At 43.9% G+C, this 280912-nt stretch overlaps 4 protein-coding genes, 1 long non-coding RNA gene, 1 other non-coding gene and 1 pseudogene across 9 annotated transcripts; 4 read left to right on the top strand and 3 right to left on the bottom strand.

The window, feature by feature from the left end:
* Nucleotides 1–38413: 38413 nt before the first annotated feature.
* On the top strand, nucleotides 38414–58615 carry Mcur1 (mitochondrial calcium uniporter regulator 1). The gene is made up of 9 exons (XM_052156735.1): nucleotides 38414–38900; nucleotides 43490–43609; nucleotides 47024–47127; nucleotides 47598–47699; nucleotides 49135–49176; nucleotides 49966–50037; nucleotides 52899–52952; nucleotides 54047–54161; nucleotides 55277–58615. Exons 1-9 carry the CDS (start codon nucleotides 38555–38557, stop codon nucleotides 55330–55332), a joined length of 1011 nt encoding a protein of 336 aa, XP_052012695.1. The 5' UTR covers nucleotides 38414–38554; the 3' UTR covers nucleotides 55333–58615.
* Nucleotides 58616–85626: 27011 nt separating this feature from the next.
* Nucleotides 85627–91021, bottom strand: LOC127665069 (uncharacterized). Its single transcript, XR_007973312.1, has 3 exons — nucleotides 90871–91021; nucleotides 87239–87405; nucleotides 85627–86897 (listed from the first exon to the last, which is right to left on the bottom strand). It is a non-coding gene; the product is annotated as an uncharacterized LOC127665069 (long non-coding RNA).
* Nucleotides 91022–115343: 24322 nt separating this feature from the next.
* Nucleotides 115344–193064, top strand: Ranbp9 (RAN binding protein 9). The gene is made up of 14 exons (XM_052157448.1): nucleotides 115344–115933; nucleotides 133005–133116; nucleotides 160232–160284; nucleotides 161384–161551; nucleotides 165918–165940; nucleotides 171262–171446; nucleotides 173601–173713; nucleotides 175038–175146; nucleotides 176360–176550; nucleotides 179620–179764; nucleotides 182219–182340; nucleotides 183789–183940; nucleotides 189058–189169; nucleotides 192069–193064. The coding sequence occupies exons 1-14, from the start codon at nucleotides 115429–115431 to the stop codon at nucleotides 192197–192199; spliced, it is 2121 nt and encodes a 706-aa protein (XP_052013408.1). The 5' UTR covers nucleotides 115344–115428; the 3' UTR covers nucleotides 192200–193064.
* LOC127665339 (U6 spliceosomal RNA) lies at nucleotides 170613–170714 on the top strand. The gene has a single exon (XR_007973383.1). It is a non-coding gene; the product is annotated as a U6 spliceosomal RNA (small nuclear RNA).
* Nucleotides 193065–193828: 764 nt separating the features above from the next.
* Nol7 (nucleolar protein 7) lies at nucleotides 193829–197434 on the bottom strand. Its single transcript, XM_052157449.1, has 8 exons — nucleotides 197147–197434; nucleotides 197011–197071; nucleotides 196458–196516; nucleotides 195213–195241; nucleotides 194922–195003; nucleotides 194320–194441; nucleotides 194161–194238; nucleotides 193829–193970 (listed from the first exon to the last, which is right to left on the bottom strand). The coding sequence occupies exons 1-8, from the start codon at nucleotides 197398–197400 to the stop codon at nucleotides 193891–193893; spliced, it is 765 nt and encodes a 254-aa protein (XP_052013409.1). The 5' UTR covers nucleotides 197401–197434; the 3' UTR covers nucleotides 193829–193890.
* A 2970-nt stretch (nucleotides 197435–200404) lies between these two features.
* On the bottom strand, nucleotides 200405–222911 carry Sirt5 (sirtuin 5). 4 transcript variants are annotated; one of them, XM_052157140.1, is made up of 9 exons: nucleotides 222828–222911; nucleotides 217942–218091; nucleotides 216856–216989; nucleotides 213225–213450; nucleotides 210448–210535; nucleotides 209607–209660; nucleotides 207171–207294; nucleotides 204741–204856; nucleotides 200405–200855 (listed from the first exon to the last, which is right to left on the bottom strand). In XM_052157140.1, the coding sequence occupies exons 2-9, from the start codon at nucleotides 218054–218056 to the stop codon at nucleotides 200831–200833; spliced, it is 882 nt and encodes a 293-aa protein (XP_052013100.1). In that variant the 5' UTR covers nucleotides 218057–218091; nucleotides 222828–222911; the 3' UTR covers nucleotides 200405–200830. The 4 variants fall into 4 exon arrangements, with proteins under 4 accessions (XP_052013100.1, XP_052013098.1, XP_052013099.1 ...); XM_052157138.1 differs by having other exon boundaries at nucleotides 200405–200869; XM_052157139.1 differs by lacking the exon at nucleotides 222828–222911 and adding an exon at nucleotides 222633–222821 and having other exon boundaries at nucleotides 200405–200869.
* A 47967-nt stretch (nucleotides 222912–270878) lies between these two features.
* On the top strand, nucleotides 270879–271227 carry LOC127665070 (60S ribosomal protein L36-like; annotated as a pseudogene).
* Nucleotides 271228–280912: the final 9685 nt, after the last annotated feature.

Genomic DNA, 280912 nt, shown 5'->3' on the forward strand with positions numbered 1-280912 from the left:
TTCGGAGAGCAAAATTTAGCCCCGGAAAACTAGTTTTCTCATTGGTCATTCAAGATTCCAACTTTATTTCCTCCAAGTTCAAACTTGCCTCCCAGAATCTCTCAATGTTGACTTTGTCACACCCATGCTGGTCTCCGAGGTCCCTCATCCTTGCAGCATCGAGGACTCGGTCCCTGAGGAGGCCGTACTCACTCGCACCAGCTTTCGCGCATGCTCTGTGACAGTCTTTATGAGCTCGCGCTGGCCAGAGCCAAGCAATATTAAAACAACGTGTGATTAATAATGAAGCATCTTGGAAGTTAAGAGGCTGTTGGTCCTGGTCCAGGTTCCCATGGATGATATCCAAGATGGCCAAGACCCACGCCATTGTCTGCCTCCTTCATGACAGCGTCCTGAGAGCAGCACTGGCCCTGGGGAAATCCTCCAAAGCTGCCTGCTGTGTCAGCCCACCCAGAGCTTGGAGTCACAAGGGACCCTGAGTAACTCAATTAACCTGGAAGTGAAGGCAACGGTTCCCTTAAGCCTTTCGGAGGAGCGGAGGAGGACATTTTTATCTCCCTCCCTATTCCTGCCCTTTCCCACATCCTGCCAACCCCAATCTTTACATTTAGGTTCCGGGTTTCCTCTCTTCTATTTAGGGTTCATGTCTCTAACCCTAGTCCCAATTGGATATGGACGTTACTTCCGCCACCACCCCCAGCCCCCGCAAGGCCTACCCATGTGTTAAAGCTTTGGTCCCCAGGTCTTTCGGTGACTGGGAGCTTGCCCTTAAAGGGAGTGGTGGAGCCCCAACTCTACTCTTCATCTCTTTTCCACATTCCAACCATGAGGTAAGTGGTTATACCTATAAACTGATTTATCTTCATTGTTTGTCATAGCAATAGGAAACTGACTAACACCCCTAGTAAGGACTTTGTTCAATATGAGATATTGCAATACCTTCTCAACTGGTCACACCATTTGCTTGTGGGCTTGCTCTTCCTAGAGCCTTTTCAAACAGTTCATGCACTTCCGAATGCCACCATATCTCCCCCCATTGCTGGTAAATGACAACCACACCCAGATCTTTCTCTTTAAACCTGGTGCTAGCATGTTCTCCCACTCTACCAACCACTGTACTGTCTTCACATCTACTAAAGCCAAGCACAGAGTTCTCTTACGGCGAAGTGACCATGCTGTCTGGAGGGTCCTTTCTCCCAGGCTTTCCCAAGTGCAAAAACTATGCACCTTTCCAAACTCCCTTCAGGACCCAAGCATCCCTTGGATGACACCGAAGCTCTCTCATCTGGTGTCTTCCATAACACATACTTCTTCTGCATCTCTCTTGCAAAGCCCACAACATCACGATCTATGCTAGAGTAATACATGTGCATGTCTATAATGAACATCTCTGGCACATGGAGTGTGATGTGTCTTCCCAGAATCCCACCCTGCCCCAAGAATGGAGTCTCATTCTAGGTATGGATTCCATTGGGGTCCTGTTTCAATGTTCTATGGAGCTGTCAAAAGAAAGTGCACACACTCCCGAGGAGGCTTTTATCTTTCTAGACTGAGGGGAGCATGTAGTTGATTGTGTGGGATATGGGGTGAAGATAAATCAAAGAGGTGCCAATTTGTCACACATGGTGTGGAAATTAGCTTGCCCAGTTGCAATTTAAGCTTCCTTCCCCGGGCCTCTAATTACTCAAGAGCACTTCTGTTGTTGGGAGAGAGAGTGTTTTTCCTTTCTTGGGCAGTTGCCTTGCTTTGCAACGCAGAACACCCAGCACTGAGCACGGGAGACACTTTTATTTTGTTTTGTTTTATTTTATTTTATTTATATTTTTACTCTTGGCTCTTACTCCAATAAGAGTAAATGCAGATTGGAATAACAAGGAGAAGAAAACCATAACAGCCTTAGGGGGCCTAGAAACACATCCAAAATCCACACCCCACATTTTTGGCCATTTTCACATGTGAATGGGTACACGGGATTCAAGTACTCATACAAAGTAGTTTGGGAGTGACCGCGAGGAAGGCAGGAACAGACCAAATGCAGCTCCAGTAATATTTATTTTTCAAACCAAACAAACAGTCCTGAGTCAGGAGCTCCACTCCAATCTCTCAGAGCGTCCTCAAAGACTACAGCCTGGACTCTGCGGTTCTCAGCCCTGTGCCGTGGCCCCCTTCTAACTACATCTCGTCAGAGGCAGCCACACGCTGTGTCTCCCATGCCTGGATGCACGCAGGAGGGTGAAGTGTGATGAAATGTGCTTTTTGAGAAGGAATGAGGCCTCGTGGGTAAGAACTAGAAGGGACTCGGGTAGAACGCTTTTTGGACTTGCTGCGTGCTAGATGCCCTTCCATCCAGTTCACACTGGTTCTTAAAGGTGATTCTCCCGATGTAAAATTGTGAATATGGGGTTTCCTGTGTAAAATAACCCACCTCTACTCTCAGAGTAATAACCAGCTCTTCGAAGTATCCTCATTATTATGGGAAGGACTGATAGTGACAAGGTGAGTCTGAAAGACCGACGTTCTCCACCCGCTTTCAACAGAAGCTATGTCACTGTCCTGGACATTTTGATACACCACAACTGAAAATGTGGATCTCGTATCACATAATTCAAGCTGAAAGCCTATTCCTATCAACTCCCTTTAGAGTAGCTGCTAAATCAAATGGCAGTTTGTGTATCTTAGGGAATCTAGAGCCTCGTCCTTGCCTGGAGATGAATTCCTCTCAGTCTGTCAATCACTGAGCTCTCATTCAGACCGGCTACCCACCAGCCGTTTCCTGCAGCCTGAACTATGCCTGTCGCTCAGTGTCTCCCTCTGTGTCTCACCATGCCCGCTTGCTTCCTGTCTGGCCGCCATTGTTCTTTCTCATATCAAGTTTCATATTTGATGTTTCCAGGGGTTATTCTTCCTCCACTTCCTGCACTCACGCTTTGCCTGCCACGGTCTTTTAAACACACGATCAACAAATTCCCCCTAAGAGAAACCTTCAAGGTGACACATCACTTGTAGGACTGCAAATAGCCGTTCGGCTTAAATCAGACAGTAAAGAGAAGTGGACAAAGAACTGCCCAGTGCAGGTAAGCATCCCTGACCCAAAAAATCAAACATCCAAAAAGTTCTCAAATTTGAAATTTTGAATTGCACCAAAAAAAAAAAGATTCCATATGAAGAAACTATGCTTCCAGAACAAAATTATTGCAAATGTAATGTAAAATGGCCCTTGAGTTATGTATATATGGTATAAAAAGAAACATACTAAGCTTGTGTTGAATTTCTCCTGAATCTATGCAAATATTCAAAGATCTGAAACTATCTACAAGTCCTAAACACTCTGGTCCCAAGCAGCTCAGAAATGAGATGCTCACTCAGTAGTTTCTTCCCCCTACTGTGTGTGAATGTGTGTGTATTTGTGTATTTGTGTGTATGTATATGTGCATTGGTGTGTGTGTGTCTGTATATGTGCATTGGTGTGTATATTTGTATGTGTGTATGTGCATTTGTGTGTGTATTTGTGTGTTTGTATGTACATACATGCGTGTGTATGTGTATATGTGTGTGAGTGTGTATATGTATATGTGCATATATTTGTATGTGTATTTGTGTGTGTGTGCATGCATTTGTGTATGTGTGTGTATGTGTGTATATGTATGTGTGTATGTGCATGTGTGTATGTGTGTATGTGTATGTGTGTATGTACATTTGTGTATGTATATTTGTGTGTGTGTGTGTGCGTGTGTGTGTGTGTGTGTGTGTGTGTGTGTGTGTGTGTGTGTAGGTGCAGGTATTTGCACCATGTGCTTATACATGTTGAGACCAGTAATCAGGGGTTTTCTTCAGTTACTTCCTCACTTTTTTGAGATGTGGTCTTTCACCAGACCCAGAGCTCGCTGATTGGATAGACTGCTATCCAACAAGCTCCGGGGATGCTCTTGTCTCTGACTCCCCAGTGCTGCGATCCCAGGTAAGCATCACAGCACCCAAATTTTTACATAGGCGCTGGAGACTTGAACTCAGCTCCTCATGCCTGCAAGGAACAACTGAGCCATTTCTGCAGCCACTGTAGGGCTCATTAAGAAAGAAGAAAGAAGAAAGAAAGAAAGAAAGAAAGAAAGAAAGAAAGAAAGAAAGAAAGAAAGAAAGAAAGAAAGAAAGAAAGGAAGGAAGGAAGGAAGGAAGGAAGGAAGGAAGGAAGGAAGGAAGGAAGGAAGGAAGGAAGAAGAAAGAAAGAAAGAAAGAAAGAAAGAAAGAAAGAAAGAAAGAAAGAAAGAAAGAAAGAAAGAAAGAAAGAAAGAAAGAAAAACCTCCTCTGTCTTAAGGGAAGGTCTTCCCATCCATTTGGTTCCCTTGACACCGGCTGCTCATACAACATGAAGAATGAAATGGGCAATGATTCACGGATATGCTTACATATCATCTCATGTCACCTCCAAAAACTCCCAAACCCCCAAACAATTCTGTAGTCTGTTACACAGTTTCCCTGCTTTGAATGCATACCCACCCACCACCAATGATGCATTTTGACCTAACTAATTCCCACCAGATTCATAAATAATAACAAATAAATTATAAGGAAGAAAACACTCTTGTATGTGTCCGGATGGCTCTTGAGTGTTCCCAGATATCACTCTGCCATCCAGGCAGGGTGATATAACCGAGAGAGAGGTACACCAGGTGGTAGTCTTGACTCTTAAGTCAGCTCTACACTAACTGTACCTTATTTTCCCGACACAAAGTCAGGGAGGACTTCACTAGGTGACTCCATGTAATGACCTTCTCTCTTCCAGGCAGTACAGTCTGTGATTACAAAGAGGCCAGATTCTGGAACCTTCCTAGTTCTACCCAAGAGATTCTAACGAAGTCTTTTCCAAACTAAGTAACCTTGAGCAAAATCCTTTATCCCCCATCCCCCCGTATTTTGTCTTCCCCATCTATAACACAGAAGAAATTAAATTGTTTACCTGGTGAGAGTGTTATAAAGATGGAAAGACTCGGCATATGCTCCATATGTGTTTAGAGCAAGCAATACCTGGCAAAACAAAAATCTATATAGCATAAGGAGCCACAACAGACTACGAATTCTTTTTGCAGTGAGACTTTGAAGCTGTAATTTACATACTGTTGGATCCATCCATTCTATAAATGTATGATCGGATGGTTTTATGGTGTTCATAGAGCTAGGAAATCATCGCCACCGTGCACTTGAGAACTTAACTTTTATCACGTCAAGAAGAAACTCCATATCCTTACTCTAACATCCTCTCCTGGCACCCCCATACCCACACTAGCCTAGGGAGAACAATAATATACTTTCTCTACAGATTTGCCCACTCTAGGTACTTCATACAAGCACAGCCATACCATCATAGCTGTATTTCCCCCATTAATGTGTTTCCAAAGATCATCTATACTGTAATATGAGTCAATACTTCCTACTTTTTACTAAAGGATAATATTTTTTTTCCCTTTGCGTATATCACAGTATGTGCTCACTGGTGTGTTCAAGTGCACATGCCCATGCTCCCACAGTTGTTCCCTCGAAACAGGGTCTCTCACTGAGCCTGCAGCTAGGCTGACAGCCAGCAAGCCCCAGAGAACCTCCAGCATCCAGACCACATGATGTTGAGGTTAGAGGTGCATCTGCGGCCACACCCAGCTTCTTACATGGGTTCTGGGGATTTGAACTAAGATCTTCCTACTTCCATAGTAAGTGTTCTTACCCACTGTGCCTCTATCACTGAACTGATGGACATTCAGTTATAAACAGTATTCCCATGATGATTCATGTACAGATTCGCGAGTGGTCATATATCTTCACTCCCCTTGGGTGTAAAGGTGAGAGTGAAACTTCAGGATCCCGTGATAACTCTGGCCACCAGCCTGTTTTCCAAAGTGGCTAGACCAGTCTTCATCCCCAATGCTGTTATCTGACCACAAATGCTAGCCGTCCCCCTATTAGAGGAATGTTATTTACATTCTTCTAATGCTGATTTGTACGTATTACTGCAGGTAAGCCACAGGCTCTTATAATCTCTCTTCTGTTGATGCTTTAGGAAACTGTAGACCACCAGAGACACTTGAAGAAGAGATCAGCACCGAGGCTGCCACAAAGCGTTAGAGAACCCTGTTCGATACCACTTGGTCTTTGCAATGTAAGCACCAAAGCCATGTTTTCAAAGTTATGCTGGCCAAGGCAGATTGCAAGGGCAAGACAGTAAGTACACCCTTAATTCAAACAGGCCTCTTTTTCCACTTCTGGATTCTCCCATTTCTGTGAAAACCCAGAAACAGTGCCTTCCAGGGATACGATCTTAATCAGTTTTCCATCCCTTAGGCAAATACCAGAACAAACATTTTAAGGAAGGAAGCTGTTTATTCTGGCTTAGCTTCTCAGAAGGGTCAGGCCGTCCAGACAGGTAGGTTGTGGCAGGGCAAAGCCATTCACACTGTGGGGGACAAGAGATGGGACACCTGTGCTAACCAGCTTTCTTCTCCTCCCTCACACTGTACCCCAGGCCCCAGGATATGGGGTGATGCTCCCCAGGCTCAGGGCAGGACTCCTTCTCTTAGAGAATCCTCTCTGCAAACAGCCACCCACACATACATAGTTGTCTTCAGCCAATCAAGTTGACCATCAAGACGAACGATCATAGACCTATGATCTATTATCAAAAAAGATTATTATCTTAATTTGGGCTGTCACCATTTCTGCTGCCTAAATAACAGCCTTTTGTGTGTTTAAAGCCCCTACCATAAAGTCTCTACAGACATGCAGCCTCAATATCTTCTGTTATACACATAATGCAGTCATCCAAGTCAAAGTCTTACTGTTAACTGCCCTGTTAAGAGAGAAGAGAGACACTTGCACTATCAGACAATCAGATCAATGGATCCTTAAGAACTAAAATAATCAGGCTGAAGAGATGACTCGGCAGTTCACAACACTTGCTTCTCTTCTAAAAGACGTAGGTTTGATTCCCAGCATCCACACAACAGTTCATAACCCTCTGACTCCAATCCCCAGGGAATCCAACACTCTTTTCCAACCTCTATGAGCAATAGGCACTCACACAGTACACAGACAAACACAAAGGCAAATGCCCATGCATACTTAGTTATTTATTTATCTTTAAAATAACTGAAATATCCCCCAAAATCCTATGCTGGAGGAAAGGAAAGGCCAGGAGCAGACACCGGTGCTGATACCAGTTCATATACCGTATGTACCATATATACCATATATACCATATGTACCATATGTACCATATATACCATATGTACCATATATACCATATATACCATATGTACCATATATACCATGTGTACCATATATACCATATGTACCATGCGTACCATATATAACATATGTACCATATGTACCATATATACCATATGTGCCATATGTACCATATATACCATATGTACCATATATACCATATGTACCATATATACCCGTGCAGGACACAGCGATGGGTCAATGATGGACGGCATCACGTCTGGACCAGGACTGCTTTGTTGTGCAAACCTTTTGCAGGCTGTCTAACCCTAAGCCATCTTGAAGGGTCTCTGCATCCCTTTATTTGTTCATCTCCCCAGTTCAACCCCAGTGAATCAATCATCCTTCCTCTACCTTTCCCTACTCCTTGTTTCTTTAACTGGCATGATTCGGACAAGTGACTCGCTGAGCCCAGTTTACTGGGGCTGCCAGATGCGAGGTTTTGATCTTTAAAACTCTGGTAACATTACCACACCCTTAAAAAAAAAGGAGATTCCAGGTAATTTAATTTGCATGTGTGACCTACAGGTGACTGGCCAGAGCTGGTGGTTCAGCAGAGTGGTCATTTGCTGCCATCTATGGGTAGAGCATTAGAAGTGACCTGAGGAGACATTTGATTACACCTAATGGCTGGAGCCTGTGATGAAATTCTAAGATCAAACAACCTTGGGTTTGGTCACTGTTATCTCAACTTGCAGGAAAAAAAAAGGATTCTTTGGGCCACCTAGGAATACTATTACAAATAGCATCAGTCTCTCATGAATAGTATTACAGGCTGTAGCATTCAATTTAAAAAATAAGTCGATTTGAACTTGTCTAGCATAAGCATTCTTTAACTGGGAGCAGGTTTAAAAGAAAAACAGAGATTATGTTAGGTTAAAAGACGTTTTAATAACAGAATCTGTCATCATCTTGACTAAAATGAGGCCCATCCAGGCCTACTACCACAGGAAACAGTCCATCTGTCACAGTTGCCATGGAATTAGGAGCCGCACAATGATTTAATAGCATTCTCTCCATAGCTAGAAACTTCCACACACAGAGGCAGGAGAATGGCTGTTAATGAGAAAGGCTCGATTGTATACTGAAATATTTATGCCAGCTCTGCAAACATGTATAAAACATTTACCAGATCTGCCTCCAAACACACTTTTGAAAAGGATACAAATCCATTCCCTGATTCATTAGCGTGTGTGTGTCTGTGTGTGTGTCTGTGTGTGTGTGTGTGTGTGTGCTTACCTGCTCTAGCAGTTTTATGTGAATTTAAAAGTCCAAGCAGGTACACGCCTGTAATCTTAACATGTGAAAGACTGAGGTCAGAGGAACACAGTGAGTTCAAGGTCAACCTAAGCCATGTAGTTGCCTCAATGTATGAATGAGTGAGTGGATAGATGGAGGAACAGACAGATGGATGAAAAATTAAAATTTAAAAGGAAACGTTCCCAGTGGTCGTGGTGGTGCTTGCCTTGCCTTTGATCCCAGCACTCAGGAGGCAGAGGCAGGCAGATCTCTGTGAGTTCCAGGCCAACCTGATCTACACAGTGAGCTATAGACCTGCCAGGAATACATAGTGAGACCCTATCTAAAAATCAAAAGAAAAAAAAGATTTGAGTACAAAAGAAAAAATGAACAGAGGCAAGTTCAGGCAAGTCCAAGGCTGGAGATACACAGTTTACACATAATTCTTAAAGTATCTTCCTCCACATGTCTGGTTGGCAGGCCTGTCTCTTAACTAGATATAAAACCTGAGAAATTAGAAATAAAGCAATAAAGCATTTTTAATTTTAATTCTATTTATTCTTTGAAATTTTCATACCTATATACTATGTATCTTTTCATACTCATCCCTCATTACTCCCCTCCAATTCCCCTATATAATATATAGAGATAAATATAATATATTATTAATCTATTATAATTAATATGTATTAATAATATATTAATATATGAATCTAATTAGTGTAATTAGTGTTGCTCATATGCACATGGGGTCGGGGGGAGGGGAGGACATGGCGTCTCCCAGTGGGGCATAGGTCACACTCCTAAAAGACAGTGCCTCTTCCTCCCCAAGAAGCCATCAACCACCAATAACTCCTCACCTGGGGCCTTGCTACTGCTGAGGCCTTGGGCTCCCTCCCCCACCCCACCGTGGACTGTATGACTGGTTTGATCTTGTGCTGGTCTTGTGCTGCTGTGAGCTCCTGTGTGCAGGAGCCACACCATGTCCAGCGGACAGCATGCCTTAGCACATTCCCATCTCTTGACTCTCACTGTCTTTCAGGGTCTTCTTCAATGTGCTCCTCGAGCCTGGGAGTGGGCCGTGATGGGAATGTACCATTTATAGCTCAACTTCGAACAGAACGTGTCTCTGCATTAACCACTATCCACAGCAACAAGAGCTTCTCTGACCAAGTGTAAATTTAAGGATAGAAGCATATATGCTTGCAAGGCAATTGGATGATATGATCATTTAGAAAATTAACATCAATAGGTTCTCCCACAGAGCCTATGATTTCCCTAGCCATTCTTTTTGTTTTGTTTTTGTTTTTGTTTATCTGTGTTTATGGTATTCCCCAAGAATCCTCGCCTGTGAAGCAGGTCTCAAATCCTTTCAAGAAAGCCACTGGGTGGCCCCATAACCAGCCTTGCATTATTGCGGAAACGGGTTCCTCTCGACTGGTGGGTCACCACTGAAGCATGCAGACTCCAACACCAGATAAACCTATCCATGTGCCGTGCATTCCAAAGTTTGCATGACGCTTTCCACCAGTGTGAAAGCCAGCCATCAGGAGCACTTCCTGGTCAGTCCAGGAAGTGATTTTTCTGTGTCCTGTAACCAAAGTCCGAAGATTACTAACAAATATTTATAGCAACTTGATCTTGGTCAATATAATTTATTTTGTGTCTATGATCATTTCTGTTCTGAATGCTTGCTCTCTGTGGTGTTAACGGTCAGAGAGAAGGAGAGAGGGAGGGAGGAAGGGGAGGATGGAAGACAGGGAGCAAAAGGGTTTCAGTGGGTATTGAAATTGATACTAACAAGCAATGAAGACCAGAGGCAGGAGAAATAGTATCCCTTCCAGTGGATGGGCTCGAGTGAGGATCCTTTGATTTGGATAACACATTCGTTATGATGTCAGCCCCACATTACCAAAAAGACAGTGAACAGAGGGGAGGCTTTGATGAGCTGTGACTGGGTTCAGGTAGATCGGTTGATTACTTTCAGCTGAAGAGCAAAAACAGTTTCACTTTTGACGAATAAAAAGAGATTCCCGTCTATTTTATTTACACCCAGGTCCCCTAGCAACTTACATTCCTGACAAACAGAACTCAACAAATAGCTCTTGAATGAACACAGTAGCCTGTGTTCCATTCAAAGCACAGTCTGGCACATTTGTAAAATCCAGGCTTTCAGAGGTGGGATGATTTCTCCCAACCTCCCCGCCAAGGTCACATAAGAAATTATGTGAATTTCCAAGATCCCAAAGTGAGTCGGTAAGTCAGATGGAGCCACACTGCTCACTTCTCGGAGGTGGCGTTACTGACCCCTAGCAAACACACACAAAGGGTGTGCAAACCACGGGAACCCACAGCCTCACTTTCCCACAGAGCCTTCCGCTGAGCGTCCACCTTCTGCCTGCCGCACTGCCTTCTGAAGGGCTCCGTGATAATCACTGAATTACATAACTGGCCAAGTGAGATTGTTTTCCATCTGTTAAGGCCCATCAGAGCCCCATGCAATGAATTTCAATTTAAGGAGATTTGTACCCCATCTGGAGTAAGAGGATTCTTTCCCTATAAAGGGGGAAAACATCAACCGCGACTTTAACCCGGTTCTAATGGAAATGATTTGTTTCTGATTTAAGTTTTTGGATGGGGTTTAAATAATGTAGATTTCAGCACTGCGCGACAGAATTGTGTAGCCAACGTTTCCCCAAGCCGCGTTTCACAGCAGTAAATACTTATTGAGCATAAACCACCTATACAAGCGGTCTCATTGCAACAGTATAAGCATTCTCATTGCAACATTGTTTGAGCAGGGACGGGGCGGGGGCGGGGGGGGGGCGGGGGGCGGGGCAAGCTTGACTCTAACCCAAAGGCCCAACAAAGAAGAGATAACGTACTACATTCTTCAGATGCAGCTATTAGAGTGAATAGAGCAGTTAGTGCTACATGGCCCTGGGGTGTCAAGGTGTCACAGACCATGCAGTCAATGCAGAAAAGCAAAGTACAAAATGTTGTGCATATTTTTAATACCGCAGTAACTGTAATATTGTACCAGGCCACGCCCACACTGAACACCAGCCCGCCCACAGTGAAAGCCTCGGAAGTGGATGCAGCAAAGTACAAGCAGTAGTTATTGTGGGAAAAGAAATTTTGCTTTTAAATGTATGCATCTCTGTAGTACAGCATGTTTACAGTGATTATGTGCTATTTCTGTGATTTAAAAAAAATGTGTTGCACTTCTTTTTTAGTATTTCTATGGTGCATGTGCTTTTGGTATATGGTGAGTGCATAGGAGCATATATGCTTGCACACCTGTGTGTGTGCATACAGAACCTGGAGCAGGACATGCGTATCTTCCTTTATTACTCCTGCCTTATTACCTCAAGACACAGTCTCTCCTTAGATTAGAAGCTCCTCATTTGGTTGGTGACGAGGATGAAGGCCAGAACCTTGAGAATGCTAAGGAGAGTTTGCCCCTTGTTTCTCTCTTTCTTTTTGTGTGTTTATTTCTGTGTTTGTGTGTGCATGTGCACGGGTACTCACACCTAAGTGTATATGGAGGCCAGGTCTCTCCCTGAACTTGCAGCTTACCAACCGACTAGAATGGCTGGCCAGGGGACCCCAGGATTTTCCTATCTCTCCCTTGAGAGCTCTTCTTTCGAACAGGAGCAGCTAATTGTGGAGTCGTATCCCACTTCCTATTAGGAACCATCAAGCCTGGCTCACCACCATCCTGACAACTGTAGCTTCACCCCAAACTGACAAAGAGGGGAGAACTGGGGAGCAGTGGGGAGCAGTTTTGTTTAAGGGTGAGTTCTCCTCCTCTTTATTAGTCCCGAGCAAGTCAAATGCATCATCGCCAAGACTGCATAAGGGCGCCTCGCCGCTCAGCACTGAGCTCACCGTTCGAAAGACAACGGAAATCCATGCTGATGGAGAAGATTTGTTTCTTTCTCATACTCTTTAGGATAGTGAGATTTATTGGGAATGACTGAAGCTGCTCTAAGGAATGAAAGCTACATTCAATCTGTCACATAACTAATGTGTTATAATGTACATACCACAATTAAAATCTGCTGAGGTCTCTCCCCCTCCCTTTAGGATCTTGAAGTTTAGCTTAGTATCAGAGCACTTGCTTAGTATATATGAAGCCCTCGTGCATTCTGATATAAATATGTGGCTAAAGTGTGTGTGTGTGTGTGTGTGTGTGTGTGTGTGTGTGTGTGTTAGTACACGCATGACTTAGTGGAATTGGGACTATAGTGTAAACCACTAGCTATTATCCTATTACTATTATGTGTTGAGTACTCTCCCCCATGATTAACTGTTTATTTAAGACATGATTTTTTTTTATAATGGCAAAATATTTTACCCCACCTAGCTTTTCCCCATCACCCTCTGCTTCCCGGTCTACTGAGGTGTGAGCAGGCAGCCGCGCCGTGTTTCTGCTGCTGTCGACCAGCATGCCTTCCTGCCGTGGTGAGCTGCATCCCTTGAACCATTATCCTCCATTCCTTAAGTGGTATTTGTCAGGTGTCTGGGCGCAGTGACAAAGAAAGTAGCAAACAGAGGCCTGTATAAAAACTTTACCAGCTCCCAGCCTAGACGACTCAAACACTGTTGTCTCAGTTTTTGGTCCCAGGATCAAGCTCAGTGCCAGAAACAAACTCAACGGATATTCAATTGATGAATGCTTGAGGCAATAAACCCAACAAGGGCTTAATAAAAGTGGGGGGGTGTGGTATGTGTGTGTGGTGTGTTATGTGTGGTGTGAGTGTGTGGTGTGTGTGTGTATGGTGTGTGGTGGGAGTGTGTGGTGTGTGTGTGTATGGTATGTGGTGGGAGTATGCGGTGTGTGTGGTATGTGGCATGTGTGTGTATGGTGTATGATGTGAGTGTGTGGCATGTGTGGTGTGTGGCGTATGTGTGTATGGTGTGTGGTGTGAGTGTGTGGTGTGTGTGGTGTGTGGCATGTATGTATGGTGTGTGGTGTGAGTGTGTGTGGTGTGTGTGTGGTGTGTGTGTATATGTGTGGTGTGAGTGTGTGGTGTGTGTGGTGTGTGTGTGGTGTGTGTGGTGTTTGTGGCATGTATGTATGTGTGTGTGTGTGTGTTTGTGTGTGGTGTGCACATGTACTTTTAGAGCACCTCTGTTTCCAGGCTATGCTTCAGAGTACTTGAGCCCTCGTAATTCCTGGGTTTCATATGTTTTTACTTCAATAAATATACTTTGGCTAAAGTCATATTTGGCACAGGCTATCAGTTCAAAATTGGATGCATAATTTAAATGACTGCAAGGCTCCTTAAATTCCTGGCACAATGCACACAGGGCCAGCTATGATTAGCCAATGCCTAGTAACAGAACAGCTGGTGGCCTCTGTAAGTGGGAAAAAAATCACGTAGAGGAAAGCAGGGAGGGCAGATGCCTGAAGAGCTAGAACCTTCCAGGAGTACTGAAATATCTATGCCCCGATCACCCAAACAGCCCCAGATCCACAGTGCACCTAGAAACGTGGTCCAAATTTTAACTCATTTTCAAATCTATCGATTGCTAGATTCTTCACCTCTTCTTAGGTAAAACATAATTAAACTATGACCTAACTTCCCTGAGCTATTCTGCAATCTACCATCAGGTCCCAGTCAACCATAATCATCCTTGTCTTGAAAGAGTTGCCAGGTAATACGAGATACTAAACATAAGATCTACAGCACCTAATGCCCAGTTTGCCCGTGAGCCACACTGTGCGGCGAGCACAGGGCTCGGCTTGGTGGAAAGGAAAGACATCAGCAAAGCGTCGCCTGCTGGAAAGGAAGCCCTGAAGTTGAAATAGGTTCTGGATATTTTTAACAATGCAAAGGCTCCACAAACCGAACTCAAGGAAAGAGAAAACAGGTGTATAAAGTGGGTCACAGTGGCTGAGCGTCGTCTGGTTCTCTTTACTGTGAGGTTCTTCAACTACAAAGGATTATATAAATATCACCCTTCTGGCTGGTAATGTCATCACATCTTTCCTTTATGAGTCATGCCGTTCCCCAGAGAGTCACTTCTTCCGTCACATTTAGTTTAAACTTCCCCAAAGAAAGACCAGAATTTTCAGTATGTGTAGATGCAGTAAGTTGCCTGTGTATCCTGTCCAGACAAGCTCTTTCAAAACAGATTTTAAGGGTGGGTTGTTTGTTTGCAAATGAAAGGAAGGAAGGAAGGTGGAGAATGGGGGACAGTTGCTGTTTCCCCCTCCCCCCTTTCCTCCCTCCCCTACAGCCACAGCAGAGAATTGAGCTCATACTTCCGGGAGTGCTGAGCGAGTATGGCCATCCCCAGGGCCTGAGAGTAAAACAGGATTTGGTCCTGTTGTGGTTGTTTGTACCAGAATGGCCTCTGTAGGTTCACGTATTTGAAGTCTTATTCCCAGAAGGTGGAACTGTTTGGGAAGCACTGGGGGTGTGGCTTTCTCAGAGATGTTGGTCTGGGGCAGGCTTGGAGGCTTTGGAAGACTGTGCAATTCCTAGTTAGCCCTCTCAGCCTCGAGGTTGTGGATCAAGGTGTGAGCTCTCAGCAGTCCCCTTGCTCCACCCTCATGGACTCTAACCCTCTCAAACTGTACGACAAATTAAACACTTTCTTTTATAAGATGGTTTGGGTATAGTGTTTTATCACAGCCACAGAAAAGTAACCAAGATAGGGCCCTAGCCCAAAGGACCTCAGAATGTGATGATCTTTTAAGAGTGGAATCTCTAAATGGGCAATTAGGTTAAAAATGAAGCCATTGATATAGGGCGGTACAACTTGAATTGTAACAGGAAGTGGCAGTGTATCAATGGTGGCTTAAACGCTTGGTTCTCATCTGGTGGCACAGTTTGGGGATGCTGTAGAGCCTTTGGGACAAGCAGCCTGGTTAGCATATGTAAATCACTAGAGCACATCTTAAACGTTGGAATTGATTCAGGTCAGCCCAGGTTTTCTTCTTAATCAGTCAAATTGTGTAAGCATCAGCTCCTGGGTCCCACCCCCATGGGTGGGGACACTGCTCTGTGCCTGCCTGTCCCCACCATGTCTTCAGTAACCGCCAACCAAAATAAACCTTCCTTGTAGTACTTACGTCAGGCATTTTTACCACAGCAATAAGAAAAGTAATTAATACAAAGAGACACCAGGGATGGGAACACACAGAAGGTCACAGGAAAGCCCTGGTAGCAAGCAGTCCCTGTGAGCCAAGAACAGAGGCCACAGGAGAATCTAAACCTGACAGTTCCTTGCCTTAGGCTTCTTTTATGTTGTTGTTCTCCCTTTATTTATTTTTATGTGTATAGGGGGTTTGCCTGCATGTATGTCTGTGTGCCACATTGTGAGTAGTGCCTACAGAGGCCAGAAGAGGGCGGTAGATTGCCCTGGGGCTGGTATTACATGCAATTGTGAGCTGCCGTGTGGGTGCTGGGAATCTAACTCTGGTCTTTTGAAAGAGCAGTAAGTATGCTTAACTGCTGTGCTGTGTCTCCAGCCCTGACCTTAAAATTCTAACCACGTAACTATGAGAGGATACAATTCTGCTGTTTAAGCCACCCAGTGGGTGGTATTTTGTTATGAAAGTCCCAGCAAATGAATACAATGCAGACAGACAAACAGCCTTTATCTGTCAAAGCAGGTGTAGTACTCCTGTCTGAAATTCTATCATTGCTTACCCCTCCATGCCGGCAGCAACCTACACACACAGAGAGAAAGAGAGAGAGACAGACAGAGACAGAGAGACAGAGACAGTGAGACAGAGAGATACAGAGACTGAGACAAAGACAGACAGACAGACTGAGTCAGAGACAGAGTGCATTCATTATTCACAATGCCAGAACAGCACAGGAGTGGACACGCCCTCTTGAAGGATCTAGACAAGCAAGGAGCTACAACAGCAATGTAAAGACAAGGAGAGGCTCACTCTAGATGGTCAGAGAAGGCTTCTGAGTGACAAGATGACCAGCACGAGCCAGGAGAGGGATCGTCTGGGGGTAAAGGAATTCAGGTGAAGAAGCAAGAACGAATGTCACAAAGCCGAAGACGAGACCAATGAGCAGAGGGGAGCCCAGCACCCCAAGGACTCCAGATTTCCGCAGAGAGTTCCAGGAGCCTCAAGCCTAAGGCACGCAGATAGAAGAGCATCTGTTTCCCTGAACACGGCTGGCCGCAGAACTGCTTTGCTGGCAGATGGATCGCAGATGGAGACTGTGAGGAAGCCATGTGGGTGTTCTCTAAGTCATCTGAGGAAGGACAGTGGCCTCTCAGAAGGACATGACTGCGGAGCTGTATTCCCATAGTTCTGACAATGTGAGGTAGAAATCAACAAACTGGCCCAAGATGACACTGCAGAGAGGAAGTTTATTTGAGCATTCAGAGGTGACATTCTCAGAGAGAATGGTGACTCCCATAACAGCCACTACCCTCTTAGCTGCCAGAGCTCCCAAACCTTGCCTGTCCACCTGTGCCTGTGGAGACACCTTGAGGACAGGGTAATGTCATCCACATTGCAGTTTTCTGGACACAGTCCTACTAATTCTTGATACAAGACTCTAGAAGAAACTTGGACTCTTGAAATCCAGCAGAACCAGGCTCAAAATCTGATACCAGGAGCTACTAACCTAACCCAGTGACTTTGGGACAATGATGATGATGATGATGATGTTCCGATCCTCTGTTTCTTGCTGTATAAAATGAGACTAGCATCCACCCTACTAGGTTGCTATGGCGATGAAGTAAAATCAAGTGCCTAGCATAGTGGCAGTAAATGCTTTTAGTCTCAGCACTTGGGAATTGGAGAAGAGATAATCAAGCACTTAAAGCTAACCTCTGCTATATACCAAGTTTAAGTCTAACCTGGTCTACGAAATATTTTAACTATAAAAAAGAAAAAGAAAAAGAAGATTATGGTGTACCTGCTATACTTCATTCATTCACCTTTGTCCGATCTCAGGCATTCTCCAAGGCTTGAACGTTCAGGAAGTACGTTCCAAAAGGGACAAACAACCATTGATGATAAATACACAATGGTAATAATTTCAGACAGATTAGAGTCATGGAGAAATGGTGACTCCTTAAAGATGCTGCCTTAACAGGAAGGGAGCCCAGCCTCACACTTTCCTGACAAGACTTCTGTCCTCCTAAAGCTGGACAACCACAGCGTTACAGTTAAGACTGTAAGTCCTGATTTTTTTAAGCACTGTATTCCTTATAAATTGGCCTTCTTGGATTTTGAAATTTGACTCTTTGTCTCCTTTACAGCAAAATCAGCTATACTCAGAGAAGGACTGGCTCAATTATGAAGTAAATTAGCTTCACTCTGAGCTGGGGGAAGAAATGTGGCCATGTTTTTGGCACCTTTTAATTGGAAAGAAATGCTACCACGCTGGAGAAAACCCAAAGAGCAATTAAGAGGAGGGAAGCACTAGAAACTTCTAGAACTAGTTAAGTATCGGTTCCAAAAGCCAAGTGCACTCAAATTCCCATAAGGATGGGGTGTTCAAAGGGGTTTGCGAAGGGCAGACGTTTCTAGAGGAGATATATAATTTATAAGAGCATGGTTTGTTGCATCTGGGAGAACTTGCAAACACTGTTCAATGGAATGTGCTGCTCTTTGAAAGCTCTGATTACAGCAGATTGACCAGGCAGCCGATGACTTGGACTTCTGTTAGCATGTCCTTGAGAATGAAGATGAACCGGGCGTGGTGGCACAGGCCTTTAATCCGGCACTTGGGAGGCAGAGGCAGGCAGATTTCTGAGTTCGAGGCCAGCCTGGTCTACAGAGTGAGTTCCAGGACAGCCTCAGCTGTACCTAGAAACCCTGCCTCAGGAGAGAGAGAGAGGATTGAAGCTGGGCCCCCACTGAGCATGATAAAGTGTGGGAGGGGCAGTGTGCAGCATCAAAGTCCCTGAGAAAAGCCCCCGGGGAGAGCCTGGGCCAATGGGTGCCAGGGGCTGTAGAGAAAAGGAGCTTAAACTGGAGCAGGTTCTACAGCAGCATACACATTCAAGATCTGCTAGTGCGGGAATACCAGGAAGAAGGCAGACTCACACCACTGCTTTACACACACACACACACACACACACCTTGGAAGCAGTATCTTTCTATGTAGCCATAGCCGTCCTGAACTTGCTATGTAGCCCAGGCTGGCCTTGAACCGACAGAGATCCAGCTGTCTCAGCCTCCTAGGTTTTGGGATCAAAGACGTGTGCCACCATGCCCTGCATGCTTTCTGACTTCAAGCTATTTGGTATTTAGAAACATGCCCTCTGCTATATAAACAGGAAAGTTCTGCCTTTCTAGCATTGGCATTTATAATTCATTACTCTATCGTTAGAATGTGGTCTTTGAAATTTATTGAGATGGATTTTAGAGCTCTATAATCAAACCCTGAGGTGAATTGCCTGGCAGAGACGCCAGGGCTGGAACGTAGTCCTCCAAAAGAGCACCAAGCAATTTGGACCATCGAGCCATCCAGCCCTGGATACAGGATTTTCTAGTGCATTGAATGGATACATTGCTAGTGTGTGTGCAACTGTTGAAATCTTCCACATCCTGTTGACTTTTAATACTTTGCCAATGATTAAGAAAAGTGTATTCAAAATATTTCCCTAAGAAGGTGAATTTGCCTATTTTTCTTAATGTTCCTGTCAGCTCTCTTGGAAGCACATGAAGTCTCTGGTGTGTGTGTGTGTGTGTGTGTGTGTGTGTGTGTGTGTGTGTGTGTGTGTATACACACGTATATATATATATATATATATATATATATATATATATATATATATATATACACATACACACACATATATATATGTGTGTATATATATATATATATATATATATATAAATTTTCTTTCCTGTAACCTTAATAGTCTGACATTATGAAGTGACCCTCTGTATATCTAGCGATGCCTTCTTCTGGAGATTATAATAATACCCCACAGCAGTCCCCAGCTTAGTCCTGCTTGGACTCCAGGTGTCTTGTGGAACCACGCCCTCATAGCCTTAGCGGCACAGAGCAGAAGAAATTTGAAAAGCTAGTAATTAAGTGTTGACGTCTCTTCGGGTCATTTCAATACGCTTGAGTGCATTGTGGTTTCACCCGGACAAGAAAGTGTGTCCTGAGGGAGTCTACTTGGCCTCGGGTCACCGTCCAGCAGACATCTGGCAGCAAGCGCTCAGGTTCTCGTCCCTTCAGACCGGAGTTCTGCGACCTCTAGTGGCCGCTTCCTGCTCTGCACTGTGACCGGAGGATTGGCTTGGCCTGCCCAGTTGGAAATTGTCCTAGAGTTCTCCTCACCCTGGCTTAGACCTTGCCTGGCCTGTGGGGCTGGCCTCCCAAATGTTTGGAGGAGACCCTATGGACTCGTGGAAACATAGAGAACGGGTCTTCCTTGCCCTCTACTCGCCGCGTGCCTTTCAGACATCCCTTGACATCCCTGCCCTTCACACTGAGTGGTACCCAGGCAGTCTCCCCATCCAGGCTCTCCCCAGCCTGGGAAATACTTTTGAAGGGTTATGGTTTCCAAGTGGGTGTGACCATGAACTCCTTGTATAGGATGCGAGAGACAGGCAAACACTCCCCTGCGCGCAGGAATGGAATGCTGGGCTCTCGGTTAAGAGTGCTTAGCTTGTGTTCAGGAAGCCTTAGGTTCAAGCCCCTGCACTACACAAACCCCACCCAGGGCAGTTTATAACCCAGGGTGGGGATTGAGGCAGGAGGATCTGCGATCAAGGTCATCATTCTGTGGAGATAGCTTTCTCAATAAAGTCCTTGGTATAGAAGCATGCGGACTCACATTTGATAGCAAGAACCCACATTAAAAGCCAGTCTGGTTTATAATGCCAGTGTGAGGGAGGCAGAACCGGATGGATCCTGGGGCTCTCTGGTCATAGCCTAATGAGCAAGACCCAAGGCCGGACCAGAGACCTTGTCTCAAAAGTGGAGGTTAAAAGGGGGCGGGGAGGTGGGACTGGGGGGTGGGGGAGTTGGAAAAGCACTTGGTTTTCTTTGTTTTGTTTTGTTTTGTTTTGTTTTGTTTTGTTTTGTTTTGGTGAAGCCCTGGGTTGGTTCCCCAGGGCCCAACACCTAAAACCAGGCATGGTCAACCAGGTTTGCAATCGCAGTTCTTGGAAAAGCGATCAGAAAGAGGGTCAAAGTTCAAGGGCTGAGGCCAGGAGAGATGGCTTGGTGGCCAAGGGTACAGGCTGCGCTTCCAGAGTTCCAGGTTCATTTCCAGCATCCACATGGCAACTTACAACCACTTGTAACTCCAGTCCCAGGAGACCCTGCTCCCTTTTCCGGCCTCGGAAGCCACTACACAGATGCCCAAGATTCGTGAACATCCATGCAGGCAAACATGTATACACATAAAATTAAAATAAATTAAGTAAGATAAAATACATAGCCAGTTTGAGGCCAGCCTGAACTTTGTTTCATGACACTCTGTCAAAAAATATAAAAACAAAAAAGAATCAAGCAAACAAACAAACAAAAAACTTGGGGGCTTCTGACAAACACCTGAGATTGACCTTTGACCTTTGACCTCTGACTCACATATACACGCACAAATAATGAAGTTCATGGTCATCCTCTCTGCTCACAGCAATTCAAGACCTACTTGGCTGCATGAACGCCTGCATAAATAAGAAAACATATATTTAAAGCCCCAGGAATCACCCTCACAGAAGCAAAGGGGATAATGAGTGCTGGAGCCAGAGATGGCCAAGCCCCGAGACCTCATATCACCAGGTTGGACCATTTCCTCCCACTGCCTTAAATAGCCACTGTAAACATCAATGAGGACAGTAGACAGATTTGTTCAGAGGATCTCACCAAAGTCTACCTTGCTTTGACCGTACTTCCTCAAACACCACACCCTGCATTCCTCCTGAGAACCCCACCTTCCACTTTGTGCAGGAACTCTGAAACAAACAAGACCTACTGTGTGCAGCTCCTCGTCATGATTCCAACAGCACCGCTGCCACAGAGGTTTTGTTTCCCATTATCCTGCCCGAGTCTATTAAAGTACAATAAATGGCTGTGATGAACCATTTTCTGTGATCCCAATTAACTTCTGTGTAGCAAAGCATTTTCTAGCTCAGTATATCTTGTGCCCCACTCCATAATCACTGCCAAGAGCTACTGGCTTCCCTTGCCCAGAGTCTGCAGCAATGGATCCTGCGTAAATAGAGCCCTCCAGTCTTCGTACCAATTAACAGAGAGCGAGCAAGCCAACGCTAGCTGAACCAGCCAAGTGGGAGAGCGTTGGGCTTAGGTGAGAGCCCCTACCTCAACACAAAGATGGCGAGAGGACAAGGACACCAAGGAACATCAACTCTGGCTTCCACACACATGTGCTCACAAGTGTGTGGAATATTCACACGCAGGTGCATATGCAAAAATAAGCTAATAAACAAAAATAAATTGATAATGAGAGAAAGGTACACCAAACCCATTAGAATAACTAGCGTTGGCACCTAACCATAACAATATATAAATATTGAAAGGGATGGGAACCCAAAGGTCCTTGGGCACAATGGGTGAGTAATCACTGTGGAAAATAGTCTGACAGATCCTCAAAGTATTAAAATTGAAATTATTGAGGCTGGAGAGATGGCTCAGGTGTTAAGAACACTGGAATCTCTTCCAGAGAACCCAGGTTTGAGTCTCAACACCTAACCTTGGCTCCTAACCTTCTATAGCTCCAGTTCTGGGGTGATCTGTCGCCCTCTTCTGGCCTTTGTGGGCACTGCACGAGCATGGTACACAGACATGAATTCAGGCAAAACATCCTAAGTGTTTTGCCTAAAATAACCTAAAATAAAAAATAAAAACCTAAAATAAATATAAGCAAATCTTTTTTAAAAGTGAAATTATTATATGAGTATATACCCTTCAAAACTGAAATCAGGTATTTGTCCATTCTTGTTCACAACATTCTAGTCACAATAGCCAAAAGATGAAAGTAATCAGGTGTTCATCAGACTGGATAAACAGTACATGCAAACAGGTTGCTGAGACGATGCATTCTAAGTGTTACACACACACACACACACACACACACACACAGAGGGAGGGAGAGAGAGAAGAGGGGGAAGGGAGGGGAGGGGGAGACAGAGACAAAGACAGAGAGAGAGCACCTCTCTAAAATGATCAAAGGATAGGCGATACCTACTTGCTTGATCATAGTAATCAATTCATCAGGTACAACTGACCCCTGAGTCAACGGCTTCAGCATCCTCGGACTTTACATCTGCAATTCAACCCACCACAGACTGAAAATACTGTTCTAGGACAGGCAAAGCTGCTTGGCAGCAGGTAAGGGGCTCACTGCCAAGCCCGACCACATGAGCTCTGTCCTGACAGTCTACATGGTGGAAGGAGACGAACATCTACGGGCTGTCCTCTGTCGTCTGTATTGAAGCAAGTGCATCCTCACAAGTCTCACACACACACACACACACACACAGGTACACAGACACACACATACACACACACACAGAGACACAGACACACACAAACACACATACAAACACACACACAGACACACACACACACAGACACACACACAGGTACACAGACACACACAGACATACACACACACACACACATACACACAGACATACACAGACACACACACACAGACACACACAGACACACACAGACACATACACACACAGACACACACACACACAGACACACACACAGGTACACAGACACACACAGACATACACACACACACACACACACACAGACACATACACACAGACATACACAGACACACACACACAGACACACACAGACACACACAGACACATACACACACAGACACACAAACACACATATAAACACACACACAGACACATACACACATACATACACACAGGCACACACAGACACACACAGACACATACACACAGACACACACAGGCACACACACACAGACACATATACACACAGACACACACAAACACACATACAAACACACACAGACACATACACACAGACACACACAGGCACACATACACAGACACACACAGACACATACACACAGAGACACACACAGGCACACACACAGATACACACAGAGACACACACAAACACACAGACACACACACTCATCCTCTCTCTGTCCTTCTTGCACAGACAGAAGTAAATAAATATTTTCAAGGTTTCTTTAAAAATGAAATGCAGGCCGGGCAGTGGTGGCACACGCCTTTAATCCCAGCATTTGGGAGGCAGAGGCAGGTAGAATTCTGAGTTCGAGGCCAGCCTGGTCTACAGACTGAGTTGCAGGAGTGCCATAGCTACACAGAGAGAAACCCTGTCTTGAAAAACCAAAAAAAAAAAAAAAAAAAAAAAAAAAATTAAATGCAAGACAGGTGTGGTATTGAACATCTGTAATCTCACTCAGGCAGCTGAGGCTGGAAGATTCAGATTTGAACAGACTACACTATTACATAATGAGACCCTGCCTCAAACAAAGAAACAGAGAGAAATAAAATGTGAATCTTTAAAACAGTGGCATGTCACAAGTACTTGCGTAATAATCACAACACATTGGATTCTGTAAGTGATCTGATTTAAAATCCACAGGACAACACTGCTTTCAAAGAAAGGCTTGAGTGTCACAGATAATCCTTTCCTTGGGAAGGACACAGAATGATATAAATTTATACAGAGATAGAGTGGAATAGAGATAAATATAGAAATGGCTATATCATGACAAGTATGCCAAGACATCGTTATATCATACACCTTAAATATAAACAGATGTTTATAAATGTATAAATGTTACTTAGTTCAAACCTCTTAAACATTTCAATTCTGTTAGAGCCAACTGGATGGGACCAGTTTATCCCGATGACTCAAGTAGGTTGTTTCCACAGCAAAGCAAGGGGGTGACATCCTGAGAGCCCTTTGCCACATGTGCAAATGTGGCATCAAAATACAGAAACATCATTTTTTTTCCGAGTCTCCTAAACTTCCTTGTGTCTCACTCCCTAGAGCATGTGGGGCGTGGGCTTGCCCTGCATAGATGCTACTGGTGTGGTCTAAGTACTAATCCAGCTTCTCTTCTTCATTATATAGAGACCACTTTCTTGGTTTCTGTAATCAAATCCACGTAGCTAGGACCTTACGTAGTTAAGACAGTCTGTTATCCTTGTACAGATGGGGTAGGAGGGTAGGTTTTAACATTTCTAGACCAATATAGTTATTAATTTCTGTGATGCCAACTCAATATGATAAACCAGAACACTCATGACAGCACATATAACCCTTCAAAAATTATATATATGTGTGTGTGTGTGTGTGTGTGTGTGTGTGTGTGTGTACATATGTATATATGAAGAGAGAGCATCTGCAATAATGTAGTCTGTTATGTATCCATAACAGCAACAGATTTTCCAGGTCTTACAGTCATTTGCATAAAATTGTAGAGAAATCCAGCATACTGCATTGAAAAAATAATAATAATAAAACAAATTCTTAGAAAGCAACACAGTTCTGGTTTGGTTTTCATACCGAAGACCATTTTTAAAATTAGTTTCTTAATCACCATCTGGAGAGAAAACACTCTTAGTAGCATCATTAAAAACAGCTCTGAAAAGTATGGTCAGCACTGCGCATCCTCAAGCAGGTGCAGGGTACCTCCCACTCACGGAGGTGTGGTACAGGGCTGCCCTGGGTCTGGAATACAGAGGACACAATGCTGGAGACTCGATTCTGCTCTTCCAGCAGAGGGTTCAAAGGATGGCCTGGCACAGCTCTGTAAAGACATGCACCCTCACACCTGGGCTGCCCTTCCCTTTCCATAGTACGGAGGTTCTAAAGAGTCAGTCTCTTCATGAACATCACTTTAAAAAAGCAATTTTTATAAAAAGGATCCCCCTCAGAAAAATTTGACTACCTCAGGTGTGGTATGCATATGCTCAGCCCAGGGAGTGGCACTATTAGGAGGTGTGGCCCTGTTAGAATGGGTGTGTCACTGTGGGCCTGGGCTTTAAGACCCTCATCCTAGCTGCCTGGAAGCCAGTATTCTACTAGCAGCCTCCAGATGAAGATGTAGAACTCTCAGCCATTCCATCCCCATGCCTGTCTAGATGTTGCCATGTTCCCAGCTTGATGATACTGGACTGAACCTCCCAACCTGTAAGCCAGCCCCAATTAAATGTTGTCCTTATAAGAGTTGCCTTGTTCATGGTGTCTGTTCACAACAGGAAAACCCTAAGACAACTGGATTTATACAAATAAACTGAGGAGAGGCAGACAAGATTCAAACTTCCTAGCACTTTCCAAAATCTAAGGCAGGCCCTTTAAGCAGCTGCACATAAAAAGAGGCACATAGGATACGTGTGGAAAGCACTTTAGAAATCAACCCATTCTGTCTACAGAGGAGTCCCAGACTCCTGTAATCAGTCTCCAAACCTACAACTTGGAGACTGAAGCAGTGTGGATGGAGGGATCCCAAACAGTAACGGCAAACCTGGACTGACCCCTGATCTTCCCATTCTTCCGAATAACAGAGAGTTTTGAGGACTGGGAGACAATGTTCAGCAGGTAAGGATGCTTGCTACGAATCCTGAGGACCTGAACTCTATCACCAGATGCATATAGCAAAAGGAGAGAACCACCTCTTGCAGGTTGTCTTCTGACCAGCTACATTGTGTGTGTGTGTGTGTGTGTGTGTACATGTGCGGGCGACACACACACTGTAAATCCTTAAGCTATTTCTAGCCAACTAAAGGGGCACCTTCACAAACGACAGTGCAGGAGGTAATCCAGGGAGCCTTTGTTGAGTGATCTGTGCTTTGCCCTCACAATGTCATTATTTTTCTCAGCTATGCAGTAAGTAGTGTAATCAACCCCATTCCATAGGTGGGAAAACTGAGGCACAGAAGGACTGGATAGCTTATCTGCTCCTGGACTCATGCTGCAATCACGCCCTATACCCAGCCAGACTCACACAAGAACTTAGAATTACAGCCTTAGAGTTCAAGTGAACACCGCCCAGAGTATGGATGCACGTTTCTACATGCATTCTACACGCACCACCTTTGAGAGAATAGAAAGGCTTTTAAGACATAATGCTCTCCTCCGGCTTCACAGGGGTGATGGCACTGATGTTGCTTCTTGGGAACAGGCAGAGCTGCACTGCTATGACAGATGGCACTGGTGTCACTGCCAGCTCAGGAATGCTGATTCTGGCCACGGTCACACTCTCTGTCAAGGAGAACTAAAGCTGCTTCTTCTTTCCCCTGAGACGCCATACACTTCTGGAGTTCGTTGACGTGTTGTTTCTACAAAGAACCAGAATTCTATTCCCAGCACCCACATGATGGCTCACAACCACCCACTCAAGGGGATCAGATGGCCTCTTCCAACTTCCACAGGCACCGGGTGCCACATAGACACCTGCAGGCAAAACACTCATATACATAAATTAAAAGCAAATGTTTTTTTTTTTTTTAAAGAAATTTAGGGGAATGGTTTAAGAAGGTGCAGTCCCTTGCTGAGAAAAGGCCCTTGTAGCTTCTGGCCACCCTGAGCGAAATCAGGCGCAAGCCTCCACGATGAGGTGAACATCCCTGCTCAATCACCACAGACTCATAGAGAGGAGACAGAACAGCCATGAACTGAAATGGATTGTTGAGCCAAAATGAGTCCCTCCCTGTCTTACACTGTTTATCTCTGGTGTCCTGTCACCAAGTCAGAAAGGCGACTAGCAGGCTGGCAAGATGGCCACCAGTGAGGGCATTTTCTGCAAGCCTGGTAACCTGAGTATAATTCTCTAAAACCCGCATGGAGGAAGAAAAAAAAATGCACTATTTACCCTCTGACTTTCACACACTGCACACACATACACACACACACACACACACACACACATAAGTGTTTAAAAAATGTAAGAAAGCTAGCTAAAACCTGGCACACCTGAGAACATACTTGATGTGTACAAACCAACCAACCCAGAATCCACCCATGCCAGGGTTCTCTGTCCCCACTCAGGACCAATTCTCCTGGGCACTAAGCACCCCTGGGCCCATGCAGATGGAGGGGAGGACCTAGGCCTCTAGAGGATGCTGAATGCCTTCAAACCAGCCAGTCCCAAACCTGTCAAGTTCATCATGCTCCTTCTTCCTGGTTTTCTTCCACACCCTCTGAACTCACCCAGCACTACATAGCTGCTTCTTTCTCCGGGGTCTGAGATGACTTAACAAGCATCTTTTCTTTGCTTCCTCCCTCCTGCCCCCGTTTTTTTTTTTTCCTTTCATTTGTGTGTATGTGTATACCTACATGAAGTTATGTGCACCATGTGCATGCAGTACCCACAGAAGCCAGAAGAGGGCACCATATCTTCTGGAACTGGAGTTGGAGACTGTTTTGAGCTACCTGATGTGGGTGCTGGCAGTAGCCCTCATGGCTGTACAGACAGGCAAAGCATTTTTAAAGCACTAATAAGATGGAGGAGGGTTGCACACTTACATTCCAGCGTTTGGGAGGCGAAGACAAGAGGACCAAGAGTACCAGGCCAGCCTCAGCTATGTGATGAACTGTCTCACGAATGGCAACAGCAAATTGGACGACAAGTTCAGGAAACCAAACTGTCTACATGTGTCTTAATTACTTTTCGATTGTGATAAAACACCAGGACCAAAAGCAACTTGAAGAGGAAAGTGTTGTTTCACCTTACACTTCCATGTCACAGGACATCATTGAAGGGACTCATGACAGGAACTCAAGGCAGGAACCTAGAAGCAGGAACTGAGGCAGAAGCCATGGAAGAACACAGCTTTCTGGCTTGGGGTCTGCTCAGCCTTATTCTTAGAACACCCAGGACCGCCAGCCCAGAGGTGGCATTGCTCACAGTGAGCTAGAACTCTGCCCTCCCTTTCCCCATACACACACATTAACCACCAATCAAGAAAATGCACCATGGGTTTGTCTACAGGACAATCCGATGGGGGAATTTTCTCAATTGAGGTTCCCTCTTCCCAAATAACTCTAGCTTGCATCAAGTCAACATAAAGCTAACCCAGCATAGTCTATTACCAACGAAATCATTAATTTATCATGAAAACTTATTAATCATTCTCATTTTTCAAATGTGTGAGGGTATAAAGTAAGCCTGAATACGCTTCTGAAGCTAACAGATTGGCACATGTGGTAGTTTGTATATGCTCGGCCCAGGGAGTGGCACTATTTGGAGGTGTGACCCTGTTGGAGTAGGTGTGTCATTGTGTGCATGGGCTTTAAGACCCTCATCCTAGCTGCCTGGAAGTCAGTCTTCCACTAGCAGCCTTCAGATACAGATGCAGAACTCTCAGCTCCTCCTGCACCGTGCCTGCCTGGATGCTCCTGACTTGATGATACTGGACTGAACCTCTGAACATGTAAGCCGGCCTCAATTAAATGTTGTCCTTTATAAGAGTTGCCTTAGTCATGGTGTCTGTTCACAGCAGTAAAACCCTAACTATGACAGCACCAGATAAAGCGTAAATTCAAAACGTGAATGAAATCATTGGTTCACCTCTTACAAAACCCAGTCCATTGCGGGTTCTTGGGTCCCATCCACCATCCACAGCAGCCCTGAGAACCACAGCTTAGCCAGCTGTAAGGCACGGGGTGAGTCTCATGTGCTCTAAGAAAGTCTTAGCAACCATGGAGGAGCTGGAATGAAAAAAAAAATTAATTTCTCAGAACAAGTCTCACTCGCTTAACAAGAAAGGCATTGTTTCTGGCCAAGCCAGGGTGGAATAATTGTTATTTACCATGAATAATTCACAAATATGGCTAACGTATGGAAATTAATCAGAAGTGACTAAGCAATGGCCGGTAGCCATGTTACAGCAATCATTTATTTATGAAATGATAATAAGTGTAAAATGTCAGCAGGCGCTGACGTTCATCAGCGCGTTACTCTGAGATATTACCTCAGAGTGTGATGAGCTGACATGAGATAGTCAGCTGCTTAATTATTCCTCTGTATTGAAAAATAAAGCCTCTCAAAATTAGAAATGAGGTAAAGCCCGTTTAGGGTTTACTATCTCAAAGCAAGTACTATATTAAACCAAAGGTTGTTTCTACGGAAAGTAAAATATTGAAAACTGAGTGTGGGCATGTGTGCCTATAATCACAGCACGCCAGAGGTGGAGACAGGGGAATTGTGTGTGTGGAGGCAGCCTGGGCTTCATACATAACAAGAATTTGACTCAAAATAACAACAAAAGAAGAAGAGGAAGAGGAGGAGGAGGAGGAAAGAGGAAGGAAGGAAGGAAGGAAGGAAAGAGAAAGAAAGAAAGAAAGAAAGAAAGAAAGAAAGAAAGAAAGAAAGAAAGAAAGAAAGAAAGAAAGAAAGGAAGGAAGGAAGGAAGGAAGGAAGGAAGGAAGGAAGGAAGGAAGGAAGGAAGGAAGGAAGAAAGGAAGAAAGAAAGGAAGGAAGGAAGAAAGAAAGAAAGAAAGAAAGAAAGAAAGAAAGAAAGAAAGGGAAGAAAGGTACTAAAATAGACACAAGAGGCTCATTTCCTTGAAAAGGCACGTGTATTTCTAAACATTTCTAAAAATATGTTTAGAAATTATTGGTTATCTGTAGTTCTGTTTAACACTCACCAAGAATCCTGGCAGCTTAAAGCAATTTGCATTTTTTCTCTAACATTGTACGTGAGTCTGGATCGGGGAGCATCTGGTCTGGACTCTTGGCTCAGGGTCTCTCATGGCCCAGGTGTTAGCCAGGGATCAGACAGCTGAAGGGTCCACTGAGACCTGACCGGCTGCATCCAATATGGCGCTGGCAGCAGAACGCCCGAGTCCTCCCTGTGTGGGTGTGTCTTTGGAGCTGCTCACGACAGGAGAAAGCTGTGGTGGGAACCCGAGGAGGCAGACTCTGAAAATCATCTCACAGGTTACCTTTCACGCTAGCTTCTCTCAACAACCACCTCGTCTTATTTTTCAAAAAGTACTTTTTAGGGCTGGAGAGATGGATCAGAGGTTAAGAGCACTGTCTGCTCTTCCAGAGGTCCTGAGTTCAATTCCCAGCAACCACATGGTGGCTCACAACCATCTGTTATGGGATCCGATGCCCTCTTCTGGTGTGTGTGAAGACAGCTACAGTGTAGTGTGCTCGTGTACATAAAATAAATAAATAATTGCTTTTAAATTTTTATCTGTGCTCCTAAGGGTGTTTTATATACATACATACATACATACATACATGCATACATACATACATATGTCTATGTCTATATATACAATAAGATATATTCGTCTCCAAAGGAACGCTTATAAAAATAACAAAAACACTACATTTTTAAAAAATTGATTTGGAGAGTTTATGTGGACTGACTTCATGGATGCTAATACATTCACATGAAAAAAATAAAGATTCTTCAGAAGAGGTGCTTCAACACAGCAGCTTGTAGGCAGGGAAAGGCTTGGGAGGAGTAGGGGAGTTGACTGTGCTTGGCAGGTGCTGCTACCCGGGAGGGCGCTGGGCTTGGGAGAAGGCTGAGCACCGCTGGGGGAGGCAGCGGGGTGGGGGAGGGGCGGGGTGGGTGGGGGAGGGGTGAGGCGGGGGAGGGGCGAACTCAGTCTGAGACCTGGGAAAGCCAGAGCTGGCCCCAAAGTCCCTGGGCCCACAAAGAGGCAGGGCTATGGGATTGTCAGAATCTTGGCCCTCCAGGCACCGCTGGGAGTTACAGAAGAGGAGAGAACAGAGTCAGGGGCCAGAGAGAATGATTGTCCTTATCTTGGTGGGGGTTGTGGCTAGGATCACAGAGAAGCCTTCTACAGAATATTAAGCTGCAGCTCTATAGGCAGAGGCCTTCCTCAGGGCTGCCCACAGTGGATCTTGATGAAAAGAGACAGTTCATGATTCTAAACAGTTTATTGTCATGGTGGAAAATGGATGTGTAAAATTCCACTTCCCGGGTGGGCCTGAGATTAAATACCTTCTGCAGGGAGGAGTGTCTAGGAAGAGAAGCTAATTGGCTAAGTCCCCTGGGCCTCTAAGTGCCTCATTAGCGTGGAGAACTCTGTCTGGAGCCTAGGACACATTTCTTTTATGTGACGAACATGGCACAGGTTCCAAGTCTGGAGTCTGGCAGGGAGCTGGGAATCGCCTAAGCCTCAGGTGTGTGTGCCCACTGCGTCTCCAGGTCTCGACCTGTTCTACCTCACCAATCTTCCTGGCGTGGTTTTATATCCCACAACTTAGGGCTATGCTGGTTCCGTGGTGTTCCCCTGAAGGAAGCCTGTCTACACCGCTCCAAAGCCTGTAGACATCTGGGGACTCACACATGCTAAGCACACGTTCTAACCACTGAGCTATGTCCCCAGCACTCAGGATGCACTTTTGACTTGTGCCTCCAGGACACCTTCCACACACATGGTCTGCAAGAGCCTCAGACACAACTCAGATGTGCCAAAACCCAAACGTGCCAGTTCTCCTCAGAGCTAACCTTGCCCCGCCTCACTCTGTGTTTAGTTTTGCTTTTAAAGATGTGGTCTCCCCTCAAACTGTGAGCCAATGGAACCCATGCTAGTGAGGGATTCGGCCACAGCAATTGGGAAACTAAAACAAAGCTTCACCAGATGTCACACAGCACAGTGTGGCAAGCGTCCCTCCATCTTTGAACACAGCTTACATAAGCATTGTCCAGCTGGGAGTTTTCAGTTGCTTAATGGTCACTCAGTAAGTTGGTTTGTTTTGGTTTGCTTTGGTTGGCTTGTACAATGCTCTGGCTGTCCTGGAACCCACGTCCTCTGTCTGTCTCTGAAGTATGGGAATTAAAGGCTTGGCTCACTCAGTGTTAGTAAAGAGGTTGGTATATGCCTAAAATCCTAACACTTGAGAAGCTGAGACAGGAGGATTGCAAGTTTGAGATCAGCCTGACTTGAATTGTTAGACTTTGTCTCAGAAACAAACAAACAAACAAAATAAATAAATAAATAAATAAATGGTGGTTTCCTTTCCCTTTCCCACTCAAGCTGTGCCCAGATTCAGAGCTGTGGTTTGCCTAGGTTCCCAGAATAAAAAAGGAAGCCACCACCTGAAAAGCTGACCTCATCTGCACCCTGAATTGTACCAAGTCTTTGACACAGAGCATAAGGGTTTATCGATATCTATTTCCATTCCTTTCCCTCCGAGTCTTTTCTTCTGAGGCAGAAACCTAATAATTACTTCGCTTTCAGCTTTCTCTACATCCACCGGTGACCATGTGACATAGTCCCAGCTGGTGAGATTTGCACAGAAGGCCTTAGGGAGGCCTCCTTCCCTGGAAGGAAAGTTAAATCCTTAGCTGGAAAAAGTTTCTGGTCATTTTGATCTTCCGTTTTCTCCCAATCTGGAATTTGCTTGTGAAACTTGGGGATATAGCTGCCATCCTGCGCCCAGGAATGCTATAGCCTGAGAACCGACAGCTGGAGAGATGAGGGCTCGTTGCTCTTGCAGAGGACCGAAGTTCTGTTTCCAGCACCCGCGTCAGGAGGCTCACAACCTTCTGTAACTCTAGCTCTAAGGCGATCCAAAACATCTGGGCTCTTCACGCCCCGCCTCTCCCCGCGCCCCGCCTCTCCCGTGCCCCGCCCCTCCCCGCGAGAGCTTGCATGCTCACTGGTTCAGCACACATTAAAAGAATGTTTTTAAAAGAACAGTGAACACTAAACAAAACAGACTTGAAGAACAGAAGTCGGGGTCTTTTCAGGACATTGTTGAGCACTAAATGAGGCCTGAATTGTCAATGTCTAATAGTGCTTTGAACGAGTACATAAATCCCTATTACTTTAAGCTGTCATAGCTCAATGTATACTGTTATGTGCAACTAAAATTTCTCAAAGAAAATTCTAGGAGCTGGGAAGTGAAGCCCTTGTGAAATGCTGCCTGCAGCGGTGTGTAACCCTATCTGTAAGCACCCGAACTTACTTACGAGGCCAGGGTCACCTAATCGTGGCCAAGAAGAATGAAACCAGGCTCGGGTTGGAGGGCCACAGCAAGACTGAGGCTGGGACAATTGTATTGAGAGCAATCAAACCTTTCATTCCCTTATCAGTAACAGAATAAAATGGCCGTTGCCAGGATCAACACAGCTGCGGTTGCCAGGATACAATAGTTTACAAACTGTGCAAGGTACACAAGATTACGTCTAAGGCCAATTAATTGTCATGTCGAGCTTCTGCGGTCCCTTGACTTCCAAGAGAACTTACAGAGACACGCAAAGCGGCCTGAATGTTTCACTGTCTGAGAAAGAGCATCTCTCAGGAACCAGAAAACACATTAGCCCTGGGAGCCTCAGGCTGTAACCTGAAAACCCTATAACATACAAGCCTCAGGGAGCTAGGCCAGGCCAATCCCATGGTTCCCTGTATGCAGAAGCACGTTGATCCCCGGAGCTCACCAACCAAAGAGCCTAGCCCACCCGACAAAGTTGCAGGTCAAACAAAGGCCGACGACTCGCTTCACATTCAGACATACACATGCATACTGCCAACATACATGGGCACCCACACACAAACACATGTATACACAAAGACATTTCTGAAGGGAATAATACCCTTTAGGGTTACAAATCTCTTCTTTCCCGGGGCTTTTGATTTTTTTAAAAGATTTATTTATTGTTATATCTAAATACACTGTAGCTGTCTTCAGACAGCAGCAGAAGAGGGCGTCAGATTTCATTATGGATGGTTGTGAGTCATATGGTTGCTGGGATTTGAACTCAGGACCTTCAGAAGAGCAGTCAGTGCTTTTACCCGCTGAGCCATCTCTCCAGCCCAGATTTTGAATTCTTATGCAGTATAAATAACCAAGCGAGCCTCTATTCGCTGAGCGTGCACTGCAGAAGTTATGGATGGCTCACGATCTCAGTGTCAGTATCCCTAAGATATAGCTGGCATCACTCTTACAGAATTCAAGATGGCAGACACAGTGTGGAGAAGACACAGTGGGGTCATTATGAGTGTCCGTGTTCTCAAATAACACCAGACCGGTCATTTAATCTTAACATTCGGAAGGTAGACATTTCCACACCCCCAGGGCCCTCCTGTTACCTGACAAGCCTGGATACAACCGGCCTTGGCTTGATAATGAGCCTATCCACAAAACGAACCGGGCAAAACTGGATGAAATGGTGGTCCCCTACCTTCAACGAGTTTATCTTTGCCTCTTGTGGAAACCTGAGCAGGCATGCCCCCTTTGGAAACATCAAAGGGGAACGGTTTGTCTTTTAAGTTCGAAATAGTCTGGAGCATGGGAACACGGAAAATATTTAAACAAAATGAATTCTTGAGAAATTTTGGAATCACCAGCTGCAGGACACTTGGTGTCCTGAAGAGTGGGAGAAGGCTCCCCCTGGTGGACAGATTTAGGGTTGCAGGGAGAATGAGGGATGACTCTGAACTTCCTTTGTTTATGCTATAATTAGCCCAGCAAAATTCAAGAGAATCTGGTACCAAAAATAACTTATGTAAGTGGTGTTTTGAAGAAATCTCAGAAATCCACATTGAGTGGCCAGCGCCAAAACGAGCACAGGTCTCCAGGATGAAAGTTGCAGTTTCCAGAGGCTTGTGGAATAACTCAGTTTTTCCAAAATGCTGTCAGTCTTCTGACTCCGCAGGCTCCACATGGAAGAAATTAACCAGTCTCACTTGGAAAAATAGTTAGGGTAAAAACTGCATGTGTACTGTATGGTTTAATTTCCTTTGTTAACGAGACTGGCTTTGGAATCACCTAGGACTGTGGCTCTCAACTTTCTTGATACCGTGACCCTTTAATACAGTTCCTCATGTTATGGTGGTGACCAAGCAGAAAATCATTTTCGTTGCTCCTTCCTAACTATAATTTTGCTATATCTGATATCCGACCCCTCTGAGAGAATCATTCAATTCCTCCAAAGGGGTCCTGATCCACAGATTGAGCACTGCTGACACAACTTTGGGTGTGTCTGTAAGGGCATTTCAAGGGTAGATTAATTGTGCTGTAGAGATAGCTCAAAGGTTAAGAGCTATTGCAGGAGACTCATGGTTCCTCACAACTATCTGTGACTCCAGTTCCAAAGCATCCCATGCCGGTGCCTTCTTCTGGCCTCCACAGTCATTGGACGTGTGGATGGTGCACAGACATATATGAAGGCAAAACACCCACATACACTAGATGATGATGAAGACGACGGCGGTGGCGGCAGCAGCAAGCAGCGATGATGATGATGATAATGATAAATTATATAAACAAATGTTCATGTCTATGATAAAAGAAAGGAAGGAAAACGCCAAGCAAAGAAAGGCCAGTCAATAGACCACTAGACAAAGCAATAGATTCTTGCCCAACAAAGTATTGATTCCTGGAAGGCCAAGCATCTATTTTCTCTCTTGTCTTTTTATCTAATTTGTTGGCCTTGCAGATACAAAAAAAAAAAAAAAAAAAATTAAAGCATTATTTACAAGTATGACACGTGACATCTTGGCAACTTTCCAGTGTTTATCAAGACATGGCAAAGATAAATCATGGTCCCAATTCTTTATCTAATTGACCAGAGAAACCAGACCACAGACACTCCACACTGAAACTTCAGTGTCTCAGTAGAAAAACATTTACTGAAGTTGCATGATTTTTGTTTTTTGAGCTGTTTGGTTTTTGAAACAGGGTTTCTCTGTGTAGCCCTGGCTGTCCTGGAATTCTGAAGACAAGGCTGGTCTGGGACTCAGATCTGCCTGCCTCTGCCTCCTGCTAGGATCAAAAGCATGTACCACCACCACCCAGCTTGGAATAATTTTGATAATTGCAGTTATGTGGTTCTTCAATAAAAATGTTCATAGTTTTAATAGAAATTTATGTAAAGCCAGGCAGTGGTGGCGCACGCCTTTAATCCCAGCACTTGGGAGGCAAAGGCAGGCAGATTTCTGAATTCAAGGCCAGTCTGATCTACATAGTTAGTTCCAGGACAGCCAGGGCTACACAGAGAAACCCTATCTCGAAAAAGAAAAAAAATAAAAGAAAAAGAAAAAGATTATGTAAATCATTAAAACTATAAATGTAAGCATTTTTTTACATTTACTTAAATTTTTTTATAGATCATTTAAATTTTGTTCAACTTTTATTCCATCCCCCTTTAAGGGGTTTAAGTAGTTTAAACTGGTGTATACAGTGAGTGTAGACCCCCCCCCAAGAATAAAAAATTCTTATGATCTAAATGAACAGGCTTTTAGTATTTTTGGATTATTTCCTTAGATTACGCTTTCAAAGCTGGGTGTTGAGCAAAATTCATCAACACAAAAAGCTGTAGGTGAATATTTTGTGTTACCTGCCATTCTTCAAATTGACCAGACCTTTTAAGTGTCTGGCTTGTACCTTTTGGGGGTAGGGCTTTCAAGACAGGGTTTCTCTGTGTAGCCCTGGCTGTACTGGAACTCATTTTGTAGACCAGGCTGGCCTCAAACTCAGAAATCTGCCTGCCTCTGCCTCCCAAGTGCTGGGATTAAAGGCGTGTGCCACCACCTTCCGGCCTTGTACCTTATTTTTGAATTACTAGCCTGTTGCTGTCACCTGCTCATCTTCTGTCTGTTTACACACTCCTCTGCCCAGAGCTCTGCTCTTTCTATGGTTCTCAGCACTTCCCGCACCAGTTTGGGTACATTTTTTAGCCTTTAGCTAAAGAAGAAGAGGAAGAGGAAGGAGGCGGAGCAGAATCGCTAATTACTGATCACTTCAGGAACACAAGTTTAGGTCTTTAATTAAAGCCAGGACAAAGGACTAACTAAGGTGCTTATTTATTTAACATCTCAAAGCGGGTCTGGCCTCTGGTTCTCTTAATGTCTCCCGGTGCTAATCTCAGACAGGGTCCTTCTAGTTAGCATACTCCCACCCCCGACCCTAAACCTTCCCGCCCAGGGGCTGAGCTGCCCCTCTCCTAGATGCCCTTTCTCACATAATCCAACCATTTTGGTTACCTGCCCCCTTTTCTCTATCCTTTTACACGCCTGGCTCTGCTCTCTCTTCCCCCCCCCCCCCCCACGTCTCCCACGTGACCATGCTCAAGGTCACGTTCAGCCCTCCCGACTCTCCCTGAGGTCTCTGCCTCTGGCTAAGCTTTCCCTTTTCTGGCGGCGCTTTTCTCCAGCGTACCGAGGGGCAGGACCGGTAACTGTGAAGTGCAACAGTCTTTCAAAAAGTTCGGAACTAAAACACTGCCTGTTTTAAATATCTTATTATCCCATAGTCTAGTTTAACATTCCTACCCCCACGTTTTACGTTTCCACACTAGGACCTTTTAATGTGCTCTAATCCAAAACATAAACTGTAGCGCTATGTGGTGGTGCTTGCCTTTAATCCCATCACTCAGGGGGCAAGCCCAGCTTGGTCTACATAGTGAGTTCCAGGCTGATGAGGGCTACATACTGAAACTTTGTGTCAAAGACAAAACTGGAAATTTAGCGGTAAGTGTACCAACTCTGAAAGCAAAGTTCCCTATGCCGAGTGAATAATTCCCTAGAACACAACCCAAGGGAACTCGAAATCCGGGGTAGTTAATAAAAATCTAAGCCAGACGAGCGAGCGGTCAAGAACCTCTCCCGGGTCTGCGAAGGACAAAGGAGTCATTTGCATTCTTAAGGACAACAGGGTAATGAAACTGTAAATCGTAGGAGCAGAAAGAGCAACGTAATTTTGCAGCGGAAAAAGGCTAAGGCGCACCCTAGTTCCTGCCTGGGAGACGGGGTTACGGCAGGCCACAGCAAGGGGACAGGGGCGTGGTGATGATGCAAAGGCGGGCCCCGGAGACGCTAGGTCAGGAGGAGCCAGGCGGGACCGACATACGAGGGGCGTGGTCAGGGCGGGCTGCGAGGGGCGTGGTCACGGAGGACTGTGCGAGGGGCGTGGTCACGAGGACCGGGACGAGGCCGGAGGCTATGGGGAGGAGGCGTGGCGACGGCGGACTACGCCGCCCGCCGGCAGGAAAGGGCAGGTCTGCGCGGCGGCCCAGGCTCGCTCCCGAGGCGACACTGAGTCGGGGCCGCGCGGGAGCGACATGCGTGCGCGCTCGGGCCTGTGACCCGCTCTGGGATGGACAGCGGCTCCGTGGCGGCCGAGCGGCCGAAGCGCACACCGGGTCGCCAGCGGCTCCTGTCCTCCGGCTGCGGAGTTCCGGCGCGCCTCGGCGCTTCCACGCTTCCCGGCGGGCGAAGCTGGCTGAAGCCCCGCGGAAGGGCCGCCCGCGCGTCCCCGCTGCTGCTCCTCCTGCTCGTGCCCTCCCCGCGCCTGGCCGCCACCGCCCCGCGGAGGACGCTGGCTGAGCGCTCGCGCCCGGGGCTCGTCCTCCCCGCGGCCGCGCTCGGCGCCGGCAGGAGCGCGCTGGGCCGTCTGCGGCTGGGCGCCCGGCGTGTGGCCGCGCTCGCGAGCAGCCGGAGAGGTGAGGAGGGAGGGAGGGACCGAGGGTCACACAGGTGACCCCGCTGGGACGAGGGTTCCGAGTGCAGAGCCAGGGGGGCCTGACTCCGGATGACATGCATACTCGGGTCTGCCCTTGCACACATGTTGGAGCCAGGAAGAAATGGAAAAAGTGCTAGAAGCCGGTGCCGGAGCATTCAGGTCCGAGGGGCTGAGATCCAGGAATGAAGGGATGTCATTTCGCTTTGATTCCAAACTGTTGATTCATTCACGGCACGCAGTCACCCCTTCTCTACCGGACACTTTAGTAGCTGATTAGGGTAATTCGTTGAACAAAATCTTTTCTTTCCGGAACTTACTTCACACAAGATATACACCATGTGTTTTCTGTAGGAGTACGCACTTATCCGTGTTAATTTTACATTTACTAATTTGACAAATATTATAAAGAAAAATAGAGGCTTTATGTCTAGGAGTTGAAGAACTCTGTGCGTTTAAATTGAGTGACCAGAGTAGAATCTTTGATGTGTCATTTAGATAATTGAAGGAGGTGAGGGACACCGCCGAACTGCATAAGACAAAGTAAACTAGCAGGAATGTGCTCACAGAAAATAGCAGATAAAATCTTATCGTGTATGCTAAGCAGCAAATGTGGCATAATTACTTCTTGGGTAACCTCTTTCTGTTCATTAATAGGCCTATGCACCCACGTGTTGGTTTTCCATATTTTTTTCCTATGAGAATTACCTGCATCTAAAATTTAAGAATACTTATGGCTAGAGGAGAAACTCCTGATAGTTCTGAAAAATGAAGGACACTTTATACGAAGATAGGAGGATGGGTAGTGCGCATTATGCCTGTGTTTTGTGGGATTGGGAGCTGGAGATCTATCTGGCTTCTTCTTTCCATACCCTGCTTATCCTGTGCGCTCTTTTGATTTGTTCTGCTTTGAGACCATGTGAGAACTGTGGAGCCCGAGCTGGCCTCGAACTCACAGAGATCCCTTGTGGCACCTAAGGGCTGGGATTAAAGGCTAGGCTATCATACCCCCTCCCTGCTTGCCAGACTTTTCACAAGCTGTTGCCTGCCAATGTGTTTGCTCATAATTTATGGTTTTGGAGCAAAGGAGGGGGTTCTTTCTCATTGTGTTAGCAAGATAGTGCCATTGCAGTGTCCTGCTTCGGACCTGAGGATGGCTGCATTTTAAAAAGGGGAACAGCAGAAGCCTTAGGAAGCTTTCGTGCCCCCCTTTTAAAGCCATCAGCACTTTGCTCCTTTATTCTTGGTCGGAAGTTGTTGGTTCGGTTTTGTGCCTGAGGTCCTCAGTGGATAAATCTGCTTCAGGATGGTGTGCCTTGAAATTTTGCAGTTGGTTTCTCCTCTATTCAAGGGTCTCTTTGGACTTCTTTTACAACTATGAGTTTTAACACCCTTTGGTTATAGAAGGAGAAATTACACCTTACAGTCTAATACTCCTCAAGTTACTGTTTTCCTGCTGTGATTCCTGGGTCCTCATTGTTGTCTTAACAGAGCAAGGTGGCATTCCTTTCCCTCAGAGGGTGGAGGATGATGGAACGCCCATTGGGAAGTAGCCAGCCCTTTCCCTTACTTTATAGAAGCCAGCTTTCTTGAAATAAGTTTGCTATTTCTGGTACCAGTTGTTTCTGGAAAAAGGGGGAAAAAAACCGTAAGTGTACAAACCATTGCTAGCAGTGGTGGGGTGTGTGGGTCTGGGGCCCTAACTCAGTGAATAAAATACTCAGGCCGGAGGGCCAGAGGCGAGGTCGCCAGAACCCACATAAATACAAGGCTTGCATAGTGACCTGGCTGTCATCCCAGCTCTCAGAAGGTACACTTGTGGGCAAGCTCTAGCCATTTCCATGAGCTCTGGGTTCAATCAAGAGACCTTACCTGAGTGATAAGGTACACATGGATCAAGACAGATGTCACACATCAATCTGAGGCGTCTACAGGCAGGCACACATGTATCCGAACACATGTGTCTTCACACATGTAAATGGGTGTTGGGAATTGAACCAGGATCCTCTGAAAGAGCAGCCATTTCCGTTCATTGATGGGGCTTCTTATCTCCATCCCGTTAAGATTGTGTCTTGTTAGGGTTTTGCTGCTGTGACAGACACCATGACCAAGGCAACTCTTATAAGGACAGCATTTAATTGGGACTGGCTTACAGGTTCAGAGGTTCAGTCCATTATCATCAAGGCAGGAGCATGGTGCAGGAGGAGCTGAGAGTTCTACATCTTCATCTGAAGGCTGCTAGCAGAATACTGACCTCCAGGCAGCCAGGATAAGGTCTTAAAGCCCACACCTATGTGACACACTGCTCCAACAGGGCCACACCTTCTTATAGTGCCACTCCCTGGACCTAGCGTATACAAACCGTGACAGATTGTTCTGCTGTATAGATAAGGTAGAGTGAGGATGGTGTTGATGTCTGGAGGACAAATTACCTAAGTGACAGGGGTCACAATATCAGATATCCTGCATAGTAGCTGTCTACATTATGGGTCCGAACAATAGCAAAATTACAGTTATCAAGTAGCAAGGAAATCACTTTGTGGTGGTGGGGGGGTCACCACAACATGAGGAACTGTATTAAAGAGTCAGAGCATTAGGAAGGTTGAGAACCCCAGTTCTAGACTCATGTTTTCAAGCACTCTGCCAGTCCGGCGGATGATTGAGGTGGCCTAGGAGGACCCCCTGAGGAGCACTTTCATTTGTGCAACACTGTCTGAATTCGGTATGCTTTGTGTTAGACAGGCCTTGGGGAGGTAGGGGTAGGGAGCTCCTCATAATATAGACCAGGCTGGCCTCAAATTCCCAGTGTAGCCAAGGATAACCTCCAACTCCTGAATGCTTGGATTTCAAATGTGCCCCACCACCCTTGGTTCTATGTGGTGTTGAACATTAGATCCAGGGGCTCGTGTGTGCTAGGCAAGCACCCTATTGGCTAAGCCTCATCCCGGGCCCCAGACAGTCTTCCTAGAATCTTACAGAGCTGCCTCTCTAATCCTGAACTAGATGTGAGTGGTCTTGGAAAAGGCCCAGGGTAGAGTGAGTTCACTCACATGAACAAGTGAGGAGAGAGGGTCATAATCTAGGTCCTAGATGTTGTCACAACTTAGTTACAAAGTATAAAATTATTCCTGACTTGTTGTGTGGGGGGGTCCTTCTGAAAATGCTAACATGAGGGTAGGAAGGAAAGCAGCCTGTGTGACTGGAAGAACTCTCTTCAGTAGTAGACCAAGGCCCAATTAAAGTCGATGAGAAGCCCGGCTCAAGAGTTAGGCTAGAGCTGGACTTGGTGGGCATGGTGGTGCACGCCTTTAATCCTAGCACTTGAAAGGCAAAGGCAGGCAGATCTCTGTGAGTTTGAGACTATCCTGTTCTACAAATCAAGTTCCAGGATAGCCAGAGCTGTTACACAGAGAAACACTTGCTGTTCTTCTAGAGAATGTGAGTTTAATTCCTAACACTCACATGGCATGGCTTACAACTGAGTTGGTTGGTTGGTTGGTTGGTTGGTTGGTTGGTTAGTTAGTTAGTTAGTTAGTTAGTTAGTTAGTTAGTTAGTTAGTTAGTTAGTTTTTGAGACAGGGTCTCTATGTAGCTCTGGCTGTCATAAAAGACTCTATGTATACCAAGCTTTGAACTTACAGAAATCCAGCTGCCTCACCCTTCCATCTGCTGAGATTAAAGGTATATACCACCACACCTGGCTATAAATGTTTTTTTAAGTAGACAAAACACTTAGACATTCCTTCACAGAAGATACTCATCTGTCCAGTAAGCAGATGAGAAGATGCACCGATTGAGAGGTGAGGTGAAAGCCACGACACAATACTGTTTGTGCCTAGTAGGATGGTGATGACGTATAAATCAAACATAACAAGTGTTAGCGAGGATGTGGAGAAATTGGGAGCTTCCTTGGCTGCTGGTAAGGAAGAAAATTGGCGATGCCACTTGAGAAAGAATCTGGCAGTTCCTCAGATGGTCACCGTGTGACCTGCGGTTCTGCTCCTGGGGATATACTCAAGAGAACTGAAACAGTGGCCAAGGATCATTCAGGAGAGCCACAAAGTGTGGACAGACGTCCTTAGCTCTCCCGTGGATGGACGCTGGTGACGTTGTACAGTGGACCATGTCATATGACTCCATGCATATGAAATCTACAGAGTACGCAGACAGTAGCACCTAAGTAGATCTCTGATTGTAGTGATGGAAACTGGGGAAGAGGGTTGGGTGCTGGCTCCAGCCTGTAATCCCAGGACTTGGGAGACTGATGAGGCAGAAGTATCACCATGAGTTTGAGGCCAGTTTGTTCCAGGTTGGTCTGGACTGCAGAGTGAGACCCCGCTTGAGAGAGACAGTTCGCATACTGGCTGAAGGGTACGGTTTCTGCTTGGGAAGGAGAAAGTTGACGGGAAAACAACTGGATGTCATGCATGCCCTGGCCTACAGCCTGTGTGTGGCTTCTGGCACTGTACTCACAGGATGGGTTACTGCGGAACCGAAAACAACCTGTGGCATCAAAGGACTCTTGCTTGCTCCTGAGTTTGGTCTTACCTTGCTTTCTTTTCTCCCTTCTAGAGCTAAGCTTGTCTGCTAAGTGCCATCAGCTAGAGCACAGAAAGGGGAACTTGCCCTCCTCTGTGAGTCGGCAGCTGTACTTTGACACCCACGCTCTGGTGTGCTTACTTGAAGCAAATGGTAAGTCAGTACACCACCACCACCACCACCCCACACCCCCACACCCCCATCCCGCCCCGCCCCACTTGGGTCAGTGCAGCCGATGGAAGCCTCTGTACCGCTCATGCTAACTATGAGTGTTTGCTTCTCCTTTTGACTTTCAAGCCTTCAGGAAGCTTTTGATTGATGTTCCGGTTTGCTTTCTGTTGCTATGGTAACCACCAGGACCAAAACCAAGTTGGGGGAGGAGAGGGTTTCTCCAGCTTATATAGTATATGTTATCATTGAGAGAAGTCATGACAGGAAGTCAATAGGAACGGAACTTGAGACTGTGGAAGAGTGCTGCTCACTGGCTTGCCCACTGCCTTGCTCAGCGAGCTTTCTTAAGTAGCCCGGGCCCACCCGCCCAGGGATGACACTGCCCACAGTGGGCCTGGTCCTCTTAGATCAATTAGCAGTTTAAAAAATGGCCCCACAGACATGAGGATGGGTCATGGAAGTGGTTCTTAAGGTTTGCGCCCTCTGCCAGGGTGTATAGAGTTAACTGCCAAAGCTTACAAAGGCCTCTTTGTTAAGGAGAATGAAAGACATTTATGTATTCTAGGCTGGCCTCAGACTTACAGTATGGCTAAGGGTAACCTTGAACTTCTCATCCTCCTGCCTCTACTTGAGCTTTCAGACATGAAATCCACTATAAACAGTTTATACAGTGCTAGGGAATGGAGCATAATGCATGCTAGGTGTGCACTGTCTCAGTCAGGGGTTCTGTTCCTGCACAAACATCCTGACCAAGAAGCAAGCTGGGGAGGAAAGGGTTTATTCAGCTGACACTTCCACACTGCTGTTCATCACTAAAGGAAGTCAGGACTGGAACTCAAGCAGGTCAGGAAGCAGGAGCTGATGCAGAGGCCATGGAGGGATGTTTCTTACTGGCTTGCTTCCCTTGGCTTGCTCAGCCTGCTCTCTTATAGAACCCAAAACTACCAGCCCAGGAATGGCACCACCCACAAGGGCCCTCCTACCCTTGATTACTAATTGAGAAAATGCCTTATAGCTGGATCTCATGGAGGCATTTCCTCAAAGGAGGCTCCTTGCTCTGTGATAACTCCAGCCTGTGTCAAATTGACATACAAGACCAGCTAGTACAAGCACCTACAATTTTAACTGCTCTCCTCACCCCATTTAAGGATGGTTTTTGCTTTATCAATACAAGTGAGAGTTTTTAAAATAGTTTCTCTCTGTTGAAAAGACAGTAACTATGTTTTTGCTTGTTTTGGGATTTGTTGGTGGTTTGGGTTGGTTGGTTTGGCAGTTTGGTTTGGCACATGTTAACTGTGGTTGTGGAGACATTCTGCCTTCCACCGTGTGGTTCTGGGGATAGAATTCATGTCTTCAGTCTTGACACCAAGCACCTGTATGCTCTGAGCCATCTCATCTGCCCTGTGTTGGGTTGTGGTTGGTTTTTTATGTTTGTATCTTTTCTTTTTTATTTTTATTTATTTATTTATTTATTTATTTATTTATTTATTTATTTATTTTTGGTTTGGTTTTTTCAAGACAGGGTCTCTATGTATAGCCCTGGCTGACCTGGAACTCACTCTATAGACTAGGCTGGCCTCGAACTTAGAAATCCACCTGCCTCTGCCTCCCAAGTGCTTGGATTAAAGGCGTGCCCCACCACTGCCTTTAATTAATTTTTAAGATTTGTTTTGTTTTTATTCATGTATGTGGGGAGGGTGCCCACAGATGCCAGAGTAAGGCATGAGATCCCCTGGAACTAGAGTTGCAAATAGTTGTGAGCTGCTCTAAATGGGTGCTAGAAACCAAACTCAGGTCCTCTGGAAGAGCAGCAGGTTCCCTTACCCATAGAAAGCTAAACAGCACAGGACCTGCCTTCAGATCGCTCACCCGGGGAGACAGCCAGGCGTAATGATGAGCCCATAATCCCAGCACCAGGAAGAGCTCACTGGCAGCCCTCTGCCTCAGTAAGCACGCTGCAGGGCTAGTGAGAGGCCTCAGAAAAATAAGGCTGAAAGTGCACCTGGAACATCGGATGTGATTTGATAACTGATATTCAGAGAAATGTGCAGATTGCAACTCTCTGCACACATATATTCTCCATACTGGGCTTTGAATTAACCTAGCGCATTTAAAATAATCATGTCTGGGTTTACCTCACTGAGTTTATTTATGCAGTTGGACACACTCATATTTGAAAAGCTTCCCACCATAGGTGAGCTGCAGTGGTCACAGCCTGTTGTGGGCAGGCCAACACCCTGGGTTGCTGTGCAGCTGTGAGTCTTGCCCACCCTCTTTAAGCTTCTGTGGCACATCTGTAGCACGGGCATAAAAAGAATCCCACGGGGCTGGAGAGATGGCTCACAGGTTAAGAGCACTGACTGTTATTCTAGAGCTCCAGGGTTCAAATTCCAGCAACCACATGGTGGCTCACATCCATCTGTAAAGGGATCTAATGCCTTCTTCTGGTGTGTCTGAAGACAGTTACTCATATAAATAAAATAGATAAATCTTCATTTAAAAAAAAGAATCCCAAAGATCCTTTTGGTATCAAATGCAATAAGGTAGATAATATGTAACAACATTTTTGGGAATTCTAGAATTTGGGTTTCTTTTTAAAACACGGAAATATAAGAACGTGCTCTCCTTTTAATCCCAGGTGAGGGATCTGGGGCCGCTTCAGACTGTCCGCCACTGACTATGATTTGCCTCCTGATCTAGCAGAAGCATGGTTTTTCAAGCCTTAGATAATTTCTGCAGTTATGTGACATTTGGGATTCTGGGAACTTTTCAGAGGGTCTAAAAATGCTAGAGCCCCAATAGGGGGTATTGGTGGGTTGTTAGTAGCTGTGGCCCAAGAAGAAACAAAAGGAAAGAAACTAGATCTTGAGATTTTCCTAATTCCTCTATCCTTGTTTCTCTCTATCTGGTGCTAGTGGGTAAAACTGGTGGATAAAGGGTAGGAAAAAGAACCCACAAAACAATAAAAATCAGCTACAGTAGTGGGCTTTGGAAAAATGGTCAAACACTGTGTGATAGTCTGTTCAGCTTTTCTTATCCAATGAAACAGCAGGCCTTTCCACCAAAATGTCTTTTTTCAGCCTAGAATTTAAGAGAAAAGTAGAGATGAGAAGGGGAGAGATGTAGAGTTGTGTCGATAAGCAGAAATGTTCCTGCTTTTTTTGGAACCTGAGGACTGCGTTAGAGATGGCCGATGAACCCAGCCACTGAGACACAGGCAGTGTTTCCTCGCAGTCAGGGTCAGACCTGCCACGGCCTGTGGGCCTGCTCTCAGCGTCCCGCCAGCCCGTGCCTTCCTCTCTCTTCTGAGTTCAGACCCTCACGGGAACACGGGTGTTTCCTGCGTCCTTCCTTGGTTTTCCTTCTGAGTCTGGTTGTTTCTGTGTGCTCGCCTAGGGTTTACCATTCAACAAGCAGAAATCATTGTGTCTGCACTGGTCAAGATCACAGAGACCAACATGGACATTGTCTACAGAGACATGGTCAGCAAGATGCAGCAGGTAACATAGGCGGGGTGGGTTGGCGGGGGTGGGAATTCCAGAGGAAGGTATTACAGAAAATAAATACTCAAGCTGCTTTTTAGATGATGGTCTATTAAAAAGTGTATGGTCATTTTAACCATAGGTCGGAGGCCAAAATGATAATAAAAGTATTTCATGAAAGCCCTTTAGTTAGTTGTTATGGTTTACACTGGATGTTCACTGTTCCAGACAAGCTCACAGTAATGACTGGAGGCGTGGACAGGGCTGGAGGTGACAGCATCCTGTCCCGGCTGCGGTCTCCCTTCCAGTCAAGCTCCCTTGCCCTTGCTGCAGATGAGTGTTCCTCTCCTTCCCAGCTCCCTTTGGAGCAGAGGTGGCCCTCCCTGTCTCACATGCTGCTCTGGTTTCTTTGTAGCCCTGTTAGCAGGTAGAGGTGAAAAGCGGGCTTGGGGGCCAGACTAGATGCCGTGTTTTTTCTCTTTTTCTAGGAAATCGCACTTCAGCAAATAATATCTAAGATTGCTAACGTGAAGAAAGATATGATCATCTTGGAGAAGAGTGAGTTTTCAGCCCTCAGAGCAGAAAATGAGGTAAAGCTGTATAGCCACGCATTGCAGGCTCTGTTAAGTCATTGAGCTACACACACCTAGAAGGGCACAGAACATAGCTCCCAGCGACTGTTCAGACTGTGTGCTCCTGAGGACATCAACATGAGACCATTCCCAGCCCTGGATCCTTCCAGTCCCTCCTCTCAAGAGGAAGCCATGATCCTGGCTGACAAAACCTCCACTAAACCAATTTTGTCCATTCTAGACCTCCGTTTGACAGATGCCTTGCAATTACAGAACTTCTGTTTTCATTGCCTGTGATGCTGTATTTATGTGCACATCCTCCTAACGTGTGGGTAGTAGGACTTCCCAGTCTGTGGTATTAGGAATAGGTGCTTCCCTTTCCTACCAAAAGTAAATAGATAAATAAGTAAATATTATTTCTTTATAAGTTTTTTTATGTGTATGAGTGTTTTCCTTGCATGTATGTCTGTGCACCACTTGTGTGCCCTGCCTACGGTGGCCAGAAAAAGGTGTCAGATCCTCTGGAATTGGAGCTACAGATGGCTGTAAGCTGCCGTGTGGGTGCTGGGAACCAAGCCTTGGTCCTCTGTAAGAAACACACGTGCTCTTAACCACTATGCCATCTCTCCAGCCCCATTGTTTTTGTTGTATATATGTACTGTGTGTGTGTGTGCGCGCATGAGTGTGCTCCACAGTATTCTTGTGGAGGTCAGAGGATGACCTCGTGGGACTGGGTTTCTCCTTCCACCTATCCATCCATAGGTTTTGGAGATTGAATTCAGGCTTGCAAGACCAGCGCTTTACCCACCGAGCAATCCCACCAGCCCACTCTCTGCCTCCTTAAAGTGTGGTGTATGGCGTAGGGACGTGCTGTCTTTGCGTCTTGCTTTAGTCTTAGTGAAGTCCTGGACGGAAGAATCATTTGTTGCCTGCTGCACTCACAGGTGTCCTTGAACTCAGCTCAGAGGGCAGAATTAATTGGCAGAAAGAGTGAGCAGAGGAGGAATTACAAAGGAAGACAGGATCCCTGAATACCGATGATTGTCACAGTTGTTCCTCATTTGACGTGACCCCAAGATGACGTCAGACTGCTCTCCCAGTCTGCGTGTGTTATGGGACGACTGTAAACGGGGCTTTTGTTTGTTTAGTTGGTTGGTTTTGTTTTTAGTTTTTTGAGACAACGTCTTGTTATATAGCCTTGGCTAGTATTTGACTCACTTTATAGCCTAGGCTAGCCTCAAATTCATTGCACAGTCCTCCTGCCTCAGTGTCCCCAGAGCCGAGAGTACAGGCTGTGCCACCCAGCTCAGGTAGTCCCGTGTTCTTTATATAGTCGCATTGCAGTGAGTGAGGGCGTTGGTGAGCTTGGGCTTAAATGTCTACTCTGAGGTGTGTCTTGTGGTTTTCCACAGTCACATGTCCTTGACCTTTCTTCTTCTTACTGTGTTTATAGAAAATAAAACTTGAACTGCACCAGTTAAAGCAACAAGTGATGGTAAGTTCCCTCTCCTGTCATCAGGCATATACGTAAGTATATATATTTATTAATAAAGTCATCGATACAATATAGGTGCTGGAAAACTCAGTTCCATATGGAATATGCATAATATACTTCCAAAGCACACATCAGGCGATGTTTTGATGACCCGTGTCTGTGGCCACATTCATTAAGAAAACTGCATTGTGGCAATATTTTTCTTAAGATTCAGTCTCCTGTGTACAGCTTAAGCTCCCCAGCTCCCTCTGTGTCTCCTGTGTGTGGGAGCTTACAGGCCTCTGCCACCAAGCCTGCTAAGTCATTGTAAATCAAAACGCCCCTAAAGTAACCTCGGGGATCCCTGAGACACATCTAGGAGAGGGCGGCTGTATAGGACTCTATGTGGGTCAGATGGCTGCTGGCCCAGCGGTTGGCTACTTTATAAAGCAGTGGTATTAGAAAAGATACCACTAAGACTGAAGTGAGAAACCGTATGTTGACGATTTGTTCCGTTGGTCCATCTTTCTTTATAAAATGCTCTAATTTTATTCACACATTCCAGAAGGAGGTCATAAGCAGTTGAGCCCTACCATGCCGACATTTGGGTCAAAGGGGAATGCCTGTGCAGATAGACACAGCTGATTTGAGATGTGGCTGACCCTGAGTCCCGGGACACCAGGCGGCCTGGCTCCATGTCTCTGGCCAGCTCCCCTGGGGGAAGCAGCAGGCAGACCAGACTTAAGTCTCAGAAGACTCAGATCTCTTACCCTGACCTCTTACTCTCTTTGTCCTCTGCCCTCTGACCAGGATGAAGTGACCAAAGTCCGGACAGATACCAAATTAAACTTCAATCTAGAAAAAAGCAGAGTAAAAGAATTGGTATGTTCCTTTATTGAAAGTAAATCATTAATTTATTTCTTTTTAGAATGGAATGCTTGTTAAAGTCTTACTCTTACACGCAAGACACAAATGTCATTAGACATTTATCCATGTATCAAAGTTTACAACTTGATTTTAGATTTTAATTACATTCTTTATCAGGACTTAAATTTGGTTTCAAAAGTGAAATTTAAATTAAAAAGTCAAACTGAATTTGAAACTTTTATTTCAAAAATAATAGATGATATTTTACATAGACGTTAATAATACAATTATACTCAATCTTAATGTACTAAATACTAATTTAATCCCCACAACCCCTAACTTTTCAAAAGTTACCTGATTTTCTGACTTAGGTTCTTACCATCATATTAAATTCTACATTAAACTTTGATAAAGCTTCTTTCTTTCTTTTTTTTTAAGTAAGAGTATTTTTTTAGATTTATTTATTTTATGCATATGAGTACACTGTAGCTGTCTTCAGACACACCAGAAGAGGGCATCAGATCCCATTACAGATGTTTGTGAGCTACTATGTGGTTTCTGGGAATTGAACTCAGGACCTCTGGAAGAGCAATCAATGCTCTTAACTGCTGAGCCATCTCTCCAGCCTGATAATGCTTATTTCTATTGTCTTTTAAGCACTGTGAGTGGTTGTGTATTTCAGTGGCTATATGTTGGGTTGTTCTGGTGGGGTTGGTTGGTTGTTTTTGTTTTGCTTTTTAGCAGTTCTGAGACTCAGACTCTAGGCTTCCCACTTTTTACTGTGACCCAACTGACACAGAGCCCCCCAACCCTTTAACCTCACACGCGCGCGCCTGCACACGCACACACACACACACACACACACACACACACTGTCTCCTTGGGCTACAGTACATCTTCTTGCTCAGACCCTCTTTATCCTGAGTAACATTAAAGGTACCTTTGTTACTGTAGCATAAGCATGCAAGGGCGTGTGGAGCTTTTTTTTTTTTTTTTTTTTTTTTTTTTTTTTTTTTTGCTCTACCAAGAAATGGCTCCCGTGCAGAACATGGCTTCTCCTGTTCTGGTCATTGCTGAGTTTGTCTTCAGTCCGCGTGTCGTGGTGATGACCGACACGAGAACTCAGACAAGCGTGTGGTCGGATCCGAACTGCCCAAACGAGGGATATGACTTCTTTATCTTTTTGGTAAAATAGGACTAAGGTTGAAACAGAGCACTTTGTATGTGCAAAGCCCTGGGCTTAATACTCAACAGGCAACAAAAAATAGGTTCTAGTGATATTTACAGCCAATTTCCACAGCTGTTCCAGAGTTCCAGGAGATAGAGCCACACACATGCCATTTTTCAATCGTGACAGTGTGGTGATGTAGGTTCTTTTCCGTGTTTATTTGTTAATGCGTGAGCAGAAAAGGTGCACAGAGCGTCCAGCTGCACTCTGCCCTCTGCTGGTGATCTGAGGAGTAGCACTGATCAGAAACCCAGCTTATGTAAGCAGTGAAGGTCCTTAGTCCTGGGCTGGTCCTTACTTAGTTCAGGGTTCCGGAGTTTGGGGGCATGTTTTTGCTTCTGACCACTGCATTTTTACATTCATTACCCAAGTAGTTTGAAGATAACATTTTGTAGGTATAAATTTTTAGATACTTTAAGGGCATTAACATTTTTCCTGATAACGTTGTCTTTAAATTACAGGTTGTATAGATTGCCTTTTGCTAAGTTAAATACTAATACTCATCATGGAAACATGCCTGGTTTTTATTTTATTGTCAACAGAGCTGTACTAAATCTTTTTACTAGCAGTAATAGCTAACTGCTTTCAGGAGCACTGAGCTGCCAGTTCCCCCAGCAGGGTTCTTTGGATTGTTGTTAAGATAGTCTGGATGCTTTGCAGTATCTCTTGTACCCTGTTATGCTTTACCTCGACAATATATATTGTTTCAGAATCACATTTCTTTTTTTGTCTTTTTCGAGACAGGGTTTCTCTGTGTAGCCCTGGCTGTCCTGGAACTCACTCTGTAGACCAGGCTGGCCTCGAACTCAGAAATCCGCCTGCCTCTGCCTCCCAAGTGCTGGGATTAAAGGCATGCACCACCACTGCCTGGCCAGAATCATATTTCTTGAGCTGATGTGTCCCAATATTATATTGCTTCTATAAATGCCAGTAATGTGTGTCATGCTTGTAGTTATGAGAGTATCATTCCTAAATTAAATGGTGCCCCTCCCAAACCCAAAAGCACATTGATCAACACCCATATAAATGTGACCCAAGAAATGCTGTTCTAATAGTGGGCAGGACCCAGTGATGTCACAGCCCAGAGATTTAAAAAACAAAACAGGAAAGAACAAAGAGAAGTGGGAACGGCCACACATTATCAGTACCTTGTTTTCTTCCTGGTACTGTGAGAAACACTGTGCCCCAAAGCATCCTGGGTAGGAAAGGGTTTGTTTCCCTTTAGGAAAGGGAAGAGGAAGGCAGGGCAGAGACCTGGAGGCAGGAGCTGAGGCAGAGGCCTTGGAGGGGTGCTGCTGACTGGCTTGCTTCCCTTGGCTTGTTCAGCCTGCTTTCTTATAGAACCCAGCCATCAGCACGGTGAATTGGGCCTTCCACCTCAAACATGAAAATGCCCCCCAGGCCAGCCTGCTGAGCCATTCTCATCACTAAGGCTCGGGCTTCCCAAATGACTCTAGTTGTGTTGGGTTGATATTAAACCAGCCACACAATCAGTGAGTATAAGAAGCCTCAACTACAGAGAAAGAGCAGGCGGGCTACGGTGATGCAGGCTGACGATCTCCTGTCAGATGTTCTGGGAAGCGGTGAGGGCTGCATGTTGAAGACAGCGGGCGAGAGAGACTCTAACCGTGTGGCACATCTGTTTCAGTACTCACTGAACGAGAAGAAGATGCTGGAACTGAGGACAGAAATAGTGTCGCTGGTAAGGACTGAGGCTGACGTTTCTGTTATTCTTTTTGTAATTGCCTTTCCCCTTGCGCAGCTTCGGAGTTAACTGATGTCTAACAGGAGGACGTGACATGCACATTTAGTTTGGGATCTTTTTCATTGTAAAATATATGCACGAATTACCATTATAGCAATTTTATGTGCATAATTCAGTATTATGGTTTTAAGATTTGCTTTATTTGTGTGTGTGTGTGTGTGTGTGTGTGTGTGTGTTTCTTTCTGTATACATTACATAGCTTAGCAGTAGAGGTGTCTGTAGCTTATGGCATGGGTGACACCCGTATTATGTTGCCTGGGACCTCTGCTGCGGGAATCACCCATAAGATAAGAGGACCTTTCTCTAGAATGGCTTCATTTCCTTACCATTTGTCCATATTGCTGTCCTTAAGAAACTGCTTACTATTGAATTCTTAGTAAAATGTCCTCAGTGTTTTTACACCTCAGTTTAACAGCCAGGGTCCCTGCCCACTGAAGGTTAAATGTGCAGCCTGGAGTTGTCTTATGTTTGGAGAAGGACATAAATCAGTCTTCCTGGTAGCTGTGCCTCATGTTAATAAAATACTTGGTGTCTGACCTGTGAGAGAAGACAGCCTGGAAAGATGGGACTAGAAATAGTATCAAGAAAGCACTGTCGCTGCCAGATCTAAGGCCATGTTCATGTGTTGGCAGAACTTTTGAGTCCACTGTCCCCTGCAGGACTAGCCAGGGACACACACTACTACCATCGAGAACAGTCTGGCCTCCCAATGCCACAGCAGGTAACGCAGTCTCTGGTTCTCAAAACGATTTTCACATAGGTTATTGCCCTTGAGTCGCTCAGTAGCTTTTATGGGGCAAGAGTAGTGATGGGCTTTGGTTTGTTTTGTTTTTAATCCCCTTTTTACAAACAGAAGGAAACGGAGACAGGAGACATTAAAGGCCCTGGACAGTGTCAGAGCCAAGACTAAGTCCCAGCTCCAGGTCTCAAACCAGGACTGCTCCGCACTGAGGAAGAGCTCTGGGCCAGAGCCATGGGGACCCCAACAGCACCCACAGACTCTAATGTTCTCAACCTTTTTGCTTTAAAAGCATGCCCAGCAAGATAGAGCCCTGACCCAGACAGACAGGAAGATAGAAACCGAGGTGGCCGGCCTCAAGACTATGTTGGAAGCGCACAAACTTGACACAATCAAATACTTGGCAGGTAAGATGCTTCACGTCCACGTATTTAAAACAATTGAAAAGAGCATGGTCAGCGCCATCGAGCACCCGGACGGAGGCAGGCTGCACACGACACCAGCCGACCGCTTCTCCTGCTTTAACGTTCTTGCCGCATGTCTGTGGTTCCCAGTACTGGCAGTACCTCCTTTAATTTGCATTTTTCCTTAATAGTAAAGATACCATTGTCCTTTATAATTGATGGGTCCTTAACTTTGTCGAGATGCTGTCCTTTCTCTTAATGGTTTAGGGATTTCAGTGAAGTAGTACAGGAAATAGCATATACATAGAATACATAGAATGGACACCCTGTGTCCGGCTTACTTCAGTGGGGACACTTGGGGGTGCCCATGTGTGCATCTGCAGAGGCCAGAGGATGATATGGCCTCCTTGCTCTGTTTTTCTCTTATTCCCTTGAGGCAGGGTCTCTCCCAGAATCCGGAGCCAGGCTGACACCTGTAGTCCTATATCTGCCCTCTGACCCCCACCCGTACACACATACTCGGAGCTGGCATTACTGACTCGACCAGCTTCCCACGTGGCTTCTCGGGATTCAGACTTAGTTTGCAGTCACTGAGCCATCTCTCCAGCCACAGGGCAATCTTGTAAAGAAGTTATTTTTGCTTTTGTAATTTTTAAGCCAAAGAAGGAATACATTGGGAAAAAAAAAAAAAACCTCTAAAACAAAACCCACTACTCACTATTTCAAGTCAGCTTTAACATTTCAGAGCAATCAAATATTTTAAAGTTATAGTGGTATTCAACAATGGAATTTTGTCCCTTATAGCATGGCACATAGGTGTGCCCTTTGACCCTACAGTTGTTGTGATTCTAACTTGCATTGAAAGGTTTTCCTGACTACTGGGCACGTTTGCATCTGGTTCCGGAGTGGAGACTTGTTCTTAATAAACAGCGTTTTGAGGATCCATCAGTGAGCTGTTTCGGGGTCCTGACTGGCCCAAGAAGGGAAGACCAGCATGCTTACTAGGGAGCCAGAGTCCCTCCTCCCTCGGTCCTCTAAGTGGCTTCTGACACCTGGTACAGTGCAAAAAGCAACTCCCTTCAGGGGCTAACGGTGCTCTCCATTGTTCTTTCTTACAGGGTCTGTGTTTACGTGCCTAACAGTAGCTCTGGGATTTTATCGCCTGTGGATATAATAAAGTGTCTATCTATTTAAAGAAATTCCCATTGTTTTGCCATAAGAATACCAGATTGTTGGCCCACCCACCCAACTCCTTCTTCCCCCCCTTTTTTTTCTTGTTTCAAGTTTTAATCCTAATTTGACTTCATGCATATTGTTTATTTCTGTGCAAACTGTGGATCCGTAACCAAGGTGAAGGAAGTCAGGATTTCGGTAATCATTCTTCGGAGCATCTCTGTTTAGTTGGCTTTTTGGCTGAGCTGTGTGGATGGACACTCTTTCAAGACTCCTTTCAGGCCAGCCAATGGACTTTGTCTAAGCTGCAGTATTTGACAAAACTAAGTACTGTATTCTCTACAGCTTTAAGTAGTTTGTAAGGTGGAGAGCGTGGGAACGCATTTTTGAAAACAAGGTAGCTTGAAATCTGAAGAATCATTGGAACCAAGCAGGAACACCAGCCCTTCTGTGCCTTAGGACAGCCGCACCCCGTGCAGGCCTGCCTCTGCTGCAGCAGATGCAGTGTTAATGATGCAGGACTCTGCTCCACCTTAGGGGCCTTTGTCTCTGGGTTCTCATTGTCTTAGTAACATTGTTAATGTGCCTTGCAGCTGGAAGTCTAGGTACCTAATGAAGCTTTGTGATTTTAGCACAAGTTCTCTTAACACTGCCACGCCTGCGTTTCTGCTTTTGAGACAAGGTCTTGTTATTTAGCTCAGGTTGGCTTTGAACTTACCATCCCGACTCAGCACTGTGCCCAGCCTCTACCTTTCCAAATGCTATGGGAGTTTGACACCACACTCCTGGCATTACCTAGAAAACTTGTAATTCTCAGAATGAAACCCTGCTTCGGTACATGGTTTAGAGTGACCTCCCTTCTGGTGTCCACCTGCTTTTTATAAATGACACTCGGCACTTTGCTCTGGTGGGATATCTAAACGCTGTGCACAGCTTTTAGAATGAGTACACCTTTCCCTGGGAGCAACTCAAGTTGTCACTCACCCAGTGAGAGAGCCCAGTGCTTGGTGCTGGCCTCAGGTGCATTGATTTCTTTTGTGGTAGAAGACACAGCCGCCTCAGCTCTCCATTGGAAACAGATAGATCCTGGTACAGCTGCAGGGATTTTGGAGAAGTGCATTCTCCTCTCTTTAAATTGCTGGCACTCAGATGAGAGTGAGCATTTGGAAAGCAGTGACACTCGGGGACCCTTCCTGGCTTGCCCCACACAGGCACGAACGCACAAGCTGGTGCACAGTGCAGAAACCACAAGAGACCGCGCCATCGGATTGGTGGAATAAATCACCCCTTGTCACTGTTCCAACCACGTTGCTAAAAATAAAAGCTACCTTTTGTTCCTTGGCTGTAATTTCCAAGTTTGAGAAACCATTAAGTTCTTGCCTCATTAGAAAACAGTTGTGTAAAAAGATTCTGAGCCCCACATATTATGGAAATCAAGTGCTTTTGTATTAGAACTGTATCGTGGTGAAACAGAAGTTTATCCTTTCCAAGAAGACTGAAAAAAAGTCTTAACCACAGTTAACTGCTTGATGTCAGAGAAAAGGCTCAAAGCCCACATGCTCTTAATAAAGGCCAACTCCTGGGAGGAAAAGGCGCACCATGTGCAGTTATGTTTTACAATATGGGCTAACCTGGGTGGGTTAAAGTAGAGGATACATTTCCCCATGTCCTGATAAGTGTCCTTTCAGGAACACATACATCCTTATGTCTGCTTGAAGTGGTCTACACCACTCTGGTCTCAGCGGCCTGTGTCTGATTTTGCTCTAGCGTTCTTTATAGCTCCCTAGTCTTATTTGGCCTTAGAAAACTTGTCACTGAGGGATGGGTGGTGTACATATCTGAAGTTTAGGACTCTGTCCCCTTTATTTCATAATAAAGTTGGAAAGCATTGATCTGTAAATATACACGTCCCCCTGTTGCTGCCTTAGACATACATGAACGGTGAGGACTGTGTGACCAGACCCTGTCCTGAACCCTGCTGAAGCTGCGGAGCTCTTTGGAAACGCCTGGCAGGTTTCCAGGCAGCAGCCTCTAGCCTGGGGACCTTAGCAGTAGCTGACCCATTGAAGACTTCAGTGGGCGGGGCTAAAGACTCCAGTGGGCGGGGCTTCCTTCAAGGTCACCATTCCCAATGGGTTCCTCTGCCTTCCTGCTAGGCACTGTTTTCTGTCCCCTCTTTATTCCTGATTGTACTTGCTGGGGATCAAACCCACAGGCACGAATGTTCTGTCATCCTGCCTCAGCCTCCCAAGTGCTGGGAATACAAGCATTATCCCGTTGGGCTCCCTCTGGCTTTTTTTCTTTTTTTCAGAGTCTTAAGCCCAGTTTCACTCCTCTCCTGCATTCTTTTGCAAAGCCCCTGTGGGGTTCTTTACTGGAGACACCTGCTCTGATTTCGGTATTGCTTTTAGTCTCCTGGCTGCTTTTCTTGCTTAATATCTGGCAACACGATTTTCCCTTCAAGTATGCCAAGCAATTCAGTTAGACAGTCACATTCAAGAAGAAAGGCCTGGCCTGACTCAAGGCGGATACATGTCTTGCTGGAGTCTGCCTCCGAATGCTTTAAGACTGAGCACGGCAAGCCTGGGCCTGGGCAGGCCTGTCTTGGGCCTTAGTGCCATCTTCCCTTGATTTTCCTTGTTCCTCCTTCCCAAGTCTTTCTGCCTGCTAATTAACCTCGCCAAGATGTCAGGGACTTTGCATCCCCAATCCCTGTGTGCTATGTGCCAGGACTGGCAGTGGCTACCCTAGAAAACTTGGGACTTCAAGGTGATCAGAGTTGTTACAGCTTTTATGGCATGAAGGCAAAAAAATGTGTTAGCCAGGAATAATTGATTCTATATGTATGCAAGATCTTTGAGAATGTGTTGCCCTGTTGAAATTGTATTCAAGAAATATATTTTTACAGATTTGTACTTAACATTCATTCAGTGATAATCCAGATAATTTTGTAATCCTTTTATGGCTTCAGCAAATATTCAGTTATGTTTTATCATTGTATAGAAAATATATTTTATTATCTAAGATAACAGATTTGTGTCTGTGTGGCTAATGCACCTTCCCGGTGGTTCCAGTTGAATGTGTGAAACTAGACTATACCTTCTATCTAGAACAACCGTATTGAAACTGTTAATTCTACCCATTGTAAAATGGCACCATTCTATTGCCTCTGGTAAATGACAAATAATTTAATACCTAAAAATATTGTATTTACAGAGAAAATATATTTGAAAGTGAATATTTGATTTTCAAAATAAATTTTATTTGAAAGAATTTTTTTTAAATCTGTGTGTAAAGTGTTTTAATTCCCTGTCTGAGGAGAAATGGTACAGTTAATATGTGGAGGTAAGTTAACGGAGCTAGGGAAAAGTGGGAGTCCAGGGATGTCAGAGTTCTCCCCTCTGTATCTCACCTTGTCCCTGCCTACAGACTCATCTCAGACCTGCTAGTGCAGCACTGAGAGCCTTGTGTCGGCATTCATGGTGACCAGAGAGTCCCTTCTGAAAAGGTCACAGTGGTGCTGAAGTTAGCCTTGACGCTGGGGAGCAGCAAGCAAATTCTCTACCTTAGAAATGTCCCTCCTGCCGGGCAGTGGTGGCACACAGCACTTGGGAGGCAGAGGCAGGCGGATTTCTGAGTTCAAGGACAGCCTGGTCTACAGAGTGAGTTCCAGGACAGCCAAGGCTATACAGATAAACTCTATCTCAGAAAAAGAAAAAAAAAAAAAGAAAAGAAAAAAGAAAAAAGAAATGTCCCTCCTGGGTGGGACTCCTCAGGCTGATCTGGAGCCAAGAAAGGCTGCCCCAGGGGCTTTCAAAGGGAAGGCGTCGGGAAGGTAGGGAGATGAGGGTCAGGACAGCCAGGAGAAGGCTTGTTGACCAAGACTCAGACTCTCCAGTCAGAAGTCTTCCACCGAAGTTAAGACAAACTAGATGCAGCCAGGTTTTGGGGGGATTGTTTGTTTTTGTTTATTTGTTTAGATACTTGTTGGGGATCAATCTGGTACCTCACACCTGCAATCCCTCCTGGCACTTAGGAAACAGAGATGAGGGACCACCATGAGATTGAGGGTTACAGGGTAATACCCTGTTTCAAAGGAAGAAGAAACTAGTTTAAGAGCAAGCCATGGCTCCTCAAAGACGAACAGCAGGCGGATGAGGCAAGCGGAAGCCCTGAGCTCATCTGGGATCTAGCCTAGTATCACTGCACTGTTTTGTCACATCACACACTAGCAAACCAAAACCATTGTCTGGGGACTTGGAATTTTCCAAGAGTTCGAAAGGAAGGTATTTTCTAGAAACAGATTTCCATCTTCCCTGTTTGCTATCCTGCCAGACACAGGTCTCCCTCAGCCCTGCAGTTTCCATAGAAGGTCCCTGTTACGGAGTCACAAGTCCAGGGGCCTAGGAGGTGGGGTAGGCTGCCTGCTTCAACCAGCATTGGCATTGGTCAGTGAGAGCCAAGGGATTCTATCTTACGTGGTCCACAAATACACAGGTATGTGTGCATGTATATAAACACATTCATGTGTGTTCATGCAACATGTACATGTAGAAGCCAGTGATTAACACTAGGCGTCCTCCTTAGAAACACTCTTGTTTTGTTTTAAAACAGGGTCTCTTACTGCAACTGAGGCTCAGTGAGATTCTACTATTGTCTGACCAGCAAACCCCAGGGATGCTCCTATCTCCACTTCTCTAAGGCTGGGGTCATAGGCACTTTGCATCGTGCCTGGCTTTTTGATGTGCGTGCTAGGAATTTGAACTTACTCCTCCCGTCTGTACAGCAAGCACTTCACTGAGCTGCACCCCTCTCCCTCAGCACCACTGATAACTATTTTTAGGCCAACATTTTAAAGCATAAGTGTCTGTGGCATGTAGTGTTAATTAGCCCCTGACTTGAAACCCAACTTTTAGACTTGCTGATCGTTCTGTAATTTCAGGTCAGCTGAATATTAAAGCCCAGGAAGTTGTGTTCAGGTGCAGGTTCAAACCAGCGCATCATTTCTGCTCTAAGGGACTTTTGGTGACACTCACTCACCATCCCAGCCACCCCAGCCACCACAATAGCAGTGCTCCTGGGAGAAGACACAGATGCCTGCTTGGTGTCACCCCCTCCCCAGCATGGACGTTAGTGGTCTCCTTTCTTTGGCATCTGTGTATGTGTGAGTGTGCATGCAGTGGCACATTGTGGAAGTCAAGACAATCTAAAGTTATTTCTTTCCTTCTACCATGTGACCACGCCTTCCCCAACCCCCATAGAATGCCAGTTGTTAGGTCTGACAATACCCTAGCTCTCTTGCCTGCCTTGAAGTCTTTGCCTAGCACAGTATTTTTTATTACTCTTACTTTTGTTAAGAATACCATGGGTTCCTGGAGAGACAGTATAAGTTTCTCCCCAACCCCAGGAATCATCATGGATGGAAACCTCAGTGATTAACACTTTCTAGGGAAAAGATGAAGTCCAAACAATATACTTAAACATAGGAAAGCACTTCAGACTATTTTTTAAACATTTCTATCAGTATATATGTTGCCCACAAAAACCAAACCAAACAACAACAAAAATAAAAACCCTATACCTAATACCTAATGACTTTTGTTATTTAATGTAACTTATGTTATTCAATACAGAAATCAGTGGTCCTCAGCTCAGCTGAACCAAAAAGGAGGACTATTGTATAGCAGTTTCCTCCTATATTGAAACATTGCATCCTGCAGGAATGTTCCTTAAGACAAAAAGTAAACCACTCAGAGTAACTTCAGGAAGTCTCTGAAAACGAGCAGATTCACTAAGCCCCTCCCTCCCAACAATAAAGAGAGCTAAGAGTCACTCAAATGAGCCAAGCTGTAAAGATACTCAGACCAGATCAGCTACTCTGGAAGAAGCAGGAACAGCAGGAACCAGTTGAGCTGCCTGGCAGCAGTTTAGACCAACTGAGTCACCTAGAAAGGACACTCTCTGTTGAGGAGTCTGCAGGCTGTGCAGTGTGCTGTGGGTTCCTTTCTTTGTCAGCTGTCACCAGTGTTGGAGTGAACTTAGTGATGCAGCTGCCTTTGAGTCATTTCTGCTCCTGAAAACCACCTGTATTCCAGTAAGTAACAACAATAAACCTCAATTGCTTCACCAAGTTGGACTTTGGTCCTCTCTGTACTTCGGTGTGTCGTTTGCTGTCTATCTCTAGTGAGTAGATGTGCATATTTCCTCTTCTCATGGAAACTTGTCATGGGAACTCTTCATCTTCTCAGTCTTACTTCCCTCTGTGTTGTTAGCTTTTAGCTTCAAGCTGAAGGTTTTCTGATCACAAAAGGGCTGCCCCACAGGGCGGTGGTGGCGCACGCCTTTAATCCCAGCACTTGGGAGGCAGAGACAGGCAGATTTCTGAGTTCCAGGCCAGCCTGGTCTACAAAGTGAGTTCCAGGACACCAGGGCTATACAGAGAAATCCTGTCTTGAAAAAAAGAAAAGGGGGGGAGGGCTGCCCCAGCTCCAGGCATTACATCTCAATATGACAGCATTTAAAATAAAGGGGGAGGGACTTTTTATCTCTATAAGTGTCATAGACCAGGATTGAGTACACAGGCAAAAGTGAATAGTTAGCATGTTCAGCTTCTTTGGTAGCAATCAAGCAAGCGTGACATGGCTAGAGATGGTTATTAGGTTGCTGAAACAATGTTGGTTACAATATCACAAAAACAAAACTGCCACACACAATAAGAAGCCACACACAATAAGAAGCCACACAATCAGCATGAAGTTACCATCCCTTAGTGGTCACAAACACTACGAAGATGTCCCTTTAAACACCAGCATTGTGGGGATGATTTTATTTTATTGTTTAAGCTGTTTTTACTAGCTCTTTAATTGCTTCTTTAAAGCTTTATTTTTATTTGATGTGGTTGGTTTCAGTTTTGCCTGCATGTACGTGCAACATGGAGTATGCAATACCAGTGGGCGCCAGAAGAGGGTGTTAGGTCCCCGGAACTGGAGTTACAGAGAGTTGTGAGCTGCCATGTGGGCGCTGAGAACCAAGCCCAGGTCTTCTGCAAAAGCAGCAACTGTCCCTACTTCTGAGCCATCTATTCTGCCCCATTTCTTTTTCTTTTTCTTTTCAAGATTTATTCATTTATTTTATACATATGAATTCACTGTCACTCTCTTCAGACCCACCAGAAGAGGGCATCAGATCCCATTACAGATGGTTGTGAACCACCCTGTGGCTGCTGGGAATTGAACTCAAGTCCTCTGGAAGAGCAGTTGGTGCTCTTAACTGCTGAGCCATCTCTACAGCCCCATCTGCCTCATTTATTGATTATTTTTTCCAAAATTGTTTCTCAAAATCATATGACTCATTTTTTGTGTTTTTTAGAAGCTTACCGTAATTCTAAATAAACTTAGATGCTCAAAAAGGGAGAGAGTTAAGTTCACACATTTGGGTATTTCTCAAAACCTCTGACGGTTCTATATCCTCACCTTTGATGTATTATTTAACCAGAGAGGTGGGGGAGGGGGTCTTGGGTAGGGTTCCCTTCTGCTTAGAGGGAGCAGGGAGCAGTCTCCTGCCTTCACTAGCTGTGTGTGGAAGGATGTGCCTGTGTGCCCGCCATCCCTGTCCTCCTGAATCTTCTTGCTGAGCCCTCACTCTGCAGAGACAGAAGGAAGGAATCTCAGTCTCTTACTAAGGCACTAATCTTATTGAAGGTGCCCACCCTTCTGACCTACTTTGGAGAGCCCCACCTCCTAGAGTCCTCAGAGACTCAAGTTTCAACACAGTTTGGGGAGGACACCAACACCTCAGTTCTCCACGTTCTAAATTATGATGCAGGTGATGCTAAGACTGTGGGAGATTCGAGGCTCTCTCTGTGCTCCTGGCCCAGTCCTGACATCTACCTGTTCACTTCATCCACCACACCCCAGGGAAAGTATGCAACGGCGAGGGCACCAAGGCATAGAAAACTCCCCTGCACCAAGCACCTAGATTAGAAGCGGTGACCCCTACAAACAGAGAGAAAAGAAACACCACACTCGGTGAGAATCAAATGAAGCCAAGCAGGAAAAATGTTGTGCAAACAGTCAAACCCCAAGCGTGCCCGGAAACCCGTGGTGCAGTGTGGGTGCGATCACTGAAACCATTCGCTGGTGATGCTGATTATTTTTGCACAAGGACCCGGATGATCGCATTTCCCTTCACAGGTTCCAGAGCGACCCTTTAGGGTGCCAAGATACAGTGAGAACAGAGTGGTAGCCTACAAAATAACCTGCTCCCTTGAACGACTAGGGTACAGACCAGGCTGTCACAGGTAGGCAGGAGTGCAGGTCGACCCTGAGGAATACACCAGAGCTGCCGCAAGGAAGGTGACAGTGTTCCTATTAAAGTTTCTGCTGTGTGCATGGAACCCTCTGTTCGGCCTTAGAGTCATCTAAGCTTAGGCCTGCTGTTTGATTCCGTCATCTTTGTGACATCGTTGCTCATGTGACACATCATTCTTACTCATCCTTGTGGGCCGCCTGCTCCATCAAATATGTAAATCAGCAGCCGCAGCAGGAAGGTTCCACCGGAAGCTGGAGCCAGGCCTCTGAGAGCATTCAAGGCACACTTAGGTTCTGCTTCATTTGCATAGAGTCTTTCTTCGTCAGCTGCCCACTTCGTCCATGGGAATAGAAACCACCTGTCCCCACTGTTGCTATAATGCCTGGCACAGTGGTACAACTCCTTTAATCTGAGCACTTGGCAGGCAGAAGCACCAGCCTAATTTACACAGAAGACTCTAGGCTCCCCAGGGTTACATAGTGCGGCCCTGGCTCGAAACAATAAATAAAAATAACATACAACTTCAGAAAGCAACCTGTTTCTTTTTTCTTTCTTTCTTGTCCTTTTGCCTGGTGCCCTTAGAGGCCAGAAGAGGACCCCTGATCACCTGGAACTAGAGTTACAAGTGGTTGTAAGCTGCTGTGTGGGTGCTGGGAATTAAACCCCAGTCTTCTGTGATAACAGCTGGCATGGTCTCGCCTCAGCAAAATACCACCTGAGTCTGCATCACACAACACTACAAAAACTCCCACTTCAGGGTGACTGTTTTTTTTTTTTAGCTTGAGGGCAATGTCATTTAGAGTGCAAGACACACACACACACACACACAAAATACCAGTGACAAATTGTGGGTAGATAGGAGGCTAACTGGCCTCAACAGCATTCATATTCAGAACCACTACAATCAGCAGAAACAGTGTCCCTCTGGTGTTATAGCTCTTAGGAGGCCTTGGATAACTGGATCCTTAGTGCTACTGGGTTTTTTTGGTGGTAGTGGTGTGGTGGTGGTAATAGTGGTGATGATGTTTTTGTTGTTATTGCTTTGGTTTTTGTTTTTTTTTTTGGTTTTTTGTTGGGTTTTTTTGGTTGTCGTTGTTGTTTTGGTTTGGTTTGGTTTGGTTTTTGGTTTTCAGAAACAGGGTTTCTGCTTCTCAGTGTAGCCCTCCCTGAACTCACTTTGTAGAGCAGGCTGGCCTCAAACTCAGACAGATATCTGTCTGCCTCTGCCTCCCAAATGTTGAGATTAAAGGCATGAGCCACCACTGCCAGGCTAAAGGCATTACAATCCTGACGGGGGTGGGGTGGGGGGTGGGGGGTGGGAGGTGGAATACGGTCATTATTTCACTTTATCCTCTTCGGCACATAGCCTGCCTCTGCCTCCTGAAAGGGGGATTAAGGATAAGCATCTTTGTGTTTCTGTTCTTATATAGGCCTCCGGAGTCAGGATTTCTGACTTTGGCGAGTCTTTAGCGAGTACCGACATGGCAGGCATCCGATTCGTCATGCCGACAGTTGCCAGTGTTCTAGCTCCTAGGCCTGTCAGAGAGCTTTTGGCCCAAATGGCTTGACAGCTCTCTAGAACTCTCTAGAACTCTTCCAGTCGCTAGGGCCTGCATTCTCTTTTTCTCGAACCCTTTGCAGCGTTGTATCCTCCAACCTCCAAGTAGCCACTCGTCCTACAGCTCCGGCAGCTTGCCCCATCAGCCGCCTACCCTCCAGTGGCTTCACTGTCTCTCCCTCTCCTTTCCTCACATCATCAGCTCAGCCCACACTATTAAAAAAAGCAAGCCGATCACTCAGGAGAAGTCTTTTGGGAATAACATTGCAACACGGGAAGGCAGTACAAGACAGTGTATCTTCCAGGCGGCCCTCCAGACAGCTTGCTTCTGTAACTAGGGAGAGGAGCTTGCGCCAATCACAGCAAACCACATGCAAATGAGGGTTTGTGTTTGCACCAATCAGAGCACTGTCCCTTTAGCCTAGTCACAGCTGCGGCTCTCTCCTTGGTACCCTCCCCCTCCCCGCCCCCCTCTGGCTTAGGTTGGAAATGGTTACAGGGTAACCTGAGTTCACTGAGGTTTGTGATATCAAACAGTCCAGTGCTGTCTGTCTGAAGGGCCCTGGCCGAGGCCACCCCTTCAGGTGCAGAGGAGGGACAGCCAGCTGCAGTCGGAGCGGAGTTCTCGCAAAGCGCCTGTGGAGTGTGTGACACAGCCTGTGTTGGCATTAAGTGTAGTCCAGCTGGCTTTTGATTGACAGTCCTTTTGCTCAAGGCAGCCAGGGCAACAAAGGAGCGTCCAACAGCTGCCAATTAGGAAGTCAGATTGCCCATCCCCCAACATCTTTGCTTATTTACAGGAAAATGAACATCAGAAGGAGTGCTTACAACGAGGGCCGATCGTTAGTATTAACCGATTTTAAGAGTGCTTAAACAGTGCTTAACACCTGCCCAGGGCCCTGGGTAGAGATGGGTCCCTTTCATCTGGCCCATAGTGGTCCTCTGTATCAAAAACAAACACAGAGAACAGCCGTTAGCAAACGGGGGAACTTTGTATTCCTGGCAGTTCCCTGAACTGCCGGCACTCTTGCACGAATCACACTTCTAGGAAGCTTCCCGATACATCCCATTCTTCTCCGTGTTCCTCCCAAAAAAACCTGCTGTTAACCCACCTTCCCTTGAGTATATTAGTTTATATACATATGGCCCCGAGCCTAGAAACAACATAGCACATTTTTTAACTAGCTCCCTTCTGACGAAAGCCTGCTGTTCGCCACGGTGGTTTCTTTCCCAGGACAAGACACTTACCAAAGATGATCTGCCCTTATTTCTATTTCCGGGCAATGGTCAGAGAGGAAAGTGGTTATCTCCTGGCTTGCCTTATTTCTCTGAACGCTTAGGGCCTGGCTTCCTTTAGTAACAAGCCACCCTGAGTCCTAGGACTTCTTTGCTCTGAGATTCAGCTTACAGGTTAAAATTAGCTCTACAGCTCTGAAGGGGCGCCAGAGAAAGCAGGAGAATGGTGGGAGTGGGTGAGAGCTAACCCGCAATGCAGAGGAGTGAACATGAGGCACAATCCTCCCTCAGATGTGGTCATCCCCGGAGAGGCACGTGGGCTGGGCGCCCCTCCTCCCCCCAGGCTGGAAGACACACAATTTATACCGTTCTGTGTGTGTGCGCGTCGGAGACAAGGTCTGAGGCGCTCACCTTTTATCTTTGCTAATGGGAATCTTCCAAACTGTGCTTTTTGTCTTTCGCACTGCCTTTGGGTGTGGGCGGTTACGGTTTATAGAAGCGCTTGGACCCGGCTGCCTGCTTCTCCAAGGAACACTGGCTTTATGATCTTCTCCTGTGGGTCTTACAAAAACAACATATTATGTCAATCTGTTCTCAAGAAAGAGGAGAACGAGGAGCATCATTTGATTTAAGGACCCAAGTACCAGCACGGGCTCTGGGCAGAGCCAGGCGGAAGTCGTTTGTCCCGTGTAGCCTCCCTCCTCCCGGGACCTTTTCTTCATTCCATGGGATTACTTTTTCGGTTGGATACTCGCGGCCTTCATGTCTTATTAGTACCCTAACCTATTACGAAAGTGAAGCCCATCTCTTATTTCCAGCTTTAACCTGAAGATGGGTTTTGATGACACAGCCCTTCGTTCAGGTCCTAGAAATTTATTTCCTGATTGGCTGATGCAGATTTCTTCATCTCCGTCTGTAAAATACAGCATGAGAAGCTCATTGTTCCTGGACGTGTGCTAGTGGCTGCATGTAACTGAACAGATGACAAAAATGATTTGACCCAAAATTACAAAATTTAAAGGTAGAATGGGCTGACTGAATACCTGTGTCCTCTCCAAGCCTCTGCTTTCTGTCAATCAGTGTCAGCCCTGTGTTCCAGCTGGCTCCCTTCATATTCAAATACCTACCTCAGAAAGCAATTCCTCCAGCCACAAGGAATTACTATTACTAAGGAATGCTATGCGCCGATTGGCTTGGGCCCTGGGTTCTTAAACCAGTCACAAGACAGGAGGGACAAGAGTACCGTGACTGTCAGAGAACAGTCCAAAGTTTGACCACATACCAGAATCCCCCAAAGGACTGTTTTGAGACAGGGCCTCTATAGCCTAGACTGTCCTCAAACTCACTTGTAGCCAAATTTGACCTTGAATTTTTGTTTTTTTGTTTTTTCCCTGCTTCCACCTCTAGAGTACTTGGATTATAGGCAAACACGCCCACCCCTAGTTCGTGGCATGCTGCAGATTGAACCCAGGGTTTCGTGCATGTCAGGCAAGTATCTACTAACTGAGCTGCCTGCCTTGAGAGGCCTGTTACATGAATGAGGGCCCCAGCTCCAGAGAGCCTGAGCCATTTGGTCCGGAGAAAGCCCGAGAATGAGTTTTTTTTTTTAACAATTTATGGAGTGATGTTGGTGCCATCAGACCACACTCGGATAACAGTCCATGCGTAGATAACTAGGTTCCTGGGAACCTAGCTAATTCCCCCCACAATACACAGCAAAGAAGGAGTGAAATGTTAGGGAGTGGACAGGAAGACCCAAAGCATGGCCTGGTAAATGTGAAGACTGTTTCATCAACCTGTTGCTATGCAACGACTAAGCACCCCACAGTCCACTGGCTTAAGATTGAAACTTTGTACTGTTTCTGATGCTTCTTTGGGCTGGCTGAGCCCCACTAGGCAGTTTTCACTTGGAGTCTCCCATCTATTTGTTGGTTGAGACCAGAACCATCCAGACTTATTGAGCTGAACATCCAAGATATCATCACCCAGATGTGTGGCATATGATAGCTAAGGGTCAACCAAGCATCTATTTTCCAAAAAAGCATGATACATGATAGCCTGGATTTTCTTACAACAATGGCCATCCCAATAAGGATGTGTGTGTGTGTGTGTGTGTGTGTGTAGATGTTTGTATACTTCAAGCACATGGGTTTAGAGGTCAAAGATCAATGTTGTGTATCTTCCTCTATCTCCCTCCACCTTAAGTTTTGAAACAAGGTCTCTCACTGAACCTAATGCTCACCTATTGACTAGACTGTCCGACTCCCAAACTCCATGGATCCCCTGTCTCTGGTTCCCCTGCCCTGGGATCACAGGTGTATGCATCTAGTTTTTATGTGGTTCTCAACTTGAACTTGGGCCTTTACACTTGTGCCGCAAGCAATCACTGATTGAGCCACCTCCTAATCCCTGTTTTCATCTTTGTTGTGGGATGTGCTGCTTGAATTCCTTCAGAACAAGTATTCCAAGAGGCTGAAGCAGACGCCAGACCGCTTCTCCTAATCCAGCCTTAGAAAGGCCACACAGCATCACTGCTGCCCATCCTTCTGGTGATGGGAAGAAAGGCACCCACCCACTAGAGCACAGATGAGCACACAGAGGCAAAGGGCACTGGGGCGCTGGGGTACTGGGGCACTGGGGCACTGGGGCAGGGGTGGGGATGGGGCAGCCCCACAGAGACAAAGGGACGCCATCTACAGCCCTGCCTAGTGAGAATGTAAGACTTTGTTCTTACCTAAGCGCTGTGGACATGAGTACCATAGGTGTTGTACTTCTCACAGAAATTTGCATATTATACACTTTTCTGTAATGGCAGAATTCAAATATCCCCCAACAAATGGAGGATCTCCAGGCACTAGCCAGAAGACAAGGCAACATGTCCTTGGAAATTGATCTTTCCGGTGTATTCTAAAAACATATACAAAAATAACTATGTCTTTTATCAGGAATAGGGCTGTCTGTTGTTGGATAGAAGCAGTCCCTTTCCATGTTCCCATATGGCTCCAATATTAAAACCTAGCTTTCTTTCTTTTGGGGAGAGGTGAAAGGGGGCGGGGTGGGTAGAGTTTGAGACAGGGTTTCTCTGTTTAGTCCTGGAACTCACTCTGTAGAGCAGCTGCCTCAAACTCAGAGATCTGCCTGCCTCTGTCTCTCTCGAGTACTGGAATTAAAAGCATGTGTCAGAGGGATGTTTTTAGTTCAATTCTGCGTTGTCTCTTCAGTTGTGCTTGTTTGCACATGGCTATGAGGCCAGGGGACATCCTTAGCTATTGCTCCTTAGATGCATGCACCCTGTTTTCATGAGACAGGATCTCTTACAGCCTAGAATTCAGCAAGCAGCAGCCGGCCGGCCGGCCATTAAGCCCTAGGGGTTGACCTGTCTCTACCTCGCCAGCACTGAAATCATAAGTACATGCTACCACATGTGGCCTTTGAAATGTGGGTTCTGGGGATTGAACTTGGGTCCTTATGCTTGTGTGGCAAGGACTTTACCAGCTGAGCTATTTCCCTGGCCCCTTTATTAAAGCTTAGAGTGTACTTCTTTTAAAAAAAAAATTATATATATGTAAGTATTTGTCTTCAGACACACCAGACGAGGGCATCAGATCTCATTACAGATGGTTGTGAGCCACCATGCAGTTGCTGGGATTTGAACTCAGGACTCTTGGAAGAGCAGTCAGTGCTCTTAACCGCTGAGCCATCTCTCCAGCCCCTAAAGCATGCTTTTGATCCTATATCAGGGGCAGATGGTAGAGCCTGTGCCTAGAATGTGCAAGGTCCTTAATTTAATCTCCAGCACAACGCTTCTTTGTCTAGTCTGCTGCAGGGGTTAAGCAAATGTGAGTACACACCTTCCCTCCTGCTTCAGCTCCAGGAAATTTCCAGTGCAACTTATGAAGTGACTCTGTCACTCTTATTCAGCCACCTCTGTTCCAGTGACCAATAGACATTCTAACTGAGAGCAAGTTAACTCATTGCTTAGTTTCAAAATGGCCTCATAAATGGATTTTTCCAAATTTAGTTTTGTCAAATGTACAACACACACACACACACACTCAGAGAGAGAGAGAGAGAGAGAGAGCTCTGTATTTATTCTTCCTCTCTAGAGTGTGAGAATTGGATTTTTACTGAATCCCTTAACGGAAAACTTGAAGGGCTTTCCACTTCTGGGTGGTGTTGAGGTTGCGGAAAACAGGTGCAAACTAAAAAAGCTGCTGGTTCTGGGGAGAAAGAACTGGGAGGCGAGCCGGGGAGCTCAGCTGTTTGTCTGTGAGCTAATGTGACTGCATGCAGCCCTGCCCTCGCTCAGATGTGTTTAGACTTGAGCTCTAGGGGAAGGTTACACAAAGACAGGTTCTAGGGATCTGCGCTGCAGTCTGAGTAGGCTGGGCTGCTCTCAGCGAGCTATTTCTGTCTGGAAGCATCTGAGAAGCCGCTAACCACTGTGGTTGACTGCGACATGCCTTCTTTTCGGTCCTCCATTGCCCCGTTTCCCCTCCATTTTGTGCTTCAAAGGATGACAGCGTGTGGCGATGTATATGTCTGTCCCTGTGTGTTCCAGAGCTATGTTGCCATGGAGAGTGTGATTTGGAAAAAGGCATTTCATCAGCCACTCGAGCTGAACGTATAAAAAATGCCATGCAAGACTCGAAGCCTCTCTTCTCTGCATAACCAGGGAAAGGACAAGGAAAGACAGTGGCTTCTGGGGAAGAAAACTGGGGAGGGGCCAGTGAAGTAAGAGAGACCAACACTTCACATGGCTTAACTTTGATTGTATTCAAACATTTTGTGCACATTGTGTGTGTATGTGTGTGTGTGTGTGTATTGAAGTTTAAAAGTAGGCTGGACTAGCATGGGCTGAAAACAAGGAAGGAGGCTGCCTGGTTTCTGGGAAGCAGGAACAGTTTTGCCCCATCCATTAGACTGGGTAGAGTATGTTGAGAAGAAAACCACGGCTGTCAGACTCCATTCTGTTTACTCCACAATGTGGATTCAAGAGCCATCAACAATAACTCTAGACACATTCTCTCTGGCCACATTGCAGAAAAAGATGCAGCTGGTCGGGAATCCAGCTGGGGCAGATTGCATGGAACTGAGTGTGCATATCACATGCTCTACAGAGGCCGCCTGCCAAGCCAACATGAGACAGCTCACCGGGCTGGCCGAGGAAGCTTCCTACCCAGTCACGCAGAATATTAAGTACACTCTCACAATGTGTCTACACATGGTTTTGCTTCTCTGAGGCTCCAGAAGTTGCTGTGACCTTATTTTGTGATGTGACATTGACGTTGCTGAGCGGATGATGACCCACTTCCAAGTTACAGAGGAAAGGTCCCAACAGTGGTTCCTTTGCCGTATTCACTAAGCTGGGAATTCACCAAAACAGAGGATCGACACACTATCTCCCAGTGATGCCAGTATCCACGGGGCGATAAGTGTATTGTGCTCTTGTACCCGCTGGAAATCATTAGCCAATTTGAGAGGCAGGAAAATGGAATGAAAAAGAAAAACATTGCCCATCACAAAAATAACTTGAGAATTGTGCAATCTGCCCACATTGGTTATTTGTGTTGAATTTGCTTTCAGCACTCGGTTAAATATACCACACCCGACCTCGGCGGCAACAACTCCCTTCCTTTTCAATAGCAAAGTGGTGGGAACCAGAGAAACTTTCTGTGAATTTGGCAAGATCTAGCAAACTGTTTCCATTCGATCTGGGGAAAGGGGGGTAGCAAAGAGAAACCCACTGATCTGCTGCAGTTCTTGTGAGCGGTTCAGGAAGGCTGCCCTTTGGGGGTCTTGGGTACAGCTCAGTAGTAGAGCTCTTGCCTAATAGGAGTGAGGCCCTGGGTTCCATCCTTAGCACTGAACAGATAAAAAATGAATATCCTTTGGAGGCAAAGCCATGTTTTTTGTTTGTTTTTTTTTTTTATATGACATAATCCCCAGACCTAGCAGACTTGGCTGACAATGTGATTTTCCTACCTAAAATATGTGTGGAATTATCATGGAACTCCATGATAAACAAGGGTCCTCAGTAAATGCTTTCTTTTGAGCCAGGAGATGCTGATCTCAGAGCATCCTGCCGAGGATGTCCTGCTTCTCCATATAGCACCACGGGGCAAGTGCTCCAGGACTTCAGGACAGTAAGGCTCGGTCACTGACAGCCGTGGGCTGGCCACTTTCCTATGTCTTTGCATCTTGTTATACAACAGCTTTTCAAGCCTGGCATCTCCTACTCAGCTTTGTCAGAGAAGAATCTGTGTGTGTGTGTGTGTGTGTGTGTGTGTGTGTGTGTGTTGGGAGGTGTGGGGGGGAATGAGGGTGTCCTGCCAATGCTGCCTTGCTGGTAGGCAACAGAGCTGGGATTCATGTCCCAGGCTACCCTGGCCCCAGTGTGACCCTCCTCCCCATCCTCCTCTGGTGTCAATGCCCTCCTAGATACAGAAATGGAGGTGTGGCTCCTAATTTGAATGTAAGTTTTCAGGAAGCCTGGACAGATCTTGTGTTGATAGGACAGTGATGAAGGCAGGGTCTTTGACTTAGGTATGTTTTAACAGTGGACGATACAAGGAGCACTAGAACTTGAGAGGTGGGATTCCTTTTGGGTACTGGAGCCTGGATACCAGATTAAAATCTCTAAAAAGACTGAGGAGACCTCAAAGCAGATTCTTAGCCTTGGAGGATGTGATAGCTTTCATATGCTTGGCCCAGGGAGTGGCACTATTAGAAGGTATGGCCCTGTTGGAGTAGGTGTGGCCTTGTTAGAATAGGTGTGGCCCTGTTGGAGTAGGTATGTCACTGTGGGTGTGGGCTATAAGACCCTTATTCTAGCTCCCTAGAAGTCAATATTCTGCTAGCAGCCTTCAGATGAAGACTACAACTCTCAGCTCCTCCTGCACCATGCCTGCCTAGATGCTGCCATGCTTCCTGTCTTAATGATAATGGACTGAACCTCTGAACCTGTAAGCCAAACCCAAAAAATATAGTCTCTTATAAGACTTGCCTTGGTCATGGTGTCTGTTCACAGCAGTAAGACCCTAACCAAAACAGAGAATATACTAGAATCAGGACTAGAGATGTAGCTCAGTGTTGTAGCGCATGCCCATCCCTCTGGGATCAAAGCTGACATCAGAATTAGTGGAATGCCAGAGGTCAGGACAGAAAGCAGTTGAGGTGGTTCATTTTGATCATAAACTTGATTATATTCAGAGACTCTTTGTGGATTAATGAAGCACAGGTTTGGAGACATCTGAAGGATGTCTCTCCATCAACAGTTGATCTGCTGATAGCTTTGACTTAACGCATGGGTTAGTCCCTTCGAGGATTCATCTTCTGATGGCGTTATTGGGAGGTGTTGAAGGGTAAGGACATAAGACCTCATTGAAGGAAGTAGGTCACTGGAGGCCTGTCCCTGGGGTACACTTGCAGTAGCTCCTTCCTCTGTCCCTTTCCTCTGCCTCCTGGATCCCATGAAGAAGCTCCTTTGCCGTAGGGTCCTGCCGCCATGTTTTATCCAAGCACTGGGGAGGGACAGGGTGGCAAGAGACTGAACACTCTGAGTCCATAAACCCAAACAAAGTCCCTCCTCCCCTACGATGCTTCTGAAAGCTATTGACAATGAGAAGAAAAGAAAGTAGTGGCCCCCAGGATGGAACCTTCCCCAGAGGGATAAAGCAGATGAACAAGTGACAAGAATCAAGTCAGAGAAAGCCATCACCATCCTGACTTGATACCAAACAGGCTCTGTTCTAGCTGTTCTATAAATAGCAGGAAATAAAATAGCCAAGTCTCTGCCCTTGGGAAGCTGGAGTACAAGGAGAGAAAAACAGGGGAATGTGGATCTGCTGAGGATAAAAACTACAGGACATCTGAGGCGTTAGGGGAGCTGGTGGATCGCTCGTATTGTTGTTGATGGCGGCAGTTGCCATTCTGAGCGTAAGGTCGTGAAGGAACGCCACGGGATATTTGAGTGGAGACTTGAAGCGAGTTTGTGATTACAGGAAAGCAGGGTTCCACAAGCCAAGGTAGAGCCATTGCTGAAGCTCTAAGACAAAGGGGGGCCATTGCTGAAGCTCTGGGACAAAAGGGGGGTGCTTGGGGAGTTGAGGAATAAACAGAGAGGTCAGTTCATAAGCTGGGTCCCCAAGCAGTGGTGTGCATGGTGGCACTCAGAACATGTGGTGTTTCTTAGGAAGTTCTCAGGGGGCAGAGCTGCAGAAAACAAGTAGAGGAAGGAACGAGCCTGCATAGATGAGCCACACAATACAGCAAATGCTTTAAACACGTGCATGTGCAGACACACAGACATAGACATGCACACACAGACACACACACATGCACGCACACACAGACAGACAGACACACACACATAGACATGCACACACAGACACACACACATGCATGCACACACAGACAGACAGACACACACACATAGACATGCACACAGACACACAGACATAGACATGCACACACACACACACAGTCACACACACAGACACACACACATGCACACACAGACAGACACACACACACACATAGACATGCACACACACACATACACACACACACACACACACACACACACACACACACGCACACAGACAGACAGACAGACAGACACACACACACACACACACACACATGGGGATTAGAGGACCCAGTGAATACTGAGAGGCTTTTCCAGTTGAGAAAAGTCAGGCCTTACACCCCATGTAGTTTAGTTAGAGCGCTACATCAATGAGACTGGGATGGGATGGGATGGGATGGGATGGGATGGGATGGGATGGGATGGGATGGGATGCTGTCGGAAGCCCTGCTATTCAGCCTTGAGAACTGAGCTCCAGAATATTCCAGTGGATAAAGATTGGGGAGATAAGGAGAAAACAACAGGAGCTGGAGAGATGGCTCAGCGGTTAAGAGCACTGACTGCTCTTCCAGAGGTCCTGAGTTCAATTCCCAGCACCCACAAGGTGGCTCACAGCCATCTGTAATGAGATCTGACACCCTCTTCTGGAGTGTCTGAAGACAGCTGCAGTGTACTCACATATAATAAATAAATAAATAAACCTTTAAAAAGAAAAGGAGAAAACAACAAGGAGTGATCAGGAAGCAAGAGGAGAAGCATCAAATAAGGATGGTCAAGATGTCAAGTAAAGAGGGAATTCTGCTGGCATGATCCCAGCACTCAGGAGGCAGAGGCAGGTAGATCTCTGAGTTCAAGGGCAGCCTGGTCTACAGAGTGAGTTCTGAGATAGCAGGGGCTACACAGAGAAACCCTGTCTCAGAAAAAGAAAGAAAGAAAGAAAGAAAGAAAGAAAGAAAGAAAGAAAGAAAGAAAGAAAGAAAGAAAGAAAGAAGAAGGAAGGAAGGAAGGAAGGAAGGAAGGAAGGAAGGAAGGAAGGAAGGAAGGAAGGAAGGAAGGAAGGAAGGAAGGAAGGAAAGAAGGAAGAAAGGAAGAAAGAAAAGAAAAAAGGAGTTCAGAGCAAAAAGAGTAATGTAGCACTGTGAGAACAACTTAGCAGACAATGGAGCTGACTTTGCTAGATTTGGTTGGTGTCCTAAAAAAAAAAAAGGAGCTTAAGAGGCGGTAACTTGATCTAAATGGAGTCAAGACATAGAGGAGAGAAAATAAGTCTATTAGCTTGGACAACTTCTGAAGGAGATTGTAGGGAAACAGGAGCAAAGAGAAGAGGAAGTGGTTGGAGTAGATGTTGGACCAAGAATAAGCCAGCAAGCCAGGGGGAGCTCCTGGTTCTGGCTCCAAGTGTGGGCTGAGCCACATCTGTGGGCACTACAGTGTGGAAAGCCCAGGTGCTAAAGGCTTGGTCCCCGGCACGTTGGGAAGATGGAGGAGCCCTTAAGATGTGGGATCTAGTGAAGGGGCTTCTGGTCATCAAGGATGCGCCTTTAAGGGGATATTGGCACACCAGTCTTTTCTCTTCCCCGCTCTCCTGTTCTGGTCCTGAGGTGAACATTTTGCTACATGATGCGGACAAGTCACACTGCCTCACAGAGCCGATGCATCATGAGAGGAACCTCCAAGACTAGGGGCTGGGGAGATGGAGATGGAGCAACTACACAAGCGGGAGGGCCTGAGCTCGGATCTCCAGCACACTCGGATAAAGCCAGGCACGGCAGGGCACCCCTGTAATCCCAGCAATGGGAAGGCAGACGTGCAGACCCCTGTGGCTCACAAAGACTGGCAGCCTAGTGAAATCGGTGAGCCCCAGGTTCGGTGAGAGACCTTGTCTTGAAAGATAAGATGGAGAAGTGATTGAGGAGGACATCCAAAGATAGCTTTGGGCCTACACACACACAAGCACATATGAGCATGTACACACATACACACACACACACACACACAGGAGCCCACATATGAGAACAAATGTTCACACACACACAGAGACACACATCTCAGACACACACACATCACACACATGTACACATATCACACATACACACAGAAGCCCACATATGAGAACACATGTTCACACACACAGAGACACACATCTCTCTCTCTCTCTCTCTCTCTCTCTCTCTCTCTCTCTCACACACACACACACACACACACAGGAGCCCACATATGAGAACAAATGTTCACACACAGAGAGAGACACACATCTCTCACACACACACATCACACACATCACACACATGTACACACATCACACACATCACACACATGTACACACATCACACATACACACAGAAGCCCACATATGAGAACACATGTTCACACACACAGAGACACATCTCTCTCTCTCTCTCTCTCTCTCTCTCTCTCACACACACACACACACACACCACATCACATCACATATACTCTAAAAAGAAAAAGAAACGAAACCTCCCAAACTGGAAACCAAGTAAAGCTTTTCTCTCTGTAAACGGATTGATCCTCTCAGCCTTTTGGTGCAGCAGGAGAAAGTTGACTAACACACGTAGGCACAACTGGGACAGCTGCGCAGAGGCTCCTGAAATGGAAGAGGAGAGCAGTGTGCCCTGGCAAGGGAGCTGAGTGGAGGCGAGGGCATCGGGATGCACACGCACCTCCTCATCCAGAAGTGAGTTTCTATGGAGGTTGACAAGTCGGATAGGGACTCCGTTTTATGAAAAAAAAATCTGTGCTTATTTTAACTACAGTGGAGAAATTATTTAAAGGAAAACAGTGGAGATTTTAACCAGGAAAGCTCTCCAAACAGAGGCCAACTATAAGAATTTCCATGCATTTATTTTCCAAACCATGGTACACCTATAATCATACTTCTGCTCCTCTCTCCACCTAGCACAGAGCTAAAAGCCCTTACATAGTATTTCTTCAAATTGTCACAGAGGTTTAAAAACAACACGCCTTGAGGCCATCATAGTACAGTTATGAGATGAAAGCATGGCACTCATTTTCAAAAACTAAAGCATGGAACAGGAGAATTATTTTTCCAGATGTTGCTGAATAAATGCCCAATCAAGCCTGGTAGTAAAGCGGAGACCAAGAAAGAATTCAGGGCACAAAGCCAGTCACACTCAGGACCTAAAGGAGACGCATATCAGGAGCCTCAGGGTGTTTTCCAGGTTTGGGGGAAAGGTCTTAAGACATTAAAAGACCAGAGGCTGGGGAGATGACTGTTGTAAAGTAGCCACCATGAAAACACGAGGAAAGGAGTTTATATCCCCCAAACCTGCTACGCTGGGTTCAGCAGTGTGTGCTGGTAACCCCAGCACCAGTTGGAAGAGATGGGCACATCCCTGGAGCACACTGGTCAGCAGCCTAGCCAGATCTATGAATTCCAGGTCAGAGAAAGAGACTTTGTTTCAAAAAATGAGGTGGAAAGGCCAAAAAGATGACTCAGCGAAGTGGTTGTTAACCTGTGGTTGCAACTCCTTTCAGGAGGGTCACCTTAGGTGTCACCTAAGACCACCTACATATTAAATATTTTACATTACAATGCATAGCAGTAGCAAAATTACAGTTATGAAGTAGCAGTGAAAATAATTTTATGGCTGGGGTGATGGCGACACAAGGAAACTGTAGTAGGAAACTGTCTTATGGATCGCAGCACTGGGGGGGGGCGGGGGGGGGGGGGGGGCGGGTTGGGTGTTGAGAACTGCTAACTCAGCAGGTTAAAAAAAAAAAAAGCTCACTTGTTGGGCAAACCTGACAACCTGAGTTCAGTTCGGAGAGAAGAAACTCCAGAAAGTTGTCTTCTGGTCTCCTCGTGCATGCTACCACACACAATGCCTGCCCCCACATGTGTGCGTGCACATACGTGTATTCACACACATATGGCATGTAAAGAGCAGCATGTAATAAAATATTTATCAATAGGTAGAACACAGCTGTCCACAATATGGGAGTGAGTACAAAGGACATGCGCACCCCCTGAACACCCTCACAGAGGACAGGGGGACGGTTTTGGTTTACACTAAGAATCTGGTGCTTAGAAATTCGAGGCTGGAGTATGTCACCTTGAGAGTGATGCCCTTAAGGGGAGCACGCTGTTCAGCCTTTCCCTCTACCCTCAGCCTACTCTATAATTCTTCAGGTGGCATCTGAAACATCACTTGATCAGAAAAGCTTTTTCCATCCTGCAAGACATCCCATCTGAATCCAGCTGTGGAATGAGTCATTGACAAGATACATATGTGTTTAGCAAGGTATGCAGGCATCCTATTTAATAAGGTACTTTGGAGGCCATATGCAGATGTTCGTGAGCTGTGCCAATAGTGTAGATTCAAAGGACTAAGCAAGAGAAAGTTCTGCACCTCCCAGGGTCACTGTGATTTAAAGTCTGTAAGCAGTTTGTCTGTGTGGAGAGGACAGGGCTTCTGCACATAAAGGCTCCTCCTTCCCCTTCTCCAGGACTCTAATGACTGCCACCAGAGGTGCCAATCATGAATGTCCTATATAAAATAGAAAATTGTGATGGCTTAGTGTCACTTGATTTTATTTATTTACAGTCAGTTAGAAGACACACACACACACACCAGCCAGGCAGTGGTGGTGGCACACGCCTTTAATCCCAGGACTTAGGAGGCAGAGGCAGGCGGATTTCTGAGTTCCAGGCCAGCCAGGTCTACAGAGTGAGTTCCAGGACAGCCAGAGAAACCCTATCTCAAAAAAACAAACAACAACAAAAAAAAACCCCAAAAACAAACAAACAAAAAAGATACACACCATGTGTGTCTCTAGGAGGGCCTTTCTGGAGACTTAATTGATCAGGGAAGACCCGCCCTGAATGTGAGCGATATTATTCCATGGGATGGGGTCTTGGACAGAACAAAAAAGAAAACCATAAAAAGCCATCATTTATCTCTTTGCTTCCTGTTCCTCTGGGAACGGCCACACACTCCTTCTTCCAGGACTTCCATGCCACGATAGACTGTCCCTTCTTGAACTGCAGGACAAACCTTCCTGCCGTTACGCTATTTTTCTGCCCAGCATTTTTCTAACAGTAAGGAACTCCTAGACATACAAATCAATGCAGGTCTCAGTCTCTAACCTTTGACTCTGCCTCGTTACCCGCCATGGTCTCTTCTGATGTTTTTACACGCTCGTCCGCCTGTTGGCTTACTGTCTCCTTCCCACGAGAGCCAGGCATCTGTTTTGCCCACTGTTGCATCTCCAGAACCTGGAAGAATGCCTGAAAAACAGAAGACATCAGATAAGTGTTGAAGGAATGGATGATTCCATCGTCAATGTCAGACTTCAAGAAGAGCAGGCTGCCAGGGTACAACGTGAGCCCTCCCAACCTAGAGAGACTCCGGAGTCCCCGTAAAATATAAAGACTCAACAGTTTCTTACTTTCTTTGATTTCTTTCTATGGCTTCTCTTTTGTTCTTTCTTGGGGGATCTTTTTTCCCAGTTCTTATATCTTCTCCTGGCTTTGGCTTCCTGTTACCTCTTAGATTAGAACAATCCCCCCCCTAAGAAACAGCCTGCCCCATCACGGCCAGCTCCAGCTCTGCCTTGGCTCTTGCTATCCAGCTGAGTATCTATCCCACATGCTGAGGTTTGAATGTAAAATGCCCCCCACCACGGGATCGTGTAGCACTCGGTTCCAGCTGGTGTCCGCGAGTTGGAAGGTTGTAGGATGTTTTTAAGTGGAGGACCCTCACTAGGACCAGGTTACTCTGGGCAGGAGTTGAAGTTCTGTAGACAGGTCCAACATCCTGCTCAGCTGTGTGTTTCCGGGCAGTAGATGCACTCTGACCAGTCAGCCACTTCCTTTTCAACCACGATGAAGGTGTCTCTCAAACTATAAGCCAGAATGAGCCAGTCCTTCCTTAAACTGCTTCCCTCCTCCCCCAGGCATTTTGTCCCAAGAACAAGAGACGTCGCTTATAGATGACATCACTTATATATGGTGCCTTGTAAGGCAGACCATTTCAGCCACGCCAATCACGTTCCAAGAAAGGCATTCCCCTGCCCATTCATCCCAGGAGAAGATTCTTAAGCAAGCTCCCCACTAGACAGACAGGGACTTAATGGATGTCTGTTGAAAGAACAAGTGAAAAATTAAAAATTAGTTTGGTAACAGCAAAGAATAGCAGCCCTCGGGTTGAATGACTTCAAGAAATAGAAACCCTGAAGACTTTGGGAGAGGGTCCCCCATATGGAAGATAAGGATGAGGACTCTCTCTCTCTCTCTCTCTAGTCTGTTAGTGGAGTTTAAATGAGAGTGTATAGCATGCCATGAACACACTTAGCAAAGTACAGACGCTGGTGTATAATTAAAAAAAAAAAAAACCTTAATTCCCCCACTTTCAGCTGTATTTTCTTCATGAGGCCTAAAGTCTCTTGATCACACAGTTGAGATCTAAATAGAAGGCAACTATCATATGCCTAGAACACTGTGCTTCCGAGTTATGTAATGACTCATTATGTAACATAGCATCTAGGTATACACGTCTTTGGTGTAAAATGAGTTTTAGCTAAAGTGTATGGTTCCCTCTTCCCTAAGCAATATGGTATTTTCTTTTTTTCTCTTTATTTTATTCTTTTCAGTGCTGGGAATCAGATCCCAAGTGATGCCGGGGCTCAGAGGATAGCTGAGGGACCTGTGTGTTCTTGGTGTGCACAAGGCCCTGGGTTAATGCCTTGGCAGGAGACAGGGGAGAGGAAGGAGGAAGAAGTGTGGAGGGACCACTAACGCACATCGTAAACACCACTGAGGGGATGCAGGAAGAGGAGGAGGAAGAGGAGGAGGAAGAGCAAGAGTCAGGAGGAAAGAACAGGCAAAGGAGAAAGAGAAAAGAGGAGAGAGCACTAATGGTTCAATTCACTTTGCGCACACACTTAGGATGGATACATTTTTAGTGCTTTATCATTTAAAATACTGTCATGGAGCAGTAGCATTTAGACCTTGTGGAGGCTTTCTGGGGATGCAGACTCTAAAGCACTGCTCAGATCTAACGATCCAGAACCTGTGTATCAATAAGATGCCCGGCATTCCATGTGCACCGGAGAGTCCGAGAAGTACGACTTTCTGGAATTAGGAGGTACTGCATCATTTGTCCGATCAGCATGGAATCACGCTGTTTAAAACCAGAGGGCAGATGCGGCGTGATGGAGGAGGTAAATCTCCCGCAGTTGGAAGCCTTCCTTCTTGCTCTCAGTGCCTCTCCTCCAAACCTTCCCTTAAATGCAACTTGCCAACATCCAGCTCCCCTCCCCGCCACCTTCCTGCTCTCCTCTCCTGATGCTGACACACAGACACACGCCTCCACACACCAGGGGTGAATATCATGAACCTATTTATCTTTTTTTTTTTTTTTTTTTTTTTACAATTCTGCAGTTCACTTTCAGTAGAAACGATGTAGCATCAATCTGTTACTGTTTGGCTCCAGGAAAGGGATGAAGCTTAGTAGCTTGAGACTGTGCTTTGATTATAAAACGTCCCCCAAAGGCTGTCATGTCTGAGCACTACTTGGTCCCCAGCTGGCAGTGCTGTCTGGGAAGGCTATGGGCCTTTTAGGAGGTGGAGCCTGCATGGAGGAAGTATGTCACAGGTGGCAGGTTTTGAGCCTGGACTCACTTCCTGTCCTCTCTCCCTCCCTCCCTCCCTCCCTCCCTCCCTCCCTCCTCCCTCCCTCCCTCCCTCCCTCCCTCCTCCCTCTCTCCCTCCCTCCCTCTGTCCCTCCTTCCCTGACTGCCTGGCTGGCTCCAGGCAGCTACTGCTTGGCTTCCTCATCAGGATGCTCTGCTCTGGAACCATAAACCAAAATAAACCATTTTCTCCTCTTGGTTGCATTTGTCAGGATATTCTATCGCAGTAACGGAAAAGTCTTTTCTGTGTGATCGTTCTCACATAAATCTCATCTTGGGTCATAAGGAGCATCCTCTGCTGGCTGTCTGACACTGTAGCTATTGGAAGTTTTCCCCCTCATGCTGGGGACTAGACCCAGGTTTTCTTTTCCGGTAGAAAAGTACTCTGTCCCTAAACTACTTCCTCAGACCCAAGCTTGTCTGGGTGATGTGGACATAATGCATTGTGATAACTTTATTTCACACACATGTAAAGTGGCACAGATCAGTTAGTCCTCCTCACCTATCCATGAGAAATACACACACACACATATGCACACATGCACACACATATACATATCTATACATACATATAAGAATTGGGTGCTATTCTGCAACAACCAAAAAGGTAGTTTTGTTTGTTTTGATTTTTGTTGTTGTTAAAGAAAATCTGTGTTTTAAATTATGCCTAAGGAAGATAAACAGGGATAGTCTCTAAAATGTACATTTTAAATCCATACCTCAACAAATCTACCAGAACTAGATTTCTGAGGAGTATGAACTCACCAGAAAGCTATCTCAGAATGTGCAGCCATCCTGTGTTAAAACAGCCAGAAATCTCTGAATGTGAGTCATTCCCTGAAGATGGGTCTGCGGATTGACTTGATCTCTAGCCAGGTCTCAACACACTTTTAAAGGAAACTGGCAAGCTCATTCTAAAATGTCACAATGAAACCCATCATTTTGTATGCAAACTAAAAAAAAATTCAAAACCTATGGAATTTTTCAAAGGACATGGAAAAACCAAGAATTTAAAAATAGTAGAACGAAGTTTGACAAATTACATTGACTAATTTCAATGCTAATCTTTAAAGTTATGAATAAGCAAGATAATGTGATACAGGTGCAAAGGGAAATAAATAAATTAAGTAATAGAGCAAAGTCGAGAAGCCAGAGTCAAATATAGGTTCCACTGCCTACTAACAAAAGGGCTAGTAATTCAAAGAGTAAAGGTTGTTTTTGTTGTTTTTTTTTTTTTTCAAATATAACATGCTGGATACCCATACAAAGAAACACATGAGCCTTTATCATGAAGTTTATCTTCACAGCATATACAAAATTGCACTTGAAATAAAAACAAACTTAGAGCTTTAAAAAGCTGGAATTATAAAATTACTAAAGAGGGACTGGGGATAGAGCTCAGGGGGTGGGGTGCTCTGTCCAGCGTGCACACAGCTCCAAGTTTGATCCTTTACACCGTGTGAACCTGGCCTGGCAGCACATGCTAATAATGCCGGCACCCTAGATCTAGAGGTAGGAGAGTCAGAAAGCCAGGATCCCATCCGACTGCACGGTGGGGTTTAGGTCACCTTAGGTTTCACGTGACTGTCCCATGCTTGTAGAAGAAAAGATAGGTTTAAAGAGTCTCCACACTCTAAAGTTGTTGAGAAGACTTTTGTGGAACACAAAGGCATGAACAATAAAATTAAAAATTAATAAATTAAACCCTGTCTTAGTTTCCTTTCCTGTTACTGTGGTACAATAATCCAACCAAAACAGCTTAAGGAGAAAGAGTTTAGCCTGGTGCTGGTGGTGCTGCCAGCCTTTTCTGTCAGAGCTCTCTGCAACCAAAGGCAAAAGCATTTCTGTGAGTTCAAGGCCAGCCTGGTTTACAGCGCAAGTTTCAGGACAGCCAGGGCTATACAGAGAACCTCTGTATTGAACACTACCACCCTGCCCCCTGAAAGGGAGAAAAGGTTTACAGTTCCAGACAGATACAATCCGACACGTTGGGGTGCTGGGGGAGGTAGAGGAACAGGTGCAGAAGGCTGGCCAATGACATCATCGCATCTGCTTTCAGGAAGCAGAGTGTGAACAGGAAACAGGGCTGGACTAGAAGGGCTCAAGGCTTGCTCCCCAGGGACCCACTGCCTCTGGGGAAACGCCACCTCCTAAAGGTTTCATAGCCTCCCAAACAACACAGTGTATGGGAGACACAACACTCAAACCATTATGACTCCACCCAACTTCAGCTTTTAACATATATGTTGGAAAAGATCTGTATCTATAATGTATAAATAAGTCCAAAGGTCATCCAATGAGAAAACAAAACTCAATTTTTAAAATCTGGAAAGAAGATTTTAAACAAGCATTTTGCCAAAAAAGATATGACGTCAGCCAATAAGCATATGAAAAACGATCAATATTTCTGCCAGTCGCAGACAGGTCAAAACTACAGTATGGGGGCTGGAAGAAGGCTAGTGAGTGGTTCAGAGCACTTGTCCCTCTTCCGGGGGACTCAGGTTGGATTCCCAGCACCCATGTGGGGGCTCACAACCATCTGTAATGCCAATCCTGGTAGATCCTGTGCCCTCTTCTGGCCTTTCATGGCACCGGGCAGACAAAACACCCATACAACAATAATAGTAACTATAATAGTAGTAGTAGTAGTAATAGTAATAATAATAATGATGATGATTTTTTTAAATAAAATAGGATACTACAACACAGCCTCTGAAACAGCTAAATCTTACATCTGACAACATCAAATGGTGGTAAGGAAAAAGACAAACTCATGGAGCTAAGTACAAGGGGGTCAAGCACTTTGGAAAGGAGATGGGTTGTCACTTACAAAGTCACATTACTTCTACCACCCAGCAGTCCCATTCCTAAGAGAAATGAAAACATGCCCACACAAGAAGTCATAAACACTGCGGGTGACACCCACACCTTTATTCTCACTTCTATGAAGCCTTAGGGAAAGGTACAAGCAGAGAATCGGTGATTCCAAGACCAGAGAGGGAGAAAGGAACAGCAGAGATTATTTTGTGATGAAATATTCAAAATCTTGGTTAGGATGAGGATTACATGGAAGTGTATGTAAATGTTTTTCCTGAGTGGTTCTCTGTAGGTGATCTATGCTTCCATTATATAGATTCTACAAAAAGAAAAAAAAAAGAATTAAAAATGGGAAGTTGAAAAAGAGTAAGATACAATGTCTGAAATGAAATATCCAATTTTGTGTGAAATATTTGTGGAAGAGCTACTTAGGTCAGGTTTGATCCCAAGCCCCACATGAGGGAAAGAGAAAACTGACTCCTGAAAATTGCTCTCTGACCTCTCACACACATGTAGATGTGCATGTGTACACACACACACACACACACACACACATAATTTATTTTTTAAAATGCCATCCACAGAATACAAAAGAAATTGAGACTAAAAACCTTGTAACTGAAGTTTAAGGTACAATTCGAAGCTAAAACAGCCCCACCAGCTAGGCTTAGCCACACACCCTAAAATGTCAACCAAATATGCCCAAAAGCAGAGAAAAGAGTGTTAGTCAATGTGGTTAGATTGAGAAATCCAGATGGGGAGGGTCCTCCATCTTTCCCATACTGACATGAGCTTTAGAATTAAATAGCAGAGTAATTGGGGCAAAGGTAACAGGTGTGCATAATTAAGCAACCCTGCGCGGGGTGGTGGTGGTGCACGCCTATAATCCCAGTAGTCTGGGGGGCAGAGGCCGGCAGATTTCTGAGTTCGAAGCCAGCCTGGTCTACAGAGTGAGTTACAGGACAGCCAGGGCTACACAGAGAAACCCTATCTCGAAAAACCCAAATCCGAAAAAATAAAAAACAAAAACAAAACAAAAAAAGCAGCCTTGGTCTAGTGAGGTTTGGTGGCTCAATGTCTCAGTTCCGGTTCTAGAAGATGTTGTAGAAGTCTCTTGCTTGAGAGGGAAGCAAGTGGGGAAGAGTCTCATATGGAGTGATATGTTGTGAAATACTGCCATTTCTGGAGTCCTAGATGACTGCAGGTTTGGGAAATGACTGGAGACTTTTGGAGTCCTTTCATGGAGGAGTCTAGAACAGGAAGTTGTGAGGGACGACAGTGTGATACATTGGTTATTCTTATCACTGGGCCTTAAACGTTGCGAGTAACGTGCTGGTGTGCAGAGGGAAGCAGGTGACCCACCACCAGGAAGATATGCAGAACGCAGGCGGAGATGCCAGGCCATCCCGCCTCAGTTACATTATGGGCTCAGGAGAGAAGTCAATGCTTTCAGGAAAGGCAGCTTCTGGGTACCGGTTACAACTGGAAGGCCTGATCTGGTTTCAGCTGGATGGCCTGATGACATCACTTCTCTGGGGAGCACCTGCTGCCTCACTGACACCCTGGCAACCTGGAGGATGGATTGCCTCCCACCCCAAATCTTCATGGGGAGACAGATCAGAAATGAAAAGATAAACAGCTTAGACCAAAAGGCCGAATGTGTTTGCTAAATAAATCAGCCTCATGATTAGCAGCCTGCAACTGTTTTCAATTAACTTATACACACTCATTTTATGTGAGCATCTCCTCCCCTTCCCTCCCTACCTCTCCCCTCCCCTCCCCTCCCCTCTCCTCCTCTCCCTTCCCCTTCCCTCCTGGTGTTTTTCCCCTTATAATTCAAAAGTTTGAGTGTCAACACTCCTTCAAAATTTCTCTGCCAAAGGTCACAGTGACCTACTTTCTAATCGCCAATTCTAAAGCATTCTCTCATCTTCAATTTACCTAGATCTTGGCTTCACTCGAAATTCTGTCCTTCCAGGCTCGTAGACTTGTAATGTATTTCGTGTCTGAGTGGCCTGTTTATCGATGTCTCCTTCCATCTCTCAGATGACTCCAGCCCAGCCCCCTGTTTTTTATCATTGTACCTTCTGGAGGTCAGCAAGTGTTTTCTGTTAAGAAATCAGATAGTAAATATCTTAGGTTTTGTAGATCACAGGGTGACCTCCATAGATACTGTGTGTGTGTGTGTGTGTGTGTGTGTGTGTGAGTATGTTTATTCTAGTCCTTTGAAATTGTCTCAGCCGTTCCTAGCTCAGTGGCCATGTCTAAGATGAGTTTCTGTCTTCTTGTAATCTTCCCCCTTTTCACCCAGAGAGGTCTTCCCGGTCTAGTCCACCTGTCCTCCCTCGAGCCTTCAGCACCCACCTGGAACCCCACTACCTAAGGAGCAGAGCTTTTATGTCCAGTTTTTCCATTACAAGGGAGCTAAGAGCACCCCCGTATGTTTTCATTCCCAGAAAATTCTAGTTACACAAAAGATAAAAACAGTTCAAGTATCTGAACAGACGTTTCATAAAAGAACAACTGTTGGGCTGGACAGACAGTTCAGTGAGGAAAGGCAAAGGCCGTGCAATCCTGGCAGCCCGAGGTCAATCCCTAGGACCCACATCAAGGTGCAGGAAGAGAGGCGACTCCATCCTTGCCCCATGGCAACATGCGCTCTCCTTCCCTACCAATAATCATTTTTTTAAAAAGAACAATGTGGCATTAAAGCATATTAAAAATACTTTCAACCTAAAACTCAAGAAAAGAGGAGACAGGGGATTTAGCTCAGTGGGAGAGTACTTGCCTAGCAAGCGCAAGGCTCTAGGTTCAGTCCTCAACTCTGAAAAAAAGAAAGAAAAGAAAAAAGGAGACAGGGCCGTCATTTTGGATTGCTGCAGAGGGCCAAGAGGCAGAAGGAGTGCTTTGTTGTCTCATTTTGACATTTAAATATCATGATGAAAACTCCTGGCCTTTAAATTAAGCCCATATTTGGTTTACAAGATGCTTCGTGATCTGTCCCAGCCCTCGCAGCAGCCTCACCGTACCTCTTACCTCACCTTTCCTTCCCCTCCCCTCCCTTCGTCTCATCTCCTTTCTTTAATATAAGGTCTGCCCCCTGTAGCCAGGGCTTGTCTTGAGTTCACTCTGTAGCCAAGGATGGCCTCCCGAGTATAGGGGTTATGGGCCTGAACCACCATATTCAGCTTATTTCTTTCTTTCTGTTTCCAGAAAAGTCTCTATCTCATCTTCCCTGTGAGGCCTTCGCGTGGTGCCCTGACCTTCCTTTCACCCCTTCCTCAGCTACTACTGTGGGCCAAACTGTCCCTAAAAGTAAAAAAATCATACCTAGCTGAGCACAGTGGTGGACCTGTAATCTCAGCATTCAGGAGGTGGAGGCAGGAGGATTAAGAATTCAAAGCCAGCCTTAGCTACCTATCACAACTCTGTCTCTAAAGCAAACAAAAGTCATACTTGGAAGTTCTAACCCCCAGAGTATTCGTTCTAACCCCCTGAGTGTGGGTTAAAATGGTGGCCCTAGTCCAGCCAGGGCTCAGGTCGCTGGGCGAGGCAGACACGGGAAATTTGACTCTGCTCATCCCACTCCACCTTGGTGGGCGTTGGGCTGTGTGAAGCCGCAGGACCCTGCTGCCTTTCATGGTCCCACAGCTGAGAATCTGAGCAGGTTTGGACATAGGACCATCCCACAAATCGAGAAGTCAGGATGAGGTCACAGAAATGAGCTGACCTGGACACACTAAACCACAGTCTAGGACTGGAAGGGAAGAATGGAACTGTGCTGTCACATGGGTTCCTAAGGCTGGTCAGCCATCACCAGAGGCTGGGGATCATGGAAGGTGTTGAGACTCATGCCTAGAGAAGGAACAGCGGTGCTCATGCGGGCGCCTAAACTTTGGCGTTCAGCCTCCAGATCTGCAGCATTTGAGCAGATCTGAATTGTCTTTCTACTGTTTAAGCCAGGGAGTCACAGAGCCTTGGTAAACCAGCTGAGCCAGCTCTCTCCCTCTCCCTCTCTCCCTCCCCTCTCCCCTCTCCCCCTCCCCCTCCCTCTCCTCTCTCTCTCTCTCCCCTCCCCTCTCTTCTGCCTCTCTCCCTCTCTCTCTCTGGCAGTTATTGCATTATATTTCTTTGTGTTGATTGTTTTTCTCATTGCTACAACTAGACACCTAGCAAGGAGCAGCTTAAGGAGAGAGTGCTTTATCTGAGCCGGGGTTAAGAGGGTCCAGTCCCTCATATGCCATGAGGAAGGCATAGCGACTCCATGACAGTGGGGTCATGAGGTAACTACCTGTTTACCTCTCAGCAGACCAGGAAGCAGAGACAAGATGGGAAGTAGGGCCAGACTATGGGCCTCGACTGTACCCCATCTCAAAGATTCACTTCCTTCAGCTAAGGCCTACTCCTCAAAGGATTCACAGCCTCCCAAAACAGTGACACCAACTGGAGGCCAGGCGTTCAAACACAGGAGCCTGTGAGAGACACTTTTATCTCTAAACATTAACTCTCCATTTGCAACTCCCCTCAGGCAGCTGCTGTGGTCCCTTGTCCCAATCCCTCATCAGTCCAAGAGCTCACGTGGTGACAAGCAAAGGCTTTCTAAGACTGTAAGCGGGCTTCCCCACTGCCCCTGGATGTCAGCCCCACACCCCATTAAACATACCAAGAGGTGTGCACGGTCCACCTTAAGCATTATTTACTGGTGGAAATCTTTGTGAAAGGGCTTCATGATATTGATTCTCTATCCAGTCACTCAATCTGTAGTAATTATTCCTAGGGGGTATGGGGGGCAGTTCATGTTACAAATGTCACTTGAACTTGTATATGGTTGACAGGACATTCTATTCTGCTGCACTTATTTGATTTTGTTATAATTCTTAATACTTTGGGCCTGACTCTCTAGGGAGTAGAAAAGGTTGTGGGTCTTAAGTCTTAAGTTCCTTTGTATGGTACCTAAAGAATCATTTCACACACACACATACACACACACACACACACACACACACACACACACACACACACGTACACATATATGTACACATGCACACATACACACGTGCACATATATACATGAACATATATACATATATACATATATGCACACAGAGCACCCTGAGATTTTCTGGATTTGGTTTTGTTCTATTTTCTGTGCTGGGAGTGACCATGTTCTTGTTGGCTGTCAGCTGCTATAATAAAACCCCATGGCCAAGCCGGGCAGTGGTGGTGCACACCTTTAATCCCAGCACTTGGGAGGCAGAGGCAGGTGGATCTCTGAGTTCGAGGCCAGCCTGGTCTACAAAGTGAGTTCCAGGACAGCCAGGGCTACACAGAGAAACCCTGTTTGGGGGGGGAGGGGGGAAACATGGCCAAGCCGGGCGGTGGTGGCACACGCCTGTAATCCCAGCACCTGGGAGGCAGAGGCAGGTGAATTTCTGAGTTTGAGGCCAGCCTGATCTACAGAGTGAGTTCCAGGACAGCCAGGGCTACACAGAGAAACCCTGTCTCAAAAAACAAAACAACAACAACAAAACAAACAAACAAACAAACACGAAGAAAGATCTGCATTGGCTCACCGCTTCAGAGACTTCAGTCCATGGTCCCGGGCTCTTGATACTGGGTCAGGCTGGGCCTTGGCCACAGTAACATTTGCAGGAGTCTGTTCAGCTCCTGGTGACAAAAAGCAGAGAGAGGGAGAAGGAGAGGGACATGGAGAGGGACAGGGAGAGAGAGAGAGAGAGGCACCGAGGCCACTAGGACACCCCCGCCCCACCCCTTGACTTCCCTTAGTAACCCACTACTTAAAGCTTCGCCCCATTGTCCAAATCTTATTTTAATCTTTATAGTTTTCAAAAAATTTAAATGACAAAATTTCTTTTAGTGTGTGTGTATGTGTGGTGGGTGGGCAGGATGTGTGTGTGGCGGGTGCTGGGGCCGGTAGATACACCTCGTTGGAAGTTAGAGGACCACTTACAGGCGGTTCTCTCCTTCCATCCTGTGAAACCACAGAGAGGTTCAAACTCAGGTTGTCAGGAGGAGCAAGCACCTCCACCAGATGGGCTATCTCACAGGCCCCCACAGCCCACATTTCAAACTGTCCCCCGAAAACAGAGTTTGCATCCGGGAGCCAAGCGACAACACCCGAGCCGATGGGGAGCAGTTGACACTCAAACCATGACTCGGTCTTTTCTGTATTTCTCTGACTATCGCAGATGATTCTTGAGGGTCCGTCATGATCTTTCTCCCTTTGTCTCCACCCAGTGTGGCGAGTGTCAGTACACTCCTTCCTCAAAACCAACAAATAAACAATAACAACAGCAAAAACCCAGGCAACTGTGTGGGGATGCGACCTGAGGGGAAAAAAAAGACCAAGTAAGATAACAACTAATGTTCAGACCTTAAAATTGCAATGCAGAGCTAAACAGGAAGCAAAGAAAAATCCAAGATGCACGTTTTTAATGTGCCTGAACACATTGATGCTACGGCAAGCACTGTATAGCAAAACCATATTATGAGAAACGAATCACCTAGTTTTGCTCCTCTCAGGAGACAGGCGCGAATGCTAATTGTTACAAAATGACCAGTTGGACTGGGTCTCCATCTCTCTCGGCCTTTCCCCTAGACCCTGGCTCAGGGAGGCGAATTTCAGAATAGGCCAAGTGACGGATTCAGAATAAATACTGTGAATTAAGTCCATGGAGGTGATAGCCATGGCGACAGGGTGAGCATCCTCCAGAAGGAAGCAGGCAGGCGCAAGGGGAGGGGGGAGTGGCAGAGTGCGGTTTAATGTGAGGAAACAAAGGCAATTGTATGAAGGGGCAGTGGCTGGCGTTGGCACTCCTGCAGATCCGTTTTGTGAGCCTTGCCTCGCTCTGCCCTCACCACAGCTGGGTCTTGTCATCCGCAGTCCCCACCATAACACTAAAGAAGCCTCGCTAGGGGAAGCTTCGCAGCTGGTGATGCCAGAGCAGACTCGCCTCACTACCCCAGGGCTCTCTGGGGAGTCACATTCCTGTGTCTAGCATTAGGCTAGATTACCTCTGCCTTTGTATCGCTTCCCTTTGTAGCTTTCCAAAAGGAAGACTGATTATAATCATTATTTACCAAATCAGTTCGCTCCGGTGGAAGAAAGGACGCTTCTCCTACCACAGTCTCAAATCCATTTCCCTTGTTTATTTGAGGACAGTCTTGCTAAGGAGCCCAGGCAGCTCTTGAATTTGCAACCTTCCTGCCTTAGCCCTCTACGTGATGCGACTACAGGTATATCCCAGCATGCCAGGCTCAAATTCATTTATCTTGGCATATATTGTAATATTTATGCGTGGGCAGTACTCCCTTGAGTCAAGACCTTATCCATTAAAGTTATTAAACACGTCAGTGGTGCTGCTCCTGTGCCAGGCGTGGTCTCTCCTGACCTGTGTACAACTCATTTAATTAGGGCAGGAACTCTTCATGCACAAGAGGAGCCTGCAGACACACGGTTGGGAATGGCGTCCTCAGCTACACAGGGTTCTTTTGTTTGGGTGTGAGTGTGTGGGTGCGTGCGGGATGTTTGTGGGTGTGGTGGCCCATATACCACAATACACAAAGTTTGGAGGTCAGAGTTGATCCTCACAATGTTGGAGGCTAGATGGCCTGTGAACTTCTGGGTAGGAGCCCAAAGATTACAGATAAAAGCATTACTGTGTCTAGCTTTTTAATTTGGATGCTGGGGATTCAAACTCAAACCATCCGCACTTCCATAGCAAGAATGTTGCCCTCTGAGCCATCTCCCCAGTCCTAGACGTTTTTAGCCATAAGTGTTGATCCTGCCTGTACCTGCTTGACATACCCATTATACAGATGGAGGGATTGAGGCAGGAAAGGAGTCAGAGAAACTCCCTTAGCTAAGGGTTTGATCAATATTTTAATAACTATATAGTAGGAGTCGAAGTTTGATTTTAAAAAATGAAACCTAATTAATTCAGCTTAGTAGCAAGGGTAGGTGTTTCAGGAGGGGGCTAGACTTTATACCACTTTAAAAAGTGTGTGAATTATCAAATTATTTCTAGGAAAATTCACTCTAGCATGTTAAACTAGATTCCAATTAGTTAAGTACTTCCAGATTGACTCTGAAGAGGCACTGTCATGTTCTTAATAAATGTTGATGTCTCACTTATAATCGGGAACAATCGTGTATTAAAATCCTTAAAAGCGAGAAAGAGCTGGCTTTGTTTAGGTTGTCAAGTAATGCTCCTTTACAAGTTGTCTTCGTCAAAGTTCTAGTGCTGTGAAGAGACACTATAACCGCAGACACCCACAGCATTTCATTAGGGTTTACAGTTCAGAGATTGAGTCCATTGTCAGCATGCTGGGAAACATGGTGGCCCACATAGCGTTGGAGAGGTAGCTGAGAGTTTTACATCGAGATTGGCAGGCAGCAGAAAGAGAGAGAGAGGGACATTGGGCCTACCTTGGACTTCTAAAATCCCAAAACCCAACCCCAGTAGCACATTTCCTCCAACAAGACCACACCCACCCCGACAAGGCCACACCCACTCCAACATGGCCACACCCACCATAACAGGACCACACCTAATACCACTCCCTAAGCTTTCAAATATTTCGATCTATGGGAGCCATTCTTATTGACCACCACCACAGGCCCATGGGCTAGCTTGGCAATTTGTTTGCTAAACAGTTTCTTCTTAAATTAATCAAAGATGTCAGCACATTACAAATGAGTGTAAAACAATTTAGAGTCGAGTGAGTTCAACTCACCAAGGTTTTATTGTCCTATAAAAGACAAAATCAGAAAAAAATTTCCAAAGGAGCTACAAGAGAAAAACATGGCAAAATTTTGACAGAATTCAAATCCAGGATAAGACAAGGCATAAATCTAATTTTGGCCTAGCATTGCCTGAGGCTCTAGGGTCAATTCCCAAACATGATAAAAATAAATAAATAAATAGGCTAACAGGTAAATCTGGCTCACAGCTAATTTAAGACAGAGTTTACTTGGGTCTAATTTCTATAATCAACTGTTAAAAAAAAAAAATCTAGAGCCGGGCAGTGGTGGCACACGCCTGTAATCCCAGCACTCTGGAAGACAGAGGCAGGTGGATTTATGAGTTCAAGGCCAGCCTGGTCTACAGAGTGAGTTCCAGGACAGCCAAGGCTATACAGAGAAACCCTGTCTTGAAAAAACCAAATCCAAAAAACCAAAATAATAATAATAATAATAATAATAATAATAATAAATAAAATAAAATCTAGAGACTTCCACGTTAACTTTTCTGAATATAAACATTTGCATTATCACGCAGCTGACATTTGCTGCACAGTAGTGTAGGTTTTCACCTTCTTCGCTGTGCGTGACTCACCTGGGAAGTTAAAGATCCGTATTCTGAAGGCCTGGGCTAAAGTGGGAGAATCTGGAGATCTAAAATGCACCTGGATATGGAGGTGGGCTTTCCAAGCCAGGGCACTGGGACCAGGACGGAAATTCCAGCTTCATTCTTGCTAGATCTGGGTCTTGGGACAAGGCACGGATAGAGTCCTTGTGTGCCTTTGACTGCTTCCTAGGCTGCAAACTGGAGAGGCAGAAAGGTATGTATCACTGGGGAATCTGGATCAAATGCTTTAAAAAAATAGCCAGTTCAAGCAGGGGGAAGAGTGTCCCCTTTTGTTCCTTGAGCATCTGAGTTCACAAAAGTGGCCCCCCTCCCCCATTTTGCAGATGCAGAGACTGAAGATCAGAGAAACACAATGACATGTCTGTTGTTATTTAAGGAGCAAAAGGTGAGCTACAGCGAGAGTGACCCAGGCCCTCTACACGAATGCTACAGTTGTGTAGCTTGGTCTCTTGGGGCTCCTAACAGTGGGAGCAGGGGCTGTCTCTGACTCTGTTGCCTGCTTTGGGTCCCTTTCCTCCTACTGGGTTGCCTTGTCCAGCCTTAATAGGAGAGGAGGTGCCTTGTCTTCCTGCAACTTGATATGCCAAGGCTGGTTGATATCCCTGGGAGGCCTGCCCTTTTCTGAGAGAAATGGAGGAGGAGTGGATTGAGGGGGAGGGGAAAGAGGAGGGGGTGGAGAGAAGGAACTGGGAGGAAAGAAGGGAGGGGAAACTGTGGTCAGGGTCAAAAAGTAATTAATTCATTAAAAAATGAGCTACAGATAGGTTCGTGCCTCTTCCTTTCTCTTGTACTCTGACAGAAAAGGCAATCCTTTCTAGCATTCTTCAGCGATGTCAGTGTAAAACCTAAGGGCATGAAGAACTTACGTAGAAGCTGAAGGTTCCGATGAACATCCAGAACAAAAAGAGTATTCACTACATTGTGTATACGGCTGAGGAGCTGGTTCCGTGGGTACAGGTGCTTCCTGCCAAGCCCTGTATTGAGATTTCAATCCCGGGAACCTGCACAGTTGAAGGAGAGGGCTGACTTCCACAAGTTGTACTCTGACCTTCATACGTGCAGCAGAAGCATGTGCAAGTCCACGTGCACACAGAGACACACTCAGCAGTAAGTAAAGAAACGTTCAAAAACGAGAAACCCTTAAAATATCATATCTTTCTTGTGAACAAGCTTCTGGGTTTTTTTTTTTTTTACTCAATTTGCAGATAAAAGAACCTTTCAGCCACACGTGTGTGTGTGTGTGTGTGTGTGTGTGTGTGACTGATGCTGTCTGTCGTCGTCGTCCAGTCTCTCTTTCTGAAGTGCTGCGGATTAGACCCGGGGCTTCACACACGCTTGTATGTGAACAAGATCACCACTGCCGAGCTGCAAGCTGCAGCCCCAGCCCTCCAGCTTCCTTTATATTGGGGACCCACCCTCACCCCTGGATGGTCTGAATATCATGGGGTGATAGTGAGCAAACGGTAGACCCAGAGAAATGCCAGGGCTGTTCTTTCTAGAGGCTGGTCCTGTGTCTGTGCCCAGCACCAAAGTACATCCCACTAGGGATGTACTTCAAGGGAACCAGAGAACTCAGAAGTAATCTCAGCAAAGCCCCTAAGACAGAGAACAAAGCGAATGTAGAGGTTTGATATTCCCTGGGAAACTAACCAGAAACAAGCACCGGACTCAAATGATCTATTCCAAAAACAACCTTTATATATGATGGGGTAAAATCCTCTAAAAATGACCATGATGATGACAAGATCTTAAAAAAAAAAAAAAATCCCCTTTCCATCTCCTTCCTATGAGGTCTCTTTTGTCTCCTCTTGTTTATGCCAGAAAGAAAGAGCCCCGTGTACGTTTCTCAACCCCCCTGCCGCACGTGCTTGAGTTCGGGATCATGTTCACAGCTCACATGTTGTCCTGGCAGCCTGCATGCATTCCTCCCTGATTCCATTCCTTAAAGGAGCCAGACGCAGCAGAGTGGAACCGCAATCGTCATGCTGGCAGCAGGTGACGGATATAACGTGGGCAGTGACTGTGTGATGTTATGCTGTGGAGCTGTTTGGAGGATGTCTGATCGGGGTGATTAAGGAAGACTTGAATATAGTGTATGGCCCAAAGCCATGAACTTATTTGTAATTGTGAACACCAAGGAGAGGGGAAAGGTAATAGCTATAGGACTCTAAGAAAACACACTGGGGGAGGGGCAGGGGCGGGGTGGGGCGGGGGGCGGGGCGAAGAGGGCGGGCTTCCCCCCAAGTGATGGTTAGCAGCACTGGCTATTCTTCCAGAGGATCTGGGTTCAATTCCCCAGCATCTACATGGCAGTTCACAACCGTCTGTAACTCCAGTTCCAGGGAATCTGATACCCTCCCACAAATGCTTGTAAAATACAATTAAATATATATATTTAATACACTGATCCAAAGATCAAGATTTCCCACACTAGATACTTTTTAGTGGTTCAGGGCAAGGTATTTAATGCTTCTTCTACCCTAGTTAATATCTAACCTCTTGGGCACAGTGGCACACACCTGTAATCCCAGCACTTTGATGGTAAGAGGATCAGGAGTTCAAGACCTGCCTCAAATACACAGCAAGGCAACATGAAGCCAATAATAGCAACAGCTAGAAGAACTAAAAACAACCTGTATAAATATCCAACCTCTATATAGTTGCTTAGAGATTTTGATATTAGACACACATCTGATTTGTTATTATAAATAGCTCTGGCATTCAAAGCACATGTAGCTTCATACATTGAATAGCTCAAAGATCTGCAAAGGGCAACATTCGTAAACATCACTGTGACACAGGAACCGGATCCCCATCTACTGTTGCAGCAAGTGGCATGACCTTGTTAAACTCAATTCTGTAGCAGAAGACTATTTAAACCTCTGATGCTTCTCCTTCAGATTTATTTCCTTTATTTATTTATTTTTCGGTTTTTTTTTTTTTTTTTTTTTGGATTTGTTTTTTTTGAGACAGGGTTTCTCTGTATAGCCCTGGCTGTCCTGGAACTCACTCTATAAACCAGGCTGGCCTCAAATTCAGAAATCCGCCTGTCTCTGCCTCCCAGAGTGCTGGGATTACAGGTGTGTGCCACCACCACCCAGCAAATGGTTTATTTTTAATGACATGAATGTGTGTGTATATGCATAAGCATATGTGTACCTGTGAGTGCACATGCCTGTGGGGTCCAGCAGGGGGCATCAGATCCCCTGGAGCTGGACATATTGGAAGTGTGAGCAGCCTGCTGTGTGGGGCAGGGGGAGGGGGGAAAGGGGGAGACTGAACTTGGACATTACACAAGAGTGATACATATTCTTAACCACTGAACCATCTCTCCGGCTCTTGCCTAGTTGTTTTTATTCTTTGAGATGTGGTCTGATGTGACTCAGGGAGGGCTTGAGCTTGCTATGAAGCATATATAGGATGACCTCGAATTCCTGATCCTCTGGGCTCCACTTCTGAAGTACTGGGATTACAGACATGCCCCATCATACTTGGTATCTTTCTGTGGTTTACAAAGTAATCTCGCATCCACGTTCAGTGAAAGTTTCTACTTTAGGGTTAGTATGATGTGCAGGAGACAGAAAGACAGGAGTCTCTGTGAAGCTATCCTTCTGGGTTTGCACGCATTCCATTATGACAGGTGTTGTGTATTACACGTGTATCTGTGGACAGTTGTTCTGGAGAGATCATGGTTGATATCCGCATCCCTTTGACTTTAATTGAAGTTATTGAACATTTCGACGGTGATGGTTCCCTCAACACAGGGAGCATAACCAGAGAACAAAACACGAACTGGCTAGTGGCCACCCTTCTGGAAGTATTCTGACTCTCCATTCTGGTGTCTGTCACTCAACACATGTTGGAAAGTCACTGGGAAGCGCATCTTCAAAGAACTTCTATTTACCTCAGGAGGAAGAAAATGGATACACAAGAAAGTTACTGATCAACCTCAGGCCATATGGACTCAAGAGTTAGAAGGTGTTTGACTTGTAAAGAGGAATTTGGAGCTGCCTGGGACAGGTAAGAGACTTCCACAGAAGAAAAAGGAATCTCAGAAACTGGCCCACGGATGAAGTGCAGCTCTGAAATAATTTAATGGAAAAAAAGTCCCCCCCCTGGGGAAATTGGGCATTTGACACTAAATATACAAAAGCCTGAACAAACAAAGTATGAAGAAGAAGGGCAAGGCCTGGGGGTCCACCCACCCGGCTTCCGGGCTGCTTGTATTAGCCTTCATCCTCAGACTCCAGCTAGTGAGCTGTAAATTCACCAACTAGCCACTCACACTTCACACCATCTGTTGAGGAAATGTTTGATATGTGCTATCATCTTAGGGGGAGGGGAAGGGAACTGTAGTACTTGCTAAAGAGAAAGCCTTGATAAGAAGATGTGGTTACTTTGTTTCTCTCTCTCTCTCTCTCTCTCTCTCTCTCTCTCTCTCTCTCACACACACACACACACACACACACACACACATACACACACACAGACCCCATCCCTTTTCTTTCTTCCTGAATGACTTGGCAGGAAAGGATTGGAGGCGAGGCTCTGAGAGGCGGGGGGATGGGATGTCTTCCGTGCAGAGCCAGAGAATGAGCTTCAGTGTGTGGAAGCCATTCATAATGTAAGCTGTAAATTCACCATCTAGGTTACATGGGGCCTGGAAGGAAGGATCAGTTCCCATAAGGCGGGAAGCAGCTGGACCTACAGGTATAAAGTGTCTGAGTCAGAGCCCAAGTCAGAAGTACCTGGCTGTGACTTCTCTGCTCAGTTCTGTGGTAGCTTTCTGGCTATGCTCCAACATGGTGAACAGTATAGGAGGATCACATACCGGAAGCCAGCTTTTCTCTTTAGACTAGAACCCACTCTCAGGAGAATGAACCAGGATTCCATGATATAACTGTACTAATACCTCCTGAGGGCAGGAACCCAGTGACCTACTGACCTTTTACAATACCCCCCCTCATTAAATATTCCACCTCTCTAAAACCACCACATTGAGATCAGGCTTCCAAGGAATGGTCCTCTAGGGAACATATTTAGACCACATTCAAACCAAAGCAAAGAACAGGCATCAAAAGCCTGGGGAGAGACTTTCTTAGATGTGGCACCCTCTATTGAATAACAGCAATTTCTTTTTTTATAGACAATTAAACATTTTTTATTGGATATTTTCTTTATTTACATTTCAAATGTTTTCCCCTTTCCAGGTCTCCTCTTCGGAAACCCCCTATCCCCTCCTTCCTCCCATTAGCAAAACTTTTAAGACTCCTACCTCTGGGACTACATTCTACATAATAAATTGTGCATAGATATTCTGCATGCTTTTTACAGTTTATATATACAAAAGGAATAATTGGCATTTATTACCAGCAATTAATCTTCAGGAGCTTTATAATTTGTGGAATAAACAGCCCTGAATGGACCACAAGACCTGGAAAAGCAATAGCTGTGTTACACATCACATACCTTCCTGAACAATCCTAGACTCTGATGTTTCTTTTTTTTCAATGATAAAAAAAATAAAATTCATTTTATACTAATGCACTGCTCATTGTCACCATTTTAAAGTATATCCTACTTAATTCATAACTCATGTAAAGTCATAAGATGTTGCAAAAAATGTAGATGCTAAAAATCAGATTGATGTATATCTCAAGCATCATCTCAGGAACTTGCTTTTGCATTAAATGCACTTGCAAAAGGTCAAACCAATATATCTATCAGTACGCAACAGGGAGGGCTTCACAAAGCCCCAAAATATTGGCTATGTTATCAGCAATTAATTGCTGCTGGATGGAGGAAAAGCATATTTTATTTAGTGATGTGATGGATAAATGGATGTCTGTACTCAGTCACATGTGCTAATACCCATACATATACAGGTAGCACTAACTTGACATAGGGAGAAGAAGGAGGGTTGTCTGTGGTCTTGGAAATGTGGTGGTGGGGAGGAGTACAAAACTATAGAAGAGGAAATTCAGAATGAATTTGATCAAAACACATTGTAGGCATAAAATAAATTCTTAAAATAACCTGTCTGGATATTATAAAAAGAAAAAAAAAGACTCCTACCTCTGTTTCAATCCTTCAAAAGTCCATAGTATCTATGTTTTTTTTTCAAAGCACAAATGTACAAACCTTTAGAACTGCTTTTGGAGAGATGATAGAGCTATTTATTCAGCGAGTACCATATGACAAACTTCATGAGAGCTTCTTTGCTATAGGAAAGAAAATCCGAGGCTTCCCAAACAACCTCAATTTCAGGAAATTGTATTAACCAGAATTCTCTGTTCCAATCTGTAGAATATTCCAACGTTACCCAAATCTATTGTGCAAACATCTAGGGATCGCTTGCTTTGCTTTCCAAGTGGGGAACGCACCGCCAGCTAGACCCACATTCAGAATCAGGTGGTCACGGGCAAGCTTCCAAAGCACTCATTGTTGTTGTTGTTGTTGTTTTGCGTTTTTTGTTGTTGTTGTTGTTTTGCGTTTTTTTTTTGTTGTTGTTGTTTTGGGGGGGGGTTGGTTTTTTGTTTTGTTTTGTTTTGGTTTGGTTTGGTTTTTCAAGACAGGGTTTCTCTGGGTAGCCCTGGCTTGGTTTTCTTTTGTTTTGAGAACTAATAGTAATTACTTTTCTGTTGTACTAAAGCATGATGTCCACACCAACCTATGGAAGAGAGAGTTGATTTGGGCATACAGCTCCAAATCAACTTAACCCTTAAGTTAAGCTCACTTAACTTAAGGGTTGCAGAAGCTATGGCAGTAGGAACAGGAAACTGAGACCTCACATTGTGAACCACAGGTGTGAGGCAGAGAGTGTGAAGTGCCCAAAGTCCACTCCTAAGAAATATACTCCCTTCCAAGCCCCCTCAAAGGGAGTCCCCAAGACTCCGGGAGGCCTTTCTTACTCAAATCACCTTTCAGCAAGCTTGGGGGTTTCACATACCCAAGGCAAGAGCTATAACTCAGTTTGGCAATCTTTGTACGAACGTAAAAAATTTAAAAAACATAAAAATTTGTTGTTTTTTATTTTACAAGTATGAGGGTTGGACCTGCATGTATGTCTTACATGCCCAGTGCCCGAGGGTGCCAGAAAAGGGCACCAGCATCCTCTGAAATGAGTTCTAGACAGTTGTGAGCCACCATGTAGGTGCTGGGAATTGAACTGGGGTCCCACTGGGAAAACAGCCAGTGTGCTAACCCCTGTACAATCTTGCCAATCCCTCTTTTCCAAATTTATTTATTTATTTATTTATTTATTTATTTATTTATTATTATTACAACCCCCCCCCCCCCGTGTTTCCTTGGCTGTCCTGGAACTCACCATGTAGACCAGGCTAGCCTTGAACTCAGAGATCCACCTGCCTCTGCCTCTAGGGTGCTGAGATTAAAGGTGTGCATCATCATCACTGCCTGGCGTTTTTATGTTCAGTCAGGCTTTCCAGAACATCAGGCAGGCTTCGAGCTTGCTATGTAGCTGGGGCTGATGTTGACTCCAGGTACCTAACACGTTCTGGGCTCTGAGGTGTTCACCACTATGCCTGGTTTGTACAGTAATAGGGATTGAACTCAGGGCTTTATGCAGGCTAGAGAAACACTACCAATGGGGTTACATTTTCCATCCCATACGATTTACTGTTTGATGGACACATAATTTACATATTAATTTACTCTTTTGTTTTTTGGGTTTTTTGTTTTGTTTTGTTTTTTGGTGTTTTAGATTTTTTTTTTTTTTTTTTTTTTTTTTTTCCGAGACAGGGTTTTTCTGTATAGCCCTGGCTGTCCTGGAACTCACTCTGTAGACCAGGCTGGCCTCAAACTCAGAAATCTGCCTGCCTCTGTCTCCCAGAGGGCTGGGGTTACAGGTGTATGCCACCACCGCCCAGCTTAATTTATTCATTTGCTATGGGCAATTCGATTTATATTTAGTATATGCAAGAAGTTATACCGCCATTAACACAATGCATGTACAGACTTTCACCCCCGCAAAAAGAAATTCCACGTCTAGTCTACTTGCTTCCATTACTTCTTTCTCCAGATCTTGGCAACCACAGACTTACTTTCTATCCCTAGAGGCTTCCTACCCTGGAGATTTCAACATGTGAAGATCCCGTGCTCTCTCTTGGCAAGCACCCTTTGAAAATAGCTCTTCCTCGTTTGTGATGTTGATGAGAACTTTATTCCTTTACATCACTGTCTGTCGTCATACTGTGTGGCTCTACAACATTTGATTTACCCAATCTGCAATGGAAAAGCATTGTGGTTGCTTCCTTTTGGGGTTACCGAGAACATGCTGCTATGAATATGTACAAGATATGCGGGCATATTGTTCTCTCTTCGGCAGATACCCAGGAGTAGATTGAGTCATACGTGAGTCTATGTTTTAAGCCTTTGAGAAACTGGCTTACTGTTTCCTCACCGGCCGCATATGTAAAAGGACTGATTTCTTCACATCCGCTCACACACTTGTTATGGGACCTTATGTAATCTTGCTTCATAATCATATCGTGAAAAGACTCATGCTCAGGATGAAAAAGGAAAAACCCTCTGTGAGTTAGAAAGACCCAGAATCAAGCTTTATGAAACAAACTTCTTCATGTCACCCAGAAGAACTTAAGGAGCAGACTGGGAGAAACCCACTCTTATAAGGTGTTTCGGTGTTTGGTGTTTGTTGCCCCTGTGACTCAGACTTCCTTGGGTGGGGCAGGGAGTGTCCCCAGATCCTCCATTCTGGTTCTTCAGGATGAGGCAGCATGCCTGGCGACTCTGGTGCTTTGTTTTATCCAAGGTAGGTAGAGACAAGCAACAACAGCTTTGGGCTCCTTGGTGACCCAGGCAAACAGAAGATAGATCCAGGGCTTTCTGTAATTGGTTGGCATTTCCAGCTCTGGGAATTCAGAGCCATTGGCCAGCCCTGCCCCACACAGGTGTTCTGTTTGTTCTGGATAGTATTGTAAACACTCTAATTTATGATTTCATGCCCCCCGGTTTGTTATTATTTGATACCTGGCTGAATTCACTCTTGTACAGTGGTTGTCTGGTGTATTAGTATTTGCAATTCTTGTTTGAGAGGATGCCTTAGCCACATTGTTAGAGCTTCGGCAGTTATTAAATAGGAGGGCACCGCCTCCAGCAAAGCAAGCTGTCACGGGTCTGCACTGCAGGAACAAGAAGAGGCATACTTGTTCAGCATACATAGAAAACAAAGCACATGTGACTTGAACCTACCGAGTCAGGACAGGACGGAGGCAAGCCACCGAGGCACAGACAAACCTGTACGTGGCCGACAGAACTGAATGAGGCATACAGACCTCACAACCAAACAGAGTCAGGGTGCAGAGTGTGGGCATAGCCTAGCTGTCCTAGTTGCTTTCTGTGAATAAACAGAATGACCAAAAGCCAGATGGGGAAGGAGAGGGTTTATCTCTCCCTCTACTTCTCCCTACAGCCCACCCTTGAAGGAGGTTAAAGCAGAAACCTGAAGGCGGGTACTAAAGCGGAGACCGCAGAAGAACGCTGCTGACTTGACTGGCTCGCTCCTCCGCTGAGGTTTCTTACACAGACTTTTGTCTTTCTTATACAGGTCCAGGCTCACTAGCCTAAGGGACAGGCCTAAGGCCCTCAGTGAACTGGACCATCCTGCATCAACTAGAAATCAAGAAAATGCCCCGAAGACATGTCCAGGGACTTACATCATTTGGCAGTTCCTCAGATGAGACTCTCTCTTGTCAGGTGTGTCAAATTGATAAGCAAGATTAGCCATCACACAAAGTTATAGACTTGGGCTCCTTTTTCAAACCTGGCTTTTAAAAGCTGGTTAGTGTATGAAAAAAAAAGTGAGCCTATTTGCTGGCTGTATCTCCCTGATGTGAGTTGTAAGACTCATGAAACTCCCGCTGTGTTCAGTAATATTTGCGTCTCTTTTTATTATTTCTTTTTACTTCTCAGCTATTTATCAAGCAACCGTAGTCTTTGAGATGAAATTTGAAAGTTGCCACAGAATCTTTAAAAATGTCGGAAGGAGGAGGCACATTCTCCTTTGGAGCCCTTGATGCCCCGAGCAATAGCCATTTGAAGGCTTCTGGGAGTCTTGGTTGCCAATGGCTCCTTAGCCACACATGCAGGGATGCTGTACCACCCGTGGGAGTGATATGGCTCGCAGCTAATCGGTAATTAGTACAGGTTATAAGGGTTTGGGCTCTTACTCAGGGAGACAGGACAATTATGTGATGTATGTGTGTTCACAAGCTCCCTGGGTGAGGCTAAAGGCAGACTTCCTGAGTGTCTGTCTGTCTGTCTGTGGTACACCTTACTCTCTGCTTTCTTTCCCTTCAGATGAATTTGGGGTGCCTCTCTCAACCACTTCTCTCAGATACATCATGGCAGACCCTGGCATTCTAGAAACCTGATCTGGAACACCTGGTAACCCATGATGCTCTCCTGATGAGGTTGAGCTGGTAAGTGGATAGTCGTGGTGTGAAGCAGCTAAAAGCTCAAAGCCCGAGCTCCAGGGACCACAGTAAGCTCCTAATGGTGTCCTGAAAGATAATTTATGGCCTGTTGGCTTCTGCTAGTAGGACATCCCCGCTCACATTTCAATCAGAAAATGACTTTCCCACTAGTCCAGATACTTATATAACCTGTCTCTGTACTGAAGTGTGGAGCGGAGGGGGGGGGGGATAAAGAAGGGTGGAGAAGGGAATGTAAGGCTATCATGACACAAGGAGACTTGATTTGCCTTATCAAGTTTCATAAATTAGGTGGCACACTGTGCTCTGTGTCTTACAGAAAAGCTCATGTAAATGAAAGTCATAACAATGACAACTCTTTTTGTCTTTCTGGTTTTTTCGAGACAGGGTTTCTCTGTGTAACTCTGCCTGTCTTGGAACTCACTCTGTAGAGCAGGCTGGCCTCAGACTCAGGAATCTGCCTGCCTCTGCCTCCAGAATGTTGGGATTAAAGGTGTGCGCCACCACCGCCAGGCTAACAGCGTTACAGTCCTGATGGGGGACGCATGGTTATTATTGCCCTTTACCTTCCACAGCACATAGTATACTTACTGTCCTCACAACTTTGTGCACACACACACATCCCCCTCCCCCAATCTCTATACAGCATGAGACCTATACAGTCCGTATTCTGGTTTTCTATGCCTGCCTTAATTACTGTAATGGAAGCTTACACTACCCTAGTTCAAAAGGCTGGGCATCCAAAAATCGAGAAGTCACAAAGACGTTCTTGCTCCGGCTCTCTAAAGAGAATCTATTCTTTGCTTCCTATGGGTTAGGTGGCTGGAATATCTATTGGCCGTGGTCACATCTCTGTCTGCACCACCTTGCCACGACTTCCTCTCTGTACCTGGTGGCTTGAATGAGGCTGGCTCCCATGGGGTCATATATTTGGATGCTTGTTCTGAAGGTGGTGGAACTGTTTTGGGAAGGATTAGAAAGTGTGACCTCATTGGACTAAGCATGGCACTTGGGGGTGAGTTTGGAGGTTTCAAAAGCTAATGTCATTCCCAGTTAGCTCCCTCTGCTTCTTGATTGTGCATTAGCTGTAAGCTCCCAGCTACTGGTCCAGGGCCATGTCTGCCTCCCTGCTGCCCCGCTCTCCACCAGGATGGTTCATGGACTCTAACTCCCTGGAACTGAGAGTGAGCCCCAGATTAAATGCTTTCTTTTATAAGTTGTCTCAGTCATGGGATTTTGCCACAGCAATAGACTAAGTGACTAAGACGATGTATAATCTTCTATTTTTGGTCTCAGATTTCCTTCTGCCTCATTCACAACAACCCTTGCCATGGGATTTCAAGTCCACAAGATTGTCCCTTTTCAGGATCTGTAGCACAGGCACACCCACCAGGGCCCCCTTTCGAAAGTTCTAGGCATTTGCTATGGACATCTTTCAGGGAACACAAAGGGAACAAGATCTGCATATTTGAAGAATATAATCAGGGAAGCGTGGCCTAGAGGTGCCTCGACGGATAAAGCACCTGGGGTATAAACATGAAGACCAGTGTTTAGATCCCTAGAACCCATGTAAAGGCTGGGCAGGCCTGGTGGCTACATACAACCCCACCACCCTGGAGTCAGAACTATGGGATGTCTGGGCAAGCTGGTTGTTTAGGTTAGTTGGCATAGCTGAGCTCCATGTTTATTCGGTGAGCAGCCCTGCTTGAATAAAGCACGATCAAGCTCATCTTCAGACTTACACATGCAAGCACACGTATACACACACACACACACACACACACAATCATGTCAACATACAAATACAAACACTCAAAGGAAAGAAAAAAGAAAAAGAGAGTACAGCCAGGTGGCACTCCGATAAATCCAGCACTTGAGAGGCGGAGGCAAGCTACACAGGGAGGATGTACTGGTTAGTCTTGTGTCAACTTGCCACACAAACCAACGTTATCTGAAAGAAAGGAACCTCAGTGGAAAAGATGCCTCCAAACATGTTGTTTTAAAAAACAAAATCCCTAATGTTCGATTTACCAAATAAAGACTCAGGAGCCAGGCGCTTCGGTGAAAGCCTGCTATGTCAGAGAGGCAGAGAAAGCACCCAGCTGACCTTCCTACTTCACCAGTGTCCCAGAAGGAAAAAGCTGCTTTTCCTTCTCCACACTGTCTTAAACACCCTTCAACTCAAACGCCCTCCTTCCTCTTTCCTGGGATTTCTAATGTTCACTCCCGTCAGCTGGTTGCTTTCTCCATCTCTTGCCCTAGGGTTGACTTTCTTTCACTCTTGTTTACAGAAAGCTCTTGGGTTAAAGGCGTGTGCTAGGGTTCAGAAACGCAAGGATAGGTTTTTCCAATTCACAATCTACGGTTTCACAATGTGATCAATTATCCTGCAACACATAAGAGCCAGCTCTAAGGCATTTTCTTAATTAGAAATTGATTGGAGAGGACCCAGCCCATTGTGAGTGGAGCCATCCCTGGCTTGGTGGTTTTGGGTTCTATAAGAAAGCGGGCTGAGCAAGCCGGCAAGCAGCACCCCCTCTAGGGTTTCTGAGTCAGCTCCTGTCCCCCGGAGCCTGCCCTGCTCGAATTCCTGTCCTGACTTCCTTCCATGAATAAGGAAGCACAAGGCAAATAAACCCTTTCTTCTCCAAATTGCTTTTTGGCCATGATGTTTTATTCATTGCAGCAATGAAACCCTAACTAAGACAGAAGGTATTCCAAACAAAACCATAGGATACAACATCCTTAAACCAAAACCAAAGCCAAAAGGCTACAAACCCCCAAAATCTGATCAGGGTAGTATGAGCACACATGCACTCACACTGAGCAGCTATAGTCACACTAACTTTAGAAGCAATTCAGAATGTCTTTGATATCATTTTGTCAAGCACTAAGGATCCCACGAGCACAGGGACTGGTACACTGCATGGAAGCATGCCCCTGGTTGTTGAGTCAACTAATCAGCCATTCAACGCCCAACACCAGCGTGCCTTCTTGCCAGGCTCCACCCATCATACTGACTGAGTTGGTTTGCTCGGTCCAGGGAATGGCACTATTAGAAGGTGTGGCCTTGTTGAAGTAGGTGTGTCACTGTGGGCGTGGGCTTTAAGACCCTCATCCTAGCTGCCTGGAAGTCAGTCTTCTACTAACACCCTTCAGACGAAGATGTAGAACTCTCAGCTCCTCCTGCACCATACCTGCCTGGATGCTGCCATGTTCCTACCTTGATGATAATGGACTGAACCTCTGAACCTGTAAGCCATCCCCAATTAAATGTCCTTCATAAGACTTGCTTTGGTCATGGTTCTGTTCACAACAATAAAACCTTAACTAAGACACTGACCAAATTTTATGGGGTGGCACAGGACTCAGTGAGACCTGAGTTTCCCATAAATATCAAATCTCTGTGTGGAGCAAATTCACTCATCACACAGATTACCTATAGTTAGTTTCCGTGTGGACAATGTCAAAGCGTGTATTTGAGGAACTATTGGTAATCAGTAACTCCACAGCAAGTGCTGCCAGCCTTGAAATGATTGGTGTCTTTTTCTAAGTTAGATACCTGTAGCTGAAGAAGAAAACTGACTCAAGTATTTGAAAGAGCTTCATCATTTTAAAGATACAGATGTTTTAACATCTTTGAAATACTAAGGTTTAGAAAGCCTCACATACTGCTGTTCATTTTTCTCCTTGTGAATCTTTGAAGATGTTTAGAGGAAACAAACAAAACTATTAAAACCTTACCAAGCATATATAGCCACACTGAAAGAAATGATCTCTGAAATGGTTTCACTAAATCACTTCAAATTGTGGTACTTCAAGAACAAGCTAATGTTGTGCCTTCTTTGAAGGCAACCTGACTTAAAAAAAATCCCTCAGCTGTCTCTCTCTATATATATGCTGCAAACAATATACAAAGAAACTTGGAAGAATTAATTAACTCAAAATAATGGGTTAGGTTGGAGGATCCCATTTCCTGTGATATCAGCCTGACACTCCTGGCAGTTTGGGTTGTTTTGAGGTAGGTTGATAAGTAGCCCAAGCTGGCCTTGAACTCAATACCTACTTGTCTCAGCCTCCCCAGTCCTGAGATGACAGACACCCATCACACACACACACACACACACACACACACACACACACACACACAAAGCAAAAGGAAACCAAAACGATGCACTGTCCCTCTAGGGTCTAGGATTGTCAATGGCAGAGTCAGTACCAAGCCTTGGGTTCAGTTTCCAGGGGACTCCGATCTGTGCACTGCTTAGCAATGTATTTCATCCAGTTGGCTCTGGATAGTTGATGTAAGGCAATGCAGGCTGGTTTGGGGGCCAACCCACAGTGGGTAGGCAAGTTCCAGCCCCATGATATCTGGCACTTTGGAGAGCTATTTATCACTGCCCTGAAGGACCATCATTTTCTCCTCTCTTTCCCTACACTGTCTATTTTTGGCTCCCATGTCCCTTTTCCTGTGTCATCCTTCCTAACTATGCCGTTGGCTGCCTGCATGAGAGAACATCGACTTAACTCTAGCACCTCCAAGGATGGCAGGCGTTTTTCCCTGCGGCTCAGACTTTCTGGGTCAGCCTTCCTTGTCTACCATTTCACCATGAACTTGACCTTTGATCCAGAGGCACCGAGGGAGAGATGAGCGTTTGCTGCCTGCTTTCTCTTGCTGCTCTGTTTTGAATGCCTTCTGCGTGTCAGTGAGCAGCAATAAAAAAACACAGGAGACACAGACATCCTTGTGGCAAAGAGGGTGTGACCTTTGCCAACTGAGAGAAAAGCCACAGGAGTTTGGAAATAAAAAAAAAAAAACTAAGAGGGAATTGAGAAGGAGGTTGAGACTATGGACTTGTCAAATTGTTATCAATGAAGATCATTTCATCCAACATTGTCAATTTTTTTTGTCTAAACTCCTCAAGAGCAGATGAATGAAATATGCAGTTTCCTCTAAAATAACTGGTTTTCTTCATGGATTTTGTTTCCTGAATAGTGGGTAGTAACTATTTAAAAAAAAAATTCCTATGAGTATGAAATAGCACATTTGTATTCCCTATGTGATTCAGTAGGACTCTTTTTTCCCTGAACCCTGGACTTTGGGAACACTGTCCTCGGGTGTGTGACAATCACCAGCAGGCAGCCTTTTGTCCAAGGCAGAGTGGCAATTCAGACACAGAACTATCCCTCTTTAGAACTTGGTCTGTCTGCCCCTGGACTAGAAGCATGGGACCCTACAGAGCATTGGCTGGCTCTCAGTCCTTCTTCCTTACGATCTGCTGCCCTGCCTGGCAACAGTATCACCTGTAATCCCCTTTTCTCTTCCTTCCTCCCACACCCAACACCACATTCTATATGTCTAACATTGCATGACAAACACAAACTGAAAACTAAGTCCGGCGTGGACCTCTTCTTGCTGCAGTTTCCTACCCAGAGATAGCTATTGGCATTCTTTTTTTTTTTTTTTTTTTTGTTACAGGCTAGCTGCAGAAATACACAGGGCCTATTTAGGTGTGGTGTGAGGTCATCAGGGATAGAGGTGCAGTATAGATTACAGGTAACAAACTGAACTTATTGATGTCTGACATTCCCAGTGACCTTGTCTTGTATAATGGACTAAAGCAGTTATCACCAACCACATCCTATAGGGTCCAGTTTGTTGTATATTTTGGTTAAAAAAAAAAAAGATGGGGGCTTTTATTGACATACAACCACATCTGTTTGTTTATACGTTATCGGTGACTAGTTTCATCCACAATGGTGAAGTTGAGTAGTTTCAATGGGCACACTATGGCCATGAATCTTGTCAATCTCTGGATTAGAATCTGTATTTGATAAGGTTGGAGCAAGTGTAGTCTCCTGGAGTTATGGGAACTTGTCACAATGAATGTTAAATTCTGTTGTAAATAGGCATGTCTAAGTCACTCTGCTTGAATATGATGAGCTGGCTTAGTGGTTTACTTTTAATAGACACTACGGCAAAAGTGACAAGGTGTCACCTCTGTGGCTCGGCTCTGAAACACCATGAGCTTTGTCTTGGTGCTGTCATCATCTTGATTTGCACACACTTTGGTGAAACCAGCCACCATTTTGAAGAGGCCTACTCTGAGGTCACTTCTGGCCAACAGCTAGCAATGATCGAGAGTCCTTACAGCTCCCAGGGGAACGGAATCCTGTCAAGAACCACATATGAGATCTTAGGAGCAGATCCTTCCCCAGTCAGCTCTTAAGATGACTCACAGTCAAAGCTGACACACTTTGAATGATTGGGAGAGGCTCTAAAGCAGAGGACACAGGAAAGGTGCGCTGGCTTGAATGAGAAGGGCTTCCATAGGCATATATATGTAGAGGCATATGTAGGCATAAGACTGTAGAGAAACTGTTTGAGAAGGATTAAGAGGTGTGGCCTTGTTAGAGGAGATGTTTCTCTGGGGTTGGGCTCTGAGGTTTCAAAAGCTCACACCAGGCTCCGGCTCTCTGTCTCTCTTTGTGCCTCTGTCTCTCTGTCTCTCTGTCTCTGTCTGTCTCTTTCTCTCTCTTTCTCTCTCCTTTCAGATCAAGTTGTGAGCTCTCAACCACTTCTCCAGCACAATGCCTAACTGCCTGCTGTCATACTTCCTATAAAACTGTGAGCCAGCCTACAACTAAATGCTTTTGTATGAGTTGCCTTGGCTGTGTAGTTTTTTCACAGCAGTATTATAGTAACTAAGACAGAAGAAACTTGCTCCATAGACGTGTTTAATAATAAATTTTAAGTCACTAGGTTTGGGGGTATTTGTTATGTAGCAACTGATAATACAAACCCTAAACCCAAATATAAATCTTAACGCACACTTTGTGATAATTTTCAGTACATACATAGAAGGATATTATCATGGACATATATGAAGCTGGCTAGTGTCTGAACCTCTTTCCTGGTATTGAATGAAGATCCACTATGTCAAGGCAAGGGTCCCTTTACCACTAGGATAGTGTGCTCTTGATTACTCCATGTCAGGACATAGTCAGAAAATGAGATGTCAGATACTCAGTGAAAACTGTCTGGAAGATGAACTCAGAACTCCAGGCACTGCAGGGTTATCCTGAGCTGAAAGCATCAATCAGTTGGCATCCCTATAACACTCGGTTTAATCTGTCAGTCTCTATCTCTTGGTTATCACTGGTATTGGCATGGGATGCATATTTTCCAACTTTGAAATATCGATGAATGGCGTGGAGATCAGAAGTCAGAGAACAGAGGGGCTGATGTAAAGATGACATTCAGGGGTGATTTCTGTTCCATTCAGGGCCTGGGCCTACTGTTTCTGACTTTTGTTTTTCTGGTTGCCCAGATTTCTAGTCAATTCTGAGAACCATCCAATATCATCCACTAGGGTCTCTGTGTGCTGAGGACAGCCAGATTCGGCTCTTACTATTTGTCAATGAGAAAGTCAGCAGATGTGGAGGAATAGAAATACTGTAATATACGATAACGATGGAAAACTCTAGACCCAGGAAGAGGGAACAAGCTCATGGCTAATGGATTTTTACACATTGTCTATGTACAATTATAATATTTTGTAATAATTTATTTTTAATTATACATCTTAATTGTCTATCATTGAAACATTTTTATGACGTCCTTTCATGTCTTTAGGTAATGATTTGGACGGTGCTATAATTATTGGAGAGCCTCTTTTCATTTAGAACATCATAGTCATTTTTCCATGTCAGTGAAACCACATTTTAAAAAGGTCATAAAATCTTTGTTTCAGTGTGTGCCCATGCAAGCAGGCTCTAGGGAGTGCGTCTGAAATCGGGCCTGAGATCCACTGACTAGCTTGAAAGGGGTGGGGGATGGTGCCTTTCTCTAATTGCTTGGCTCTCTTTTGGCAACTCCACTGCCAGAAAGGGAGGTTTTTAGGGGAAAAAAAATTGCACAGATATGCAGTGTGTGCTTCTGCAACCACAATCCCATTAAGAGGCGCATGGATACTTTCTTCAACTAGTGTCTTCATGTTGGGCATTTAATTTACTTCTGTACATTCACCTACCATTAGTATTTCCACACTTCCCCTCTGTTGCTTGGCTTTTACCTTTTCTTGTCTGCTTATTAATTGAGGGTGTGTGTGCACATGTGTGTACCCCCCCCCCCCCAATATAGAGAGGTCAGAGCTTCAGGTGGTTTTCCTCAGGGACTGTCCACTTTATTTTTTGAAATAGGACTTGTCACTATTCTGGAACTTACCCGGAAGCTAGTCATCCAGTCCCCAGGGACCCTCTTGTCTCTGCCTCTTCACTGGGATTACGAGTGTGGGCCACCGCACCCCACTTTTGTATGTAGCTATTGGGACTTGAACTCAGGTTTACAAATACTTTACCAACTGAGCCATCTCCTGAGTCTGTTTTTATGTTATGAACAGAAAAGTCAAAAGGTATGGTTAACTTATGGACCAAACTGATATTCCCAAATGTTTTCTGCTTCCGTGGATGTGGGAAAGTGCCGGGGTACAATGTTCTCTCACAGTTCGATAATCTTTTGACGCTGACATGAGGACAACCAGGTTCTCCTAGAAAAAGATTTTGACAAGGTTTCAGAGGATTCTATTCCCTTAACAGTGCCTAGGATATGTAAAAAAAATTCTAAGTGTCCTGACAGAAAAATAGTATATTTCATGAGTAAAATCTTAGTGACTGTCAAGGACTTTGATGGGGCTTGGAGCCATGTGGTCCCTCTTGGCTACCAACATGTAGAAGAACATTGAACTCCTTTTATTATAGTATAAATGGAAGTTTTGTTGTGTTTTATTCAATGGCATCATGTAAACACGCTGTGATTTGTAGAAAAAATTTAGAGCAGAGGTTAGAATTATGGGGTATTTATTATTATTATTAATGAACAATGGAGTGTCTAGTGTGGGTAATTTAAGATGGAAATTAGGCAGAATGACTGCTAATTCTGGCTAGGCGCTATGTCCATGGGAGTCTTCAATTAAATCACCATTGACCCATTCGCTTCAAAAACAAAATAACTAGTTCTTTATTCAACCAACCATTCCACGCTTATATGGTCCAATTATATGGTTCAGTATATCATCTCCGGAGAGCAACATAGTATCAGAATCTGTATCATGTAGCTTCCGGGAGTGAAGCCTGAGTTTTGTCCGGCTAAACAAAGGGAAGTGTCGAAAACAGAATAGTAATGCTTTGTGGGGTCAGAGAGCAACACTTGGAAAATTGTGCCACACGAGTTGACCAAGCACTCTATTGAGAACTGCAAAGTAGGAAGTCTCATTTTTTAAAACTCTGCTGACCTCAGTAAATATTAAAAATGGGCATAATTCTCTGCTACCTAACAAAGAGGCCTATGATGAGAATTAATGAGCTTATAAAATGTTTTGACGTCTCCAGAAGCCCTTCCTAAATGCACACACAGTTCGCGTTCCTGCCCTTCGACGATCTGCCAGTCTTGATTGGTATTTTTCTAACGTGGCTGTCCCCCCATTAAGTTCACTCGGACTCCTCGTAAATTAATTAATTAACGAGAGGGTCACTATTTTAAGCGGGAATCTTCGCCTTCAGAAATGGTTTCCAAGGGCCCTTTATTGACCCGCTAGCGTTAAGGCGTTAGGAACCCTGGGCTCGGCTCCCGGCGGCGCAGCAGCGCTCGATTGCTCTCGCCTGGGCGCGACGCGGCCTCCCGGCGGCTGAAGAGGACCGCGCGACAAGACGCGCCAGGCCGCCGGTCGGCGTAGCTAGGATCCCGCAGCCACCGGAGGCCCGCGCCCGAGCCCGCGCCCGCGCCGGAGAGCCCCAGGCCGCGGAGAAACCCGTCCGCGCGCGCACCCGGCCCGCCCCTCGCGCCGCGGCCCGCCTCCTCGCCTGGCACCGCCCGCGCGCAGCGTCTCGCGCCGCCCGCTCGCCCGCCGGGAAACAGCCGCGAGAGCAGCGGCTGCCTCGGCCGCTCGCACCCCTCGCAGGCTCTCCGCTTCACCGCACCGCCCAGGGCCGCGCGCCCGTCCGCCCGCGCCCCTCGCCGTCTCACCGCATCGCTCCGGGTCGCGTGCCCGCCAGTGCCTGGCCAACGCTCCCTCGAGCCCGCCTGCCCGACCGCCCGCGGCCGGTCTCCTCAACCGCCGCGCTCCGCCGGGCCGCGCGGCCCGCCGCCTGCTTCCGGGGCGGGCGGACTCTGGGCGCCTGGTGCCGGCGGCCGCAGCGACAGCGCCCCCGGGAAGCGCAGGAGGAAGCAGGGACGAGTGGAGGTGCCGCAGGCTGAGTCGCGGCCGGGATGTCCGGGCAGCCGCCGCCGCCGCCGCCGCAACAGCAGCCGCCGCCGCCGCCGCCCGCTGCCGGGGCCCCGGGCTCCGGAGTCGCCCTGCCCGCACCCGCGGCCGCCAGCGCCGGCTCCTCCCCGGCCGGCTCGCCCGGTGGAGGCTTGGGGGCCGCAGCGGCCGCCCTACTACTCCACCCGCCGCCGCCGCCGCCCCCGGCCACCGCCGCGCCGCCGCCCCCCGCCTCGGCGGCCGCCACCGCGCCGCCCGGCCTGGCTGTGGGCCCCGGCTCGGCCGCAGGCGTCCCGGTCCCGGGCCTGGCGGCGGGCAGTAGCGCCGCTGCCCCTTTCCCGCACGGCGACTCGGCCCTCAACGAGCAGGAGAAGGAGCTGCAGCGGCGGCTGAAGCGCCTCTACCCGGCTGTGGATGAGCAGGAGACGCCGCTGCCCCGGTCCTGGAGCCCGAAGGACAAGTTCAGCTACATCGGCCTCTCGCAGAACAACCTGCGGGTGCACTACAAAGGTACGGGGCGCGGGGTCCCGCGGAGAGATCCCACGGTGCGGGGCGAGGCTCTGGGCGAGGGAAGGTGAGAGTGGGTTCCCAGGTGGAAAGGACCTGGGATCCCTAGGCCCGGAGCAGGACCCTTTGAGGGAATCCGTGATGACCAGACACATCGCACCTTCTGATTTCCTCGAGATAAATCTATGGGCCGGAGTTGGGTTACATTGTTCTCCAGGTGGAGAGGGTCAGGCCATCTCCTCTTACGCAGCAGGGGTGAGAGGCACGATTCCGAGGTACAGTTTCTAATTAAGGGAGAGCAGAGATACACAGGAGGGGGAGGGAGGCGTGATCAGTGGAGGATTTGTCCCAAATTAGGCCAAAGATTGTCTGGGGGCACAAAAGGACAAGGGACCCAAGTTGGCCATCATTGCACCTTAGTTGAAAGCAACTGGGAGGGTGGGAGGGCAACCTCAGGGTTCCCCGTTTTCTTCGGGGAGCAGAAACCTCCCCCCTCCGGATTGGAAATGTCCTGTGTTTCCGGGTTGGTGTTACATGAAGTTTTGTTGAAAACAAGGGTTTTAAAACATACCAATTAGCATTTTGAAGAAGACTGGCTTATATTTTGCACCTGCAGTTAACAAAGTTAACCACCTTAGGCTGCTTCTGCCTTCTCCCATCCCCACTTTTTCCTAGGTTAAAACAAAGCTTTAAACAAACCGGTTGTATAGAAGATTATAAATGGCAGTGGGGGGGGGGTTGAATTGTAGCTCAGATTAACGGCATATGTCAAGTTTAGTTGTGTGGAAGGGGTAAGAAAAATGCAGTGGTATCAGCTTGAACACATTCTGTGTTTTAGGCCCTAAATTTAAAGCAGAGGAGCTGTTCCATTCTAAGCAGGCTTTTTTGATTGGCTCGAAAGGAAGGGACCTTGGATCCTAGTGACATGTACATAGAGGATATCAACAGCTTTGCTGTGAGATTCGGAAAGATTTCAGAACAGGGTTTGTAAAGAATCTTTGACAAATCGGCTACTACTTAATTGGAAACGAGTATGGCAACTGAAATCTGCTGAATGATTTCGCTGTAAAGAATCTGCACAAAGATGGGCCTTGTTGAGCATTCCTTTTTATTCTTGCCATAGATCCAGAGAAGTACTTATTATTTTGAACATTATGTTCCTTGATGTAAGTGCCTGAAAATTTCAAAATACTGAAGGTTTTTTTCCCCTTCCTTTTAGTTAGGACATTTCATTGCTTTCCTTGTGGATTATTACTTAATTTTGTTTTTAAATCTGTGTGAACCCTGAGTGTGCTATGTTACGAAGTGTTTACTTCTATTTTGGCAGCCAGAATGCTTTTGTTAGATTTGACAAAACTTTTATCATTTTAAATTTGTGGTTTGTAGTAAATAAAAAGCTTATAAAGGCAGAGACTGTGTGTAGGGGAGATTAGTGAACAAAGAATCTAGCTTTCCTGAGTCCTAGCAGTCACTGGGGATGCTAGGGATGTTCTAAGAGAGGGCCTCAGCGCTGCTGAGTGATGTGGGAGTTGAGCTGATACTCGGTAAGGAATTTTAGCTTAAAACTCATGATTGTGGCTTATTTAGCATTGTCATACACCTTGCTTAGCTGTGTTTCCTTCTTTTCTGTAAAATGAATCATCTGTGTCAGAGACAAATGCACGCTTGTGTGGTTGGGGTTTGACTGTTCTGACACTGTTGTCGCAGTTATTCTTTCTGTCGGCCTTTTTATTACTCTCTGTTGTGTAACGTTGAGATTCACTGTCTGGAAACCTCGCTGTTTCATAAACACTGAGCATGAGTTCTGGAGGACAGATTCGTTGTTGTCATCTCTACCCCTTTTTTCTTTCCTCTTTGTCTCCCTTTTCAGTGTTACAAAGACAGTATCTCTTTCCCAAACATTCATCTAGCCTTGTTATTTTAAAGTCTGTGTTTTCTGTTGTTGCTGTTTTTCCTGTGTGTCTTTTGAGAGGACACCAAATACACTGGGCAACTTTGACTCAGTAGCAAAAAGAAAGTGTTGTAGTAGTGAATAATAAAACTTAGATGTCACATTTAAGAGTAGATGTCTTATGAAATGTATCCTTGTGTTGATTTCTTTAACATGAAAAGTTACTATTCTATTTGCATGTTTCTGTATTACAAAGTTTTAAAAGATTGATCATATTTGTTTCTCAAGAATTATGATCATTTATTTCTTTTCCTCTGAACACATTCTGTGTTTAAAGTGTTTTTCTAAATTGGGATTGCTGATTATCAAAGCAGCTTCTTTAGTGATCTGAAGGTACTATGTTAACATTGACAGGTATCTAGATACAATGGATTGAATTGCAGAAGAGTTACTGTGTATATAGAACAATATATGTTAAGTTCTTTTTACTGTGTGTGTGTGTGTGTGTGTGTGTGTGTGTGTGTGTGTGTTCCTGCCTGTGTGAGGTGGTACAGGTGTGGAGCTCAGAGGACAACTTGCGGGAGTGGGTTTTCTTTTTCTTCCACATGGGTCCTAGGGATCCAGGGTCATCAGGTTTCTTGGCAGGTGTCCTTACACTTGGATATAGCTCTCTTATTTTAAAAAAATTGTCAGTATTGACTCGTTTTTAAAGTGACAGTTTAGATTTGATAATAACTTTATTTTTGATGAAATATTGTCATTTGCAATATTTGCAAAACTGTCGGGATGCTTTCCTGAGACAAACAGATCTGACACAAGTCGATGTGTTAAGTGGGAAGGTGTCTTACCTGAAGGTTAGCTTTTTCAAGTCACAAGTTAGCTAGGATTGAAAATTAATTTTGTGGGGCCGAAGAGACAGCTCATCTGTTAAGAGCACTTGTTGAGCTTACAGAGGACTTGGGTTTAGTTCCTAGCACCCACATGGTGGCTCAAAACCATCCATAACTCCAGTTCCAAGGAATCTGGTGTCCTCTTTTGACCTCTTTGGGCACCAGGAACACATACATGCATGTAAGGAAACCACTTCTACACACACACAAAAAAATTACATTTTTTTAAAAATTAAAAGAAACCAAGATTTTGCTGTCACCAAAATTTGTGATCTTTGCTTCATTCTTACTATAGCTTTCCATTTGTAAGTTAATCTCACATTTCTGAAAGACATTTGACATCAGGTATTTCCCACTAGGGGAATAATGCTTCAGAAAAGTTGGGATACTTTGATACTCTTGCCTTAAAATGCCTAGGACAAATGCTAGAGAATTGAAACTTGGTAGCCCAAAGAAGTGATGAAATGGTGAATTACACCTTTTAAAGGAAGCATCTTTAACAATATCTTAATAAGTAGATACTGTCTTTAGTGGGAGTGAGGTCAGGGGAGGTATGTATGTATGCCTGAGTGCATGTGCCCTGGTGTCCAGAAGAGGGCGTTGCATCCCTTGGAGCTGGAGTTCCTAGCAGCTGTGGCCCACTTGGTATGGGTGCTAAGACCCAAGCTCTGGTCCTGGGATAGCATCAAGCACTCTTCAATTGCTGAGCCATCTCCCCAAGTCCCAGCAGTTATTAGTTTTTAACCCTTACTAAATATAATTACTGAACATTTTTTGTAGTTTTTTTCTTATTACATTTTTATTTATGTGTGTGCATGCAGGCTTATGTGTGGTTGTATGTTATAGGTATGTACATATGGAGGTCAGAGGACAACTTCAAAAGTTGGTTTTCTTTCGGTCTTGTTGGTCCTAGGGGATTGAAGTCATTAGCAGCACTCCTATTCAGTGAGCCGTCTGGCTCGCTGACCTGAAGTCTGAACAAGTATTTTAACAATCATTTGCTTACAAGGAGGAGGTCTGTTAAGGGTGGTCTGCAAGGGTGCTGAGAAGATGGCTTAGGATAAAGTGTTTACAGATCACCTACTGATTACCACCATGCTCAGGAAAGCAGGTTGTGTCAGTATGTGCCAGAAACTCCTGGGTGTGTGGGTGTGTGATTGGGGCCAGCGGGGAGGTTGGCCCGATGAACACAGGTGCATCTTGGGGAGTTGTCAGCCAGACAACAGGCAGTTCCTGGTCCAGATCATAAAATAAGACTAAAAAGTGACTGAGGAAGACACCTCATTTCCTATGCACACTCACACGCTCACACTCTAAAGGGGCGATTTAAGAGAATGTTAAAAATCAGAGAATTTATACTGGGCAGGGTGGTAAATACCTGTAATCTCAGGAAATGTGAGAGGTTGAGGCGGGAGCTGTAGGCGGGAGCTGTAGGCCCAGCCTGGCTTTCATAGTAAGATCTTGTATCAAAACAAGAAAATCAAAAGAAATTGAATGTGAACTAAGTTTTCTCTTGGATCTCTTTGTTAACATTTGATAAATTAGTTTTGATTATATTTAATAATTATACTCAGAAAAAGCTAAGTAGCGATAATGAGCAGTTGCTATCGGGTAGAAAGTTCTGGTAAGTTTGTATGTATGCCTTGTTTACTCAATCCATTCTTTCACTTAATCCTTTTTGACACTTTTACGTGGTACTGGTTTCTGGCTTTAAAGATGATTAAAATTTTGTCTTTGACCTCACAGAACTCAAGGAATATAAAATGGGGTAGTAAGAATGTTAGAAGGGTGCAGTGGAAGACAGGAGCGTCTAACTCAGGCTGATCCTGCAAAGGAGTGCAGTGCTTCTCACCGTCCTCACCTTCAAGACAGTTCCTCATGCTGTAGTGACTCCAGCCATAAAATTATTTTAGTTGCTACTTCTTCATAGCTGTAATTTGCTACTATTACCATCGTAATGTAAATAAATATCTGTTTTACGAGGTCTTAGGTGATCCCTGTGAAAGGGTGGTTTGGCCCCAGAGGTTGAGACCCTGCAGTTTCTTGGAGAAGTTAAGCTCAGTGGTCAAGCTTAAAAGTTGAGAGTAAGGTGTAGGTTGGGTGAAGGAAAATAAAAAGCGCAGGGAGGCAGTCATTGTTCTAAGTGTTTGGGTCTGAGAGCATGAAGGGATGTCTTGAATGAATATTATTAAGCTCAGACCCTATACTGTAGGAGCTGGAGAATGTCTGAAGAATTCAAATAGGAAGTGCCTGGCTCATTTTTATTTTAGTCAGACTATACAACTGATTGAAAGATAGATTCAAGTGTATCAGACCAAAAGAAAAAAGAAAAAGAAAAATGCCAATTCCCTTAAGAACAAGGTTGCTTTAAAGACTAACTTGGGCATTGGCCAGGGTAGAGAAAAGCAGCTATCTCTGAGATTTTAAAGGTAATACTGAGACATGAGAAATCGTGAGAGAAATCAAGGAGGTTTGGGTTCCTAGCTTTGTTGAGTTTTTAAAGTATTCCTTTGATCAAATAGATTTTGGAAGATGTTAGCACTGTATTTTAATATCCCTGAGGATAGGATAAGTAAAAACAGGAACTTTTGTTTCTGAGACAGGCTGTCACAGTGTAGCTTTGGCTGTCCTGTAACTTGCTATATAGATCAGGCTGGCCTTGAACTCAGAGATCCACCTGTCTCTCAGCCTTTTGAGAGAATGCCGAATTCTCAGAATACTAATTCTGAATGCTGGAATTAAAGATTTGTTTCCATATGCCAAGCCTCAGAAATGTGAATCTTAATCTTCGTTCTTCATGGAAACCAGGAGATGCTAAAGTGTTTGGAGTCAGGGTTTTTAAGTGATCTCAGTAGTGGAGGGAGATTCACAAGGCTGTGCCTATTCTGTAGCCGAGACTCAGCTACAGTTGCAGATTTTGAGTCTTCCCCTATGACTGGTTTATCTTCTCCTTTGAAGTCCTAGGGCTCGTCTGAGCTGCTTCTCAGTTTATTGGCTAGAGCTTTTCCTGGGTTGTTACTGTGTGAGTTGGTGATAGTCAGACTGAGTGCTAGCTACTTTTCTCATAACTGACACAAATACCTGACAGAAGCAGCATGGGGGAGGGTGGTTTACCTCTGCTCCCTCTGTTGAGAGGGTACACAGTCTCCATTAGTGGGCACGGCATCATGGGCTTCGTGGAGTGGAGGCTGTTTGCTGCTGTCACTGTGGGTCAGGAAGCAGACTGGAAGGAGAGCTTCCAGCTCAATGGATGCCACCTCTTAAAGGTCCCACAGCTTTCCCAGATAGAGCTAACAGCAAGGGACCAATTTCAAACACATGTACCTGTGAGGGAGCGTTCACGGGCAAAACCATCACACCGGTGTTTACTGAATTCAGAGTGAGGGAAGATATAACAAAGTACTGTGGGACCAACATAGTGTGAGCCCCACTGCTTCACTGGGGGCAGTGTGAGGAGCTGCAGCCTGGGACTGGTTTGGGAAGAGGGGTGTGTCAGCACAGCTTTAGGACTCACCTTGCCCTGGTAGTTGAATTGAGTGTGGAGGGAGAAAGCCATGGCAGAGGCAGAACACTTAATGGGTCATTAAGAGGCCCACGAGGCCCCGAGGAGACATGGTGTGGAGGAGCATGAGTGGAAAGAAGAGTTGTTGATGCCAAGGGGTCAGAGCAGAGGAGATGGGAGAGGAGGACGAGGCTCCCGGTGCAGTGGTGTGTGCTTGAATGGTCGGGAGAGTTTATCACTGGTTTGGAATGAGGCCTCGGTAGCCTTAGGGAGAGGAGTTTGTATCCCATGATGAGCAAAACCCAAGTGTCAGGGATTAAAAGAATAAGTGGAGGGACAGGTTCAAGAGAGGATGTGGAAAAAATGTTTTCTGTTTTTAATGATGGATAGTTGGTTACATTTTAACTGAGGGCTAGGTTCTGATGTCATCAGGATAGATGTAAATCCCATATAATCAAGGCTTCCCTTAAAATCTGAAAGCACTGTGACAATAGTTGTCATTTCTAAGTCAGTCTTAATTTAGTTCATGAGTAAAACTGAAGTGATATTAACATTGGTATGAGACTGTGAATTTAGTTCAAGTTACTCATTACCAACCTTAATATAATACTGATATGGCAATGGTTTATAACACAGGGGCACAGAGCTTTGTGAGAAAAATGTGTATATTGTGGGGACATCACACCTTGAGGTGAAATTAAAGCAACATTGACTGAAGATACTTAGCTTGAGGGCTGATGGGTCAAGGCCAGTAGGTGTGCTTTCTGAGCACAGGTGGTTGGTCTTGGGAAGGAGAGTCTCTTCTCTCCCTCTTAGAGGCGTGGAAGACATAGATTGGTGTGGACGTGGACACAGATCACTTTGGAGTAGCAGAGTGGTGACCACATTTAATGGCCTTTATTTTTCTTCACAAAGTGGGCTCACTGAACTTAAAAGCTTGCTGCCAATGAGGAAGATGTGGTGAGCCTTTTAGAATAATTGAAACAGGTTGACTAAAGATTTCTGAACATATTCTAGGGAGCCCTGGGAAAGGGCAGGTGTATTCTGAGTTTACAGTGTCATCATTTGTCACATTGTTAGACTTTTCAGCAGAGGCTGGGGCAGTAGCAGGGAAGGTGACTATGATCCTGAGGAAAGGCCCTGGCCCTGGCCTTGCTTGAAGGGGTGGTGGAATGGTAGGCAGATGAAGGGCATTTGAGGCCCTGTAAGAGATTCTCATGTAAGCTTGTCCTCGAAGAAGGGAAAATCCTAAGGAAAGGAGTTGGATAAAGTTTAAAAGTCAAGTCTTGTGTAAGAACCAACAGGCATTTCTGTTCCTGTGCCACAAACGCATTGCTGAGAAAACTGTTTTCCACACAGCTGTGTGTTAAAAATATCAGGACTCTGGAAGCCTGGGCCTGGGTAGTTACTTAGAGTGTGGAATGTTGCAACCCTGCAGCAGAGCGCTGCAGCCATCAGTCCTAATGGGCTGCAGGCCTGCTTCAGTCCCCACTGGCATTTGTGCCAGTATTGCATGTGGCTGACTGCAGCCTTAGATCTTGCTTCCTGCTTCAAAGTGTAAGTGCTTGACCAGGTTAATTGAAATGAAAAGCCTTTAAAAAAAAACAAACAAACAAGGAACTGCCATGTGTTAGAGTGGCTAAACTGTAAGGACAGCCTGCAGTGTGCCACTTGCTGGTGAGGAGACCTAACAGCAGGAGCTCTTATGATTGTCAGTGGGGATACACAATGATGCAGCCACTTTGGAAATGGTTTGGCAGTTTCTGACAAAGCCAATATATTTTTACCCAATTCCTCAGCAGCTGTATCCCCAAGTGTGCTCTCACTTAAACCTCACAGAAGCTTGCATCTGAACTAATTTTGTCCCTCCACATTGGGCACTGGAGACAAGACTGTAACTGAGCGACACCTCTGCCCTGTGTCAGTGTCTGCAGCAGATTTACTTACAGTCTTGAAAAGTGGGAGCAACCAAGATACCTTCAGTAATTGGTGATGGGATCAAGAGACTTGAGTTTGATTTCATGGGATATTATCAATGACTAATGAAATGAGTCATCAGGTCAAGCAGACATGTATCAATTTGAACTTCATATTCCTAAGTGAAGGCAACTTGTCTAAAAAGACTTAATATAAAGGGCAAAACTGTGGAGACAGTGAAAAAAGTGGTCATTGAAGGAGTGGTATCAAATAGATTAAGCATGGAGGGTATTTTTAGGATAGTGAGAATATCTTGTTTGGTACTGTAGTTGTGGATACATGGTATACTGTGTCTTAGGCAAACCATATAATACTAAGACCCATAATGAACAAAGATCATTTTAGGAGACAGGCAAAAATTCCAGGGTATGAAGAATGTGGGTTGTTTTTTTTTGTTTTTGTTTTGTTTTTTTTTTTTTTTTGAGACAGTGTTTATATAAGTTGCCCAAGTAGTCATTGATTCTGCAAGCCTCTTCCTTCAATACCCTCAGTAGCCAGGGTGACAGGCTAATACCACCAGGCCCAGTTTGACAAAATAGTCTAGGTTCTTTCTACCCCCTTTCATTCTCCCTCCCCATCGTCTCCACACTCTCTTGTCTACTGTCCTTTCTGATAGGGCAGTGGTTCTCAACCTGTGGGCGCAACCTCTTTGGGGGTCGAACAACCCTTTCACAGGGGTTGCATATCAGATATCCTGCATTATAATTTATAACTAGCAAAATTAGAGTTATGAAGTAGCAATGAAATGATTTTATGGTTGGGGTCACCACCACATGATGAAACCGTATTAAAGGGTCACAGCAATGGGAAGGTTGAGAATTACTGTGTTAGGGTCTCAGGCTGGCCTTGAACTTAGTATGTAGCTGAAAACAACTTTGAACTTCGGATTCTCTGCCTCTACCTCCTGAATGCTGGGATTGCAGGTGTAAAGCACTCTACCCAGCTTGGTAAAAGAATCTTAACTGGATAACACATTTGAAATAACCTTAGGGAAAAGGGGAAAGTGTTGACCTCAGTAACTTTAGAAACTAATGGGGTCTAAGTAAAAGCAAAGCAAACTCAAAACTATCTCCTGAACACTCGTTAATAAAAGTCTATCTTGAGAGATTGTGGGCTAATTTTCTAATCCTTTTAGCTTCTCATACAGTTGTACATGTGTGCTGGAAGTGACATGGGTGAATTTGTACTCATAGAGGAAACCTTAACCTCTAACCCGTGGCCCTTGCTGTGTTGCCCTGATGGTGATGGCTTAACATAGTGGCATGCTTAGTAATTCTTGAAGTGCTGTGCACCACAGGGATAACTTCTGTAAGAATCCCAGCTCTTTCTCTTCAAGGCCTTTGTTGTATATTGCTAAGCTTTTAAAAATTTATCAGTTATTGAGAAAACTGATATATATCAAGTGGTGTATTATGCTAGCACCATTCCCATATTTAATGCAAGTGAACTAATTTGTATTTAAGGGTTATATTTTGTTGTAGCAGAACAGGCCTGGTTAGAATTTAGTATTTCTGAGGTAGAATAGTTGCTTTAATTTGGAGTAAGAAACCTATGATAATCACAAATACTAGCATGCTAGCATCATATAAGAGAGACATGTTCCTGGAAGGGTGTGTGAAAATGAGGTTAGACCAAGTCAGAAGTTAGCCGGATGTTGGGGGCAGATAAGCTTGAGCCAAGGGCTAAAGTGTAAATGTCATTTTATGTCCTCGGATGAAGGGATGAGATGGGAGTCTTACTCAAGCTGTATGAATATACAGTTTGGGGTGAGGCCAGAACATTTCTTTCTCTGTTCTAATTATTTCTGGGCCTAGGCCTTGAAGCTGCTAGCCTTTGTACAATCTGATCTTTTAAGATGATTGATTCAGTCTGCCTTTTCTTGGCTTCTGACTGAATTGCTCTGCTTGGTCTCAAACTAGCTTTGTTTGGCGATGTGTTCTAATCGTCTGGCTTATTATTCTCTGGCTCATTCTGTCTTCACCGTGTCTAGCTTGTTCTCTCTGCAACTTGTCTCTGTAAAACTGCATAAAACTGCCACACACACACACACACACACACACACACACACACACACACACTTCTTTTCTCTCCTTGCACTGCTCTTAAGTAGCTTCTTTCCTGTCCTGTTTTCGTAAGAATATCCTCAGAGCCATTCTGTCAAATCTTTCTCTGATTTGTCACTTTGTCTGCCCTTCAATTAGGCATCACTTTAAAGCTTGGCTGCTTCCTTCTGCAAACTAACCTTACCTTCATTGTTAGGGATTAAAGGTGTGGACTAAGGGTGTGTCTGTAGTCCAGCAGATCATACTGTAATAAACTGATGTGTGTGGCCAGGTTTTATAGAACTACAAGGTCTTTAGATGTGATCTCTTGCCAGAGCAGCCATGTTGCTGGATTAAAGTTCCTCTACAGTAAAGTGTGAGGAGGGCCTGAGCAGCCTAAGGAAGGACAGCTTTCCAGTTCCAGGAGCAGCATGCTGCACTGTGGCTAGAACAGGGTGCACATGACTGAGCAGAGAAGGAAAGGGAGCATCCAGAAGATAGGGCCAGCAAGATCTGCAACAGTGTGTCTTTTAGGCTTCTGGGGAAAGCTTTGGAGGGAATGTTTCAGTGGTATCTCCTAAGGGATTGTGTGAGAAGGTAACTTACTCTTTCCAGAAAGGTATTAGCTGGTTGGCTGTAATGTTGAAGAGTAGATAGGGGTGGGTTTTATTTAACTTTTCCCATTTCAGTTAAATGGAATCAACAGATTGTTGAATACAATCTAACAAGAGATTGTCTTGCTAGCTTTAGAGTTTTAAAGTAATGTTTTGATTTTCTTGGTTTTCTTCTATATAAACATCTAATTAGCATTGAGGGCTTTGCAGTTATAAAGATTTAAATCTAGCAGGGTATAGTGGCACTTGAGAGGCAGAGGCAGGTGGATCTCTAGTTTGAGGTTAGTCTCGTTTATATATATAGTGAGATCCAGGACAGACAGAGCTACATAGTGAGATCCTGTCTCAAAAAGATTTAAAATTAGGAATCAGCATGAAGAAGGCTCAGTAGGTGAAAGCACTTGCTATGAAGCCTGAAGACTAGAGTCAGATCCCTGGAACCTCCACAAAATGCCTTACATACATGACACAGCCCCCTGCTCCCCAACATTAAAAAAATGATTTAAAGAATCTTTTAAAGTGAGATTCATGAAGCCACACTCGTAGAATGCGGGTATCCGTGGTCCTGTTTGATGTCATTCTCCCAGTAAAGATGGAATTTAGGGCCTTCTTGCCTGTGTTAGGGTATCACTATATCCCCGGTCTCCTTTTACATTTTATTTTGAGATAGGATCTCACCAACTAGTTGAGGTTGAACTTGGATTCAGTTTCTAGGCTAAGCAGACACTGAATTTCCATCCTCCTGCCTCAGTGAGTGACAGCCTGTACTTCTGGGCATGGTTCCTCCCTTCTCTCCTTTTTCTTAAAACTACAGTTTTTAAAATAATAATCTTGTATCTGATGAGCAAAGTTAGAGACAGGCTCAATGTATTTGATATTACTAGTTTTGTCTAAGACCACTAATTTTTTTCAAATTGTATTGTTTTAAAAATTTATATCTTTATTTCCTGTGCTGAGGATTGAGTCTAGGGCCTTGAACATGCTAGGCATTTGCTCTACAAGCTGAGTCACACCTGCAACACTTTCTAAATTCTATTTGTTTTTAGTGGACTGGGGATTGGTCTAGAGCAGTAGTTCAGCCCGTGAGTTGAAACTGCTGTGTGTGTGTGTGTGTGTGTGTGTGTGTGTGTGTGTGTGTGTGTATAGAACGACCCTTCACAGGGGTCACATATCAGATATTTACACTATGATTCATAACAGTAGCATAATTACAGTGATAAAGTAGCAACAAAATAATTTCATGGCCAAGGGTCACCACAGCATGAGAGGAAGAAGCATTGGGAAGGTTGAGAACCGTTGGCTTAGAGCCTTGTGCTAATGCTAGAGTGTTAGGCAAATGCTCTACCACTGAGCTATACTCCCAGGCCACCTATAACTTTTAAGTTTAATAAAGAATCAAACATTTTAATTTTCACTCTTACAGAACTATAATACTTTAGAAAAACATAACAAAGGATTTTTAAAAAGAGATTGTGAAGAATTTACAGATATTTTGCAAAATGAAAGCATATATGGGATTTTAAGTTGCATGGACTTAACATGAGTATATCTTGAGAGTACTCCTAGAAGATGTGGATACTACTAGAAACTTTCCAGTATTCTCATTTTTCTTTGTTAGAATAAAAGTTTTGGTAAATTAAAATAAGTTTTGGTCACTGCCAAAATTTGGAACCAATTTGGAACAAATCATATCATCTCTGTAAAAGTTTTATTTTAAAAAAGGCTGATAGATAGTGCCTATGTTACAAATGTTGGATGAGAAAATTCCATACAAAAGTACCTACCACTTTGAGAAGTTGTATACTTTCCAGTATTCTCAATTTCTTCTGCCTTGAAGTAGGAAGAATAGATGGGGATAGAGGTGGAGTGATGGGGATAGAGGTGGAGTGATTCCCAGAATTCCCCCGCGGCCATAATCTTTCACGTGGCCTCAGAGCTCTTGCTAGATCTGGCTTCTTGAATTCAAATTGCAGTACATACATATCCTGGCTTCAGAACTCTAAATCATCAGTGTTCTAAAATGGTTTCTCTCACTTTGTTTTCTTTGTTGTGAAGTGAGGCTACATAATACTTTTCCATTGGATTGTTTTGAATATTAAGTCACCAAGTACAATGTAATCGAAACAGTGCTTTTTTTTTTTTTTTTTACAGTACTAGATAATGTTAACTTATTTAAGTATATCTTGAGAGTACTCCTAGAAGATGTGGATACTACTAGAAACTTTATTTTTCTTTGTTAGAATAAACGTTTTGGTAAATTAAAATAAGTTTCGGTCACTGCCAAAATTTACTGTTTATTATAAAAACCCAATAATAAAATAATTGATTTAGAATTAATCCAGTTAGAATGTATAATTAGGGTTTTTTTCCCTTGTTCTATTCTCACTAACCTCCTTTTCTTCTTCCAACTAATACCCTCTGCCACCTGCCCCATGTGTGTGTTTAACCCAGTGAGTTCATTAGGGTTGCTTACACAGCTTTGGTGATGGGTTCTTTACAGGAGCAAGAACATCTTCTTAGTGGCTACACCTCTGAAGAAAAACGTCTCTCCCTCACCTAATAACCACTAACTGTGTGAGGATCTTTCAAATGAAACACATGTTGACAGACCCAGGCTTGTGCAGATAATCCCATCTGCTTGCCACGCCTAGAACACAGCAGTTCCCGAATAGTTCTCTCCTTCCTCTAGCACTTAACATTCTTTCCCTATTTCTTCTGTGATGTTCCTTGAGCCTTGGGGAAGGTAATACAGGTTTCCATCACAGCTGAACATTCAGTGCTTACTTATTCTCAATACTTGGCCAACACTGACAGCAGCTCTAGTCTGTGGGCATAAACATAAAAACTTAGAAGCCAGTTTACAGACAACATCATGGTCCAGTTAGCAAAACAACAGTAGTAGTTCTCCCACTAGAGCCTGTGTCCTTCTCAGCCCTGGGCTTTTGGCCAGGTTTATAGAACCAGGTCTGAGTAGACCTCCAATCAAAAAGTGTGGTTGATCATGCCACTACTATTTATTTCACCACTAGACACAACATGCCTGACAGGTCAGTACTAGAGCCACATACAGTGTCCAGAGTTGAGGAAGACTGTTGGCAACTCTGTCCCCCAGCAGCCTGCATAGCACATTTTGGGCCTATAAACAATAGGGAGGATGTTTCCACCTCAGCTCCAGCTTGGTGTCTCTGTGCTATAACTAAAGCTCGTCTGCAGCAATAGTCTTAACCATTTAGTTTTGATAGGCAACTAAAAGCAATGGCAAATAATTGTTTTAGGGGCCTTAGAGGCCTCACTGGCCAACAGCTCATAGGGAGGAGGCCCAACTATGACTAATTTTTAAATGCGCATTTAGTTTGCATGAATATTGCACAATATGTAACCTAGTTATTTGAATATATTTTTACTGAAAAGCTATTTCGTTGTTACTACATTTCAATAAATGCCTGTTTATTAAGTAGTTACTATGTGTATTAAGGTTGGGGAGGTACTAGCTCAGTTGGTAAAGTACATACTACACAGCATGTGGGCTTGAGTTTGATCCTCAGGACACATATTTTTTTTCTTTTTAAGATTTTATTTATGTAAATGCTGAGTACACTGTAGCTATCTCCAGACACACACTAGAAGAGTGCATCGAATCGCATTACAGATGGTTGTGAGCCACCATGTGGTTGCTGGGATTTGAACTCAGGACCTCTGGAAGAGCAGTCAGTGCTCTTAACCGCTGAGCCATCTCTCCAGCCCCCAGGACACAATTTTTAAAAAGCCAACTGCATGGATGGTGGCATGCACTTGTAATCCGAGTCCTGGGGATACATAGCATGACATATCTCTGGCCAACCAGTGTATTCTGCTCTGTTGCATTCCAACCTAGTGAGAGTCTCCTTCCCAAAAGGTTGATGCCGCCTTGCAACAACACTGGAGGCAATCTCTGGCCTCTACACACATTCACACACCCTTACATATGCACCCCATAAATGCACCCCATAAATACACATACACACGTGACTGCTTTGCATATTTGTGCAGTTAGTTTTTTCTTGCTGCTCAGCTCAGTGTAAATCTGTTACCTGCATATGGCTGTGGAAGGGGAGGCTGCATTTTGCTGCTTCCATTTTTTTCTTCCTAGCTGACTTCATTGGCCCTCTGTTCATTGTGCTGAGTCTTACTGTTGCCCTTATTGAAAGCTGAGGGCTGGTGAAATGGCTCCGGACAAGTCTGATAAGCTGAGTTCAGTTTTAGGACTCCCAGTGGAAGGGGAGAAATGAGTCCTAGATGTTGTCCTCTGACCACCACATGTGTGTTGTGGTACACACATACTCCCCTTCTTATATATATGTATCACACAAGCATACAGAAATAAGAAAATTTGTTTTGATGTTAATAGAAAGGAATGGGAACACATATTTAGGTCCTGCTTTGATCCCTGTCACCACCACCAGCATTGTAAAAAAGGAGTAGCCTAACTGAATCCACTTAGTTCAGTTTCTTTTGAGCCAATGAACATGTAGTAATTGACATTGCAGTGGTAAACATGGCTATTTAAATGATAAGGTGTATGTTAGTAATTTGGTAAAGTGAATGCTAAGAGTCATATCTCATTTGTGTGTATTGTATGTCATAAGATATAATTTTTTACTTGAAAGCCGTATTTAGCTTTAGAGCAACTGTGGTGAAGTGGAGAACTCTACTGTCCACGAAAGATGGTTAATGACAGTTGCATTGCGTGACACACACCCACTTAGAGCACTTGCGTAGTAGGGATTGTATTCCTCAATTGCTTCTGGGGGGATGGAGAGGTGACTCACATTCTGACGGCTATTGCCAAGTCCTGCAGGTTCTTTTGTAGGTTTTTTTTTTTTTTCCAATTTTGCATTTTGGTTTTTAATTAGGTATATATGGAGATGTCTGTGTAAGTGTCTATGTGAGTCCTTGTGTCTTCTGCAAGAGCAAGTGTGTGTTCCTCACCGCTGAGCCTCTCCTCTGGCTGCTCCCTTTGGATGGACATTTTTTTTCACATGCTCACTTTTGTTCACTTTAGCTTTTAGGATAATTTAAATCTTAGAGGAGGAGTTAATAATTAGTAAATAAAGTAAGGTGATTGTGAATGATGGAAGGCATTGGGATTACGGATGAGGAATGGCAGGGTTAGAAAGTTAAAAGCCTTAACTCAATAGGTGGCCTATAATGTTAGCAGTGGCATTGTGTTGCTTCATTTCTCAAAAACAGAAAAAATATAAAGCTGTACTTTTCTGTAGACTGTTCTTGACTCAAGAATTATGGGTCAGTCTCTATTCAGAAATTCTAAGAATATATCAAATAATGGAATTATAAATTCTTAATGGGTATTAATGTAGTTTATTTAAAATTATGTGATTATACATATATCTCTAGTTTAAAAAGTGGTCCATTTTGCAGAAGAATGTATAGAAAGGTTACAGACTAAATGCAAACTTAAATCTGATAAAATTAAGATCAGTATCTCATGTGCTTCCAATCAAGAATAACTTAAACTGTAACCTTAAACTTTTCTAATTTGGGGACCAGAGAGATAGCTCACTAGTTTTCACACAGAGCACTCAGGTTTGATTCCTAGTACCCACATGGCAGCTTCACAATAGCCTATAACTGCAGCTCCAAGCGACCCAACACCGGCTCCTGGCCTTTGGCAGCAAGCACACAGGTGGTGCATACACATGCAAACACTCACACAAAAAGTAAATATTTTTTAAAAATCTTTAAAACAAACCCAGAACTTTAATTTTCGTTAAGGGCTGCTACCAGACTCAGTGTGTTCAGGTTCTCTTTTTTCTGTGTACCCTGGCTGTTCTAGAACTTACTTTGTAGACCAGGCTGGCCTTGAACTCACAGAGATCTGTCTGCCTCTGTCAACTGCTGGGATTAAAGGTGTGTTCCCCACCGCCTGGGCTGATTCTAAACTCTTAATATAACCCTGATAGTATGAAGAGTTCTTTGGCTAACTCTGGATATTTTTCATATTGGATTTGTTGTAATGGCAAATGTTTCATTATGTCTTCAGTTACTTGAAATGATGATAACAGAAATTAAGTTTCATCCAAGTGCCTTATTTTCTTGAATTGTTTAAGATTTTCATTTGAAAATCTCATTTATGATTTGTTCTTCTTTTTCACATACAGGTCATGGTAAAACCCCCAAAGATGCAGCATCTGTTCGAGCCACGCATCCAATACCAGCAGCCTGTGGGATTTATTATTTTGAAGTAAAAATTGTCAGTAAGGGAAGAGATGGGTAAGTGTAAATTTTGGTTGGTATAACCATTTCTATTCCTGGATAATTACATTTGAAATGATTCATACATGTATATGATATAATTGGAAATTTGTAATCTTGAAAATCTTGGTTTTGGAAAAATAGACTCTAAATATTACAGTACAGCATATTGGTTCTGGTTCTAGTTAAGTAGTAGTTAAACTAAAGCTTGAGCTCATGATTTTAACAGTCTTTCTGGTGTGGTCCTTATTAAAACTGAGAGTTGACAGTTAAGCAATAGAGTGACTCATTTTTCTGAATTCTGCCGAGAAGCTAGGTCTTCTAAACTTGCTTAGCCAAAACCAGTGAGTGACTTGTTGAGTATCTTAAAGGGCATGGGGTTTAGGATTTGAGGTAGTACTTGGAAAGTGGATGCTTCTGTGTTCTTGATTCAGAGCTTCCTACGGGAGGTTAGTGTGTTATGTGGAAACTTCAGAGTGAACCAGCTGCATATGGAACCAGCATTACCCTTATGATAAATGTACTTTAGAGTCACTTACTGGACTATTAAAATACAGTTTGCGCCTTAACCAAAATATTCCTAATCAGAATATTTAGAAATAGAGCTTTGGTAGGTATTTTGAGAAAGGTCTACAGGGAATTTTGATGCATATCTCTAGTTAAGAACTAGTTCTCTGAAGTCATGTTATTTTCTGATACGGCATTGAGACATTAGAGAGTTCTTTAAACAACTATAGGCTCATCTGTCCAGCTACCAAGATATTGGACTCTTCAGGTAAGTAGACCTGTGGGTGTTTTGGTTTTTGGTTTTTTTGAATCCCTCTTGTTGACTTGCCTATGTTTGATTAATAAAAACTAAGTGTCTGATACATTATTCTTCACTTTTCTGGACTCAGTGCTAGCAGTACCAAAAGCAGAAGGGAAAGCTTGGCCTATGTCAAAGCTACTTATTGCCTATTTACCATGGTGATCAAACCAAACATAAAATTAGAGATTTCCAAGAGAAATCTAGAGTTGTAGATTCAACTTGTTTATTCGGCTCCACAGTGCTGCTGCTATTGCTTATGATGATTATCAGGGTCCTCTAGAGTTTTCATTCTGTGTAGTCCATCAGTGAAGGGTTTCAACCTTAATTTTTCATGGCTACAAATACCCTGAGTCTTAAATCTAATTTTTTGTCTCATATATTCCTTGAACTCCAGTCAGATATAGCTACCAAGATGTTTGCGATTGAGTGTTCCACAGCCATTTCATTTAGCTTGTTTGAAATGCCTTTCTCAGAACCAGTTAGTTTAATGCTTCCACTGTTGGCATAAACGTGAGGATCTCTAATCTTATCCTTTTCTTGTTGTCTCTGCTGCGTCTCCCTGAGTTGGGTCTTGGTAAAGTTTACCTCTGAAGTTCCCAAGGTGGTTGGCAATCGCCTCCCAGGTGCTCCCTGTTTGTAACCGTTAACAGTGTCTTTCTCAGACAGTCCTGGCTTGGCTCTGTCTCTTCCTTAAAATCATTTGGAACATATGCTTTAGGGCTAAAATACGAGAATTTACCAGTCATTTATAATGTGACAGTTATATGTAATTTTTTCATTCTCATCTGTTTATTGCCAGGACTTCTCATCCTTTTCCTTTTATGTTTAACTCTTTTGGTACAGAGATCTGTGAAGTTTTACAGATATGTGCAGTCGTAACCACTGTAATTAGTGAGTAGAATATTCTGTCATTCTGTCCCTTTCCCATCTAGCCTGGCAACCACTGATGATTTTCTGCCTATACCTTTGCCATTTCTAGAATGGCATATAAATGAAATTATAATATGTAGCCTTCTAAGTCTTCCAGCATTTGCTCTGAGTAGTGAATTCAATATTTCTCCTTGTTGCTGGATATTTTGGAGAACAGTCCTTTTTATTGCGGAGGGAGGGTATAGATGATCAAACTAGTATGCTAGCCCACTCCCTAATTGAAGGGTAAGTTTCCACAATTACAACTGTAACCAGTAGCAACATTTATATGTGCAAGGTTTTCTATAAATGTAAGTTTTCATTTCACTTGGGTAAATACTCAGAAACAAGATAGTCAAATTGAAGATAAAACACTTTATGAGGAATCTGAGATAGTTTTTACAAAGTAGCCAGACTAATGTGTCTTTCACCAACAGTGTGAGTATTCCTTTTGATCTGCCTCTGTGTGTGATGTCAGGGGTTTTGCTTTTTTATTTTATTTTTTCCACTTCTTTAAAAATCAGTTTGAGCCGGGCGGTGGTGGCACACGCCTGTAATCCCAGCACTCTGGGAGGCAGAGGCAGGCGGATTTCTGAGTTCGAGGCCAGCCTGGTCTACAGAGTGAGTTTCAGGACAGCCAGGGCTACACAGAGAAACCCTGTGGGGGGGGGGGGAGGGAGAATCTGTTTGATAAAGTCTACAAACCATTGTGGTCTTCTCTCTCTCTCTCTCTCTCTCTCTCTCTCTCTCTCTCTCTCTCTCTCCACACACACACACACACACACACACACACAGTGTTACTACTTTGTCATTACTCTCCCTGCAAGTTTTGCTCTTTGTTTTTTTCTTTCTTTCAAACTGTTGTAGTAATGTCTGGCTTTTCCTGTGGTGATTCTTAATTCTTATCTGCCCCTTCATCTATAAGCTTCTGTCTTGTCACTCAGATTGCACGTTTCTTAGGTTTCTAGCTCTTTATAGTTGCGCTTTCCTTTGCCTCTAGAGTTAGTTTCCGGTTCTCACTTCCTCTTTGCCAGTCTAACTAATCAGTTTTTAAGTCCTAAATTCTGGGCATCTTTTTTGTGTGTCACTGCCTCTTCCTCAAAATAATGTGTCATTTTTACATTTTGATCAGGCTAATGGTGGTGCATATTCTCTTGCATACTACTGACTTAAGGGTAGGGAATATTTCAAAGCTAGCATACAAGCGAGTGAAGAAATGAATGGTTTTCTGTTTCTACTTCTGCCATTTCTAAAATGGCACCTAAACAGAACCATACTGCCAAGTACCTCTTAACTGTAGCATCTTCAACCTAACAGAATGCATTTGAGATGCAGTCCTGCTGCAGCGTATATTGAGAACAGACCCCAGTGAGCAGACCGGTTCACACACCACTCTGCAATGCTTGCTTATGTCACTTGAAGTAGACTTTTCTTTGAACTGTGTTTATTTGAGAACAGGGCAGGTAAAATTTGAATCCAGAGTCTTAGCTTTTTTAGAAAAATTGTCACTGACAAGATTTCTAATGAAATGACAAGTTTAGTGTGGTTGCCTCTTTGGACAGATGACAACAGAGGATCTGGTGTTGGCGTGTGAGATACTGCTCTGATTCTGCCCTCTCATTGTCCTAAGTCTGCTGAGGAAACTGAGGACTGTAACTATGATGGACTGTTTTCCTGCCTAGAAAATAAGGCTTAAAAGGAATTTTTTTTATTGTATGAAAGAATATGTTTAATTTTCTGATTTAGTTTTTTATTTAAACTAAGCATAATACTTATGCTTATTCATAAAAATAAACATAATTTATAAGGACACTTTATCTGTTCAGAAACCTGTTAATTTTTTAATTTAAAAATAAAATTTTAGCCGGGCGATGGTGGTACACACCTGTAATCCCAGCACTCTGGGAGGCAGAGGCAGGCGGATTTCTGAATTCGAGGCCAGCCTGGTCTACAGAGTGAGTTCCAGGACAGCTAGGTCTATACAGAGAAACCCTGTCTCGAAAAAACCAAATCCAAAAAACAAACAAACAAAAAAATAAAATTTTAACACATTTCATAAAAAAGGCTAAGTACATAAATGTACATAAAGTATTATGTACATGAACATTTTTTAGGAGACATTAAGGCTATATTCTTTGTGTTTTTATGATTAATCAGTGACTGAGAAGTTTCTAAAAATTATTTTATGAATGTAATTTCAGCTCAGGACTTTCATTCAAGTTTTAAATTATGCATACTGATAGATACAGAGGTAGAAGAGGAACTGTTAATTCAAAATATGAGAGTAATATTTGAAAAATTTTAGTTATAACTTATGCATACGATATTTTTAACTCTTTGAACAAAATATTGATACCACTGTTTGACAGTGATTCTAGAAGGATTGGCAAATTTTTTAGTCTTTGTCCTAGTCCTCAATTTTTCTGCCTGTTATATCCTCAAAGTGTTCCTTTTATGTTTATGGACTTAAGGCTTTTTGTTTTGTTTTTGTTTTTTATTTCTTGTTTTTCAAGACAAGGTTTCCTTGTGCAGCCTTTTGCTGTCCCAGAACTCACTCTGTAGACCAGGCTGGCCTCAAACTCACAGATATCTGTCTGCCTCTGCCCTGAGCGCTGGGACTAAAGGTGCATAATAGCACCACTGCCTGGCTTTAAAGGTTATTTTTTTGTGAAAAGTAGAAAAGAAAGTTTCCTATCTAGCTTTGAGAAAATTTAAAAAAGGAAGAGGAGGAAGGGGTGGGGGCTGGAGCTATGGCTCAGTGTTAGGAGCATGCACTGCCCATGTAGAGGCTCCACTTCAGTCCCAGCACCCGTGACAGCATTTCATAGCCGCCTTGTAACTCCAGTTCCATGGGTTCTGGCACCCTCTTCTGGCCTTCTCAGGCACCGACCAATTCAAGTGCACAAACCCACGTTCAGATGTATACATATACACTGATTCCAAAAACAAAATTAGAAGGGTTCCTCTGGGTTTCAGTTGGTTGCTGTCAACAGTTGAGTGCTCACAGAGGAAGGTGCGAGCAAAGAGGACGGCATGTCAGTGAGCAGCATGGTTACCAACTTACCGAGTTGGTTGGATACGTTGCATGCTTGCAGGTCAGTGAGCCTAAGCAGCATTGCTTTTTCGTGGTTGTCTTTCTTACACTTTCTCGTGGGCTTTCTGAATGCAGCAGACATCAGGAAACATATCTAGGTAAAAAGTACAGTGGGGTGGAGTAGAGAGCAGTCATTATGCAAAAAACTCTAGATTAAGACAGTTCATATTGAGCCGGGCCATGGTGGTGCATGGGAGGCAGAGGCAGCCAGATTTCTGAGTTCGAGGCCAGCCTGGTCTACAGAGTGAGTTCCAGGACAGCCAGGGCTACATAGAGAAACCCTGTCTCAAAAAAAAACAAAAAAACAAAACAAAACAAAAAAAACCTTAGGGATAGTTCTGATTCAAGAAAATACATAGCAAGGAAATAGTATATGCCAGTCCTTTAAGATTAGTAAGAAATTGAGAGACTTTGTTGGAGGAAAATACTGCAGAAGGTGGTAAGTGGTTAAGGTGGTTCGGGAAGAGTATGAATCTGTCTGGTCTTTGCCAGAGGCATTATGATAGCTCAGGGTTACTTGGACATTAAGGGATTGAAATGGAACCTGACAAAATTAAGAATGGACTTAGGGCTGGGCAGTGGTGGCACACGCCTGCAATCCCAGCACTCTGGGAGGCAGAGGCAGAGGCAGGCGGATTTTTGAGTTCGAGGCCAGCCTGGTCTACAGAGTGAGTTCCAGGACAGCCAGGGCTAAACAGAGAAACCCTGTCTCAAAAAAAAAAAAAAAAAAGAATGGACTTAGGTAATGAGAGAGCCTTGATAACAATTCTAAACTCTATAGGTAGTAGCAAACCTTTGTTACTCTTAATAGGAAAGTGAGGGGATGGATATCCATACGCAGCAGAAGCAGCTGCAGACTGGGACAGAGTACCATGTGTAATGGCATTGAGCGACTGTGCCCTAGGAGTAGGCTGTGCTATAGAGCCTAAAAGCAAAGAAGAGGGTTCTTGCGTTGATTACCTGTATGCACCACAAACCAGGGTGAGAATTAAGAGTAACAAGCCTTGTCAAGGATGAAGGCACGCTTGTAGGCATGCTGAAAATAGGTCCCTACTGTTGAGATATTTATAGGACAGCAGAACTAGACTTGTAATAAAGAATGACGTATAAAATAGTGGTAATACATGTGAACAAACTGATGTGCAGAGGTGGCGACCAGCTGTTGGAAGACAGTGGTGATCAGGACAAGCCTGTAACATTTAACACTGTGGACTAGGAAGCAGGTAAGCACCAGGCTCTGGCTTCCCTGTCCTCCAGCTTCTCACCCCGCTGTAGACAGGCTGCATGGGCGTCCTCCTCTAGCCGGCCTGTGACTGTAGAGTGTGTTCCTGTTCCACAAGCTGCCTTACTTTTGTTGAGAAGCATAGTGAACATCTTGCCTCCGCTGTTCACTGATTCTGTGATTTTTGTCCCCCCACTTTAGGGACTTCTTTATTTAATACGAATGCATATAGCTGTCTTCAGACACCCCAGAAGAGGTCATCAGATCCCATTACAGATGGTTGTGAGCCACCATGTGGTCTGGAATTGGGTTCAGGACCTCAGGAAGGGCAGTCAGTGCTCTTAACCACTGAGCCTTCTCTCCAGCCCCCAGACTTTGTACTGTTCAGTAAACCATTTCAGTCTGAGTACTGAAAAGGAAACAGTGCTTTGGCCTCATGGGACTAACATAAATAATGCATTTACAACATGTATTAGAGCACCTAGTTCATGGGAATTCACGACTTTTTGCTTCTGTTGGTGAAGCAGCAGGGTGCTCATAAATCTGGACTGTGTGTGGCGGTGAGACCTGTAATCTCGAAGAAGCCTCCGAGGCTGAAGGAGCTCTTGAGTTCAAGTCTAGAGCTCCTCTATCTACATAGTGAGTCCTCCTGGTCAGCCAGAACTAGATAGTGAGCCCTGCCTCCAAAAGAATAAGTAAATAATATAAAAGCATTCATTTGTTGTGTCAGCAGTTTACATACACTCGGTGCTTGTGTGTACTTGATAGGAAGGCTGGACTGTGTCCTTGATATAGAAACTGGAAAACCGTCTCAGTTGAGATTATGGGTGATGATTTGTGCAAATGGATTGTTTGAGTTCTGGCTGGGTAAGGAAGGAGTAGGTCTCTGAGATGATAGACTCAGCCAAATGAGAGATTTATATATTGTTATTTTTAATAAGGTTTAAGAAGAGCAGTGTGTGTGGCTTGTGGTGGGTTTGCTAAAGATGACAGGGGTAGACATCACATTGAAAGGCAACTGAAGAGAAGAAAAGCTTCCTGAGAGGGAGTGTGTGTGTGTGTGTGTGTGTGTGTGTGTGTGTGTGTGTGTGTGTGTGTGTGTACTATGTATCTGCAGTATACAGAAACACAGAATGGCCTAGGCAAATACATTATCTAGGGAGGGAACATGGATGGGATAATATTTTTCTTTTGTCCACTGCTAGAACTGTGAGCCCTGGAGAATTTAAATGAGTAAATTATAAGCTTTGGGCTTTGGGTACTTTCTTGCATGTGTTATTAACATTTTTTTATTGCATATATGAACTCACAGAGACTCTGAAAGCATGCACAAGACCTGCAAAAATTTGTACCAGACAGGATTTCTAGCATGGAAAGGTAGATGTGGACACACAGCTCCACTCCTGTCAAGAGACTGTGCAGTTGATACCTTCTGGGAACACTAAATCAAGTCACACTCCAAGGCAGGAGTAGATGCATAACACAAAAAGGACTCCAGGGTGTTTAGGTGGGTGTGGGGAAGGATCTGGGATGAGTTGGGGGAGAGGAATGTGTATGATCAAGTATGAAAAATTTAAAAATAGAATGATTTGTTCAGTTTAGTCTGTATGTGCGTGAGAGTGTGCATGCATGCATTTGTGCCATGCCCCGTGTGTGGAGGAGGTCAGAGGAGAACTTGAGGGAGTTCAGTCTAGTACCACATGGGTCCTAGAGATTGACTGTAGATGGTCAGGGTCTCAGCACGTGCTTTACCCACTTAGCTATCTTTTTTAATTGATCATTGAGCTCTTCACCATGAAATATCTTTATCTTTTAGAAAAGTACATTTATTTATATGTATGTATGTGCGTGTACATGGTCATACTAATGCCATGCATGTGTGTAGAGACCAGAAGATAGCCTGTAGAAGTAGGTTCTTACTGTGTGAGTCCTAGTGGTTGAACGCAGTCCTAGGCTTGGCACTGAGACCCCTTCCTCGGAGCCATCTCGATAGCTCTGCTTTTCTATTTAAGGTCAGATGTGGTGGTGTACACTTATCCCAGCGCTTGCAAGGCAGAGGTGGGCAGATTTTCCTGAGTTACTTCAAGGCCATCCTGGTCCATGTAGCCAGTCCTAGGCCAGCCAGGGTTATATAGTGAAACCCTATTAAACAAAACAGAAACAAAACAAAACCAAAAAACTCCCAAAAACCCAAACTCAGAGTTGTATTTAATTAGCTTACAAATGATTAGGTTTCTTTATCCATTATTCATACCTACTTGGTTTTTGATTGATGGTCCCCTCTTTCCAGCTTCCTGCCCCAGCCCCCACAGCCGGTAGTTTCCTTTTTACTTTCCCATCTTATGTGCTCTACTACCCTTCCTGCTCTCCTGTGAAGTTTCTTTTTATGTCTCACATGAGCCCCTATCTGGTTTCCTGGTTTCTACATGAATGCACATATAGGAAAATTAAAAGATAAGAGTCTGCATATGAAAAACAACATTCATCCATTTTCCTTGTTTTCATCAAGTTCTGTTGTGTATTTGTACTACACATACACACACACACACACACATGTACACACACGTGTATACACACACACACATAAAATCTGTTCTTCTCTTGAGGGACATTTAGACTGATTGTGTTTCCTGGCTGTTGTAAACAGAGCAGCAGGAAGCATGGATCGCAGGAATCTCTGGTGTGTTGGAGTCCTTTGTGCTGTGTTGTACTTCTAGCTCTTCTGAGAGTGCTCCACAGTGATTCCGTGGTGACTGCACCAGTGTATGCTGTCACCAGTAGTGAATAAGTGTCCCCTTCCCCAGTCTCCATGCCAGCATTTGTTCTCTGGATGATAGCCGATCAGACAGGGGTGGATGGAGCCTCATTGTAGTTGAGCTTCCCAGATGGTGAGAGCTTTTCTTCTTTAGAGAATTTTGTCAGTTCTGTAGCCATGCTTTGATTGGGTTGTTGTCTTATTTGTTTTTGTTAAATTTTTGTTTGTTTGTTTCTTTTGAGACAGGGTTTCTCTGTGTAGCCCTGTCTGTCCTGGAACTCACTCTGTAGACCAGGCTGGCCTCAAACTCAGAAATCTGCCTGCCTCTGCCTCCCAAGTGCTGGGATTAAAGGCATGCACTACCATCCCCGGCTTTTGTTATATTTTTAAAAGTTCTGTTTGTATCCCAGGTATTTGTCTGTCCTGCTAGTTTGTAGCTAGCAAAGAGTTTCTTTCCTTCTGTAGCCTGCCCCTTCATTTGATTAACTTTGCCATGAAATTTTCTTCTCATTTTACAATGTCTTATTTGTGCAGTGTTAAGCATGTCTCCTGTGAGCCTTGAGTCCTGTTCCGACAGCCCTTGTCTCTGCCAGTTTCAGAGTCTTAAGTAAAGACCTTATTCTTAAACTAAGGTCTTGATCCATTTGGAGTTGATTTTTGTGCATGGGGAGAGATAGTTTCATCTTTCTTTGTATAGACATTAAATTTTCCTGGTCTGGTTTGTTCAAGAGGCTAATTTTTTCTCCTTTAAATATTTGGGAATTAAAAAATTAAACTTTTGGCAGCCTGTTAGAAGCCAGAGGTCAGTAGCTGTGGAGGTTTATGTCTGATCTTCTGTCTGCTCCACTGATTTTCTTGGCTGCTTTTGTGCGAGTACCAAACTGTTTCTGTTACAGTGCCTGGAATATAACTTGAAATCAGGTCTGTTGATACCTCTAGCATTGTTGTTTTTTTGCTGAGGATTGTTGGGGCTGTCTGAGGCCTTTTGTGTTTCCAAATCAGTTTTAAGGTGAAGTCATCTATTTCTGTGATGAATGGTGTTTGAGATCTGGTTGGGAATCTCTAGATTTGATTTTTGCTTTTTTGAATTTTGAAAGCATTAGGGAGGGTGTAAAGCTGCATTCTTGTTGGAGAACAAGATGAGTTATTTAACAAGGCACTTAATTAATGGGTGAAAAGTGACCGGAGATACACAGCAGTCTATTCCATAAATGTTCTTCAGTTACTTCTCTTCAATACACTTGGAATCTCAGTCGGTTCTTGTTGTAGCAGTAATTTTATACGTAACAACTGCTGTTTTTTTTTTTTTTCAATTAGGTATATTCTTTATTTACACTTCAAATGTTGTCCCCTTTCCTGGATTCCCCCTCCCCTGAAAATCCCATAAGCCATCTCCCTTTCCCCAGTCAACCCACCCCTGCTTCCCTGTCTTGGTATTCTTCTACACTATGGTATCAAGTCTTTCCAGGACCAAGGGCCTCTCCCCCATTTGGTGTCCAACAAGATCATCCTCTGCTGCTGATGTGTCTGGGGCCATGGGTAACTCCAAGTGTACTCTTTGGTTGATGGTTTTGTCCCTGGGAGCTCTGGGAGTTACTCATATTGTTGTTCCTCCTATGGCGCTACAAACCCCTTCAGCTCCTTTGGTCCTTTATCTCATCCATTGGGGACCCTGTGCTCAGTTCAGTGGCTGGCTGAGAGTTTCCCCCTCTGTATTTGTCAGGCACTTGCAGAGCCTCCCAGGTGACAGCTATCCGGGCTCCAGTCAGGAAGCACTGGGGGGAATCCATAATAGTGTCTGGGTTTTGTAATTGTATATGTAATTGTATATGGTTTTTTTTTAACTTATAAGGTATCAATATTCTTAATTCAGAGACAGAAATCAGCATCTTGTAAGACAGAAAAGAGCATAAATACTCGTTATTGTATCAATAATGCAATTGAACCCAAGGCTTCATGCTATGTGTCCAGCTTAAATATGTTTGAAAACCCCTGTGATTCAACTCAAACTATGTTGCTAGTTTGTGGGTTTTTTTTTTTAATCCTGTTTTCCTTTATTAAAACTGATTTTAACAGCACTGAGAAATAGGGTTTGAGGTATATTTGGATCACAAAAGAGAAACTTTTTAACATTGTGTGATGTCATCATGATACCCAGCTTTCATTTTGTTATATTCGTTACATGAAGTGACTGACCTCCCTATTTTCCTTTCTTTTCTTTTCCCTTCCTTCCTTTTTCTTCCTTCCTTTCCCCCACTCATCCCTTCCACCCCCCGCCATTCTTTTTCACAAAGGCAATATGTTTATCTTATATGTTGAGTATTTGCTGTTTGTTTCTGCTGGACTCAGGTGAGAGTAACCTTCCAAAATCAGGAAAAATGGGCTATTTGTCATTGCTCTTTGTACTTTTTTTTTTTTATAAAAAGCAAACATTTATACAGTTTTATTACATATAGAACATGTTTCACCAGGCTTGATTTAATAATGCTTTTGTTCTTTTTATGTGTATATATAATATATATAATTTATTTTAAATTTACATTTGTAATGTTTTCCCCTTTCCATCTCCTTTTCGGAAACCCCTATCCCATTCCCCTTCTCCCTGCCTCTATGAGAGTGCTCCCCCACCCACCCACTGCAGTCCTCTTGCCCTGGTATTCCCCTACACTGGGGCATCGAATACCCTCAGGCACAAGGGCCTCTCCCTCCACTGATGTCCAACAAGGCCATCCTCTGCCACATATGTGGCCAGTGCCATGGGTAGCGCCATGTGTCACTCTTAGGTTGGTGGTCCAGGCCCTGGGAGCTCCAGGGGATTGGCCTGTTGACACTGTTGCTCTCCCCATGGGGCTGCAAACCTCCTCAGCTCCTTCAGTCCCTTGTCCAACTCTTTCATATGAAGCCTAAGAAGCAGGAAGACCAAAATGTGGGTGCTTCAGTGCTTTTTAAAAGGGTGAACAAAATACTGACAGGAGGACATATGGAGACACAGTGTGGAGCAGAGACTGAAGGAAAGCCATCCAGAGATCGATTCCATATACAGCCCCCAAACCCGGACGTTATTATGGATGCCGGGAAGTGCTTGCTGATGGAAGCCTGATATGGCTGTCTCCTGAGAGGCTCTGTCAGAGCCTGAGAAATACTGATGCGGATGCTCCCAGCCAACCACTGGACTGAGCTTTGGGGTCCTCGATGGAGAAGTTGGAGAAGGAAATGAAGGATCTTTGTACTTTTAATGGATGATTTGATGGTTGGTAGAAATGTTGTAAAATGGTCGAGAAGTAGTGCTTGTGGCTGGGTAGAAAAGAATACTGAGTTGGTAAAGAATTGAGCTGCTGATGGGTCAGATGGCTCAGGGGCTAAAGGTGCTTGCTGCCAAGCTTGATGACCTGAGTTGAATCTCTAGACCCCACTTGGTAGAGGGAGAACCAACTCCCACAGGTTGTACTCTAACCTCCACATGAATATGCTGGCATGGTTGGTCGGTCGGTCTAATATGCCAGGTGTGGTGGTACCCTCCTTTAACTCCTAGCACTTGAGAGTCAGAGGCAGGTGAATCTCCATGAGTTCGAGACCAGCCTTGTCTATGTAGTAAGTCCCAGGCCTACCTGGGGCTGCATAGTGAGATACTGTCTCAAGAAACAAAACCAAAAATGGGCTGGAGAAATGCTTCCGCAGTTAAAAGCAGGAAGCTGAGGGCTTACATCTTGAACCACAAGTATAAAGCAGAGAGAACTAGAAATGATGTGAGTTTTTTAAAATCTCAAAGGCTCTCTTCTAGTGGCATACTTCTAAGTCTCTCCGAGACAGTGCCACCACCTTCAAATGCTCAGGACTAAGGAGATCATCTCTTTCAAACCCCACACCTGTCAAATCTGTCTGTGTTCTTCTTTTCACAAACAGAAGTTTCTGGAAAGACATGTCTTTCTCCACCTGTGTGCTTTTGCTAATGATGAGTTTGCTGTATCGTTGTGGCCCTGTTTCTCAGGACTCTTTTGATTCAGTGAGAAGAAGTGCCAGTTAATTCTTTTTAGACTTTGAACCTGGTTGGATGCAAATCACAGCTTTTAAGCAGTGTTAACTTTGGAAAAGCCACCAAGTCCTGTGAGTAGATGTATTTAGTTAGGGAACTCTCTCAAGTCCCTGCTTTAATCTGAAAAGTACATTGTCTCTTTATCTCCTAATAACTCAACTTGGCTTCATACTGACTCATTCTGAAAATACTTTAAGATCCTAGCTAAGGCTGGGGAGGAGTCAGTGAATGGATGCTCCATGGGCTGCGTCCTCCAGTTGTGAGCACGTGCCCTGTGGTAGCCTGCAGTCTTGTACTGCTTGGATATTGTGCACTACCGTGTGTGTGTGTGTGTGTGTGTGTGTGTGTGTGTGTGTGTGTGTGTGTGTGTGTCTGTCTACTTTTACTTATTTTTTTAAAGATTTATTTATTGTTATATGTAAGTGAACTCTAGCTGTCTTCAGACACACCAGAAGAGGGTGTCAGATCTCATTACAGATGGTTGTGAACCACCATATGGTTGCTGGGATTTGAACTCAGGACCTTTGGGAGAGCAGTCAGTGCTCTTAACCGCTGAGCCATCTCTCCAGACCCCTACTTTTATTTTTTAATAGTTTTTCCCATTGCATTTCAGTTTGGGATCTTCCTGCTCACAAATTCTTTCTTTGGTTCCGCTCTCTATCCATCTTAGAAAACAGTCTTCATTGATTTGGGTATAGTTAATGTCTTGTGTTGAGTTCAGTGCCTCCTTAGAGTCTATAGCACATTAACCAGTTGTTTTGAATTCCTAGTTTGAGATTTCAGATTCTGTCATATCTTTGCTTTTCAGACTTTGTTCTCTTGCCTTTTATGTGATTTCTTGTTAAAATATAGGTATAAATTTCTGAGAGTTAGGAACCCAGGTAAGTATATCTTTTAATATAAGGTCTCTTAGGAGTTGGGTTCACAGCATACACAAGTATTCCTAGGAAGTCTATGGTTTTTTGTTTGTTTTTCTTCTCTTGCTTTGGATATGAGATCTAAGAGGTCACTACCTAAGACCAAGTCCCGAGGACTGACTTAATAGTTTGGTTTTGTGGTTTTAATTTCCTTGTTTGTTTTCCTACTTCATGTGAGTTCATTCAAGCCCCAGTTGTTTAAGAGATTGTTCTCCCCCTGTTAAGAAGAAGGAACCAACTTCTTCCTTTTGTCAGTGGTTAGTTTACCATATTTCTGAGCATGTTGATGCACATCTACAATCACAGTATTTAGGAAGTAGATGCAGGAGGATCAGGGCCAGTCCCAGCTATATAAGGAGATTGAGGCTAGCCTGCATTACATGTGATCCTGTGTCAACAAAACCAAAGACAAGAAGAAAAAAACCATCTTAACATAGATTACATGCTAATTTCTGTTCTGATTCTGTTGCAATGATATTAGGCCCAAGTGTAGGAATATTTCTTCTTAACTACTGTATTCTGTAGTATATTTTAAAACTGAGAAGTGTGAATTCTTCAGTATTGTTCAAGATTGTGTTGGGCTCTTGGGAACACCTTGTATTTGCATATGAATTTTAGGATAAAAAAAGCGGGTTATATTTTTTGGGAAAGGCTGGTGAATCTCTGGGTTAATTTGCCATCTTTATGCTTCATCTTTAATTCTTGATCATGGTGGTCATTTATTTAGCTTCTCTTCAGTTTCTTTCATTGGTCTATTGTAGATTTTAGTGCTTAAATCCTATATCACTTTAGTTACATTTATCCTATATTCTTCCTCTGCTTTGTAGTATTATTATGTCAATTATGCCTTTATAGGTTTCAAGAGTTTTATAGTTATTTCTCTGCTTAAATTAGGAGACAAAATTATAAAAAAATTATTTACATAGTTTTCTAAATAGTTCTTTAAAATATTTTTTACATTTTTATTTGGGGTGGGGGGAATAGGTGTCAGAGCATGTATGGTGGTCAGAGGACAGCACGTGGAAGTTGGTTCTCTTTTTTACCATGTGGAGTTCTAGGGATTGAACTCAAGTGTTAACCTAGGTGACCATGCATCTTTTCCTGCTGAGTACCTTGCCCAACCCATTATTATTTCTTGGAGAGTAGAATGCTAATGACAAATTCTATTTTTGCTTGAGAATTTATTTATTTATTTACTTACTTATTCATCCCAAATGTTGCCCCACTCTTGGTCCCTCCTTGAAGACTTCTTCCCCTACCCCCTTTCCTTCACTCTGAGAGGGCACCTGGAATCCCTCCACCAGGTGCAAAGGTGCATCCTTTCCCACAGAGCTCAGACAAGGTGCCGCTGTGCTACTATGTGTCAGGGCCTCAGACTAGCTCATGTAGGCCCAGCCTCTGGAAGCTCCCAGGGGTCCAGGTTAGTGTACACTGTTGGTCTCCTGTGGGGTTGCCATCCCCTTCAGGGCCTTCAATCCTTCCCCTAACACTTCCACAGGGGTTCCTGACCTCTGTCCATTGTTTATGGGTATCTGCCTCTGTTTCAGTAGCTGCTGGGTGGGGCAGCTATGCTAGGCTGGTCTGCAAGCACACATAGCATTATGAATAGTGTGTGATCCATGCCTGTCCATGGGATGGGACTCATAATTGGCCAGTCACTGTCTGCCACTCCTTCAGTCTCTGCTCTGTCTTTTCCCCCTGCATTTCTTTTAGATAGGACCAAGTTTTGGTCACAAGTTTTGTAGGTGGGTTGATATACCCTTCCTTCCACTGGGGATGGGGGGTCCTGTCTGGCCTCTGGAGGTGGTCTCTTCAGGTTCCATAGCCCAAATGTTAGGCATTTCTGCTAAGGTCACATGTATTGACCCCTGGGAGCCTCTGGGACTTCTGAGACAATCCCTCCGTCCCGAACCCTGGCACCGCATCATTTCCATTCCTTCTCCTGGCCCCGGGACTTCTCCTGTCTCCCCATACCCGCCCCTGCCCCTCTGTTTCCCTGGCCATCTCCTCACTGTACATCCTCCCTGCTTCTAACTCCATGGCTATCTTGTTCCCCCTTCTAAGTGGGACTTGTTTGAGAATTTCTTAATTTCTCCTTTTTAAAAGTATAGTTTAGCTTGATAGAGAGTTTACATTCTTTTTTGTTCAGCAGTTTGAGTACATTTTCCCACTGGGAGCTGCCTTTCATACTTTGGTTAAAGTCTCCTGCTAATCTTGTTAGGTTAAATTACACTAATTGCTTAAAACAATAGTAGCAGTTATGTGGACATGGCAGCATGAAGGCATGAGACATGAGGAGAATAACAAAATATAGTGTGAGAAATAAATAGGCTTTTAAAAGTTATATTTTAAGTTATCAGAATGTGATAAATACACTAATTTAAGAAGGTAATGTCCGAAAGATATATTTTAAATTTATAAGACTTATGGTTTAGTAGTAGTCAAAAATAAAAATAACAAAAAAAAGATAAATGGTACAGATGTGAAGATAATGGGTATATATCTTTAATCCTAGTTGTTTCTGGTGTGTAGTGTTGGGCACAGCTTAATTGAAAATACAGAAGAATTAATGTTCTGTCTCACAGTATTGATCTTTGTGACTGCTACTTTTTATAAACCTGTAGTGCCACAATATTTTTTGCTTGCGTATATAAGCAGTTCCTACTGTTTTGTTGAGTTTAAGCCTTTTCTGCTACAGACGCCTCAGACATTGAGAGGCTGCTGACTTACGCCTGTGTGTTCCAAGCCAGACTGTGCTTGCAAACTCCTTCTGCCAGATACCTTTCCTTCTGTCACTCCACAATAACGGTAGCCCTGTGTCTTAGTCAAGGTTTTTATTGCTATAAAGAGACCATGACCACAACATATCTCTCATAAAGATAAACATTTAATTGGGGCTGGCTTACAGTTCAGAGGTTTATCCATTATCAACATGGCTACATGCTGGGGGACATGGTTTGAAGAAGGAGCCGAACATTCTACTTTTGGATATGCAGGCGGGGGGGGGGGGGGGGGGGGGAGGGAGGGAGGGAGACAGACAGACAGACAGACAGACAGACAGCCTAGGCCTAGGTTGAACATTTGAAATCTCAAAGCCCACTGCCAGAGACATACTTCATTCAACAAGGCCACACCTATTAGTGCCACTCTTTGAGCCTGTGGGGGCCATTTTCATTCAGAACACTTTCTCCTTTGACCTCTCACTTAAACATCAGGCTGTTTTCAAGATAAAGTGTCTACTTTATTGTATTTTATAATTTTAACATATGCAAATCATGTTATGCTTTTTGTTATTTTTTTAATAGACAAAGGGTTTGCATGTTATTTCCCATGTTCCTCTCTGTAAGTCCTTTAAAACATGTTTTCCTTTGTTTTTATATGTTGTGGGTGTTTTGCCTACATCTATGCTGTGTACCATGAACTTGCAAATACTGTAAAGGCCAGAAAGTGTTTGATCCCCTGTAGCTGGAATTAAGACTAGTTGTAAGCTTTGGGTGCTGGGCATTGACTCCAGGAAGAGCATCGTGCTCGTAAGCACTGAACTCTCTCTTCAGCCCCAGCACTTTGGCTTTTATTGTGTAATTATCTCACATCTCATTGCCCTATCCATCCTTTGAGTCATCTTCTTTTTTGATATTTTTGAAAGTAAGTGTAGCCTCCTAATAACTGTCATGAGTATATCTTTAACTTGATCTGTGTGCCACCTTTTATTGTGAACCACTGTTGTAATCATCAGCTTGATACATGTGACGTGGTCAAGTCGGAGGTATGTGTCTGTGTTCTCCTGAGTTTAGGTGATAAGGTAGCATGTTCCCTCGGTGATGCTGGTTTTCTCTGCCCTAAATAGTAACCGTTTAGTGCTTTGTAATGGCAGTTCGCTGCAGTTGTAATTTGCATTTTCGTGATGACTAATAGTGAAAACATGCCTCTGTGCCTGTGAGAACATTTGCAGTGAGAACAACTGTGATTTTTCCCCCTACCTTATGGCTTTTCTTTGTATTTAACTTACTTAAAAAGTTTATTTTCTTTTGATTCTACAATTTTTTGACTTTTCTTAAGTTTGGGAGATTGTTATGAACTATTTTTTTCTGCTCCATTCTTTTTCTCTTTGTCTTTCTTTTTTCTTTATTCCTTTTTTTTTCTCCTTTGGATGGAAGATGGATCAGATGATATTTTCCTCTTTGAATAATAGATTTAAAAATCTCAATAACATTTTAATGATAATCATTTTAATGATTTTGTTGTTGTTGTTCTTTTCTGTGTTAATGGTTCCTTGGCCCATGCATTCATTCATCTGTTTCTACTGAAATAAATCTATAAAACATTCTTTGGTAAGAGTCTGTTGTTCATAAATGATTACTTTTTTTTCTTTTCTCCCTCCCCTTTCTTGCTCACCCACCCGCTAGCTCAGGGCCATAGACTCTGTTTCTTGGTATGGATGGTTATGAACCACCATGTTGTTGCCGGGATTTGAATTCATGACCTGCGGAAGAGCAGTCGGTGTTGCTAGCTGCTGAGCCATCTCTCAAGCTCTAAATGATTAATTTTTACATGCCTTGATAACTCTTTCTTTTCTTCTCATTCTTACGACTTTCCTCTGGCATTAAGTTCAAGGCTGGCTGCTGTTGCCATCAGTACTTTGACCTCTGCCCACCACTAGGTTTTGTTATGAGTTGTTGGAAATGGATATCAGGTGACAAATGTCACTTGTTGGTGGGTGCCTCTCCTCTTTGGTGGCTTTTTACATTGTGCCTTTTATTGATTTTTCTCAATGAACTTTAAAGGTAAGTTAATGTTTAACAGTATCATGTTATACATTTCAATTTAGCAGTACATTTTTTAACTTTGGAAAATTACTGAATAAGTGAACTTAGCAGAGTGGTGAGTTACTGTTTCTTTGTGTGTGTGATTATGATTATCTTTTTATATAAAAAATACCTACTTATTAACAAAAAAGGTGCTGCCAGGTTCATAGGTCAGTGGGTAAAAGGTATTTGTGCAAGACTGGATTCCCCTGAACCCACTTAAGTAGGAGGAGAGGCCAGTTGTAGAAGTTTTCCTCTGATCTGCACATGTCTGCCCTCTTACAACGTGCTAAAGGGCAGGAAGTAAATGCTGCAGTCCACTGAGTTTATCATCCAGAATGGGTTCTTGGTGCTGCTGATTTTGTTTTATATTTTAGGATTTTGCAACCTCAATTATTTTGTTGCTACTTCATAACTGTAATTTCTTATTGTTAAGAATCATAAGTAATCTGAGAAGTAGGCTATCTGATAAGACCCCTATGAAAAGGTCATTGACCCCACACTCACAAAAGGGTTGCATCCTATAGGTTGAGAACCTTGGTCTAGAGTTCTTTTTGAAGTTTCTAGGTCTTGCCTCAGGATAATTTGAAGAGCGTTGCAGATTTAGTGACCAGTCCATTACTTGGTTTAGATCCTTGTCCAAATTTCCCCCACTCTCTTGCCTTCTAACCACACCATGGCATCTAATAAGCTCAGGTAACAGGTGGAATCCTGTTTTCCTTAGTTTTCTTTTAGTATGAGAAAGGTTTGGTCCAGTCTTTGTCATTAAACAATAAGCTTGGTGAATATTCTTGTGCTGTTTTTTTTTTTTTTTCAGAGCTACTCTGGAAGAAGGAAACGTAATTGGGAGATTGCCTTCATCCGTTGGCTTGCAGGCATATCTTATTTATTTATTAGTATTATACAACTTTTATTAATTATCATTAATAATTGATGTAAATGGGCCTACCTAGCCCACTCCTACTTGGGGTGGTCCTGGGGTGTATGAGAGCAGAGAGAGCAAGCTGTGGCAGAATAGCATTCTTCCGTGGCCGCTGCTTGAGTCCCTGCTCCAACTTTCCTTTGTGGTGGAATGTTCCTACAGTGTAATGTGGAAGCCCTTCCTGCCTTCAGTTGGTTTTGGTCATAGGTTTGTTGAAGAATAGAAAGCAAACCCGGACACCCCTGTTGTAGAGGTTTGTGAGGTTTTGTTTCCAAAGAAACTTGTAGGCACCAGTGAGCAGTACACAGTCACAGCAGGTGTTCTCCAGTGGGGTGTGCTGCTGTTGCTACACTGTAACAGCACAGGCTGCCTGGGCCAGGTTCCCGCCCACCTACAGTTGTCTCTGCCTTGGCACTTTGCCTCACTCACAGTGGGCTCTTACTAGAAATCTTGGAATCTCATTTCATTCCCTGCTTAACCTTTAGTTAACCTTTAGTTAAGCAGGGAATGGTCTGTTATTTGCTTAAGTCTTGTCTTTTCTTGGAAATCTCTATCTGTGTATATAAACTTTAAAATCATTTTTTTATAGTTTAAGAAATGGGATTGGAATGTGCTTTGAAGTGTACTCAGTGTACCTACAACTTTAGCCTCTCAGCCTGTGGGTCCCAGCCTGTGGGTCCCAGCCTGTGGGTCTCAACCCCTTTGGTGGTCAAACGACCCTTTCACAGGATTCACCTAAGACCATTGGAAAACACTGATATTTACATTATGATTCATAACAGTGACAAAATTACATTTACGAGTAGCAATGAAAATAATTTTATGGTCTATTTCTAGCTGTCTATTGCTGGAATACAAAATTGATTTTCTTAATATCCAGTTCCTCTTTTAAAATATTTGGTTAATTTTAATGCTTTGAATAGTTTCTGTGGTTTTTGTATGCATATAATTATACCAATTACAAATGAATGCATCGTTTTCTAATGTTGTACTGGTTATTTTTTGTTTTATATTAGGTTTTTAAAGACCTCCAAAGCAATGTTTAACAGATACAAGCAACTCCTTGTTACTGTTTGAAATGGAAACAGCTTCACTGATTTTCACAGTATTGTTTTGTGTGGGGCAGTATCATACTTAAGTCATTTCCTTTTATTAACTTTTCTGGATGCTTTGTGAGGAATGGTAGCTGAAAATTATCAGATGACATAAAATCGTACAATTGCAGACAAATTATAGACTTTAACAAATTGGATTCAATTTGCTGTTTCAGTTATTGCACTTGTAGGTGTTTTATATTTACCTCTGTCTTAAATCTCAGCTTCTATTGTTATTTCTAAGTTTTTGAGATTTGTGTATTGTTCTGGAAAGCCTTCGTTGTCAACTTGATAAAGCCTAGAGTCATCTGAGGCTGGAATTGCCTGAGTCAGTGACCTGTTTGCAGGTCTATGGGACTGTCTTTTTTTTTTTTTTTTTTTTAAATAGCTTTATTAGGTTGGTCCCCCATCTTTTTTGTTTGTTTTTTGTTTTTTGTTTGTTTCTGGTTTTTGGCTTTTTGAGACAGGGTTTCTCTATGTAGTCCTGGCTGTCCTGGAACTCAATCTGTAGACCAGGCTGGCCTAGAACTCAGAAATCTGCCTGCCTCTGCCTCCCAAGTGCTGGGATTACAGGCGTGCACCACCACACCCAGCTGGGACTGTCTTGATAAACTGATGTAGCAACTTTTTAAACTCAAAAGACAAGAGAGTGAAAGAGGGACAGTGTGGGGAGAGGAAGAAGATCAGCAGGGTGGAGCACTATGAGAACGGGTAAGGCTGATACACACCATCACATAATTATGTGCATAAGAATGTCTTTTTCTTTTCTTCCCCTTCCCTTTCTCCCTCTTGCTCCAGCTCATAGGTTCCTTGTTTCTCCTTATGGATGGTTGTGAGCCACCATGTGGTTGCTGAGATTTGAACTCATGGCCTCTGGAAGAGCAGTCGGTGCTCTTCCACCCCATAAGAATATGTTGTAATGAAGCTGTCACATATCATAATATATGCTACTGTAATCTTTCATTGTCTCTAAAACAGTCATTTAGGATTACAGTTTCTCAAAAGCAAGTATAGAGGAACTCACGTGAGAAATATTAAATAATACAAAATATGTTTCCAAGAGGACAAGGTGAAACTTCAGAATCCCCAAAATGGGATTTGACTTCTTATTTGGATATAATGTCAAATTCATGAAAAATATTTGTAGTTGTTAATAAAAAGATACTACAAAACACATGTTGGAGTTTCTTTTTTTCTTTCTTTCTTTTTTAAGATTGGTTTATTGTTATATCTAAGTACACTATAGCTGTCTTCAGACGCACCATAAGAGGGCATCAGATTTCTTTACGGATGGTTGTGAGCCACCCTGTAGTTGCTGGGATTTGAACTCCAGACCTTCGGAAGAGCAGTCAGTGCTCTTAATTGCTGAGCCATCTCTCCAGCCCCCATGTTGGAGTTTCTATATGATTATTTTTCTAAAACTGAACAAATTGACAATCTAACTAAACAAAGGACTCTAGTCTGCTAATTTATAAAATTAGAACGAAGTAATCTCCACAAAAAAAAGTACATGTTCTAGTTGGATATGTGATAAAATACCCTGACCAGCGTGAGGAGACAAGAGTTGATTTGGCTTATACTTCAGACCACAGTGTCATTGAGGGAAGTAAGGACAGGAGGCATGGGGGAGCATTGCTTGCTGGCTCAGTCCCCCAAGCTCATGTTTATCTTGCTGTCTTATAGCCTAGGGCCAGCTGCCTAGGGGTAGTGGTGGGCTTGCGGCTTGTCCCCACCTATCATCAGCCATCAGTGCTCATGCAGCTATGCTGCATCACTGAAGAAAATGTCTCCCAGGTTGTTGAGATACCTTATTGGATAAAGTTATGGTTCTGCTAGCATGAAGGCCTGAGATGAGATCTCCAGTACCCACCTAGACATGGCAGCTTTTGTCTGTCACTCCTGTGGTAGGTAGGGTTCTGGTAAAGGTGTATTTTGGGGGTTCACTTGTCCAACTACTCTAGCTAAAATGGCAAGTTCAGTGAGAGACCCTGCTGCAAAATATAGAGGATGATACCATTTGCCTTCAACAACCATTCTGACTGAAACAATAGAATCTCTAGAGTATTTTTGATTTGCATTTCCCTCATGGCTAAGAGTTTTGAACACTTTTTAAAAGTGTTTATTGGCTTTTGTATTTTTTTAGAATGCTGTTCAGTTATGTAGTGCATGTTTTGATTGGTTGTCTTATTGTCTTTGTATATTGTAGACACTAATCTGTTGGCGGTATAGCTGGCAGTGATTCACAGTGTGGAGTGCTCCAATAACTGTTTTCTTGGCTGTATGGAAACTTTTTTTGTAATTCCATGAGGTCCCGTTTGTCTGTTTGCTGATCTTATTTCCCAGATGACTGAGTCCTTTTCAGAAAACCCTTGCCTAAGCCTATATCTTGAAATGTTTTACCTACTTTTTCCTCAAGTGTTTTGAGAGTTTCAGGTCTTATGTTAAGGTCTTTGATACATATACATGTGGTGCTGGGTTTTGTTCATGGTGAAAGTACACATCTAGTCTTACTCTTCTACATGTAGATATCTAGTTTCCTACAGGCCATCTGTTAAAGAGGCTGTCTTTTCTCTCCTGAGTATTTTTTGGCGTCTTTGTAAAAACAGACAAAACAGAAACCAGGTTAGCTCCATGGATTTGTACCTGGCTCTCCATCTATTCACTGCAGTGATCTGTGTCTGGTTGTTGTTGTCAGTGCCGTGCTGCTGAGTTACTAAAGCTCTGGAATGTAAATTAACATTAGCTGTGGTCAGAACACACAGAATTATTTTTGCTCATGAATGCTTTGAATATCTGTCTCATTTACTTTACATTTGCTAGAACAGAATAGCTGGCAAAAACAAGGACGGGAGATTTGCCTTGGTTCACAGTCCAAGGTCATGGCCTGCTCCTGGGGGAGAAGTTCCGGCAGCAGGAGCTTGAGGTTGATGGGGATATTGCCCGCAAAGTTAGAAAATGAACCAATACTCAGGTCTCGTTCTTAGTTTTCATGAGGTCGAGAACCCTAGCCCATGGGATGGTCCCCCACAGTCGGCAGATTGCTCTGTCACAGTTTAACCCATCTGGATAATCTCTCTCAGTGTACTTTATTGTCCAAGCAGTTCTTGATTCTAAAAGGTTGAAAATAACTAAGTGTCGCACTGAGTGAGGTCTTTTTACTGTGTCTCACTATCATTATGTCTGTACCACATACTTGCCTGGTGCCCCTGGAGGCAGAAAAAGGGCATCAGTCCCTAAAACTGGAGTTACAGACAGTTGTGAGTTGTCATGTGAGTGCTAGGGTAAACTGAGATCCTCCAGGTACTCTTAACTGCTGAGCCAACCACAGCCTGATTGAAGTCCTTTAAAACTTATAAATGAAAATTAAGATAGATTTTTCAGTCTCTATGTAAAGAGTGGCATTGGTTAGGGGAATCATTTTACAGAATTGATTATTTCAATTTCAAATCCATGAGTATAGAAGGTCTTTCCATCTTCTCATCTCTTCAGTTGTGAGTGTTCTAAAGTTTCCTGGATTGATGAGATGGTTCATCAAGTAAGGGTGATTGCTGACAAGCCTGAGTGCCTGAGTTCATTACACAGACATGCACGTGGTAGACAGAGACAGGCAACTTCTACACGTCTTTCGGTATCTGTGTACACCATGTTACAAGTACCTGCACAGAGATACATAAAAAAATAAATGAACAAAAATACAGTTTTTCTTGTAGAGCTCTTTCACTTTGCTTAGTTTTTTTTTTAAAGTTTTGTGTGTGTGTGTGTGTGTGTGGGGGGGGTGTCTTGTGTGTTTCCTGCAGTTCTGAATGGGATTATTTCCCTGATAGTTTTCTCAGTGTTGGTTTATATGAAGGTGACTGGGTTTTGTATGTTAATTTTGTATATTGTCACTTTTCAAAGTTTATCACTTCTAAGAGATTTCCTGTGGAGTCTCTAGGGACTCTTATGTAAATTCATATCTTCTGTGAATAAGGATAGATTGACGTCTTTGTATCTATTTTGTTCAGTTTTTGTTTGTTGCTTTATTTAGCTAAGACTTCAGTACCATATTGAATAAGAGTGAGGTGAACAGAGGACAACCTTGTCTTGTTCCTGGTTTTAGTGAAATGCTTTTGAGGCTTCACTATTTAGTGTAATATTGACTATAAAATTATCATACATAGTGTTTATCATGTTGCTATATTCCTAGTGTCTTCAAGACTTTTATCATGAAATACTTTCAAAGACTTTTTTTGCATTTTGGGCGGATGACCATGTGATTTCTGTACTTGTCCATTTATATAATTTGTAGTGTTTATTATAAACAACTATCCCTGTCTCTGGAATTAAGCCAAGTTGATCATGGTCAATGATTTCCTTGGTGTTTTGTAAAATTTAGTTGGCAAATGTTTTGGAGACTCCCACCCCACCCCTTTATATCTTTGTTGTCTTACTTACTGTTCTTATTATGAATAGATACCATGACCAAGGTGACTCTTATAAAAGAAAGCATTTGTTTATAGTTTCAGAGCTTGGTCCATTGTCAATATGGCAAGGAGTATGGTGGCACACATGGGGCTGGAGAAGTAGCTGATCTTGAAGACACTGAGACTATAACTCAACATAATAAACACCGTGTATGATAAACCTATAGCCAACATTGCACTAAATAGGGAAAACTCAAAATCATCACACATGTCCGTCAGAAAGATTGGTCTATAGTTTTGGTTTTTAAATGTTTTTATCTGGTACTGGTATCAGAATTAGTACTAGCTTTATAAAAATAATTTGGTACTGTTCTATCCCTTAGTTTAGGGAACTTTGATGTTTGCTTTTGAAATTCTTGAAGTATTCAGCAGTCAATCTATTTGGACTTGGATTTTGATTAATTGGCAGATGTTGTTTTAACTAAAATCTTGTGGCATTTATTTATAAGGGGCAGTGTGTGATGTTCAGAGATTGGTTTGTGGGGAGTTAGCTCTGTTCTATTATGTGGGCCCCAGTAACTTCACCTGTTGAGCCATCATTGGCCATCGAAGGTTCCCCCCTCCCTGCCCCCAGTTGTTTCTGTCTCACTATTTGTTATATAGATCTGTTTGAAATATTTATCTCCTGTTGGTTTAAAATTTGGTAGGTCATACATATGTAGACATTATTTCTCCTAGATTTTCCAATTTTGTGGACTGTATGATGTTTTTAATGTTTATCTTTGCAATTTTCTTAATTGTGATGATATATGTTGTCATCATAAAGGCTTCCTTTTCTCTCTTTTAAATTAGATATATTTTTTATTTACATTTCAAATGATTTCCCCTTCCCTGGTCCCTCTCCCCCACCCCTGCCCCGCAAAAGTCCCATAAGCCATCTCCCTTCCCTCTGTTCCCCAATCAACCCCCTCCCACTTTCCTGTTCTGGCATTGCCCTATACTGCTGCATCGAGCCTTTCCAGGACCAAGGACCTCTCCTCCCTTTGATGTCCAACAAGGCCATCCTCTGCTGCCTATGAGTCTGGAGCCATGAGTAACTCCGTGTGTACTCTCTGGTTAATGGTCCCTGGGAGCTCTGGGAGTACTCATATTGTTGTTCCTGCTATGGTGCTGCAAACCTCTTCAGCTCTTTGGGTCCTTTCTTTAGCTCCCCCATTGGGGACTCAGTTCAGTGGCTGTCTGAAAGTATCCCCCTCTGTATTTGTCATGCACTAGCAGAACCTCCCAGGTGACAGCTATATCTGGCTCCAGTCAGCAAGTACTTGTGGGCATCGATTATAATCGATAATAGTGTCTGGGTTTTGTAACTGTATGTGGGATGGATCACTAGGTGGGGTAGGCTCTGGGTGGTTTTTCCCTCAGACTCTACTCCATACTTTGTCTCTGTATCTCCTTCTGTGGGTATTTTGTTCCCTCTTCTAAGAAGGACCAAGTATCCATACTTTGTTCTTCCTTCTTCTTGGGCATCATTTAATATGTGAATCGTGTCTTGGGTATTCCAGGCTTCTGGGCTATTATCCACTTTTGTTCTTTTGTGATTGAGTTACCTCACTCACGATGATATTTTCCAGTTCCACCCATTTATGGCTTCCTTTTCATCTCTAATTTTCTAAAATTGAATCTTTCTGTTGGTTAGTTTGATCAAGGATTTGTTGTTGTTAATCTTTTCAAAGAACTAACTTGGTATCATTAATAATCTATATTATTATTTGTTTCTAAGGTATATTGTGAGATACTTTGAGATCTCTCAGATTTCTTCTTGGCACGTAGAATGTGGTATTAGCATTCTGTGTGTATGGAGTCAGAGGAAACTTGTGAAAGGCAATTCTCTCTTTCTACCATGTGAATGCCATTTCACCCACTGAGCCATCTCTCTAGCCTTTACTAATATTTTAATGTATTTGTGAAGGATTACTATAGTTTACTGAATCTAGGTCTTATTGCTGGTTAATAGTTCTGTTTGTTGCTATGAAATACATTGTAATAACATTTCTGTGGCTACCTTAGGAGCCTCAGTTTGGGCTTGGTTCTAGTTATGCTTTAGAGTGTTTAGTGATATGCCTGTATCTGACTGTAATAACCTGCATTTCTTTTCCTTTGTTCTCCAACAGCTACATGGGAATTGGTCTTTCTGCTCAAGGTGTGAACATGAATAGACTACCAGGTATACTTGCAAGTGAATTATAGTATTGTTAGAGCCAGACATTTAAGACTGATGTTTCTGCTTAAAATTGTTAAATAATTGAAATAGTTGAAAGGTAATAGATTTTTAAATTTCGATCATGTATGTTATGTATTTTAAGTGGAAGTGAATTAAATTTCATGTTCCTCTGTAGAATTTACATAGCGCAATACCTATGCTTTGTTTTTCTGTTAATGTTTCCTCCTTTTTAACTTTATATACTGTATCAGCCATTTGAAACATTTTGACGTCACTGGTTCTGTTGCCACCATTCATATCCTGACCTTTAACCCATGTTAATTGTGTGCCCTTGTGAGAGTAGGGAGAGATGACAGAAGTGAGCTCAGGAGTGTGTGGATGATGTGGAATGCTCTGTGAGACCTGTTAGCAGAAGGAATTGATTCTGTTTCCTGATGTTAAAAATCAATAGCAGCAGAAAGTTTTTATTTACAAAGCTAACTGAGCTATGCAGAATGCTACAGTAAGTGCAGTGAGTGGGCACACACCAAGCCCGTGCTGGCGAGATCTCACTGGGCTCTCGTGGAAGTGGATGGGTTTCACTGTGAGCTTTTGCTAAAAGTTCTGAAGGGTTAAGTGAGATCTTAATTGTAATAAGTAAGAATATGTGTAGTTGCATGTATAAAAGGTTACAGATTACATGACTTTACCTATGGATCACCTTGAGACATTTGTGGTAATTGAAAGTTATATTTAATTAAAGCATGTGTGTGTTATACAAATTAAAGCAAAATTCCTTTGCTATATTAACTAAAGAAGTGCATGGAAAAGCATGCCCTGTCATGTCTGCTGTGTTTATGTTCACACTCCTGGTAGGAATCCTTTCTCCTCAGTACTTGTTTTTACTGTTCTGGCTGGTAAATTTATTATCCTTAATGTTGTAGACACCATTTTAATGCTGAAATCACTCTACAGTTTAGTTTTTGAGAATGTAGATGGTCATTTGGCGATTTTATCTGTATAATATCTGTTGTGCTGTTCTGGGTTATCTTACAGCATTAGTGATAAGTGACTGCTGAAGAGCCTTGTTCATCATTGTAAATATACTGACCTGTCTCTCCAGGTTGGGATAAACATTCATATGGTTACCATGGAGATGATGGACATTCATTTTGTTCTTCTGGAACTGGACAGCCGTATGGACCAACTTTTACAACTGGTGACGTCATTGGCTGTTGTGTTAATCTTATCAACAATACCTGCTTTTACACGAAGAATGGACATAGTTTAGGTACAGAAATGTTGTTTTGAATATAAAATAGCCAAATATTGTGACTATTTTACTAAGCATGATGGTTTTATTATGTGATTCTGTTTAATTATTCTATCCATGTCCACGTTAAGGAAGTGATAAAAATTTGTATTCAGTTAAGGCTGGTTTATGTACAGAAGTAATGCTAGAAGTAACTACCCAGGACTGAGCCATTCATTCTGGTGATAGAAATGCTAAATTTGGCTTGGAAAAAAAACTTTATTAGTTATTCAGTTCTCTAGTACAGTTTAAAGAATTTAGTTCTAATAATAGTTGGGGGAGCAGTTAAAGGACGTGGACAGCTCAGTACATTACTAAAAGGACAGGGTGGACACACTAATGCTCAGGCCTGCTGTTGGTGCTGCTGAAGGACGGTGTCCGAGACAAGTTTGTGGCACAGGACAGAATTAAGTAAATAATAGAAATAAAAAGACAGCCGGCGGTGGTCACGCACACCTTTAATCCCAGCACTTGGGAGGCAGAGACAGGCGGATTTCTGAGTTCGAGGCCAGCCTGGTCTACAGAGTGAGTTCCAGGACAGCCAGGACTTTACAGAGAAACCCTGTCTTGGAAAAACCTAAATAAATAAATAAATAAATAAATAAATAAATAAATAAATAAATAAATAAATAAAGGGCATGGGCAAAAGTATGGTAATGAAACAAAGAATTGTGTTGTAGCAAAATGAAAGGTTCTAGCCAAGTGTGCATTCGCTCATTAGTAGCCTTGTGTGTAATTATTGTAGTTTTTCCTTTTTAAAATATGTGTTTTTATTGTATTTGTGTATACACGTGGGTATGCTTGTGTGAATGTATGCTGTGTATATGTGTGTGCTGGAGGACACCAGAAGGAGGTGTGGGATCTGCTGAATTACCAGTGAAGTGAGTTGATGGGTGTGGGTGCTGAGAACTGAACTTGGGTCTTCTGGATGAGCAGGAAGAGTTGTTAACTGCTGAGCCATCTCTCTAACCCACTTTTCTTTTTAAATTGCAAGAAATATAGAATGTAGTAGGACTACTGCTTTTTAAAACCTCATTTTTGCCATTGGGAAAAGTATATGCTCACAGCAGATTATTTCTAATGGGCTCAAGAGGATAGAAATAAAAAGTAAATAATCTTAAAGGGCAGAAGCTGCTTGATTTTTGCTTAGATTTTTCTTTCTTCTTTTTTTAAATCTGAAACTCTTCTCTTTTATGTGACTTAAGAGTTGTTACAGGTCTGAAAAAAAAAAACCCAAGTTATTCTCATCCATGTATCATTTAATGACCCTGTGCAGACTATAAACAAAGTAGTTAACTGACACTGGTCTTGTATCAGCTGCTTAAACTGTTTAAGATAGTAAACTTGAGGGAAGTCTGCTTTTAGGTTTGACAGCTCAAAATTGCAAAACAAGACATTTTTAGAAAACCACAATTAGCCTTTTTAACACTAATTTTTTAAACTTTTCAGAGAAGAAATTTTATTTTGGGAGATGGGAAGATCACAGGTGATGTGATTTTTTTTCCTATTAGATTTTCACAAACATTTAAATCAAACCCTTTCATTGAATAAGAAAACCATTTTAAAAGGTAAGATGCTTAAGAAAAGGGTCCCTAATGATGGAATTCCCTTCTAATTTTCTGTAAATTTGAAATGTTTGATGGTATTCATAAATATTGAGCATATAGGTAATATAACAATGGCTAGTTAGACCCTTGCAGTCAGTCTTGATTAGGTTTAACTCAAGTGGCTTCTTTGCCATGTGACCTTAGGCAACTTACTGAAAATTGCTAAGTTTATAAAAACAGAATGCCTGTAAAGGCTGTCACAGTAAGTTCACCAGAGAAAACTAAAGTGATACTTGAACAGTTACAGATGCTAGGTACCTCTGTCTGCGGTGCCAGGGCTGAAGAGGTGACCTGATCAACAGAAGTCACCCGGTGAGGAGGCCTCTGAACACAGCTCGCCCACTCATTCATTTACATCAGTTACAGGGTTTCTGTGTCTGTTTTCCTGGGGCAGTGGCAGAGTTGAATAATGGTGATAGACACCACTATTACTGCCTAGAAAGTAATATCTAGTTGACCCCTTATAGGAAAGGTCTTAATGCTTTTGGTCTGGACTCTAGAATCTAGAAGATAAAATGTTTCTCAGCCCCTATTTGATCCTATTCCCAAGGGTGTTAGTAAAGGGATATTTCTAGAGGAATATTAGACTGGCAGAGTTGTGTTTCTGTCTGATGCAAAGTTCCTAAAATTGTACATGTACTTACTATATAAAGAAAAAAGAAGAGGTTTATTTGAAAAAATTAGACATTGAAGTATAGGACTTAAGTAACGAGTTTGGTTTTGTTTTTTTTTTTTTAACTTTTTTAAAAACCAGACATTGTTACTTGAAGATAGCTTCTTGGCAATTTAAGAAGATTTAAGAAAGCTTCTTGGCAAGTCAGGAGCTTGAAAAGTGAAATTTACATAGTTCTCCCAGCGTCCTTTATAGGCCCCTGTTGTGGCCCTGAACTGCGTAGCTGGGCATGCTTATTTGCACGTGGCCAAAAGTGCTGGTCTCTGGAGCTAATCTGGAATTTTTATTAGCATTCTTGATAAAGAACAAAAACTTTAGTAATTACTGACAAAGAATTTTTAATAAAACAATGTAAATTTAGAGATTTATAAGCACATATCTTTGAGAAAAATAACTAGGCCACATTAAAATGTTTTTTAAATGATATCATGAATTGTTAAGATGTCCTCTTATTTTTGGTATTATTTAATTTCCTGAAGATTTTGGAATAAGTTTTTATATTTGGCTCCTATCCACTCTGATGAAACTACAGCGAGGATATTTGGGATGGAGTGACAAGGACAGAGTACTGGGCTTAGACTTCCTTTGATACATGTACCAGCTTGCTGATGGGTAAAAGTCATAAAGACAGCCTAACCAACCACAAGCATTATTTTTACATAAAAAAATAAATCACAAGTTAAATATTTCTTATCTGAAATGCTTAGGACTAGAAACATGGAAGATTTTGGAGATTGTAGGATATTTGTGTGTCTATATCTGTAGGGAGATACCTATGGGATAGAAGCCAAGTGTAAACGGAAAAATATCACTCGAGTTTCATATGTGCCTGACGCATACACCTAAAAGTAATTTTATGCCCTATTTTTAGTATGCTTACATTTTGAACATGACCTGTTACGTGTGTTGTGGTAGAACTTGGCCCTAGTGGCACCATTAGTTTTAGAGTTTTGATTTTCAGCTTATAATTGTTCAGCCTATAATATTTATATTCACTGTGTCTTTTAACTTTATTATAATAAGTAGAGTCAGACAGCTTAAGGTGAGATTGGTTTTCTCTTGGCACAACATAGTATTAGATGCTCTTACACTTTAGACGCTTGTCAGAGCAGGAGAGGTGCGGGTTGTTTGTGTGCTTCCAGTGTGTACAGAGGCAGTTCATCGGCCCTGACTTGAGATGCTACTCAAGTAATACTTACTTTTTTAAAACAGTACAGTGAGATGCTATAGAAATACTTGCCTCATTTTTTGTTTTCTTTTTAGTTAAGAATGCCAGTATACGTATGCCATTACTGGTATTCCAGTTATATTTGGCACATGGCTATTTTGAAATTCCTGTTGAGATATTCAGGAGCACTCTCCGTCCTTGGAGAAAGAATAGATGTGTTGTGTTTTGAGACACAAGGTCTCAGCCTATACCCTAGGCTGGCCTCATACAGAGGTCCTTGTAACTTAGCTTCCTGAGTGCTGGAACAGCAGGCATGTGTTATTGTGTCCTGTCAAGAAACTGTGTTTTGTGTTTGAAATAAGTAATAATGCTTTCTTGTGTTCAGGTTTTGTTTTTGTTTTTGTTTTTTAAATAGAAAATGTCTGTTTCTTTTACCTAAAGTAGTTTTTATTTATTTTTGATTTTTGGAGACAGGGTCTCCGTGTTGCCAAGGGTGACTTCTCTTGTCTCTGTCTTCTGAGTGCTGGGATTACTGGCATTCACTACAATGCTTAGCTCCCACCTAAAATTTTACAAAAGCTAAATCTAGAGCAGCATTTAGTGCTGAGGTGGATAATACAGCTTTTAGGTGAAACTATTAACTCTGACACTGTTGCGGCCAGTGTTCTCATCTGGCACTGAAGGTTTATCTAAGATCACTTTAAACTGGAGTTAATGCCTGTATCCCAGAAAGAAAGTATATGTATGATCAGTAGGACTGATGATATCTATAGGACAGCATTCACACAAAATTAGGTCTTCCTTTCCTGGCGTCCCCCATTGCTTTAATTAGATATTTAGTTTTTTGTTATTACCTGACTTTGAAAAAAGCCACTAATACCTTCTTTTTTCTTTTAGGTATTGCTTTCACTGACTTACCGGTAAGACATATTTTTTTTTTTGAAAGATCTTATTTATTTTTAACTAAAAGAGGTTCAAGAAACTAGGACTAGACATGTGGAGCAGCATCACTCATTCTAAGTGCAGGTGCTGGCATCAAACAGAGGGCCTTCTGTAGTCCTCTGGAGCCTCAGAAAACTGTTCCTGATACATTGCATCCTGCTGCACAGCTTACATGAGACGACCTGAAGTACCCAGAGAGCTTTGCTTGTGGATTGGACCTGTGGTTTCCATGCAATAAGCATTTCTTTACACCGAGCTATGCCCCCAGCCCCTATCCCTACTATGTGTACTATGTGCTCATTTAAAATGTGGTTCCTGGTTATGTTTGGGCTTTTCAGCTAGGGTTGTATACTTGTAAAAGGTGTGTTGGAGACCTGTTACCATCAGCTCCTGTGCGGTTGGGTCAGTTAGCAGCCAGTAAAGATTTCTGGAGTTGGGTTTTGAGATTAATGTCTAAGGTAAGGAAATTTACAGAGTGAGCACATGAAAAATAGTGAATTGTTATATTTCGAAGTTTATGTACTTTGGAGAGAAAGAGTTGTAGAAGTTGTGTGCTTTGCTTAAAGTGGAACTTGAGCAGAGATTTTTGACAAAGTAGGTCAATGGATATGCAGGATGAGAGTATTTAAGGGGAGAGAAAAGTGGTCAGGCAGAGTCCAAGGCAAGGTTTAGGGGTTAAAGAGATGGCTTATCAATTTCAGTTCCCAGAGCCCATGTCAGGCAGCGCATAACTGCCTGTAACTCTAGCTCCAGGGGATCTTGCACCCTTTTCTGGCCTCTGTAATCTTGTATTCATACACATAAATAAATCTGTTTTTAAGAAAAGAAAGAGGACTTAAGGCCTGAGGATCCTTTGAAAGAGTTGATGGTGGAGGTGGGGCTGCTGGGTGATAAGCAGAGTCTTCTTTGCTTATTTGTGTCTGAGGATCAGACCCCAGACTCTTGTGCATGGCTGGCAGAAGCTTATCCCTGAACTACACTCTAGCACTTGTTCTTTCAATCTGAAGACGGAAGCTCTCCATGTTGCCCCATCTGCCCCATACGATAGATACTCCTGCTTGAGCAATTGCTCAGGCGGCCTTCTGCCATAGCCTTCCTGGTCCACACCACAACAGGATTTGTTTGGAACATTTGGGGGGCAGGATGACTCTTAGCTGGGTAAAAATAAATGACCATAAATCAAATATGGTCACATACACAGTTAGGTTTGCAAACTTGATTTTTTATTTATTTATTTATTTTCCTTTTTTTTTTTTAATTTTCTAAATTCTTTGTTTACATTCCAAAACACTTTCCCCTTTCCCAGTTCCCCCCTCCCCATATTGCAAACTTGATTTAAAGAGACTCATCTGCAGTAAGGTTAAATGTTCAAATTTTAAATGTATGTGGACAACTACAGGTGTATGTTGACACAGGAGAAGTAGACAGGTTTCTAGGGCATGGTAAGTTTAGGAGAAAATAAGGAGCTATCAAAAAGAAATTGAGAAGTAATTAGGTAAGAAAGAGTGCCTAGCTGAAAGCCAGCTGAAGATACACATCTAGGGAAAGAGCTGCATTACTTTCCAGTTGCTAAGATAAAGATAAGTGATAAAAACATCGCTACCAAAAGTGGCTTATGGAAGACCTTCTGGTTCTAAAGGATGGGAGTCTTATCATGGCAGGGAAGCTTGGCAGCAGGCCAGGGATGAGAGCTGTGGTGGTGACAGGCAGGGTCGCAAAGTATGGACGTGTACATTGGTGGGTGTGGGTGTGTGTGCGCGTGCGCGCGTGCGCGCGCGCGCGCACCCCCACCACACACACTGAGGCCAAAGTAAGAAAGCATTAGGAGTCTTCCTCTATTGCTCTCATTGAACCTGAAGCTTGCTGTTTTCCAGTGAGCTGCAAATCCACCGTCTCTGCCCCATCATTGAGATTCCATGCACATAGAACCATGCCCAGCTTTTTACATAGGTCCTGGGGCCTTGCACTCAGTGTCTCCTGCTTTCATAGCAGACTTATTCACTGAGCTTACTCTTCAGGTGAGATGATGGCATCCTTAACTCTCGGGGGGATCATAAAACCACTTGTAACTGTTACAGGATTTTGTTGCTGGCATTTTGCTAGTGATGCTCTGAGCATGTTAAACCACATCACTGGGTGCTGTAGTAGTTCTCTGTCTCTTGGGTGGCCAGGGTAGGAGTGATCATTCAGCAAAGGCATACCTGGTTTATGCAATGCATGGTTTTTGTCTGCTTGTAGTGATTTTCTGTCCCTCTTTGGTGTTATGTAGTAGCCTTCCCCAGCCCTATATAGAGTGAAGCAATGGCAACTTTGTTGTCACTGAACAAGGTAAAAGCGTGAGAGTTCTTATAGGTTTCCTTTGATGACTTGGGTCTCTAGGGTTCTGAAGTCTTCTGGGACTTCCTCGTGCTGCATTTAACTTTTCTACTGCAAGAATAAAGGAAACAGTCTTTCCCTTAAAGGAATTAGAAAATCTTTATATGTCCCTTATCTATGGTTTCTTTTGAGTTATTTGGGGCATTAAATCCTGGGGGAAGTATATTTGCAAACAAACAAACAAACCTTGTCCTTGACTGTACTATTCTTTGGTCATAGCATCTTTACACAATTCTGACAACCTTACATCCTTTTGTTGTTGGTTTGAGGACCAGCTCGGCTGGAACCTATGATGATCCTTTCCCAGCCTCCTGGGACCTTATATAGTTTGAGAAATATCTTTTAAGAAACCAATTCAGTTTGAAATCAGATATATATTCCTTTTGTTGTCATTAGCTGTTCTCCTTTAAGATTTATTTTTAATTTTAGGTATAGTCATGTTTTGCCTGCATGTATATCTGCATACCACATGCATGTTTGGTGCCAGCAGAGGCTACATGGGCATAGGCTCCCCTGGAACTGGAGTTATAGACAGTTGTGAATCGCCATGTGGGTGCTGGGGACTGAACCTGGGTCCTCTGCAAAAGCAGCAAGGGCTGTTAGCTGCACGGCCATCACTCTTAGCCCCTGCTCATTTAGAACACTGCTGCTGTCCAAGGCTACAAGCTGACTTGAAACCTAGTTGCCATGGAGAAATTATTTGCTTTTCTTCTTTGTTGTTGCTGCTTTGATGTTTTTAGAAGAAATATTTATAATAGAACAAAATTTAAATTCTTAAATACTCATGTGAATGTGTATGTTAGTAGGAATAAAATGTTTCAGATCAGGTTCCTCTTTGTTCCCTGGCTGTCCTGGGCCTCTTCCTGTGGGAGCAGGCTGGCCTGAATTCAAGAGATCTGCCTGCTGAGATTAAAGTTGTTAATCCCACCACAACTGCCTGGTGGGGGTGATAACTTTAAAAAAAGGAATTTCCTATCTATAGTCTAGATGTATATAAATGCACGGTAAACCATGCCTCCTTAAGCTTATAGTTTTTGTCCTGACATAACAGAATTGTCTTGCCCCTTTGTTGATGTCTTTAGTTCCTTATATTTTGTAAAAGTATCTAATAATTCAGTGATTTCGATGAAAAGTTTTTTCATGCTAGAAGAGGTTTTTGTCCCTCCCCCCCCCCTTTTACACAATGCCATTAACAAGCTGTGTGCTTTTGGATTGGGTCTCAAGTTTTCTAAGTATTGAAATGAGAAGACTGTATTGAGTGTCTGATCTGCTTTGGTTTAAATTTTTTTAATGTGTTGATTATGAAGAGTTAAAGCTAGGCATGATGGGTCACACCTGTAATCTTAACACCTGGGAAGCTGAATGCAAGGCCATCCTGAGACTTGTCACAGTAAAATACAAAATACATAACTGTCATCTCCCTACCACAAAGAAGCAAATCTTTTTTTTTCTTTCTTTTTTCTTTTTCTTTTCTTTTCTTTTTTTTTTGTTTTTTGTTTTTTGTTTTTTGGATTTGGTTTTTTTCGAGACAGGGTTTCTCTGTATAGCCCTGGCTGTCTTGGAACTCATTCTGTAGACCAGGCTGGCCTCGAACTCAGAAATTCACCTGCCTCTGCCTCCCAGAATGCTGGGATTACAGGCGTGCACCACCATCGCCCCGGCTCTTATATATCTTAATAATCTAATAAAACTTTGTCTTTATTTTGACATATTACTTTGTTTCTGATATGTATTGCTTGTTGAAGTTATTTTTAAATATTTTGTAATCTGCTACAAAATATCTTTACCTTGTTTTGTAGTGAAGATATTTGTGATAACTACAAATAAAAGCAAAGAAACAAGGCACAAATCCAGAGACTAAAGTGGGAGGGGTTGGAGTCCTGGATAAAGATGACACTTGTTCTAGTGTTGGCAGCCTGTGTGCTGAGTTTGCTTGTTGGTAGGAGAGCAACCCTGGGCAAGTTAACGTCTCAGCTTGTGCATCTGTGAAATGGCAGCAAGGACCACACAGGTGATTCTGAGGAGTGAAATTGGCATTGAGTGAACACTCAGTACATGATGTCTTTAGACGCAGCAGTCAGTAACAGCAAAAAGAAGGCATGTGGCATTTTGTCCGTGTGTATTTAAAGATAACTTCTTTTTACATTTGATGAGGTTTTTTTCACTGTAATATCTTAGGGTATATTTGAATGCATTTCAGTTTGAATATTCAGACTTGTCTCTTCCTTTGAAATTATACATTTTAGTTTTGGATTAAAAAAATCCCCAAAGTGTGCTCGCTTTGGCAGCACATACTAAAATTGGAACGGTGCAGAGAAGATTAGCATGGCCCTGTGTAAGGAGGACCTGCAAACTTGGAAAGAGTTCCAGGCTTTCAGAGGTGGGGGGAGAAGAGGAGGAGGAGGGGAGGAGAAAGAGAGAGAATGACTCTTTATAGTGACACTGGGTCTTGATTAAAGCAAGTTTTTATCAACTGTCTTTGTAAAGGCCGCCTTTACAAATAGTTGTGTAATGATTGTATTGACTTTTAATGATACTTTCTGTGAACTATCTATAATGTACATTTTTAAAATATGTAGCTTATATAAAGGGTGAGTTAATTTTAAGCTTTATTATATGATAGTCTGAAGAACATGGGTTAGATTTCCATGCATTAGAAATACAAGGCCACATGGATTATGCAGCAGGTCTCAGAGTCACCCATGTGGCTTTCTTAGTTGTTTACATTTTCTTGATGGTTAAAGAAAAGAACACTTTTCATCCAGCATATAATGCGTTTTGTTTTAGTTGTTCTCTGCTCATATTTAGATTGGAGTTTTAAAATGCTCATTACATAATTGATGTGTCTATTCTTGCATTGCAAAGGCAATGAAGTCTTTAGTGTACAATCAGTAGATATTTAAGGAAATATGTTGTCTTACAGCCAAATTTGTATCCTACTGTGGGGCTTCAGACACCAGGAGAAGTGGTTGATGCCAACTTTGGGCAACATCCTTTTGTGTTTGATATAGAAGACTACATGCGAGAATGGAGAACCAAAATCCAGGCCCAGATCGACCGCTTTCCCATCGGGGATCGAGAAGGAGAGTGGCAGACCATGATCCAAAAGTAAGAGCAAGGGGTTTGGATGGACAGATTTAAACACTGGATGTTTATTGGCAAATTTTATTTATTTTTATTCAGAGATCATCTCCAGAAGTCTAGTTTAAATCCTAATCAATTGTGTGTACTAGTGATTATATTTTAATCTCAAAAAGTAATTCACTAATTGGAGTAAAATAGCGTTGATTTAAGCACATTCAGAATTGTGTTTGTCTGACTTAACTGGATGTAAAGTGACACTAGATCATAAAAGTAGCTTAATTCACTTTTTTACCCTTAGTAATACGACTCAGTAAAGTCTGTAGCCATACAGTCAAACTTCTAAAAATGTTGACAAAAAAGAGATAAGTCTAGAGGGCTGACCTAGATCATATGTTTTGGGTTCTGTGATTTAGGAATGTGACCTTGAGCCACCTCCGTCAGCCGTAGTTCTGGTATTTACGGAAGAAAAAGGATGGTGGTTGATGCTTCCTCCCAATGTGAAGAAGCACGAGGGTACAGCCAGAGTGGGCACACAGCATTTCCCAGGGCTGAGGAGTGTGGGTTGCTCTCTCTGTAAGAGTGTTGTTAGCAGGGTGATGGATTGAATCCCTTTACTTTGTATTTAGCATTTCAACTCAGGGAGACTATAGTTGTTCCTATCCAGGAATCTACCCATAGGTCTCTACCCAAAAGACTTCAAAAACTTGGGGAGGAAAGCTAGTGCCACCAAGATGCAGAAAGATGGCTTGCTGCCAAGCTTTTTTCCCAAGTTCTATTCCTGGGACCCACAGACTGGAAGGAGAGAACACGCTCCTGCAGACTTGTCCTCTGACCTCCACATGTGTGCCATCGTGTGTGTATGCATCCTCACAATAAACAAATAAGTAAATGTATTTTTAGAAATAAAAAAGCCTTAGTAACTATTTTTAATGCTATTTCTTATATAAGTTACCATTAGACACTTAGGATAAGATAAAGGGAATGAAGACCAAGGAGCAATGACTGTGGAGTTAGCCCAAGTGCAGCATAAATACTTTGAATTCATTAATAATAATGGAGGATGGCCAGCAGCAGAGAAGAAAGTAAGTGCTAAATTTGTTATGAGGAAGAGCTTTGTAGTGGCTTATATGTTTGTTTTATTTCATAGAATTTCATAAGGAGCAGCAGGAAAATTGAATTCCTGTGACACTCAACTTTTTTAGACTATACGTCTATCAAAAGTCTAGAGACAGTGCCTAGATATCACTAGTGTTAAGTGATAGTTGTTAAACACTGATGTTGATTGCATATATATACAAAACTTAAATACCATTAAATTAAACCATTCTGATTGTATAATGTAGGCCAGTAAAATAGCTAACATCTTCAAATATATCATCAGTGTGCCATGGTCGTGAAAGTATATTTATAATTACTTTAAAGGTTCTTCTATTTAAAATTTTAAGAAAATCTTTTTGTGTATTATTTAGGGAAAATAGTGGTCGGAGGTAACCAGTTTTTTATTTAATACGTTGGATTGCCAGTTTTGCTAACTATATATTAATCAGTGGCTTTTAAAAGCAACCTTGTTATCTTAGAAATGTACCACTGTCTTTAAGTCTTGTGCAATTAATTTTCTGTCTACACCATTAAATTGATGTAAGAGTGATTCTACATTGTTTAATTGTTCCCTTATGGATTCTGTTCTGAGCAGTTCCCTCTCTGAACTAACATCAGTGTCACTCCTCCCACTTGAGATCTCATCTCATTTGCTGGATGAGCACAGAAAGTATTTGGAACTGCAGAACACCAAATATTAATTGGTTATCTCAAAATTGGGTGTTTTATACCAAACTAACATGTTATTGGGATGTCTGTAATTTAGGTGAGATAGAAATTTTGGTTAGTAGGATTGAATAATAGGGACATAGAAAAAGAACCAGGGTAATAGGATCCAAGAATTAAATGCAAGAAAGATGATTTTAATGCCTTTCATTTTATCTTAAATTATCTTTTGGACTATTCATAACTAGAGCAAAATGATACTTTCAACTTATTTTAAATTTGAAGATTGAAGAGCCTTGGCATCAAGGAAGTAGATTGATTTTGTAATACCAAGTTGTACTTTGTTAACAGAAATTGTAGTCTGAAGCTTGTATTCTCCTGACTAAAAGATGTTTTTCTTCTTTTCGTTTTAAGAATGGTTTCATCTTATTTAGTCCACCATGGGTACTGTGCCACAGCAGAGGCCTTTGCCAGATCTACAGACCAGACTGTTCTAGAAGAATTAGCTTCCATTAAGAATAGACAAAGTAAGAATACTGTGGTACACAGCAAATACTTGTTTTTAAATAAATTTGGTTGCTTTGACTTTTAGAAGACTTAATTAATTTTTATTAAAAATTTCCCCAATATGTTGTTTTAAAGTGGATGCCTCCAAATCTATTTGCATTGACTTTTTGAGTTGTTCATTTTTGTCAGTCTGTGTTTGTGGCAGGGTGAAAGCTCTTGTGTTGGAGGCAGGGTCTCATGTAGCCCAGGCTTGACCTTGAGCTTCTCACCCTCATGCCACACTCAGAGGACAGTTTTGAAAATTTGTTTTAAAAATTCACACTGGAGTTTTAAATGCAGAAATACATCTTAAAACTATAAAATGAAAAAAAAATTTATTGTGTTTCCATTAAAAAAATAAACCTGCTTTCCTGTGGATTGGGATTGAGGCTGTTGATGAGCCTGATGCTTCAGGTTTGGTGTCAGCAGCTGGTGGTGGAGGATGGGGCAGGAAAGCCTTCTTATGCTTTAAGAGATACCAAGAAAGTTTCCTTTTGTTGTTTTGGTACCAGTCTCAATGAGTTAGTGGACATAGTATATGAAATAAGTTTTTTCTTTGAAAGAAATTTAAATATCTTCCAATTTGCTACCTAAATTAAAGGTGGTGTTGGTCATAAGTATGTTATTGCTTAGGACCTTGTGGCTGGTACTGTTTTCATCAGAGGGCAAGGCACCCCGACAGCCGTCGTAAGTTAGACATTTGAAGTCAGTGCTGGCCCATGAGTGTAGATCCCACCTGAAGTGCAGGGTGGAAAGACGGAACAGCAGACAGGCAGCAGTATGCTGGGTGGACGAGTCTTCTAGGTGAGACTAGGTGAGACAGCTTGGGTAATGCCAGGCGCAGTGTGTAGTGTGAGCAGTGCGCTGTGCACACGGCCTGCTGCTCTCTCGCTGCCTTAATGTTCTCCTTCAGCAGAGGGCGTGACTCACTCGGTGTTAGCTTAGCAAAGCTCCCACGCCTTCAGAGGCTGCTGCTCCAGGCCTGAGTCAGGGCCTAGTAAGACATAGTAAGTGTTGTCTTGAGCATAGTCTTCTAAATCTTACTGTTTGAAAATATAATACTGTTCAGTGGATGATTTCCCTATAATATTAATATATTTATTCATGATATTTTAAAGTAGTCTCTGAAGTAACTTTGGTTTTCTAATTTTTTTCTTGGATTTTCTAATCTAGACTTAAAAATTTTAGATGAAAAGAGTTTGACAATAATTATTTAGAGGTTTTCACTGTTACTTATTTTCTGGAGTGATTTAAGGTTGTCTCTGTTTTTGTAGAGTTTAATATTTTTGCTTTTATTCTGAATAGGAATTCAGAAGTTGGTGTTAGCAGGACGAATGGGAGAAGCCATTGAAACAACACAACAGTTATACCCAAGTTTACTTGAAAGAAATCCCAATCTCCTTTTCACATTAAAGTAAGTTTTAGTAAATGTCATTTTATATGTTATGCATCTTAAGTAATTAAAATTATCGTCATAATACATAGTTTTGATTTTTGTTCTCCCTCGCTTCAGTTATTTACATATAATTATTATAATATAGCACATTTAAATGATATTTTAAAGAACATGTGGAGCTAAGGATGTGTACCTGAGTAGCAGGTTATTGTGAATAATTCAGCTATGAAAAGCTCATTTTGTTTGTTTGTTTGTTTGTTTTTTAAGATTTGATTTATTTTAGTCGGACAATGGTGATGCATGCCTTTAATCCCAGCTTTTGGGAGGCAGGGGCAGGCAGATTTCTGAGTTCAGGGCCAGCCTGGTCTACAGAGTGAGTTCCAGGACTATACAGAGAAACCCTGTCTCAAATCCAAAATATATATTATTTATATGTAAATACACTGTAGCTGTTTCAGACACTCCAGAAGAGGGAGTCAGATCCCATTACATATGGTTGTGAGCCACTATGTGGTTGCTGGGAATTGAACTCAGGACCTCTGGAAGAGCAACTAGTACTCTTAACCACGGAGCCATCTCTCCAGCCCTATAGGCATCTGCTTAAGTCCTGGCTTTCAATTCTTTGATTATTTACCTAAAAGTAGAATTTCTGGCTCATTGCTGTGCTCAGTATTTTGAGGACCCCATGTGCTGTTCCCTTTGCTGCGTCTCTGATTTACTTTCTGTACAATAGGTTTCCAGTCTTTCCACATCTGTCATCAAAACTCATTTTCTGCATTTTAGGTTTCTAGACATTCTAATTTGACATTTAAAAAAAAAAAACTTTGTTGTTTAAAAAGAATGCCTTTAATCAATCCACCATTCATAACACTGAGGCAGGTGGATCTCTGAAATTTCAAGGCCAGTCTGGTCTGCGTATAACAAGTTCAAGGCCAGCCAGGGCTACAAAGTGAGACCCCATATCAAAAAACAAAAAGGAAGTTGGGATGCTACTGAGCCTAGGATGACAATCTTCTAAGAAGTAATACAAAGTCAACTGAGGCCCATTTTGGCTGAGAGCTTGGTATGCCGCCTGGGCTGGGTAAGGACGGGCCAGGGGAAGCTGTGAGGTAGATGTGTGCCAAGTCTTGCTTGCTTAACTCACTTGATAGGATTCCAAGTAAGATACTGATTTTAAGTTTTAATACAGATGGAATGATTATGCCTATGTAAACTTTCTTTTTTCTTTCAGAGTTCGTCAGTTTATAGAAATGGTGAATGGTACAGATAGTGAAGTGCGATGTTTGGGAGGCCGAAGTCCAAAATCTCAAGACAGTTATCCCGTCAGTCCTCGGCCCTTTAGTAGTCCAAGCATGAGTCCAAGTCATGGGCTGAGTATCCATAGCTTAGCGCCAGGCAAAAGCAGTACGGCACATTTTTCTGGTGAGATGACATCTTTTAAAGGTTACTCTTCTTTATGTAATTTTGAATTAGAAAGTTTTTTTTAATCTAAACATTTTTGTAGCTTTTCCCAGGTGTATGTGTACAATGTCATGTTTCATACAAGAGAACATGTACAGGACACTAATACCAAGAAATCATGGGAACCTGAGGCTGTTACAAGATCTCCACAAATACACATCATCATTCAAAATAAGTTGTCACTAAAACCATTGACAATAGTGAGAAAATAACCATGGATTTAATAAAGTGTGGTTTAGCTGGGACCTGGCTGTGCCATCCCACTGATGACCACCCCAGCGGGGCTTCCTGTCTCGACTCTTTCCTGACCTTCTGTTTACACGCTCGTTTCCTCCCCTGCGCCCTTTTCAGCTCGCTCACGGCTCACGCTGGCCCTGGCGTTCTCTGGGTTCTAATTTCCTTTGCTGGCTCTCTTGCTTTCACGTCTACAGATCTTTCTCTAATCCTCATTCTTCTCTTTTTGCATCTCTTTAATTCTTTCCCAACATGGACTCTTAGTTCTGTGTACTTTTTTCATTCTTTTTTTTTTTTAAGATTTATTTATTTTAATTATATGAGTATATTGTAGCTGTCTTCAGACACCAAAAGAGGGCACCTGATCTCATTACAGATGGTTGTGAGCCACGATGTGGTTGCTGGGAATCGAACTCAGGACCTCTGGCAGAGCAGTCAGTGCTCTTGACTGCTGAGCCATCTCTCCAGCCCCCTCATTCTTTATTCTTGAATAGAGATTAAGCAAGCAGTATTTCCCCAAGTACTGTTTTAGAGATGTTAAGAAGTACCAAGTTTTACAAAGTTTGACCTCCTAAGTGCAATTTTAATCCTTACTTATTATAAGCTATATATAATACTCATTTAATGTAGTAAGCTAAGTACACACAGTCTGCATATACTGAACTACATGAGTGGTTTGAATAGCCACATACGATTTTATTTAGGTTTTCTGACATATTCCATTATGTCAGAAAAACACTACCCCAAATACTTGTCTGTTATTTTTGCTACTAGAAGCATTTCCTTTCAGAAGCTTTAATTTTATCAAGGAAATTAAAACTTAACAAATATAAACTCAAGAAGGTTTTAAATCAAAAGGCTCAACACAGAAGTTCTAACATACAACTTTTAGTTCTTTTACAAAAGAACTAAACTGCTCTTGAGAAAGTTTACAATAGAACACTGCTCTTGAGAAAGAATATTAGAACAAAGGATCTGTTAAGGCAGATAAACATTTTTATTAAAACTTGGTTCCTTAAGAAAGAAACTACTCTCTTTAATAACCTCTCAGCCCACTATTGTCTAAAACCTTCAGATGCATAGAGTACAAGTCTCAACTACTTTATCAAAGTCAAAAGGACATTTAGGCTTCATAAATCATGCACCTATGGCATACAGCATGCAATGCACAAATGTACCTAAAGCATAAACCTACTTCCCTTTTACATGTGGAACCTTTTACAGTGGGTTTAGTCATCAAACTCCAGGAAGCAATTGGAATATGGCCAGATGAGGCAGGATGTTAAAAGCTTGGGTTAGAAATCTAAAACTGAAGCCCTTCTCATTGCATGTCTTTCAGGGCTACTATAGAAAGCAGTTCTAACTTATGGCCTCCCCCAGAAAATACCATAATTTTGGAAATTATTAATGGTGTCAAGATCTTGGCCAAAAGCTTTTCTAGCCTTTGAATTCTTTATCCATTTAAGTTTCTAGCTCTAGGAAGCTTCCTTGGGTCCTTTTAAACTAAGGAGACAGACAGTTTGGACATGCCCTTGTCCTCCAGTTGACAGCATCTTGTGGGCGGTTCTCAGTGCTGAATTCCGACAAGCTTGTCAATAATGTCCATGGATTCGGTGTGCGGACTCTGCTCGTCCCCAAAGCCTTACTCATACACTGATTGATTAGAAAAAATCTTTCTTTTTGTTCTTCTACTTGCTCTTCTAGTTTCTTTCTTCTCCTGTTCATCTGCCATGCTCCCAGCTCATGAGCCTGCCAGGCCCGTATCTAACTCTAGAGAGCAGATCAGGTAGTTCCTCCCCATCAGTGCTGCCCCTGTTCTTCCCCACAGTTGGGCTGCACTGCTTTACCTCAGGCGTTTTGAGTCACTGTCCCATATGATGAGGACAAGACTTGCATGTCTATATCTTCAGTGACAAGATGACATCACTCTTGAATATCATACAGTTGGTATATCATAGATAAAATGTGATGATTATAACATGACACATAATGACATTTCTGTTAGTGACAAACTATATATAAGGTGGCCTCAAGCATCTTGATGGAACAGAAAAACATCACAAAATCACATGGTATTTTTTATTGTAATCTTTTCTATGTCAAAGTATGTAAAAATAGACCATTGTGTTCTCTCATTTCTTTCTTTAGAGAAAAATACATATTTTCATTTTAATGTATGGGTATTTTGCCTGCATGTATGTGTGCTTGTGTCCCGCATGTGTGCATTGCCAGGAGAGGCCAGAGAAGGTGTTGGATCCCCTTGGAACTGGAGTTATCACATAATTGTAAGGCACCACGTGAGTGATGGAAATTGAGGCTCGGCCTTCTACCAGAGCAGCTAGAGCTCTTAACTGCTGAGCTATCTCTCCAGTCCCATACTATGATTTCCTATAGCTTGTAGTGTCGTAGAGTAACATACTGTCCAGGTTTATAGCCTAGGAGGCTTAGGCTAGCCCACATAGCCTAGATAAGCTGGACCGTCTATGTGTTTGTGAGAGTATTCAACGATGTTAGCATTCCAATGAAATCATTAACCCAGGTCTCATAATTTGTCCTTGTTATAAATAATCACCGTAGTGCCCGCATAATAGTGATTATGCACATTGATCTCTGTAATGAAACTCAGAGGAAGTAATATTTTACAGTGAGGGTTTAATACATTATCAAGCTTTAAAAAATATAGTTGGCTTTCCTACATTTTAAAATTGTTAAATATAAAAGTATTATTTACAACCTAACCAAACTGCTGTTTGTTTCTATGTTGTACCTTTTTTTTTTTTCCTGTTTTCTTCTCAGGTTTTGAAAGTTGTAGCAATGGTGTAATATCAAATAAAGCCCATCAGTCATATTGCCATAGTAAACACCAGTTGTCCAGTTTGAATGTACCAGAACTAAACAGTATCAATGTCTCCAGGTCACAGCAAGTTAATAACTTCACCAGGTAATAAAGTGACTTCCCTCATTTCTGATTTCCTAGGAATGGCAGGGCATTGATGCCATCTTTACTGATAATGTCTGAAGAACTTCTATACTCCACACTGCAGTCTGGAGCTCTGGGCTCTCACTCTGCTGTATAGAGCAAGCTTCAGGAAAGCCAAGGGTGTGTAGAGAGACTGTCTCGAAAGACAAACAGAAGATATGTATGTTAGTGAACATACCATGTGCCTTTACACACTCAGATTTATCTTTATGGATTCTTAAAACCCATGCAGTGCAATCACTCCAGTACAAGCATTTAAGAGCAAATTTATAAGTAGCCAGCCTGCCCAGTGATGTAGCATTTCCTGTAACTAGAACCAGAAAGAAGCACTGCATTTTCAGTGTTCTGAATTACTTGTTGAAGGAGAACCAACTGATACCATGGGATCTCATAACAGATAATAATTATATTTGAAAATTTGGAAAGACACTGAAGTTCCTAGGTTATCTAACACATATGACAGAAACTTTAAAGGGTAAAAGGTGCAGGATCTTGGGACAGGGCACAAAAAACTGAGAGCAGTAGAAGAAAGTACTATGTAGAGGTTGGGGTACTCTTTCACAGTCAAGTCGACCTCTTAGAATTAGAACAAATTCTGAATGGGAAACCCAAATGTTAATTAGAACTTTATAGTTGGTATTTTGATTGTTGAGAGTTCTGCCTTCATTCTGTGGTAAGTTTTCTGTTAGTCTGTGACCTTTTCTCGTAGATACTGCCCCTCTTGACAGGAAGTTGCTCAGCAGACCAATTATTACTGCATTCTTGCTTAGCCACAGGGCTGATGGTACAATATCCTTCTTTGCAGTAAAGAAGGAAAGACATTAAACTTAGCAAGTACTTTTAAAGCTGCTAACCAGTAAGAAGTATTTGTACTTGAGTAATGACTTTTCTGCACAAGTATTGTGAAGTTGATAAAGATGGCATTAACTATTTAAACCATTTTACAGATGTATAGCTGAATATTGGAAAGTAAATGCTGTTTCTTAAGGTCACTAATTAGGTAGTAAGTTGCAGAGCTGAAAGTTCTTACCGGGATTTCTGACTTAGGAACTTGTGCTTCTCTCTCCCATTGTCTGAAGTGCTCTATCCTCTCACTGCTGTTCTGCCCTTAAGACCCAGGTTCCAGTGTCATGTCACCTTTTGGAGATGCCAGTCTGTTCTGTAGTCCTGAATCCTTTGCCTCATTTTGCCTGGTCTTTCTTTATCTTATAGATTTGTTGCACAGGAAAGTGGGTATGGGGTAGCGTTGGGGAAGTGTAAGGGGTAATGGATGCTCACGTGGATGGTCTATTCAGCTGTCGATGATGGGTTTTCTGTACTGGGGTTGGATTTTGTTTTGATATGATGCAGGATGAGCAAGTATGGGGCCTGTTCAAAAAAATGTGGCTACTGTTTACAAATAAAAGTGACTGAGCTGGGAATGGTGGTACATCCCTGTGATTTCAACTGTTTAGGAGGTGGAGGCGGGGGAATGTAAGATCAAGGCCTGGGCAACATAGGTCATGTAAAATAAAAATGAAGATTTAATAGTCCTTTAGAGTCACTAGCCAAAAGACAACCTGGACATAGTAGTGCTATCTAGATCTAAGCAAGTGGAAGCAGGTGAGACAAACAGAGTACCTTGGCATGCATTTGTTTTGTTTATTAGTTACTTTTGAAACAGCATAGTCTTTTTTTTTTTTTTTTTTTTTTTTTTTTGGTTTTTTGGTTTTTTGGTTTTTTGGATTTGGTTTTTTCAAGACAGGGTTTCTCTCGGTCGCTCTGGCTGTCCTGGAACTCACTCTGTAGACCAGGCTGGCCTCGAACTCAGAAATCCGCCTGCCTCTGCCTCCCAAGTGCTGGGATTACAGGCATGCGCCACCACCGCCCGGTGAAACAGCATAGTCTTAAATAGCAAGGACTGTTAGATAACAAAAGCGATGTTTCAGTAATGTAGATATGGGAAAGTCTAGAAACTTGTAAAAAGTTAAGAAGTATACCGAGTATTGAGGACAAGGAAGCAGTGCACTGGGTTCTTTGAGTCAGGTTTATCAGTATGGAGAGCAAAGTTTTTACATTAAATCTTGAAAATGATTCTTGTAGGCAGTGGAGAGGGTTGTCTCAGAAAGACTCAGGCACAACAAAAAAGTACAGATCTGAGTTTGAAAAATAGGCATTATGCCAAAATATGACTTTCCCATAGTAAGTAAAATGACAAGAATTATTCCACTTTTGCACAAGCTTCTGCTCCTTCATCTCCAGGAGTGCAGATTTGTTCAAGATCAGTCATGTGTGCTGTGATACATTTGAGAATTAACCTCACTTACAGATTGCTATTGTCTTATGAAAATTAGTTTCTTACAGGCTACAAAGTTGTATAGTAGTAAGTTATCTTAAACTCATTTCTAAAATTAGGTTTGTTTTCTTCATTTTCAGTAATGATGTAGACATGGAAACAGATCACTACTCCAATGGAGTTGGAGAAACTTCATCCAATGGTTTCCTAAATGGTAGCTCTAAACATGACCACGAAATGGAAGATTGTGACACCGAAATGGGTCTGCAGTGATATTTCTTACATTTTAAATAAAAAATGGTGGCTACAAGGTTATGTTTTTACTTGGACTGATTTACAGCTAAGCATAAGCCAGATTTCAAGATGAAACATCTCACATACCATTTGTGAGCATGGGTTGCTGGAACAAGCAACCTTTGGGCTCCTGAGGGAGGCGCCAGTTTTCCTGGCTCAGCTGTTCATGCACTTCCTGCCTCGGGATGAAGGGTGGGGATAGAAAGCGTTCTTACACTGAGTTCAGTGTAGTCAGTGAGCCCAAGTGGGTGGAAATTATGTTGTAACTTTCAACTAAGCTGATCTCTTAAATCGATTAAATGCAAACATACGGCATGTCTGGTGCCATCCGCAGGTGTGACTCCTCCTTTAAAACAACACCTAATGATGCATTTGAGTGCCTCGCTTTTCTTATCAAACAATGAAAATATTTGAATCTTAAAAATTATTTGTTATAATTTGCTGCAATGTTAGATTTCTTGATATTTTGAGACTGAAAGGTAATCACTGAAGTTAAGGGACAGTCTGATCTTCCCTGTTGATTCCCTCTGTGTCTAGAGATACTTATATACACTAGGTAGGGGCAAGAGTTCTAGAGCCAGATTTGCCTGGATTTGAAAGCTGCAACTGCTACTTACTAGCTGCTTGACCTTGGACAGAACATGTAACTGCTCTGTGCCTCAGTTTTTTCATCTGTAAAATGGGTAAAAAGAAATCTTAGTCACTGTGAAGATCAGGTGAATTCATCTCTGAAAAGCTAATTATATCAAGTACTTGTTAATGTTAGCCATTTTCTTTATCATCATATGAATTGTTACTAATAGTGATTTTTTTATGAGTACAGTGTGTCAGTTACTAAGTATTAGTCAACATATATAATATAAAATACTTCTAAAGGTAACATTTCACTTAATAGTGTAATTGGTCTTTTTCATTAGTAAGATAAAATATCATGTGTTTTCTTTTGGGGTCTTCCAGGAACATTTTATTCTATTTCTGGTTGCTGTCTGCTGTCTGTTTAAGCCTGAGAGGGAATTACTGCTTTATCCCCACCCATCCTATTTCATATAGAGAGTTACACTTGACTTTCCGTGCAGACACTCAGAGGCTCTTGTCCCACATCTGTACACTGAATGCTGGATTCCAGACTCTTGAGAAACATGAAATATAGCTTTGAGCTACAACATTCTACATAAAACATTTTTGAGTTTCTGTGTTTAGCAGCCAGGCATGGTGGTACATTGCCTGTAACTCCAGCCCTTGCGAGGTCACTGCCAGCCTGACAAGACCTTGTCTTGAGAATATTCATATATAACTGTATTTAGATGAAGCACTAAAAGGTAGTTAGTAAAGAATGTACAGGATGTTATGTTAAAGCCTGTATTCTCACTTGTATTCAGTGGGTAGTGAACTGGTGGTTGGTTGTCTTGCTTACAGAAGTTGACTGCAGTCAGTTACGACGCCAGCTGTGTGGAGGGAGTCAGGCTGCCATAGAGAGGATGATTCACTTTGGCCGAGAGCTACAAGCCATGAGTGAGCAGCTGAGGAGAGAGTGTGGCAAGAACACAGCAAATAAGAAAATGTTGAAGGTAAGAGTGTCGCTTGCTTTCAGGGATGAATCCCTGAGGCTGGGAGGCTTATTGTAGAGGTTTCAGTTTGTTCCCACTTGCCACCATTGTTCCCGGGCCTGTGGTAAGAGAGAACCTCAGTGCAGGGAACTCAGGAAAGCAGGGCTGACTGGGAGAGGGCAGGGCTAAGGGCAGACTCTGCCTTTTGCAGGCAAGTGTCCAGTGACCTTCCATGGGCTTCAGTTCTGCCTGAGGTCCTAGTCTTACACACAGGAGCTTTTGAGGGAATATTTCATATTCAAACCATATCATGTGTTTCCCCTTGAGACTTACAAATGTGTCAGAGGTACCAGATATAGTTTGGTTAAACATTGAGCAAAATGGTAGAAATTCTTGGGATCTCATACCTGGGATTTCCCCTCAGACCTGGGCCCATTTGTGAGTTGGAACTCTCGGTGGTGTTTGGCAGCCATGACCTAGAACACTGGGTCTCACACGCATATGGTTGTGAATGGCAGTGTGCTGCTGAGCCACAAACGTGAGCTATGTTTCATAGTAAACACTCAGGGTGGCAGCAAATAAAATTGGTTTTATGAGGCTCAGTAAAGGATTAGATCACCGTTCATGTCTCGAATGGTTAACATACATTTTGAAGTATCTTCTGGATATGTCCATGGTGGATGATAAGGATAAAATTTCAATAGAAAGTTAGCCACAGTTTTGTGTATTAGTTGAAGATGGAATGTTTTATTAAGCTAGAATGCATTTAATTCTGTTGTTTTTTTTTTTTTTTGAGTTTTTAAAAGTTGAATTGTTACAGATAAATTACCACACAGACTGTAGTATATCTCAGTAGATGTTGGTGTAGTTAGAATAGCCATTCTGATGCTCTGGGACTTCACATTGGACTTTGACATTTTCACTGTGAAATATATTTTTATGTATTCATCCACTACCATAAAAAAACGAAAGAAGTAGAACTATAAAAATAGCTTTATATATTCTTCCATAAATCCTGTCTGTTACTCGCATTCATCCCAAATCCTATTGGTTCTGACCCCTGTTAACGTAGACTATCGTAACCAGGAGCTTATGGAAGAAGAGGCTTTCACCCCATGGCAGAGAAAAGCAAGAGAAAGGAAGAAACTGGGGTCATCTATATCATTCAAAGACAAGGTTCCAGGGACCTGCTTCCTGTAGCTAGGTCCTGTCATCTTAAGTTTTAGGACTTCCAAAAATAGCACTACCTGCTGAGATAGCCTGTGACAGGCATTTCACATCCCAACACAGCACAGCCTAGAAAGCAAAGGGAAACACTTAATGGCCCTTGTGGCTAATAGAGATTACATGAAAGGGCAGATGACTGTATTTGTTCTGAACCTGAACTGAGAATTTAGTGATCAGTAACTTGTGATAGTACCCAGTAAGTACCTTTTCCTTAGCATAAAGCCAGCACTAGTAAATATTTACTTGCACAGTATCCTCAGTTAAAGACTTTATGTCTTACATTCCAGTAGCTGGAGTTGAAAGAGAAGTGTAGTTACCATACCACATCATCTGCTCTGTAACATGACAATTGAGTTTCAGCAATCAAGAGAGTTAAACTACTATTTTGTGCTAGATGTAAAAGAGTTAGTAGAACCAGATAGTCATGTATCAGGAAAGTGGCTGTCCACATTTGCCTTAGAAGATATTTTGGTGTCCAGATTATGTCTTTATAACTCTCCAGTGTTAAGTACATCTCTCTTCAGTACATTCCAGTCTATAGCACCAATACAGATCCCTATGCAGCTCTTCAGAAGGACCTGTTGAGGGGTGTTGTGAGAGTTAACGCATGGGCCTTTGTTCAATTTCTAGGCATCGAACATTTCTTTGCAAGATATTGAGGGCTGTCGTAGGGCATTGGTTCTTAATATTTCTGATATTTCAATCCTTTAAAATTGTTGGAGGACAACAGTTGAGCTCAGTGGTCAGGTGCTTATCTGAGCTAGACATTTCACATTCCAACACAGCATCTCTGGATTTTACACAAGACGGAGGGAGGGAGGTCGGGAGGGAGGTCGGGAGGGAGAGAGAGAGAGAGAGAGATTTCCAACAATTTTTGTTTAAATGTGTTACATCTACTGATATATGGTACTAAAAATTAAAGCTAAATTTCCAAAATTAGAAATACTCATTTTAAAAATCTTTATGAAAAATATACTCCCACTTAAATGAGAATTAGCATTATTTTTATTTTTGGGGAGGTCTCTAATAGTAGATGAGCTGTATTTTCATACCTGCTTCTGCCTGGTGTCCATAAATTAGATATTTGAGCAATGAATGTGAAAGAGCAAGGGAAACCTTAGAATGCTATGAACAGTTTTGAGCTTGACCACTGTCTCTGGACCACACTGCTGCAAATGTCTCATTTAGGTGATATTTGAGATATGAAATGTACTCAAGATTTCTTAGGTCTTATACTCAAGTCATCTGACTGTGTATACTCTCAAAACTTTGTGCTAATTGAGCTGGATGAAGGAATGTGTGGTTATCTACTGTCCTTGAATAATTATGATTATATTGCCATAATCTCACTGTGTCTTTGGTTTAACATGAAACTCAGAAAATGTCATTATGTGACCACATCTCAGAAGTATTTCTTAATTACATTGAATTATGTGAAAGTTCATCTTTGCCTAAAGATAGTTGCACCTCTGACTTCTTTCCCAAATTTACTTTGTTTTGGCTAGGGGTAAGTGTCTTAACTAATGGATATGATGAAAAGAGAAATGTAGATGAGGTTCTGAAATTATTCCTTGTTATTCTTTATATGTGGTTATGGGTTGTTTTTCTTTAGTGTTTGGGGATTTGGAGAGCCTTCTAGATCATACATGTAATTGTGTATCACTTGATGAAAGAGAGTATGTTTTAAGAACTATATTAGACAATTTTATTCTTATGCAAACATTATTGTACATGTAAACCAGACCTAGATATTATAGCTACAGAACAGCTTGCTATATTCTGGGGTGTGGGTGTGGGTGTGTGTGTGTGTGTGTGTTGTGGCTGGCACTACTTTCTACTTTGTCTACTTTGTTTCCTCACCACAGACAGTAGTGCTGACATGGTAAGAGTGATGTCAGTAGGTAGTAGACATGCTCCATTATAATCTTAAGAGATTACCTTGTATGTGCAGACTCTCAGTGGCCTAGACATGTTTATGCAAAACAGCACATGCAAAGAGAATGGTTTGAAGTTAAAGGTAAGACTTGGCTAATACTCTTTGATTGTGTAGAGCAGTGTTCTGTTTCCTTGATATGCACCACCCTGGAGTAAATGGCTAGGGAGTGTCTGCAGCTCTGCTTGGCCCAGAGTGTGCTCTGGACCTTTGTCCTGCCAGGTCTCAGTCTTCCTTTCCTCTTTTCTTGTCATCTTTATTTTTTTGTTCCTTGTAGCCCGTTCCTTCTAATGGTTACCAAGGAAACTGCCTGGATTGGTTGGTTTGCCAACCTTTTCTTGAATGTTAGCAGTGTGATTCATCATGGTCTCAAGGAGCTTTCAGTGCAGTGACTGACAGAGAAAGAGCCAGCCAAGATTTACACTGTCTAGAAACTGCTCTAGTTCTTAAGTCAAAATTGAGTACTAGGTCATTCTACATTTCCCTCAGAAGTTACTTCCACTGAGACAATCCCTTTTTTTTTTCCTTAATGAAGGCGCTGTATTTCCTTCAAGTATGTGCCTTATGTCCCACATGAGTTGGCAATTACAGTGGCACCTTTTAAAACAGGGTATCCCTGTTATTTCTCCTTTATCTACAGGTAGTTTTGAGGTGGCTGTATGACTTGGTGTTTTCTGTGCATTGTTGTTATGTTTTGTGACACCTTTATATACATGCATCTTGGGTTTCTCTGAAGATTTTCCAGTGAGATAAATGTTAGAAATTACTGAAAAGGGCTCTGAGTGGCTCCATGTGGCTCATGCTTCTGTTGCTAGACTGCATTGCTGATCCTCTGTAGCAGGGACCGGGCAGCGGTAATGGATCACAGGAGCAGCACAGGGCCTCATCCGTTTTAGGGTGACACTTACTACAGTCTTACAGGTGGTTACTTCACAGCCTCCTCAGCAGGGGAAGAACATTCATATTGCTCTTCTTACATCTTGGTCCACAGGCAGCAGCACAGATAGCGGGCTTTGGTGTAGACTTTGGAAATAGCAAGGTCCAATCCCAGTAACTACCTCTTCCATTAACTGGGTACCAAGCTTTCAAACTTAGCCCACAGGGACCATTCTCATTCAAACCACCACAGGACATTGCTAATTTTATTGGTTCTCACATAGTTCTTTCTCTCTCTTTTCTCTGTAATCACCCCAAATCACAGTCAAATGATGAATCTGGCATTTAAGACAGTCTGTTTTGGGCCTGGCGCACGCCTGTAATCCCAGCACTTGGGAGGCAGAGGCAGGCAGATTTGATTTTTCTGAGTTGGAGGCCAGCCTGGTCTACAGGACAACCAGGACCACACAGAGAAACCCTGTCTCGGAAAAAAACAAAACAAAACAAAACAAAAAAAAAACCAGTCTGGTTGTTTCTTTGTTTGTTTGGTAAAAGGCCACAAAGTTAGCAAATAGTATGAAGCCAACATCTGAAACTATCATGTGTAAGACAGAAGAGTAAAGAAGCTATGTGCTAGTTGTTTCAAAACGGTAAGACAAGTTGCTTCAGGATAGTTGGAAATAATATACTGGAGTCTACAAGATCCATCTTGGCTTTATTTTTCTACTACTAAATTTGAGATGGTATTCAATGAGATCTCTCCAGTTCCCACATTTGTTCAAAAATAAGCCAGGGCTTATTCATTAGTGTCAAATTTACATCAGTGGTCACATGTGATAAACCATCTGGATGTTTTTTCTCTCTTCCTTCTTCGTCAGTATTAGCCCATTCCTTCAGAATTGGTTTAAATTTCCTCGTTTTGCTTGTGCTATAGAAGTGGTGGAGGAATGGCAGAAATGAACAAGAAAAGTGGGAGCCAGTTAGACTTTGCTGTGTTCTGACTCATAAAAACATGAGTTTAAAGGATATTGACTCCCAGTATTTTATGACTGTATCTTAACTTTTCAACCTGGAGTAAACACACTGACATTGTTTTCAACAGGACGCTTTCAGCTTACTAGCATATTCAGATCCTTGGAATAGTCCAGTTGGAAATCAACTTGACCCAATTCAGAGAGAACCTGTGTGCTCAGCTCTTAACAGTGCAATATTAGGTAAGTAACTAAAGCAAGCCAACTAGACTTCAGGCACATTCTCTCAAGAGTCGAGAGAATATTGTCCTAACATTTGTTTCAATAAAATAGGGACATATCATTCTTTGTAAAATACAGAAAATTTCATCTATACCAAACAGATTACATGGATTCTGATAGAATAAAGTAGTAGATTCTGGAATGTATCTTGGAAAAAGTTTTGCCTGCATACACACACACACACATTCACACACACTAAATGAGTCTTCCCATTTAGAACAAGATGTTTGGGCAGTCTTTGTGTCTAAATGAAAAACCGCACTATAGAGGCATTCTTTTAAATTCTCTCATCTACTTGACCTAAGCTGCTCCTTCTATATGGAAGAGGATATGAACATGGCTGGAGAATAGCCTTTTGTTTGTCCAAGTGTATGTCATTAGGACTGAGTTGTGGAAAAAGTAGGAAATACTGAGTTAACACATGACCTTGACTGGTTCAGGTGAGAAAAGTGACTATATTGACAATATAGAAAGGTACAGAACCTTCATATTCCAGTAGCTATGTTTAATAGACTGAGCAAAACTTGTTTTGGCTGCTGTGAAAGAAATGTGGGCATGTTTCCAGTGAGTTCTGATAGTTGCTCCACAGGCAGCTAGAAGGGAAAGCTTGTATAGATTCTCAGAACTCAAGGATGGAGCCACCCTGACCCTTGTCACCTCTTGACTCAAGGTGTTTAAAGGAGTAAGGTGCCTGGGCCCCCAGAACATATAGCACCTGTGCTTAAGACACAGCAGTCCTGACAACCCCTGCACTCAAACATTTGCTTTAAGCAGACTGAGTAAGTAGTAAGGTTGTGCCAGTGTATGTGGGAAGTGGGATGCTGTTTGGTTAGTTTGTCTATCACTGCAGTGATGTTAATTTTAATTACATACGGAATACTTTTATGCAAATTCTGTAGTTACACTCCTATGAAATGTCACAGGGTTGATCTGCATATAAAAATTTCTAAGCTGTTTTCTTTAATGGTAATTTAGATCAAGGGTTACTTTACATCTGACTTTTATAATCTTAACCTCCCCAATAAAATGAGCTCCATTCCATTTTTTTGTGCTGAAGTTTGTGCTGAATTTTGACCTGGTGAGGTTTAGACTCTTAACTGTTACTCAAGTAAAGAGTAATTTAGATATTGGTACTTGGATTGAAGGCTAATACTCATTACAAAAATGTAAAGGAAGCCATGGATGGAGGGCGCGTGTTTGGGTAACCTTAATTTGATAAGGGTTAGTACTGCCATCTGTATAAAAATAGTTGCTTTTGTGTTACAGTTTCTTAAATTGGGATTTGTGTGTAGAATAATGCAGATTTGGTTTGTGTGTTGTATTTTCAGTGGCTAAATAAAATCGGCTGTGTTAGTGAAAATAAGAAAATATAATAGTGCTGACATATGGGGAATTACAACTTACTATACATATACATACATATATGTATATACTGCATTGCAGAGAGTCACAAATAGATATCTGATTGCTGTTTTAGGCAATGAACTTAACGGTTTCTGAAGTGGTTAACTTTCTTGAAGCAGTTTTGATTTTTTGAGTTCTTCAAATCTAATGCTTAAGCGGTGAGGCAAGTAGGCAGGTCTGTGAGTTTGAAGCCAGCATGTTTGACATAAGAGACTTTCTGGCCAATCTGGACTACAGAGGTAGCTACGCCTGGGGTAGGGTGGAGGTGGGAGGAATCTATGAAGAATGCGTATGTTTGTATTAAAAATGATGGATTAAACAATCTTTTTGCTACTCATGAGCAGACATATGTAATACATAATGTACTGTGTTGTATATATCTTAAAAGCTTAAACAATTGATTCAACTGATTGATTAAAACCAGAGGCCTCCTTTAGTCAAACAGTGTAATAATGAACTCCCGTGTTCACCTGAGTGAGCAAAGGTACTCCTGTGATTCTTAAAACACCATTTTCCTTTATTTATCAATAAATGAGTACTTCAAAAATCTTAGCCCTTAGACCACTTTTAATTAGACTATATTTTCTGACCAGTCTGCTTCATTCCTTCAGAATTGTGTAAACTCTGAGCTGAGGCTGTAGGTAATGAGAGCTTGGCAGCCATGGTCACTGGTTTTGCCCCTGTGAATTTTGCCAGCAGAGGACTGATTAGTTTTTCTAAAGTTTGGACACTATCTCCAAAGAGAAATGACAAGCATCCGAGTTGGGTTCCGTCACCTTAGTTCACGTCACCCTTTGTACTGACTGCATATTTACTCTCAGCACTCAGGAGGTAGATGCCAGCCTGGTCTACAGGGAGTGTCCTTATCAACAAAACAAAATACACCTGTCTGAAGGTAGTGATGTGTAACACCCAAGAACATTCTAGTTATTAAAATATCTGAACTAATTAGAGGTTAGCCTCCTTGATTTTAGGATGGTTTTGCTCTGTACTCTGACAGGCCTTCACCTGCTTCTGAAAAACATTCACAAGCACATCTTAGAGGCAGCTCAACAGCCCTCACTGGACTATATCTATGGGGGCCGGGGTATGATCACTGGAAACTTTGAATGAAAACCTGGGTACTACCTTTTCTTGTTATTGTCTGCTGACCTTGCCTAAATAGATGGATGGTAGATTTTCCTTAACCAGAAGTAAAAGGTTTAGTATATACTTTAACAAGGATCGCTGAATTCCAGGACAGACAGGAAAACAAAGTGAGACCATGTGTCAAAAAATAAAATTTAAAAATTAGCTTCATTCTCCAAGAACATTTAATAGAAATATCAATTTTCTTTGCTGGTCAGATAGTTCAGATCCTCAGATACTGATTTAGCAAATATTGTGTTGCCCTGATTGAAAGATGATTTTCAAAATGGTTAATTGCTATTTTCATTTTCTAATCCTTTTTCCTTAGAAACCCACAATCTGCCAAAGCAACCTCCACTTGCCCTAGCAATGGGACAGGCCACACAATGTCTAGGACTGATGGCTCGATCAGGAATTGGATCCTGTGCATTTGCCACAGTGGAAGACTACCTACATTAGCTATGCACTTCAAGAGCTCACACTTACATTGTGGCAAATAGTCAACATGGAAGTAGACCGGCTCTGCTGATTTGAAATTTAGATTTTTTTTAATTATGTACTGGGGACAGGTTTTTGTCGCTTTACATTGCTTCCTAGTTTACAGCATGATGCAAATGATTTTCTAACTTAGTGTTAGGAGAAAATATTTTCCATCTTTTAACCTCTTAGTTGTCTAAGAGTTAAATATTACTGAATTTCAGACATTCAAATTGATCATCAGAAATCCTTTAAAACAATTACCTAAAAGAAACCAAAAATCCTGCCTTCTTTGTTGGGGGGAGAAGGGGGAAGGAAATGGAACAAGTTGTGTTTGTGTTAGCATGTGGGTGATGTAAACTACAAATTGGGAGCTGTTCCGACCCCCGCTCCTGTGTAAGCATTCAATCAGTGTAACTTGAAAAATGCATAAACATCCGACGGTTTGAATTTAATAGTGTTGATGGAAGAAATCATTTTTAATGTGTACTGTAAAACTTGAAATACTCAGGAGCTGAGTGAGTATGTTTGTTGCTACTTACAATCCCAACCTGTTAGTCCCAGTAGTTTTGTTTTAACATGGTCTTTTTCAACTTTGTTTCCTGTTTAACTACAGATGACTTCTGTTGTAGACTCACAAGTTTAACTGTTGTATTATAACAGTATTACATGTCAACAGTGTGGTTATGACCTTTATTTATATAAAAACCAAATATTTAGTCAATTTACCGTGTCTTAATTTAATCTTTGTACACCTTCCATTTTTAAGTGCTTAAATGAGTACTATATTGCAATAAAAATGTAGTGATATAATTAACCAGCCATTAAAAATTTACTTCTACAGATATTAGTGTCAGTTGAATTTATGTGTTAGGTTCTCATATTCTGCTTAGAGTCTTACTGTCAGTCCAAGTTCTACAGACCTAAGACTACCTTTAGGTAATTGCATTAAAACCCAACTCTGTGCATGTTAATAGAAAAATAGGAATTTAACAAGTAACTTGTCAACCAAGCAAAACCCCCAAACTAAGTTAAAAATAAAGTTTAAAAAGCTGTTCCAGAACTGGCAAGATTGTAAAGGTACTTGGTACAACCTCTGGAACACACATGGCAAGGGAAGAATCAATATAAATTGTCTCGTGATACGCATGTGTGCGCGGAGACACACACACCTCCCATTCACTTTAAAGAACAAAAACATTTATTTCAGATGAATGGCTGGGCAAGGATGCTAACTGAAGTTTAAGTATTCTCCAACAGATGTTTATATTTACCTGCTCTTGGGATTTTTTTTGTTTTTACCCTGTACTCTTTAACAATGAAATGACTTCTTATTCCTTGACAACAGGAATCAGAGAATAACACCAGAATAGCTTTTCAGCTGTACTAAAAAGACTTCATGAATGGTCTCCTTTATCCTTCCCTTCCTGTGGCTACACAAAGATGCCAATTCCTCGTTAACTGCTTTTCCCTTCAGGACACTCAATTGTATTCTAGAAAAGAAATAATAACTAGCTGTTTTTTATAATGATCCTTTACAGTGATTTATCAAAATGACTAGATTTTGAGAAATGAATCCTCTCTATGCCCAGTAACCTTAAGATCTATACATACAAAATACAGGTTCTTTATTTAACTTTATTTCAGGTTCTTTATTTAACTTTACTTTTGATTCACTTATAGGTTTTCTTTTTCATCTTTCTGGCCATCCACCGTTTTTTAAACCTCTTGGCATTTTGTTGTTTCTGAGCACCTACAATAGAACAGAAAGCTCCAGGTATAAAAACATTCAACAGATATTCAAAACCCAAGAAACATAAAATTTGAGCGTCTAGTTTACATAAATGGATACTATTAAAGTAGATCTTTCAACTTATAATCATGACCCACCTCCTTCCTTTGTAAAAAACTACTAAAGCCAACAGATGAAAGCCCCATCTTACCCCAGGTGCCATTCAGAAACTGGGCTGCGGCCTTTTTCACTGGTGATCTCTTATTGTTCAGAGACAGGAACTTGTTTACTAAAGGGAAGAACCACGTATCATTGCTTTGTCATTGTGAGAAACTAAGGGAACGGCAGACATAGTCCATAAGAAAATTACCAGTAGTCCTCTTGGATTCTGAACCATATAAACAATTGTGGATGAAGTGTTTGGCTGCTTCTTGCCTTGAATCTCTCAGATCTTCATCTTTAAGCCTTACAGCCACGTAGCTTTTAGTCTGACTGGTGACCAATATAAAAGATCAAAATAAATTAGAGGGCACATGCTTGTGCTCCTAGGTAGCTGTGTGTGTGCTGCTGGGGCGTCAACCCAAGTGGCTCCCACACACTGAGCACTGTACCCCTCAGCCACATCCTCAACTCAACTTCTGCTCCGCTCCTTACAGTGGATGCGTTAGGGAGGATGTGTCAGATCTGGGGCCTCACAAATGCACGGCAGGGACTGTGACTCCTAACCCCTACATGACTACACTTGAAAAGTCATTTTGTTCTTGCTCATTGTTTCCTTTAAGGTGTACATAATATAGCAAAATCATATGCTATTTTACAAATAAACACATTTTAAGGCAGCAAATAATTATGTTACTATCAAAACTGATACTTTTCTACAAGTAATCCAATCTGATAAACTACCTTACCCTTATAAGCCAAAACTAATACGGAAACTGATACCAATGGGAAAAACAGAATGAAACTCATTACCCAACAGACTGCACTTTCTGTATTTTAACTTTCTTGGAGTTTCTTCCTTTTGCATGCTGTTCATTTTTCTTTTCCAAATTAACTAAAAAAAAAAAAAAAAGGATCCAATTTGTGAATAGTATATAAATTAACACTTAAATGGAAGTTACTTCAGTGACTACATATCATGTGAGCACAGGTTTTATTTTGAAGAAACAGTGGAGAACAGGCATAAGGACCACAAATAGCCAAAAATATCTGTAAATGCACTTTACCATTACATGAAGTTACTTAACAGAGGAGAATTCATACCTTCTACCTTCCCTGGTGATTTCTTTATGCTGTGGAGGGAGAAAAAACAAAAGATGGAACTTGGCAGACAGTAGAGAGTTCTCAAAACAAGTACCCAAGATCCTCTCTGGCTTCCACGACCTCTGCTCTTAATGTTTATTCACTGAGCCACACAGCACTGCCACCAACTCCCAATCACTGAACTAGCATGGAGTGTCCTCAGAACTTATCTGAGCACTGTTAGTAGGCACATGATTAATACAAGAAACTCAAGAGCGTTTTAACTTAGCATTCCAAATATCAAGTAAATGCTGGTGCTAGTCTCATAGTAATGAGAACCTGGACACTGGAGACAGGGGCGAGTTCAGGTACCTACTGACTAAACTGCCTGGAAAAGAAAGCACAGAAACACTTTGCACGCAGAAAGTGATGGAGTGAGTGAGAAGGAAGGGCCAACACCTGAACTTGGTTAAGAAAGACTTCACCGAACAGCACAAACATCTGCTTACATGCCTCCTGGATTAAAGATCTGAATAATTATGGAAAAGTAACCAACAATTTGGAACTATTATCCTGATTTAAAAAAACTAAGACTTGAGAACTTAGAATGTTCTAAGGCTGGTGGCACACACCTTTAATCCCAGCACCAAGAGGCAGAGGCAGGCAAATCTGAGTTTGAGGCCAGCCTGGTATACAGAGTGAGTTACAGGACAGTCAGGACTACACACAGACCCTGTCTAGGAAGAAGCAAAAAGAATGCCCCAAAGAGTTCTGGGAGTAAATTCAGCAGGACTTCATAGACTAAAGACAAATGCAGCTCAAGCTTTGGGGTTCTATGCGCTGAGCAACGCTGCTGAATGAACAGAGAAAAGGGTGGCACCAGGCACAACAGGCTGAAGAAAAGTCTGGGTTTTAGAAGTTTTGGGTAAGGGCCTGCTGCAACATTAAATGTTCTCAGTCATGCATTTACCATCTATCTTGCTGAAAAACCACCGTGTAGCTTTTTTTTGTTTTTTGTTTTCTGGTTTTTTCAAGACAGGGTTTCTCTGTATAGCCCTGGCTGTCCTGGAACTCACTCTGTAGACCAGGCTGGCCTCGAACTCAGAAATCCGCCTCCCTCTGCCTCTGCCTCCCAGGGTGATGGTATTAAAGGCGTGTGCCACCACCACCCAGCTGACCGTGTAGCTTTTAAGTTTGGGAGAATTTCTTCAGGTATACAGACTTTATGTAAAAAGGCTTTATGCACGGAGAAACCCTGTTACTTACTCAGGCACTGAAGCTGTAGTCAGCTGCTCTAAAACAGCATCTGGAAGCAGCTTTCTTTTCTTTGGGGATAAAGACATTTGGAGACAAGTTAAAGTGATGTACAGACATGCCTGGAGATACTTTCAACGTTACTCATTTCGAACAGTCCTGCATTCTGGCCAATCTAAGAATACTGCTCTGCTGCCTCTAAGCCAGCAGCAGAAAAGACTGCGTTTATAAAGCCCAATGCATTCTCTGTAATTTTACCCAAAGTAGCACAACGTTCAAGTATCCCTGTTATGAATAGAAAGGCATTAGGCATGACTACTAAATCAGATCTCTGGGGTGCGAAATAAGTAATCATTTGCTCCAGCTTAGAATTTTGAAAACTTCACTAACTCTGGAAGCCAATGCCAGGGCCAATTGAGTGCCAGAGCTTCCACGCCCACTTTGAATTAGGGCAGACTCCAAGAAACATCAATGGCTCTTGCACATCTCCAATACCCTATCCTATAAGAAGCAAGGGAACACTAGCCCTGGCCGTGTTTACAAAGTGACACGTCCCGCCTCCAACCTTCTGTTCGATGAACAGCTCCTCCCGCCGCTTCCTCTTCTGCTTCAACAGCGTTTTATCCCTGGAAGAAAAGGAGTCAAGTCAGCGCGGGCCGAGCCTAGGGAGTCCGGAGGTGCCCGGTTCCCGGGCGCCGCACCTGCGAGCACTCTCGCGCACGCGCAGCTCCTCCTCCCTGGCTTCCGCCTGGGCGCTAGCGAAAGTTAGCTCCTCCGGGGCTTCATCGTCTCCGTCCTCCTCCTCGTCCAGTGGCTCGGCGGCCGCGCCGCTGCTAGGCTGCGCGAGCAGCAAGCCGTGCTCCGCTTCCTCCTCCTCCGAGGCCGCCTGGTCCTCGTCCACCATCGCCTCAGCCGGCGCAGGAATACGCGACGAGCGCGGCCGGAGCTGCACCATGGCCAACGGAAAGACGGCTCTCTGATCTTTGACCCGGAAGCAGCTGCTCACAGTGCGTGTTGCGCGCTCTCCACGCCCCCTGCTGGTTCGGAGGCCGCGAAACGTGCCAAGGCGCGTGCGCGGGAGGGAGGGGCCGCTCAAGGCTGTGACCCGGAGACTAGGAAAGGGGGCGTGGCTTCATGCTACTCAATGCCTCCGCCTTTTTTGTTTTTTGTTTTGTGTTTTTTGTTCTCAGATTGCTTAGATCTATGGAACAGAGACAAGGGTGTAATAACTACGGAATGAATGACCGTGGTTGCTTGTGAGATTCATCCCTGTGTGTATTGTGTATGACACCCACCCCACCCCCTGCCTCTATTTTCTGAGAATACATGGCCCACATGATGTCTTTTTATCCGTTATACAATAGCACATGATTCTTCATTCCCTAATCTATCCGTGCATTTGGAAGCGCTGCCCTCTCTGATAAGTGTTCCCCTACGCAACATCCCACCCAGCGACCATGCCCGCCCCTGGCATGTTTAGTTACACTTTTTTCTAAACACTCAGTTCACCTGGCTGTTGCTTCAACATTCTAAAATCATTGATTTCTAATGTCACACAGAATATGTTCATCAAATTGTTAGTTAACATATATACTTCCTACTTCTAAACCTAATTTTTTTCCCTTGTTTAGAAGCAATTTCCAATTTAAAAAGGACAAAGTTAAGTGTGGACAAAAAGATCGAAACAAAACCTATAGGTGGTGGCACATGCCATAAATCCCAAAGTTGGGAGGCAGAGGCAGGAGGATCTCTGTGAGTCTAGGCCAGCCTGGTCTACTGAGTGAGTTCCAGGAAAGCCAAGGCTACACAGAGAAACTTTGTCTCAGAAACAAAACAAGAACTGCTAGTAGGAAAGGAAGGAGGCTGTGAGCCTGCTGGGGAGGGTGACTCAGAAACCTCTGGGCTTGGTCAGATATCAAATACAAATGCAAAACATTCTCAGAGAGTCAGGCAGAGTAACACAGGCCTGAAATCCCAGCACTCAGGAAGCTGACGCATGAACATCTTAAATTCCAGGCCAGTCTGAGCTAAAGTGAAACCTATCTCAAGAAAACAACTGTTTGCATCAGCGTGCTGAGCCCTACAGTAGCTAGCATTAAGAAAATGAAAAGGTTAAGCCAGATCCCAGTGATCACCTACTAAAAGCATGCGACGGCCCATACGTATAAAAGCCACATTGAAAGAAAGTGTGGGCAGAAGAGATGGCTCAGCAGTTGAGAACTTGAACTTACTGCTCTTTCAGAGAACCTGAGTTTGGTTTCTAGTACCTAGGTCAAGCAGCACGTAACCATTTCTAACTAGTTCCAGGGGCTCCGAGGACTTTGGCCCCTGCAGTACACATAGCCATTGCAGATAAACAGAAAACAAACAGACAGACCTGCACACACACACACACACACACACACACACACGCCCTTTCCAAAAGTATCACTCAAACAGCACCCTAGCTTTGGCCCACCACCTACAGTGTGACCCTCGGTTTGGCTCACCACCTACAGTGTGATCCTCAGTTTGGCTCACCACCTACAGTGTGACCCTGGGTTGCCTTGCTAGTTCTTCAGACTGATTCCCAATTAGTCATCGGGTAAGCTATCTTCTTCACACAAAGGACTTTTAGGATTTGTTACAAATGACTATCACCTATGGTGCACACAGCTGTCCCTTATTGCCTGCAGTAGATCATTTGAAATGTCAACCTGATTGGACTAACAAACACCTGTGGGGAGCCACAAAGTCCTGAGTGAATGGGCATTGTTGACCTGGGCCCAGCTACGGCAGGGTCAAGGACCCTAATGCCCCAGTGGCAAAGGCTTCCTGTGCCGATGGTGACAGTGTGCGTAAAAACTAACAATCACGGCTCCCTCGTGGGTGACTGCAACCTGAGACTGTTCCCCTCCCGTCTCCCACGGAGACTGTTGAACCCCTGCTCCTTGTGCTACACAGAATAAACCTGCTGAGTCCCCGAGTTGCATGGGAGGTGGCCTCCATCACAGTAACACAACCCACTCGACGCCAGCTTTTCTGCATGTCTTTGTGGTGTTTGTTCCTATGTCTGTCATCAATTCATTTCCAAGTTGCCCCCTTCAGCTTTCCAGTACCCAGCCATGCAGGAGTGGGCAAACCCTGAATGCAGCAGTGAGGCACACCTTCCAATGTGCGATAGCGAGTTCCCAGAGACGGTTAACTGAGGAAGACATCCCCTGACAGTGCTTTCTAGGCAGCCACAGACCAAGCCATTCCCTTCCCCAAGCCTCCCTTACTGCGATGCCTTCCTCTTAACTGTGAGCCGAGATGGACCATTCATCCTTTAAGTTTTCTCCGGTACTTTGGTCGTAGCCCTGTGACTATTGACAGAAACCCAGGGTATTAAAAACAAATGGAATTCTGACAGGGGCTGAGGGGAGGGGGACCAGGTGCATAGTTACCTGGAGAACTGACTGGATCCAAAGGAGAGCATCTCCTACGCCTTTTATCCTCTTTCGTTAGATGCCACGGCATCCCTCTAGGCCTCTCATCCTTTAGGCCCCTGCTGCATCAGCAGGTAGAGCTCAAAGACAGAACAGCATTCTTGCTACTTTATTGCAAGGTAAAGAGGCCATCCTTTCAGGATGTAGCTCCCGCAGAGGCTATATGCGCCGTCACTTAGGACACTGAGCGATGGCCACCCATCACTCCCTTCCCTTAGAGGCAGCACCTCTGTTTCATTTGGATTTGCAGGGCCCCTGTCCTCATCCTGATGTCTCTACTCGGCCATTCCTTCCTTGTCTTGCATGAGCTCTTGCTGTAAGGGATTCCATATTCTTTAAGGTAAGATGTCCAAAGGAGGTAAATACTGAAAAGAAAAGGAAAAGAAGCCCCCAGCCACCGTATCTCTGGGAAGAACATCCTCATACAATAAGCTACCAACTATAGGGGATCGTTTCATTTCTACAAAAAAAAAAATTGCACAAAATTATAAATATGAAGGTTTAACTTTCAGGGTTTTAATTCTCTACTTCTGTCTTTGTCCAAGATGCAAACATATAATCAGGATAATTACCTTTTTAAGCAATTTAATTACAAATTTTTCCCTTCCAGTAACTAACCAAAAATATCACATCGAAATTAATCATATTTCAGTTAAAATCAAATAATATGGAAGAACTTGACAGCCTCTTCCAGATAAAACCTGTTTGCTGTTGGTATTTTGAAACCCATCACCTAGCAGATTGTCTGCTAAGGACTTGGAGGGTGCTCTTAGATTTTCCCAGAGTTCAGCTCACCATCCACGAAGCCACTTCTCCTGTTACTGCCCTGCTTCTGTGCTCCAGGACAGTGTACTCCAGGATCTTCTCTGTCTACAGCGCGATTAAGAAATCCTTTCAGTTTCATGAGGAGCCAGGGCTTCAGGAAGAGTTATCCCGCAGGGTCCTGGAAAATGGAACCTAAACATAAGCCATACAGCAGAATTAGGAGGTGTGAGTTAGCAAAACAAACATACAACTACAGCCAATAGCATACAACTAAGAGTGTTTTAAATTTTTCGTAGACTTTTCTTTTGACAGGATCTCACATAACCCTGGCTAGCCTGGACTACTCAACAAGTTCCAGTAACTTGTGTAGACCCAGGCTAGCGTTGAACTCATAGAGATCAGCCAGTCTCTGCCTCCCAAATGCCAGGATTAAAGGTTGTCACAGTCCGTCCCAACTGGGAACTAAATTTGAGGGGGAATTCTGGATATCAGGAGAGGAAACAGGTCCGGTGGGTGACAAGCAGGCACAACCACACACAGAAGTGCTTGAATCTGAATGTATTTTTCTGTTTTGAGGCATGAATCTTTAAGCATGAGGGGTTGACATTTACATAACAAGAGATGTATCCGGTAAAGCTTTGTGTGGTGGTTTGAATATGCTTGGCCCAGGGAGTGGCACTATTAGGAGGTGTAGCCTTGTTGGAAGTGTGTCAGTGTGGGGATGGGCTTTGAGACCCTCCTCCCACATGAGAGCCAATCTTCTAGCTGCCTTTGGAACAAGAGGTAGAACTCTTAGCTCCTCCTGCACTATGCATGCCTAGATGCTGCCATGTTCCCACCTTGATGATAATGGACTGAACCTCTGAACCTGTAATCCAGCCCCAATTAAATGTTGTCCTTTATAAGAGTCTCCTTGGTCATGTTGTCCCTTCACAGCAATAGAACCCTAACTAAGACAACTGTTTAAGGCAATGGAGTTTTAGATTTGAGTCTCAAAACATGGGCCACAAAAGCAGAAGTATATAAATGTGATTATATAAAATTAATTATCAGCTTGGAGAGTTGCCCAGTGGTTGAACTCTGCTGTGCTACCCTGGACAAAATCCATCACTGGACAAAGAATAAGCAACCACTAGCACATGATGTGGGCTGAATGCAGGGAGACCTGCTGAGCATTCCTATACAGTACTTAGGAAGCTAAGGCAGGAGAATCATGAGTTTGAGGCCAGCCTGGGTTATAGAGCAAACTAAAATAAGATGTATATTTTAGGCCAAAGAGTTATCTTACCATTAGAGAGCTTGTCTAGCAAGCACAGGTTCTGAGTTCAATCCCCAGCATCACGAAGTAAGAGGGTTGAGATCGGCGGCTCCATAGCTAAGCGCATGTGCTGCTCGTGATGAGGATTAGGGTTCATTTCCCAGCACCCACATTGTGCAGCTCACAACCTCCTGTAATGCCAGCTTCAAGAGACCCCAAACCTCTGGCTTCCACAGGCATCTGCCCTTGTGCACACATACCCCCAGGCATATATACATAATTAGAACAAAGGAGCTCCTTTCAAGAACCCACTAGCCATTTGATAAAGTATAAACAGTGTGATGGTTTGAATATGCTTGCCCCAGAGAGTGGCACTATCAGAAGGTGTAGCCTGCTTGTGGAGTAGGTGTGTCACTTTGGGCTTTTAAGAGCCTCATCCTAGCTGCCTGGAAGTCAGTCTTCCATTAGCAGCCTTCAGATGAAGATGTAGAACTCTCAGTTCCTCCTGCACTATGACTACCTGGATGCTGCCATGCTCCCACCTTGATGATAATGGACTGAACTCCTGAACCTGTAAGCCAGCCCTGTCCTTTATAAGACTTGCCTTGGTCACCATGTCTGTTCACAGCAGTAAAACCCCAAGGAAGACAAACAGCTACCCTCCAGCTGTAGATGCTAGCTCAGGAAGTCTGGGTGTCTATTCATAAGGGCTAGGGTGATCTGATCTTTGTGAAGATGAAGGGAACACCAGGAAAATTATGGGAATGAGGAAAGGTGGACTTCTATTAGCCGAATCCATCTCAAATGGAAGCCTGTGTGTTAAACAAAACCAGCAAAGATAAAGCTAATGGGCATTCATTTGTGCTTCATATATAATGTAATATATGATGATATAGAAATATGTGTGTATACATATATGTATATGTATATACATATATAAAATTCAAGGCATCCGGGCTGGAGAGATGGCTCAGTGGTTAAGAGCACTAACTGCTCTTCCGAAGGTCCTGAGTTCAAATACCAGCAACCACATGGTGGCTCATAACCATCTGTAATAGGGATCACCCTCTTCTGGTGTGTTTGAAGACAGCGACAGTATATGCACATACATTAAATAAATAAATCTTTGTCGAGCAGTGGTGGTGCACACCTTTAATCCCAGCACTTAGGAGGCAAAGGCAGGTGGATTTCTGAGTTCGAGGCCAGTCTGGTCTACAGAGTGAGTTCCAGAACAGCCAGGGCTACACAGAGAAACCCTGTCTTGGAAAAACCAAAAAAAAAAAAAAAAAAAAAAAAAATTCAAGGCATCCATTTGTCCTTTTTCTTCTCTTAACTAAACTCTTAGATTAAGAGACCAATAGATGCCCAGCTACACAGGCAGAGAAGGCCCTGCTGCCTACACATGATGGGACACATGAGGTGAGCATTAACTACCCCATCAAATGTGGACACTGGGACTTAAAAGCAAGAGGCTCTTCAAACTCTTGACAAGCGACATTACTGTCTACTTAGTTTTCAGGTTAATTCCTTAGACATCTAATCTCCATTAGCAGTTCGTATTCAGCAACAAGTACCTTTCCTTGCCACATGCCAATGGGATACTTTATGAACCATAATCACTTCTCCTGGACTCTCTCCACTGACCATCCCTGCAGTCAGGTGGGCCCTTAGTGATCCCCACACTGCCCAGTGTGCATCTGCCTTGGGCCTTTGTATCAGGTAGTCCCAGAAGCTAGAAAGTTCTTTCAGCAATATATATATACACACAATATATATATATATTGTGTGTGTGTGTAATCTCGCTTGCCCTAAGGACCCCAAATCCTACCCCTACACCCAATTGCACCTAATTGGACTCTCCTTGGCGCCTCAGCACCTCGGAAGCTGGGTAATGTACCCACCGCATGCACTGCTTACTGCCCGTCTTGACTGCCAGCACCTAATCTTCACAGGGTGGGTTTGGATTTGGGTTAGTGATCTAGCCTATCCTTGGGACTAAAGCACTGTCTGGTATACCGTGTACTTCAGCTAAGTTCTAAAGATTAAGCAGTATGGAGGCTGAGGGCACTGGGGGGGGGGGGGCGGGGTCTAAGCACTAAAAGGCCCCCAGCTGAGCTGTGGTGGGCACATATACCAGCTGTGTAGCCACATGCAAATCTGAGGTTACAAGGACTGAACCTGGGGTTCAGTCAGACAAAACATTGAGGGAATCAGGGAATGTCCCACATTTACTGTTACAGCACTCACCCAAGAAAGCCATTCTGATGGGAAAGTGGCACCTGTCACCTACCTGTAAAGATTCTGGTTTTGGGTTTTTTTTTTTAAGTTTTATTTATTTTATATATATAAGTACACTGTAGCTGTTTTCAAACACACCAGAAGAGGGCATCAGATCCCATTACAGATGGTTGTGAGTTACCATATGGCTGCTGGGTTTTGAACTCAGGACCTCCAGAAGAGCAGCCAGAGCTCTTAACCTCTGAGCCATCTCTCCAGCCCCCAAGGTTCTGTTTGAAAACTAAAAATACAAGTATAAAGTCTGGAGAAGAATATATCGTGCCAATGGGACAAACAGAGGCTCTATGGAAACTCCCATGTAGCGAAGCACAGCCACCCAGTCTGCAGTTAAGGGCATTTGCCCTTTCATAAAAGTCAAGTTCAAATCAAACAAAAGACACCAACTCTCTTTTTTGCCCGCATTGTCCTCTCCGGTCCTCCGCGGAAATCAGAACTGTACAGTCTGTTGGGATGGCATCCCCAAGCCTCCCCTCCCCCTCCCATCACCCAGCCTGGTTGTCCCCGTACCTGAATCTGTCGGTGGCTGGAGTGGTTTCCGTGTTAAACTCGGCCACCGGGACCCCCCTGGAAGCCACCTGAGGGGCAAACATGGCAGCCGGGTAGACCACAGAGGATGTTCCCACCTATAAAGCAAGGGGATAGTGACAGCGCTGGGAGGAAAGAAAACACCAGGGAAACTTGCTCAGGCGGGGCTGGGGATGGAGGTGTGAGGAAAGGCTCTCTGGGTGACAGGAGGTGCAGATGGATACAAGCAAAAGGTGGAACTTGTATTAGGCAGGTCACTGGGAGTGGGCAAGAGCATGTGGCACAAAGGGACAGTTACACAAGTGGCAGGGATCAAAGAAATGGCCCAACAGGCATGACTCAAGGGTAAAATTTCTTCTGGTCTATGAAGTTATGTGAATGATTCATATTCTTTTTCTAAGGTGGGAAATAGTCACGGTTAACCTTTGACCTGCACACACGCCCTCCCTAGGAAAAGGCCAGAATACATTTTGGAAAGCAGGTTTCCTCACTGATGACCAACCCCCCTGCCACAGAGGCTGCACACAACAAGGGGGGTGTGCAGTAAATACAGAATGGAAATAGACTCGCCGCAAAGACTCTCTGCTCTTTTTTTTTTAAGATGTATTTATTTTATGTATATGAGTACACTGTAGCTGTACAGATTGAACCATCATGTGGTTGTTGGGAATTGAACTCAGGACCTCTGCTCACTCTGGATCAAAGATTTATTTATTATTATATGTACGTACACTGTAGCTGTCTTTAGAAACACCAGAAGAGGGCATCAGATCTCATTAAGGATGGTTGTGAGCCACCATATGATTGCTGGGATTTGAACTCAGGACCTTTGGAAGAGCAGTCAGTGCTCTTAACCGCTGAGCCATCTCTCCAGCCCAACTCTCTACTCTTAAAGACACATTAAAGAAGCTGTTCACTCTCTGTGCTCTTTCCAGTTAATTCCACGTCCAGGGAATGTGTCCTTGGGAAACTGCCTGAGGAACATGCTTAGATTTTCATTGTCAGGTAATCATACAACATTGCATCAAATGCCAAAATGTGTAACTGTTGAGCGGAGGGCGCATGCCTGTATAATCCTAGCAGTGGGAGGTAGAGGCTGGAGGATGAAGAATTCAAGTCTGGTTTTTAGCTATGTAGTGATGTAATACCTGCTGGGCTGCATTAGACACTATTCAAAAAGCAGCCTAAACCAACCCAAATGTTCTGCAATAGGGGTTTCCCACTATATTATCTGTGTACCAGAAAATCATGTGGCAGCTTTGGATATGCTGACATGGAATAATGGAATATGCTAATTGAATCATTATATGAATAAAGCAGTCCCAAGACATAGTGTGTATCATGTGTATTTTACATACATGATACACACACACACACACACACACACACACACACACACACACACGGAAGGGTTTAGATCAGAAGCGGAACCATACTGTTAAATTATTAGGCTTTTTAAGCCATCCAGACTCTGCCGCCAGGACTCAGCTCTCACACTGTGGGACAAAAGCAGCCGCAGTCAATGTGTGGAGAGACACAATTATTCTAACACAACTGTTTACAAAATGGTGCAAACTACACTAATCCAGAGGCTGCAGTTCGTTCACCCCTGCTCTAGAAGAAAAGATAAAAATGCCACCGGCGAGTATTTCCACATGGTATAATGTGGTGATTTCTAATTTCCTTCTTAGGCTTTGATCCTTTTGTATTTTATCAATGATGTTTAATAAAGAGCGTTTTAATATTTAAAATCTAGGCCAGGGCCAGCGAGATGGCTCGGCAGGTGGAGGAGCCTGGCTGTAGAAGCCTGGCAACCCGGGTTCTGCCCTTAGAAACCATGTAAAGGTGGAAGGAGAGAACTGACTCCCTGAAGCTGTCCTCCGACCTCCACAAATGCACGTGGCACATTAACAGGTAATCACCATGCATACACATACGATAGATGGATAAAGAAAATCTGATGCTCCCCAAATGACATCATGTTAGAATAGTACATCTATAAATTTATACTGCTCTAAAAAAACATGTTCCTTTTGGGTTTTTTTTTTCGGGGGGGGGGGATGGGGAGGGAGTCACAACTATTTGTAACTCTGGGGGTCCCAAAGCCCCTGGCCTCCGAGGACACTGAACCTATGTGCACATATGCACATGCTGATACGCACACTTAAACATAATTAAAAATAATAAAACAAATCTTTTAAAAAGACGAGCTCTTATTTATTGCTTCTCGGTTTTCCTCCTGGATACCACAGACGTCCACGCATGTCTTTCAGAGAGGAAGGGAAGGAGGGAGTGAAGAAGAAATGGAGGAGAGTGGGTAGGAGGACAAGACAGAAGGGAGGGTGAGGATGGCGCCAGACACTCCACCCGAGTCTTTCCGGGGCCTGAAGACGAGGGACACACGTGACCTACCACTAGACACAGGTCGCAGAGGGCAAGCTCTCTGTCCACCTCCTCCAGAACGACAGGATCCAGGTTTTCTCCAAACCACACCACGTGAGGACGCAGCAACCCTCCACATCCTGCCTCCTCGCACCTGGAGGAACACCATCCCTACATTGTCTCTGACCGCTCGGGTCAGGACTATCCAGGATCCCAGGAAAACTGGGCTGCCACACAGGGACCACCTTTCCACCAATGACCTCCGTTTGCTTCCTCTGATCGCTTGTTTCTTGAGACTGGTCTTCAGTCACGTGCTCCATGCCAAAATCCCCTCCCCCCCACCCCCCTTGCTCTGCCTCTCGCTGTAACCTGGGCTCTGCGTGTAGTAAAGCAGGAGTTCTAAATTCTTTTTGATTCTTTTGCTTTCACGTTGTTTGGCTAAATTGCCCCAGCTGACCTTGAATACATTTGTGGGCCAAGCCAGCCAGGAAGTTGTGATCCTCCTGCCTCAACCTTTGAAATAGCAGGGATTACAAGTTTGGGCCATCAGGTGAGCTTAAAAAACAACAACAACAACTCACTTCTTGGCCAGGAGGTGGTCTTTAACCCCAGCACTCAGGAGGCAGTCTTTAACCCCAGCACTCAGGAGGCAGAGGCAGGCAGATTTCTGTGAGTTCAAGGCCAGCCAGGTCTACAGAGTGAGTTCCAGGACAGCCAGAGATACAAAGAGAAACCCTGTCTCAAACCCATCCCCCTAAAAATAAGGAGGGGGGGGGGGAATGTGTCTGTGGTTAAAATAAGCCAAAGACGTATCAGTGGAGTATAAGCCCTCTGTAGAAAGCAGTGACCAGGGCTGGAGGGATCCCTTCAAGAAGAAGCAAACGCTTGTGACTCAAGCTTAAGTCCAAATGCCTTGACCTCCAAGGGTCTTTTCAGGTGTACGCCTACATGCAGGCGTACACACATAGACATGGTTTTAAAAGTGAAACCTTTCTTGGAGGGGGGGGGGGTTGGGTTTTTCTGTTTTGGGGTTTTAGTTTGGTTTGGTTTGGTTTTTTTGTTTTGTTTTTTGTTTTCTTGCTTTTTAGATATAGGGTCTCAATATATATCTCCGGCTGTCCTGGAACTCACAGATGTCCACTTGCCTTGTTTTGTGCATGTGCACATGTGCACCCGTGTGCTGATGCTCTGGCCTGCGCATGCGTGTATGTGGAGCCCAGAGGTCAACTAGGGTGTCTGCCCCTATTGCCCTCCATATTGTCTGTTGAGATAGGGTATTTCACTGAACATGAAGGTTGCTGCTTTGGCTAGACTGGCTGGCCGGCGAGCCCCTAGGATCTGTCCGTCTGTCAGCACTGGGGTTCTAAGCACCAATGGCAAGGCCTAACTCTTCTGGGAGTCCTGAGGATCCACACTCAGGTTCTCTTGCTTGCCTAGTAAGCACCTTGTCACTGATCATCTTTCAGGCCGCAAGGAACTCCCTCTGGAAGCACCGCTTCAATGTCTGGTTTTGAAAAGCTGACAATTTAAAAATCAACCGTACTTTATAACATACACAAGTATATGTATACACAAGTATATCCAATTATTTTAGATTTGTTTCCTTTATGTGTATGAGTGTTCTGACTGCATTTAAGTATGTGCATCATGAGTATGCAGTTTCCTTAAAACCAGAAGAGAGCATCAGATCCCCCGGAAAGGAGGTTACAGGCCGTTGCGAGCTATTGTGTGGGTGTTGGGAATTGAACTCAGGTCCCCTGGATCGGCAGCCAGTGCTCTTGACCACTGAGCCATCTCTCCAGCCCCAATTTTTTTAGTTCCGTATTTCACCTTTTCAAGACCTTTGCCACCTCCTTGTCTTGGACCAGGACATGCTGAGGAAGAGGAAGAGGGCTACTTACTAATTATACTATAAATGCTCTATAATGATAATTACAGTGTGATGCTGGTGCACAGATCACCTCTGTCAAGTAACCGCTTCAGAAACTTCCCAGACCCCAAGGGATCTGTCACAACTGAGAGAGATCAAAGTCAGGCACCTGAGGCAGAAAGATCTCTTGGGCCTAGAAGCTTGAGGCTACCTTAGGCAACACAGTGAAACTGGCTCTCTAAAAAGGACCTGGAAAATGGTTCATCTTTTTCCTTTCCAGCCTGGACTGAGAGGTCAAGGGTCATTGCTACTTTGGTGCACTTACCAGGCTTCTCCCTAAACTGAAAAAAAAAGTTAAGATTTTGATTTTTATACTTTTTTTTTTTTACTTTACATTGTATACATTGGTGCTCTGCCTGCCTTATGAGGGTGTCGGACCCCCTAGAACTGGAATTATGGGCAGTTGTAAACTGCCGTGTGAGTGCTGGGAATCGAACATTTGGAAGAGCAGCCAGTGTTCCTAACCACTGAACTGTCCCTCCTGCCCTTCTTTCCTCCAATCCTGAAGCCCAGACAGACATCAGTTTTTTACCTACCGGGGAAGTTTGTCGACTGGGATGCTGGCATCTTGAGTTTCTGGTTCTGGGGCCCTGGAATAAATAGTATTAAAGAGAATGAATACTAATGGTGAAGTCAAGGAACAGAGGAAGGACATGACATGGTTGGACCTTTGTGCATTTGCCTGGTGGCACGTGGTACAAGCTTGCAAGCTTGCTCATGTGTGCTAACTTAGTATCCTGACTATCCCGCAATCCTGACTATCAGTTTGGCTTCAAGGGGGAATTTGTGTAGGGGAGTCTGAGCAGGATAATTCTGGTGCTTCTCCAATGATATCATGTTAGGATTTTGCTTCTAGACATTTATACTGCTCTGAAACGGTTCAAAAGATAACTTTTCCAGTAGTTTAAGTTGACTCCTAAATTTTCCTAATTATAAACAATGATATATAATCCATCACAAAAATGTTAGAAAACTCTCTATGAAATGAAGGAGAAATAAAAATTACCCATAATCTCCCCGTTCCTCAAAGTCACAGTTAATCCTTTTCTCTTAATTCTAATGTGTTTCTTGTGATCTTTTCACTAATATACACATACATGAAGACAGGGTGGACTTGTGAAAATAAGACTTTGGGATCACACCACAGCAAATAACTCTGGCACCTTATAGCTCTCACTTAGCACAGCAAATTATGAGTCAAGTATTTCTTTCATCAAATATCTGTACGGTGTCTAGTCTTGCGCTTTAGAAATAGCCACGGGGGGGGGGGGAAGAAGGAAGAAAAATCTTCACTGGAATCTTCAGTGAACAGTCAACATCCTCAGTCATGTTCCATTGAGTCTTTACTGCATTTACTCTGCAGTACGCTATAGTTACCCTTTTCCTGCTAGAGCTGGACAGATCGGACTCTTGTAATTCTCAGCAACAGTGCCACAAGAGGTACACCGAGTTTTAAATAAGGTTCCTGAAAGAAAACACACGTGTCAAGTAAGTTCAGAGCTCGGTATCATCGGAGCAAAGTCTCTATGTCTGAAAAGCCGGACAATAATTTGTCATCCTATGTTCATTTTTACAGTTGGGTCTAAGCCTAGGAATCATGGGAAATATAAAAACACGCTGTCTTAGTCACTGTTCTATGGCTGTGAAGAGACCAAGGCAAACTCTATAACAAAGAATTTAACTGTGGGCTTGCTTACAGTTTCAGAGGGTTATTCCATTATTGTCACGGCAGGGGCATGGTGGGAGCACGGGGGGGGGGCATGGTGGGAGCACATTGGGGGCATGGTGGGAGCATGGGGGGGGCATGGTGGGAGCACATTGGGGGCATGGTGGGAGCACATTGGGGGCATGGTGGGAGCACGGTGGGCGAATGGTAGCGCTCATGACATTGGAACAGTAGTGTCCTAATACACACTTTTGAAACGTCAAAACCCACCCCTAGTAATACACTTCCTCCAACAAGGACACACCTCCTAATTCTCCTCAAATAGTGTCAATCCTTAAGAGTTCAAATATATGGGCCTCTGCGGGAGGGGGGGGGGCATTTGTATTCAAACCACCACACATCTACTACTGTTTAACCAACTGAAACCAACAGATGCCTTCAAGGACATCACAACCGACAGAGGAAATAACTACATGGCTAACCTCATGCAGCTGACCCTGGAGTGATGTCAAGATGTAGCTGGAGTGGTCTAGAGAGAAGCAACTGTTCAGCCTGGAGCTAAGGGTCAGAGTTACTATGTAAGTGCTAATTACAGAAGGCCAATGGGCTGGGGAGACAGTGCAGCTGTTCAAGGTTTAGGCTCATACCTAAACGCTCAATCGTTCAGAGCATCCCCGAATCTTACCTTTGATTTAACAGAACTTGAATCTCTTCCAGCAAAGAAACTCACAAAATGGGCAATTAACTAACAAAATGAAGAAGTGCTAGCAGTAGCAACCACTTACAGTACACTGTGGTGGCCTCAGTTCAAACAGCTGCTGCATGGTTAGGGTGCTCTGGGGTGCATCCTCACCACAGTACACACAGACGGTTGCAGTGTGCCTCCTTCTCTGCCTTCCTTAGGGACCATCTCTCCTCTACCTCATGCTGAGCAGATGGAGCTATCAATCTCAGGACAAACATAAGCACGGCCACAGGCTCCTGACAAGCACATTCAGAGTATGTCACTCTAGCAGTGCATGCGACCCCAGAGGTATAATTCTCTGAAGGGCTAGCTGGGATGGTTAATCTTGACTGTCACCTCAATACACTTTAAATCACCTAGCATCTACACCTCTGAGTGTGTCTGTGAAGGGGTTTCCAAAGAAATTTAGTTGAGGGAAGTCCGGGCTGGAGAGATGGCTCAGTGGTTAGGAGTGCTTGGTGTTCCTGCAGAGAATATAAGCTTCGTACTCAACACCCACATATATCTTAAAATCCTGATTGAATTTAATGAAATGAGGGAGCTTCCTTTATTTTTTTACCTCAGGAAAAAGTTCTCATCATTTGTCAGAGAAAAATTAAAAAAAAAAAAATCACACCCAATGTGCACATGTGACCTTTTGTGATTCTTCAAAGAACCCAGTCAGGGTTCACCCTGTCAGGTGCCACTGCCTCCACTCTATGCAAGCTAGGAAAATGAATGGCTCATGGGTTGACATTGTAGAGAAACAGAGGGAGATATGTGGTAAATGACACATAGCCAGCAGAGTTAAGTGTTGACCAGTGTGGTGATTTGAATAGGTATGGCCCCCATAGACTCAGATGTTTGAACGCTTGGCTATGGGAATGGCACTATTAGGAGGTGTGGCCTTGTTGGAGGAAGTGCGGCACTGTGGGGGGTGGGATCTGAGGTTTCCTATGCTCAAGCTATGCCTAGTGTGGCTCACGGTCGCCTCTCCTGCCTGCTGATCATGATGTAGAATTCTTGGCTCCTCCAGCGCCACGCCTGCCTGCACGCATCCCGCCATGATGATAATGGACTGAACCTTTGGAACTGTAAGCCAGCCCCAATGAAATGTTTTCCTTCATAGGAGTTTCAATAAAACCCAACTAAGACAAGCAGAGGACATATTTCTGTGTCAGGTGAAGCTGACTGAATGTAGCACTTCGTTTTACCTGTACAGAATAGACAGCATGAGTGGACTGCTTCTCAACCTGTACATGAGGAAACCCATCCCTCGGGTTTGTAGATGCTAAAGCTAATGGCCTTGAGCAGAAATCCACAGAGGAAAGAACCCAGAGCAACTTGCACTGCAGGACAAACTTCCTGGATGTTACAACAATATGGCGGGCTTGTTACAAAAAAGAGCCTGGGTCAACACCTCCCTCAGACTCTGGAGTGGGACAGGATGACTTCATCAGCAAATTCCCTCCTGAGGACGAAGGATAAGTAAATGCTCCCAGGATGTTGAAGTCACAGCCAGGCATGCCCAGTCCTGCTGGAGCCACAGTGATGCTAGCACCCGGGCCTGTCTGCTTCCCTCCATGGATAGCTGTGTCAAGCACTGCCTCCTTCAGTAGATGCCCAAGAAACAGGGGCTTGTGGCTGTGTAGGCAGCACATCTCTAGTGGACAGGAACACCAAGTACCACAGCATTTAGGGGAAGGACAGGTGTCTAGGACAGTAGGGTGGACAAGCCGTGTTTTCAAGTCTTGTTCTGCTCACCATGGATTTCCAGAAGGTTCTTGGTGCCAGCCTTGCGATGCAACTCATCGATGTTCTGGGTGATGACCACAACCCGTCTGCCCTGGTCACGCAGCCGGGCTTCACACTGGGCAATGGCCAGGTGCCCGGGGTTGGGTTCCTTGCTCCGCATGACCTCCCTCCGGTAGTGGTAAAACTCCCACACCTGTGATGGGTTTCGAGCGAAGGCCTGAGGTGTCGCCAGGTCCTGAGGGGAGAGAGGCAGAGGTCAGCGAGGGACCTGTGGAGGTAGTGGAAATGAGCAGGCAGTAGGTCAGGCTAGACTGCATAGCCCCGGCTCAGATCCCAGCCCTGGTCACTCTTAACTTCCCTACTGATGAGCAACGCAAACTTCCTCACTTAGCTCACAAATTATGAACAGGAAGTCGAGTGACATGTGGGGAAGGATCTAGGGTTGGAATTCATCCCTCCTCTACCCGCCGCCCCAGAGCTCTGAGAAATCAATTTTATTGTACAAGATCTCCAAGAAAAACATGAAAGGAAAAATGCCCCAGTAAAATACATCAGGCACATAAACTACACATACATGCACAGGCACACATACCTGCACACAACTAAAAGCACAGCAGGTACAAGCACACAGCACACAACTATACACATCTACGTAACTATATACAATTATATGTATTGTGTACAAACTACACATGTGTATATGCACATATACAGAGCTACAACCATACGGGTATTCATATTTATATATCCACAATTATGCACATATATGTAATTACATGTATTTATGCTAAAAATACATGTAGATGTTTGTATGTACACAACTGCATGCATATATACAGCCACATGTATGTAAGTATACATAATCTACATATATATACATGTCCATAAGTACATATAAACAGTTGTATATACTTACATGTAATTCAGACACATACACATACATATACACAACTTTATGCATGTATCCACATACAAACTACATATATATACACTTGGACACAATTATGCAATATATTCAGCTATATACATATGACTACATGTACTTAGAAGTACACATGTGCCGGGCGGTTGTGGCACATGCCTGTAATCCCAGCACTCTGGGAGGCAGAGGCAGGTGGATTTCTGAGTTCGAGGTCAGCCTGGTCTACAGAGTGAGTTCCAGGACAGCCAGGGCCATACAAAGAAACCCTGTCTCGAAAAACCAAAAACCAAAAACCAAAAAAAAAAAAGAAGTACACATGTATACATACAACTAAACATAAACACTTAGTTACATGTACTTATACATGAACAAATACTATACACACATATATAGCTATGTACTCATAAACTACACATATATATACATACATGTGAAGGAAGGTCAGGAGAACTTGGACTAATCTAGAAAATAGGGCCTGGTCCCTTTAAGAAGGATGCTCTATGCTTGGGAGGGGGGTGATCACACACACACACACACACACACACACACACACACACATACTCACACACAGAGGAGACTGCAACTGCTAAACATGGCCAGCAGGGGAGGGGGAGGGCTCCAGGAGCCTATGGAACATCCAAATTAGAGACCCTGGCAGACTCCGCCCCCAGGGCCCCTCCCATGCCCTTGATGGGAGCTATGGGTTCTAATACAGTTCGCCCCTTTGGTTGGCTTTCTCTCTGTGGCTGGTCTTTTCTTGTTCTGCTTCAACCTGTAACTCACTTTCACTCTGTCAGCTGCTCCCAGGACAGTAACTCATTTTCCCTCCGGAACCTCGGGGCGGGGGGGGGGGGGGGGGGGTCATCTCTGCTTTCAGTTTGGGGCAGGACATAGCACAGCATGTCCTGGCCTTAGATCTCAGGCTGTCAGTGGTCTCTCTCTCTCTCTCTGTCTCTCTCCCTCTGTCTCTATCTCTGTCTCTCTCTCTCTCTCTCTCTCTCTGTGTGTGTGTGTGTGTGTGTGTGTGAGACTTCGATTCCCTGTCTCTCCAGGGCATACAATTCTTTGTTCCATTAAATGAACTCGGTGATACCCCTAGATGATCATCCCTCCCCCAAGATACCCATAACACACATTCATGCATACAACCAGCTATATGTACTTACAAACTACATATATAAATGCCTGCACATATACATGTATATGTATGTATACACATATACCACACACATACACATATATGAGCCACATTGAACACAAGCGTACACATGCATAAGAACAATATATATTAAGAGAATGCACAAAATATCTGGACTTCAGGCACTAGACCTCTTCTGGGACTGACAGTTTGTCCCTGTGATAGAGGCCCACAGCACAGCTGTCCCGGTTGGAAGCTGACAGGAAGTGCACAAGGAAACTCTTAACCGTCACGGAAATGTCCCATATCCTGCCCGTGTCACCTCAGGTCCTCACTGAACAGTACACACAACCAGTGGGTTCATTCCAGTCTATGTTAACGTTGAAAAGAAGCATATCAAAGATGCCCATACACACACACACACACTCACACCCCCACCCCAGACAGGGACAGTAGCCTTTCCTTTTTCAAAGTGCAATGTGTGGCCCTCAGGGGACCCTGTATTCCTTCACCTAGGACACCCTGGAACTATAAGCACATACAAGTGCCCTTGGGCGGAGTTGGAATCAAATATGCCCGTGGACCTCTCAACCTACTGGCAAACTCTGAGCTTCCTCTGACACTGGAGCAGCCACCCCCAGCCCCAGCCCTTCCTGCCACCCGCTGCTGTTCCCCAAGGATGCCTCTAGGGGATCTCCACTCCCCACCTGCTTCACCCTATAGGAGGAAGGAAAGGACAGCGCATGTGCTCTGCGCTCCATGCAAACTCTTTGGATTCTTCAAGGCTCACACTAAGGTTCATTTTATCTTCAGCTAACCAACCAAAATGAAGCCTGCATCATGTGCGAGCATTCTAGGGCTGGGAGCATCACAGTGGCTACAACACATGAAGTTCGCCGTTCTTTAAAACTAGGGATTTCCGGGATTTGAAAGATAACTAGGCAGTTAAGAGGGCCCAAGCACAGGTCCCAAAACGCACATTAGGTTGCTCACAATCTCCTGTAACTGCAGCTACAGTAGACATAATGTCTTCCTCTGTCCTCGAGGGGCACCACATAGCTATGTACCACCCCCGCCCACATACACACAACTAAAAAGAGAAATGAAATAAACATTTAAAACCAAGGATTTTAACTTAACTGAGGAAACAGTGCTATCATTTGGATCTGCAATGTCTTCTAAAGGCCCAGATGTCGGAGGTTCGGCTGTCCGCTTGGCACAAGCGAAAAGCTGTGAGCCTTTGAGAAGTAGGGTCTGATGGGAGAACTCAGGAGCCTCCAGTCTCCCCTTCCTAGGGCTGGGTTTCAAGCATTCCTGCAGGTGCTGGGATGCAGACTGCAGTCCTGAGGCTTGATGCTCACACAGCAGGTGCCCTTCTGTACTGCACCGACTCCCTGGCCCCAGATTTGCTGCCATAGTCGGCATAGATAGAGCGTGTGTTGACGGCAAAACCAAGAGGACAAAATGGTCACACTGCCCATCTCAAGCGCTGTCCCTGCGCGCTTCTTTGTGGATGCTGAATCAAACCCCGTAAGAGCGTCACTGAGAAGAGCCTTTGGTTTTCTGGAAGCCTTACTAACCTGAGCTTGCCATTTTCTCCAGTAACCGCCAGCTCCTCTGAAAGTCGGAACCCCGCTCTCTGCACTCACACCAGCCCCCGAGATGATGGCTATGTGCTTGGCGTTCGCAAAACACTTCCGGAAATCGGCCATATCTAAACAGAAAATAAAACCCGTGTCAATCCAGAGTACCAACCGGATATTTATATTCCACATCACCTGTGTATGTCGTGAACCTTGACACTGAAAAGAAGTATACCTTACGATACTCCAACAGGGGCTGAAAGACGGTTCCACTAATAAGGGCACTTGTTGTTCTTACAAAGGACAGGGGTTCAGTTCCCAGCACCTACATGGCAGTTCACAACCATCTGCAACTCCAGATCCAGGGGATCCGGTGCCTTCTGATCTCTGTGGGTACCAGGCACACACATGCACACATACAGGCAAACGCTCACACATATTCAATCAATAAATCTTTTTTAAAACAATATTTTGGATATTCCAATAAAAAGCATTCCTCAGGGCTGGCAAGATGACTCAGAGGAAGGGCATTGCCACCAAGCCTGATGGCCTGAGTTCAACCTCTGGAAGCCACGTGATGGTAGGAAATAGGACTTCTCTACAAGTCGTCCTCTGACCTCAACACACATCAGGGCACATGCATGTCCTTCTCCCTTAAATAAATGAATATAAATGTTTTTTAAAAAACGTTTCCCGTATCATGAAGATACAAGCTTATACACTTGATGGGTGGGTGCGTGGCAGCCTCTCAAGGAAATGAGAGCTTTGGGCACATGTTGGCTTAGCATCTCAACTCTACCTCCTTATGATCTAATATACTCAGTCACATTATATAAGGGTCCCTGGGCTGCTTGGTGTGCAGGGCCTGTTGTGGCAAACTGCTGTGGAGATTTAAAAGGTTACATGGATCTACATTTCTTGTGGAAAGTCTAGACAAAGCCTTTGTGTTTGTGACCATGCTGAACCGAGGCTATCTTGGTATCAGAAACCTAAATTTCTCCTCCTATTCACGTGCCCCGTGAAAATCGTGCTAAAGCTTCCTCAGCACGGTGGCCAATGCAAGCATGTATAAGGGTGACTCACTTGAACTTGGGCGAGCCATGGTGAGGCAGATCTTGCTTTGTGGGGAGACTGGAGGCTTCAGTCTACGATACAGCTGGGAAAGGAATTGGCCCGGCACAATCGGGAGTGGTCGCATCAGGTTTTCGTTGAAATGTTACTTCCCCAGGCGGGCTGTAGAAAAGTTATAAGGCACATGGAAACAATCCCAAAACATTCACATACATAATATGCCTTTGTCTCTCTAGAGGTACTGTTACATGTATATATGTATAAACACTTGCTAGCTGATTCAAGACAACTAGTCCTATGTGGAAAAAAATCTCATAAATATACTCGCCAACAGCAGAACACAGCCTCCTTCAAACACACACCATGTCATGTGAAATCTGTGTTAGAATAAAGTACCAAACATCTCACAATTTCTAATTTTATTTTGCTTTTTGTTTTTGAGAGAGAGTCTGGTTACATATTGCAGGGTGGCTTTGACTAATGTTCATCCTATTGCAGACTCCAAAGCCTGAGGTTATAAGCCCGTTTGCTACCCTGCTGAGAGAAATATCTTTTAAGCTTTGGGGGGGATGGGTAAAGCCCAGGGCTTTGATTGTCCTGGGCTTCAAGACCTACACTCCAGATCCTTATCTTGTGATGTACTGAACATGGAATTAAAAAGGATAAATTGCACCCATAGAGCTAAAAACCCCCTGAGTGAGGTCATAGGTCACGGTGAGTAAGGGACTGTATTGTTAAGAACACCCTTAATGTGGTAGATGAGAGAGGAGCGGGAGCTCAAGGTCATCCTCAGGGAATTCAGAGAGAAAGCCTGTCTCAATAAAACAAAACAAACAAAAAACCACCACCACCACAAAAAACAAGACAAAATGAAGAAAGATAAAATAAAAAGATACCCTTAACTGAAGTCCTTGGCGACAGAATTCTGATAGATGTTTAGCCTGGTTGTTTTTGTTTATCGTTTGGACTGAGGCACAGACTCGCAGTGCTCCTCAACTGGGGCTGCACCCCTGCAGTAGCATCTGAGAGTGTGAGGGATGCTCTCACCCCAGAGCAGAGTCAGACACTCAGCCAAGCCCACAAGCCCCTGGGTAATCTTTTTTGTTTTGTTTATATTTGTTTGGTTGGTTTTTCTCTGTATAGCCCTGGCTCTGTAGACCAGGCTGGCCTCTATCTCAGACCTCTTAAGGATCTGCCTGCCTCTGCCTCTCAAGCACTGGGGATCAAAGGCGTGTGCCAACACACCCCATCGATGAGGGGAGGGGGCTCCTGGAGAAAGGATAGAAATGGCCAGCCAGGCAGCCTAGCCAAACTCTCAGGTTCAAGATTCAGTGAGAAAACCTGCCTCCATTAGTAACGGGACAGTGAGAGAGTGCTTGTTGCCAAGCCTGGTGACCTGAGTTTGATCTCCAGAACCCACACGATGGAACAAGAGAACTGACTCCGCCGTTAGTTGTCCCCTAGCCTTCACGGTGTGCTGTGGTATGAACTCTTACCCACATACACGTAAATGCTTAAAAAAAATTAAATGAGGGGCTGGAGAGATGGCTCAATGGTTAAGAGAACTGACTACTCTTCCAGAGGTCCTGAGTTCAATTCCCAGCAGCCACATGGTGGCTCACAACCACCTGTAATGGAGTCCAATGCTGTCGTCTGGTGTGTGTGAGGACAGCGGCATTGATTCTCTCTGATTCCTGACTGCAGACTCATTGTGACCAGCAGCCTCCCAATCCTGTTGTCTTGTCTTCCCGGCCATGATAGTTTGACTCTCAAACTGTGAGGCAAAATAAGCCCTTTCTTCTGAAGGCAGGTAGTCACAGGACGAGCAAGGGCAGACTGGATTTTCTGTGGACTTTGAACAATTTTTTTGTTTGTTTGTTTATTATTTGTTTTTGTTTTTTGAGACAGGGTGTCTCCTTATAGCCCTTCCTGGCTGCCTGGAACTCAACCAGGCTGACCAGACGTTGGACTCATCAAGATCTGCCTGCCTCTGCCTCCCTACTGCTGCAGTTAAAGGTGTTTGCCACCACCACCAGGATGTAACAGTTTTTAAAAATCAGAATGAGAGTTTTATATCATCTGATAGAAACCAACAGAACACATTGTTGGAGGGAAAAGGTTAATTACTGAGAAATAGAAATGATAAGAATTAGCCGGGCGGTGGTGGTGCACGCCTGTAATCCCAGCTCTCTGGGAGGCAGAGGCAGGTGGATTTCTGAGTTCGAGGCCAGCCTGGTCTATAGAGTGAGTTCCAGGACAGCCAGGGCTACACAGAGAAATCCTGTCTCAAAAAAAACCAAATCCAAAAAACCAAAAAAAAAAAAAAAAAACCAAAAAAAAAAAAAAAAAAAAAAAAAGGAAAAAGAAAAAAAGAAAAGAAAAAGAAAGAAAGAAAAGAAAAAAGAAAGAATGAAAGAAATGACAAGAATTTGGTAATCCTAGCACTTAGGAGGCAGAGGCAGGTGGATTTCTGAGTTCGAGGCCAGCCTGGTCTATAGAGTGAGTTCCAGGACAGCCAGGGCTACACAGAGAAATCCTGTCTTTAAAAAAAAACCAAATCCAAAAAACCAAAAAAAAAAAAAAAAAAAAAAAAAAAAAAGAAGAAGAAAAAGAAAAAAAGAAAAGAAAAAGAAAGAAAGAAAAGAAAAAAGAATGAATGAAAGAAATGACAAGAATTTGGTAATCCTAGCACTTAGGAGGCAGAGGCAGGTGGATTTCTGAGTTCGAGGCCAACCTGGTCTACAGAGTGAGTTCCAGCACAGCCTGGGCTATACAGAGAAACCCTGTTTTGAAAAACCCAAATCCAAAAAAAAAAAAAAAAAAGTATATATGGCGATATGAAGAGAAGCCAGGATTTCAATATCTATGTGAATATCTTATGTCAACTATCAGTGTCTTCCAGGCAGCACAAATCATAGAGAAATTAAAGGGTGTTAATTGTTTAATATTTTTATTTAGGTTTATTTTATGTGTGTGAATGTTTTGCTTGCATGCATGTACTTGTATACACCATGTGTGCCTGGCGCCCTGGTAGTTCAGAGGAGGTGCCCTATCCCTTGGAATGGAAGTTATCGATGGCTTTGGGTCATAGTGTGGGTACTGAGAACTGAACCCGAGCCTATGAGGAAGCAAGCTACGTTGACTGGACATTGAAGGGGCCATTACTGAAAAGAAGAAAGAGAGGTTGGTGCTGAGATGGCTAAAAAGCGGCAGGTTTTTGGATTCACGGTTTAGACAGGATTACTGAGTGGTCTGGATTTTTGTCCTAATTCGTTGTGGTCACATGAACCCTTACCTGGTGTTGGTGTTTTATGGCACAGTTTATATTTAACAGAGCACCAAGGCCTTCCAGTTGCAAGAAAGCCACCTAGTTTTAGAACTGAGCAGGGCGCCTGAATGGGTATTTCTCAAAGGAAGACACTGGGACAACGGAATTAAGCCACAATGAACTATCAGCATAAACCTGCTGGAATTCTGTTATCAGAAAGACAAAAGGCTAACATTAACAAGGATGTGGACGAAAAGGAACCGTGAGACAGCACAGCCATTTTGGTAAATAATATGGTGATCATTCATAAAATTCAAACCAGAATTGGCAATCCATTCTCGAAAGCGGCCTCCGAGCTTGCTTTGAAGGAATCGAAGGTCAATGGGGGCAGGAGGCGTCTGCTCTTGGATGTTAATTTTTGGTGTTACCCACGTGGAAACAATCTAGGTGTTAACCCCCTGAGGACTAAGGCAAGTGTAGCCTTTGCGCACACAATGCTATATCAGAAGAAGGGTTCTATCATTTGGATGACCCTGCTAACCTTAGTGAACTAAGCTAAGCTCAGCGGGGCAGGCATACCGATCTCACACGGAGCGCATATAAAGGTCAAACTCACAGAAGCAAAGAACAGAACGGTGGTCAGCAGGAGCTGAGTGTGGGGCAGGCATGGAGATGTCTGTCAAGGGGCACAGACTCTCAGCTGGAAAAGAGTAAGTTTGTCTGGTCTTTTGCAGGGCACAGCAACCACAGTTGATAATAAAGTGATGTACATTTCAAAACTTTGAAACGAGTGAACTAGAAAGGCTCTTGCTAAAAAGTTGCGAGATGACAGACATGTTAATTAGCTTGGCTATCTCTTCTTATAATATAATATATGCCTCTATCAAAACACCCCATTGCGACCCAGAAATATACACAATCAACTGATATGCAGGAGCAGTCATAGGACAGAATGCATGGCAACTGTACTGCAGAAACAGTCCCAGGACTTCCGTAAAGGCTTTTTGCACACCAAAAGCTCCCCAAATGAGATCAGTACCCTAGTAGTCCCAGACCCGCTCCACTCACACCTGCTCCTATCGGGGCCTACCTGCCATCTAACCTAAAGAAGGGTACAGCCCAGGACCCAGCTGATCACCTCTCCGAACACGTGCCTGCCCAGCCTCCAGGCCCCACCCTCAGAGGGTTTTCTGCCCACCTCTCCAGTTGTCGCTCCTTATCTCCCATCTTCCCAGAGTTAAAAAGTGCGCCACCCCCACCCCGCCCCTTCGCAAAACTTTGGGGCACCATCCTCCTGCCTCGTGCCTTGGCTTTGACCTTTCCCCCATCGCTCTGCTGCCGAGACTATTAAATCCTGCCGGCTCTACCTTCAGGCTGCGTCGCGATCCCACCCTTAGCACTCCCACGCGCCACCACTACAACCAGCCCCTGTCACCTTAGCCAAAGTGCCCTTCCTTCCGGTCACTGCCTTCCCCGGCCCAGCTGCTTCCCTGGGTTTCTCTCTTACGCGTGGCCCATCCAGCCACCCATAGTGTCGCCGCCGTCCCTACCAGCACCCAGCCGCGCATGCGCGGGATGGGCGCGTGGAGCTGAGACAAAGCCGCGACCCCAACCAAGGCCAGAGACACACCTGCAAAAGGCCGTGGGGACAGTGCAGCAGGAGAGGTCTAGGGAGGGGCGCTCTGCCTCCTGGTGTCATGCCCCGGCTGCAGCGGCCCCTGCCGGAGACCAGGAGCGCGGCATAATATTGGTGGAACCACGAATCAGTGGAGGGGGAGGCGACTTGATAGTGTCTTTGTGACCTTCCAAAGTTCATTCTGCTGCCCAAATAGGTCATGAACTACCGCCTGCTCTGTTGCCTCCTTGAGCACACTGGGGGATGCAGTTTCAGTACAGAACTTAGCAAAATTAGAGACATTTAGCTTCTGGTCCACAGACCCAATATGTAGCCCTCCATCACCCACAGGTTCTGCCATTTCTGTGGCGTTGGATTTCATCAAAGTCCAGGGAACTTCCCCCACATCCCGGCCCTGATGCACCGTCCACCCTAACCTTTCTTCTAGGCTTGGAAAGGCCACCTTTTCCCAAGCTCACCACTCAAGAGATGGTCTAAAGTGGAAGTTTCAGGTTGTGTCACGTGATGCAGACTCTTGAACATGGTGTCTTGCTGAGTCAGACTCATGTAGTGTCTTGCTCAGGCAAGACCCATGGGAGGACACCATAATCTTTGGAGAGAGTATATGTAGGACTTAACAGACAGCGGTGAGGTTCTTGTATAGCTAGCTTTGCAATGCCTCATTGGTCTCAAATCTTTGCTGATCTTCACTTCATCGAGAGAGGCATGGCAAAGAACTTTTCCTAGTGTCCCTGCTGGTCCAATCTGGCGGAGGCCTGGCAGTTTCTGCTGGATCATGCCTCCATTGCTGATTCGTATTGGCATCCTGACACTACTGAACTGAACTGCTGGTGTCCTGATCATGGAGGCTGGAATCACCCCCAAAGAACAACTTCTAAGCAGGTCCACATCTCCTTATCCTGTTTATCATTTTTTTTCTCCCCAACCTTTGAACAGTGGTCTAGAAGGAAGGTAGAAGCATTTGAGAATCCTTATTAGAAGTAGGTTTTGAAAAGTCTAAGGCTACAATGTTTCCTCAGTATTTTGGAATCAGTGGCCAAGAAAGTGTCACAGGACAAGAAATGACAGTGGCTGTGGTGAGACTTTCCTGGCTCGGACTTTATGCAGGTCAGACTTCACACTTGGTCGTCCATTCCGTGGTAGGCGCACACTGCTTAGAATGTTCTAACACCAGACAGGCACACTGGATGCCCATTGTGTCTGGATCTCTTCCTCTGCGTGTTCCATGAGACTGGCTACAGACACACACACTACTAGCCCGCTCTGACATGGTCTACAAACCTCGATGTCCTCCTCGTAGCCTCGAGAGGTCACAGGAAGGGCTGGCGAGGTGGTCAAGTAGGAGATATGTTTGTTGCTTGAGCATGAGAGCCTGAGTTTGCATCCCCTACACCTACATAAAAAATGGGGTATGGGGCTGGACAGATGGCTCAGCAGTTAAGAGCACTGGCTGCTCTTCCAGAGGTCCTGGGTTCAAATCCCAGCTACCACACAGTGGCTCACAACCATCTGTGATGGGATCTGATGCCCTCGTCTGGTATGTCTGAAGACAGCTACAGTGTGTACTCATATACATTAAATAAATATTTTTTTAAGTGGGATGAGCACTCACAAAATGGAACCTAGCATGACAGCATTCCAGACGACCCAACAAGCAGCTGAGTCAGATGTAGATATTTGCACCCAACCAATGGAGAGAAGCAGCTGACCCCTGCTGTTGAATTAGGGAAGGCTGAATGAAGCTGAGGGCGACCCGAGATCTCTCAAACACTGAACCACCAAACAGGCATCATACACCAGCTGATATGAGGCCCCCGACACACATACAACAGAGGACTGCTGGGTCTGTGTCCATTCAGAGATGATGCACCTAAGCCCTAAGAGACTGGAGGCCCCCGGGAGTTTAGAGGTCAGGTGGGGTGGGAGGTGGGGACATCCATGTGGAGACAGAGGGAGGGGAGGAGGCATGTAATGTGGAACAGTCGGAGGGAGGACAGGGGTTGGTGGGGTGGGGAATAAAATATGGAGTGTAAAAAATAATAAAATATAATAATAATAATGTGGGGTGTGGCACTGTGTGTCTATCATCCCAGATCTTGGGAAGCGAAAACAGAGAGATTCTTGGGCCTCACTGGCCAGCAGTCTAACCAAATTGGCGGGCTCTGGGTTCAGCCCATCTCAGAAGTTAAGTTGGATATACCAAAGAAGACACTTGATTCCAACTTCTGACCTACACACACACACACACACACATTCACTCACAATCAGCCATGTCAAATTGCTTTGATACCCTCAGGAGAAATTGAGCAGAGGGCAAGATCAAAAATATCCACTTACCCACTTAGATGTATTTGTCCTTTGGCAAAAAACCTCGCCTCAAAGGAAGGTTTTCCTCAATGCTTTAAATTTCACGGAACATCAAATCAGCACCTAAGTGCTTTATTTCCGTGCGGGCAATTGGCCATCATGATTCACTTAGCTATCCATACATTATCGTAGGAAGACTGTTTTTTTTTTTTAATATAACACTTGATACCTCCTAAGTGCTTTCAAGTCATTAATAAGCTATCTCTCCGTGAATCCCCAGGTCAGTATCGACTTCATCCACTTCGAGGGCAGCTATCCAGACTTGGGGTTAAGTGAGTGGCCCAAGGTTAGAAGAGTGCGCTGAAAGTGAGCTTGGGAGTACAGGATCCAACCAAAAGACAAAAACCCAACACTGCATTATTCACTGGGGAGAAGGCTGGATTCAGTCCGGCCACTTGTCAAAGGCAAGAGGAGGATTAATTGAATGCTGATTTGATTCCTTTTAAAAGGTGGCCTAGGGGTGTGCTGGCCAGTGTTAATCACCTGCCTGTCCCAAGACTTCTAAATCAATCCTACAGGGTCAGGGCGGCAGGGCACCGCAGTACAGTCACCAGACACCTTGCTCTGGGTGTTTACATCGTGGTCACCCCTACATTCTATCAATGACTTGTTCTTGCTGTTCTTGTTTGAGGCAGGGTCTCATGTGGCCCAGGCTGGTCCCAAACTCACCATGTAGCCAAGGCTGGCTTTGAAATCTTGCCCCACGCCCCAGCCCCCATCTCCCACTATTCTTGGCTATTCAAAAAATCCCAATCTTAGGGATTAATGGAAAAGGTCATCTAGGCCTGGAGTAATTACATTTTTAATCTTAATAGAGAAGACTTTTCTGATTTTTATATGTCTGTCACTGTGTGTGGTTGTGTGCATTTGAATGTAGGTGCCAAGAAGGCCAGAGGTACCAGGTCCCCGGAGCTGGAGTTCCTGGCACTTGGGAACTGCCTGACAAGGGTGCTGGGAACTGAACTTGGGTCTGTGTAAGAGCAATGTGAGCCATGTCCCTAGGCTAAAATCATTTTAAAAAATGAATTAACTAGTCATTATTCTACTTATCGCTTGTAAATGCGTTAGATAGTCCACAGTCTATTTAGTATAGACAGTTTAAAATACAGTTAGCTAAAAGTTATACCTTCGTGTAGAATTCTCCTTAGAAATAAGGAGAAAGGCCAGGCATGAAGGCTCATGGCTATAATCTCAGGTCTTAGGATTCTAAGGCAGAGTTATGGTGATGGTGATGGTGATGGTGATGGTGATGGTGACGGTGACGGTGGTGACGACGACGACGACGATGACGACAATGATGATGATGATGATGATTATAGTGATGGTGGTGATGACGATGATGATGATTTTGAAGGCAGTCTGAACTATGTAGAAAGTTGGAGGCCAGACAGGGCTATCTAGTGAGACTTTGACTCTCGAAACCAAAAAGTAGTGAAAGTTTACTGGGCATTGGTTCCAGGAAAGCCTGGTCTACAAATTGAGTTCCAGGACAGCCAACACTGTTACACAGAGAAATCCTATCTAGAAAAACAACAAACAAACAAACACAATAACAAAAAATAGAAGAAAAATAAAACATGAAAAAGGAGAAAGAACTCTTGCAGGAATGTCACCCAGTTGCCTAAGCCTGGAGAGGTTTCATGGATCTTCAGGAGGACATTGGATGGAGACTGAGGAGATCTTTGAGAGGGTCACTTTTAGCGCATCACGGATGGGGCAGGCAGGAGCCTACACACTGTGCACGCTGCCTCAGCCCAGCCAGAAGGCATCTTCTTCCTCCAGGAGTGCACTTAGCTGGCCTACCTGACTACAGCCCAGCCCAGCATGGGCTTGTCCTTACTGCTGAGGACAGCCAGCTCCTGAACCAGTGAGCAGGAGCTACAGCACGGGGATGGTGTTGTTCAGTTGTTCTTCAGTGTGGGGATGGTGTCGCTGTTCAGTTGTTCTCCTTAAGAACCCAGAGAACAGGAAGGAAGCTCTTGCAGGTATTTCAGGTCCACTTCCTCACACTCTAGACTCAGTGAGAACGGCTCGTCCTAACTGGCTGCATTCTTCCCGCTTGCATCCTATCCTTTCTGCACCGACCAATCCTGCTAGCTCTTCTCTGTCTCTGCTTATTTCCCAGAGAGCACAAAACTGTAGGACAGGCAGAAATAACCTACTGTGACACACGGGTGAGTCCAATGGCTGCGAGTCAAATGCACACAGATACCCAGGAACAACCCACTGGGCCTGCACTGAACATTTGAATTTTCAAATATCGCTTTGTTAGAACGTTTCTAAATTTTAAGGAACATGACACGCCTTGATGTCCAAACCCTTTGGTTCACTAGCATCCTCCTCACATCTCTCAGGCAATGCTTCCCAATTCAGTGCCTATCTCCTCCTCCTCCTCCTGTTTCTGTTCCTCCTCCTCCTGTTCCTCCTCCATGATTGCTTCCCACTCCCCACTGTGGTGTGTGTGCGTGTGTGCATGTGTGTGTGCATGTGTGTGTATGTGTGTGTGCAGGCACAAATGTGGAAGTCAGATAATACTCTTCAGAGATGCTTTTCACCTGCCACCTTGTTGAGGCTGTATTTCTCTTGTCTCTCCCACACTGTGAGCTGTGTCCTCCAAGCTAGTTGGCCTACATAAGACCCTGTACAGAAAAATAAAAATAAATTATGTCAGGAATGGTGGCATAGACTGTCAATCTGGTTCCACTTCTGCCCTCAGGGTGTATTGGCTGGACTCGGAGGAATGGAGTGTGGCAGGCCTGATGAAGTCCAGGATCTCGAGCAGCCTGAGTGCCAGGAAAAATAGCCTTCACAGGGATGGCTTGCAGAGAAACGGCGCTCTGTTATTGGGGAGCGGGTAGGGGTTTCTGGGTTGAATGTGCACTATTGGCTGGTACCGAGGTGCTGGGAATGCTTCATTTGCATGAAGAGGAATTCCAGGTGCTTGCTGGACATGTCCTTAGACGGAGAAAGGGATTTAAACCTGCAATCCGGCCACCAGGCTACATGACAACCTCAAGGGTGACAGAGGTGGAGGGTCATATGTTCTATGTGCTCTGGGACAACCTGACCCAGAGCAAAGAGGAAAACAGTCTTACTCCTGCTGGTCTCTGGATGTCAATTTTCAGGGTTTGGACAAGTCTTGGCCTCACTCTTGTTCCGGATTGGTTCCCGGAGTCATGTGGCTTTCTGACCACCCCCCCCCCCCCCACACACACACACAATGCACTGTTAATTCCAGCACTCCAGAAGTAGAAGTTGGTGGATCTGTATGAGAGTAAAATGAACCTTGGAATTCTACATACGGAATTCCAGGCCAATCAGAGAGGCCCTAGGTTTTAATTATAATTCTCTTGCTGTGAAGAAACACCATGATCCTGCAACAGCAGCAGCAGCAGCAGCAGCAGCAGCGGCGGCGAGGCTGCTGCGCGTATGATTGAGCGCTTAGTCCCAGTCAGTAGAACTGTTTGGGAAGGATTAGGAGGGGTGGCCTATCAGAGGTGGTGTGGCTTTGTTGGAGGAGGTGTGTTAGTGGGCTCCGGCTTTAAAGCCTTGCTCACGCGCTCTCTCTCTCTCTCTGTCTCTCTCCCTGCTCACTGCTGTAGATTAGTATGTAACTCTCTCAGCCACTGCCTCCAGCACCACGCCTGTCTGCTTTGTGCCATGACGATCATAAACTAACACTCTAAAAACGGTAAGCAAAGCCTCAACAAATGTTTTCTTTTATAAGAGTTGCCTTAGTCGTGGTGTCTCTTTGCGACAATGGAACAGTAACCAAGGCACTACTGAATGTGGCCTTTTCTGGCTCATAACTCTACAGAAACAGAATTTAACTGCTGTCTGAGGAACTATATTGCACTTTGTAAACTCGTCACCTACACAGAGGTTTGAGCCACATCTGGGTTCTTGTTTAACTCCTGTCCTTTATGGTTTATGACTGCTGATCACACAACGAACATCTTTAAGAATAAACTATTTGGGGCTTTAGATGTTTCTTTCAAAGGACATTGGAATTGCTATAATTGTATTCGGGAGGTTTTCCATATAGAGTTATTGACCACTAAGCGAGGCAGGAACCGTGGGGGCAATTCCCCTACTAGTACACCTTCAAAGGATGCCTTAATGTATTTTCAGCTAAAACTTCATCATGATGGAAGCTGAGAATGCGGAAAGACATCCCTGTCCACCATTTTAACCTTAAACATGTGTCCCAGGATCTTGAGCTAAGCGTGCTTACAAATAGGTCTGTTCTTTATCCTAAATTATTACATTTGCAGACTGAAGTTTCTGGGGGATGCAGGGGCATGGGGCGGGGCAGGGACACTATATTAAAGATTCCACGAGGCTGATGGGCAGATTACCACTTCTGAGACTGTGGAGGGCTAGAAAGTTGCAGGTCCACAGTCAAACCATCCCGGGCTATCTCTGCCCTTTAAATCGTCCTTTATTGCCCATGTCTGGGTGTGACCTTACATCTCTATTTGGAAAATAGTTTTATGATTTATGAACAGATCCATAGCTTTTGCCAAGTCAAAGGTTAAGAATGTCATCAGTCAGCACCTGAAGCCTGTAACAAAGATCTTCCCATCCTGCCTTTCTGCAACCCTTCTATCAACATTCCCACCAATGCACTTTTTCTTATTAACTTTTTTACATTTATTTCTTTGTGCATGTGTGTGTGTATTGGGGTTATGTGTGTATCAGAGGATAACTCATGGCAGCTGTTTTTCTCCACATGATTGAATCAGGCTTGTAGTGAGCACATTTACACACTGTGCCATATTGCTGATCTTCCAACGATGTATTTTTTATTTCATTTTAATTGTGTATGTGTGTGTGTGTGTGTGTGTGTAAAACAATGATGAGGGTGATGATGATGATGGTGATGATGATATGCACATTCGACATGAAACCTTTGTATGCAGCTAGAATCACATTAATAACATGATTATCACCAGACAGTGGTGGCGCACGCCTGTAATCCCAGCACTTGGGAGGCAGAGGCAGGCAGATCGCTGAGTTCATGGCCAGCCTGGTCTACAGAGTGAGTTCGCCAGGCGGTGGTGGCGCACGCCTATAATCCCAGCACGCTGGGAGGCAGAGGCAGGTGTATTTCTGAGTTCGAGGCCAGCCTGGTCTACAGAGTGAGTTCCAGGACAGCCAGGGCTATACAGAGACACCCTGTCTCGAAAAAACCAAATCCAAAAAAACAAAACAAAGCAAAACAAAAAAAGAGTGAGTTCAAGGCCAGCCAGGGCTACACAGAAAGATCCAGTCTCAGAAAAAGAAGAAAGAAAAGAAAAGAAAAGAAAAGAAAAGATAAAGGTTTGGCTATCTAAGAATATTTAGTTGACTTTTTAAAAAAAGTAAACAACTGATAGACTAGTCTGAACTTGATTTTCCCTTGTATGTAGGTATCCAGGAGAATATCTCATTCATCTGAAAGTGTTTACTGAAACTCAACATTTCTCATGATGGCTCTCATCTGAGGGTCAGACATTTCATTTTCTTTTCTCTGGGTGAACTGTTTTCAACATTTCCAAGAGGTTCCCGTGCGACTCAATGTTTAAGGTAACACACGCAGAGAGTTACTTTCTGTGGCCACCTCAACCCCCAGATCTATTTGAACAGCTGGTTGCTGTGAGCCACAGGTCTGTATCCGCGCACAACTGATAGGCATGAGCCAGCCTCTGCAGGCTCCTGGCTCCCTGATCTTTTGGCAAGCCTGCCCAGCATCTAACAGCTCTCATTATAGAAGGTAAAAAAATGAATAAATAAAAACTCCTTTGTTGCAGCTCATCGGAAGCCCTTAGCCTGCCGTGAAAATTCACTTTCATTTGTATCCTGCTAACTGGAGGCAGAACAGCAAGGCACTATCCCCAGGAGATGATCTTTTTCTTTGTTTAACATTTGCCCACACGGTGGACTCTCAATAAATAATTCCTGAGTAATGTTCATGTTTGAAATCTTTGACTAGAACCAGCCAACAAGCCAACCAGTTGGACTTCCTCAGTCCAACTGAAATGGGCTGACCATCTTCTCTTGCTTTTTTGCTTCTTTAAACTATTGTGTCATCTTCCTATTTTATGCTTCCAAGGGATCCTGGTCCTCTTGTCATATAGTCTTCTAAGATGGGAAAGATCCAATCCTCCTGTCAGCCTTGCCCCAGAACTCTCCCATGGATGGTAGAGTATCCCTACCACCCTTGTCAGTAGTTTGCCCTGTCCACAGGAAGTACAGAAAATTATGGACATGATTGTTTAGCATTACCACCCCTACCCCTCTCCCACCCCTGCCCACCCCCACCCCCACCACACACACACAGCTTGAATATTGTCTAAGTCAGGGTTTTACTGCTGTGAACAGACCAAGGTAAGTCTTTTGTTTGTTTGTTTGTTGAATTTTTGTTTTTTCGAGACAGGGTTTCTCTGTATAGCCCTGGCTATCCTGGAACTCACTCTGTAGACCAGGCTAGCCTGGTCAGAAATCTGCCTGCCTCTCCCTCCCAGAGTGCTAGGATTACAGGCATGCACCACCACCGCCCAGCAACCAAGGCAAGTCTTATAAAGGACAACATTTGATTGGGGCTGTCTTACAGATTCAGAGGTTCAGTCCATTATCATCAAGGCAGGAACATGGCAGTATCCAGGAGGGCATGGTGCAGTTGCTGAGAGTTCTACATCTTCATCTGAAGGCTGCTAGCTGACTTCCAGGTAGCTAGGAGTAGGGTCTTAAAGCCCATGCCCACAATGACACACCTACTCCAACAGGGCCACACCCCCTAATAGTGCCACTTCCTGGGCCAAGCATGGGACAAAACACCACAAATATGGACTATCTCTCACAAGCTCATGAATTTGGCCGTTTGTTTTCCTGGTTGGTGGTACTGTTTGGAGAGGTTGAGGAATCTTTGGACCTCACTGGAATAAATGGGTCACTGGGGGTGGGGGGTGGGGATAGGTCTTAGAACTATGTAGCCCAACCCTCCTTCCTGCCCTCGTTCTAATTCCTGGTCTGTGGAGATGTGAGCAGGCCTGTGTGTGCAGTCTCCCGCAGCTTTGCCTTTCCGGCCATGGTGGATGGTGCCCTTTACCACAAGCTAAAGTCATCTCTTAAGACTGTTCTTGGCAGATATCTGGTCACAGCAATGAGAAAAGTGCTTAACAGCTCCCTGATGTGTTATAGACTGAAATGAAGACAGGAGGCTGGGAAAAAAAAAAAAAAAAACAAGGCTGGGGACAGAACCGGGTTCTCAGGGACAGATGTGGCGAACACACACAATGCTTCACGGGAGCTCACGAGACATACTAGTTTCAACAGTATCATCTTTTTTACGACACTCTCCAAAGGTAAAAGACAGACCCAGATGGCCATTAAAGTTAGTATTGAAATTACACAAGTTATTTGACAGTAGATGTGGTGATTCCTGGTTATTGAGAAGAAAGAAATTACGCCCACCCCTCCCAACCCCCCCTTCACACACTCCACCTAGGCCATACTGGACCACATGAGCCCCAAGCAGGCTTTCCCAGTGTTTAACCTTCTGTGCAGCTTCCGGTTCTTGTGTTCTTCTCCTGTAGTGAGTCAGACAGATTTCTTTCCATAAAAGCAAAGCTTTTGTATAGCCAAAGCCCCATTTATTTTTGCTCTCTTAATGAATGTCTAAGTAGATTTTTATTCTTACCACCGCCATCCCAAACCCAGTGTCTATTTTTTTCAGTCAACAGAGATTTGGTTCCTTTGTGTTTTTATATGTCTTATTAAAAATAAATAAACTGGGGGGGGGATGGACCTCTGCTAGTAATTCTTTCCCTGGGAATAAATATCTAAGGTTCCAGATTGGGTGGATCTGTTCATTCTGTCTCCACATAAGCAAATGTGTGGCACAGAGATCTCCCCAGGATGGAAACAGGGACCTGTCATGACCCAAAAGAAGCCATTATCCATGATTTCTAAAGTTGTTCCGGTATTTACTTTAATGACTACTGTGAACGGAGCTTGGGATGAATATCCTCAAATAACCTCCCGGGAGTTCAGACCCATCTCCTAAGCAGAAAGCATTCAGGACCTGCCCCACCCTGCGCTTCCTTCCTCTCCCGTTCTTTTCGAAGTTGTTTGATTAAGAGCAGTGCCATTCGTCCCCACCTCGGGCTATTTGCTTACATCCCTGCAGAGAAAAGAAAGGCTCTGTTCATGAGGTAGCCCTGTGTGGCTCCCTCAGGAAGGGCGTCCTCTCCATGCCTGAAGGAGACAGGCAACCCAACCTCAGGCCCCACCCTGTCTTTCCAGTACTTCTTTGAGAGGCTAGTTCTGACTGTGGGATTTACCAGGAAAAGAAGGCACCAGGGCCATGGGCAGGCTGGCCTTTCGTCCTTCAGCTTCGTGTAAATGCTATCGTATCTTGGTCGGCATTTCCTTAGAATGCTTATTTGGTATTGAAGAAAACTGAGAAGGAAAAAAAATATTGCAGTCTTTGCTGTGATCATGGAAAATAAGTCATGCTAAGCTTTAAAATTTAGATGCCAGTGTCCCACCCTGGTCCCCAAGTGTCAGATGGGAGACTAGAGATTCATTCTTTTGAGAACCTGCAAGGCAAGACCTGGTGGTCCTGTTGGGTTCTTTGTTGGGAGGGTCTGTTTGCACTCATCAGATTCCTGGCCATCCCCACGGGAGCTCAGCAGCATAGCCAACTTGTGACAACCACAAAATCTCCAGACATTGACAAAGATCTTGTGGGGTTAGAAAAAGACAGAATGTCCCAGCAAAGTTAGTTTCCGAAAGATTCTACAAGGCAACGTTTGAGGTATTAGCATCTGCGATTTAGCTGATGCTCAGACTTGAGAAGGAACCCTGGTCTGTTTTTGTTATCAGGAAGACTGGTGCATTGAGCTGCGTGTTCAGTCTGTAAACCTTTCTCATTTTAACATCCTGGTTAGTGAAATGCTGTGCCAAGCTTTAAGCACAAGAGGTACCAGACAGTGCAATCCGACTCAAGGACAGTCATATCAGTGGAGCAGAACTGAGGATCAAGAAAAAATTCATACATCTATGGTCACATTTAATGAAAATGTCACAGTCATTCAAATGATCATGCATGGGTGGAAAGAGTAGAGTGTAACTTTAGATTTTTCTCAACCTACTTTTAATAATGCTTCTTAAATGCTCTAACCTCCCTTCTAGCCCACCACCCACCAGCAGTAGTAGAAAAGAAAGGTTATTAGAATATAGGGGGTTGGTTGGGGAGGGGAATAGACATGTTTAGACATGAATCTTTGGAGCAAATCCCATCTGTGTTGTCAGGAAATCAGCAGTTCAGTTCATAGGTCAGCAGCAGCAGCTCAGTCCACTCACAAACACTTCACAGATACACCAGCAGTCCAGTGTGGTAGTGTTGGTATAGCAAACACAAATCAGCAGATCAGAAGAAGTGGTATGACCTAGCAAAGACAGCCAGGCCTGCTGAATCAACACAAGTCACCAGGAATGCCAGCAGAAGTCCTCTCTCCATGAAGCAAAGATCAGTGATGAATAGAGACCAAGTATTGTACAGCCAGTTCTACCAGCAAGCCATCCCAGACGCCTGCACTATTTAGACTCCCTCCAAACATCACGTGTCCTCCGCCGGTCTTGCCTCAGCACATGAGACTGTCTTAGTAAAACTCCAAGTGAGTCTGTAGCAGCTGACATCAAATGGCCCAAGTCCGAGGAAGCGGCAAGAAATCGCAGGAACCTCACGGAAGTTTTTTGGTGCATTTCTCTCTATGGAGTTATGATAAATGGAACTCAACAACACACGTAGGGTGAACCAATACACGCATGTCATCAGTGAAGAACCCTTCATCACAAGTCCTTTCACACGCTTGCTTTATCCAAACATCCTTTCACCTGTGTCTGCTTGAGCAAAACGGTCCTTCACATGTCTGCCCCAACAAAACACCATCTGACACAGCTGACATTCCAAAGAATCCAGAAGTTTCCACTTCAGTAGATGTTTCAACACAGGGTTCCAGATATGATTAAGCTGGACAGCTAAAGGCAAAGGAGTGAGATCCGATGTCTCACAACAAACAAAATAAAAGCACACTCAAAATCACCCAACTACAATGGAAAGAGCAAAAAATCTAAAATGCTGATAGGTAAAATATAAAATAGCGGGTGAAATCTTTAAAACAAACACATTTTACATTTATGCATTTACTTGTATCTGTGTGGGCACAGGTGTGCTGTGGCACATGTGTGGAGGTCAGAGGACAACCCACAGGAGCTGGCTCTCTCCCTCTATCATGTGGATATTCCCACCATGCTTCCCAGCATGAGGGCCTGAGGACTCACGGGAAAAGCCTGCCGCTTGTAATCCCAGCACTGGGGAGACAGGAACAGACAGATCAGCCAAGTCTATGTGGTAAGCTCAAAGCCAGTGAGAGATCTTGTCTCAAAAACCACAGGGATGAGGAATGAGTTGACCTCTGGTCTCCAGATGCATAGATACACACATGTGCACATACGCATACTTGTCCATATGAGGATGCATGCATATATGCATGCTCACAACACAAACACACACACACACACATGCCAGGATGTAGGTTTAATTCTGATGATGCAAAAAGAAATGACTGGTCTTCCCTGAGGTTCAGTTCCAAAGATATTGAGGTCTTGAGACACTGGCTAGGTACACATTCTCTGTCCCCACAGCTGAGATTAAGCATGCAGGACAAGTCAAAATACCATCTGTTGCTGTACTGGAGTCTCCTCAGACAGTTGGCTCTCGAGGTAGGATTCTCAGAGGAGCAGCTTCGCCATCACCTGGAAACAGTCCACGCAGATCCACAGATGGGGACTTTCTGGAGGTGGGCAGAGACACCTTGGTTTCACTGAATCCTCTAAGTGATGCGGAGACACACAGACGTCTGAGAGCCTCTCACCTAGAGACCACATCTGTCTCTCTACCACTGTGTTCGTAGCATCAGGAATGGCATCTGGTATGAGTCACAGAGCAGGGATGAAGGATGAAAGAGGTGAGGAAACTTCAGATTTAAGTTTGAGCACTGGATCATCTGTCTCTTCCCAAGTTGCTTTTCTTCATAGGTTACTTTTCTTCCAAGATTGCTTGGCTTAGAGTGTGAGACTGTAGTTTCCAGAGTCAGGGGAAGTTGGATCCTATTAAATACCAGAGGAAGCTTTGTGAAGAAGAGAGCATCATATTTTAGGGCAAGCCAACCCAGCAGAAGGGCATTATCATTATTTGTAGGAGAATTAATTTAAGGGCTCAGAGAGCATATTCAGTGGTAGACCATTTGCCTTGGTGTGCAAGGCCCGGGAATTGACTGCCAGTATCTCAAACGTGAAATAATATATGTGTGTTCCAAGATGACATTAAGACTACATTTCTGAGTCGGGCATGGTGGCTCACGCCTTTAGCCCCAGCAGTAGAAGGAGGCAAAGAGAGCCGGATCTCTGAGTTTGAGGTCAGTCTGGTCTATGGAGAGGGTTCCAGAACAGCCAGAGCCTCACTGAGAAATCCCATCTCAATCTCTCTCTACACAAAAACTACATACATACCTGTAGAGAAACCATTCTTCTTGGGTTTTATTCTCTAGACATTGCCCATACCTAAGCAGAACAGAACCACTCTTCAGACGACAACGAATCTTTAAAGAACACATTTATGGAAATCAATGATTTTTTTCTAATTTTCTGAAATAATAAAATTCAGGAAATGAAAGGAAGAAAACCAGAACAGTAGCTGATATTTTCTTTATGATTTGCATTAATAGTTTTAAGTTCTAATGAGGAGCAAAATGAGAGACTAAGAAAAGCTCACAGTTCTAGAATTCTGAACGGATGTGATTTCAACACTTTTCTACCCGGGTAAAGGTACAAATGGAGATGCTTCTTTGATAATGTGTGTGAGAGTCTATGCACATTCCGAAAACATCAGGCACAATAGTAGGAAACTGCTTCTAGGAATGTTATCAGACCACTCCGGAGAACCAAGGTTATTGGTCAGGAGGAAGCTAAGTTAGTTACACTGAAGGCAAAGCAAATTGCCCATGCCGAGTCCTTTACATAGTCTCATGGCTAAGGAAAAGCCTTGCCCCAGAAGACAAACTTTACCTCTGCAGTATAGTTTTTATTTGGTTTTGTTTTGTTTTATCATTTTATTTTTGTGTATGAGTGTTTTGCCTGTATGGATGTCTGTGCACCATGTGCAGGCCTTCCGTCTGAGGAGATCAGAAGTGGCATCGGATCCCCTGGGACTGGACTTACAGGTGGTTGTGAACAGCCATGGGGGTGCTGTGAACCAAATGTAGGGTCCCCTGCAAGAGCAGCAGGTGCTCTTGACCTCAGAGCTGATAGAACTTCACACATTGTATGTCTATCTTTGGTTAAGTGACAGCGTTTTGTGGGTGTCCAGTAAACAGCAAATACATGACTGAACCATAAACACTCCCTGTCACCCTCCACAGCTGTCGAACAGTGGCTCACAGGGTGAACCTACCACTGTTCCAGTCGCTATGCTGCTCCCAAAATGAGGCAAATAATGAAAAGGAAAGATACAATTTACTTTTATATTTTGGGATCAAACCCAGGAAAGATTTAAAGTTATAAAGCTAAGACTTGAAGACCAAAGTCCAATATTCAACAGTCATTCTAGAAATAGTCTACCATCCAGTAAAACACACACACACACACACATGTCAGATGTGTGTATATATATATATAAAACTGTATGCTCTCAACCTTACTTCCATACTGGGTAATGAACCCAGAGCTTTGCACATGTAAACAAGGGTTCTACACTGAGTTACATCTCCAGCCTTTTAAAACAATTTTATTTTGTTACAAGGTCTTGATCTGTGATTGAGGCCATCGAATTTGCAATCCTCCTGCCTCAGCTTCTGCTTCCTGGGTTTCTGAGATGATGGGCTTTTTGATTGAAACTAAGACTGAGCAAATAAGGGGATTCGCCACGGGACTTTGTGCAAATTATTTAACCCGTTCATGTCTCAGTTTTCTGATTTTAGACCAAGGGCTATGGCAGCCCTTATTATGAAAGCCTATTGTCCTGAAAGCCTATTGTCCTGAACACCTCTTGTGAGGCCCCCTGCAAACAGGGCTTTTCAGAATGTTGGGAAAGTATTTCCTTGCCTTAGTTAGGGTTATTATTGCTATAATGAAACACCACGGCCAAAAGCAAGTTGGGGAGAAAAGGGTTTATTCAGCTCACACCTCCACATCATAGTCCATCACAGAAGAAGCCAGGATAGTGACTCGAGCAGGGCAGGGTCTTGGATGCAGGAGTTGATGCAGGCGCTATGGAGGGATGCTGCTTATTGACTTGTTCTCCAGGGCTTGCTCAACCTGTTGTCTTATAGAACCCAGGACCACCAGCCCGGGATGAAGCTACCCATAATGGGCAGGGTCCACTCCCATCAATCACTCATTAAGAAAATGCCTTGCAGGCTTGCCTATAGCCCAGTCTTAGGGAAGCATTTTCTTAATTGAGGCTCCCTCCTTTTAGATGGCTTTAGCTTGTGTCAAATTGATACAAACTATCCAACGCACCTTTTCTTTTACATGTTTTTCTTTTATATAGGATCTTTTCTTTGAAGCTCATGCCTATAATCTGCAATTGCCTGTAACTGCCAAATCCCAAAACTTTAAATCTGGCTATATATCTTGAAGTGAACTGATGAAAGACTTCTGTGTGGCTCTGTCCCCTATCATGTAAATATTTCTGTGCTGCCACAGAAATATTAATGGATTTATTCTTCCAACATCCACAACGTTCTAATTCTAAAGCATTGGTGATCATGGGCCTCCATCAATAAGAAGCCAGCTCAATTCAGGGGAGTAAGGGACAACTTTGGTTCCTGGTTTTGAACATAGCCCTGTCATCTACTTTGTGGTAGTCCCGGTGACTGACACAAATGAACTCTACCCTGGACCAGTAGTTTTGGCATCACTGTGACTAAGATTCCTCCTAAAAGACAGAATGTTTAAGGAAACCTAAGGTAGAGATTTCTTTTGACTCTTTTGAGTTTCTGGACTTTGGTCTATCAGGGCAGGTGTGGTGGAGTGACTCCATTCGATATAGCATGATGCTGGCTGTTCACCTCTTAGACCAGAAAGTGGAGAGCAGTCAAGACTAGGGGTCAGCCTAATAACCTACAGGGCTCCTCCTACTACCTCCTTCCATTACTTATGACCCACTGGCTCTCCAAATAGCTTTACCAAACTGAAAACTGAGCACTCAAAACAGGAGCCTGTGGAGAAATCTTTAGAGTGATTCCATAGCAACTGTCATCCCTAGCCCCATCCTATCCTACCTCCATCCTCACCCCACCCCACCCCCATTCCCACCCCACCCCATCTCCGTCCTCACCCCACCCCCATTCCCACCCCACCCCCACCCATCTCCATTTTATCTCCATCCTCACCCCACCCCCACCCCATCCCATCTCCATCCTACCTCCTTCCTCACCCTCACCCTCACCCTCACCCCATCCCTACCCCCACCCACACCCCCATCCCCATTCCCACCCACTAGGTCCCTTGGACCTTCCTATTGAACACTATTTATAGACAGCCCTGATCTTGGACTGGACGCCTGTATCCAGTCCAACAGAACAAAACAGTAAAGTTTAATCTTAGTAAATGCGCTTTGGCTGGCTGCAAGATGCTCTTGCAGTCAATTAACTGATTAAGCTGTAGACAAATAAGTTGTTGATTCGTGGGCAATCCCACTGTAGTTGGTGCAGTTATTTTCTGTGCTCTGCTTTTCTATAATTGCTGTCCGGTTGCATCTTTGGCAGGAGCTTTCTGGGCCTGGTTCTGGCTTGGTTTGGGGGAACTGCCCAATTTCATAAATTGCTTTCTGGTACTCAGACAACCTCTACTGGATTGACTTGGTCTAAGGAATCTTCCTTTTAACATCATGAACAACTGTTTTGGGAGAGCTATGCATGCTGGGCTTGTCCAAGGCTGTCCTCCAGGTACACAGTAGACAACTCCCCCACAGGCAGATGCTGTTGGAGCCGATGGGAAAGTTCTATGGAACTCTGAGGATGGAGACAATGATTTGGCTGAAGGAACTTGGTTGTTCTGCTGCTGTTCTACTTTGCCTTTCTCTGCACATGCTGGCACCCACTAGCAGTCCTCTGAGGTAACTTCCCAAAGGAGAAGAACCCAGGAGGGGATTTGCACAAAATGGCGTAAGGTGGTGCCAGGCTTGATAATTCACGTGCAAGTGACAATAGAAAAAGACATGCTGGCTCTCCTCACCCTGTTTCACCCTATCATTGCAGATTACAAAGATTTCAGAAGCCCAGAGGATGTGAGAGAGGCAAGTTCACTAGCTTGGACCAACCTAATGAAGGAGGCAGCTGCAGGCCTGTGATCTCAGCCCTGACTATACCTCAGAAATATGAAGGCCCTCAGGAGAGCAGGTAACCCTGAGTCCCAGGAAAGGGCTCCCAGGTATCAGTGTGTCAAAGCTTCCTCAGGTAATCCTGTATTCATTTCTGCCATACATGAGCAGGCTGCTGCCAGCTCCCTGGGAACCTTAAACAAGAGTGATGCCCAGGTCCCCAAACCCAAAGAACCCTAGCCAGCTGACCTGGAATGGGGGATGGGACAAGTCTTTTTCCATTTTGAGATTCAGAGGAGTGATTATGGAAAAACAGTACTAAAACTAAACAAATAAAAAACTCTCAATAGGGCTAGTGAGATGACTCAGGGGTTAAGAGCACTGACTGCTCTTCTGAAGGTCCTGAGTTCAATTCCCAGCAACCACATGGTGGCTTACAACCATCTGTGATGAGATCTGACACGCTCTTCTGGTATCTAAAGACAACTACAGTGTATAATAATAAATCAATCTTTGAAAGAAATTCTTAATAATGGGGATGAAGAAGATGAGACAAGGCAAGAGGAAAAAGCTGCTTTGTTTAAACAACTCTGAATAGGGACTGTTTGAGAGGTTGTCCGAATGTCTAAAGACCAAAGACAGTTCTGGGCATGATACCACCAGTTTTGAAGGACTGCGTTGAAATGTCTACAGGTGCCTTCCCTTTTCAGTTAAGCACCTACTGGAAGGGGGCAGTCATCAGATACATTCCACTGCCTAATCAGGGCCCTTGAGGACCAGCTGCCTGGCTGCCCACAATTTCTGAAGCCCAGGTGAGATGAGGAAGTGAGGTTGTGACAGCCAAGAGAATCAACAAAGTATCTCCTCTACACACAAACCTTCCTATGTGCACTGACCACACAACTAGTAACCAACATATATCCCCTCCCCAAAATCTCCAGCCCTTGATGTTTTTGAATCACTATTCATAAACCCCTCAAGTCTTTCCTGTGAGAAGAATGAAGGTGATTTCTGTTACCTGCCTCTCAACCTGAGATAGAAGTACTTACTGTGTTTATTATTGCCTCTTCTGATAAGCCTGCAGGCTCCTGGGCCTGGTTACCATTTAGAAGTGTGCAGGCATGCTTTTGTGCACTGTGTAAAGGTTATCCTTGTATTGTTCAAATGCAGATTTCTATGCCTTCATATCTTGTTTCCATCTAGACATGGCATTGTAATGCTTGTGTCTAGGATCTCCTGTCTCAAGTTTGTATAATCAATTCTTGTCAAGTATTCTTTGCCTTGTTAATAAATGCAGATCACCCCAATGGCTGGGCAGAAGAGAAAATAAGGTGGGACTTAGGAGAGCCACTCAGAAATCTCAAACCCCACCCTCTAGTGATGCATTTCTCCTGCCAGCCAGGAGGAGAGAGAGGAGAGAGAGGGTGTGGGGCTAGGAAGGGGAGCGAGGAGAGGGAGAGAGGAAGAGAGAGATTCAGATCAACCAGGATGAGGAGTTGGAATTGGAGCCATGAGGAGAGAGAGTCAGAGAAGACACCATGGGAAGAAACATCTGAAGCAGACAGAGCTAGAATCATATTAAACTGCAAGTATCATGGGGCTGGGGCTGGGGCTGGGAGGCAGTCAGATTAACAGAGAGAGTTAAGGGAGAGCATTTAGCTGCCCAGCAATTGGGGTGCAGCTTGAAATAAATCTTGGTTTCTCCCTGTGGTTACTGGGGACTAGTATAAAATAAAGACCCACAGCTGCCAGATTAATTTGCTATTTATTCTTATAAAATAATTCATTTTACAGACATGAAATAGAGGAAGGAGAGCAAAGTGTCATTAATAGAGCAAAACTGGAAGATAGAACATTCCAGACTTATAACAGTATATCTGAGACTCTGTGGTCCTAGAATGTGGGCTGCATTCTGTTTTAGCATTATACAAAAGAACTGTCTGTTTGAGAGATGTTTCTTGTTGAACAATGAGAAGGCTCTGATGCGAAAGGTAAAGTAGCTCCTCAGGAGATGAAGCCCCTCTCTATAGCTGACAACCTCTGTGGTGGTCTGAATGAATGGGTTTTCAATGACCCCCATAGACACATAGGATGTGATATTATTAGAGGTGTGGCCTTGTTAGAGTAGGCGTGGCCTTGTTGGAGAACGCGCATCACTAGGGGTTGGGATTTGAGATCTCTGAAGCTCAAGCCAGGTCTAGTGGCTTTCACTCTTCCTGCTGCCTGTAGGTTGAAATGTAGAACTCTCAGCTCTTCAGTATCATGTCTGCCTACATGTCACCATGCTTCCTGCCATGAAAATAATGGGCTGAACCTCTGAACTGTAAGCCAGCCCCAATGTTTTCCTTTATAAGAGTTGTCATGGTCATGGTATCTCTTTGCAGCAATAAAACCCTATCTAAGACAACCATTTCCTTCACACAGACACACATAGAAGCATGCAGACAAACACACATAGATGCACACAGACACACAGATACACAGACACTCCTCTTTCATTCTGTTCCTTCCCCAGTCTACCCAGGTGTCATTGAAAAACAGCTGTCATTGAAGTTCTGAGATGCTGGATCTCCTAAGACCTCTGGCTCATCCTGGGAGGGCCACCAAAGTATTTGTGGCCTTTTAGCTTGGCCCCAGGCATTCCTTCTGTTGTGAGGGCTTTTTTATTTAAAAAACTGGAGGCAGAGGCGCCTTTTTGTGTTGTTTTATATTTCTTTTTTTTATTGTGTGCATTAGTGTATAGGCATGTGCCAAGACATACATGTACAACTTGGGACAACCTGTTGTTGGTGTTTTGTTTAAGCTCCACCCCACACCTACCTGGCAATAGCCGGGTATGCCCCACCCCATGGATCTGGCCCATTATAAGAGGGGCTACTTGCCCCTCCTCTCCCTCTTTGCTCTCCCGCTCTCCCACATACTCTCACCTCTCTGCCCCTTGGGCTCCCCCCCCCCAACGTGGTCATTGCCGGTCTCCACTCCACTTCTCTACTCTCTCTCTCTCTCTCTCTCTCTCTACTTTTCTCTACCACTAACTCCCATCCTCTACTCTGAATAAACTCTATTCTATACCATGCCTGTGTGTGTGTGGTCCCTCAGGGGGCAGAGGTGTCCAGTCAAGAGCCTGCCCGGGCATCCCCTTCCCCATGCTACCGAGCCATACTCCCTTAACCCGCCCCCCCCCCCCCCAATCCTCTCCTTTTTAAGCCCTCACACCTGGGAAAGCTGCTTCCTTCCTATCATCCCTGCTGGACAGAGAGAAATCAGGCCACCAAGCTGTTGACAAAGCACCTTTAGCCCTTTTACCAGGTTGCACCATTTCCAGACCCAGCCTATTGTTTAGAAGTCTCCTTCTATTATGTGTCTTCCTGTTTACCAGCAACCCCTGCTCCCCTGCACCTTGCCCACAGTAACAGCTGCTACGGGAGACGCCCTGCTCTCTTGCCTCCTTCTATAGCATAAAGGCTGGGCAGCATCACCTGCCAGGTGTCACCCCACCAGAGGTGTTAGTACAGATGTTGTCACCTCTGCTTGCAGATGCTGTAGGACGCAGGAAGCTGGAAGCACAGCCAGTCTGGATGGCAGAGACGCTGAGAGTAAAACACACACGAAGAGGAGAACGGTGTTTGGATACAGCTCTGTCTCATTCTTCTGAGGGAGAAGATTTGCTATCTTTTTGCTTTATTGACATACCACTGACAAAAATGTATGTATTCGCTGGAGAGATGGCTCAGCGGTTAAGAGCACTGGCTGCTCTTCCAAAGGTCCTGAGTTCAATTCCCAGCAACCACATAGTGGCTCACAGCCTTCTGTAAAGAGATCTGATGCCCTCTTCTGGTGTGTCTGAAGAGAGTGACAGTGTACTCATTTACATAAAATAAATAAATAAATATTTAAAAAATGTATGTATTCAAGGTGTACAGTATACTAGGTGATAATTTGATGCATATATACATTGTGAAATGATTACCCAAGATCAAAGTGATTAATGAACATGTCTATCACAGCGCAAAGGTTGTGATTGTATGTGTGTGGGTGTGTGTGTGTGTGTGTATGAGAGAGAGAGAGAGAGAGAGAGTTAGAAAGAGAATTTAAGATTAACTCTCCATAAATTTCAAATATGCAACACAACATTTTTGATGTTTGTTTTATTTTTTATTTTTTTGGTTTTTTTTTTTTAATTTGGTTTTTTTTTTTTTTTTGAGACAGGGTTTCTCTGTATAGCCCTGGCTATTCTGGAATTCACTCTGTAGACCAGGCTGGCCTCGAACTCAGAAATCTGTCTGCCTCTGCCTCCCAGAGTGCTGGGATTATAGGCGTGCATTACCACGCCCCGGCGTATTTTTGCTTTTTAAAACAGGGTCTCTCTGTGCAGTCCTGGCTGTCCTGGAACTCTTTACACAAACCAGGCTGGCCTCGAACTCACAGAGATGCACTTACCTCTGCCTCCTGAGTGTTAGGATTAAAAGTATGCACCACTGTGCCTGGCACGATTAAGAGCTCTTAACCACTGTTTCCAGACTGTGTGCTGGAAGACCAGAGTTTATTCCTTCTCTTTCTTTTTTTAAGGACAGGATTCTGTGTGTGTGATGCTTGCCTGGAACTCACTGTGTAGCCAAGTATGAATGAGTTTCGGATCCTCTACCTCCCAGTTCATACTGTGCTGGGTATCAAAGCCAGGACTTCATACATCTAAGCAAGCAATCTGCTCAGTGAGCTATACCCTGAGCCTTTCCCTTTTTTTTTTTTTTAAATCATTGAAACTTAAACACTGGGATCAACATCTCCCTGTCTCTGGCAACTTCATCCTATTGTCTGCTTTGGTACATTTATGTTCAGTTTGGCCTCTAAGTGAGACCATGTGTCCTGTGTCTGGCTTATTTCACTTTACATAATGTCTACCAGGCTCGTTCATGTTGTTATTCTTGGCAAGGTTTCCTTCTTCTTTTTTTCCTAAGAATTATTTATTTATGCATGTGAGTGCACTGTCTTCAGACACACCAGAAGAGGGTATCGGATCCCATTGCAGATGGTTGTGAGCCACCGTGTGGTTACTGGGAATTGAACTCAGGACCTCTGGAAGAGCAGTCAGTGGGTTACTGGGAATTGAACTCAGGACCTCTGGAAGAGCAGTCAGTGCTCTTAACCACTGAGCCATCTCTCTAGTCTCAGTTGTTTCTTTCTTTTTATGGGTGAATAACATTACACTGGAGCACACACACATCCGTTGTTTTTATTCATTCATCTGTAGTCCACAGATATTTAAGTTGTCTCTTGATCTTGGCCATTGTCTAACATTTTAATGAACTTGGGAATGCAGATGTATCTTTTAAGATACTGACTTCATCCCTTTGGATCTAGATTCTTGTGACTGGGTTTAGCTTTTATCCTGGGTTGATCATACAGGCAGTTCAGATCCCAGGTCTTTCAGTCCCTTAGCCCCATAGCTGCCTGCCACCTTATTGTGCCACACTGCTAAGTGAGGTTTTCTGGAAGGTTTGATGCATTAAGCGCATCTCAGCCCAGGACTCTGTGACCTTGCCACTGTGAACTTACACACATGCTTCCGGCTTCCTGTTCATTTTGCCTTTCGCTGCAATGATGGTGGTGATGATGGTGGTGGTCCCAAAGATCTGGTCTACAGAGTGAGTTCCAGGACAGCCAGGGCTATACAGAGAAACCCTGTCTCGAAAAAACCAAATCCAAAAAAAGAGAAAAAGACAAGGGCTATCCTGGAACACACTCTGTAGACCAGGCTGGCCTCAAACTCAGAAATCCACCTGCCTTTGCCTCCCAAGTGCTGGGATTAAAGGCGTGCACCATCACTGCCCGGTGGTCCTAAAGATCTCTGTGGCAGCTTTCCTGGGTTGTTCACTGCCTGCCGACTTCCTGGAGCATCCTGCTGATGGAGACTTCTGCAGAGGGGACGGAACGGTCAAAAGAGCAGCACCAGAAATGGTTGTAGCCCATCCTAGGAAGCTGTCCCATTCCCGCTCCGTCAGTTACTTGTCCCCGGTGACCCATTTCTGTCCTTTGTCCTGCTTTGCTTTGTTCTGGAATGTGAATTCCCTAGAGGCCCATGTGAAGAAGAGTTGGTCCTCAGGTTGGTGTGACTGGGAGACAGTGGAGCTTCTAGAAGGTGGGGTACGGTGGGAGGTTTTAGTTTGTTGTGGGCATAGCGCTTCCCAGCTGAACACGTGGTGAGCAAGCTATACGCCACTTCTTGCTTTCTGGTTTACCACAAGCCCAGAAACGCAGGCCTAAGGACCACAGCCAGGGAACTCTGGAACCAGGGGCTAAACAACCTTTCCTTCTTATAAAGTAAAGGCATTGGTTACTTTGTCACAGTGCTGACACCTGCTCCCACATCCCTTCAGACCTATTGGTGGCTGCTATTCCCAGCTTCTGCAGTCTCTGGAGCCACCCACTCTCTTCTAGCTTCCTGTCCACACTTCCTTAGGCAACAGTTTCATTATCTGTTTTTGCAATTAAATACTTTGAAATATTCCCTCTGTTTCCTGTCAGGCTCTGGCCTGTATTGTTTGTCACGAACCTTTTCATTTTGGCTTTACAGTAACCTGGGGATTGTCTGTCTACAGATGTGATCACTGCAGTTTCTGGCTGTGGTCTGCGCTTTCAAGAAATACCCCACGACAAAGTCCTAATGTACGCATGTGCGCGTGCGTAAACCAGAAGTTAACCTTAGGATTCATTCCTCAGGAACTCTCAAGCCTTGTTCTGTTTTGGTTCAAACGGGATCTCTCACCGGCCTGGAGTTCCCTGATTCTATCAGGCTGCGTGCGTGGTCGGCAAGCCCCAGAGATCTCTGCTCCCCATCCCTAGGATTACAAGTGGCACCTTTATATCTGGGTTGGGGGGCGGGGCGGGGTGAGCTCAGATCCTCGCTTGGCCAGCAGGCGCCTTGCTGACTGAGCCGTATGCCACCCTCTCCTTCGCTCCTTTTTGTGCGTTTATGTTGAAGTATGCAGCACAGGTGGGCCCTGACCTTTGGTCCTCCAGCCTCTACCTCCTGAGGAGCAGGGATTACAGGCCTGTGCTCCTAGACCCCATTGCTACCTCTTGTGTACCTTCCAAACTTTCTCTTGGGATTCTCATCTGTTTATTACTTTGTTTCCTGGCTGGGGTCAAGGTTTGTCCTGTTACCTGAGGAGGAAAATTTTATGTATCTATGTATCGGTAGCGTTGTGTCACTATGTGACAGAAACTGTAGCTGTCCTCATTCCCTACAAGTGACATAAGAGAGCTACTTTAAGTGCTAGGGTTTATGTGAAGACTAACTAAGTTCCAGCCTGTGAGGCAGAAGCATAGTCCTGACAGCAAATGTCGCTTTATGTCACCTATTATTTTACCAGACAGGACTTGACTTGGTAGTAAGTGACAGGGTTTGCATTCCAGCTTTGGCCCTTAGGGCTGTTGCATAAGCTCTTTCAAGTTTAAGTTTCTACATTCTTAGGGTAGAGTTAACACTACTTGGCTGTTTATCCGTTGTCAGACAAAAATGTGATAACGTGTAGATGTTTGGAGACTTTAAAGCACTGTACAAACCTAAGGGCTCACACACAGCCACAGAGTCCTTCTTGCCAGAAGTAGGTGTTTGCTCAGGATCCTCCTTGGCCACCCCACTCAGGGTGGTACTGGTTCTGGGTTTTTCTGAGGGAGCTCACGATGGGGATGGAGGGAATGGCAGGTAAAGGACTATTGCTCTGGCAGCTTTCTGAAGGTCCCTTGTTCCTTAGACGCCCAAAGCTGGTGCTCATTCACAGGCAACAAGGACCAGAATGCGGACCCAGAGCAGACCTTGAATGTTTGGTAGCAAGGAGACTGTCAGCCCAGCCCAGCAGGGTTGGACACGGAGTTAGAGGGAGGCCGCAGAAGCCTTTCTGGTAAACTAAAGATCACAGATCAGCAGTCACGAGTAGCTTAGCCTAAGTGGAACCCAGGACCATATAGGAGTCTAAGGCCCTGCCCCATATGACCGGTGGTTGTGGTTCCTCCTAAATGGGGCTCTCTATACAAACTGCTGACGAGGGAGCACAGGTACCATGTCCCCAGGTGACTTTTTGCCCACAGGCATTGCTGGAAGAGGGACTGGGTCATCCTCTCAGGAAGATTTCTGGAAGATTCTGCCGCCTCAGCTCCTCTGTGATTTTGCTGACTTCCTAGCCAGTGGCCTGAGACCATGGGACTCCCTGTCAGCCCTCCTGGGGTCCCAGTGGCCAGACACAAATACTATGGCTGGCAAGGGGCCAAAGGCACTTACTTCTGAGGCTCTCCTTGCTCTGACTTCTCAGGGCTATTATGCCAGCATTTGAGTGACCCAGATACATATTTGCTTCCTCTTCGGTCCTTTCTCCTGTGCTGTGTGTATCTCCTCTTGCCGTGGGCGACAGCAGGATTCTGTGGCCCTGCTTGGGAATTTTTAGAAGGGATATGGCTGATGCATTCTCCCCTTTCCAGAATCTTTCTTCTTTTCTCCTCTTTTTCTATCTCTACTTCAGTTTCCTTTTTAGATACTCTCTGTAGCCTGCTGTACGATTTATTCTTTCCTTCCAGGTTATTTTTTTTTCCTTTGCTCTTTTTAAGATTTTATATTTGTTTGTTTGTTTTGGATTTTTTTCAAGACAGAATTTCTCTGTGTGGCTCTGGCTGTCCCAGAACTCGCTTTGCAGACCAGGCTGACCTTGGACTAGGAGATCTGCCTGCCTCTGCCTCCTGAGTGCTGGGAGTAAAGGTATACTCTACTACACCTGGCTCATTTTTATTTTTAATTGTGTATACATGTTTGTGCCTGCGTGTGGATTTGTTGTATATGAGTGCAGTGTTCTTGGGAGCTGGAAGGGAATATGTGATCCTAGAGATGGAATTACAAATGGCTGTGAGCCACCTGCATGGGTTCTGGGATACAAAAACAGCATCTTCATGTTCTTAACCACTGAGCCAACTTTCTAGACCCTCCCTCCCTCCTCACAGGAATGCTGGCCTGGAAACGGTAGAGCAAAGGACAGAACTGAGTGTCCAGTTTCCTTTCAGGGCATCAGATACCAGACCTGAAGGGGAGAGCAGGGTCCTGGACGAGTGCTCTGATTTCAGGTCTCCTCACAGGATACTCAGGGGCCACCAGTGTACCTCCTAGATGCTGGTCGCTCACTGGTCAAGCAAGAGGGATGCTTGGAGCAATTAATGTTTAGTGAACCAGGAAAAGAAAATCATGCTTGCAGAAAGAAAAACCTTTATACAAGCAAATATCCATAGACATAGACATATTGATACACACTCGTAGACACACTCACATATTTGTTGGGTCCTACTATCTGTCTCATCAATTTCACTAGTATTCATGCATGCTTAGATGCACACACCTATATTTACATATTTGTGTGTGTACATATACATATGTATATATATATGTGTGTGCGTGTGTGTGTGTGTGTGTGTGTGTGTTGATTTGGTGGGTGGAACAAAAGCCTCCTGAGCAGGTTTCATTGAGCAAGTGCCAACGCAGAAAGAATGTACCCATTCTGGATGAAAAATAAGCTTTAGCCTTTATTGCTTAGAGAAAGAAAAAACTTCTACCTTTTTATTGAGTATGAAAAGGCCCTGTCCTTGTCCATAAGAAGAAACTTGCTGTTAAGAAAGAACCTTTCTCGTGGTAAGGACACCTGCCTGCTGCTCTCTTGTCTCTGCCCACCTTCTGCTCTGCTCTGCTCCACTCTCCGTGTTCTGCTTCTATTTCGTGTCCACTCCTCTTCTGCTGCTCTTACTGTCCTCATTCCAAGTTTTTCAGGACACAGGATCACATGGTATTTTAAGCATCTATTTTTTTTAATTTCACAACAAGTTCCAACATAAATTCAAAGCATAAATTGAATAAGAAGTAACAGCAGAGATGTTTATGTGTGTTTCTATTAAGACTAATTATCTGGGGCTGAAGAAATGGCTCAGTGGTTAAGAGCAGTGACTGCTCTTCCAAAGGTCCTAAGTTCAAATCCCAGCAACCACATGATGGCTCACAGCCATCTGTAACGAGATCTGATGCTATCTTCTGGGGTATCTGCAGACAACTATTACATATAATAAATAAACAAATAAATCTTTTAAAAAAAGACTAATTATCTAACTAGACATTCATTATCTACCACTAACTTCACAGGTTCTTTGAGAACTTAAAACAATAATCCTTATGTCTAAGTTAGTTCAGTATGTCAAGAGGCACCTTTTGTGGCTCTTTATTATCAAAGTTTTGTATAGCTAAATCCAGTCAATATTTTATTTTCTGTCCTTATGCCTACAACAAATTGTTCACTCTCAGTTTAGAACCTTTAGTTATCAGATAATGGTTTCACATTCAGCCTAAAAGGAATCTTTTTCCTGATCATAAATCTGCTTCAAGCCTGCTTTCTATCTTAGTGCAATTAGTGACACATGAAGGTTTACAGAGCTCTAACTGCAGCCTTCATACTCAGCTCAAAATTACCTGTATATCTTTAGGAAGCCTATAGAATCATTATTAGGAATTAAGAAATCATCTATTTGTCTACATAACCTTACTACAAGATAGTAGAGAAAATCTGCCCAATAGGGTAGGCTAATGTTCAGGAATTGTTATATTAATATAATGATGATAGGTAATGAATATCAGCAATAAGAATCAATCTTGAGATAAGATTTCTGAAAGACTTGGAATTCAGAATTATCCATCATAGCCATGCAAAACGATGTGTCATCTCCAGGAGAGACACTTGTTAGTATTTGCCTTTCTCAGATGGCTCCTGACTCTTCTTAAATGGCTACAGGGCAATAAAGGACAAAGAAACACATTTTGATCTGGGGAAAACATAGAACCTAACTTTGTGCATTTAGTCAGCACTAACGGGGTTGGCCACTTGCTGCTCCATGGAACACACATGGAGACCCTATGTATCAGACTGTGTGGTGCCTTCTTCTGTGTGACCTATGGAATCTGAGCTCACCCAGGGTCCCCACAGTGGTAAACAGGTGGGACAGCTGCCCACAGGGGAGTTTTGCAGGGCACACGCTTAAGAAGGACCTCAACTTTAGTGCAGACACCTACCAAACAGAGCTCAGGGCAAATGTCTAGAAATCTTGGAACTCTATTTTGCTTTCCAAACTAAGGACAGCATTACCTGTTTTGAATGTCTGCTTTAAAGACTGGATCTAAGGTATGGAGAGACGGCTCAGCAGTTAAGAGAACTTAACTTGCAGAGGGCCTGAGGTTGATACCCAGCATCCATACATGGCTCCCAGTAATCTATAACTCCCAAGCACTCCCATGGTGCATATATATAAATGTAAAAATGGCATATATTGGACAGGTAGATCTTAGATCTAAGATCTAACATCAAGCCAAATATCTAACTTATTTTTTTTCTAGATGAGGTCTCACTATATATCTCAAACTGGTCTGGAAATTGTTATTTATCACAAGCTAGCCCCAAACTTTGGAACCCTTCCTGTTTCTGCCTCCCAGATGCTGGTATTATAGGCTCATGTTCTTACAACTGGTTCCTAACTCTCCAATTCCATAAAGTGGTCATTATTACCACCAGAAATCAAGGGCATCTTTCTGCTCCAGAGCAAGCATTAGATACATCACATCACCCTGAGTATAAAACAAAACTAAAAATTCACAATTAAAGGCAGCCCAGGCCTAGGCTTAATGCCAAGTCTGTGCAAGGTCCTGGATTCCACTCTAGAATCCCCCAATTAAATTTAATAAAAAAAAATGGCTGGCAAGATTTCTCACTTTTTTTCATTCATTATGTTTGAGGTTTGTCCACATCATCTCCTATAATAATAGTTCATTTATTCTCATGGCTACTTATCATCCTATTGTGTAAACATACTGACTTATTTGCAAATATTTACATTTACAAATAAATGTTTTTTTTTATTGCAAACTCCTAAAAGTTATTTACATTTGCATGTATGTGTGAGAGAGAGAACTGAGTCTCACTATGTAGCTCTAGATTTCCTGAATTCATTATGTATACCAGGTTGGCCTCAAACTCACAGATTATCTGCCTGCCTCTGCCTCCAGAGTGCTGGGATTAAAGGCTTGTGTGACAAACTTAACAGTTATTTACCTTTTAAACTGGGGTATCTTGACAATTTTATCAGCTAGCTATTAGCCTTTACACTTTCTTACACAAAAAATTAATTGGTTATATGGAGACCTTACTAATCTTGGCAGGAAATCTGTTGAAGATCCTAGGGGGCGCTGGAGAGCTTGCTCTTCCCTGTCCTGCAAAAGACTGCTTTCAAAGTTTTCTTGGAGTGAGGCAGATGCCAAGTTCTTCCTGGGCAACTGTAATGGATGTGTTAGCATCCATTACTCTGAAAAAAACGTCTCCACTTTCCATTTCCAACAGTTATCAGAGAACAGAGACACTGAGGCTTCTAGTCTGGCATCTGTTTTACGGGTGGGGACAGAAATCAGGTGCTAGGAGCATGCTCTGTCTTGAACTTCGCCCACAGACTTTTTCTTCCCCTGTCTCTCAAACCTGTTCCACTTCTTGGTGCAACTTTGATTATATTGGAGAGTTGCTTATTTGCTTAGGTGTCTGTGAGTGGCGATGCTTTAATATTGGTGATTGGAATCTGCTGTGCATTTCCTTTGTTCTAGTGAAAACCGAGGGAGGAGATTAAATCCAGGCCTTCCGTGTTCTGATCTGACCACCTCGGATTACTTCTCAGAGGTTTTGGCAACAAGGCAATCCCCAGTGGACTGTGCTTGGAGCACGCTTACACTTCTGGGGTTGATTTGGTTTTTTTGTCTCTTTTTTCCTTCAAATCTGTAGTTTGGAAAGAAATTCTGTCCTTGGCCTTTGGTTAACTCTAATCTTCACTCACTCAAATGACGCTTGTGAAAAAGAAACTTGCAAGAAACCTGTAAGACATTAAAAATCACTGTGTTTACCTTTACTAGAAACGGAGGAGATGGCTGCCAAGAATAAAGGATACAGTGACTTTGTAAAAAAAACTTCTGGGCATCCCTGCTCAAAGTCGCACGTTTTTGTAGCTCATGGTCCTGCTGTCTCATCTCACAGTGTACACAGAGTAGGTGCAGAGCTCGGCAGCAAACTGCATTGCTAGAATCTTCCTACAAGGGTGAACCACAGCAATCTCAATTGCAAACACACCGGATCTCCGTGAGTGGCAGAGGGAACCAACGAACCTAGGATGGACTGTTACAGAGCGAGCAAAGGGACGACGCTGACCTTTCTGTCTCTGCCTCGCGGGAACTGGGGCTTTAGGCCCCGTGCCACCACACTTGGTTTCATGAGGTGCTGGGGACTAGACCCTCAGATGGTCTGCGGCACACATCCATTCTACCAATAGTTTTATCTCCAAGATACTTAATGTATTTTTTGTAACAAACATTTTTGATAGTAGAAAAAATAGTAAAACAAAACAAAAGCAAGTGCACTAAGTGTTAATATTTCAGAGATAAACTGAAGTTTGAGAAAATATACTTCTTTCCTCACATCCCGGCACCTTCATCTAATGAAAATAGCCTCCATTGTTGTAAGGTCCATGATTCACTGAAGAATGATAGCCCAGACTCAAATAGTATGAAAATGCAAAGAGTGTTTTATTCTACAGAAGTCCAGCATGCTGGGGTCTACAGTCTACAAAGATGGAAAGACCCTGAAGTAAGCTCACAAGCCAGATTGGGGGAATTCCAGGGGGGGTAGGTGACCTCTATCTCTATCTTGGCTTTATCTCTAGGGACATTCCAGAACCATTGCTGGGGCCTGGGGGCGGTGGGAGGACGGGCTGGAAACTGTTGCTGGGGAGGTCTGGAAACTGCTGCTGATGCATTGTCCTTACCTAAGGCCAGGTGGCAGGACAGCTTCTGAGGTCTGGATTTGCCTGGTTCTTAGAAATAGAGATTTAGGCCTAGTCTCCTAAACTGCCAATTTGAAGCCTGTTATGGAGTCAGCCTGGCCTTCTCACTGTAAACTGCATGACTGTGTGCTGTAAACATTTTGAATGAACACAGGTATATTTAGTAAGTTCTTTATGTTCAAACATTAATAATTTAGTGTGTTCAATTTTGGTTAGAGTAAATAATTCAACTGGCTATTGCTGTTATAGCAAGGGACTATTGTTGCTTTTGCCATAGATTAATCAGATTTTATTTTTTAGCGTGTTCTTTGTTCTTATTTCCTGTGTGTGTAGTGTGTGTGTGTGTGTGTGTGTGTGTGTGTGTGTGTGTATGTGTGTATGTGTGTGTGGTATGCTGCATGCATGTATGTCTGTGCATCATGGGCATGTCTGGTATCTGCAGAAACTAAAACAGAGCATCAGGTCTCTTGGAACTGGAGTTACAGATGACTGTGATCTGCCATGTAGATACAGGGAGCAGCCATGTGGATGCTGGGAATTGAACCTGGTACCTCTGGAGGAGTGGCCAGTGTTCTTAACCATTGAGCCATCTCTCAAGCCCCAATAATGGTCTTCTTATAAATCATCAAACTATCCCTTTCTCTGTTAGTTAAAAAGAACTCATCTTTAGAGAGTTCGTCCCTCATTTCATGCAATACAATTTTCCGAATCTTGGCAAAGTCCTGACATAAAATTAAATATATGGAAAGAAAAGATCTACAGCTTCAAATAATGATATAGATGCAATCATCCTTTCAACCCTCAGTCTTCATATCCACAAATTCAATGAACCTCGGACCAAGAGCGGTTGAAAGAAGAACTCCAGGAAATTCCAAAAATGTAAAGCTTGAATTTGCTGTTCTCTGAGTATAGCTCTGATCCCACAGGTGTGGGACGATGAGCAGGAGCCCCTGGAGGTCATTCCACACACATTTACCAAGGGCACACCTCCCTTCTACATGGTTTTTGAATATTTTCTCAACTATCAACCTATACTGTGTGGTTAGACCTACAAAAGTTGGTGTATTCTTATTGAACAAGTGTTTTCCTTGTCATTATTTCTTAAGCAATGTAATAGAATAGAGATTTGCATAGCATTTCCATTGTCTGAAGTATCATAAATAACCAAGGAATGACTCGTGTGTATGGGAAGGTATGGGGGCTTAGTGAAAACACCATGCCCTTTAACAAACAATATTTGTTTGTTTTTATTTTGTGTATATGTTTCCTGCCTGTATGTATGTATGTGTACTGCATGTATGACTGGTGCCCAAAGAGAACAAATCCTGAAGAACTAGAATTGCAGGGAGTAGAGAGTTGTGAACTACCATGTGGTATAGGGAACGAACCCAGGTTCTCTACAGGAGCATCAAGTACTCTTAACCCCTGAACCATCTCTCTAGACCCACACCATGGCATTTTATGTAAAGGACTTGAGGAACTAGAGAGATGGCTCAGTGATTAAGAACACGCACTGCTCTTGTAGAGGACCTGAGCTCAATTCCAAGTATCCACGTTGCACAGTTACAACTCCTTGAAACTCCAGCTTCAGAGGATCTGATGCCCATTTCCATGAGCACCTGCACTTGTGTGCACATACCCCTCTCACCATATACACATAATTAAACAACAAATCCCATGTAAAGGACTTGAGCATCCACAGTCTTGATATCTGAGTGTATGGGATGGGGGGAGGGGGCAGGGGGAGGCAGGGCTGAGCTGAAACCAGTCTCTGAGAAGAGGGAGGGTTGCTTTTGAGTTCTGTTCATGACAGCTGTTTACTGATGAGCCACATTCCTGCTAAGAGTGACTATGTATTGAGTTCTTAGGGGTTGATATCAACAATCTGAGTCTTCCTTCACAGTTTCAGAATCTTTTGAGAGCATACATTAGTGATGTTGGCACTGTGTCTGGTCCTGGTGTATTTGTGTGGTTCTGTCTCTACTTGGTAGATATGGTAATAAGTGCTTCCATTGTTCTCTGAGGGGGGAAGTGTGCTTATAGTGCTTAGGATCCATCTCTCAAGGCGTGTTTCACTGAGCCACAAATCTATGTACACACAGGTGTTGTAAAGATCTGATGGCCAGATGGAACCACAAGGAACAAACAGAATGGCAGACCTGTGTCCCTTTCACTGAGGCCTGGACCCATCTGAACACCTACCATAGACTATATTTTTATGTGTATTGTTTTAATCCAGGGCTGGTGAGATGACTCAGCTTGTAAAGGTGTTTGCTACCAAGCTGTTTCATCCTCAGAACCCACCTTGTGGAAGGAAAGAACCAACCCCCAACCCCAGGTCTCCTAACCTCTGGAAACGTCCTTACATGCACAAGTGTATACACATGTACACACCCCCACCCCACCCCAATATCTCACACACCCATACCCCCACCCCACCCCAATATCTCACACACCCATACATACACTCCCCCCCAAAATACATAAATATTTTTGAAAAATTCATTGATTCAGTGTCTTTCACTGTTTCTCTCTTCTCCCAAGACATTTGAAGTTGCAGAATGGTCCAGTGCCACACCAGGAAGTTGTTTGCTATTGTGGCGTAATAGCTACAAGCTCATGAAAGCTCTCTGAGTGGATGCCCATGAGAACAATTCCCTATTCTCTCAGCTAAGGGGTCTGCAGACCAGGACACTCAACAGTCACTGGCCACAGAGATGGAGAGAGCAGGCTGTGTGCTCTTCTATAACCGATCAGCTTCTACCTTCTTGATGGTAGAGTAGGGCTGATGGCTCATGCATTGGTAGGGAAGCTGATCCAGGGATCCTTTGGCTTTGAGTACAGTGCCTAGCACAGTTCTCAGTGTGCATTTGAGTAATGAACACTGTAGAGAAGTCCACTGTATACTGTATGGATGCAACACCTGTCAATTAAAGCTGATTGGCCTATAGCTGGGAAATAGAAGGTGGGATATCTGGAAGGCAGAAAGGATTCTGGGATAGAGCCAGGAATGGGAGAGTCACCATGGAAGATGTGAAGAAGATAGACATTTGGTACCTAAGCAGAGGTAACCAACCATGTGGCAGAATGAAGATGAGCATAATGTTTAAGTTTTTAAGCTAGTCAGGGAACAGGCCTAGGCATATGGCCTAGGTATCTGTAAATATATTTTGAGTCTGAGTCATTATTGCAGGAGCTTGGGGCCTGGAGGAAAGACATCATTTTAACAGAGTATGTGTGGGTTTAGAAAATGAGTGCTAACTGGCCGAGGCCACAGCCCAGGTCTTCTCAGTCTCGTTACCACTGCCCAGATGTGTGGAAAGAAAATGCTTCTAGAAGCTTCTCAATCTTCCAGTCTCAAAGCTTGCCTCAGAAGCCACAATTTACAATGCTGCCAATAAAGTCCTATACTAAGTGTCTGTTTATGTGCCCATGCGTGTAGAAGCCTAATAACAATCTTGGGCGACGTTCCTTAAGAGCCAGTTTTCGTGTGTGTGTGTGTGTGTGTGTGTGTGTGTGTGTGTGTGTGTGTGTGTACATGTGTATGAGCGTGCACATGCACCACTCCTGACTTTTCATGGACTCTATAAATCCAATCTCAGGTCCTCATGCCTGGGATGCCATCACTGATGGAGTCATCTCCCCAGCCCTCCACCTCATTTTGAAACAAAGTCTAGGCTATGTGGTTAGTAAACCCAGGAGTCTTCTTGTCTACTCCCCAGTGCTGGGAATATCACATGTGCTGCTGACCCTTCTTGCCCCATGCAAGAAAAATACAGCTCTGTATTCCCCGAGAGCTGGGAAAGAGCTAGGTTTCAGGAGTTGAAAATGGCCAAAGCCAAAGCTTGTGAGGAGAAGGTAGGACTCCTGGGCCACTTAAGGACTGGGTATCTAATGATGAGACTTCTATTTCTACAGTGTGGCCATGGCATCCTGGGCAACCCTTGTTTTGCTTTTATTATAAGTGCTCAGAGATCAATGGACCTGGCAGAGGCACACAGGTAAGCACAGAGCTCTGTGGGTATGCTGAATCCTCCATGAATGCCAGTCTTGTTTCAGAAGGAAGCCTAAATACATGAGCAATGCTCAGTACCTTCAGGGAGATGTTGAATGAAAGGAAACACATGACTTCTGAGTAAGAGAACAGTCCACTCATCGAAGGCAACAGACTTAGAACACCTATAAGTAAACATAACATTATCTTACTACACACCCACCCAATGTTGGACTATAGTACAACACATTCTATTTGGGCTGGGTTTTTTTTTTTTTTTAATTTGGTGTTGGTATAAATAAAATGTATGTTGGTCCAGGAACTGAGCACAGTAGTAGATGCCGGTCACCATCTCCAGTTCTGCACATAGAAATGAAATGAGTAACTTAAATAAATAAGTGTGTTTGTGGTTAAAGACTTGGGGGTTTATTAGTTTCCAGGAAGCAGGGCCCTTTCTGCAGACAAGAAGCCACAGAGAAGATGTTGGTCAAGGGAGTCTGAAGGCACTTGTTGTCTGAGGTGCTGAGGGAAATGGAAGTGTAGCCCGGTGCAGCTTTTCCAGAGGGGGGGGGGGCTGGCAGTATGTTTCAAAAGTCACTAAAATGGAGTCATCCCTGAAGCAAGCATCTTTACTTCAGAAAGTAATACAAAGATAAATATGTGTGTATAAAATTTTCCTTATGACTATTTGTGGGGTTTTTTCCTATTATATTTTAGACAGGGTCTCATCGCATTGCTCACATCAAACACACAGAGATCCATTTTCCTCTGCCAAGCAACCATATCTGTTCTTTTATTATCATTATTAAATGTATTTATTCACTTTACAACCCAATATGAGCTCTTCCTCTTCTCCCAGTACCCCCTCATATAAGTCCTCCTCCATTCTCCTTAGAAGGAGAAGCCCCCCCTTTGGGTGTCAGCCCCCCCATTCCCCTTCCTACTCCACATATTCTCTTCTACTGAGGCCAGCCAAGGCTGTCATTTAGGGGTGCAGGATCCACAGGCAGGCAGCTAGGCACTAGGCTCAGGGAGAGCCCCTGCTCCAGTTCTTTGGGGGACCCGCATGAAGACCAAGCTGCTCATCTGCTACATATGTGCAGGGGTCCTAGGACCAGCCTGGGCTTGCCTTTTAGGTAGTGATTCACTCTCCAGGAGCCCTGAAGTTTCCAAGTTCGATGAGTCTATTAATCTTCCTATAGAGTCCCTGTCTTCAGGTCGCTCAATCTTTCTCCCAACTCTTCTGTAAGACTCCCCATGCCCCATCTACTGTTTGGCTGTGGGTCTCTGCATCTCTTTCCATTGGCAGTTGGGTGGAGCCTCTCAGAAGACAGTTCTTGTCTACAAGCATAATGGAGTATCATTAATACTGTTGGGGATTGGTTCTTGCCCATGGGATGGGTCTCAATCTGGGACAGTCATTGGTTGGCCATTCCCCAAAGCTCTGCTCTAACTTTGTCCCTGCACATCTTGTAGGCAGGACACATTTTGGGTCGAAGGCTTTGTGGGTAGGTTGCTGTCTTATCCTTCCACTGGGAGTCCTGCCTAGCTACAGGAAGTGGCCACTTCAGGATCCATATCACTCATTGTTAGGAATCTTTGCTATAGTCACTCCCAAAGACCCTCTGGGGTCTCTTGCCATCCCAGGTCTCTGGCACGTCTTAGAGATTGCCATCACCCCTCCCCCAACAGCTGATCTCCAATATCTGTTTCTTAAAAGCCAAACTAACATCCCTTGGCAACTGCAGCACTCAGGAGAGCGGGCCCTGCAGCACAGTAGAGCTGGCCCTGGTGGAGAGGATGCAGGTGAGCTATTCCTGAGGGTGACACTGAACAGCTGGCCCCACCACTCCCACTCTGGGCATGAGTGTTAGGGGGTGCTCTTCTGCCCACCTTGCCACCTGTGGTGGTCTAATCAGGAGAGCTGGCTCTGAAGGCATGAGAGGGAGAGAGCTATCCCTGCCTCCTCACTAACTGCAGTACTCTGGAGAGCAGGCTCTGCACCTGGCCTGGGTGTAGAGGGTAGCTGGCTCTGATGGCAAAGGCTCCAGGGAGCTAGCCATAGGATATGAGAGCAACAGAGCTGACCCTTCCTTCTGCTGATGGCAGCATTCTGAACAAAGATGAGTGAGTGCTTGCCCTGGTAATGTGGGTGAACTGACCAGCTCTGCTACCACCCAGGCCCAGATCCAGGCCTCTGAGATGGCCCACCCCAAAATCTGCATCATCTGCAAATGATTAGAACATATGAGAGGTCCAATCCTGCCATTCCAAAGCTGCAGGATCTCCATGACACAGAGCAACAACAGGATAACTGGGAGGAGTCCCGGTGAGGATCCAATATTAATGGTGTCACAGCAGCCAAAGATCTTGAACCAGACCAATGACTCATTGCCATGAGTATTTGCAAGTGAAGATGTGCAGACAGAGGGATACACTGTGGAACACACTGACACACACTACAGCTTCCACAATGAGATGCTTCCACAATGAGATGCTTCCACAATGAGATGCTTTCTACAATTTTTTGTTGTTGTGTGTTTTTTACTTTGAGGGGGAGGTTGCAAGGGTGAAGGGCAGATATGAGGGGATGGGGAGATGAGATGGATTGGGGTGCATGATATGAAACTCACAAAGAATCAATAAAAAGTTAAAAAAAAGAAGAAATTCAAACTAACGAAGCAGGAAACAAATCACAGTCATTGAGCAAGGGATGGGCTGGGGCTGGACAAACGGCTCAGCGTTAAGAGGACTGAAAGCCAGAGTTCAGTTCCCTGGGCTGCACTGAGCAGCCCACAACTGCCCATGACTCTAGCTCCAGAGGATATAACATCTTTTCTGGTTTCTGTGGATCCCCACATTCATGTACACACACACACACACACACACACACACACACACACACACACACAGTTTTAAGTTAAAAATAAGGGACTGGCTAAATATATTTAACTCAAGAGATTTTCTGAAACGTTAGTCTGGAATTACACTGATGTGGATTAATATTAACATAAGAATAGAGCCAAGGCTAGCTCAGGTGGTAAGAACTTGCCTAGCATGCATGAAGTCCTGAATTGTATCATCAGCACTCCATACTCCATGGTGATGCACAGCTGTAATTCCAGCACCTGGAGTTAGAGATAGGAGGATCCAAAGTTCAAGGCTGTTCTCAACTAAAACCAAGTTCAAGGCTATCTCAAGCTACTAGAGTCTCTGTCTCAACAACAACAACAAAGTATCCTGGGAAAAGCAAGATGAAACTGGGTGTGATGTTGTGTTCTTAAACTCTCAGAACTTGGGGGGCTAAGGCAGGAGGACCATAAGTTTGAGATCAACCTGACCTACATAGCAAGATCTAGACCAGCCTGATCCACAGAGTAAGACCCTGACTCCATACCAATCCCAGTAGGGAGGAGCAGAGAATTGTGAGTTTTAGGCTAACCTTAGGTACATGGTGAGCTGCTGTCTCAAAGAAACAAACAGAGAGGAAGTATATGTGTGCACAGTATGCTTCTGTGTATATTGAAGAGTTTAGGAATAGGTACACAAAAAAAGTCAATTATGGTGGAACCCATAAGGCGTATTTATTTTCTTTGTACTTTACTCCCTGAATTTTGTATAGTGGACACATTTGGGGAGATATTTTTTTAAATATGAATAATAGCACATCAACTAGAAAACCACAAGCAGGAAATGCCGACTGGCAGAACTTTGTTACACTTCTAAATGGTAAGCCAGTCCTAACTAAAATTTTTTTATAAGAGTTGCCATGGTCATGGTATCTCTTCACAGCAATGAAACCCTAACTAAGACTCTAATGGTTAACTTTTACTTTATGGTATGTGGTTTGCTAAGGTATTGTGGGTTGGGTGTGAAATGTCCCCCCACCCCCACACACATACAATCACTTGTTAGATCCTAGGAACATTCAGTAACAAACTTCGGAGATGGGTGTGATTGTCTCTCAGGGACTCTAGCCATTCATCCATTGGGCCTTCTTGATCTAATCACTATGGTACTAACCCACAGACAAGCTCATACTCCAACGTGCCCTTTAATGGTGGGCCCTGATTAGAGAAAGGTCACCTAGAGTGTGTCTTTGAAGAGTATAGTTTGTTCCTAGCCTCCCCCTACCTCTCTCTTCTCTGTCCACCTGCAGATAAACATCTATGCTACACAGTTCCCACCATGAGATACATCCCCAGTTCAGGCCCAAAACAATGAGACCAAAGAACCATGAACCAAACCCTTTGAAACCTAAAATCAAAATGCATCTTTCTTGTTTTAAGTTGGTTTGCTCAAGTATTTTGTCACAGCAACAACAATTTAATAAAATACGTAAATGTAACTTTTATTCACCAGGTGTAATTGTCAACTCAGGGACTCACTGCTGAATAAGCTCACTTTTTCTACTTCTTTCTGAACTCTGACTGGCTGGTTCAACTCAGCTATTCTAGCTCAAACTTCTCTCCCAGCCGACTGATTCAATCTGGCTTCTCTCAGCTTCTCACCGAATTTCTCTATTTGGCCTCAAACTAACTCTGGCAATTTGTTCTGATCTCCTGGCTTTTCTTATCCTCTGGCTTCAAAGACCCCTGTTGACCTGCACTGAAATGCAAGAACTCACAATCAAACTCAACTCCACTGCACTGCACTCACTGTCCTGACTCTCAACTGACTGGACAGAGCTGCTCCCACTCTCTCTCTCCCTGTGCTGCTCTTAAATAGATTCTCTTTTCTCTGCTGTTCTTAAGAGAGTTGGGCATATCTTATCTCTGATTCATTCTGTCAAATCTTTCCCTGATTTGTCACTTTGTCTGCCCCTCAATTAGATGTCACTATCCAACATGGCTGCCACCTTCTACTACAAACTACATTTAACTACATTGTTAGGGATTAAAAGTGTGTTCTGGCCGGGCAGTGGTGGCACACGCCTGTAATCCCAGCACTCTGGGAGGCAGAGGTAGGCGGATTTCTGAGTTCGAGACCAGCCTGGTCTTCAGAGTGAGTTCCAGGACAACCAGGGCTATACAGAGAAACCTGTCTAGAAAAAACCAAATCCAAAAAAACCAAAAAAACAAAACAAAACAAAACAGAAAAAAAAAAGTGTGTTCTAAAGAGTGTGTCTGTGTTCTTGAAGCCATGTTGCTGGATTAAAATTCTTCTACAAAAACATGCATGTCTCAGATTTAAAGCATTTCCCATGTTTGCTTGTCTTATCTTTTAAAAAAGTCTGAAGTTCTTTTTTGGAGTATGAAGTCGTATTGAGAGACCAAATTTTTTGGGTTCAGACTCCATCTTAGAGAACCTGACCTACGTTTGAACTAAGTAAACTAACAGGCTGGTACCTAGCACCAGTTTCAAGTTATCCCTCAACAAACCCAGCATCTAGCACCAGTCTCTAGGTTATTTCCCCCAAATTTGCACCCCCAGGTTACAAGCCTGCCTCTGCCTAACCAATCAGGAGGAAATCAGAAGTTAAGTTTATGGTTTGGCTCCCAGCACCAGTTAATTATACTAAAGGCCACAGTACCCCTCCCCCAATTGGGTGCTTGCCCCAGCTAGAGACACTCACCCCTCCCTTGCCATTTTCTATGAAACCTTGTCCTCATGAGTGTGCGAGGCTTTTCTCTACCAGAACAGTCCTGTGGATTGGTGGTGAGTTAAGCCCAAGTTCCAGCTTGTGAATAAAGACCCTTGTGCATTGGATCAGCTCCCAATTGGTCTCTTGGGGTTCATGAATGCTTCTTGGTACTACAATATTTCAGTTACTTACTGCTGCACAAAACATGGCCCCCAACATTTAGCAGCTTAGAGAAGCATTTACTACCCCGTAGGTTCTAGGAGTCAGGAATCTGGAGTCAGTTTAACTTCTTTCTCACAGCTAAACGTAAACGTTATTCATGATATGTCAATTATCTTCTACAGACTGAGTTGTGGTGGTGTTTGGAAGTAAGATCTTTGGGAAATATTTAGGTGTAGATGACATCATGGGAATGAGCCGTGTGATGGGTTTAACGCACTCAGAGACAGGAAGAGATCACTTCCCCACAGGCCACATCAGAAAACAGTTCCTCTTCAGACACTGGATCTAGCAGCATCTCAATCCCAGATCTCCCACCTCTGGAGCTCTGAGAAGCGTGTATTGTTCAGTCATCGGGGCTGTGGCGATTTTTCAGCAGATCAAGAGGACAGAGATACATCTGAGGTCTACTGGAGGTGTAATTCAAAGAAGGTTGGCTAGAAGCCCTTCTCTTTCCCAGGGTCACCCTCCACCAGACTGCCTGGGGTCCTCACGACTTGGTAGCTGGCTTCCCTGATTCAAGATGAGTATAAGGGTGAGGGAGCAGGAAGTCGCAGTTCTTTTTATGACATAGCTTCCAAAGTCATACACTTACTTCTACTCCTGTAGTGAGTCACTAAGGCTAGCCACACTCAGTGGGCGGGGAAACTCATCCCGCATCTTAAAGAGAAGGATGATTTCCAAAGACCTGTGACACTGAACAATCCGCCCTGGTACAAAGCGGTGGCCCCCACCCCTACTCAAGCCGGTCCTGCTCTGTTTGCTTTCCACGCCCACGCTTCCTGACGAACGAACGCAACGGGCATTTCCTTTGTAAAAACATTTATTTTCATTCATTTTACACATTAGGGGTGTCTTGCCTGCATGTATGTCTGTGCACAACGTGAGGGCAGTACCCAAGGAGGCCGGAAAAGTGTGGTGGATCCCGTGGGATTGCAGTTATGAGTGGTCCTGAGCTACCTCGTGATTGCTAGGAATCGAACCCAGTCTTCTAGAAGAGAAACCAATGTTTTTAACCACTGAGAAATCTCATCACCGCCACCTCCTCCTCCTTCTCTTCCACTTTCTCCCTTTTCATCCCCCTTCTCCTCCACGCTGCCCCACCCCCACCCCTTCTACCCCCAACCCTTGGAGACAAGGTATTACTATTTAGCCCTGGCTGGCCTGGAAAGGACTAGGTAGACCATGTTGACCTCGAATTCCAGGTCGATGTTGAGTACTGTTACCTTCTGGAGATGAAGAGGAAAGGAGCGATCCAGCAGAGATCTTGCAGGTGGGAACTTTAGTAAGGGTCTCCTCAATGCTAGAGACAGTGTGGGGCACTGAAGAGAGAGACTTCTTTCCCACCAAGCAAAGCAAGATGTCCATTCTTAAAGGCTTCTAGGGGTTAAGTGGGCCCAAGGCTTAGTTGATTAGTGGCCTAGTCTATGTACTTCCATTCACCTTACCTCTGATTCCCCAGGGGCAAGAGTGTGTGGCCTGACCTGTGTGGCACGAGGGGAACTAACAGGTGGCAGGAGGGAGTGTTTGTATCCTGATTTTAATCAAATGTGCTTGCACTTTCACCAGGAGCTATGGAGTTATTTTGGTCAGTTTCAAATATCAAGTTAAGTTTTCTAGTTTAGACTTGTTAGATGTGTTTTTTTCAAAAGATGTATTTAGTTTATTTTATGCATATGAGTACACTGTAGCTGTCTTCAGACATGCCAGAAGAGGGCATTGGATCCCATTACCGATGGTTGTGAACCACCATGTGGTTGCTGGGAATTGAACTCAGGACCTCTGAAAGAGCAGTCAGTGGTCTTAACCGCTGAGCCATCTCTCCAGCCCCATGTGTTATTTTTTCTAAAGATTTGTTATGCAATATGCATGCCTGGTGCCTATGGAAACCAGAAAAGGTCGTTGTAGCTCTTCTTAGTTGTGAGCTGTATGAGGCAAATATCTGAGTTCAAGGCCAGCCTGGTCTATAGAGTGAGTTCTGAGATAGCCAGGGTTACACAGAGAAACCCTGTCTAGGGGAAAATATACATAAAACTTGTTTTCCTTTCTTGAAGACATTTGACTGGCCATCCGATTATTTTAATAATCACTATCACATACCAACTTTCTGATTCTTCTTGGGGTCAATATAATTTATATAATTCTATAAAGTCCATTTAATTAAAGTTTCAAAACTATAGGATAGACTTTACCGTATTTCAATCCTGATGTTTTTTATTTTGCTTTTCTCCAGAGATTTGTCTATTTTACCTAATAGTAATTTATTGTATTTTAATTTATTTTTGTGTGTTATTACTGTGTGTGTATGTATTAGGAGGTGCATATCATAGTGTGTGTGTGTGTGTGTGTGTGTGTAGGTCAGAGAACAACTTTTGGAGGTCCATTCTCTCCTGTATTTGTGTAAATTCAGAGGATCAATTCAGGTGGCCCAGACTGACCACCAATCACTTCTACCCACTGAACCACCTCACTAGTCCCTTAACTAATAATAATATTTTACCATTATTGATAATTTTTATATTCTTGGTTTTTATTCTATTATTTTAGTGTTTATATATTTTTTTCTCTACTCACCTAAATTTGGGAGGCGGGCCATTTTCTCCTTCTGAGTTATATGAATGTTTAACTCATTAAATTTAAAATATATTTTGTATCTATAGAATGTACTTAAGATCTACATTTCTAACTGGGTACAATTTTTAGCTGACCCATGTATATTTTTGTAATGCATGATTTCATTGCATTCCATTCTAAATATTCCTTTTTCATCATAGTTTTCTTTTTAGTATAGAGACTATTTAGGGGGTATTTTTAGTTGTCAGAGTTATGGGATAGAAGAATACATTTCTATTTCTGGTTTCTATTTCCAGTGTATTGTGGTAAAAGAACACGAATCAATGACATCATTCCTTTGGAATGTCTTGTGATTTCCTTTGCGGTACGATAAATGACAGGGTGTGTGAAAGTTCTGGGTTGGGATTGTCCAAGGCTGGGATTGGAATACATGGTTAGGCGTGTGCTGAGCAGGTGCAAGACCCTGGGCTCAGTGGACAGCAAGCACACTTAGGAGTCCAGGGGTCTCAATCATGATCATTTTCTCTGCCAGTTAAAAAAATTAAAAGGTAGGAAAAGCCTTGAGCTGGATAGGTAGCAGCAGAAAAATAAACTCAGCACACAGGAGCAGACAGAATCAACAATTGAAGAGAATCCAAACACACACACACATACATACACACACACACTCTCACACACACACACACATTCACATACACTCACACACACACTCACACATACACACTCACACACACACTCACACATACACATTCACACATACACACACTCACACACACTCACACACACATACGCTCATACATACACATACACACACACACACACACACACACTCACATACTCACATGCACACTTCAGATACACAAAGATGAAGACCCTCTGCAAAGCAGAGTGGGGTCTTGGGAAGTTAAAAATCTAGTCTCAGCTCGAGGTCCAGGGTTTTTAAAGTCTCTGAAGGTTTCCTTTCCTAATTTAGTGTTGGTCAGTTTGAAGAAAGACAGAATGGCTGATAGCCCACAATTGGGTAACAAGCAGGTCTTGATCTGGCCTTGAGCTTTGATTAGTCAATGTATCAGCAGGAAAACTTCTGTCAGGAGAAAGAGTCTTCAAGCCTTTGTTTTAAGCTACTGGCTTTTGTCTCAGATCAGAAGGGGAGGAAGAAACCAGCCATCTTGGAAGTTCATTATCTTTCTTACTGAGTCATGGCCTCTCTCCCTATCTGTCTGCTTGCCGGGGAATCTAATTCCTAGTCCCCAAAGGTACCTTTGCTTATTTGCTTTGGGAATATCCTTCCTAAAATTCATGGTTTTGTAATAAACAGTATTATTGTATTATTGTTTGGTAAAAGAAAAAACAGCTTTTAGGGGCCTAGCTTTATCAGGAGAGAAATAAAGGCCTGCAGTGTTAGACTCTGAAGGATAATCTGTCTGGATAGCCTAGAGGACTAGTCCAGGGACACTGGTCCCTCTGGGTGAGGGACATCTAAAGCTATGAAACGGACAGACAGGCACCCAGAGAAGTTGCCTCCTTCAGTCGGTGCACCTCACACACCATCCTCACAGGAAACTGACAGGAGCGATTGGTTGGGCCTAAACTTCTGTCAGTGCTCAACATGACAGCTCAACACCTTGAAGTTTACTCCACACAAGCCTGCGCTTGTGTGTTTAAATGTCCTTCCGAGATGTGTGAGCAGAAAGAGGAGAATGATCTTCTGCTTTAAGACTACAAGGAAAAAATCCTTCAAATGTCCACTGTTTTTGTGTGTTTTTCCTCTCTTTTCTACCACATGGAATCACAAATAGAAATCATTGGCATTCTTTTAAAAATATTTTCTTTTTATTTTAAAATCGTGTGTATATGTGTGTGTGTGTGTGTGTGTGTACACATGTGTTTGTGTGTACATGTGAGTGCTGGTGCCTTGCAAGGTCAGAGAAAGGCATCCCTTGGAGCGAAAGTTTCAGGCCTTTAATGAGCTTTTCAGCATGGGCGCTGGGAACTGAACTAGGGTCCTCTGCAGGGGCAGTGCCCACTCGTAGCTGCTGCGCCTCTCTCTCTCTCTCTCTCTCTCTCTCTCTCTCTCTCTCCTCTCTCTCTCTCTCTCTCTCCCTCTCCCTCTCTCTCTCTCTCCCTCCCTCCCTCCCTCCCTCCCTCCCTCCCCCCTCTCATCTCTGTCTCTCTGTCTCTCTCTCTTCCTTTCTGTTTAAATTTTGAGTCAGGGTCTCAGTTTTTGTTTCGTCAGGCTGGTTTTGAACTCATGCTCCTCCTGCCTCTGCTTCCTGAGTGCTGGGATCTAGGGATGCACCATTATGTCTGGTGTACTTTGGCCTTCAGTGCTGTATTGCAATGATCTATTTGCTGAATGGAAGGAGCAACAAGGAACACCATAGGCTCTGTCTTCTCTGCGCCGTGTCTCTAGCCCCTTAGTGTGTTTCTTACATTTTAAAATTGTTGTCACATAATAATTATATAAATGTGAGGGATGATGGGATGGGATGCAAAGACCATATCAGTGTCTTTCAGTTTTAAATTAAAGACTAGACAGGTGGTGTGTGCCTATTCTATCACTGGGAGGCAAAGACAGGTGGAGCTCTGTAAGTTTGAAGCCAGCCTGACCAGGCCAGCCAAAAGCTGCTGAGGGAAAGCCTCTGTCTGTCTGTCTGTCTGTCTGTCTATCTCTTTATGTATGTATCTATCGCTTTAGGTATGTATGTATGTATGTATGTATGTATCTATGTATCTATCTACCTACCTACTTGTTTATGCATATGTATGTATATGTATATTACTTAGTTTTTTCTCTCTCCCTCCCTCCTTCTCTCCCTCCCTCCCTCCCTCCCTCCCTCCCTCCCTCCCTTTAGCTCATGCTTGCTGAGCTGTACAGACAGCACACCACACTTGCTTCCTGTTTACTTACACGGCAATCGTGCCGTCCCCCTCCCCAGCAGACAGAGGCAGGAAAAAGTTAACAGAACAGCATTAAAGCAGAGAAATCATACACTGAGAGGCGCCAAGTGTGCTGAGGACTTTCACACCTCAGTATGAAAAGTTCAGATTTGGTTCACAGTGGCTCCCGGGACACTCCTGTGCATTTGCAGGGGTTTCTCCTTGCCCAGGTTCCTCTTCCTATAGTGCCCTTTGTCCAGGCTCCAGCTCTGTCTGAAAATACTGAATGGAAAATTCCAGAAACAAACAGCTCATAACTGCGGGGGTGGGGGTGGGGGTGGCTGTTGTTGTTTTGTTTTGTTTTGTCTTGTCTTGATTTGTTTTTTTGAGACAGGGTTTCTCTGTGTAGTCCTGGCTGTCCTAAAATTCATGTTGTAGATGAATCTGGCCTCCAACTCAGAGATCCTACTGCCTCTGCCTCCCAGGGCTGGGATTAAAGGTGTGTGTCACCACACCTGGTTCAGTTAATAAATTTTAGGAAATTTGTATTTCAGCATATTATAGTAATTATTGTTTTTACTAGTTCTTGCTCATGTGCCTAGTACGTGTGCCTAGTATAAGGTATTTTTCTGGTGAGAATTTATGTACAGTATGGAAAAAAAAAAAAGAACAAGCAGGGCTCAGCATCGCCTCAGCTCTGAGGCCTCCCTCACAGGCTACCTTGGATGTGTCTGAATCTAAAGATGGGTTCCTGGTGTACCTTAAACTCATTCTTACCCTCCCAGAACCCAAAGTGACTCCCCTTTTGGGCTAGAGAGTGACATCCACAAGCTTCTGGTGACAGGCAGGACACAGCAGAACACCCAGGGACTCCTTCCTCCCTGTGATGTATCCATATACAGGGCCCTGAGGTGGGACGGGAGGCAAAAGCTACTGGCCATGGGCCCAAGGACAGGGAGGCCATTTACACAGCTAAATGTTTTTTTCTTCACGGTGCCAGTAAGACAAAAGAAGGAACAGAAGTACAGATGGATAGACGCTGCTCTTTGTTTATTCTCTTTCTTCTTAAACACACAAGTGTAAAGTTGTGTGGCCTACACAAAGAGAGCATGTGTAACCATGAGCACCTGTACCTTTAAAAATAAAGAAAACAGGGGCTGTCTCGGCCGCCCTAGGAGAGCAGCAGCCATGGCCCTGCGCTACCTGATGGCCGTGGGCCTCAACAAGGGCCACAAGGGACAAAGAACATCAGCAAGCGGAGGCACAGCCGGCGCTGCGGGCGCCTCACCAAGCACACCAAGTTCGTGCAGGACATGATCCATCCGGGAGGTGTGCGGCTTCGCCCCTACGAGCCGCGCGACATGGAGTTGCTCAAGGTGTCCAAGGACAAGCGCAGGCTCAAGTTCTTCAAGAAGAGGGTGGGCACGCACATCCGCACATCAGAGCCAAGAGAAAGTAGGAGGAGCTGAGCAACATCCTGGCAGCCATGAGGAAAGCTGCGGCCAAGAAGGATTGATGAAGCCTCCCCCAATAAAAGAGTGTTCCTCAAAAAGAAAAAAGAAAAGGCTAAAGTGTATGGTGGATAAAAACTGATGTATTTATTTATTTGTGTGTGTGTGTGTGTGTGTGTGTACTCGAGCTTGTGTGGGCTGCATACTGAGCCCCCTGGGTGGGTATTTATTTATTTATTTATTTATTCTTTGAGCATCATTCATCCATAAAGAAACTGTTATAGAAATGAATGGGACTGGAGCTTATCATGTTTGGTAAAAGGAGCCAGACCCAAAAAAGACAAATATTATGTTCTCTCTCTGTGATGGTTTGTATATGCTCGTCCTAGGGAGTGGCACTATTAGAAGGGTATGGCCTTGTTGGAAGAAATGTGTCACTGTGGGGATGGGCTTGGAGATCTTCCTCCTAGATGCCTGAGCATGCCCAGTCTGTTCCTGGCTTCCTTTGGATAAAGATGTAGAACTCTCAGCTCCTCCTGCACCATGCCAGCCTGGATGCTGCCATGTTTTCTTCCTTGATGACAATGGACTGAACCTCTGAACCTGTAAGCCAGCCCCAATTAAATATCATTTATAAGACTTGCCTTGATCATGGTGTCTATTCACAGCAGTAAAACCATTAGACATTCTCATACACATAATCTAGAGTTGCAACATGTATACATATGACTGTATATATGTGACTTGAGATTAAAAGTAGATTTTCTGAGGAGAAGAGACCCAGTGAGTGGAGGAGGGGATTGGGAGAGTGGGGACTACCAGAGAGGAAGGATAACATCTATGCAGAGAAATGTCATGATAAAACTCATTATTTTTGCTTGCTGACAAAAAACCATTTTTAAGAGAAAACAAAGAAAGAGGGTCAGCAAGATGGTGCAGTGTGTGAAGGAGCTTGCTACCAAAACCGATGTCCGGAGTTTAATACTCAAGATTCACAAGGTGGAAGGAGAGAACTAACTTCCATAAGTTGGCCTTTGTGCATCTATGGCTAAATTATTTATTCAAAATGAGGCAGGAAGGACTGCCTGAGGCTCTGGGACATACTCAGTGAGCCAGTTTGAGTTCTTGTTGGAAGGTGCTTACATTCTGTTTGCACACCATCCATCAATGCATCGAACCAAAGACCGTGGCAAGTGCTGCACTTGGAACTAAACAGGGTGTGGCTGCAGAGCACCTGTTGGGGGTTGGAAAAGACTATGACCTAGGCAGGTTCTCTTCTTCCTACAGTTTAGGGTCATCATGGAGGAGAAGGCAGAAGCACAGGAAGGCTGGTCACATTATATTTGCAGTCAGAAACTAGAGAGCAGGGGGCAGGGGCTGTGGAGTGGGGGAGCAGCAGGGGGTGGCCAACATCAAAGGTAATTTAAGCCCAGGTCTTGTGACAGAATCCTCAAACACCAGAAGAAAAAAATGCAGGAGCCTACAGATTTCCCAGAATTCCCAATGTAGGAAGCTCCCTTAATGTTTCCAAATCCACATTTGCTCTCAGGATCTCCACTGCCCTCAAGTCTCCAAATGCTTCTAGGCCCCCCAAAACCTGCAGGTCTATAGATGCCTCCCGGACCCCCAGTGGACCCAGGCTTTCAATTTTACTCATATCCCTCAAATGCATCATGTTCTCAAGTTCTGGGTCTCAGAGTCCTTCAAAGGCCACAAATTCCCCCAAGATTCCAAACAAAGAGCATACCAAGTTCACCAAGGAACAAGGTGTGATCTGGGATCATGCTTTTGGAGTTTGCAAATATCTGACTTCTGAGCACTGCGTGGAGCTGGCTCAAAGGACTCACTTGAAGGAGTACCAGATCCCGGTGTGGTTTAAGAACAGGTGGGCTAGATAACCTCGGGAGCATCCCGAAGAACATCTAGAAACTCCTGCAAAGTGAGTGGATGAGCCCACGCTCATTAGACCAGCACAAGTGTTTTTATTAGGGTTTTATTGGTGTAAAGATGCATAGCCATGCAACTCCTTCTGGGTAGCTGATCAGCAGCTTTGGTCGAACTGAGTACCTGAAAGGGAGACTGGAAATGAGAAAAGGACGGGTGTGAGAAAAAGATGAAGCCAAGGCAAAAGTTTCTGATCAAGGCTCAAAGTTTAATTTTCAGCCTTGTGTTTATATAGGGAAAACCCACAGACCCCGCCCCCATCCTTTCTTTCAGCTGGATTGAGTTGCAAAGCAAGCTCAGCAGGCAGTCTACTCCTGTAGGAAACTGGCTCCACCTGGGCTGTTAAGGTCCAACAGTGGCAAACATTTAAGGTCTATTTAGCCTGCTTAAGGCTGAGGAAAGGGCACAGTTTTGGTTTTGTTTTGTTTTTTTCCCTAGTACAGAGTTTCTCTGTGTAGTCCTGGCTGTCCTAGAACTTGCTTGTACACCAGGCTAGCCTTGAACTCAGAGATCTGCCTGCCTCTGTCTCTTGAGTTCTGGGGTAAAAGAGTGTGCCACCACTGCCCAGCATCCATGGCAACTCTTCTAAAAACAAACAAACAAACATTTATTTGGGGCTGGCTTATAGTTTAGAGGTTCAGTTTATTATCATCCTGAAGGGAAGCACAGTGGCATGTAGGCAGACATGGTGCTGAAGAGGTAAATGATAGTTCTACATTTGAGTCTACAGGCAGCAAGAAGAAACTGTCACATGTTAGAATTAGGGTTAGGGTTAGAGACTGTTATACTAGCCAGGCTTCTGAACCTCAAAGCCCCCCCCCTAGAAACACACCTCCTCCAACAAGAGCAACCCCCCCCTCCAATAGTGCCAGTCCCTGAGCTTATAGGGACACATTTTAATTCAAACTACTACAAGTGATCAAGTCCCTGTTAATGCTCCTGTCTCTGGTGATCCTGTGTGCTCAAACCTATCAGGTATTGGCTCCCTTCGTCAAACCAACTCCTCTAATATCTTCCCAGCTCCTCTGCAGTCTTGATCAGGCCTAGGGAAGTTCTGGGTATAAAACTGGCTGGCCAAGTCAGGGCTGCAGCAAAGAGTGGCCCATTTCCATCAAAAAAGCCACAGACTCAATTCAATTTGTAGCTTTTGAAAACACAACAGACTCAGCTCCAGTGATAAGCTCTAGTACTCCCTCCCACTATGTAGATCCATCTCAGCTCAAGATCCCACCAAAGATGCAGCCTGTATCCAGCTCACAGCACACCTACATCTCCAGGCTAGTGCTGGAGGGGTAGCTGAGAGTTCTACCTATGAATTCAGTTCTGGGATCAAGGTCTCTAAAGATTTCATGGCTCCCTGGATACTGTGTTGTTTCCTAATATTGCCCTGCCCTATTCACCCCAAGGTTATTTCTAGGAACTCTTTGGTCCTTGTAAAGAAAGTAGTGAACCAATAAAAGGCAGTATCACAAAGAAGGACTGAGTGATAGGACCAGGTCATTCCTCTGTCTATAAGGAGGTGGGTGTGGTGGTGCCTGTTTAGTCCTAAAGATCCCCAGGTGAGGTTTTGGTTTTTGTTCATGTTTCTGAATTAACAGCTTTCAACCTGAAAGAAATCAAGCAAGCAAGCAAGCCAGCCAGCAAGCAGAGAACAGACAGAATGTAGAACCATGCTAAGAAACCTGAAGGCCTATTTCCTTTAGGAAGTCTCCAGCTCCTAAATGTTCTGCAACCTTCCTAGACTGGGTCACCTGCTGGCCTCAGGATGTTAAAATATTGGAGCCTGTGAGGGACATTTCACATTCAAACCACAATAGCCTACTACCTGCAGTGGGGGGAGGGGGGAGTTGAGGGGGGTGGGGACTGAGCTAAGCCTTGTGGCCAACAGTGAACCAGCTCTGAAGGTGAAGGATAGAAGGAAAAGTATTTCTAGAGTCAGGAACAGAAAGTACAAATGCCCTGTGGTAGAATGGAATCAGTTAAGCCTTAGGCACCAAGGTGGAGCAAGAGTGACAGGAACAAGGGACATTGGGTCAAAAACACTCTGTTTTGATCAAAGTGGTGGAGCAACACACAGAGACTTAGCCATCTGTTGAGGGATTTAGATGGATTGCAACTGGGACAGTAGGGTTTTAAGCTTGTCAGTGACTACCTGATCCTTATAAAGCTCTCTGATTTCCTGTGAATCAGAGAAGCAAAAGCATGAAGGGCTGTCCTTTGAGGAGTCCAGGGTAGACCAGATGGTCGCTACCCAAACTCCTGTCCCCCCAAAACAGCAGTGGCAAAGATCTTTTCCTGACTTAGATGGCTATTCGCATGACCCTCCTCAGGAGAATTAAGTGTAATTTCCTTCTCTCAGAGAATGGAATGCCACGTATGGGAGTAGGGTGAGGAGGTCCACAGTAGGGTCTTAGTATCTGGTGTTGTCGTGGGCTTCATAATTCCTGAATATGGAATCAAGAGACTAAAGTCTAATTGTGTATGTGTGTGCATTTGTGTATATTTGTATGAGTGTATGTGTATGAGTGTGTATATTTGAGTGTATGTGTATGTATGTGTGTGTGTGTGTGTGTGTGTGTGTGTTCTCATGTAATCCAAGTTATCTTTCAACTCACTACATAGCCAAGAATGAAGATGATCTTGAACTTCTGGTCTTCCTGCTAAGTGACAGGGGATTAAAAGTGTGTGTCGTGTCGCTACTTTTCCTGGCTTTAGTAGGCACTGGAACTAAATCAAGGCTTCGTGAATGTTAGGAAGGGAAGCAACTGAGCTAAGTTGCCAGTCCCAAGTTACTCAAATCTCAAAATCAGTTTCTTAGGTGGAATGGTGGAGAGAGCTGTGTCTGCCTGAAGGAGCCAGGAAGAGTCACACATTCTGCCAGACGAACTTAGCGTACCACAGAGGGCAAGCACTCATCAAGTGGCAGCCACACTGGAGAAGAAAAATTAAAAAGTTGAAAGTTAAAGATGAAGCCTGGCACTGGTGGCACACACCTTTAATCCCAGCACTTGGGAGACAGAGGCAGGCAGATTTCTGAGTTTGACGTCAGCCTGGTCTACAGAGTGAGTTTCAGGACAGCCAGGGCTATACAGAGAAACCCTGTCTTGGAAAGAAAGAAAGAAAGAAAGAAAGAAAGAAAGAAAAAGAAAGAAAGAAAGAAAGAAAGAAAGAAAGAAAGAAAGGAAGGAAGGAAGGAAGGAAGGAAGGAAGGAAGGAAGGAAGGAAGGAAGGAAGGAAGGAAAAAAAGAAAGATAGTTAAAGATGGATGGGTACTTTCAAAAACCCAGCTTAGCACTCAGCCTTAGGACCAAGTTTGCAAACTTCTTGGTAGGCCTGCGGTGTTGCTTCTAGCATCACAGCTTGAGTTCTGAAGAGCTAAAAGTATGTCACAAGGCAGATATTCTTTATAAGGTTATTGCCTATTTGTGACCACTTGGTTAAAAATAACCAAAGTCTGTTTCCATTCTGTGCCCAAAGAGGAACACTACTTCTATCTGAAAGCACGACGTTCTTCATCTGTATTTTACCACAATACTAACATACTTCTTAAAATCACCAAGCATAGAAACACAAGTGTGTACAGTGGCTCTGTCAGCGAGGAGACGCATACCCCATTTTCCATCTTTTCTGAAGGTGGAGCAGGCTTTGCTTTCAATTTTGAGACAAGATCTTGCTATGTGCCCTGTGCTAATTTTGAACTGTGACCCTCTTGTCTTCACTCAAAGCATGCTAAAATCATAGATGAACACCACCCTGTCAGGCCTTATCATATCTTTTTTCTGAAATTCCCGAAATATTTACAAATGTTTTTTCCACCAAATTATTACCAAACTATTTATTGTATATTAATATTAATAAATTATATTATATTATTAATATATTAAATTATATTAATATATAATAAATATATTATGATATATGATATATAAATGTTACATCCAATGTATAATATATAATAACTGGGCAGTTAAATGATTACTGAACTATTTTAATATGAGAAGAAATTGCAAGTCAGCCTCCTTCTAGATGCACCAAAATGACTCCTATTTTTCTTGTAGATTCAGTTTTTATGTGTATGGGTGTTAGCGTGTGCCTGCAGAGTCTGGGAGTGTGTATAGATCCTCTGGTATTGGAGTTACCGAGGGTCATAAGCTGATGGATGTGTATGCTAGGAACTGCACTCAGGTCTTCTGGAAGAACTGAGCATCTCTCCAGCGTCTCTATTTTTATTTCTAAAATGATAAAAAGTCCTAAATTTTAGAGTCATGTGACAATTATTTTTGTGGGTATATGTTTTTGTGTGTATGCATGTAGGGTGTGCATATATGTGTATGCACATACATGTGGAGGCCAGAACTGAGCACTGAGTGTCTTCTTCAGTCATTCTCTATTCTATTTTTTAAAGATATATATATATATATATATATATATATATACACACACACACACACACATGTATATATACATATATATGTATATATATGTATGGGTGTCTGTCTGCATGCATTTCTGCACACCATAAGAGGGCATCGACTCTCATCATAGATGGTCATAAACTGACATGAGGTTTATGGGAATTGAACTCAGCACCTCAGGAAGAGCAGCCAGTGCACATATTCACTGAGCCATCTCTGCAACCCCTCTACCTTACTTTTTGAGACAGGGTCTCTTACCGAGCCAGTAGCTCACCAGTTGGGCTAGCCTACTTCTCTCTAGCCCTGAGGTTACCGACATATGCCGCTGTAGCCGTTTTAATCTCAACTCCAGGCCTCCTATTTGTGTGAGAAGCACAATTATCTTTCAGCCCCATAGTATTTTAAATTACACTCAAATAGGGCTAAATTCTTCGCCCAAAGTAGCAGAGAGTGGTAAGTAAATTATGAATAAAGGGGGTATGTTAGTTTTTTTGTTATTTTTATTTTTGTTTGGTTGGGGTTTTTTGTAATATGTTAAGATATCTGAGACAATTAGTCAAGAAAAAAAGGATTGCTTTGGGCTCTTGGTTCTGGAGACCCTAGACCATGCTCAAATAGCTGCCTTGCTTTGGTGAAGTGTCAGGTAAATGACATAGAGTGGGAATGGTTATCTCATGACCAAGAAACAAAAAGAAAGGGAGAGAGAGAGGCCAGGATTCCACATAGTCCCTGTCTTAGTCAGGGTTTCTATTGCTGTGGCAAAACCTGATGACCAAAAAGTGAGTTGGGAAGGAAAGGATTTATTCAGCTCACATTTCCAGATCTGTAGTCCATCACTGGAGGAAGTCAGGTCAGGAACTCAAGCAGGGCAGGAACTTGGAGGAGGAGCTGATGCAGAGGTCATGGGGGGTGTTGCTTTGTTGCTTACTGACTTGCTTCTGGTGGCTTGCTCAGCCTGCTTTCTTATAGAACCCATGACCCAGGGATACCACCATCCATCATGGACTGGGCCCTCCCCCACTGATCACTAATTGAGAAAATGCCTTGCAGGTGGATCTCATGGAGGCACTTCCTCAACTGAGACTCCTTCTTCTTTGATGACTCTAGCTTATGTCAAGTTAACACACAAAACCAGCCATTATCATCCCCTTTAAGAGCACAGCTCCATAACTTAAGAACCTCCCACTAGGCCTAAACTCCCAAAGACTCCAATACTTCCCCACGCACTGTGGGGACCAAGCCTTGAACACAAGGGACCATGGGAGGACATTCAACATCCAGAAGATAGCGAGAAGGGGAAAGATCGTCTTAGGCTTGTTTTTAACATTGTTTTTAAAAAATAGTTTTTCATTTCTTTGTGCATGTGTGCACACACGTGCAAATACGTGCACACACGTGCAAATACATGCACGTGTGAGACATGTGTGCACAAACATGAGCACAGAGCCACTGAGTCCACAGAGCCACTGAGTCCACAGAGGGCGTTGTCTCCACTGGAGTGACAGGTGATTGTGAGCCACTGGGAACCAAACTCAAGGGGTTTTTGTTTGTTTGTTTGTTTGTTTTGTTTTGTTTTTTGAGACAGGGTTTCTCTGTATAGCCCTGGCTGGCCTGGAACTCAGAAATCCACCTGCCTCTGCCTCCCAAGTGCTGGGATTAAAGGCATGAGCCACCACTGCCCAGCCCAGACTCAAGTATTTTACAAGATCAGGACGTGCTCATTAGGAGACATCTCTCCAGCTCCTTCAGCACTGTGTTAAAATGCCTAAATATCAGGTTGGATTAGGTAGAACCCCAGGCCAGGCTTTCACATGAGAACAGTAAAGAATATCAAACAGATAATTTTAAAAACAAAAACAAACACCAAAGTCCAAAACTATATGCTTACACTGTCCATTCCAATGGTCGTATCATTGGGGCCTGGGCGGAGGCACACTCAGAATCATCCTGTGCCTAAAACAGATGAAGCAAGACCTACCAAACCAGTAGGACACAAGAGCACACCTGGATGACACCCACTGCCAGTGAGGATCCACCTCATTTCTTGTCACTGAGTGTGTCCATCTGCCACCAGACCTTTCTTCTTTTCAGTTCGGGGTGACTACACAAGTCTCTCTCAGAGCTGTGTCTCAAGCCCCTCACAAGCTACCCACCACACTGGAAGCTAAAAGATGTGGTTTAAATCTTTCAGCAGTTCCAGGCCACATCTCAGCCACCTCCACAGGCTCCCCTCACCTTAAGTATGGCCTCCATCAGTCTAGACAATTCTCACCTCTAACTCCAGCACACCTCCTGAAACCCAGGTCCAGCCCTCTTTTCTGTCTATACATGTCTGCAGACTTTCCTCTTCAATTTCAAAGACCTCGTGTACACCCACATGAACTCCTGCTGTCCCTGCCAGGTTGTCTCAATGTATGTCTTAAACCAACAAGTATCCTAAGGTTAGCATCTGAGGGAGAGGCGGGCTGACATTTCCAGTGCCCAAATGTGCACCCTTGTGTACATGTTTGGCTAAGTTCTAAAAACTTTATGCATTCCCCAATTAGAGTCTTCTCTTGCTCAAAACACAATGACACATCATAATAGATAAACATAAAGAAAAGAGGTTTGTCTTGGCTCAGGGTTTGGTCCAAGGGTGAGGGCCACATCTGGGGATGCTGACCTGCTAACAATGTCCTAGAGTGGATCCAGGCAGCATCGGAAAGAGACACACAACATATATTTCTGCCTTTTCTGGCTTCTCTCCTTCTATGAAGCCTCCAGAAGTCCATCACGATGCTCCATTCTGATGGCCTTATCAAGCCCTAGTAAGCTTCCAAAGGCCACGCTTTATATCAAATGTCTACAGGTACTGGACATTCAGAAGTGAAGGAGACAGGCATACTTCCAATCCCAGTGAGTCTGCAGTCTGTTAGGCAAGTGGATGATAAACAGGCAACGTAGAGGGGAACCAGTGGTAAAGGTCACTTTAGGTGAGGTGGTCACCAAACCAAGGCCTGATCTAAGGAGAGGAGGACATCTGAGCACAGCAGAAGTAGAGCGAGAAGTAGGACTCGGTTGTCTGTCTGTCTGTCTGTCTGTGTGTGTATGTGTGTGTGTGTGTATGTATGTAGTAGGAGCAGATAATATAAAGGCCTTGAGACAAGAGCAAGCTCACCTGCACACTGCAGAGCTAGGAGGTCAACCTTCTGGAATACAGTCCATAGCTGGACGTGGTTAAATACTAAGGTATGCAAGATCAGAGTGAGGTCAAGTTAGATTACGTAGGGTCGTTCGGGTTCCCTAAGGACTTTGGCATATGTGTGACTCAGATCCATGTCCGGCTGTGGGACAGGAGATGACTCACCTTTGAAGAGATCACTGAGCTCACTCTGACTGCTGAGCCTCTGGA

This window comes from Apodemus sylvaticus, chromosome 14 (genome assembly GCF_947179515.1).
Source record: "Apodemus sylvaticus chromosome 14, mApoSyl1.1, whole genome shotgun sequence".
Classification (NCBI taxonomy): domain Eukaryota; kingdom Metazoa; phylum Chordata; class Mammalia; order Rodentia; family Muridae; genus Apodemus; species Apodemus sylvaticus.

Coding starts and splice junctions, on each gene's coding strand:
- Mcur1 (XM_052156735.1), top strand. CDS start 38,555: ATGGACAGCGGCTCCGTGGCGGCCGAGCGGCCGAAGCGCACACCGGGT. Junction 47,700..49,134: donor CCCTCAGAGCAGAAAATGAG/GTAAAGCTGTAT, acceptor CTGTGTTTATAG/AAAATAAAACTTGAACTGCA. Junction 54,162..55,276: donor CACAATCAAATACTTGGCAG/GTAAGATGCTTC, acceptor TCTTTCTTACAG/GGTCTGTGTTTACGTGCCTA.
- Ranbp9 (XM_052157448.1), top strand. CDS start 115,429: ATGTCCGGGCAGCCGCCGCCGCCGCCGCCGCAACAGCAGCCGCCGCCG. Junction 160,285..161,383: donor GAACATGAATAGACTACCAG/GTATACTTGCAA, acceptor CTGTCTCTCCAG/GTTGGGATAAACATTCATAT. Junction 165,941..171,261: donor TTGCTTTCACTGACTTACCG/GTAAGACATATT, acceptor GTTGTCTTACAG/CCAAATTTGTATCCTACTGT.
- Nol7 (XM_052157449.1), bottom strand. CDS start 197,400: ATGGTGCAGCTCCGGCCGCGCTCGTCGCGTATTCCTGCGCCGGCTGAG. Junction 195,242..196,457: donor ACTACAGCTTCAGTGCCTGA/GTAAGTAACAGG, acceptor CTCCCTCCACAG/CATAAAGAAATCACCAGGGA. Junction 194,442..194,921: donor CAGAAAGTGCAGTCTGTTGG/GTAATGAGTTTC, acceptor ATTGGTCACCAG/TCAGACTAAAAGCTACGTGG.
- Sirt5 (XM_052157138.1), bottom strand. CDS start 218,056: ATGCGACCACTCCCGATTGTGCCGGGCCAATTCCTTTCCCAGCTGTAT. Junction 216,990..217,941: donor CATGGCTCGCCCAAGTTCAA/GTGAGTCACCCT, acceptor TTTTCTGTTTAG/ATATGGCCGATTTCCGGAAG. Junction 210,536..213,224: donor GAACCTTCTGGAAATCCATG/GTGAGCAGAACA, acceptor GTTTTCTTTCAG/GAACCTTATTTAAAACTCGG.